General features: G+C 43.9%; 3 protein-coding genes and 2 pseudogenes across 8 annotated transcripts; 3 read left to right on the top strand and 2 right to left on the bottom strand.

The window, feature by feature from the left end:
- The first annotated feature begins 68661 nt into the window (after positions 1-68661).
- LOC113262241 (putative claudin-24) lies at positions 68662-70809 on the top strand. Its single transcript, XM_044387587.3, has one exon. It carries the CDS (start codon positions 69547-69549, stop codon positions 70318-70320), a length of 774 nt encoding a protein of 257 aa, XP_044243522.3. The 5' UTR covers positions 68662-69546; the 3' UTR covers positions 70321-70809.
- CLDN22 (claudin 22) lies at positions 69153-73521 on the top strand. Its single transcript, XM_048226210.2, has one exon. It carries the CDS (start codon positions 71872-71874, stop codon positions 72532-72534), a length of 663 nt encoding a protein of 220 aa, XP_048082167.1. The 5' UTR covers positions 69153-71871; the 3' UTR covers positions 72535-73521.
- Positions 73522-73582: 61 nt separating this feature from the next.
- WWC2 (WW and C2 domain containing 2) lies at positions 73583-275183 on the bottom strand. Of its 6 annotated transcripts, none has more exons than XM_057303533.1 (23): positions 274670-275183; positions 177500-177609; positions 165876-166079; positions 165001-165077; positions 143968-144047; positions 139099-139228; positions 135842-136009; positions 134736-134809; positions 130780-131022; positions 125294-125383; positions 123839-124458; positions 120275-120404; positions 119656-119736; positions 119472-119558; positions 115998-116190; positions 114053-114217; positions 104124-104272; positions 102092-102290; positions 100687-100851; positions 99295-99387; positions 96485-96727; positions 77852-77979; positions 73583-76302 (listed from the first exon to the last, which is right to left on the bottom strand). In XM_057303533.1, the coding sequence occupies exons 1-23, from the start codon at positions 274798-274800 to the stop codon at positions 76236-76238; spliced, it is 3627 nt and encodes a 1208-aa protein (XP_057159516.1). In that variant the 5' UTR covers positions 274801-275183; the 3' UTR covers positions 73583-76235. The 6 variants fall into 6 exon arrangements, with proteins under 6 accessions (XP_057159516.1, XP_026364343.2, XP_057159518.1 ...); XM_026508558.4 differs by having other exon boundaries at positions 135842-135988; XM_057303535.1 differs by lacking the exon at positions 274670-275183 and adding an exon at positions 212122-215529.
- Positions 150842-158494, bottom strand: LOC125283687 (mitochondrial import inner membrane translocase subunit TIM14-like; annotated as a pseudogene).
- LOC113261994 (serine/threonine-protein phosphatase 4 catalytic subunit-like) lies at positions 154146-154782 on the top strand (annotated as a pseudogene).
- Positions 275184-288358: the final 13175 nt, after the last annotated feature.

Genomic DNA, 288358 nt, shown 5'->3' with positions numbered 1-288358 from the left:
TTCGGCCGCCGCCAAGCTTGCAGATGAAAGCGAGGCTGTCCATAGTTGGATCCTTCCCTCTTCGAGGAGGACGGAGAAGAGGGTAGGAGGACCAAAGGGGGGAGTTTCTGGCACTTCATTTGGGAGCAAGAGGAATTCTCTGAGTGAAGGAAAGAGTGCGGGTCGGATTCGCTGCAGCCAATGAGTCCGTGCTTCTGAGAGGCCCCAAGCGCACGGCCTGCACTGCAAGCTCAGAGCCCGATCCCTGCTCTTATTCCTACTGTGGCAGGTAGATTACTGTGGTTGGAACGGCTTTCAGCTTCTTTTTCTTGTAAGAGAAGCAAACTCCCCGCTGAGCAGGGAGCCCGATGTGGGACTCGATTCCAAGACCCGGAAATCATGACCTGAGCCAAAGGCAGGCGCTTCACCGCCTGAGCCACCCAGGCGCCCCTGTCACGCCGGTTTCCGATTCCACTGTTCCCATTTAAAGTCTGATCCACCCGGGAGCCCTAATGGAAGACGTGCCCCCCCCGCCCCCCCGCCCCCCCGCAGCCGGGCGCTCTGCTTCCTCCTGCAGGCGGAGCAAAGGAGCGGAGTTGGAGGGCATGGCTAGGGGCGGGCCCCCGGAGTCTGCGGCTGTGTGAGCTTCCGCCAGGTCCTTCACCTCTCTGTGCATCCATTTCCTCAGCGGTAAATGGGGTAACAACAGAACCCCGCCCCGGAGATGTGAGGTAAGGAGTAACTGAGGTAAGACGGAGTTTAGAACGGTGTCTGGCACAGGGTATATACGGAGGAAACCTTAAATACGCCTCTTTTAAGGACCGTCAAGATGATGGGCATACATCTGGGCCCCCCGTCCATCGGCCCAGCGCGACGACAGGCCGGCAGGGCTGCCCCAGGGGCTGAGAAGCAGCCTCCAGCTCTGCCTGGCGCGAGGGAAGCCAGGACGGCCAGCCTGCGGGAAGGGCAGGGCGGGGCAGGGCCGCGGGAAGGCGGGATGCCCGAGCCCCGAGCCGAGGCTGGAGGCGCGGGGGCCCAGCGCTCACTCTCGTCGCTAGGAGTCTCTGTTGCCACTAGAATCTCCCGATCGCCGGCGTCTTCACCAGCTTGCTGGCAAATTCTCAGAACGAAATCTCTCGGGTGTCCTTCCAGCCTCTTTCAGCTTTGTTGTCCCGGTAGGCACGGTGCGCTTTTTTAATAAAGGAAATTAAACACACACACACGCACGCACACAGAGTGTTTAAATAATTAACAAATCGAGGAGAAGGAGAGCGATTCCCTGGCTCCGGCTCGGGGGAAGCCGGCCACGTAACAAAGGGCGGGCTGCCGGGTGGACGCCGGGCGGGTCCGTGCCAGCCTGCGCGCGGCCAGGGCGGGGCGAGCTCAAACCCCGCGGGGTGCTCGGGCCCGCGCCCTGGCTCAGGGGAGCGGGTGGGGGGCGAGGGAGAGCCCCTGCCTGCCCACGGCCCCGCGGCGGGCATTCCCTTCCAGGGCGGTGTGCCCGGGCTCGGCGGCGAGGCCCAGAAGCTCCTCTGGTGGGCTGGTAAGCCCGTGGCCCTCAGCCTCTCCTCCTTCCCGACACCGACAGCTTCTGCGCACTTGGGCCAGTGTTTGTCCCCTGTTCTCCGCTGTGCTGCGCAGCCGGCCCTTCATCTTCTCTACCTCCACAGTAGGCGGCGGGTCCTGCCTCTGCTTCTTCCCCACCTGGCCTGGACGGTAAAGCGCACTCTCCTGGAGGCCACCGCGGCTGGAAGGCTCTGCCCTGGAAGGGGGGGGGGGGGGCGACGGGACTAATTACCCTCATTCCTCACCCCCCGCTGGCTCACACTGCTGCCAATCAAACCGTGCGGCTCCAGCCCGTCGAAGAACCCACGTTCCGCTTTCTCCCGAGCCTTTGCACCTGCCGACGTGCCCGCCTCTGTCCTCTTGGCCAACCTGCCTCCTTCCCCTGCTCGCATTCTTCACCTTCATGAGCCGTCCTAACCTGGCTGCTGGCGCCGAGCACCTTCATCATCCCAGCGGCCGGTCACCGACTGGCCCACAGGGTAGGGCTGGAAATAGTCCCCATGGTTGTATGAGATCATGCTTTCTCCGTGATGCCCGGAGCGCCCTTTCCCAGCTAGGCTTTCTGGTGCACTCTTCTTTCAAAACCCTGCTCCAGTAGCTTAACGTTCTTTAAAACCTGCTCTGAAAACTTTAGAGTTCCGCTCTTGCTTCTCTGCGTTTCCTCTGAAGCCTGTACCTGCTGCGATACTCCCTAGCATAGTGGGAATCACAAATACCTGTCTGCTCGGTTTTCTAGACCCTGAGATCCTTGAAGGAAGAGCTCACTTCTTATTTGTTTTATTATTTTAATAAGGTGTGTTAGTAGTAACTTACATATCTTTGCATTTCCAGGACCAAACACAGTACCTGACCTGGGATTCCTTTTTTTTCTTCTGAATGAATCTACAATTAATTAATCAATCACTAACCCAGTCCCAGACCATGTTTCTAAACCTCCAGAATATTTTTCTTTCTTTTTTTTTTCAGAATATTTCTTTCACCTCTTATATCTTAAACCTCCCTTACCTCACCCATCGTATTCCTAGGTCCCCGCTGGTGAGAAAACCAAATTTCTTAAGGATTCACATTGGAAGTGCTGAATCCACAGGGGTTCCCCAACTATGTTGTTTGTTTCAAGGGCAGGACTCCTTACTTGTAAGAGTGATCTTTAGCCCTTCAACATGGCCAGAGAAGCAAACTTACTAGAAGTAGATGGGGATGAAGTCCAGAAGCCCATTTCCAGGTCAGCCCCCCAAGCCCATGTAGCCTGAGAACAATCCCCAATGCCCCCCACCCTCTGCACTTGCAGACAATGGCTGTCATTGTCATCAGACAAAGACAGAAGTGGGTGAGGGTGGGGGTTCTGTGACAGTGGGAAGGCACCGCTGGGTTTGAAAATGGGGGACGTTGTTTCCTTAAGACTAATTTTAATAGTTGCCTAAGGATAATGTTGTAAATAAAGTAAGAAGATGGAACGATGCGTTTCAGAACCGAATATTTATACTAGCTTGGGTAATTGAGAAGAATGGCTTGACCCATAGACAGAATGAACCTAGACCAGGAGGAGAGAACCGAGTCATCTGGAAGAAGAAAGCGAGGACACAGAAAGTGGAAATCAAAGCAGGAAGGAAGTGGGAAGGGTCCGCTTCCTTAATCTAAAAGCATTTACCCGGAACAAGTCCAACCTCTGGTTCAGGTAACTCTGGGTGCTAGCATAGACTTAAATATTTATTTACAGCCTACCTGTCACTTGTGCTTTGGAACCCCACCGTCTCACGGGTCTGGAATACGGAATCGTGGAAAACTCTCATTCAAGAACCGCGCTAGCCTGCCTCCTGCAACAAGCCTGATTCATGAAACGCCAGAACACTGTCCACTCCCTCCTTCATTTCTCGTGATGGTTCTCATCTGGATAAGATCTGCTTTGAGCTGTCGTGTCATTGACTGGAGTACATTTGTACCTTCCAATTCAGTGCCTGATGAGGGGTCTCCATTTGCTATGAGATGCAGGGAGCATTGAAATCACCAACACCAAAACGGAACAAAGTCCAATACCTGACTAATGGCAGAGCTCGCTAACTGGGAGCCCTCCAAACCCTCCAGACAGTTTGAGGCTACAGATGGGATTGGTTTGTTCATTGGTTGGGCTACACAGTGTTTAGTTTTAATTTTTGCATAGTTTTCAAAATTTAAAGATTTGCAGATTTCTCCTAAAAATCAGGATTTCTGACCTGTGTTGGAAAGTTGGAAGATTTGGGGACCCTGGCCCCCTCATCCTGAGTGGTAACACGTGGCAGGCCCCGTTGGAGAGGGCAGCTTACCTCCAGTTTATAGGCTCCACTGGTCCTGTCATCCAATACATTCTGCTCATTCATTTATGTACCTAGCCTGTAGGTTATCACAAGGATATTTTATTTAGCCAGTAGTTCTTTAGCTATTTTTCACTAGGCAAAAATGTCCTTATGTAGATGTTTCCTTTAACTGTGGGCTATAACAGAGGACATGGGTTAAGGAAAAATAAAGGTGACAGCAGGCTCTGCTACAATTAAAATAAAATCTAAAACAGGAAGTCCTTCTCAAAGCTACTCGTCTATTAATTTTATGTACGCATGTTACATGCAGATTGTCTCTCCTATGTTTTATAACTCTGTTAACATCCTTGAATGTGAATTTTTATTGAATAATATTCCTGCTTGCAATCCTGGAGGGCTGGAGTTAGGAGAAGGAATTTCCAAATTTGGAAACAAAAATTGGGGCATATTCCATGTTTTTGGAAAATCTGTATTTGTAGCCACGAGCTACATTTTTATTGTCATACTGAAATGTGCCTTGGTTTTGTGAACTGGGATAAAACTAGAGTTATACTAGAGTCAGAATTCTCCATGTCATACTTTGTCCTTCCCAAGGTGCTTTATAAAGGAGTAGGTATAAGAAAGACATTTCAAAAGTCTTAGTTATTCATGGCCTTGCTCTCAAGCCAAGGATCTAAGAGACCCTCAAATTTCATACCAGCCATTTGGAATGTGAACCTTAAATCCCCCTCTTACGCTGGAGAACAGTAGGTCTGCTATCTACCGTCACTTCCAAGACAGGGCTGAGTTACACTGAAATACTAGCTGAGGATTGTGTGGCATTTTCAAGGAGAGATGTTTGAAGACAAGGCAGCAAAATACACATGTCACTGTTAGGGGTAGTTTTCAACAATATGGTGGGAAGAATACTCACAAGGTTTCTTTTTTTCATTCATTATTTAGGGGGACTTTTGTTAAACCTTTTTCATTGCTTCCCATTGGCTCCAGAGACAGGCAAATAGGGCTTTATTAGAACTGGGTGAACCAGTGGTTCATGAAAAGACAGCAGGAAGGTGTGCACACAGGGCGTCTGAAAATAAAAAATGAAGACCCGGGCGCCTGGGCGGCTCCGTCGGTGAAGCGTCTCCCTTTGACTCAGGTCATGATCCTAGGGTCCTGGGATCGAGTCCTGTATTGGGCTCCTTGCTCAGTGGGGAGTCTACTTCTCCCTCTCCCTCTGTCCCTCCCCCTGCTTGTGCTCGCTCTCTCTTAAATAAATCATAAAATCTTTAAAAAAGAATATGAAGATACAACGTGTCAATGAAAACGATGAAAAGCAAGTTTCCTGGTCCTGAGTTGTTGCGGTATTAAGTCCATGGAGCTGTGTCATGGCAGGAGTCTTGCCATGAGGGTGAGGGCAGCTACTGAAAAATCCTGACCTCCGGGAGGCGCTGAACACAGATACTGCTCCCACTTGTCTGTGGGGACTGGATTTTTCCCTCCTGTCCCAGCACAACTGTCCGTCACTGGAGTCCTCCTCTGGGTGTCCTTTAGGAGGAGGTCCATAAAAACTGCCATGTATTGAGAGCTTTCTCTGCACCAGGCGCCGTTCTGAGCACTTCACATGCGCCAGCTCATTTGATCTTCAGCCTAACACTGAGGTAGGCTCTACTTTAATCGGAACACAATAAATGAGGGAAACTGAGGCACACAGAGCTTAAGGAACTTGCCCAAGGACATCTTAAGTAGAGGGGGGCCAGGATCCCAAACCAGACACCAGCTCCAGAGTCTGGAGCCCTGGGTGGGTGTCAGGAATGGCAAAGCATGGCTGAAGGCGTGTGGACGGACAGGCGTGCTATTGGCAAGGGTCTGACCCGCCGCCGTGGGAGCCAGTGGTGCCAGATGGTTGACACAGGTCCTGCTTGTAGAATTTAGGACAGACTTGGGTACGAACAACACAAACAGATTTCTTAGGTGTTCAGTTTTTCTCTTAGGTGAATTGTCTGTTGCATCCTTTGTCCCTTTTTCTGTCTGGGGTTTGTTGCTTGTCTTACCAATCTATTGTCTGCTCCCTCTGCCACGAGGGGGCTGGTTTTGTCTGTATTGTCTACTGCTGAACACCCAGCACACAGAAAACACGTACACATAGTAGGTCACAATGAATGTTTGCTGAATGACTGAATGAAGGAACATTAACTCCTTGTCTGTTATTCCTAGTTTATTGTAGAGTGTCTTAATTCTTATGTGGCTAGGTTTTACATTTTTATGTAGTCCTATGTATTGATTTTTTTCTTCTTCATAATTTTTCCATTAAAAATGTTTATAAAGTCCTGGGGCGCCTGGGTGGCTCAGTCAGTGAAGCGTCTGCCTTCAGCTCAGGTCATGATCTCAGGGTCCTGGGATCAAGTCCTGCATTGGGCTCCCTGCTCAGTGGGGAGTCTGCTTCTCCCTCTGCCGGCCACTCCCCCTGCTTGTGCTCTCAAACGCCCTCTCTCTCTGTTAAATAAATAAAATCTTTAAAAAAAAATAAAAGTGTTGGGACGCCTGGGTGGCTCAGATGGTTGTATCTGCCTTTGGCTCAAGTCATTATTCCAGGGTCCTGGAATTGAGCCCAGCAACCGGCTCCTGGCTCAGCGGGGAGTCTGCTTCTCCCTCTCCCTTTGCCTTCTCCCCTCCCCCAATCATGCTCTCTTGTCTCTCTCTGTCTCAAATGAATAAATAAAAATCTTTATTAAAAAAAAGTAATGTTTATAAAGTTCTTTCTCAGCCATATGTCATGTAAATATTTGGTTATTTTTTTTTCTGGTTTTCTTATTGTGATTTTTTTTTTTTTTTTTACTGCTTTAATTCACCTGCAGCTTGTTTTCTCTCATGGTGGAAACAGTGGCTGTACATAATTTCTTTCCAAATGGGTCTTCAATGTTTTTTAGCACAATGTATTGGATAATCCACCCTTCCTTCCACTGGCTTGTCTGTCCACTTCTGGGCAAGTATCACACCTTTAAATGTAAGTGTGGGTATGTTCAATATATAAATATACATTTAAATATCTTTTAACGCATGTCTGCCCTCATTAGTCCTTTTTAAAATTGTATCAATTGATAGCATCTGTTCTAACTATAGAATTCAACCAAAAAATTAATTTAGGGTTAACTGACATTTTAGAATATCCTTTTTCTTAAAAGATTTTATTTATTTATTTGAGAGAGAGTTAGCATAAGCAGGGAGGATGGGAAGAGGGAGAGGCAGGTTCCCCGCTGAGCAGGGAGCCCGATGCGGGGCTCGATCCCAGAACCCCGGGATCATGACCTGAGCTGAAGGCAGATGCTTCACTGACTGAGCCACCCAGGTGCCCTGTGACATTTTTTAATATTCATTTGGCAACATGACTAGTAAGAGCTAGCTCTTTTTAATCAATTTTCTTACATTTCCCAAAAAGACTGAAAATAATGACAAATGTGTTTCTTGATTTCTGATGCTTGTAAAAGCCAACCTATTAGACCCCAAAGCCCGTGCTTTTTACCATCACACGAAATTGCCCCCTGGGTTGGGCTCTGGACCTAGAAGTAACTTAACTGTGTGATCTTGGGGAAATCACTTTGTATTTTGAAAACGAGTGTTTCATTATTTTCTCTGAAACGAATGATTAAAAAAACTGACTTGAGCACTCAGTGCGGCTCAAACTTACTTGATTTTGGGACTATCCCAAGAACTCAGGAACTTTTCAAAAGTATTATGCATCAGTGCCATATGGGATGAAGTAACACGAAAAGGCGTTGGCAACAAGGCTACCTACACCCAAACGTCCCCACCACACTCGCACCAACCCGTGAGCTGCCTGAGAACCCAGTCATACCTCAAGGACACCTCTGGTCGAAAGCTGTATTCTCTGTTTTAAGTCCTGCAGCCCCATTGTCTATAATCTCTTATTATGATATTCTTTAGTACTTTAACCTTTGAAGCTTTATTTCTTTTCATGCACAAGCTCTTATAGATATCCTCAGATATGAGCCTGTTCACATACTCCCTACATCTTGTTGGTTGTTCGCCATTCTACAAATGGAGAGACACAAAGACCCAACACAAACGGACCAACACACAGAAACCAGGTGTCCTGTGCCAGCAACAGAAGGCGGGAGTCTTGACTCAGAATCTAGTGCCAACCACAAAGCGCTGGTCTCCACAGCCGCCATCTTGGTGTTGTCTGGGGAACTAATGACATGGCAGCACTCCAGTGTGGACAGGTGGAAAATATGTGTGTACAGACAAGCACCTTCATATCAACACGTATTTTAAAGAGAGAAGAAAGAACAAACTTGCTTACTCTTCAATACACGATTATAAAAGGGAAAACCACATCCATCAGAAAGGGAAAAGATCGATGTAACAGAGAAGAGTCCAAGAAAAAAATTAATCTCACTCTGATATGGCCAAATCCCACAACCATTGCTGCTGTTCCCCATGATAAAAGCAAAATGGTTTTTGATAGTCCGATTGACACAGGCAAACACTTACTAATGGTTCACTCTCAAATGGCGAGCATGTAAACTTTAGCATCTCGGTGATCCATTTTGGTCAAGACTTTTACTCTGATTTATTTACTAACGAGAGGGAAGAAAACAATATGGCACCACCCAACTAGAAAAGACAGAGAGGAAGGAAGGGAGGAAGACAAGGAGGGAGGAAGGAAGAGAGAAGGAAGAAAGATGAACTTGTGTATGGCAATCTTAGTGAGGAAGTGAGGTAAATGAGAAGAGATTTAATTTAGGTAAATGTCTAAGGTAATATACCCGGGAAGAAATAACAACCAGCAAATATAGAAAAGAGAAGGCTGTTGTTGAGGAAACAGCACAGTAGAAAACAACCAGGCAGTTATACTAATTACTTGCTGAAGAGATGAGTCCCTGATATCACTGCCACTAACAGGATTGCTGCTGTCTTGGTCTGTGTGTCTAGAAGGATCCCTTAGGAAGCGGAAGTGGCAGTAGAGTTGCTTCATCCGGCCTTTTTTCTGGCAGTAATTTTCCCTATGAATTGCTACTGCAGACTTGCCAAAAGGAATGTTATAAAATGGCCATAAAAACACTGTTGAATGTTGAAAGCAGAATAGCTAGAATCCTGCATCTATACTGAGGTGGGAGTTTCAGCGGCTCAGTCAAATCCCATTTTTATTTAGAGACGTCAAATCCAACTGGGCCTCCATTTCTCTAGATAGGGATTTAAGCAGGCATCGGGTTTCATATTGTTTACTCTGCTCTATTTGTCTCCCTGTGGGAAGAGGCAGGTCCTACAAATGTGCTAGGTAGTATTTTCGTTGGATTTCGGGCATTATTTAGATCCCCAAGAAGGGGAGCTCCTCTGAACTCAGAAAACTGATGTTCAGTCAACAGAATGGAGGTTCTTAGGCAGAATGAAAAATGAATAAACTCAGAGTTAAATATGCAGGGAATCTACTTCCTGTTTGGGTATTCTCGTGGCCTATTGGGCTTTTCATATAGTTTGACACTATTTATAGAGAAAAATAAAGCTGGAATGGTGGGGATGTGGGAGTCTGAGCAAATTAAGCCATAACCTTAGAGACAGTACGTCATTTCTGCCAATTTACCAGCCATGATGCCTCAGTTTCCCATCAGTAAAGAAAGCAGCTCTGTGTGGGATCCTGGCCAAAGGATAACTCATTAAAATGTTGAAATGCAGAAAGCTGTGTGAGGTTCTTTTACATAAATGAGTCAGGCGATGCCATCCAGGGAGTGTATCCAAGTTTGTTTCTCCTGCGCTCTTCACATTGATACGGCCCAGGATTTACACTGCAATTGTTCTCAAACTTCTCTATTAGAATCTTCTGAGAGCTTATTTTAAGACGTCCATTTGTGGGGTGCCTAGCTGGCTCAGTCTGTGGGGTGTGCAACTCTTGATCTCCAGGTTGTGAGTCTGAGCCCCATGTTGGGTGTACAGATTGCTTAAAAATAAAATCTTTAAAAAATAAAACAAAACAAAGTGCTGATTTGGGGCCCAGCTCCACAGTTCTGATGAAATAGGTCTGGGGTGGAACCCAAGAACCTAAATTCTTAGCAAGCATGCCAGGATAGTCATTCAGACTGCAGTGGTCCATGGGCCACACATTGAGGAATTCTGAACCAAGCTCACCTGGCTGGTAAACGTCCGTTCGTGGCCCAGTTAGCACTGTATGCTAACGACCCCAGGAAACCCGGCTGTGGTCTAGCAATGTGTGGAGAACTTGGGAGTGGATTTGTTTTTCAGCCTAACATCCATTCATCCTGCATTTTCTTTTGGAGAACAGTCCTTCCCCCTGCTCACTTCATGCCCCTCTGGTAGGTTTCATCCTGCAGACCAGGGTGCTGCATGTGACCCGGGCCTGGCCAGTCACAGCCTGGATCCCCCTGGCCACAGGGATTGGGGATGAACATGTGACTCCAGTCCAAGCAGGTTCTGTCTCAAGGCCTACACAGAAACCGTCAGGATTGGAATGGAGGGTCTGAAGATGCCGGAGCCATGCTGCCACCGTGAGGGGAGTTTCTATAGATCAAAAGATGAAAAGAGAGAAACCAAGCCTTGGAATATTATTTGAGCCACGGATCGGGCCAAACCTAAAGCCAGATAGAGCTACCCCTACATTTTTCAGTTTAAATGGCGGCGGGGGGAGGGGAATACACTTTCATCTTCAGCCAGTTTGAATGGGGTTTGCTGTCACTTGCAACCACGAGTTCTAACTGAAATTGTTATTATGGCAAAGCCATCTTACGGGAATGTTTTTGATGATCAGATCAAATATTCCATAACCAAATAATTCTATCATTGCCTTGAAAGAAATATATGTCAAAACGCCTATTTGGTAGGAACACTTTGGAGGTAACTCTTAGGTTAGGTAGGAAGAAGCTCTTATGGGGTGTTCTTAGAAAAAGGTCAACTAATAGTAAAACCTATTGTCTGTTGACAACCTATGAGGTGCTGGGCATTGAGCTTTTAATATATTATTCCTAATTTTCACGACAAACCCAGAGTGGGTAATATCTTCATTTAAGAATAAGGGAATGAGAGTTCAGAGAGGTGAAATAACACGTGTGGGGTCACACAGGAGGAAATGGTAGAACTTGGACTTCAAGGCCTTCTGCAAGTCACCAGCCTACCTGGGAGGCACCAAGCTCATGTGAGATTTTTCCAAGCTTTCCTATCTCTTCCTGGCAGACCATAGCATGACTAGAATTCATCATTACTAGTTTCCCCTGCCCAGACACAGACATGAACGTTCCCAATCTCTTCATTACTGACTGTTTTGGTTTCTTTTTGAAATTGTGCCTTAATCATCCGAGAAACCCTTCCCGTGAGTGAACGAAGACGGCTCATGCACCCAAAGACGCTCTCAGCGTTCCCCAGAGTCACTCTCCAGTGTCACGTTTCTGGTCCTGAAGGGCATGGCTCGAACTGGATTTGAACGTGGACACTTCCCCCGCACACCCCACCGTGTCTCGAAGATTCAGGCAGACTCATGCACGTTCCACTTCGGCGGTGTGTCATTCTCTGCTTCCACGCCCGTCCCTCGGTTACTGCCCCTTGGTCGGCCACTTGTTTCTAGGCTTCCAGGCTGCCTCTTGTTGGCCTTTTGCTGCAAGTCTGCAGGCCACTTGGCTGGAACTCAGGGGATGTTGGTAGTGCCCAGAGCTTGGGCAGCGACGGGCATCTGGTGAACCTTTCACGGCAGGTCATGTGACCATCTGTTTTATGCCTCATGTTCCTCTTTCCTAAATTGGTCACAGTTATTAAGAAAAATTATTCTGAAAGACAACTTTGATATAGCTGTTAAGTTAAAAACAGGGGCCAGATAATATCCGGTACTTAGAATCTCGTTTAACTCCTCCCAGAAAAGCGATGTAGCCGCAACCAGCAAAGGCACGCTCCTTTGGACTTGCTAGCAGAACAGCCCTCTGAAGCTTCATCTCAAAAGCCCGAGGTGCTCAGGTCTCCAGAGCATTTGGATAACCTAGCCGTTGACCCCTCCCCATGCCAACACCCTGCCAAGGGCTTCCCAAAGCATGTGGGAAGGAAACAGGGTGAGGACCTGTTTTTCATAGCTTTCATTCTATCAGCGCGCAAGAGGGGTTCCGTTGGCATTTTGAGTGGGAAAGTTCTTGGTTGGAAGGACTGAGGTCGTTGGCTTACTGCAGGATATTAGCCTCCTTGGACCCCGCGTATTAGATGCTAATTTGTAATAACCAAAAGCAAATAAGAAATGCTCCCATTCATTTTCAAACACTCCCTGGGAGGGATGGACAGCCCGTGGTTAGTAAACCAGAGAGAGTCGGAAGTGCCTGGGGCTGGAGGTGAGGAAGCAAACTCCCCAGCCTCTTCTCCATCCTCCAAAAGCCAGACTCAGGGCTCTTGAGAGACAGCCTCCAACCAGTCAAGGGTCTCTCCCAGGACTACGGAATCGGGGTATACAAGCTTCCAGCAAAACGCTGAGCCTGAACGGGCACTCCGTAAATAGTTGCTAATTAATTGCCATGTCTTGCTCATTATTATATGCTCATTGAGACTGGAGATTTCACATCCTCTATGTTGTGAAAAGCCCCGGGCGGACTTAATATAATGCCATGCTACTGATAAGTGCTCAGGAAATATTAATTACTATTGATGAAAGTGGTGACTACTTTAATTTAGACGCAAACAACCAAAAAGAGCTCTTTGCGTCTGTTGCGTTTGCAGAGACTGATTAACCTGGTCTTACAATTAATTACTTACCCTTCCATCTCCGGCACCTAAAACTCGGGGACTTTCAGGTCACCGAGCAGTTGTGTGGGTGGGTGAGAGACTTGCTTGGGCTTTAGCCAGGCTATTGGCGGCAGAACTAGACTTTTAAGATATGGAAAACTTCACAAATATGCCAAAATAGGAAACAGGCACCAGGCCAGGTCAGGCCAGGTGAAAAAAAATGAGGCAGCCAGAGAGGTCAGAAGGCCATGAGGGGAGGTAGAGGCAGGGGCCACGGGAGGCTGGGAGTTCCTTGGAGAGAGCCAAGGGCTGGGGTAAGGTTGGAGTCGGTGTGGTGTGCCCCTTCCCAGGCCCCCACTCCCTGAAGTCCCAGTTTCACCTGAAAATGTGATCGTTATCTTGCTGAGTGCAGGCAAGATCAAATCTGTAAGGGACAGCCAGGATCCAACTTTCCATCATTCGTTGTAAGTCAGACCGGGGCTTCTCACTCCTTGCCAATGGGTAAGTCATAAGGATTTTATTTCCCTGGATGATCACTGCAGGGTGTGGGGCATAACATCGTGCTCTGGGATTTCTATACCGAAGCATGAGAAAAAAGTCCAAGGCAGGACTAAAGCTTTATAGAGAATTGATACCACTGCGAGTTTTAAAACAAAAAATAAACTCTGATTGTCATGGGCAGTCACGGGTTTACCGATGCAAAGCGGCCTTTCTGCTGAATAGCTAGGTGACCTGGGTTCATTTGCAGATTCGCAGATTATACTCTCATTTTGTTCAACTTTGAGACAGGAGACAATAACATTTGCAAATGGCTTAGACCTGCCTGGTCTGACTTTCCTCAAATATCCAGCAAGATTAAATCCATTTTGGTCTAAAGAAAAAGTAGAGGGAGTGGAGGATTGTGTTTTAATTACAAGGTGCACCTAAAACACGGTCTGTTCCCCTTCAATTTCCCCCCCCCCCCAACCCCAGCCCAAATGGCAATACCTTTTTAATTAGCCAGGAGTGTTAAATAACAAAAGAAAGCTATCTTTTCTTCTTTCTTCCCAGGTGACCAGGGTTTGGATCAGTAGATTTTGACTCTTCTTCTTTCCCAGAGCTGGAGTGACAAGGACCCAAGACAGGATATATACATTGATTATGATCACTTTGTGAGAGGCCACTTTGGGGAAAAAGTCTCGAAGACAAGCACACAGCAGTGAAAGACGACGCTAACGTTCTGTGTGGCGCCCTAGGCACGTGCCTTCACATGCGAACGTGTGCAACATGCGAATCCTTAGGAAATGTCATGTCAAGGCAAGCTGGTCACTGCAGAGTAGAAGGAGGGTGCCTACCCTAGACGAGTCCCTCTTCACGGACCCCTTAAATCAGGGGCTCCTCAAGATCTCCTCCTGGGAGTGTTCTCTAAGGTGTGGGAAATAATAGGAAGATTGCTCGCAATATGTAGAAAAAGGAAAATGCATAATGTTTTTAGTTCTGTTTGCATTTCTCGCCTGGATCACAGGCCACTCGAGACTTAGGTTTTTGCAATGATTTCCTTTGACTTGGTTTTGAGTCTTGGCTCTGCAACCTAACAGTTATGAGACCTTGGGAAACTTTTTCACAAACTTGGATTCTCAGTTTTCTCATTTATAAACTGGGAGTGTTAATACGGACGTCCCTGGGTTGGGTGCGCATAAAGGATAACGCGCGTGAAGCACCCAGCAAAGGGGCCCAACGCATAGCAGAGGCTCACAACTGGCCGCGAGCCTCTTTCTCTCTGGGCCACCACTTCTTACAGACACGTGGGAAGGAGACGCTACTAGAACCCTGTGCTGACCCCGGAAGTCCTTCTCAGAAGCTCCCGGTAAAGAGCTGCCGCGTGGGTGGGGACCCTGGAGAGAACGGGTTTTCTACGCATCGCAGGCCCCTGGCGTCTGCAGAATGCCAAGGGAACAGCAGCAGAGCGGAGCCAGACAGGAACTGGGTTAAGAGCAACTGCAGAAGAGAGCGAAGAAAATGACCTCCAGTAAGCCGCACGACATAGTGACTGCCATATTGTAACTTCGACTTCCCCCTTGCGCTCTGTGCCCCCCGCACCCCTGGGCTAAATGCAGGGACTGTGTTTACTCACAGCTGACTTGCTACTGCTCCCAGAGAGTCTGCGCTTAATTGTAGGGGATTAATAACAATCGATGACTGAACCAATGACACTTTCAGCCTCCCCGGGGCCCCAAATTTGCATTTTCCCAGCCTCTGAGGAAAAGTGGGCATTTCGTAGGGCACCAAGTTCAAAGAACCTATTTTTCGGAGGTACTGCCTCAGAAATCCTTTCAGAATTCCCTCTGCAACTGCAGGGTAGGAGGGGAGGATCCAGAGAGAAGGTTTGTTGCATCAAAATGGTTTCTGCATGCCTTTGGTGGTGAAATGCAAGAATGGGGTCTCTGAGGAATGAAATATGACCAGTAAACGTCCAGAATCTCAAAAAACCCCCCACAAATCAACAAAAAGCCAACTCCTCTGCTCCCTCTGGCATTTGGCACATACTTTATCAGCATACGCCCTCATATGAGCCTTTTCTTTAGACTTTTATCTTTTAATTCTGTTGCTGGAAGTACTGAATCATTTTGAGCCATGGTCTCAGAGCGCAGTCAGTGGCTCCATCCTTGCCAACAAAGAGCCTTGATTCTTTTTTTTCTTAGACTCATCAAAAATATGAATGAAACCATAGCATTATCTGCCCAGTGAATCTCCTAGAATATAGGAAGACCATTGCCACTGGTTATCTTTTAAGAGATTGCCCAACTTCCCAATTCTTCTTTATGAGGGTACATTTATACGTTAAGGAATAATTGAACAGGCAGGTGTCAATTTTTTGAAAAACCGAAGCTCACAAATAGGCTTACAACAAATAGCTTATTTGTAAGACCATGTGCTGGAGTCCTCCCAAGGGCTGTCATTTTCTGGTGTCCTCAATCGATGGGCAGAACAGGCCCAACAGACGTGTATTTTGGGAGGCTGAGGAGCTTCCAAGAGGAACCCAGGCGGGGTCACCACTGGAAAATTCGGGTAGTGACCCAACAAAGCTCTTTCTGCAAAGGCTGGGAGCTTCCCAGAAAGAGACTCATCCAAGGGGAAGAAATGGAGCATGAAGATGTTCTGAATGCTGTGGGGGCGGGGTGCTGTCCCTCTCTTCTGTTCTTGGCCCAGCTTACTACACACACCCATGTCTACAGAAAGAGAAGACTGTAAATTAAAAAATGGAAAGATTTGTTTTAATAGACTCTATAAAATATGGGGGCTGAAGCAATAGTGCTTTGAGACTCCATCCCTTTGGCACCGCTGACTAGTCCAGAGGTTGGGAACCATTAGAACTGAGGACATCGAGGGCATCACCTGTAGGGGACAGATACACATACCCTGAGGACCTGAAAGAGGAGATGTGCTCCTGGAGGCACAGTGGCAGCCCCAGTGCTGGGGCTTGGGGGACACTGACAGCGTGGAGAAGTACAGAGGGGAGACTCCCTGAGCATGCCCAGGATTTCTCAGGTGGAATCACTGCCAGGTGGCACTCCTGTGGCTTGGGAAATTGGATGATTACTCTTAGTAGGACCTCTTCCAAACACTGGTGAGACTTAGGAAAACTTGGGTTTTATCATGTATTTGGTAATCATCTTATGCCTTAAAATAATATTATAAGTAGTGGTAGGGTTTCCAAATGAGGAAGAATAGAATGAAGGAAGGAAGGAAGGAAGGAAGGAAGGAAGGAAGGAAGGAAGGAAGGAAAGAAGGAAGGAAGGGAGGAAATAAAGGGTGGCCAGTTTCTCCCATTATAAACTATAATTGGCTAAACACTATACATTTGTTATTGGAAAAAGAATAGAACTCTTTTTGTTTTTAAACACATAAAATATATTTAAACATAGCAAAGTGCTTTGCAAACAGATAACTGGCCCACACAGCCTTCCCACAGTCAGCCAAGCCGTTCACCCTAATCCACATGCTTACTTAGGGCTCAGAACTCAGCACTTACTTAGGCTATGTCCAGTACTTCATCCCTGAAATATACTTTTGGAACTCTGGCTGGGGGAGTGGGACAAGAACGAGAAGTCCCAACACCAAATGAGGAGGGGCAGAATGAGCAGGCAGGGAGAGAACTAACCACCATCTATTTGCTTTGTCTCCTCTCCTCTCCTCTCCTCTCCTCTCCTCTCCTCTCCTCTCCTCTCCTCTCCTCTTCTTTTCTCTTTCCTTTCCTTTCTTTATTTTTGGTTTCTTTTCTAACCAAATGTTCATAGAAGCCTTATTATTTTTTTTAGAAGAAAGCATTGCAGAAAGCATTATTTATTTATTTTGAAATATTTTAAAAATATTTTATTTATTTATTTGAGAGAGAGAGAGAGAGAGCATGAGTGGCGTGGGGCCAGAGGGACAAACAGACTCCCGCTGACTATGGAGCCCCTCACCGTGTGGGAATCAACCCCAGGACCCTGAGATCAGGACCTGAGCCAAAGTCAGTCGCTTAACCAACTGAGCCACCCAGGCTCCCCAGCATTATTTATTTTTTTAAATACTTTATTGAGCTATGAATGACACAAAAAGCTATACATATTTAATAGATACAACTTGATGAGTTTGGAGATAAGCATACATCTGTGCAACCATCACCCCAATCTAAGCCATAAACGTCGAGGCTCAGAGAGGTTTAGCAAGTTGCGGAAGTCCAACAGGTAGTATCAGCTGCAAAGCCCGTACGCCGGGCACAGAAGTTGTGTGGGGTCACGGGCCTGCGAGCAGTACAGTCAAGAGGAAGAGGAAGGGTGGGCACGGGTGATGGCACGGCGGGGGCAGGGGAATGCCAGCTGGTGAGACGGCACAAGTCACCACGGAGATGGGAAAGTCAGTAACTACCAAGGTCGATGCTATGCTAGTGATGAGGGAAAGAGGCAGAAAGGGAATTCCCATAGGGCCTGGCCATTTTGAGAGCGATGGAAGGAGAAACTGGGAGCTCAGAGAACTTTTCACTGGACCTACTTGAAAAATGGTAAGCAGGAGAATGGGTAGAGGAGCAAGGGTGAGGCTAAACGGCTGGAATGGAGAGCGTGGGAGCTTCTGCTCTGATTATTTTAGAGAGTCCGGTAGAGATAAGAAAGTCAGGCTGAGTCCCCATTGACACCATAAGGACATGTGTGAATGGTGTGTCCCCATACAAGCCTTGCCTCTACTAATAATCTTGATCAAAGTTTTCACTTTTATTCCTTAAAAAACTACCTGCTGAGGGGCGCCTGGGTGGCTCAGTCGGTTAAGCGTCTGCCTTCAGCTCAGGCATTTGAGCTGGATCCTGGGATCCACATCTGGCTCCCTGCTTAGCAGGGAGTCTGCGTCTCCCTCTGTCTGCCGCTCTCCCTGCTTGTGCTCTCTGGCTCTCTCTCTCTGTGTCAAATAAATAAATACAATCTTAAAAAAAAATTTACCTACTGCATGTTTAAAAGCTTGGAGTCTGCAGGCCAATAGCAATTTCTGTAACTGTTCTTAAAAGATGAATTTCTAGAGCGTTTTAGTTTTTATTTTATATAGAGAAGATTCTTTTTCTTTTTTCCTTTACGAACTCTCCAACACTGGAAACCAGCTATTAAAGACTACCCATTCCAGGAATTCCCTGCAGGGTCCTAAGTACCTGGAGCTGGTGTTAAAAAGATCATTAAGAGCAGAGCATCTCTTCATTCCCTGGAGTTCCTGGTAATTTCTGTTTAAAGACCTAGACTCTAGCAGAGTTAATATTTACAGTGAGGTAATATATTATTTACATGGACCCCAGACACCAAAACATCTATAAATTCACACAGTTAACCTCCGTCTGCTCCTTCCTTTCTTTACTTATTAAGTCAATTCAAGACCTAGACTATTATCAGATATAAGGTTCTTTCAATAATATCACCCACCAGCCCTTTCAAATGAAAATTTAGAAAAAAAAATGAAGGACTTGCCAAATTCTCATTTAACACGAGGAACCTTTACAGATTTCAGAAGACATAGTTCTGGGTAAGGTAAATGAGAAAAATGGGAAAGACAAATAAATTATTATCATTCGTCTTTTGGAGTTATGTACCAATTGCAGACGAGGAAGTGGATTCCAAGGGGGATTCCAAACCTGTATAGACTATAATAAGCTCTTCCTAAGAATTTTCAGGAATAAAGGAGGGTGTGTATGAACAAAGCTAATCTCAAAGGCAAACGATAGTGCTTAACAGCATGTGCACTCGTTAACATCAATTGACAAAGTAGAATTGCACAAGAATTCTTTTTTTTTATTAGTAGTTTTCAAGTTTATTTTTTAATCTATGCATGAGCATTCTTAAGCAAGGGTTTTCAACTAAGTCATAACATTCCGCACCTGCTGTTTCTTCTGCTGCATCTTCTGCAGCAGCTCGGTGAGTCCAAGTCAGGCTGCCCAAGGGTCCAGGGGTTCGGGTGTCTCCAGATTTCACCCTTCCCTTAATCCAGCTCAGGCTACATGATCCGCTTACCTTTCAGGGACCGGAACTAAGAATCTCCTGACTTCATTACCCAGCAATGAGCAACTGAAAACAGGTGGTGATTGGGAGGGCCTCTTGGGAGCAAAGTAGTACACGGATGTAAAAACTGATCCGCACAAGAAATTGTGTGCTAGTGTTTACGGAGTCGTTATCTGTAAGAGCCAAAAAGTGTTAACTCAAATGTCCATCTCATGAATGGATAAATAAAATGTGGTATGTCCATACAGGGAACTGTTATTCAGCAATAAACAGAGAGGAAGAACTGATACATGTTACAATGTGGATAAACACAAATCACCAACATCAGGAACGAAAGGGGATATCACTACAGATCCCCCAAACATCAAAGGAATAATAGGGACTATCATGAGCAACTTTAAGCCAACAAATTACTAACAATTTAAATGAAGTTGGACAAATTCTCTGAATAACTTACAAAAACTGATACAGGATGAAACAGGGAATTTGAATAGCTTGATATCTATTAAAGAAATTTTAATTATTATCAAAAATCTCAGGAAGAAAATTCCAGCTCATATTATTTCACTAGTGAATTCTATCAAATATTTAAGAAAGAATTTTTTTTTTCTGAAAACAGAGTAGGGGGAAACACTTCTTTTTTTTTTGTAATAATATTTTTTTATTATATTATGTTAGTCACCATACAGTACATCCCTGGTTTCCGATGTAAAGTTCGATGATTCATTAGTTGCGTATAACACCCAGTGCACCATGCAATATGTGACCTCCTTACTACCCATCACCAGTCTATCCCATTCCCCCACCCCCCTCCCCTCTGAAGCCCTCAGTTTGTTTCTCAGAGTCCATAGTCTCTCATGCTTCATTCCCCCTTCTGATTACCCCCCCTTTCTTTATCCCTTTCTTCCCCTACCGATCTTCCTAGCTCTTATGTTCCATAGATGAGTGAAACCATATAATTGTCTTTCTCTGCTTGACTTATTTCACTTAGCATAATCTCCTCCAGTGCAGTCCATGTTGCAGCAAATGTTGAGAACTCGTTCTTTCTGATAGCTGACTAATATTCCATCGTATATATGGACCACAGCTTCTTAATCCAGTCATCTGTTGAAGGGCATCTCGGCTCCTTCCACGATTTAGCTATTGTGGGGGAAACACTTCTAACTCATTTTATGAGACTAGCATAGCCCTAATACCAAACCTTTACCAAATATTACAAAAAAAGAAAAGAAAGAAAGAAAAGAAAATTAGAGGTCAATATCCTCTTGGTTATAGACACAAGAGTCCTCGATAAAATATTAGCTAATCAAATTCAGCAATATATAGAAATGATAAATTTCATGATCAAATACATTTACCCCAGGACTGCAAAGTTGATCTAACATTCATAAAAATCAACCTGTACGGGGGCGCCTGGGTGGCTCAGTCAGTTAAAGTTAAGCATCTGCCTCTTGATTTCGGTTTGGGTCATGATTTCAGGGTCATGAGATCGAGCCTGCCATCAGGCTCTGTGCTGGGTGTAGAGCCTGCTTATGATTCTTTCTCTCCCTCTGTGCCTCCCTGCTCATTCTCTCTCTCTCTCATATAAATAAATCTTAAAAAAAATCAATCTGTGTAGTTTATCATATTTGTGGAATTGAAGAGAGACACCACATAATTATTTAAATAGATGCAGAAAAAGTATTGGGAAAAAACTCAGTACTCATTTATGAGAAAACAAAGAATTGAAAGAAAAAAAACAAAACAAAACAAACTATCAACCAAATAGGAGAGAAGGGAAATCTCTCCACCTAACAAAGAATATCTACAAAAACCCTGGAACTGACATCACACTTTTTTTTTTTTGAAGAGTTTATTCATTTATTTGACAGAGACAGAGAGAAAGGGAACACAAGCAAGGGGTGTGTGAGAGGGAGAAGCAGGCTTCCTGTGGAGCAGGAAGCCCGATGCGGGGCTCCATCCCAGGACCCTGGGATCATGACCTGAGCCGAAGGCAGATGCTTAACGGCTGAGCCACCCAGGTGCCCCTGACATCACACTTAATGGTGACGTGTTCAGTACTTTCCTTGTAAGATCAGGAACAAAGGATGTCCAGTCTCTCCATCTCTATTCTAGTCAAGCTCTTTGTTCTTACAATAAGGCAAGAGAAAGAAATAAAAAGCATGAAGATCAGAAAGAGAACTAAAATCGTCTCTGTTTGCAAATGTAAATGATGGCTACTGTTCAGGACACAGTGGTACAAATAATCCACAGGACCTCAAGGGCAGCTTGCGGCAACCTTTGCTGACGCTTCTAAACTAGAGGCTAGTCGGCACTCAGGCCGTCCAGGCTCCAATAATCATTCTGTGCAGAGGCTCTCCTATAACCGAGGTGCTGCATTTCTGTGTGCTCGGGTCTCGGGTACCATAAACCCTGCAACTTTTGTCCCCTTCCAGGTCTGGAGCAACCTAATGACAGATACCACATAGGTCTCCCTGTGTGTGGAACCACTGGCCCTAAATCAACTTCCAGCCAGTTAGTCTAGCTTTTTAGCTTGATAGGCTTAGACAGTGTTATAATTTTTGCTTTCAGTGGTCATGTATTTCAGATAAATTCAGATAGAAAGTAATCTTTTATATTTAACCAGAGAGTAACCATTTTCTTTCATTCCTTCCTGAATTTCCATGTGATAACATTTTCCTTTGCCTGAGGATCTTACATTAGAATTTCTTATAGTACATGTCTGCTGGCAATGATCTCCCTTAGTCTTCTTTTATCTGAAGATGTCTTTGTTTTGCTTTCATTCTGTTTATGTATTTATTTGCTTGAGAGAGAGCGCGCACATTTTGCTTTCATTCTTGAGTGACATTTTCATTAGATTCAGAATTCCGGGTGCAATGCTTTTCCGGCACTTTCAACATGTCGTTCCACCGTCTTCTGACCGCTCATTGTTTCTGATGAACAGTCAGTGATAACTCGAATAAGTGCTTCCCCTGCGTCATTTTTTTCAGTCGGCTTTCAAGGTTTTCTCTTTTCTCTTTGGTTTTCAGCATTTGACTATGTTAGCCATACACATGGCTTTCTTCATATTTGTTCTCCTTGGGTTTTGTCGATTTTCTTGAATCTGGAAATTCATGCTTTTCACCAATTTTCAGTCATTATTTCTTCAAATTGTGCTTCGTCCCATTTTCTTTCTCTTCTTTTGGGACCCTAATTACATATATGCGTAAACTTTTGATATTGTCCCATAGGTCTCTGAGGGTCTGTTCACTTTTTTTCAACCCTTTTTCTCCCTTTTCTTTTTTTCTCTTTTCTTTTCTTGAGAATTTGCCCCAAGGCAATGAGTAAATGTGGAATGGTTACACTGAAAAAAGTTCTCCTGATTCACTTCAATTGGTCACTGGACATGTTCCTCTGTCATCTGCATTCTGCTATTAAGTCCATCCAATGGATTTTTGTTCGTTTGTCTGTTTTTTTGTTTCTTTCAAGTATTACACTTTTGTTTCATGTAGTACATTTTCCTTTTTCTTTTGTTTTGGATAGAATTTTTAGAATTTCTGCTTGATTCCTGTCACGGCTAATTTTATGTGTTAACTTGACGGGGTCACAGTGCCCATATATCTGTTCAAACATTATTCTTGATGTTTCTGTGAGAGTGTTTTGTGATGAGATTTACATTTGAATCAATGGGCTTTGAGTAAAGCAGATTGCCCTCGATAATGTGGGTGGATTCATCCAATCAATTGAAGATCTGAAGAGAACAAAAGGTTGACCTCCCTCTAGTCAGAGGGAATTCTGCCGCAGATAGCGTTCAGATGTCATCTGCTATGTGGTCTCTTCTTAGATCTATGGCAGGCTGACTGTGGACTTTATCCTGTAACATCAGTTCATCCCTGGGTCTCCAGCCTGCTTGTTCACCCTGCTGATTTTGGACTTGCTAACTTCCATAATCATTAGTCAATGCCTTACAATACATCTCTCTCTCTCTCTCTGTATATGTACACGTACGCATACATGTCCTGGCAGTTCTGCTTCTCAGGAGATTCTAATTTAGATTGTTTCTTTTCTGAAACTTTCTATCTTTTCATTCATTGTGAACACATTCTCTTTTAGTCTGTGAGCACAGTTATTATAGCTACTTTAAAATCCTTTTGTGCTAATTTCAATATCTTGTTTATTTCAGGTGGATTTCTTTTATCTCGAAAATGGGTCGAATGTTCATATATTTTTGATATGTTGAGTAATATTGGACTGTATCTTGGACATTGTGCATGTTGTATTGTGAAGACTCTGGATTCTGTTACATAACTCTGGATAGTGTCAGTTTTATTAATTTATTTATTTTAAAAGATTTCTTAAAAAGATTTTATTTATTTGAGAGAGCCAGTGAGCAAGAGAGAGAGAGAGAGAACACAAGCAGGGGGAGGGGCAGAGGAAGAGGCAGAAGCAGACTCCCTGCTGAGCGGGGATCATGACCTGAGCCAAAGACAAGCACTTCACTGCCTGAGCTGCCCAGGCCCCAGTTTTACTGCTGTATAGCCAGGCAATTACCTTGTTTAAGTTCGACTGCAAACTGTTTTTTGGGGAGCAGCTGACATCTCAGTTCAGTTCTGACATCCTTAACTGGACTGCTGTCAGTCTGCTCCTGTCACGTATGGATAAAAAGTCAGCAAGAGATTTGGGCAGAGTCAGACACAGACATGAGTCTCCCTTTCCCTGGCACTCTCCTTTCTCGAATTCCTCTGCTACAGTGCAGTGGCCGTGTTTGTCCCAAAGTCTGTCTACTGTCTCTTTGGCGCAGGAAAACTACAGATTTTCTGTTGGAGTTTTAGTAGGATAACCGTCCTGGTTGGCCCAGAACTGAGAGTTTTCCCAGAACATGGGATTTCCAGTGCCAAGCCTGAAACAGCTCTGGAAAGACTGGACTGGTTGGTCACTCTAAGTTTTAGACACTCTATGGGTTGCAGACTGTGCTTGAAGACATGGAAACAAAGAATCACCCAGTGCCATTTTTTTCTTCCAGAAGCCCTTTTGGTCACTTTCCAGTGCCTTCAAGTATTGGTGGGTGTTTGTTGTTGTTGTTGTTTGTTTGTTGTTGTATTTTGTTCACAATTTATAGCTTATAGCTGTCATCTATGGGAGAGTTGGTCCACTAGGAGGTTCCTCAGTCTTTACCGGAAGCAAATATCTTTCAGTCCCTCTTACCTGACATACTGCAAACCCTACTCCATCTCTTTTTCTCTGCCAGGTCAGACTCCCCACTCCGTATAGGCATTCCCTTCTCTTTCTTTCCTGAGCTACCTTCCAGTCTCCAATCTCATGCATGTGCCTCTCCCGGATGCTCCCTGAAATCCCTACCCCGAGCGGGAGGTTCAGTGTGGATTATTGATTGACTCTGGTCAACATCAGGAAGCAATTAGTGCCCACAATGCTTGGGCTCTGTTCCATTCATGATCTCATCTGACCTTATCACAACTCTGCAAACTAGCCATTTTCCTCTCCATGCTATAGATAAGACACCAAAGAGTCAATGAAGGTATTATCCAAGACCACAAAGCTGGCAAGTGGAAAAAACATAAAACCAACCTCCTTGTCTAACTCAGTGCTCTGGCCCGTATCACCCACAGGGGTCAGGACAGTGTAAACAGATTCTTCTGAATTAGCATCCTGAATTTGATCTTGTTGATACTAACTGGCTTCTCTGATTGGCCCAGTATTTCTGGCACTAATTCAGTGTCCTGGTCCTTCTGGCTGGTGGGTCACTGATCATCCCAGGTGGGGAAGGGCTGGGGACGGACATCTAAGAAACAAATACTTCCACAAAAATTCCCAATGTCTACTGTGTATGAAACTGTGCTAGGCAAAAGCCTTCTCTAAAAAAAATAATAATAATAACCTTATATACATAAAGGGACGGGAAGGTTTATCTGGGAAGAAGTTTACCAGCAAGAGTTAAAAAAGATGCTTTACTGTACAAGTCTGTCTAGCGAAATGTCATGCTGGTGAATTCGACCGTTCCTTTCTTCTCAGTGGCAGGTTGCGTATATTCAGAGGGACCTTGAGAATTTGCCCCAAAGAAATGAATAAATGTGGACCCGGTGCTCTGAAAAATGAGCTGCTGCCGAAGCACAGCTCCATGGGTGTGTGTGTGTGTGTGTGTGTGTGTGTGTGTGTGTGTGTGTGTATGCTAGCTCTGATTTCCAGAATCCTGTTATGATCATGCTCACCTGGTCAAGTGTGCCCCTCAACATTTCATTAGAAACATTTTCAAACAGAAAAGGGGAAAAGACTTTGTAATAAGCACACACCTGCCCAGCGCCCTGGCTCTACCATTAATTCACACTGCACTAGAGTGTTTCGGACACATACCTATACATCCTCAACTTATTTTGCAAACTCATCTTAATGTTTATATAATTAAAAGTGAATTACAGACATGAGTACCCTGGAAGTTTTTAAGCTCAAGTCTTATTTCTCTTTCAGGTCACAGAGCCTATAAAATTTGTTTGTTTGACCTCTGCCTCTCTGTCTCAGGGGGGCTTGTTTTGTTCATAAAGGGGTCCTTCTGGGCTCTGCCCTTTTTGGTCCTCCTCATCAGCTTTCCTGCACCGAGCACCTGTGTTGATGCCCACCACTCCTGGAGCATGGCGGGGGGGTGGTGGGTGGGTGGGTGGGAGTGGTGGTGGTGTCTGGCGGTGCTGGACGACCTCAGCCGTCCCGGGAGGCCACCTGCATTATTGGCAGGAGGCAGTGCCTGGGGATTAGGTTACAACACCTAGCGAGGCCCAAGGACACCTGAGATATTGTGATTTAAAATAAGACACGTGGGGTGGGGCACGTGAGTGGCGGCTTAGTAACGGTTAAGCCTCTGCCTTGGGCTGAGGTCATGATCTCAGGGTCCCGGTATCCGGGGAGTTTGCTTCTCCAGCTCCCTCTGCCCCTCCCCCTGCTTGTGCAACATGAGCGCGCTCTCTCTCTGTCTCTCTCTCTCTCTCTCAAATAAATAATTACAATCTTTTAGAAAATAAAGTAAAATAAGACACATAGATTTGGTCTTTGTTCCTGTTTCTGACACGGAGCCCTAAAACCTTTGGAATTTCCTAAGTGATTAGAAGGACAAAAGTGTCTTTTACTATGTTAATGAGGTGACTTTTAGACCCCACCTAAGGATGCGGGCTCGTGGCCAGGAAAACCAACAATGTGAGGGTTGGAACTCTTAGTCCCACACCCCTGACCTCCCAGGCAGGAGAACCGACAATGTGATTGGAGAGTTGGAACTCTTAGTCCCACCCCCCTCACCTCCCAGGCTGGAGGACCGACAATGTGATTGGAGAGTTGGAAGTCTTAGTCCCACCCCCGGGAGGCAGCTGGAGGTGGGATGATTTAATCATACCTCAGGGAGGATACAGGTTTAGGGGAATGGTGTGCTCAGAGAGGGAATGGAACTGAGTGCTTGAGATATCAGCTTTTAAAAGGCTGTTCCTGAACTATATCCTTTTATAATAAACTGGTAATCTGGGAAGTAAAATGTTCCTCTGAGTTCTGGGAGCAGCTCTAGCAAATTAATTGAACATAAGGACGTGTCATTGCTCCCCCGCCCCCAATCTGCAGCCTGTTGGTCAGAAGCACAGGTGAAAGAGGACTTCAGTTACTCCTTTTTGACCTCAAACTTAAAAAAAATTTTTTTAAATTTAAATTCAATTAACATAGTGTATTATTAGTTTCAGAGGTAGGGGTTAGTGATTCACCCCCCCCCCCCAACTCCCGACAGACATTGGAGTCATTGGTGGTCAGTGACGAGGCTGTGGAATATCGGTGAGGTTCAGTGGGGTGGAGTCCAGAGCCGATGACCAAGAAAGAATTCTTGAGGCGTCTTTGGTGCAAAATGGTGGTTTATTAAAACACAGGGACAGGACATGTGGGCAGAAAGAGGGGCTGCCCTGGGTTGTGAGGGGTGGCTGATTATATACTATGGGGTTGGGGGAGGTAAGGGAAGAGGTAGGTTAAGAAAGTGCTTTCATATGTTAAAGACTCACAGGATACCGGAGGCCTTGCCGTTGTCAAGTTAAGGCGGTTTTGCGCTCTAGCGAGGCGTTAACGTGAAGATAGTCGGGAACTTCCTGGAGGCTGCAGATTATAAGGACATTTAATTGTATTTACATTCCCTTCCGGAAGCTAGGTTATTGATAGAAATGCTTCGTTCTTGTAAACTGCTAAGACATTTGTAAACATTTCTTTGTCCTTTAGGGCAGCCAGGAGAGCCTGAGGAATGTCACATACATCCCATGGGGGGGTGGTGTCAGTTCCTGCTTTGTCCTCAGCTTGCCTTCTGTTCCCTCATCAATCAGAATTTTAGTGGGTGTCAGAACCCTCAACACACTGTGCATATCTTACACCCCCCCCCACGCACGATTACCACCAGCAGCCCCACTACCACCTACAAAAGTCGGGGAGCCATCAGTTGGCCACAGCTGTGCAATTTTCAGACTTGCCCCAAAGTGTTTTCTTTCTTTTTTTTTTTTTAAGATTATTTATTTATTTATTTGACAGCGAGAGAGGGAACACAAGCAGGGGGAGTGGGAGAGGAAGAAGCAGGCTCCCAGTGGAGGAACCCGATGTGGGGCTTGATCCCAGAACTCCGGGATCACGCCCTGAGCCGAAGGCAGAGGCTTAATGACTGCGCCACCCAGGAGTCCCCCCAAAGTGTTTTCTGATTGCTGGTGGTTTCTCTCCCATCATTGGTGGGATGTGGGAAACCATCAGAAATATTTTTTAATTTTTTAAAAGATTTTATTTATTCATTTGAGAGAGAGAGAGTGTGCATACACACAAGAGAGAAAGAGCGAGCGCACCCACGAGCAAGGCGGGGGCAGAGGGAGAGGGAGAAGCAGACTCCCCGCTGAGCAGAAAGCTTGACTCGGCTCAATCCCAGGACCCTGAGATCACAACCCGAGCCAAAGGCGGACACCCAACTGACTGAACCACCCAGGCGCCCCATAAAAATGTTTTATTAATGAAACAGTCTTCTGGTCTTGAACTAACAACATTCATCAAACCCAAAAATCAGAACAAAAATTGAAATGCACTATGAAATCTCTTTCCGTTGGGATTGGCTAGCCGATTTTTATTTCGTATGGATTCTGTTTCATTTTTCTTGTCGTATTGGAGTCATTGTTTAACAGAAGAGCAGCTGAAAGCCTGCATATTCCCATCACACTGGTCCCCTCATTGGCTCTGACTATATTTTTCTTTCCGATTCTTCTCTGTGGGCCTTTTAGCTCTCTCTCCTCAGGGGCCACAGTTCCACCATTTGTCCTCCAACAGTTGTTTTATTGTATCTATCTTACTTCTGAAATGTTTACTACACAAGTGTCTCACATTTCTGAAAATCCCCAAAGCATTCGTAACCAATAGGCTTTCCCTTCCTCTCGTGCTCAGGCTTCCTGAGAAGCCAGGGGTCTCTTTTCCCGCACATCCTGCTCAGAGCTGAGGGTCAAGCTGAGCGCTTAGTTTTCTTCCTACTGAATGGATCCATTTACCTAGACAATCTCACCTTTCAGTTCTCAAAAATCTAAGCATGGCTGGCACTTTCAAAGTAGAGGAACTCTTTGTCAGAAAGAGCCTTTTCTTTATCTCCCAGAGACATTCACCAGGGGATATTAATTTTTTACAGGGAATGTAAGCAACGATCTAGAAAGGAAGAAAACCCCACTCCTCATAGACTTTACTCACCTTTATCTCCTTCTCATCCACGCCCTCACTGTTTGGAAGGCTTGTTCATCCCCTCTTTGATTATGGGAAAATGCCGGTTAACATAAAGGGTAAACATCCCCTAAATCTTCAATAATATCTAACAAGCATGTGACTTTTTTCTACTCCTGACACATTTTGATGGTTTCATGGGTTCATGGATCTTCTCATTGAATTATTGAGCAAAAGCCTTCAATAACAACATCAAAGAATCCTTTATCTTATTCTTTCCCAACCACAGGACAGGCCAACCTCGCAGCCCACCTCCTTATCAGACTACTAACACCGTCTGATTTATTCCCAGTGCACGCTCCTCGGAACTGCGTTCTGCCAGAGGAGGCTCGGTGCTCTCCGGTCCACACACCGAAAAGGCCTGCTGTGGCGTAGGGAGTCCTTTCTCTGGTCTGGAACCGAATGCTCTTGGTTTCTCCACAGCTGGCTTACTGCGTAGTATCCTGGTTTGGCTGACAGAATACTCAGTTGGCTCCATACATTAGTTTACTAACCAGAAAAGGTAAACGGGTTCTAACTCTACAATTATCTTCCATAATTTCTAAAAGTGTATAACTTTATTCTACTCCCAACACCATTTGATGGTGTCGTGGGTTCATGGCTCTTCTTACTGAACTATTGAATCATTAAACCTTGAGTAAACAGTAAAAGTTCCTTCTCAGAAGTGGGAGAGAAAATGGAAGTTTGGCAACTGTCTGGTGAGGTGTGGCTGTGTAGACCACCAATCTGGAAAACTCTGGATTCAGTTCTGTTCTTCCTGGGTTATATTCCTAGGCTGGGTAATAGGGACCAAAGCAGACTGGGGGTTGAAGTGACCTGGATTTCTATAGTCGTGAGTTTAACTTTTGAAATACAAGTCTACTTAAGGATATCTGACGTCTGGATTGGTTTCTGAAAGGTTGTATGTGAATTCAGTTTTGGTCATTGTATACTGTTCTCATTTACTTAACTATACATTTTAGGGTGCTTTACCTCGGCACCTCATTATCTTTAAAAGGTAGTTATTTCCAACATTTCTCTTCCTGTTTTTCTGCTCAGAGGCTTCTGATAAGTAGCTGTCACCATCTTAATGAATGCTTATGAGTGCTTTGGAAGCTGCACTTGTAATAAGACAACGCTTTTATAAGACCCTAATTTATTTCTTTTAAACACGATTCCTCACGTTGGCGTTTTCCTACGCAGAGCACACCTATGGCAGGCAGCCTTGGCGAAGCTGACTGCGCTACCACGGGCACGAGGAGGGCCTGCCTCTGAGACTGTCCTCTGTTCTGGGTATCTGTTCCTCTGTAACCAACCGCCCCAAACCTTAGTGGCTTGGGGTCACTCGTGTACTTGCAATCAGATGTTGGCGGGGCTGGAGTCACCTGCGGGCACTTGCCTGAGCCTCCAAGGAAGCTTCTTTAGCCACGTATTGCGTGCTGAGGCTAGGGGGGCTGGAAGAGTGGGGGGCTGGCCCGGTGCCTCTCTCTCCCCAAAGCCTATCCACCTGGCTAGCTTGGGCCTCCTCACCACAGAGGGATCTTAAGGTAGTAGAACTTTTTTTTTAATTTTAAAAAGATTTTATTTATTTAGAGAGAGAGAGAGAGAGAGAAAGAGTGAGTGTGGGGGGGGGGGTGCAGAGGGAGAGGGAAAGAGAATCTCAAGCAGACTCCGCCCTGAGCTCGGAGCCAGGCAGGGGACTCGATCTCACGACGCTGAGATCACAGCCTGAACCTAAATTAAGATCTGGACGCCTCACCAACGGAACCACCCACGGGCCCCAAGGTGGTCGAACTTCTTTCTGGCAGTGGCTTCCCTGATGGCATGCCGTTCAATAGAGTTCCGCACAGAACGTAAGACTTCTTCTGACGTAGCCTTAGAAGTCAGTCAGTGAGTAAGGGACAGGCAAGGCGAGGCAGGGAGAGACAGTCGCGGGCTGTGTGGCTAGGCTCACGTGGGGGCTACATGATGAGGTCACAGAAATCCCAGAAATGCTGAGGCATAAGGAAACCAGAGATAAGGGAACAAACCAGACCATCCTGCCCTGGGCGTCAGAGGTGGGGTCTTTTGATGACAGTCACCTTCACCTTGTGACCAACAAAGAATGATCAGACCCTAAAGAAGAAGTAAGCCATTAAAGATGCTACTACCAGTCGCTACTCAGTGGTGCTATCCGTAGAGATGTTAGACATTCTGATTTAAATTCCCCGGTCAGTTTTCAATTGAAGACCAACCCCAAAAGCCCTCATTGGCAACCCAGTCGGGACCCCCCCTCACTCCTGAGAGCTTTTTCTGTATCTTCGCTTAATAAAACTATCGCTTTGCTCGCTCTCCTTTGTCTGAGATATTCGTTCTTTGACTCTGTGAGACTAGAACCTTGCCCTCCTGCCTCATTAAGACGATCAGATCAGATCCAAGGGGACGGGGGTGAGCGGCGGCATGGACACGAAGAGCTGTAGCTCCTCAGAGATCCACCTTTGGAGTCTAGGCTGTATGCCTATTGTTACGTGTTTAATATATCCTCATGTTTGTAAAGCGGGTTAACTAGAGTTCACGCTACTTCTTCGATGTGTCCTTCTGGGAACACCTAATATAATAATGATAATAATAATGCCTTAGTGGAGCAATTGTACTCTCCCCTATGGGAGATAGAATTGTGCAAAAACAAAAAAATTGTGCTCTCACGGAGCTTGTATCCAAGGCGGGGAAGAATACAATACAATACAATACAATACAATATACATAGCAGGTCAAATAGTGATAAATGCGATGGGGGAGCAGGGAAGAGGATTAGGAAGGGTGTGTGTGGAAGCAGTTTTAAATAGGCTGGTTAGAGAAGGCTGCCCCAAAACGCAATGTTTGAGCAGAGATCTAAAGAACGTGAAGGAGTAAGACATGGTCTTGGCGGAAAGAGCCTTATAGTAAAGTAAGGGGGTGGTGTGGTTGGGGCTTGGCTGTGGGGATGGGACAGGTGCTGGGGGACAGGGTCCCAGCGGTTTTGATTGAAGGCATGGGGACTGTGGGGGTCGTGTAAGGCCTTTCACTTGGCTTTTACTCTGAGTGTCAATGGAAGCCATTGGAAAGTCACTGGGAACCATGGGAATGTCAATGGAAGCCATTGGAAAGTCACTGGGAACCATGGGAATGTCAATGGAAGCCATTGGAGCAGAGGCGTGGCTTTCTCAGCAGAAACGGTGCAGGGGTGGAGTCAGGGAAACCAGTCCGCAGGTCACTGCAATCATCTAGGAGAGGGCGGATGGCGGTTCGGAGCTGCAGAAATGGTAGGTAATGAGATGTCATTTATGGATATATTGTGAGGGTAGAACCAATACAGTTTGATTACAGATTGGATTTAGAGGCAGGTTCCAGAGAAAACTGCCTTGAGAAGTTTTGCTTTAAGCAGGAGGGAACGGAGAATGGATGTGGGGCTTGGAGGGACCTGTGGCTTCTTTTTTTTTTTTTATTTTTTTGTAAGATGTGAATAATGTTTGGGGTGCCCAGCTGGCTCAGTCAGTGGAGAAAGTGACTTTTGATCTTGGGGTTGTGAGTTCGAGTCCCACATTGGGTGTAGAGATTACTTTAAAAAAAAAAGATGTTAATAATGTTTGTATGCTGGTGGGAAGGGTGGAATGGTCCAATAAGAAAGGAAGAGCTGGTGATGCAGGAGAGAGACAGGCTCATTGCTGGCAGGATGTTCTTGAATAGTGAGAAGGGTGGATTTAGGGTTCTAATGAGGGGTCCCTCTGGTAGGTGCCCCAACAGCTCACCCAGAATAACAGCGGAAGGACCAAGTTTATGGTAGGGGTGGATGTGGCATTTATGGGATTTCTCTTCTGATTGTCTCTACCAGATCCACAGAAGGGGTGGGGGGGGCGGATTCTGGAAAGGGGACTATTTGCAAAACAGCCATCAAAATGCAGGAGGAGTGAACCCAGGGACAGGGGGCAGGACTGCTGGGCAACACTTGGGCTTTAAAGTGGGAACAGCAGCATGGCTGTGTTTCTCCCGTGTGTTTCAGCTTTGTGGGTGCCAGGGGGTTGGTGGAGGACTGGACGTGACCAGGGTAAGAGGCTGGCAGGTGAGTTCAAAGAAGGGAAGGGAAGGGAAAGGCAGGTGGGAAAATGCAAGGCCGAGCCCCTGCCAGGTTCAGGAGGAAAGGCAGGGGTCCTGAACGAGTAGGGGCGACAGAGCTGAGGGGTCCTGGAGCTCTGAAATAAGGCCCAGGCTTACCCAGGCGGTTCCCTACCCTGGTTTGAGGGTTTTGTTTTGTTTTTTTTTTAGATCTTACAAACTTTTCTAAGTTGTCTAAAAATATCTTACGGGCTTAACAGAGAAACCAAATCACTTAATAGACCCCCAAACCAACTAATAGAACCACAGAACTTTAGGGTTTTCCGCTGTCAGGTCACCACTAACTGCCCAGCCCACAGGGACACCCCCGCCCCCCTCCCAGCTCCCCTCCCTCATCTGGCACCTCCCATCCCCTCTGTTTCCTCCCCTCTGCGCACCCCTGGGGCTGGCCTTACCCCACCAGGCTGCCGCCCCCCTGCAGGCAACATGGCCGACGTAGGACCCACTGCAGCAAGGGCAAAGGTACTGGGGTTCCCGCCTGCAGCCAAGCGCCCCGCCCGCCTGGGGCCTGGGTGTTGGGAGGAGCCCAGATGAGTCAGGGGTGGCTGGTCCACTCTCCACCCAGCGGGACTGCGGAGCCCAGGCCTGGGCCACCCACAGTCCTCTTCTCTGCGTGTGGATCACTTTCCCCCCGCCAACATCTGGCCAACACCACCTCCCCCCACTCCCCCCCTCCCGCCCCCGCAAGCCCCAATTTAGGCTTCAGGTTTCAGCCTTGCCCGAACCCCTGATCGGTTTGGGGGCCCTGGCGTCGGGAATCTCTCCCGTTCTACCGCAGCTGTCTCAGGCGTAGTATTGCCCATTCGCGTCTCAGAATCACCAGCATGGCCAGCAAAGGAGGGCCTTCATCTCTCTTGTTCACAACTGTGTGCACAGCGCTTAAAACCCTTTCTAGCCACAGGGGGGACTCAATAAAAATGGGTCGCATGAATGATTGGTCTCCCCGTCCCCCTTCCCTCTTTTGCTGCCCGAGGGGGAACTGAGTCTCCACGAGCCAGACTTGCTCAAGGCTGCAGAGCCAGTAAGTCCCCGACCTGAACCAGGCCCTCTGATTTTTGTTTCACCCCTTCTTTAACCTCTGGAACCTGGGTGAAGATCCCAACCCCAAGCCCGCAAAAATCAGTGAGCAAACTTGCAAGGCCGTGGGGGTGTCTTCTCCCTTTGCCCTACTACAGGCCAAGTTTCAGGTCCGCCGGGGCCGGTTCCCAGCGGCTGATGGGGATGCTGACCTCGAGCGACAGAAGGCACAGACTATGCATCATCTGATCCGAGGGAAGTGGAGTGAGATCGGCTTTAAACCATCTCCGGAGCCGGCTCTCTAGCTGGCTGTTGTCTGCTTGCGGCTTGTGTCACCCTGTGGCTGGGGTCCCTGCGCGCGGAGGGGTGAACGGGGGAGCGGTTTTTAAAGACTAAAAATAAAAGTCAATACACAAAGAGGATTGTCAAGCTACGATCACGTGCGCACGCAGGGTTGGCCCTAACCCCACAGTTTGTTTGCAACACCTGCGGGCGAACACCGAGCCCCTCTCCGGGGCCCCAGCGCAGAACCATTAGAAACCACTTGCCGGGGCCGGGCTTTGTCCTCGCGCTGATGTCCTCCGGCCCCGGGGCGGACTGTGCGATTCCTGCGCAGAGCAAGACCCGAATCTTTCCGCTCAGAGTGAGAGCCCAAATAGCCCAACCATCCGTGTGAAATTCACTTAGAGAAACACCAGGAAAATACAGTAATGCAGGAACCACGGTGAAATTAATTCCAACACCAGAGACACGGCCCTTGGGATGGCGCTCAGCGTTCCAGGTCACGGGTCTGCTTAGCACGGCCTGTTTTCTCACTGGGCCGGATCCGCTAGGGATTTCGTGCATTGAGACCACAGAGCTGTACTCTCATGAAATCACAGGATGATATCGCTCTCCCATGGAAGTGCAAACATTCAGGAGGAGCTGAGGCCAAAACAAAACAAAACACCAGAGTCAGGCGTCCCCTGGTGCGCCCTTGGAGGACGGTTCCCTTTGGTGGCAGCCCCCCCCCCCCCCCCCCGGGGGTGGTGTTTATGAGGCCACTTCTCAGCTTCCCAGTGAGCTGGGGGGTTAGAGAGGAGGAGAAGGGATATCGAGGAGGGGGAAGAAAAGAAAAAGTGGGAGAATATCTTTGTGTGGAGAAAGAGGAAATCCCCTGTAGTCACAGGGATTTGACTCCCCCCTGCTGATGCATGGGGTGAGCCCCTCCACTCCCCACCCCACCCCCCAAAGAAAAACCTAGCCTGAGCACATACAAAAGTTTCTTTTCCTGGTGTCTCTCAGTACGAAGGAGACATGCTGGCATTTTTGAAAGGCCACTGACAAAGGAAAGCAAAAAGAATATCGGCACAGAAAATATCAGTAGTGTACAGAATCAGATTTCCCCAAGACACATCTCGAATTGTCCCATGATGGTATTCTCAGTCTGTAGGACAGCCCAACTCCGCAGAAACCAGGGCTGTCCTCCTGTGATGGGTGGCATCTTACTGCGGGGCACCCAAGAGCCGGCGTCCCCCTGGAGACTGAGGAAGGCCCCACTCCCCACATGCTCTGTCCCTCAGGGCTGGTTTTCCAGCGCTACAAGACAGGTACAAGGATTTGCCAAGTGCACGGACTGGAAGATGGCTTACCAGGGCTGCCGATCAGCTAATGTGAGAATACCCGAAATATGCAGTGACTTAACGATCTTCATATAAGGGTCCGGGCTCATTTCCCCCTCCAACGCGGAGGCCTTGCACACATGGGGAGCTTCATAACTAATATTACTATCAGTTGAGCGAATAAGTGAATGGCACTTTATTTCTCAGATTGATTTATAGAACTGAAATGACCGAGGGGCCCGGAGCCCCACAAACGGTTAAATAAGCCTGTTGTGGGATTTACCAACGTCCTCCGGCTCTTCTAGACAGCACCATTCTTTAAACCCTTTGCCCTCGTCATTCCCTCCTTCCACCCACCCAAAGCTGCATGGATGCCTTTTGTGCAGAAAGAGTTGGGAACAAGTGTGCATCCGTGAGAAGCCCTCCTTGGAGCTCCCTGCAGCAGGGCTGGGTATTCCTCAGGGAAAGGAGGGCTGAGCAGCCCCCCGCACAGACGCACAGGCAGAGAGAAGCAGAAGCTGGCGTGCCAGGGGCACAGTGAAGGTGGGGAAGGTTCGGCCCAAGACAAACACCAGGCACCAGCTTCGACTTGCGGACGGTTGCTGGAGGTATGAACTTTAAGCAGACCTTCGTGAAATTGAGCAACGAGTGTTTCGAAACCGCACACACGGGAAGGTAGTAGCATTGCTAGGTGTCTCCTTATGCACGGAGAGGACAATAGAAAAGTAACCAGAAACCTGAGAATACACGATGAACGGCTGTGAACACAACAATGAGAAGCAGTTTGGCCTTTGGATTGGCAAAGATTAAGAAGGATGTGGGTTCCCAGGGTTTCCTCTGGAAGTGAGGACACAGGTGCTCGCCAGCTTGCTCGAGGCAGGACCCCTTAACCCCAGGTTTCTGAGGGAGCCTTAACTCAGTGGCAGCGAGAGCCTTTTTCAAAGTGCACGGTCTTGGAGCCAAATACTCTGTACTTTCCTCATGGAAGCACTCCCCACGCTTTATTTGCGTTCCTTGTTTCCCATCTAAATTCTCTACCAGACTAACAACTCCGAAGGCGGGATGGTGTCTGTCTTGGTTATTGCTCTGTTTCCACTGTCAAGAGAGATGTGTGTTAGTAGGCACTCAATACATGTATTAATGAATTATGAAAACTTCCCATTTCTAAGATGTATCCGCAGGAAACAGACAGGTATGCAAAAATGTTGGTGAAAGGCCATTTATCTCTTCATGGCTTCTAAAATGTCTAAAGCTGAGAGACTGGCTAAATAAATTAACACAATGTATTCAATAAAATACTAAGCAACCATTTAAAATGATGCTTCAATAAATAAATAAAAATACTTAAAAAATAGAGATAAAGGGGAAAAAATAATGTTCCATGTTTATTGACATGGAAAGATATCTACAACATAGAGCCATGGAAAAACAAGGCCAATGACGCAACCCTATACCACCCACTGTGGAATTTCCGTAAACGAAAGAAGCCATGTGGTAGGAAATCAGGTATTTTTATTTTCCTCTTTAGATTTCTGTATTGTCTGACTTAAAAAAGTTTTCTTTAAAAAATTCCTCTTATAGTGTGAAAAGCCAATAAAACCTCTTCTGTTTTGAAAATGAAGTAATTGTTCGTTCCCATTTGGCCTTTCTCCATATACGGGCCAATTATGTGTTGCTCTCATGAAAGGAGGAAAAATGGCTTCAATTAGAGAACACAAGAAACTACATCTCATTAATTGAAGGAATTAAAAAGAAGGAATTGTGTCTGCTAGAGGCTCTCTCCTTTGTAGCAAACAAAGGACCCTGAAATGCAATTTTAAAAAGCCAAAGAAATGAAAACGCATCACAGGCCATAAGTTGACTTGGTGCCCAATGAAGACTCAGACAGCAAGTCTGGAAATGATGAATCGCGAAGGTTCTTTTCCTTTTGATCCAGACACATAATAACGCATCATTGCAACCCAGCATCGTCACCTGCTTGGAGGTCCCCAAGTCCCCCAGCCTTCTGTAATCACCTTTTTTTTTTTTTTTTTTTTAAGTATCCAAACACACATTCAAGAGTCTATGCCATGTGCTGGCTATAGGATGTTCTTGGCCTCGACAAGACTTCTGATGACTCCCCCAGATTTGAAGGCAGGGATACAAGTTTATATTCCCACAGTCATCTCTTGCTACAAGTCACTTTTACTGAATCTGGGTGCCCTGTCCCATCTTCTCACTTCCTAAGGCTGCTCCCTCTCCCTGCCCTGCTTCGTCCACCCTAAACAGGGCTCGCTCTCATTTCCCGAAGCGCCGGTAGCACCAGAGTCTGACGATTGTGTGGGCCCCCAGCTCCCACGGCACTCTCAGAATAGGTACTGACTTGCAACCAACGATCAAACGTCACAGCCCCCGCCCAGTCCCTTTGCCATTCCTGCTACGGGGTCCTTCTCCCTGGCTGTCCCTCTCATGGTGTCTGTGCCTGCTGTCATGTTTCCTCAGGCCGCCGCCTGTCTTCTAGACCCTTCTTGTCCACATTGGCTCTTCTCTCCATCTTCCAAGCCCACAAAGCCTTCTTCTAGAACTGCCAGGGGACCCTGCCGACATCCCCCTTTCCGAAGCAGAACGATTTCATTCTTTCTTACTTTCTGCCCTCCCCTGCCAATCCCAACCCATACAGAGTGAACTGGGGGCTTCATGGCTTCTGACCAAAAAGCCCACAGACATGTTTTCTTAAGCATGTATGCTACCTACAATGAGCCGTGCTTTTCTTCCTAGAATACAAAACACCTCGGTTAATTTTAATTTTTTTAAATAGTAATTTCCTCTTCTCATGTAAGTATAGATAGATACCGGATGTCAGAGGCACCTAGTTACATGGATATTTGCTCCATTTCTGTATTTCTGTATATATGGGCTCATCCATACCCACACACAATTCGTTTTTTAAGAAAATAAAAACTGGGGCATTCTTTAAGAATCTGTTCCCATGTCTGTTGTATAAGCTTTCAAGGTGGGAAAGCAAAACAAAGAACCTATGGAAAAAGTATTTTTGGGGTTTGGCACAGACATTTCATAAGAAATCCCAAAGCAGCTATGTCTCGAGAGAGTGTCTTTGCAAAGGGGTCTGGAATCGTGGAAAAGAAGAATTTCCATTTTGATGGAGGTTTTGACAGCTACCCACGGCCTTCAGAGAAGGTTCAGCTTCTGGTCCCTTGCACATGCCCCTTGTAAGCTCCCCCTCAGCTGCGCTTTCTCTGTCTGAACTCTAGGGAGAGGGCGCCCCCAGGTCCGGAGAAAGAGAGTACTCTTCGAAGTGACCCCACGATAGATAGTTATAATTTCTCCTCAGCTTATTCCAAGCTGTGAAGAATTTAGGGTTGCATGGCCACCCCCAGGTGCCATTGACTACTCAACCAAGCCCTGCTGCTTCCCCCCTTTCTGTCTCGGATTGCCCTGAGAACATTCCAGAGAGCATCCAGCATGGAGTTCGCGTCGACACGTTCAAGAAACACGACTGAATTACCCAAGAACGTGTGTGTGCATTGATGGAACCGGCCTAAACATTGTCTCAAAGTCATGTCCGGGAAGCTTGATGAACTTATTGTGGGTATCTGAGTTCTGGAGGGACATTCATAGCAACAGCAAAAAGGCCAGATAATGGCCGCATTTAGAACAGCCATTTAGTACCATAAATACATTTCCTCAAATAAATCTCCTGATGACGCTCGCACGGACTTGAGAGCTCAGCCAGCGGTTTGCCCTGAACGCCGTGTGTCCATCCCTACCAGGGAGCGCAGGTGAAGAAATACAATTGGCGGGCCCTTTTCGGAAATGACTGCACAAAATGAGAAAAGAAATGGGGAAAAAAATCTCGCCGGAGCAAGCATTTATTATCTAGCCAGTAGCCTCTGTGAATTGATAACTACTGCTTCAGGAAAACTCGGCCACAATTCAAGACCCAGAAGACGTTACCACAAATATCTTTGAGATGACAAGAGAAAAAAACAAGTTTTCTTTAAGATACACTCTAAAGTTGAGGCGGATGGTGGGGTGCTGGTTCGTGAACCCTTCCGGGGGTCGGCTGGTTTAAAATCCTTCAGAGCTTCCCCTTGGCTTTTAGGATGAAGTTTCAATTCCTTAGGATGACAGAAAAGACCCTTCGTGGCTTAGTGACACCTTCTCTGCCCCCAGGAGGCTTCCACGATCTGCTCTCACCATAGGGAACCAACAGCAAATGTCTCTTGTTCTCTGGAGTTCTCTCCCCTTTCCTATCCACACCTGCTTCCTCTAGTAAAAAAAAAATTTTTTTAATGTTTGGTCAAAAAAGAATTTTTTTTAAAGATTTTATTTATTTATTTGACAGAGAGAGAGACAGTCAGCGAGAGAGGGAACACAGGCAGGGGGAGTGGGAGAGGAAGAAGCAGGCTCCCAGCGGAGGAGCCTGATGTGGGGCTCGATCCCATGACACCGGGATCACGCCCTGAGCCGAAGGCAGACGCTTAACAACTGTGCCACCCAGGCGCCCCTGGTCAAAAAAATTTTTTAAGATTTTATTTATTTATTTGAGAGAGAGAGAGCATGAGCGGAGAAGGGCAAGGGCAGAGGGAGAAGCAGACTCCCCACTGAGCAAGGAGCCCGATCGGGGACTTGATCCCAGGACCTTGGGATCATGACCCGAGTCAAAGGAAGATGCTTAACCGATGAGCCGCCCAGGTTCCCCTTCCTCTAGTAAAATCTTAATTGTCATTAGGAATTCAGTGGACCCCTTGGAAGTCTTCTGGAGCCTCTTCTGCCACCCCTGCCTGATTTGGTGCCCCCAGCTCTGATGGCTGCACTGGTCACCTTGTGGGGTAAATAATTGTTGTTTGCAGGGTTAGGCATAAATTATTCCATTTTCTTGAGCTATAAATGATCAGCCCCACTTGCCCTTATTACTGTTACTCAAAACATTAATATTTTAGAAAAAAGTGCCCTCCCTCTCCAGTCCAGACATTCTTCAGACTGAAATTGCCACAGATTCCTCCCACGTGTGCTGGTGTCCCAGCCACAAAGCATCAGTGGCTCTTTCATTGCCCCCTTCTGGGCTCTGATGGTCCATCACTCGGATCCGGGTGGGATGAAGCGAGAGGTGATAAAGATGAAGGCAGGAGCCAGTCCAGGGGCGGCTGAGGTGGCAGCTGGGCTCCAGCAGGGTTTTCCTCTGGTTTCCCCAGGAGAATGGCTATTGGACACGACCTCTGGGAAAGGGCAGAAGGGCAGAGCTGCAGACCATGTCCTTTGGACAGTTCTGGTGCCTCAGTCCCAGACCAGTGCTGGGGCTTAGTACGACCTTGGTGAACATGTTTGCCTGCGGAAGGCAAGAGGGAAGGAGGAAAGAAGGAAAGAAGGAAGGAAGGAAGGAAGGAAGGAAGGAAGGAAGGAAGGAAGGAGGGAGGGAGGGAAGGAAGGAAGGAGGGAGGGAGGGAGGGAGGGAGGGAGGGAAGGAAGGAAGGAGGGAGGGAGGGAGGGAGGGAGGGAAGGAAGGAAGGAAGGAAGGAAGGAAGGAATGAGGGAAGGAAGGAAGGAAGGAAGGAAGGAAGAAGAAGGAAGAAAGGGAGAAGAAGGAAGGAAGAAGGAAGGGGGGAAGGAAGGAAGAGAGGAAGGGAGGAAGGGAGGAAGGGAGGAAGGGAGGAAGGGAGGTTGGCTGGCCCAGGAAGATACACACAGACTTAGGTATTGAAGAGGGGAAGGTTAGACATGAGGCAAGAAGAGCCATGGGTCATGTTTACTCAAGGTAGACTCGCATCTGAGGGTGGGGGTGGTCTTTAGGGTGGTGGGTTTTATTTTCAACATCTTTTCCCCGTGGCTTGATTTCTTGTAGGTCTCAAGTACATGTTACTTTTCCTGGGCACAGGACTTAGACTTTGTGGACGAACGGATTGCTGCATTGGGATTTTAAACAGCCTCGCAGGTCCCATGGTGGCTCGGAGACAGACCCCCGTCCGTCATAGCTCTTTTCTGAATTCACCCAGCCTCTCATGGTCCAGATTGGCTCGTGATGCTGCTTGAAACACAAAGTGAGCTCACAACAGGTGTGTTTTGATTTTAGGCAGAATTGGTCTTTAAAGAGCAAAGAATAGCTCTGAGATTTCAGAATGGGTTATGGACTCTCAGTTCACGTAGCGCATTCCCGGAATCTCACCGCGAAGGCCTCCTAATGAGATTAGATCTGCGCATCACCCAGCTTGTTTATTATTTTTCCTGGGTGTGCCCGGATAGACGGCGACGACGGACCTGAACTCTGATTATTTTATCACGATGAGGTCAGCTCCCTGAGAGACCTCATGGCTGAGACCCAGAAAATACCATAACTCACTCAAGGTAAGGTCAGTGTCGTGGAGTAAATCATGAACTCCATAGTTAGAACCCCTATAACCGCCGGCCTCTTGCCGACGTGTTCTTAATCAGTTCTTCCAAACAATGTAGTCTCTATTTGGAGGGTTTGCGGCTTTAATCTCAGACAATAATGGTCATTCACTTTCTCAAGCCGACGGCTGCCTTCCCCTCTCTACTAAAATTCCTTAATTGGAATCGCCCTCTCATTGACCTAAACCATTCATTACAAACTATTCCAGACAAGCTCCTGATAACCCGTAGCAGAGGCAGCTCTGTTTCTCTCTTATTTAAGATGCGTTTCCACTCCAGGAACCTCTAGTCACCGCTCTGAAAGCTAATTTCTTTTGTCCTCACGTTCACAATGCACAGCTTTGCATTTAGTAGCAGACCTGGGACCACTCGATCTTGGGGTTTCATTATTTATCCAACAAGGTTGATTAGAGCTGGCGCTAGGGAAGAGGTATTCTCTGCTCCTGATGGGAGTGCAAGCTGATACAACATTGCTGGAGAGCAATGCTGTGCCATGTGTCAAATCATTAATGAAGAATTAATATTAAATACTAATTACTTATAACTCATATTAGATAGTAATATTAAATAAGTAATAATTTAAAAGTATTCGTTCAAATAAATGTCTAGAAATTGATCTTAGAGAATCATGTCTGTGTCAGATGATTTGACTACGAAGATGCTCACTGAGTCTTCTTTTTTAAAAGCAAAAAACTAGAACCACTGAAATACTACTACTAATAAAGCATTCGTTCGATTCGTTCATGAATTATACATAATTTTTTATGGCAAAACCACACAAGCTAGACGGGAACCACAGGGACAGTGCAGGAACTCGGGGCAAGCCGAGCTGGTACCAACCTTGACCATCCCCCAGAGGGACGTGGAAGGAGGGGTGAGCAGGAGTGGGGAGCCCTGAGGGGAGCACTGAGCGCTGGTCGAGAACAAGGCCAGCCCAAGGGACTTGCAGAGTGGAGGGCAGGAGAATAAAGACTGTCCTTCCTCTCTGCTCTCCAGCTCAGGCTCCTGGTGACTCAGCTAAAAACAACAGCAAAGGTAATGGCGCTGTGGGCCGCGTCCCTGCGGGGCGGACGCAGGTGGAAAGGGGCCGGAAGAGCGGACAGCGCGTCGCGGGGACGGGGTGGTTTCCTGTGGCCGCCATAACATGTTACCACAGACTTGGTGGCGTGAAACACAGCTTTTATTCTCTCACGGCTCTGGAGGCCAGAAGTCTAAAATCAAAGTTTCCACACGGGCTTGGTCCTTCTGGAGGCTCCGAGGGAGAAGCCGTTCCAGGCCGCCCTTCTGGCTTCCGCTGGCCCCCAGCAATGGCGTCCTTGGCTTGTAGGCACCTCACTCAAATGTATGCTCCTGGCTTCCCATGGCCTTCTCCTGTGTTTCTCCTTCGCGTCTGTCCTCTGAGAGCACTCCTCCCTGGATCCCGGGCCCAGCCAGCTAAGCCAGGACAAACCCCTACTGAAACCGTCCATTGAATCACATACGCAAAGAACCTTTGCCAAATAGCCTCCTGTTCACAGGTTCCCGGCAGACATGTCTTCTGGGAGGGGGACCATTGAACCCGTCACGGGCAGGCGGATGGCGTCTGGCACAGGCGTGGAGAGGCGCTCATGCAGACACGCAGGCAGGGGCCAGTAGAGCAGAAAAGACAATGTGCTCTCGTCCCTTTTCTCTGGTAGGAAAGCCATGTATGTGTGTATCTAAGTATAAAAAGTGATTGCGAGAGGAGCCCTAGAAGTGCTCAGAATGGCTCTTGGTCTCTGGTAAGATTACAGATGATGTTTCTTTTTTTCATTCATTCATCCATTTATAGTTTCTACTTTAGATAAGATGATGCTGTATCACTTTGTATCATGAAAAAGCAAATAACAACCTGAGAAGGGGAGAGAGAGAGAAGCAAAGGCCGACCGACAGCCCGTGTTATGATCCGCAGGAAAGAACAGGAGTTTGCTCACGTATAAATATAATAAAGCCGCAAGTGTGGTCGAGTGTGACCTCTGCGTCTCTCCTGATAGCATGAAAGGAAAAGGGCTTTCATGCTTTGGGTTTTCAAGCCCAAAAGTAATTTTACTGTTTTCGGTGGGATCTTCAACCACTGGCTTCTATCCCATCACAAGAAAGAGAAAAGGCCACGTCTTGGCTTTGAGAGAATGGGTTTAATTGCATTCGCTTTCATGGCCAAAGTCAGGGCCGGAGTCACCGTGGCCACAGGTGTCTCAAGGCTCTGACATTACCTAGCCTTAGACCATGGCAGCTTAAAAGATTTTCCTCACCCTGAGTCTGCCTCCTGGCTGAAGATTTCCATGCTGGTATACCTCTGGGGTTGATTGGGGGTCCCTAAGTGCTCTGGGCATAGCCCTGGCCTTCACCTCGTGTCTCAGGAGATATTCTGCTCTTCAGACAACCTCTCATGAAGACCTAAGGAGAAGAAGGGTTAAGTCATAGGTGTCAAGGTCTGAGAAGAAGTTGAGTGTAACCACTGGGTCTCATAAAGAAAGGAAAACAGATAAAGGGTCTTGACCCAAAATGACTTAAAGTCTTTTTTAGCAGACTTTATTTTTTTAGAGCCGTTTTAGATCTACAGAAAAATCGAGAATATAGTATAGAGAGCTCCCATATATCCCGCAGAGTTTCCCTACAACTAATGTCTTCCATTAGTATGATACATTTGTTGCAACTGATAAATGAAAATTGATGTTCTAATATTAATGCAGGTGTATTTAGACTCGCACATTCTTATCCTATCCAGAATACCACATTACGTTTAGTCGCCACGTCTCTTCAGCGTCCTCTTGCTGTGGCAGTTTCTCAGATGTTCTTTATTTTTGATGATCTGGACAGTTTTGGGGAGTACTGGTCGGATATTTTGGAGGAAGCTCCACTATTAGAATTTGTCTTAAGGGGTTTGTTTGTTTGTTGGATGAGTCTGCCTGCTGGGTGGCAGGGAGGAGTGGGAGGCATGTGCATAATCAGGAAGGAGGAGAAGTGGAGGCAACGCAGGTGATGAGAAGCGGATGGTTCCAGATGCATTTGAAGTTAGAGCTGTCAGGATTTGCTGGCAGATTGGATGTGGGCTGCAAGAGAAGGCAAGGATGGAAGCAGAACTTTGGGCCTGTGAAACTGGATGGCGGTGTTTGGGAAACACAGAGGATTGTGGGAGGAGGGGCTTAGGAGATCGGGAGGCCACCGACGCCACTGAAGAGGCATGGGAGTTGAGGGGAGAGAACTGAGATGGAGGTGTAACATGGGGAGCAGTCGGCATATAGGTACTAATGAGGTGAGATGAGTAGATGTGATTCCGAATGTAGAGAAGGGAAGAGGTCCAAGAATTGAGTTCTGGAACCTTCCAGTGTTAGGAAAAAAGGAGCACCGAAGGGAGACTGCATTTGTTTCTAAGGGCTGCTGTAACGAAGTGCCACGAAGTGGGTAGCTGAATGCAACAGAAATGTGTGGTCTCATAGTTGTGGAAGCTTGAAGTCTGACATCGAGGTATCCACTGGGTTGTTCCTTCTGAGGGCTCCTGGCTTCCGGTGAGGGCTGGCAGTCTTGTATCCTTTGTCTGGTATCCTTTGTCTTGTGGATGTGTCACTTTGATGTCTTTCTCCATCTTCACTTGGCCTTCTCCCTGTGTCTTCTCTCCAAGTCTTCACATGGTCATCCTCCTATAATGACGTTGGCCATGTTGGCCTAGGCACTTACTGTACCCCCAATGACCTCATTTCCCTGACCAATTACATCTGCAATGACCCCATTTCCAAATAAAGTCACATTCCCAGGGACCGGAGGTTAGACCTTCAACATACCTTTTCTGGGAATACGGTTCACCTCATGTCAGAGACTGAGAAGGAGCTGCCGCGGGAATGAGCTGGTCTCCATCCTAAGTGACGAAGTGTTTCAAGGAAGGGGCATCGTGTCCTGCTGCTGCTGGGGCAGCTGAGGACAGGAGATGATCCATTTCGGGAGATGAGTGGGGACCAAAGCCTGATGAGCCTGGTTCCAGAGGGAAAGAGAAGAGAGAAATTGGGGAAAGCAAGTATAGACAAGTCTTTTTAGGAGTTTGCTGTCAAGGGAAGGTGAGAGAGAGGGTGGTCACTGGGAGGGTTTTGTTCTTGTTTTGTGGGGGAAATGATAGCATGCGGATGAGCAAGAGCCAGTGACGAGGGGAGACTGATGATGCCAGAGACAAAGGTGGGACAATTGCAAGGGACTATGGGATCTCATGGTCACGGGCAGGGGCTGGCTCAGAAAGGCCAGTGACAGCCCCCACATCCTCGCTGGAGGGAAGGCAGAATGCAGATAATGCATATTTGCAGCAGATGGGTGCGGTGCACACGAGTGGGCAGGTGTGACGGTCAGAGTGCGTAGACTTCTCTTCTCACTGCTTCTGTCGCTCAGTAAATCAGGGCGTGAAGTCGTGTAATTCTCCGGCAGCCCCCATGGATCGGCACGCAGGTGGGAGGGACCAGGCAAGTGCAAAGATTTCCTTCCAATCACTCGGTTAGGGAATGAATCAAAGTAGAGGTCAGGTTTCCTGACTCTTAGGACAAGGCTTTTCCCACGGCACGACCCTGCCTTGTGCCACTAAAAGACAGTCAGTCCGAAGCTCTCCCCGCTGCCCACAGGCCAGATGAACTGACCCTCTCCGGCCCCTGGGAAGCCTGCAGACGGGCCACCCCAGGCAGCTGGCTGTCAGACTGGAGGCTGCTCTCTGGGACTTTGCTCTCACCGCTTGAGTTGTGTGCTTGTCTTGAGTTAGTGGTGTTTCTTTTTAAACCTGGTTAGGCCACTTTTCTTTGGCTTTGATTTAGCTAGATCTCACATAAACTGATTAGATGAGAGTGGGAATAAGTAGGTTTATGTGAAAACTAGTTTGAATGCTTTGGAACAATTGATAAAGTTGAGTGTCTCCGGTTTGCTCTTGTATTAGGTGTTGGTGAAACAATTCTAAAAGGTTAGGGGAAAGCCATAAGACTCTTGACGTCTTCTGCACCTGAAATGCTCACGTGCTGTAAGTTTTCACTCTGCTTTAGGAAAACCAGGAGCAGACTTGGTGGATACCACGTTCAAGTGTGGTTTCTACACAAAAGTCAAAGAGATGATCCGGTCGGCAGACACGCTCTTCTGAACAGCCTGGCCTGACATCCCAAGGTGAGTGATGAATGTGTGTTTATGTCTTTGAAAGTGAAATGACGAGACAAAGGTGAATGGGTATCATTTCTCATGATTCTTCACTTTGAGACTGTTTCCAGTAAATGACTAATTACCAACACCGATCTTGTCTGATATGAGGGTTCTGTTCTGCTCAGCAAGTTACTCCTCCCTTATCTCCCCTTGACCAGGGATCTGCACAATCAGCTGTGGCTGTAGGCTCGCACAATGTGTAGGAATACTCTCTACACCTACAAATAAGTACGGCTCACCAGGGCTCCGTGGGCTTGTGCCTCTCTGCCCCGAGGCTCATCTCTTCTCCTTCCTTGCTTCCCAAGAGGCAACCAGGCTGGGACCTGACCTTCAGCCCTAATGGGCATGACCTGGGTGGCTCAGTTGGTTGAGTGTCTGCCTTTGGCTCGGATCATGATCCCAGGGTCCTGGGATCGAGTCCCACATCCGGCTCCCTGCTCAGCGGGGAGTCTGCTTCTCTCTCTGCCTGCCGCTCCCCTTGCTTTACTCTCTCTCTCTCTGACAAACAAATAAATAAAATAAAATAAAAAGAAAGAAAGAAAGAAAGAAAGAAAGAAAGAAAGAAAGAAAGAAGGAAAGAAAGAAAGAAAGACCAAAAAGTGGGGCAACCATCCAAGGCATATCTGTTGGATCAGATGGACTAAAGCTATAAAATACTTACTATTTCTATTTATTTTAATAGAAAACAAAGCTATTGGCAATATAAAACAGGAATAAGAAGGCATTCATTTACAAGTAAGTAAAATGATTAAGTATGATTAAGTAAAATGATTCAGGATGAAAGCTTTTCTAGTTGAAATAAAGAGCACGGTAGACGGGGTTGAAGGGTTTGGATCAGACAAGGGGCAGCAGCGGAAGGTGTGAGAAGTTGTCCACACGTATGGAAGCAGAGCGGATGGCAGCCATGGGGCAGGGTGGCCTATGGCTATCATAAAGCCTGAATCTCCAACAGAGGCCAGAAAAAAAAGGTTTTAATGTAGATTCTCTGCAATTTTATTTTATTATTTTTAAAGATTTTATGTGTTTACTTGAGAGAGAGCGAAAGCAAGAGAGATCACAGAGGGAGAGGGAGAAGCAGACTCGCTGCTGAGCAGAGAGCCTGATGTGGGGCTCGATCCCATAACGCCAGGATCGCGCCCTGAGCCGAAGGCAGACGCTTAACGACTGAACCACGCAGGTGCCCCAGTACGTATGTTTTCCCATCTAAACCCTACCACAGCCCTGCAAGAGAGAATTATGATCTCCATCTGTCTCTAAGCTGAGGCTCAGGGCGGCTGAGTAGAGCTGTGGCCCTGGGTCCTGCTCCTGGGTTAGACTCACGGACGTACACTCCCAGCAGCCCTGAGGGGGACAGGTGGGACACGAGGCCTCTGATCTGAGCGGATGCCTTTTCTTACCCCGGTGCCATACAGATATAATAGTATTCTATGTCAGGCCTGCGAGAGTGAACACACGAATGGACAACAGCCAGACAGAACATAAGAATAGCACTCTGAGCCGCAGTCCGCCCCCACCAGCTCAGGAAGCCAACCCATTATCTCTAGTAACCAGCCCAGGAAGGCAGCCTGCTCTCTATCCATCGGACCGTGTCTCTAGCCCTGGTCCAAGAAGCCAAACAGTAACTTCTGCAGCCGTCAGCCCCCCACGGCCAGGATTTGATTAACAACTGACAGTTTCTTGAATTTTTGCCTCAGCTTCTGACAGGCTCAACCAGAGAAAGCCAAATACGTACCCCTGACCAACTGGAGAGGATGCCCTGTTTCTAGTTACCCTGCCTGCAGCCTCCCCAGTGCCATCGCCGTCGAAATGACAAAGGTTTTCAAAATGACAAGTAACCCGGCTCATTTACCACGTTCTAATAGTAGTGAGCGGTATAAAGGAAAAGTACAAGTCCCCCACCCTACCCCTTCCTGAAGCCCCAGACCGCAAGAATCACTCTCTGCGGTGTCCTTTTGAGCATTTTCTTTGTGCGTACAAACAACCGAGCACGCGGAGTCTCGTTCGCACACTAATATGCGAGGAACAACATTCCTCCCTCCCGTTTCTGTCCCTGCGCTCTGTTCACGCCAGGCTCCAGGGGTGGGGAAGCTGAGCGCTGCCTGTGGCCAGAAGGAGAAAGTCAGAACTAGAGAGGAAGAGGATAAGAAAGGAAGTGTCTGGGGGGCGCCTGGGTGGCTCCGTTGGTTGAGTGTCTGCCTTCGGCTCGGGTCATGATCTTGGGGTCCTGGGATCGAGCCCCACATTGGGCTCCCTGCTCAGCGGGGAGCCTGCTTCTCCCTCTCACTCTGCCTGCTGCTCCCCCTGCTTATGCTCTCTTTCTGTCTGTCAAATAAATAAATAAAAGCTTGAAAAAAAAAAAAAAGAAGGGAAGTGTCTGCCTTGCCCCCCTCCCTGGCTCTCCAACTGGAAGTTTTATGTATGTATGTATGTATGTATCTTATAAATTCTATTTATTTAATTGCGACAGATAGAGCAAAAGCAAGGAGGAGGGGCAGGGGAGAGGGAGGAGCAAACTCCCCACTGAGCAAGGAGCCCGATGCGGGGCTCGATCCCAGGACCCTGGGATCATGACCTGAGGCGAAGGCAGCTGCTTAACCAACTGAGGCGCCCAGGTGCGCCGTTTTATGTATTTATTAAAGTGATATTTGCTGAATGTCTACCCCGCGCAGGTGGTGTGAGATACCCTGGGGATTGTAGGTAGATATTCCAGCAGGACGACCAGCCTGGCCCTCCGAGAGCTTACAGAAGTGGCAGGGGAGAAAGGAGGCAGGCTTGGCTTCCCACTCCTGCTGAAAGGCAGGAAGGGAGGGCTGAGGGGTGAAGGCAGAAGGCTCACTGCAGCCCCGGGAAGAGACCAGCCCCCGTGGCAATGAACTATCATAAGGGTAACAGCGCATGGCAGGTGAGGGAGGGCTTGCAGAGGAAGCCTAGGCAGTGCTCTTGGCTCCTGCGAGGGGAGTGGAAGAAAGCCAGGAGATCCCATGGGCCCCAACGCAGGGGACCCAGTCACCGTGGCCAGTCTCCGGGGTCAGAGTCAGACTCGGAGGGCATCCAGAGCCCTGGCCAAAGGTGAAGTGAGAAAGCAAGGGAGGGCTTCCAGGCCCCGATCATATCTAGAAAGCAGCCCAGGCATCCTTGTGGTGCCAAGTACAGAAGCCAGGGGGTGTCCAGAGGCAGGCGCAGAGTACCCTTGCTCCAGGGAAGAGCACCCAGTACACCCCAAGGACAGAAACATCTAGCCTGCTGCAGAATGAGGAAGGGGACCTCCACGGTGGGCCCCAACCCCAAGGTCAGGAGGATGCAATCTTTCCTCTGCTCCCAGGGGCCAAGGTGGGTAGGAGGGAAGGGCTGAGAGGAACATCTCTCCTGGGACTGGACCTTTGTATTGACTCAATATTTAGTGGATAGAAACTGTTTAAATTGGAGACCACTCAAACTGGAGGAAAGTGAAATGCTAACGAAATGATTTAAGTGCCTGCTCCCTCGACTGGAAGGAGGGACCTGAGGAAGGTTTGAGCAACTATGAAAACAGAGACGAGGAAAGCCGTACTTCCTTTACTCAGTGCAAGCATCCTTCTATTAATCTTCAACAATGTCCAATTTATTTTTTAACAAAAATAAGTGTATACCTTGCATACGGTATTTCTACTTGCTTTTTTTGGTAAAAGATAACCTGTGGATATTTTTCTAAACCAAGACTTAAAGATCTGTCTCTTTTTAAAACTGCTTCAGAGAGTCCCACACTAAAAATTTATTTCATCAATCCTTTACGGATGGAGATTTAGATGAGGCTTAATGTTTTCCCTTTTACAAAGTAATTGCTGTGGACATGGTTGAGTAGCTCTTCTTGTCTAAGAATGTCTCCAGAATCGATTTCCAGAAGCAGAATTGCAGGAAAGAATACTGTACATGTTTTACATTTTGAGGACTCCAGCAGCTTCTGGCACTGGTGGAGCCTTTGGGAAGTTACTTAGAGAAGCAGCGATGGAGGTCAGCTCAGGGACTTCCTGGGGTGAGAGAATACCTCATCAGTCACCGTGTCCTTTCCCCAAACCGGAAAAGGAGTAATTGAAATTCTAGTGAATCGTGCTGGAGTATATTCATAGAGTTTATAACTTTCTTTTTTTTTTTTTAAGATGTTTTATTTATTTGAGAGAGAGAGAGAGAGCACAAGCAGGGGGAGCGGCAGGCAGAGGGAGAAGCAGACTCCCCTCTGAGCAGGGAGCCCGATGCGGGACTCGATCCCAGGACCCAGAGATCATGACCTGAGCCGAAGACAGACGCTTCACTGACTGAGCCACCCAGGCGCCCTTAGGGTTTATAACTTTCTGAATGCAGAACTGGGATGTGGCATATGATAAGGGTCCAGAAATTTTTAATTAAGTTAAATTTCCTCAGAAAGTTCAGGACAGGATGAATGTCTGTTCGACCACCTCTGCAGGAGTCTGGCACACAAGCCCCTAAGGAGCAGATAAAGTGCATTTCATCAAATTTAAAATTCGGTGCTTTGAAGAACCCCATCAAGAAAGTGAAAAGACAACCCACTGAATGGGAGATAATATTTGCAAATCATATATCTGATAAAGGATTTGTATCTAAAATACCTAAAGAACTCTTTTAACTCAATAATAAAAGACAACCTGGCTTAAAAATGCGTGAAAGATCAGAAATGAACAAACATTTCTCCAAAGAAAGTTTATGAATGGCAAAATATTATTTGGCCATAAAAAGGAAATGAAGAACTGCTGCATCCTAGGGAAAGAAATCAGATACGAATGACCACATATTGTATGAATCCACTTATAGGAAATATTCAGGATAGGCAATTTATAGAGACAGAAAATATATTAGTGGTTGTCTACTTTTAGGGGTGACCAGTGCGGGGGGGAGCTAGGGAGTGATGGCTAAAGAGCATGAGGTTTCTCTCTGGGGTGATAAAGATGTTTTAAGATAGATCGTGGTAATAGTTTTACAACTCCGAATATATTAGAAATCACTGAATTGTATATTTTAAATGGGGGAATTGTAGGCTTTATGAATTATATCTTAATAAAGCTGTTACCATGAAAGTGGTCTTTGGATTGGAACATAATTGTAATACAGTGAAAAAAAGAGAATTGATGGTGACTATTTCCTGAAAGCCCCAGTTTGCACCAGGATTGGAGCCCATATGCTTCTTAGTTATTAGGCCCTAAATATCCTACGTATTGGCTTGTTGTTCATTCGCTTTCTTGTGTGTAACCTCTCTACGTTCTGGCACAGCAAATGCCAGCCCAGCCAGACCGACTTGTCCTGCAGGACAGGTGGACATCTTGGCATTCTACAGCACACTGGACATTCTCTGCCTCCCCTTGTTAATTCCTGCCAGCGCTCTGTGGCGCAGAAACGAGGTCCGTGGAGTCCCTGGCACTGGGCTGTCCTGTAGTCCTCGGAGAAAAGAGCTGTGTAAGCACGACGCACAAGTCAGAGACGACGCGGCATCGCCAATGGCAGCCTGGTGACCTCACAGCGCGGTCACGGCCATGGCTGTGGGGCTCCCCTGCTCCCAGGTTTGGGTTGTTTTCCTTCTAAAGAGGCGCGCACACATCTGCCTTTTAAAAATGTGTTTTTCAGGGACACCTGGGTGGCTCGGTCGGTTAGGCATCTGCCTTCGGCTCAGGTCATGATCCGAGGGTCTGGGGATCGAGTCCCGCATCAGGCTCCTTGCTCTGAGCGGGGAGATCCGCTTCTCCCTTTCTCTCTTCCTCTGCCTCTCCTCCTGCTTGTGCTCTCACTTCCTCAAATAAATAAATGAAACCTTTAAAAAATAATAAAATAAAAATGTGTTTTTTAGACAATGAACTTAAATAACTACACAGAGAAAGAACCCAATGAACATTTAAATTAAATCTATTTCCTTTTAGGTTATCTTGTAATGTTTGCAGAATACTGACAGACTTTAAAGAATATAATTACAGTCAGCACATGCATGTGCTTTCAGTCTATCGTTTGCGAAATAGTCAGATCTGAATGCACTGACGTGGTCCATGTGCTGGTTGTTAATGGCCATGGAGTATTTCATATCACTGCACGATTTGCTCAGTCATTTCCTCTTTCCTGTGTGTTTGGCCCGTTTCCAGTTGTACACTGTATTAAATTGCAACTGCTGTGTATATATTTGTACATATTAGGTTTTTTCCTTAGGCATTATTTTCTTGTAGTGTATTCCCAAAAGGGGAATTACTGGGTCAAACAGTTCCGTGGCTCTTGTTACATATTGTCCAATTTTTCTCAAGGAAGAGAAGAAACGCTATAAAGAGCCATCAGCCGGGTATGCATGTGCTCATTTCCTTAAAGTCCTGCCAGCATTGTGCTTTATTCTATTAAGAAAAGAAAAAAAAAAAAAAAGATTGTGCCTGCTTAATAGATGGGAGATTGTTTTAAGTGACATTTGTATCATTGCAGGACGTTTGAAATCCATCAGCTTGGCATGGGGCCAGATGTCCAAAGGTCTGGGTAGGGATCCCAGCAGGAAAGCCCGCCCTAAGCCACAGCCAGGGGAGAATACGCAGGCCATTGAAGAAGCACCCCACCAGCGTCCTGTTGTGGGTCCCTTTTAACACAAGTGACTTGTAAAGAACATTGTACCACACCTGTGAGGCACACAGCTGGCGCTCCATGAATGCAGATGCCCCGTATTTTGGCCCTGAGTATAGAGACTCCAAGACTTCTTTATGTTAGTCTAGACCTGCAAACTCTCCCTTAAGAGATCCTCCTTACCCACCTTTCCAGAAGGTGGTTGGGGCCCGTCTGACAGGTTTGGGTTTAATGGAAATATGGATGGAATTGGAGATCTTTTCGTCCTGGAGGGGCACTCTAGGAAGCCACAGGGGGACTGGGAGTGTGGTTCTGTCCCTGCTTCTCCCCACTTGCAAAAAGAGACAATTCCAGCCTGTTTGTTGCAGGGGCCGAGACCGTACTGCAGTCAACAGTACCTCCCCTGCCACCAACAATGACCGGACCTAGAGCCGCCCCGGGTGACGGCGCCCGGAGGTCCCTGCAGATGGAGGGAGGATTGAACCCCCATGGCACGTGTGGCTGCTTCAGTTCCGGGCATGCTCTTGACCGTGGAGATTCTCGGGCTCAGCCCGCGATGATCCCGACTGGAGAGCCACCGATAGCCTGTGGGGTTTCTTGCCTCCCAGGCTGCACAGCTGCTGGCTCCTCGGCCAGGACGCCTTCCCCACTCGCTGCTCTCCCTCATCCCTATAACGGGGATGTTGTCATTTCCAAGAAGCCCATTCCTGGCCCGCCGTTCTGGGTTAGGAGCTGCTGTCTGTGTTCCCACAGCATCCTGCCCTCTCCTCCTTCTCACATGGGTCCCACGAGACTGTGGCAGCCGCACCATGTGTCTCCGGGACCCATGCAGTATCTGGTGCGTGGTCCAGTGTGGTGAAAGAAGGGGTGAATGAATGAATGAATGCAAGGATGGTACTTCCAGTGGACACAGGGTCAGCAATCCAGGGCTGACCCAGAAATCTGTGAGACATTCGAGACAAGTGAGCCTGCCTGACTCCTGGGGCGGAGCAAGGGAAGGGGCTGTCACCAGGGCCTTGCTAACAAGCTCCAAACCAGCCCTCATAACCCAATTTTCAACCACTTTGATCCAGCTCAGATACAGTGCTAACCTTCCCCTGGACCTCAGGATCATGAACTCTAATTGTAGGTGACCCGATCTCACTGTGCCCATGTAAGGGAGGAAAAGAGGTGGCAGTGTGATTCTCAGAAGACTCGTCCCTCCCCCCCCCACCGCCCCCAAAACCTCCCGCATCAGCTTGCACACCAGCCCCTTAATTACCCTCACCTCTTTAAACCCTGACCACGAGAACTTCTGGGAGAAGGTGCCTTGAGAGCATGAGTGCCCCTTCTCTGTTCTCTGGCCACTGAATAAATTACCTGCTTCTTGCCAAATACTGTTTGGTTATTTGGCAAACGGTATTGAGTAGGGAAAGAACCCACCTCTTTGGTGACAGGACTGGGGTCTCACAGGCAATTAGTTCCACGGTTCTTTTTCAGCTTCAGTAAAATCAGGGTCACTTCCTCCAAACATTTTTCAGGCTATTGTCTTTGTTCTCACGACTTTTATGAAATGAGACCAGAAAATAAAAAATTAACAAGAATCCATCAATCACAACCTTGTTTCCTTTTTTCTTTTCGGTTGATCTACAAAGACCCTACCAAACTTCACACACATACTCCCATCTATTTGAGGTCCAAGCCCTCTCCTGATCACAAACATTAACATGCAAATGGAAAGTTCCAGAATCCCTGGGCACGAGGCAGGCGTCCTTGTATGGGGGAGGGGGAGGTGCAGGAATTCTCATCTGAGGCAATTGCAAGGAATACAAAACCAAAGAAACAAATAACAAGGGATTAGAGCAGAGAGCTATGATGAATCTAGGTCTAAGAACAAGAAAGGCAATGCCAAGGGAGTGCCAACCAGAGTTCTCAAGAATGTAGCTAGCAGAGAGGAGAGCAAAGGGTGTGTTGGCCAAGGAGACGCTGCACGGTCAAAGCCTTGTATCGAGTGGTCCTGGCAAAATGGTCCCAGAAGAACCAAATGCACTAGGAGTAGAAAAAGTTTCCAGAAAGGAATCAAATATGGCCGTTGCCTTCCAAGCCTTCCCCAAGCATCTGGTCAGCAGGGAAGGTGGACAGAGAAACAGAGACCACTAGTCATACCAACAGAACGGACTGGGAAAAACGAGTATTATTTCCCATCCATGACCATCTAACTTTTTGCAATGGCGGTAAATATGTTAACAACAACTTTTCATTTGGCAGCTTGGATAAAATGCACGTTAGCGCTCACTTAAGCAAAGAGTTTACTTACTATGACTTTGATATTAAAAGTGGTAGCATAAACCAATCTTTTAAGGTAATCTTCAAAATTTTAAAGTTCCACATACTCTGTGGGAAAGAGATAAAATTAAAAATTTTTGCAACAATGCTGTTCTGCAGAGTTTTTAGTTGTCTTGGCCAAATTCAGATTCTTTAAAGAAGTAGTAGGTTAGGTGGGACGTAAATTATAAACTACTAAGTAAATCTAGACGCCCTTGAATCTACTATTCTGTCTCTACCACAAGTTGTAGCCGTTTATAGTTAAAGTTTAATTTTTTTTGATATATCACATAATGAAAGACAACAGGAACTACTATTTCTCAGGCAATTAGAGATCCTACTTGCTTTAATTATAATTTTCTGAAATAGAAAGTTTGTCAAACTGGGAATCATAGATGCTTACACATCTGCAAGATTTTATTTTTTTTTAAGATTTTATTTATTTATTTTTGTGAGAGAGAGAGAGAGAGACGGAGAAACATGAGTGGGGCGGGGGGGGGGCGGTGCAGAAGGAGAAACAGACTCTCCGCTGAGCAAGGAGCCCGATGCAGGACTCGATCCGAGGACCCTGGGATCATGACATGAGCCGAAGGCAGACGCTTACCCGGCTGAGCCACCCAGGCGCCCCATCTGCAAGATTTTAATTTTGTTTTGTTTTAGTGATTCGTTTTTAAAACTTATTGAAGATGAAGCTCACTAAGATAATTTACATTTGATATTTTCAGAAAAAGACTTTATGTTTCTTAGGTCAATGTTTTCTCAGATTGGGGCTCATGAACAAATTCTGAGGGAACTAAAAAAATTATTTCCCTATAAATTCTTCACGTTTTGGAAACATGGCTGGAATATGCATCCGAAGTCCATTCTTTTCTGGTTTTGAGCTTCAAATTAATGACATATAACCTCTGTATCTCAAAGCTTGTAGTATCTCTTCGGCGTGAAACTAAGTCCATGGTTGTGAAAATCTACTCCTACTTTTAATTTCTTGATGCATTTTTGTTTTTCCACAGCAAGTCTTTTTTTTTTTTTAAAGGTTTTATTTATTTATTCGACAGAGATAGAGACAGCCAGCGAGAGAGGGAACACAAGCAGGGGGAGTGGGAGAGGAAGAAGCAGGCTCATAGCGGAGGAGCCTGATGTGGGGCTCGATCCCACAACGCCGGGATCACTCCCTGAGCCGGAGGCAGACGCTTAACCGCTGTGCCACCCAGGCGCCCCACCACAGCAAGTCTTACCATTTGCCAAGAGGGTTTTTCCCCACCCAGGACCATGGTTTTCTTCAGCCTTGTTTAACATGCAAGTAGGAGTTGCGTGAGTTCCTCAAGCGAAGTAAAATACATTTATCTTTGCTTATTGTAAGGGTTGCGGAACGGTTTGAAAGCTTCACACTACCACCCTTACAAAAATAAATTTCAAATTATGTAAGGGGTCATGACGGCACTCAACAAGAGCTGAGGGCACATGGATAAAATCCAGATAAGGAAGATCTATTCACAACACCTGATAGTGTGAGCTGGACCTTTAATAAGGAAATACCGAGGAGGAAGAGAAAGAATTCCAATCTGGAATCACTCTCTACTGGCAAGGAATAAACCATTTAAAATTAATATTATTCAAATCCTGCCCAATTTCCTGGGCTAAGCTCAAAGACCCATTTCTCAGTGATGCCTTCCCAAATCAGCCCATCGCTTCCTTTTCCATAGCTGCCCGTTGGCCCTCGGAGGCATGTCCTGTAATCTGTTCCTGGCCTAGGGGACTCGCCATCTCTCTCTTCTATGTTAGTAATAACTAACATAGCAGGTGACGTGTTGTCTCCCCTGTAAGATTATATATCGTTTTGTAAGGAGGGGCCATATCCAGCTGCCCACAGCATGCATAGCTCACGACACATATGCATCTCATTAGTTAACAAGCAATTTCCATTATTATTATTATTATTATTTTAATCCAAAATCTGTTGATGGGGATCGTTTCCCACTCACTTGGATTCAAGGTGCATTAAGTGCTGCTTCTGTCTGAAGGAGCAACCTTCTAGAAGCCTTGCTTTTCCTCCAACAACCTGGCGAAGGACAGTGGAGAGCCCACACGCAAACCTACCGCTTGTGATGGCTAAAGATGGTGATGGTTTCGGAGCGTCCTGGGCACTCCCCGTCCAGGGAGTAGGAGGGGGGCTCTGCACCAGGCCCTTCCTCTTGTGCTTCCTCTTCTCCTCTTCCGGGTCGGGCGGAGGCGGTCCTTTGCGAGGGGCATGTTCCCATGGGGTGGTCATCACTGAGGAAGGAACCAGTAATTTCTTGGATGTGAGATGCTGCTTGTGGGTCAGACTCCAGACTCAGGGGACCACATCCACGCATCTGTGTGGGAGGCAGAGCTGCCGCTGTGATGCCTGTCACCTGGTTCGTTCTCTGGAAACACAGGCGGGATGAGTGGGTGATAGGAATGGCAGGTCCCCACACAAAGTTTGAACGCACCAGCCTCACTCTCCATCCAATTCGGCCCCTCCTCTAGGCCAGAGTGGAAGGCGCAGACGTGGCTGAGCAGATAAATCTCGTCCTGCCACTCCAACCCCACCCCCAAATCCCCTTCCAAAGTCTAAAATTTTTAGTGCGACATGACTTCATTCATTCATTCAACAAACGTTTGCAGGGCACCTGCTAGGCACAGCGACTTGCCGGAGACGCAGAGGTGAGAAGACCGACTCCTGCCCGCCAGGGGCTCACGTTCCAGAAGAGAGAGGACAGTGAGCAAACGTGCTCGAGGGGGCTGCAGGAGGTGGGCCAGGAGGAGCGAGTTGAGCGGGACCCGGCGTTGGTACACTTGGGGTCCATAAACTCCAACAAGCGGGCTCCTGAAAATGGGAAAAAAACACATTTTCTGCTAACTTCTAACTGAAATGTAGCATTTCCTTTAACGATGAACGTGAGCGACAAGCCCCAGGCTTTAGTAGTACAGCTAGTTGACGCCGATGGAAACCACATCTTCATATTGCATCACCGTTGCTGCAGATACGCGGAGATAGTCAACACAGCGCCGTCTGGAAACCACGGTACCTGTAACCCGTCTGCTAGGGCTTGTTACTTGATGAGTGAATGAAGAAGCACGTCTACTACCATTTAGAAAAGTATTTTGATAACTGGATTCCAGTGTAAATAGCTTCCTTGGTCAACTTATATATTTTATCTTTTTATTGTATTTTATTTATTTATTTAAATAATTAATTAATTTATTTCTTAAGATTGTATTTATTTTATTTATTGTCAGAGACAGAGAGCACAAGTAAGGGGAGAAGCAGGCTCCCCATGGAGCAGGGAGCCCAATGTGGGACTTGAACCCAGGACTCTGGGATAAGGACCTGAGCTGAAGGCAGCCGCTTAACCAACTGAGCCACCCAGGCGCCCCTCTTCCATTTCCTCTAAATAAACCTTAGCTTCATGGAAAAGTCTCACTCTCTGGGTGGGGGTGGGTGGGAATCTATGTAAAGTTTCCAAAGTAAGACCATTTTTTAGGAGTATTCGGTGGGGATTTTCAGAGGTGCTTTATATTGCCAGTGAAATGGTGCCTCCTTTGGGAAGGGGCAGCCTTCTGGAAGGTTCCACGGCTGGGTGCAGTGTAGCCAGGGGAGCCAGGGGAGCCAGCCGCTCTTGCTGGCAGCCTCCGAGCGGTGAACAGGTGTATGAAGAGACCATGTTGCCGAAAACCGATCTCTGTGCTTCGGAGCCAAAATACGCAAAGACCGAGTTTGGGGTAAAGAGGAGCAATAGCTTTCTTGCTTTGCCGGGCACGGAAGGCTGCAGCAGGCTCTGGCCTAGAAAACCTGCAAGCCCGCCGCAGAAGGGGCTGGGGGCTTTAGAGGGAAAGCAGGACTTCGCCGGTTTCCCCGGGAGTAGTGGCCTTGCTGCCAGCCCCCGCTGCCGTCGTGTCTCATGGTGGCACCGGCCCCTGACACAAACAGCCGGCTGAGAACGGAGGAGTGGAGGAAAAAGGGAGGAAAAAAGTTACTCTCAGCTCCAGCGTCGCTGAAGCGTTCGTGTGGCCAATTTTTGTTCAACTTTATGCTTTTAAGCGGTTGCAATCACAAGGAGTTTATGAAGGAGAAGGCCATGACAAAAACTATCCCGGGCTTGCAAGGGTTTCCTTTGCACGGGGATTGACGAGAGACTCCCTTAGCAAGCACACTGTGCCCGGGACACCACAATGGAACAGCCTGAAGGGAGAACAAAGAGCCTTGTGTTGGGAAAGACACGTGTAGCTGGCAGCGGCCGGCGTGTTTTTGTGGGGAGACCTAGGTACCCGCTCCCCTCCCACCGACCCTCTGGCTGCCCGGGCTCAGCCGGGATCGGGGGGCTGGGCGGTACGGACTGGGCCCTGAGCTGGACCTTGCCCGTCCCCCAGCGCTCCAGGCTGGCTCTCAAGTCTTGGGGACCCAGCGGCTGCTAAGATGGGTCCCCAGGAAGGCTCACTGATCTGGAAAGGTCTGTAAGCAAGTGACCCGAGCTCCTCCACTCTGCTCACACTCCTTGAGTTTGGGGGTTCAGGCCTGATGAAGGCAGAACTCTTCCTGCCCTGGCCCCCCCAAGGCCCACCTGCCCTGAGAAGGGCCTTCTTCTTCCCCCACCTCAGGGGTTGCCCACCTTGTGGTGGAGGTTTCTAGCCCCTTCCTGGTGAGGTCTGAGTGTCGTGACCCTGCCAGGCCGGGGATCACACTTGCCCGAAGCTTAAAACCAGACACGGATTTGCTTGTCGGTACTTGACTCATTTGATTGCTTTTCCGTAGATGGTTTCATCTAGGCGCTGAACTCGTATTTCCAGCCAAAATGGACTGGACTGCAAGTGTGGACAGGGACCATGACGGCCTGGGATCACCGCCGTCCGCCGGGGCCGGGGCCTGTGGCTGGCGGCAGGCTCGGTAAACACCTGTTGAACACGGGACTGAGAGCTCTTCAGTTTTCCGTAGCCTGTTTTGTTTGTTTAAAGAGAGGGGACAAAATCGACAGCTCACTCATTCTGTGTAAATGGTGCCCCCCGCAATGACCTCAGGCAAACTGGACCCAGGCAGCCGGATTTTACCTTTTGTTCCCAGAATTGCCTCATTTTGGGACTCTGGGCTAAGGCTGGTGTGGGTCTGGCCATCCTTTCCAGGTGCCAAAGTAATCCGTTAACACACACAGCGGATCGCGTCAGCTCCAGGCTGCAGGGAAGGGAAGAAGTCACCGTGGACCCTACCCCCTCTACGCAACCTCGGGCCAGCCGGTGGTGGCCTCACCTGCCCCCCTCGCCTCACCTCACCTCGCCCCCAGGTCTCCTGCCATAGCGTCCTCAGCTTGCTTCTGGAAACACGTCAAGCATATTCCCATCCAGCTTCATGCTCCTGTTCCCTCTGCCTGGAACGGTCCCCCCAGGCCTTTGTTTGGTTGACTCTCTCATCAGTTCGTTCCTGGCTCACACGTCACTTTCTCAGACACCTGGGCCACCCTCTGTGACTCTCACCGGCTTCTGCCCTCATTTTTTTCACCTGTGTATTGTCTCTCTCCTCACTTGAAGAGCAAGACTATTCATCTCTCTCTCTCTCTCTCTCTCTCTCTCTCTAAGTAGGCTCCACGTCCAGCACGGAACCCAACTTGAGGCTTGAACTCATGACCCTGAGATCACGAGTCAGATACTTAACTGACTGAGCCACCCCGGTGCCCCCAAGACCGGGCCTTTCTTAGTCAGGGCCAAGCACCGCGTCTCCGCCATAGTAGCTGCTCAATAAACACTGGCTGAATAACTGAACGGCGGTGACCCGGCTTGCTTTCTAGCGTCCCCTCCCGTCATTCCCCGTGCACCTCATCCTCCCTCAGGCTGCTTGTCAGGATGCGGGAAGAGGGGCTGGGGACCGTCCCAGACCGGGCACCACCGCAGCCTTGCCTAGCTCCTGTCACCTCCACCTGGGGTCACGCCCTCCCGCCCCGCTAGGCCCCTCCCCCTGCTCCTAGCACGATTTCTATGCATGGCAGGTGCTCGGTTCACATTTGCAAGGACTTGGGTCTCCCAGAGAAAGGACAAGTCCTCCGAGGGCTGGGGCACAGCTGGGGCTGCGGACTCCCTCCGGAACCCAGCAGCGGGGGAGAGTGGGGGGAGCCACGGAATCTGAGTGCGGAGGCCAGGTCTCCACTCGCCCCTGGTCCCAAGCCGGCAGGTGGGTGCTTCAGGCCTCAGCCCCCCTGTGGAATGAAGCTGCTGCGGTGTCGGAGGTGTTGGGAGCCTCCAGACTCACCTCCCCAAGAGTAGGGGTCAAGGGCGTCCCACCTGCTAACTGGAATTGAGCCGCGAGGGCGGTGAGGCTGGATGAACGCTTGGAGAGCACTTGCGAAGAAAAGAGCCCCGTTAATCCTGAGATACAGGGCTTTCCGTTTCTATTTGTGCAGTCGGGGGAGGCGGTGTCTCTGGCGGGACAGGCCCCACGTCCCCCCCCCCCCCCCCCCCGTGAAGCCCCTTGGCCTGTTGCATCTTCTACCTTCCCAGCCCAGGCAGAGGGTGGGGTGCCCTGGGTGCCTGACTCCGGTTCGAGGAGGAGGCACGGCGCTCTGTGAGTGCAGGGAACCCGCCAAGCCTCCGGACCAAGTGGAGAGGCAGTCAGGACACTGCGCAGAGATGGCTTTTTACGGTATTAAAATGAGCAAGGCCGGGGCTTCGGTTTTAGGTGGGTTTGGGCTTCCCTCTCCGCTCTCTGTCCGGGGGGCTAATTGGCTTAAGGAAGCCTCAGATTCCTTATCTGTTAAATGGAGGTAATAAGAGTTCCTACCTCACAGCGTTCTTGGGAGGATAAGGACGATAACGCAGATGAAGTCTGGCAAGCAGGGAGTGCTCAATAAATACTGGTTATTACTACTACCGTGTGGTCTGTCTGGCGGTCCTATGGGAGCTGCAAGACAGGATGTTGCCTTCTCTGTCCAGAAGGGACAGCTCCCGTGATTTTGGAAGCGTGAGTCCTCGTCAGGCTTGCAAATGTCTCAGCTGGGGCTTGGGAAGACAGAAACATCAGATAACCGGGCTTTCAGAAACACTCCGGCTCCACACACCCGGCGATGAAAAGGGGCTTTCAAAACTGGCTGCTGGAATGGGAGGAATGGGTTCCCAGTGACTGGGTTTCCCCTACTTCCTCCCCAAAGTGCCATTGCCTGACACCGACCGAGGGCACGCCGGAGTGGCTCACCCACCAGGGCGAGCACGCGTGGGCGATGTGCCGTGGGGTGCACTTACATTCGGACACCCCACTCTGGCCTGGGAACTGGAGCAGCCGCAGGCAGGACCCTGGGAAGGAGCCACGCCTCCTCCCCAATCTGGCCCCTGGAGACGCGGCCCTGCCACGTGCTTCCGTTCGGTGCCCCCCAGCACGTCCTGGGCACGCCGTGTCAGGCCAGTGGGAATCACGTTCTGGTGCTGACTCCCGGGAGATCGGCGGAAGCTACTGGCTGTAAGTACAGGCCCTGGGACCCCCGCTCAAGCTTGCAGAGCGGTAAATCGTTTATACTTGTTCATAAGAGACATAGGGAACTGTTTTTCTTTACAGTTTTTGATGTCCTCCCCACACCCCCCTTTTTTAAAATTCCAATGGGCAAGTGCTGGATCTTTTTCCTTTTTCTTCTGCTCTTTCTTTTTGGTGAAAGTTTCAGGGGCACTCAGGTAATCGATTGCCTGCCAATTATAAATCAAACCAATCATGTAATTGATAAGTGCTCTGAATTTTAACACAATTTTTTTAAAACCATCAATGTCTTAAATGTCTGGAGGCGGGAGAGTCACAGAGCTGGTGCTGTTTGGGAGGAGACTGGACCAGAAAGGCATAAGGGGGACGTCGCCTTGAGCAGAACAGCAGAAATCAAGAGGTAGGTGGAGAAGGAAGGGGATTCGCCAAGTCTAGACCAAACCCAGGGTCTTTCCACCTTGTCCGCAGCCCCGAGGCTGAGCTTCAGTGGGGGTTGGGGGCTCAGCGGATGGTTCTGAGGGGTCTCAGGCCTGAGCTCCTGGTGGCAAAGTCCAGGGTCTTGGTTCTCACATGCTGCGCGTCAGAATGTTTGAGGATTCCTGCAGGAGATGGTTAGTCTGCAGAATTCTGCGACCCCAGCCCCCTCGAGAGATTCCGATCTGTGATGTGATCTGTGATTCTTATCTGGAATGTGCTGGAGCTGTCTCGTGCTGGCTCCAGCGAGCCGAGGGTTAATTTTGCAGGCATTTTGGGAGCGGGTTGTTAAACACAGCCATCATTAAAATCGAGTTATATAAACTTAAATGATCTGAAAAACAAAAGGATTTATTAATTCGGGATTATCATTTCCTGATGATTTTTAAAATGACTTTTACTATATTATGTTAGTCACCATACAGTATATCCTTAGTTTTTGATGCAATGTTCCATGATTCACTATTTGCGTTTAACACCCAGTGCACCATGCAATACGCGCCCTCCTTACTACCCATCACCGGCCTATCCCAATCCCCCACCCTCTCCTCCATTTCCTGATGATTTTAACTCAGTTATGACCTGTGCTCCCGAGGTTGGTTGTGGCTGTTATATCGATCTGGTAACACTACCATGTAGTGGGGAGCTACAGCGCCTCTCCTCCCAGCTCCACCTCCCGCGACTTCACACTGCTGGCCTGGAATTGGTCACGGCAAGAGTATCGACGCCGGAAATTGGCAAAGGCTATACACCAGGGCTCCCACGACCCAAGAGCTGCTGCTAAATATTTATGAGCACACCCCTGGGGACAGGACCCAAAAGTCAAGCTGGGATATGTGCCTCGGGTGGCTCTGAATCCCATGGCTTCCTTGGATCAACGCTGCTCAGTAGTGTAGACGCGGGGGACCCAGCCCCAGCCTACCTCTGTGCTGGGGGGGGTGGATTTTAGGCAAAGCTCTGTAAACGACCTTGTGACCGCGGGCAAGGTGCTTGCCTCTGTGTGTCTCAGTTCCGTCATCTCTAAAATGGGTGTGTTGCTAGCGGCTCCCACGCTCAGTGCTCGAAGGGATGAAATGAGCTCAGAACAGTGTCGGGAAGTAGAAGCCACTTGATGACGGTTACCTATCATTACCATCTGACAAGAGGAAAAAAGCTTAGTCCAGCAGAGGCTTTTTCCTCCCTTTTATAACATTTATTTTTCGGGGCACCTGGGTGGCTCAGTCAGTGAAGCATCTGCCTTCGGCTCAGGTCATCATCCCGGGGTCCTGGGATTGAGCCCCGCATCGGGCTCCCTGCTCAGCAGGAAGCCTGCTTCTCCCTCTCCTTCTGCTGCTCCCCCTGGTTGTGCTGTCTCTCTCTGTCAAATAAAATTAAAATATATATATAACATTTATTTTTCTTCCTTTGAGAATCCTGCAGGGGTTGTAGAATATTTAGAAAAACAAAAATAATGAAAATGAGGGAAAGAAAAAGCTTCCACCTTTAAGACCCCACCTTCAGCCCTTCTGTCATTCTCCCAAACCTAGAATATGTCCCTCTTGACGTGCTTCCGGAATAGGACCCTCTTGTTTGCTAACTCATGATGTGTGGGCAACATTTTCTACCACTGGTCATGTTCAGATACACCAGGATAGGCTGTGTCATCAGCATTGCAAAAGGTGACTGGCAGTGGGACGGGCACCTGTCACCATGCGGGGATTCCGTGTTTACCTTCATTATCACTTAGAAGGATCCGCCTCGTTCATTTATTAGATGAATATTTGTTGAACACAAGGCATTGTGCTCTGGTTGCCGGGAAGATGACAGGGTGTCTTATCTTTATTGGTGAGCTCATTGTATTAATAGTGAGAATCCCTATATAGCAGGACAGGGAATATTTAAAAAAATAAATTATAGGTTTTCTTTTGATCAAAAACATTGTGTTTGGCAGGAGGAACTCCTTTGTCTCTCCTCTTAGGTCAAAGCGACAGGGAAGCTAAGCACCTGTGAGAAGGGCTGGTTCTCCCCTTTATCAAACACCTGAGGGCTTCCTGGGGGCGGGTGCCCAGGGAGTTTGAGGTCTGTCAGTTAGCTGTTCCCAGTGCCCTCCTGTCTCACAGCAATGCTGATTCTAAGGGTCTTACGATATTTTTCCTCCAAGATGCCAAACGAAGCCAACTACTTCCTCTTGTGCTCCCCCCACATTTAATGATGGCCCGTTGCTGGGGGGGGGTCGGCACGCTGGGCCCTCTGGGAGATGGGTTTTCTCTCCAGTGCCTAAGGGGTTTTTTTAGGGTAATTTTGAGATCACAGGATTTGTGTCTCTTCACGGACTTCAGACTCTAATGCTCTCAAAAGACACGTTATGCCCACCCCCCCGCCGCCCCATCTCTCTTCGATCTCTCTTCTTGCACACTTTCCCCTGCAGCAGGCTTGCCACCCGCCAGGGGCCACCTGCTGCGGTCAGCGGCAGCCAAGCTACGGTTTGACCTCGGGTGGGCTTGTCCTTGCCGCTTCTGTCTTAGATGGTACAGAGAAGCTCACCACCGGAGCCAGCAGATAGGTTGCTAAAATGCAGGAACAATCACACCGTACTCTTGCTTAGAATCCTTCCAAGGCTCTTCATGATCCATATTCTAGAATCCAAATGATGTAGCTTGCATAACTGTGCCCCACGACCCAGCCTCGCCTTCTAGGGGCTCCCTCGCTCTGCTGCCGTGCACCACCCTCTATCTCTCAGGAGCAACCCCGAGACACCTTTGCCTGCGTCCCTCCCCAGGAACAGCCAGCCCCGCAGTAGCACCGTCTCTGTTCGCACGTTTAGCACACGGTCTTCTTCCCTGGGCTGGTCTTGCCTGAGAACAGACTTTGCACGCCGGCTGTCACGCGGGGCCGGCACGAGAAGGGACAGGAACACGTGAGGCTGAACCAGGAGCCCTCGAGGGGACTGCTTTGTCCGAAGGCGGCCCCCGGGCCAGGAGGAAAGGCTGGACAAGCGAGGCGGGCGGCAGGGGCCGGAGCTCGGGTGGGCCCATCGCAGCGCAGACGGTTCGGTTACGGCCACAGACTTCACCTTGAGCATAAAAGCATAAACCCGAGGCCAGAAAGAAAGGTCGTCTGGTCTATGCGACGCGGCCGCGCCTCTCCTGCAATCTGGATCTGCTCCACAGCTGCACGAACGGGTCAGCTGGATTGACTTCGGGGGACAGATGCGTCATCCGACAATGGCCGCAGAAGTACCCCAGTCCCAAAATTCTTCCAGAACTTTGCACTCCTCCCCGAGAGGTGGAGGAGAGATGGAGCCTCGGTTCCTGAGAGCTTTCCCCGCGTGTGTGGCTTCCGGTCAACTGGGGTTTTTGTTTTTAGATGAATGTTCCGGAGACAGAGGTAACATAGTCCTCCATACACTGAACAGTGTGGACGTATTATTTGTTTTCTGAATTTCACCCCCATCCCCACCCCCACCCTGGGAGCAACACGGGCTGAGTAGCTAATCCCCCCTCCCCCACTCGCCCTGGCCCACGGAGGTGGGAGCTGGGGCGCAGGGGCTCTGCACTTTCCAGTCCCAGGGATGCTGCACTGGGTGCACTGCCGTCTCCCCCGCCCCAACACTCACAGCCCTGCTGCCTGCAGTTCTCTGAATGATCTTGTTTCCTGGTGGCCCTTTCCTACAGGACCGTGAGCCCCGGGGGGCAGAGGCAGGGGCAGGGCCTGCATCCATCCTGGTCTCAATCGTGTCTGTAGCACGCAGCAGTCTGGCCGGGAGGAGGTGCTCAAAAATATTGTTCTAAACGCTGAAAGAATAAATGAGTTATTTATTTGAGAGAGAGAGAGAGAGAGAGAGAGCGCGCGTGCGCGCGCGTGCGCGCGCGCGCGCACACACACACACACACACACACACACACACACACACGAGCGCGCGCGGCGCGCGCGTGCGAGTGAGGGGGAGGGGCAGCGGGAGAGGGAGAAGCAGACTCCCCGCTGAGCAGGGAGCCGAGCGGGGCTCCATCCCGGACCCTTGGATCATGACTTGAGCCGAAGGCAGACACCCAACCAACTGAGCCACCCAGGCGCCCCGAGAATTAGCCTGAAAGACCGTTGGGAAGGAGAGATCACTGCCTCATTCGGCAGCCTATTCCAATCCATTAAAAAAATTAAAAAAAGCTTCATTGTAGTATGGAGAATCATCTCCCCATGACGGTGAAGGGTTGCTCTGAAGAGCTTTCTGCATCCGGCCGCCCCGGAGGGAAAGCTCGAGTTCACCATGACCCCGGCGCCTGGTGAGGAGCCCCCGCCTGATCGCCAGCCCTTTCTGGACCCTCCGGCCTCTGTGCGAACCGGAGCCGCCTCTTACGTAGCACGCCGAGGACAGCAGTACATACCTAAGGCAGTCTGGAAGTTTGTAAAAGTTAAGAACGCCTCTTCTTTTTTAACATAAACTGCTGGAAAATGCTGAAGCAAGCACCATTCACCTCATGACTGAGGCTTACTTCAGTACATCAGGTCAGGGTTCTGTTTTTCCCCCATCTCCTGTCGGACATCATGAAAGCTCTTCTGTGATCCTGGACTAGACTCAGCCGCTGGGGTGTGATGGGCAGTGGTTCTGTTTCAGCACCTTAGAATCTTCCAGAGCAGTGGCTCCTGCATGTCCTGTCCCTCACCACCCTGTCAGATCCTGCCTTCCGGCTGCGGGCGTGGGAGGCCCAGGGCCCTGTGCAGAGTGGGGTCGGGGGTGTGGGGCCTGGCACGGCCCCGGGACTCTGAGCATGCAGCTTCTTATCCCTGTTGGGAGGCCCTGTATTGTCTGAGGGATCATGTTCTGCAGAAGCATGCTCTCACGGTGTGGCCTAAATCAAAAGAACAAACAAGATGGCACCTCAAAGGTCAGCCCTCTTGTAGCTCTTGTTTCCACACCCAAACCTTTGTCTTGGACCTGCCAGGAGTCTTCCTGCCTGGCGTTGCTTTGTCCATGTGGCTTAAATGGTGGCAAAGACAGCCCAGCTGTGAACAAAAAAAATGCCTCTCAGACACTAAGAAATCATGCTTTACCTCAAGTCCTTAACGAGGATGGAGAAAATCTTAGAATGAAATCCAGAGCCTCCCAGGATTCTCCCCTCACTTAGCACCTCTGGCCATCAGTCTTGGGTCTTTTTCATTTGAATGAACCCAGTGAACCAGCCTCCACCTTTCAAAGGAATCTGGGGAAACTTTCCTGCCAAGTCCCCACTGAGTGCCTGTGACACTCAGGAACTGGGGCCAAGCTCTTGTGTACGTTAGGGAAGTCCGAGAAGAATAAAGATTATAGGGAAACAGTCTACCTTTCTTTACAAGGTCTTGTTTTGCATCCCTGAAATCTCAGATTCAGCTACTACAATGAAGTCCTGTTGCGGAAAGAGCTGGCCTTTTATCACCACTTAAAATCTAATTAATCCATATTGCAGCACAAAGATTTCTGTTGTATTTTAGGGTGAGGGGTCATAGAGCCCTCTTTGTTCATCCTTAGACTTATAATCATCAAGCATTGGGGATATAATTTTACCAAGCAAATTGGAAGGTAACAGATCAAATCCTTATCAGAAAGCCTAACTCATCGTTTTAACAGGGTCCTTCGCCCTTTACATGAAACATTATATTCAAGAAGAACAAAAACGCATTTCAGAGTTTCCAAAGAGTTAATGGCCAACGCTTATATTCCAGGCAGCATAGGACCAAGATCGTCACACTCCTGTCAACCACGGAAGACAGTGGCTTCTATAGGGGTGGCCCAAGTTGTAAGGTCTGTTGGAATGGCTTTCGTCTTTAGAGTAGCAATGCAATTCGTTGGAATTTTATTATCTTTCCTGGGATGGGTTTTATCCATGATCACAACTTATTTACCACATTGGAAAAACCTCAATCTGGACTTAAACGAAATGGAGAACTGGACCATGGGACTCTGGCAGGCCTGTGTCATTCAAGAGGAAGTGGGGAGGCAGTGTAAGGACTTTGACTCCTTCCTGGCTTTGCCTGCCGAACTCAGGATCTCCAGGATTCTCATGTTCCTGTCGAACGGGCTGGGGCTCCTGGGCCTGCTGGTCTCCGGGGTTGGCCTGGACTGCTCGAGGATTGGAGAGACGCGGCGGGGCCTCAAAAAGGGACTGCTGATCCTGGGAGGGATTCTGTTCTGGGCAGCAGGTGTCACGGTCCTGGCTCCGGTGTCCTGGGTCGCCTACCAGACGGTGCAGGAGTTCTGGGATGAGACAGTGCCAGAGATCGTGCCCAGGTGGGAGTTTGGGGAAGCCCTCTTTCTGGGCTGGTTTGCTGGGTTTTCCCTCCTCCTGGGAGGTTGCCTGCTGACCTGTGGAGCCTGCACCCCCCAGGCTGCCCCGGCTTCGGGCCACTATGCGGTGGCAGAAACACTAACTCAGTGTCCGTACCTGGAAAATGGAACCGCAGACCCGAGAATGTAAGACTTTGACGGGACAAAAGAGACGCATCTTTCCACACCAATTGTGCTGCGGGGTCTGCCCTAGAAAGGGGTCTTTGTTACATGACTAAATCCGTGCTGCTCACATGTTCTCATTAAATAATGACTTTTCTATTCTAGATCCCCCTGCCCCCCAAAATCTGGAGAGGTAAGAAAGAGGCAAGTCTTATATCTAAAAGAAAATTATCATGGTAAGCATTACGTAGGTATTGGCAAAAATAATTTCATCAATCTGGTTATTTAAACCAAAATGTGGTGGTGGCTGTCCATTGTAGTATTAAGTTTTAATGTGCTAATTTTCTATTAGAAACTTTGTTTTTGCTGGTAGCTGGAAATTTGTAGTTTCTATTTCCTAAAGGAAAACCCAATCTGAAATCCTTTAAACATCCTGCGTTAGCCACAGCACGTGTTCAGCTTGTCCCGAAGTGTTATTTCCACAACAGTGACTTCGGTCTCCTTTGAACAGAGGTGGCCTGTGTTTAGGACATTAGTGGGCACCCGTATGATGATGGCACTGGATAAGGCTGATGGCTTTCAGTCCTTTATGATATTCTCAGACTCAAAATACCGGCCAGTCTCACCCTCTCGTCTCTTCCTTCAAAAGTTTCAATCTAAAAAAGACGAACAATTCCAAAACTGTTTTGTGCTTGATATCCAGATACTGACAGTTCCCACTTGCCCTAATAAAAACTTTCCTTTGTTCCATTAAAAATGATCAGCATGGGGATATTTACTTTAGTGGTGAACTGGCAGAGATGTTCATTCCGACCTACCAAGTCCTATTGCTTAATTGCTTAACTTTCCCACAGCATAGAAAGCACATGTCAGCAAAGAGAACAGAAAGCGTGCACGCACAGGTGCACGGATGTGACAGGAAGGCAGGGAGTACGTAGACTTGGCATTTAGGGCTCACATGGTTTCATGGGTTATGTGGTACAGGCAGCTCAAGGGTCTTCAAAAAACAGACCCGACTGAAGGTCTAGAGAGATTTCTGATAAGATCTATTTATTTGGTTGAGAAATATTTTTCTTTTAAAAAGGGGTCACAGTCAGTATTACCGCGACACACATACTGAAATCTGACAGTGATAACACATGGCAGTGTGACAGGTGCAATTAGTAAGACAGACAGACAGACAGAAAGCCTTAGAGCTGAATCCAAACTGCCGATGGACCATTTTGCATTTAGACTTCTTAATTCTTCGGCTTGTTAGAAAGATTGGGAACCACCTGGAAGCCACTTGTACGTTAACAATGGATGGAAGGTTAGGACTGCTTATTGTGATTTCAGAGACACACTGCGACCACAGTCAGCCCCGAGGACGTGAGCGTGGCACTTGGCCACACCTTGGCAGACTTGTTTCCCTGTCCTTTCCTGAGAGCCAGTCAACACAGAATCAAACAATAGCCACTCTGGCAAGAATCCTCTACACACAATGAAGAAATATTTCCGAGCTCTGAAGTGACAGCATAAGGTGTCACACTTCTCTGCACGTCCGTCGAAAGGCAGGAGTCCGCTTGGCTCAGGCTTGGTGATGGCTTTAGTATTTCGAAGTGTGGCACAAGTAGCTGGAATCTCACTGTCTTTGCTGGGATGGGTGTTAGCCTGTCTTACGAACTACCTGCCACATTGGAAAAACCTCAATCTGGACTTAAACGAAATGGAGAACTGGACCCTGGGACTCTGGCAGGCTTGTGTCATCCAAGAGGAGGTCGGGGTGCAGTGCAAGGACTTTGACTCCTTCCTGGCTTTGCCTGCCGAACTCAGGATCTCCAGGATTCTCATGTTCCTGTCGAACGGGCTGGGGCTCCTGGGCCTGCTGGTCTCCGGGGTTGGCCTGGACTGCTCGAGGATTGGAGAGACGCGGCGGGGCCTCAAGAAGGGACTGCTGATCCTGGGAGGGATTCTGTTCTGGGCAGCAGGTGTCGCGGCCCTGACTCCGGTGTCCTGGGTCGCCTACCAGACGGTGCAGGAGTTCTGGGATGAGACAGTGCCAGAGATCGTGCCCAGGTGGGAGTTTGGGGAAGCCCTCTTTCTGGGCTGGTTTGCGGGGTTTTTCCTCCTCCTGGGAGGTTGCCTGCTGACCTGTGGAGCCTGCACCTCCCAGGCTGCCCCGGCTTCGGGCCGCTATGCGGCGGCAGAAACTCAGTATCACCGTCAGCACCGGGAGATGAACAAAGCCCATCTGAAAACCTAAGCCAGAAAGCATCGGGGACGTCCACTCTTCCAGAGATGCCTACTCCTCTCTGGATTTGGTAGGATTTCCTGCTTCAGAGCCACCCATTCATTGTGCTTTAAATTTTCTGAAATGCATTTCCCCCTCCGTGGCTATTTGCTTCTTAAATTGTAATTTCCTTCTAAGACAGCAAAACACCTTTATCTTCTATTCTGAGACCAAACCACTCAAGACTTAATAGTAATCATACTCATTACTGTGAATGAGGTTTCTCAATTTTAAAATAGATTCAGTGATTGCACAGAGCTGGTAAATAAAACATTATATTAGTGCTTACATATCTCTGAAGGTGTTAATTCATAGAGATGGATTATTCTGGCAACTGGGAATATTACTGCCGATCATTTACTGCTTTCAAGTGTGTAAGATCACCTATTATATTGAACCTAAAGTCTTGCTGCATATTTACTGAGATGGACATTAGATTAGACTGAAAAATCGCTGGTTCTTTGAAAGCTTGAGAGGAGAGAGACGTGGGACACATCACCTCCTTTGTAATGAGACACCTCAGTGTCTCAATGGAGCCTTTTCCAAAAGCCAGCCACCTTCCTTCATGCCTTCCTCACCTGGGCGGGAGTGGAGGGTGGCGATCTGCTGTTTGGGGAGATTCACGGGGCAGCCACAGGGGGGCGCTGCAGTTCAAGGGCAGGTGTGGGGCAGCTCTGGGACTACTGCCCCACCAGAGCACAAGACCGGGGCTGGGTTCACCTTGGAGACCCCTTCTTTTACTTGCATGATGAAAATATGCTGTTTTTTTCTATCAGCAATACATATCGCCCAACCAAGAACCATTCCAGCGAACGGCTGGCTTGGGAAGTTCCTCATGATGCATTTGATACTGGCTCGGTACCTGGCTCAAGTGAACTCTTATTTGCACCCATCAGGGAAATTGACTGAATAGTAAACGACACCGAAATTAAGTATGAGGCAATATGCATCTTTGTTTTTAAAAAAAACAAAAATCACTGAACTTTTCTCCACCCACAAACACAGGAAACGTGCAGAAACCAAAGTTAATCTATGTGATGTATTTGCATACTTTTATAGACGAGACAATTAAAACAGAAACATATTCAGAATTTAACCTGATTAAATATTTAGTTCAGTCCTGAGCTTTTGATATTTAATACAATATAGATAAAGTAATAGCAAAAAAAAAAGATCTTAAATTTGATTTGCATGCTACAGAGATTCAGCTAAACTTTGTTCATTTGGCTAGCAATAGGTTTTTTTGTACCTGTAACTTAGAATCTGATATACAAAATTATAATAACATACTGATAATTCAAACTTGAGAACTAAATATTACATTCTTTTTACCCTGTGCAGAATAAATTCTACCTTTAAAAATAGTATTTATAATATTAAAATTCATAGTGTTCATATGGTTTTGTGATCAAGTTATTAAAATGGTTTGTCGCTGTGACTCATTTGGGTTAGTACAAATACGACAGAATTGTTAAAAGCTGCCTGTAAATACATAACACTACTGCTGAGTTTTAAAGTGTGGAAAAGGATTATATTAAAATAAGTTTGTTTCTCATATTAGAAATGAGCAAATTTTGTAAAATAAAACCAAAAGCGTCTTGGTCACAACTGTTAACTACCAGCCTGAGACAGATTTCATTCTTTTACACTTGTCTGGAACTTTTTGTATTGCAAAAAGTTAACAGTGGATCTGATGAAGATTTATAGAGGTGTAGCTATTCCAATATAGCCCCTTCTATGTCACACACTTAAAAATGGCCAGAACCGAACTATATATTAAACAGAACATAAATAAGACCGTAAATAAATAAACGAAGAAAATAAAATCGTACGGTACAACTACACATAATTCTATGAGCATTTTCGCGGTCAGACTGAGAAGCTGAAAGCAGCTGACCTTCATCTAGCTCTACATTAAATAAACCTCTGCCTTTCACTTTGACCTTGACAAGGGTGAACGGTATTCTCTTTCTAGTTCTCCTTAGTCATCTGATAGAACGAACCGCGCGGCCTTGAACGACTGTGTGCAGTCAATTCACAAGGCTGGTTTTTGTTCAAAGTCGTGTCACATCCAGTTACAGCTTCAAAGACATTTAGACATAAGTGGTGGGACAACTGAGGAAAAAATAATTAAAGTTCTAGGCTCAGAAATTGCTTCATTTGAATTCTGATTCTGATAAAATGAACTTCCCAAAATATGTATAATTACTTTCAAGAAACTAAAAATTCTTGCCGGGGATTCTATCTTAGAAATAGAACTTATCTTTTTTTTTTTAAGGGGTCCATTCCTTTAAGATGATTTTTGCATTTCTAAAAAAAAAAAAAAAGGATTTAGTTTGTTACAGAAGATGGCTAACCAGAAATTGCCTCTTCCACTATAACTGACTGAATGATAAGTAGGATTTAAATTGCATAAATACTCGATATTTTAAAAGCCTTTATGCTGTCAGAGCGACACGGCGGATTTCCTTCTTGTAAGCCGTGCCTGGGCTGGGGAGCGGGGAGGACACTTGAGTCCGTTCCTCTCTCTACATGAGTTCATCTGGAATTGTTTTCTGAAACAAATGCCTCGGCCTATACTTCGAATTGATAGTCTCCCCAGGCACACTCTTTTCTTGGTCTCCTTACCACAAATTACAGAGAGCAGCTCCGAAAAATGAGAGCTGCAAAATAATTTCTAGTGAACGTGAGAAATCTGTTTAATAAAGTGTTTTCTAAAAAAATTTTTGGCAACTTCGATTCAATCAAGATTCCTGTTTCCCCAAAGGAGCGCTCATGCGTTTCCCTCCGCAAGGCTGGCGCTGTGTCCTTAGAGGGCCGGCGGCCGCGGTCTCGTCCCGGGCTCCGTCCTCATGCCGCGGACGGCAGCTCAGCCGCACGCCCAGAAGCCCTCCTTGGAACGCGTCCGCAAATCCCGGTCGTGCTGGAGGCAGCAGGTGCTCCCTGACGAGCTGACCTGAGTGTGGCTAGGGTACCTGGCTTTCTCCCTTCCTCTCCCTACCCATTCTGTGACAAATCACAAGGTCTTCACTGTAGCTAGGAGCACCGCCCCCTGTGGCCTGAGATTCTCACTCAGCGTCCTGTTTTCTTTAGACTAAAAGAAAAGGACAAAAAGGAAGTCGTTTTAAGGAAACAAGTGCAGCAACACAGGTGACAGGGTGAGCGTGACACCTGTTCCAAGTGGACGTGGAGCTGGACTCTCATTCGCCTTCAAACTCAAAGAGCTGCCGCCTGGTACAAAGATACCACGTGGGCTGCTGCCATCCTCACGGTGTGCCCGTGAGACAACGAAGGAAAAGCCAAGATCGCCTTCCGCTAAACCGAGTTACTTCTCAACGGCTGGTTCCACGGGCGGCACACTGGGCGCTGCCTTTATCCCACCTGTAGGACACACAGCCTACTGGCGATACGTACGTACTGGACGACATCTGTGTACCAGATTATTCCGTTTTGGTTATCGGATTTTTTTCTTCTTTTTTTAAACATACAAGAATTACATTCAAGGTACTTTACAAATTAACATGTTGAAAATCTGATGTGAAATAAAAGCTCTTTAAGAGTTGACAGTTGCGTTACAAAAAGAACCCCCCCAAAAAAAACCCCAAACAAATGTTCAGTCTTGTACCCGCCCTAGGAAGCGATCAGGTGACAGAGTAGTTGCCTGAGGGGTGAAATCACACATCATCAGCTGGCAGGGGCGGGATGCTTATCCTCGCTCTGGTGAAGTAGGCGATCTTCTCCCTACAGTCGGGGGAGAAATAAACCAGCTCGAATAGGCCGCTGACAGTACTCAGGGACCACTAACAGTAGTCCCAAGAGCTCCGCGTAGTGTCCGCACGCCTGCCTAAGAGATCTTTTCCTTAGGCAGAACTCCATCAAACCGAGATCGTCTTTCCCCTTCACGGGAGGCTATAACGAGCACGGCAGCTCTGGCTTACGGCGAATCACCGACAGACCCTGGATTTCCAGTGTGAGACAGTTTTTAAACCACCAGGGGGTCAGTTATGAGTGCGCCTAAGCCAGGCAGGAGAGGGGCAAGAAGTCCAAAGTCCCGGGGAACTTCTCAGGGACTTCGTAGCAAAGTACATGATGCCCGGAAAATTCTCTAAAATCAATACCATGCTCAGGTCAGGGACACTGGCTGAGTGACCCCATGACTCCCGATGAGGGGGAAAGAAGGAACGTGACTGTACTAAAGGCAAATCTGTCCCGCATCCCGAAGCAGGCATAAGGAGGAACAGCCCGAAAGGGAGACGCTGAGAAAGACCCAGCAAAACGGTTTCAGAGGTTAGGAGAGTATCAAAAAAAAAAAAGAAATAATAATAATAATAGTAAGGTTTTAGGATTGTACAGTTTCCAAAGACAGGAGCAATATACCCACTTTTGTGCAAACTCTTCACATCATACATAGGACCCCATCAACACTCCGAGGGTGTGTGATGTTATGCAGGGCACTTGGTGGCCATAAAGAATAGAACGACAACAACAAAAAAGAATAAAGCACCGGTCTTCCTTTGAGAAACTGAGAGTCTATGTAGATGGTGGAGGAAGTGTGGGGTCAAGAAGCAAGGGCTGAGGTGGAGAAGCTCCAAAGACAAGGACAGGAGAGAGAAGAAAGGGAGAGGGGCAGAACCGGGGGGACCGGGACAAGAGTTCTCTTTGGTTTGCATCCTGACAGGCAAGGGAGGGTGCTCACGATGATACGAAGGCCTGAAGAAGAACAGGGACCGTCGCTCACTGCTAGTGGGTTTCTCTGGCTCAGGCGGGGGGTTTACATCCCTGAACCAGTGGCCACTTTTGACTCCTGATTTCGAACTTCCCTTGAGCAATCAGAGGGCCAGGGAACACGGGGCCCCTGATTCCAGGTGAAACAAGCAGGTGGTGGGGGGGTGGCCCCAGTGCTGGTGGCAGGGCGCCCCAGACGCCCCGGGGGAGGATCCCTGACCCGGCACGACTCGGGGCCTAGGAGGGGCCCAAGGAACGTCTGTTGAATGAGTGAACAACAGAAGCCTAGAAGATCTATGCCTTTCTGTACTTTCTCAGTGAGATGTACCAACTGCCTCTAAGAGCGGCGGCGGGGGGGGGGGGGCACCCCGAGTTCTTGGGAGCCAGGCTTGAATCGGGTCAGGGCCGCTGCCAGGGGAGTCTGTAACCTCGGGAAGGGCACACGGAGGCATATACGTTCACAGCGGCACAAGAGGATTTGGGCTCTCGTTTGTGAGTGCGAACTTCCAGCATTAATTCAGACGCGCGAGGACAAGCCTTAAGTGTGGCGGGCCGGGCGCTTTACCTGAAGGACTGCACCTGCCGTGGCACCTTCCGGCTCTGCTCCCGGAGCCGGCACACGTCCTTGGAGGCTTGCCTCATCAGTTTCTCCGCATTCAAACCCTGCTTCTGCTCTTCTTCTGACTGTTCAGCCTGGCAAAGGAAAAAAACCCACAAAACCCCACAGAACACTAATTAAAAAGTTCCGAAGACGTGCTGTAAGGCTTGAGAGCCTGGGCACTGAGCCGGAGCGCAGCGTGGGCAGCGATGGGGGTGGTGACGGTGTCCCCTCTCGCCAGCAGGGGGCGACACTCGCGCGCCGCGGCTGATGGGGCAAGTTTATTTCACAGCATTTCAAGGATCTTACTACATGGGTAATATGTGATCATTTTATTGCGTCTGGAAAACCTAAGACCCTCAAAAAAGAAATGAAAAACTACTTACAGCACTGTGACCAAGAAATATCTCCTAACATTTCAACCTCTTACTCATCTTTTCAAACTTTTTTCTATCTTATCCTAATTTTAAGTTTGTTGAAGTAGAATTTACATAGCAGGTTAGCTTCTTTTACTTAGTAATATGCATTTAAGATCCTTCCATGTGTTTCCATGGCTTGGTTGCTCATTTCTTTTTAGCGCTGAATAATACTCCATTGTTTACAAGTACCACAGTACAAGTACCATCACTCACTAAAGGATATCTTGGCTGCTCCCAAGTCTTGGCAATTATAAAGAAAGATGCCGTAACATCCATGTCCGTAACTTTTCAACTCCTTTGGGTCAATACCAACAAGTGGGACTCCTGGATCATATGGCAAGGGCATGTTTATTTACTTTTGTGAGAAAACATTAACCTGCACCTTACACTACATGTCAATTACATCTCAATAAAGCTGGGGGAACAAAAAGAATTGAAGAAAAAAAAAGCCATAGTGTCTCCAAAGTGGCTGTACTATTTTGCATTTCCACCAGCAATGAACAAAAGCTCCTACTGTACAGCATGTTTGTCAGCATTTGGCGTTGTCAGTGAAGCGTCAGTGTTCGAGAGTTTGGCCATTCTAACAGGTGTGTAGTGGTAGCTCCCTGTTGTTTTAATTTGCAGTTCCCTAACGACGTACGATGTGTAAAACCTTTTCATATGCTTATTTACCATCTGTGTATCTTTTTTGGTGAGGTGTCTGTTCAGGTCTTTTGTCTACTTTTCAGTTGGGTTGTTCATTGTCTTATTGTTGAGTTTTAAGAGTTCTTTGCATATTTGGATAACAGTCCTTTATCAACAGTTCTTTACAGATTTGTATTTAGGCCTACAATCCATTTTTAGTTAATTTTTGCTAAGTGTATAAAGCCTGTGCCTAGATTTTTTTTTTTTTTTTGGCATGTGGATGACCAGTTGTTCCATTTGCTGAAAAGACTCTCTTGTTCCATTATATTGCTTTCACTCCTCTGTCAAAAGTCAGTTGACTCTATCTATATTTATATGGGTCTGATTCTCGGCTATGATGCTCCATTCATCTATTTATCTGTTCTTTCATCAATACCACACTGTCTTGATTACTGTTGCTTTATAGTAAGTCCTGATGTTGGGTAGTGTCAGTCCTCCAACTCTGTCTCCTTCCATATTGTGTTGGCTACCATCTGTCTTTTGTCTCTCCATGTAAACTTCAGAACCAGTTTGTCTATATTCACAAAATAATTTGCTGGGGTTCTGACTGGGATTGCATTAAATCTACGGGTCAACTAACATTTTTTTTTTAAAGTAGGTTCTACGCCCAGTGGAGAGCTTGAACGCATGATCCTGAGATCAAGACCTGAGCTGAGATCTAGAGTTGGATGCTTAACCAACCGAGCCACCTAGGCGCCCAAGGAAGAACTAACATCTTGACAATATTAAGTCTTCCTATCCATGAGCATGGACTATCTATTAATTTAGTTCTTTGATTTCATCCAAGAGGTTTTGTATTTTTCCTCATTTAGGTCTTATACATATTTTGTTAGATCTGTAACAATTTCATTTTGGGGGGTGCTAATTATATGGTGTTTTTAATTTCAAATTCCACTTGTTCCTATAGAATGAAATATAGAAAAGCAATTGACTTTTTATATTAACTGTGTATCCTGCAACCTTGCTACTGATTTCCTGTTTTCAATGTCACTGATTTCTACTCTAATTTTTATTTCTTTTCTTCTGATTGCTTTGGATTTAATTTACTCTTCTTTTTCTAGTTTCCTAAGGCAGAAGCTTAGATTATTGGCTCTAAATCTTCTTTTTCAGTATATACATTCACCACTTAAAAATTTCCCTCTAAACATTGTTTTTGCTGCATCCCACAAAGTTGATAAATTGGCTTTTCATTTTCATTTAGTTCAAAGTATGTTTTCTCCTGAGATTCCTTTTTCTGACCCATGTGTTATTTAAAAGTGTGTTGTAAGGTCTCTAAGAACTTTGGGATTTTCCAGCTATCTCTCTGTTATTGATTTCTAGTTTTATTCCATTGTTGTCTGAAAGCAGGCACTACATGATTTGCATTCTTTTATATTTTTAAGTTGTATTTTATGGCACAAAACATGGTCTCTCTTGGTGAATGTTCCATGTGAGCTTGAGGAGAATGTGAATTCTGCTGTTGTTGGATGAAGTAGTCTATGGATGTCAATTATATCTAGTTAATTAACAGTGTGGTTGAATTCAACTGTGTCCTTGCTGATGTTCTGCCTTTGGGATCTGTCCATTTCTGACAAAGGGGTGTTCAGGTCTCCAACTGGAAGAGTGGATCTATCTATTTCTCCTTGCAGATGTATGTATCAGTTTTTGCCTCACAATTTTGATGTTGTGTTGTTAGGTGCATACACATTAAGGACTGTTATCTCTTCTTGGAAAACGGATTCCTTTATCACTATGTAGTGTCCTTCTTTATATCTGAGAACTTTTCATGTCAGCTGTCACCCCTGTATCAGATTAATATAGCTACTCCCACTTTGTTTTGATTAGTGTTAGCATGGTATATTTTTCTCTATCCCTTTACTTTTAGTCTATATTTGTTTTATATGTAAAATGGGTTTTTTGTAGACAACATATAGTCGGGTCTTGCCATTTATTCAACTCTGACAATCTCTTTGAATTGGCAAAGTCAGGTCATTAATGTTTAAAGTGATTATTGAGGGGCACCTGGCTGGCTCCGTCAGTAGAGCATGGGACTCTTGATCTTGGGGTTGTGAGTTTGAGCCCCATGTTGGGTGCAGAGATTACTTAAAGTCTTTAAAAAAAATAAAGTGGGGGCGCCTGGGTGGCACAGCGGTTAAGCATCTGCCTTCGGCTCAGGGCGTGATCCCGGTGTTATGGGATCGAGCCCCACGTCAGGCTCCTCTGCTATGAGCCTGCTTCTTCCTCTCCCACTCCCCCTGCTTGTGTTCCCTCTCTCGCTGGCTGTCTCTATCTCTGTTGAATAAATAATAAAAATCTTTTAAAAAAAATGAAGTGATTATTGATATGGCTGGATTGATATCTACCATATTTATTATTGTCTTCTTGTCATTGCCCCTGTACTTTGTTTCTGTCTTTGCCTTCTACCCTTTTGCTGCCTTCTGTGGTTTTAACTGAGCACCCTATATTACCCTTTTCTCTCCTTTCTTAGCGTATCAATTATACTTCTTTTTAAAACATTTTTAAAGTGGTTCTCCAATATTTTGCAATATGCAAAACACCACAGTACTGTCTGGGTAGTGCACAAACCATATAATAATATTACTAATATCTCTGTTGTCCCTTGTATCATTGCTGCCATTCATTTCACTTACACACAAGCATATACATGTCAAATACATTGTTGCTATTATTATTCCAAACTGTTATGTTAGATTAAGAATAAGAAAAATAAAAGTTTTAACTTTACTGTCACTAATTCCTTCTTCAACGCTCTTCTTTTCCTTATATAGATCCTAGTTCCTGGCCTATAGTATTTTCCTACTCTCTGAAGAGCTTCTGTTAACATTTCTTGCTAGGCAGGTCTACTGACAACAAATTTTCTCAATTTTCATTTGTCTGAGAAAGTACTTCTTTCAGTTCTGAAGGATAATTTTGTAGGGTATAGAATTCTCAGTTGGTGGTTTATTTTTTCTCTCAAAATAAATATTTCACTCTACTCTCCTAGCTTACATGGCTTTGGAGAAGTCAGATGTAATTCTTTTCTTTGCTCCTGTAGAAGTTACTTTGGCTTCCTTCAGGATTTTTCCTGTATCTGTGATTTTCTGCAGTTTGAATGTGATACGCCTGGGTATAGGGTGTTTTGGTTTGTTTGCTTTGCATTTATCCTGCATGGTGTTCTCTGAGCTTCCTGGACCTATAGTTTCATGTCTGACACTAATTTGGAGAACTTCTCAATCATTATTGCTTTAAATATTTCTTCTGTTTTTCTCTTTCTTGTGCAGGTGTTCCCATTATGCCTAAGTTACACCTTTTGTAGTTGTCCCACAGTTCTTAGATATTCTGTCCCCCCCCCCCCCACCGGTTTTTTTTCTCTTTTTCAGTTTTGAAAGTTTCTATGGACATTTCCTCAAGTTCAGAGATTTTTTCTTCAGTCATATCTATTCTGCTGACAAGCCCACCAAAGGTGTTCTTCACTTATTTTAGTGTTTTTGACGTCTAGTATTTCTTTTTGATTCTTAGAATTTCCTTTTTCTTTCAGCTTATAATGACCATCTATTCTTGTATCTTGTCTACTTCTCCCATTAGAGCCCTTAGTGCCTTAATCATAGTTGTTTTAAATTCCTGGTCTCCTAATTCCAACATTCCTGCTATGTCTACATCTGATTCCGACACTTTTTCTGTCTTTTCAAACTGGGTCGTTTTTTGTCTTTCAGTATGCCTGGTGATTTTACATGGAAGGCCAGACAGACATTATGTACCAGGTGAATGGAACTCTGTACGCAGGTCTTCAGTAACGAAGCGGGGGCATGGGGGACAGGAAGTCTTCTATAGTCTTATGATTAGGTCTCAGTCTTTTGGGGAGCCTGTGCCCCCAACTGAGAACTTCACAAGTGCTTCTCAGCTCCCCCACCCACCCCTTAGGTGAGACAGGGTGGCTGGAGTGGGTATTTATCTTCCCCCAAGTTGGTTAGGTTCTCACAAAACCTTTGTAGATTAGACTCTAGTAAAACAGTTGTTCCTGAGGACAGCTCTTATTAACAGAATGCTCTGGCTATTTCAGAATGGCCACTTTTTTCTTCTCCCTCCTGGAAGCACAGGAGATTTTCTTTTCTGAGGACCTAGGAGAGCTCCTAGATGGGAATTCACATAAGCGTGGGGGCGTCCCAAGGCCGGTCCCCTGGAGTTTTTAACTCTTAGGCTTGTCTACATGGAGCCTCCAGGATTTATCAATTATAGTTTAGGTTCTCCTAGTTTCCGCTCTGGTGAGTTGTCATTTTCTGTGCTGCCTGTCTCTCCAATTTTGGGGGCAATGTTTTGACCCACGATCTATTTTCCTGACAGATCTAAGAAGAGTTGTTGATTTTTCAGTTTGTTCATCTTCTGTCCTTATTGTCAGGGCAGAGTAGTGATTTCCTTATAGGCCAGACCAGGAAATGGAAGTCCCTAACTTTTTAATAGTTTAATAACATCCTTTAATAGCTATAGCATAACTATTTAATTAACCTTCTGGAATCACATATTTAAATTATTTCCACATTGCAATGTTCATTCAAGTGGGAGTCAGCATTTAAACATCTAGATAAATGTACATCTGGTTACATTAGATTTAGAGAGGATAAAAGCAGGCATGTCCTGTGTATTTTGAAAATTATCCATAATAAGAGTACATCTGCACGCGTCTGTATCTACATCCATATCCATATAGAATTCTGCATTTTTATTACCCCATGATCAGGGAGAAAATAATCACAATTTTGTTTAATTTGACTTAGAGCTTAAAAACACATCACCTAAAAGGACAATTCCTTAGTTACATAAGTAAACTGTGAAATAGGAAATGAGGCTTAGGTATAAATGTGCTACTTGTTACTCCTTGTCCCTTCATATTACGTGACTTATCCATTACAAGGAAGCCGACCTCCACAACGGCACTGACTCCCACTAGCAGGTAAAGCTAAGAGGCTGCCTGGTTGTTAATTTAGGGTTTTGGCTCACGGTTTGCCCTGGGGTCTGAGCTGTTTACACAGGTCCATAAGCTTCAGAAGGGTGGGGACTACGTGTGTTTAACATAATTTCTAGAGGTTCAAGTGCACAATAAAGATTTTCAAGCCAGTGGTTTGTTTTTGAAAAATGCCTCTATTTGCAGAAGGTGCTTGTGATGTTGTGTTATGAAATGAATTATTTTAAGTCAAGTGGCTGGAGACTTCACACTACATACACACTTAATGAAGGGAAATGTCATCTAGAAGCAGTCTTGTCAATGCGCACTTAAAAACAGTAGTTATCCTCACCTGACAGAAACAGAAATCTAATTTAAGTTACTTCGAGTTTTGGGAAAGAGTGAGATCTTATAGATATGTGAACTTGCTTCTGGCATTTGTTTGGGAAGGTTTAAGAAAAGGAATTCTAAACAGAAGTTTTGGTGGTGATACAGGGTAGCTTCTCTCTCCACTCTCCCTCCTAATCCTCTCCAGGGTGTTGGGGAAACCGAGCTAGCCACGCACGCTCTAGGAAGCTCCCTTGTGCTGGATGCAAACACACCACTGCTCTAACTCCAGCGGAAACCACTGTCCCTTTCATCCTTGACAAGATGCACCGTGACTTGGTTTATTCAAATCTGTGTCTCGGGCTCTGTTTGGCACATTTCCTAAGTATCAGCCATTTGCACAACGAGACACCCGTGGGCAGCACAGGAACCGGAGAGTCTTTTCAAGGCACCCTTACCCTGCCCCCCTTTTGGAAGTGGCTTGAGGGTGGGGCCTTGCCTGCCCTCCTCGGGGCCAGACGCCCCAGTGCCTCCACACACCTGCACACAGTGGGGGTGCAGTGGACACAGGCTGAAGGAACGAGTGTCAGTCTGTGGGAAAAACAGGTGTGTAGATGACGATCTTTTTATGATTTACATGCTTCAGTAACTCGCAAAAGATTTAGAACAGCCTTGGGTTCTCTCTGATGGTGACTGACTACCAACAAAGCTCTCCAGAAGGCCAGAAAATAAAAACTGATGGATTTAGATTCGGATTTGAGCAAACACCTGAACTTCTTTAACTTGAAAGGTGTTCAAAAGACAAATGATTGAGTGAACAAAACCACTGTAACTCAAATAACATATAGGTATAGAAAGAGGCCTTTCAAGGAGAAAAACTGGACATAACAGAAAAAGGGCACTGGGTATGAGCAGGCATTCACAGAATAAACACAAATGGCAAGTAAAAATGTCTTATCAAAGTGACACCATTCTCATCTACCAGACTCAACATTTAAGGGACTGAGAGTCCAAGGGACAGCAGGGTGTATGTCCCAATGCTTGAGCCTCCAGAGGTGAGAGGACTGTGCTAGCACTGCCCAGGAGGAAGCATCTGGAGTCACATCTGGCCCCCCCAAGGGAGGGGAGTTAGGGGCCAGGGAGACTCAGCTCATCTGGGGGGTCCCCGCCCTGAGCACTGCTCAGCCTCTCTCCCCATGGCCTCGCAAGTGTTGTGCTCCAATAACACACTATGAAATGTAGCCCTGCTTAGTGGGGGACACTCGTCACGGTGGTGGCAGCTGGAGCTGTGAAGGAAATGGTTGGGAAAATTCAGAATGTCGGTGTTTGTTGGTAGCTTAGAGCAAAGTCTTACAAGGCAGTGATCAACTCAGGCCAGAAGTCAGCACTGGCACAAAGAGAGGGAAGAAAAACCAGCTTTGCTATGAGTGCTCACCTGCCGCCTACAATCTTAATTGACTGGACAATCCCATCGTTGAGACCCTTCTGGACTTGAAAAAGCCACGTCTTTCTGTTATTCACTTAAGCAGTTATAAAACTGGAAGGAGAGAAGATGGTGCCGGCAAAAAGGGATTATAAGGATCTTGTCTTCCCACATGCACCCACTGCTTCAGACTGTCAAGGCCAGGAAGGGAAAGAACAAGGTTTCAGCCTTATTAGACATGACAGGGACAAGATCTTTGCCTGTGGTTCACAGCCAAACTGACAGGACCAGCAACTCTACTACTAGGCATTTATGCTTTGGAAACACTACTGAATCCGGAATGGTGTCCCAAAATGTACTGGAATTCTCATTTTCACACTGTCCAATAATGAAAAATTTGGGACATTGCCATTAGAATAAATAAATAATTATGATACACAGGTGTAGACAGGTGAATGACTTAAAAATAATGAATTACAGCCACATTTACTAAAATGAAAAGCTGTTCTTCATATAAGAACACAGAATTAAGTGGGGGGAGGGAAACCACGTTTCACGACAATTTGTCTTCATGATCCTATTTTTGTGTAACCCTTCCAAATAACACTCACACACACAGACAGCATAAGAAAGAGCTAGAAGGACAAATGCCAAGGGGAACGGGACTTCAAGGAGGCATCGCTGCTTTTTGCTTTACACAGTTCTGTATTATTTGGATTTGAACAATAAGCATATGTTAATTTTTTAACTAAAGAAAATCTTTTTAAATTTTAAAATATTCTCAAAGCGCCAGGGTACTATTTCATTGAAAATCTGAAAATAAAAATGCTGTGGCACTTTCGGAAAGATGAGATTTTTAAAAATTTCCTTATCCAGCCAGTACTTATGAAGATCAATCATACTCACACCACTTTATGGGAAGCTAAGTATCCTGCACAAGGGCATTCCTAGCACTTCGCTACTCAGAACCCCCTGCGTTAACTCCTGATTTTTTTCACAATGGAATCCTTTTCCAGATATTTTTTACTGCCCTACTTTCCTCTCCCTGTTTTGAAAGATTCTGTTTAGAAAATTGGCCCTTATTTGCTAAGTAATTCTCTTATTTTGCAATTGGTGAGATAGTTTAGCTGTCACTCGGAGCTTCGGATTTGACGTCATTCGAATTCAAAGGGGACAAATGGGATCTTTTAGTAACTTTGTGAAGTCTTATCCTTAGCAAACGGATACTTTTTCATTAGGTCCCAGAGAGGGAACCACTGCCTTGGTAAACAGAAACAAATGATTTCTCCCGTGACATGGTCTATCAAATGGGTGAACTGGTTAAGTACTGCTGCTATCCTAGTCCTTGGCAACACGGAACACGAATAAACCAATCTTAACGGACAGATCGGCAAAGGCCAGAGAAAGAAGGTACGAGCTGGATATACTTAGGCAAGAAAATCTGGGCCAGTTTCTCCAAGATGTATTTTATCAGATGAGAATTACAACAGGCTCCCCGGGTCCTGTCCTGTCTTCGGTCACCTTCCACGGGACTGGAACTGCGGGGGTCTGTTCCACCCTCTGTGGAGGAGCCCCGGTAAGACGGTCCCTCTAAATAAGGCTGACGGCTGTTTCCTTTCCGGCCTGTTTGCGGGCACTGCAAAATCACGTTGAAATCTGGTTTGTTCTGTGCAAAATAAGACTGGCCATGGAACATATTCCTTTCCCCAGTGAATAAGAGCGTACTTCACTGCAAACTACACTTGTCTATGTGTTTGTATCTGTACCCACACATCTGCATCTTTCTCTCAAAATCTGGGTGACAAAATACAGCATGAAATTCTCGTCAGCTGTTAATAATCAAGAGCAAGCCAACTTTCAGGCAGTTCGATCTCCATGCTGAATACTTCATTGTAATCCTTAAGGCTTATTTTGTTGAAAGAGGTGTCTTAGTATCTTTGACACATAATTTTCTTCGCAGATTCTAGCTTTAAAAATGTTAACATCCGTATTATTTTAAGCTTTAAAAAAGGCTAGCATCACAGAACTTTGGCGTTTTGACAGGGAAACGCTCTGAGGAAGAAAAAGAAATTTCTGCTTTGTAAGCACCATGAGGTTCCTTTGGAAAAATACCAATGCTTCCTCAGCACCTCTCTCCCCTTCTCACCCAACAAGGCACGATAAGCTGCCTGGTTCACAGGATCGGAAGCCACTTTTTATGCCCCAGATTCCAGAAGTACGATTAACCTTTAGTTTATGTGATGGGAGACTGACCTGCAGAAAGGTCCAGTGGTTTACTTAAGGCCATGTTGAGAAGCCTAACGGAATAAGGAACACGATCCAGCCTGAATTTACGGTCCTACGTTTCTCACTCTGCTTCCTGAGGCGTCGTACAATACACAGAGCCACTAACTCTGATTCGGTTTTTATTCTGAGCTACAAAACAGACCTTCAACCACAAAGGAGGAAGGTTAGGGAGTGCGACCCTGAGACCTGGCAGCTTTCCTGACAGGGGAGGCAAATCCAGGATCTGCTGCTGCCTTCAATTATCTGCTTTTCTGGGAGCTGTATTTTTTATGGCAATTGGCGTGGGATTGCCTCTTTGCTCACCGTTAGGCATTTAACGACGGTGCTGCTGAAAATCCCACAAATCACCACTACGTCAGGGAGATGGTGGGAATCAAAGGGCAGCGTGTGTGTCCGCGTGTGTACAAAGAAGTGGATGTGGAAATGAGGAGCAAGCAGGAGAGAGAAGTCCAGAGTGGTTACGAACGTTTGTGGCCATAATGAAAGGTACACCACTCAAATTACTGTATTTTCGCAGACGAGGCTATTCCAGACTTTAGTGGTGAGAAAGCCAAGTATACAACTCAAGTAGTCTCTATGTAGAATTGATAAACATAAAGAGGAAAAACCAGCTGTACTCGGGAATCAGATGGTTTTACGACGTATGAATGCCACTGGTTTTGAGAGCTCCATCCTGCCTGTGGCTTGAGACAATAACCGTCCTCAGGCAGAAGGACGACAGGACGCAGGGACGGCGGGCTGAGCACAGCTCCTACGGTTCAGTACGAGCGCTGCTCTAGTGACCTGTGGAAGACCCAACCGCGGCCGCCTTTAGATGAAAAAGCCTCAAGGACTCACATCTCACCTCGGACTTCAGAATTCTCGAAGCACGGCATGTGCCCTAACGGTTTGGCTGCCGGGCCACGCAGCCTTCAAGGTCCACACACTTCTCTGCGTCTTCACTTATACTGAAAGCGTATTAGATCTGATCTCAAACATCACAGATTTTGCAACGGCAAGGGATCTCGGGGGTCATCTAATCCAACCCCTTATTTTGTAGATAAAATATGTAAAATCCTATTTGAGCATGGAAAAAAAAAGCCACAAGTAGGCACATTTTTATGGCATTTTATAAGGCTGATTGGTCTTTAGTTTTGTTTGTTAGACGAGGAAGGAAGGAGCTGTGACAGGAAGGAAGGGGAATGGCAGTGAGAAAGCAGAGCTGGCCAAGAGGACGCGGCGCCCACCCCGCGCGCTCCCGGGCCTTCACTGCCAGTCACTCTCTTCCTCCACACTCAGACCCTCAACTAGGACCGCCAACGTCTACCAAAGACTTCACCAGATATCAGCAGGCTGGGTAGAGCACTGAGCCCTGCACTGTGCACACAAATATAGCATTTTGTTTATATGCACATCAACTCTAACAAAGGAGTTTGTACTGAGCTATTAACAGCGTCCCCATATGACGTTCATGGTAACAATCCAGGGAAATGATAGCAATGGTATGGAAGCCTGAATAAAATTATGAAGACAACCACCTCAGTTCTTAATTGTCCTTAGTTATTTAGATACATCTGCATGTGTAGTCATGCTGGAATTTTCTTGATGAGAACTGGAAAACCATATTCTCACGCTGAATCAGACACCCCTGACATGTCAGCCCAAACCCTCTCCTTTCCTGCTGCCCTTGTGGTCATCAGCTCTCTGTGGGTCTGGGGGGCTTCACGAAGGCACACCCAGGGCCTCCCCTCATGTCCCCTCTCTGAGCCTCCAGCCCCTGCCGTAAGTTCTCCTGTTGAGGCCACATGTGCCGTGGGATTGCCTGGCACCCACACGTGCCCCTGGTAGAGCAATTTTTCCCTCCTTCTCCCAGACGACGCCTGTGAGATGCGGTGTGCACGGCTCCCGGGGGCAGGCCCCACGGTGAGCAAGCAGCACCCAGGGGCCGTCTCCTTCCTCCCCTGCCTTGCTTATGCTCTGCTCCTGGGGCTGCACCCCCTTAGTGGCGCAGTGCCACAGGACTGTTTATCCCACGCTCTGCACAATCACAAGCGAACCCTCCTTCAGCTCTTCTTTCCCTCAGTATCTTGCTGTGCAAACTGATTATGAAACCAACCAAGTGCCAGTTCATCGGATAGACAGATCAGAAAACCTCTATTAAGACATAATTACATTTCTAAGCCTAATCATCAATGCAACTTATGTAAAGATGATTATAATCAGCCATAGTTTATGATGGGGCCAGAATCACACATAAGGAGGTACAATTTAATGACTAAACAACTGCAAATTAATATAAAAACAAACCACTATTTTACAGAAAAGAATTCTGAAGTGTCACTCTTCTTCTTCTTCTTCTTTTTTTTTTTAAAGATTCCATTTATTCATTTGACAGAGAGAGAGAGAGAGAGAGAGGGAACACAAGCAGGGGCAGAGGGAGGGGAAGAAGGCGGCTTCCCGCCAAGCAGGGAGCCCAAAGCGAGGCTCAATCCCAGGACCCCGGGATCAGGACCTGAGCCGAAAGCAGACGCTCGACTGAGCCACCCGGGCGTCCCCACAAGTGTCACTTTTCTTAAGACACTTTCCAAAGCTGTAATGAGACCTGCTCGTGTTGGGCAGTGCTCCGGAGATCTTGAATCTTTGCATTCGTGTTGCCAACAGCAAACGCCCAGGATTACTGAGTATTTCCAGGCAGCTGCAAGGCCAAGCGCCCCGCTCCAGCCTTAGCTGAATGAGCGTCGCTACAGTGGTGGCAGAAGGCCTGCGCCGTGAGCAAAATACATCCGATGCGGCGTGCAAGCGACCTCGGCTGGCGAGGCCAACAGCACGTGGCTTTGTACAGAAGCGTGTTGGCTTGTGCTGAGGTTTTAAGCACGAAAATCCTCACATACTTGCAGCAGCACTTTCAAGAAGATTCTGGTTCTGGTAGGCCCGGGAAATGAGGGCGCCCGTCAGTATTAGAGCCAGCACCCACTTTTCAGATGGTGACTCGCAATGGGGACAATCGAAATGCTGATAATTAGGAGACGAGAGGGGAAAACACCACCCACATCACACAGACGGCTGCCGGAACGACACAGCTGTAACAGTTCTCAATGAGGGCACTTACAAGGGAATTCAGGTCAACTTCGTATTATGCCTGGAAAACCTGCCTGGCGTTCCTATGATTACTTCCGCCAGGAAGAACAGTAGGATTGGCTCGTATGATAGGTATGAAAACAGAGCAGTCGGGGATCGCGGCAGTCTGGAAAGTGTGAACAGGCCACACTCTCTGTATCACTGCCGTGACTTCCCTAGATCGTGACCGTGACCATTACGTGGGATGCTGGGACCGGAATCATCTGTCAGAATTGCTGAGGCTCAGGCACAAAGCAGTGTCTTCCCTAAGCCCCGAGGTCTGACCTGACAGTATCCCTGCACCCTGAGATTTCAGGGATACTTGGTCCCAGGACCACCAAGGCACAGCCTGGAAGAAGATGACCACAGCGCGGCCATGCCTAACCTCGAGGGCAGGGCCTACGCCTCAGGTGGCCAAGCTATCCTGGGGCCATCAACCGTTTCTCATCACTCTCTCTGTGCGGTATATGACCGTCCACCAGCAAGTCAAGGGACAACTGGGCATTCTAGTGGTGGGTAAGGGGCGAGAGCACCTCGAAACAGGCTAAAATCATGGCCGGCAAGCAAGCTCAGCAGGCTTCCGCAAGGCAGAGGAGACTTTTGCCAAGGCAGAATGGAACACCCACCAGAAGGCACGGTAACACAGAAGCAGCCAGAAGGTGGCCTCGTCGCTCCCCTCGGGGTTTACATGGGAGTCTGCCCGCTAGGCCAAAGGTGCGCAGGAGAGCAAAGACTTGCGTTAAAGAGATGCTTTTCCTTTATAGGGAACACTTCCGTTCAAGTTCCCCAGAACAGTCCTCCCAGAATTTTCTGCAGCTGGGAACAGACACACATTCTTGACCAGCCCATTAAAGGACAAATCACTAAAATGAACACGTGAACCTCAAACATCAGCTTGTACTTGAGCGCAAGTTCTTAGAGACTCAGCCACGCCATCTAAGTCGGCCGTGCAGAGCTCCCGGGTTTCTGGGTGCTATACTCCTCCGTTTTCATCTACTTGTACTGAGGATTGCTTTAGTAAAGAACAAAAACAAGAGTCACCCTAAAAACTTGCAGACCTTGAGTTATTAACACCAGCAAAAGTCTTAGGGTGAAAGACTACAGTGAAAGACTAAATCAGGCCCACTGAGGAAACAGTGCATTTGTGACACTTCGATCTCTGAAAGGATGCTGCAACCCTGTGTTTTTCAATCAGGATCAGACAGCTTGGATCCTGCCCAAGCTCTCTCGCTGTAGTTTGTGGAAAACGGACAGGCCGATGTCGCCCACACATCTCTACCACAGGTTTCCCAAAGAAGCCCCCTCTTTAGAAACTTTCGGCGGCTCCCCATCACAGCATTCGAGACGCTCATCAGGTCTGCCCCAATCGACCTTATCTCCAAGTAGGGAGGACACAGAATAGGTGTCAGAGATGGAAAAATCGAAACGTGGAAAGATGCATCCCACATCTCACTATGAGTTTTTGACTTTTATTTTTGACATTTAAGTCCTTAATGTATCGGAATTGATTTTTGTAGGTAAGGCAGGAAGCCAATGTCATCTTTTCCCATATGGACGATCTTTTTTCCACAGCTTCACTGACTCAACAGTCCCTCCTTCCGTCGCTGGCCGACCCGCGACCTCGTCACGCAGCAACGCTCTACACGCACGTGCGTCTGTCTCTGGCCCTTATTTCATGCCCTTGGTTGGTTTCTTGACTCCCCCACCGAGTCCTTACTATCTATCGACTTTACCGCCTTAACAACTCCTGATTTCTTGCACGGCAAGTCCCACTCTTTGTTTTTCTTCTCCAGAAATGTCTCGGCTATTCTTTTTCTTCCATTAATTGCATCAATTTCCATGAAGATCCATGCCCGCATTCTGCTGGGAACGACATCGAATCTGCGGCACATTTTAAGGAGAATCGACTATTTCCATAATAGTAATGCTTCCTGGGTCAGGGGTGGCAAACTATGGCTTGCATCTGTTTTTGTAAAGTTTTCTTAGAACACAGCACAGCCCAATATTGAGGCATTCTTGTCTATGGCGGCTCTTGTGTTACTTGGGAGAGTTGAGAGGTAGTGAATGAGAATGCTCTGGCCGAAATATTTCTTCTCGGGCCCATTACAGGAAAAGTTTGCTGACCTCTGCTCTATATGAGTGTAGCATACACTTCTCCATGAATTTAGGTTGTTATTTTTTACTCTCCTCATAAGGTTATTAAAAGCTTTCCCTTTACCACAATACGAATTTTAAATTTATTCCTTGATACTTGCTATTCTTTGATACTGTGGTAAAACATATTTTCATAATTAAATTTTCCAGTTGTTTCTGGTTGCCGTATAAATAGCAATGCAATGGACTTTTATAAATGACTCTTCTATTTACGCATCTTGTTAAACTCTCTTATTCTTTGTAGGAACTTGCAGATTTTTAATGTACGCAATATGGTATCTGCCAGTGATGACAGCTTTATCGCCTCCTTTCCCGTCTCTCTGCTTCTACTTTTTTCTTGCCTTACATCGGTTAGAATTTCTAACACAACGCTGAACAGAAGAGTGTTGAATGCCTGTGTTGATTTTAAAGAGAACGATTCTAGTGTTTGTCTACTTAGGACCACATTCGCTTTTGATTATTCTCTGTCAAGTTAAAGACATCATCTCTTCCTAACTTACCAAGAGTTTTAAACATGAACGAGTGTGGATGTTTATCAGTAATTTCCTGCGTCTATTGAGTTGATCAAATGGTTCTTCTACCTAATCTGTTGAGGGGATTCATTGTACTAACAGATCTTTCTAGTGCTAAAAAATCCTTGTGCAATTCAACGTGGTCAAAATGTAGTATCTTTTCAATATATTGTTGAATTATATTTACTCATATTTTATTTAGGACTTTTGCATCTATACTTACAGATGAAACCGGCCTGTGCTTTTTCCTTGTGGTAACATCTTTGTCTAGTTTTGGTACTGAGGATGTTCATGATATAGAATGAGTTGTGAAGTGTTCTCTCTTTTTCTGGTGTCTGGAAGTTTATATAAAATTGAGATAATCTTTGGAAGTTTGGTGGGACTTCCCTACAGAACATCTAGACCTATGTTTTCATTGTGGACAGATTATTAATTACTGCTTTCATTTCTTTAAGACATACAGGATTTTCAACTGTTTCCCCCTTTCATCTGTTCTAATATGTTCTGTTTTCCTAGATATTTGTCCAAATTGTGGGCCTATATCTTTGATATTATTATCTCTTACATTTCAAAATTATCTGTAATTCTATCCCTCTTTACTTCTACAATTTTCTTTATGTGTATCTTTTTTTCACTGATCTTGCCAGAGCTTTGTCTATTTTTGTTTATTTTAGTTTTTTTCAAATAACCAACTTTTTTGTTTTACTGAGCTTCTCTCTACACACTGGATATTAGATAGCCATTAAAACAAACTAGAAGAACAAGCAGTTAGATGAATTTAGCAGTATAAGGTAAAAAAAAGACCCCCAAATTTTTATAATTACTAATATCCAAGGATCTGGAATTTCAGATCACGACAAATCAAAAACAAACAAACAACAAAAAAACCCAGAGATGCAACATTGTGTTTAAATCTATAGTTGTAAAACTCTAATCCAGCTTCGAAAGCCTTGGACCCGCAGGGGTCAAAAGATTGTAATACTTCTCCATCATATTAAAGTTTGTCAATGTCAACCAAGAGTTTGAAATGATTGTTAATGATGAATTCAAAGACTCAAGAGAATAAAAGCAATGGTTATTATCAAGGTGACAAACCCAGAGTTGGTGATTTCAGCTTTTAATGCAATCTCCCACTGTGCAAAGAGACTGCCACACTGTGGCACTGCTCTCCTGGGGGATTATGTCTGTGGACCCCTCACTGGCGGCAGCTACCCTGGACATTGACTATTGCAGGAAGTCTGCACCTCTCCACCCACTGTGGATGAAGTCCCACTACCTGCCCTCAAGACCACGTTGCTACTTCCTCCATGAAACATCTCCTGATCTCACTGTTAAGTGATTTCTCTTGAGGACCTGGTGTATCTTACTCATCTCCTTCGCCGATCTATAAGCTCTTAGAGGGCGCGACAGTGTCTAATTATCCCAGTAGTCTCTATAGGATCGAACACAAGGCCTACAATTCAACTCCCCGCTGAACAGAAAGATACTGATGTTCTGTTGTAGGCCAAGGTTTCTTTCTATCAGGTGGGACATAATACAGATATGTGATATGTTTTGTTGCTTAAACTTTCTCTAAAAATTATTGGGATCAGTCTGATCCCTAAAATTTATTCATTAAGTGTCTGAGTCCCATCCAGGATTAGTAGTGCTGGTCAATTAAATGACTCAGTTTCAGTATAGGACCACACACTAGTGACCAAACAATAACTATGGGCCAAAACGGGAAGTTTATATTACGGACAAGATTTTCTATTAGTTTAAGAAAGTTTATAATCTATTTCAGATTTCCATCCAAAATGGTTGAAAGAGAATAATGTTTTGGCATTTTTAATATTTCAGGTATGTGGAAAATTCTATTAGTATATTACATACGGATGTGGATATACTCTCCTATACCCAAATATGAATTCTAAACTTGAGAGAATAAACCAACTGGATAAATATGCAGGTTCTAGAAAATTTTGTTTGTAGGTAGACGGCAGAACAATAGAAATACTCCCTTAAAATTACCATATTTTTTTCAAGATTAAAAAAAAATTATTTTATTTTGAGAGAGAGTGAGTGAGTGAGCACAGAGGCAGAGGGAGAAGCAGACTCCCCACTGAGCAGGGAGCCTGATGCGGGGCTCGATCCCAGGACCCCGAGATCATGATCTGAGCTGAAGGCAGACGCTTAACCGACTGAGCCACTCAGGCGCCCCTCAAAATACCCTAGTTTTTAATCAGTGATTTTACCTTTTTTTGTATGGTAACCCGTATGGTGAAAGGCAGGGGAAATGCCAATATGTGGAGTTTGATCTTTTTTGAAGGAAGGAAAGAATGTGAAAATTTAGAAGCATTAAAATGAACAATGCATTACAATTTAGGTGGTTCATGAATCTTAAAGAGCTACTCCGAAAATTCAAATGAAATTGGTCATTTATATTAAAAGTTATATTGTATTTCTCTGCCAAGTCTTGTGTTTAGACAAAGACAACTGCTGAGCAGAAACAGACCACCACTCTCCCTTGCAGCTGTGCTCCTTCTGGCAGGTGGCCGGTGGGGTGACCTCCCATCTCTACCCTAGTGGGTGGCAGTACCACTCTCTTAGCAATAGCCTAGGTTTAAAAAAAAAAAAAAAAAAGGCCTACGACAATGGGAAAAAAGTGTTCTGAGTTCCAGGAAAAGGACCTGAAGACTTGGTCAAACCAAGGTCTAAGCTGGGGAAACCTGCACCGGGCCGGCTTTTGGATCCACTCTTTGCACTCCCTTCAGGCACCAGGGGGGACACCGAGATCTGTACCTGTTTCTCAGCTTGTTTCAGAAGCTTCTGGAATCTCTCGTCTTCCATCACACCTGGCGGTAGATCAGTCTCTCCCTGAGCTTTCAGCTCCTCCAGCTTTTGCCTCAAGCCCCTGAGGGCCTGCAGCTCGTCATTGAGGCGGCTCTGCCGGGTGAGAGATGCCTGAAGGTCCAGTTCTAGGTCTAGAGATGTGCGCACTGGGCGCTCTGGTGCTGTTCTTCTCAGGACTGGCTGGCACACCACCTGCAGCGTCAGAAAGCAACACAATAAAACGCCCTTCTTAAGTGGGTGCTCCTTGCTCTGCTCTCCCTCCTCCCTGGCACAGGACAGCAAGCATTTCTGGGCTCCCGGAAGTGAGGCACCACTGGCCAGGTGACCTGCTTTGGCCAATGAAAGGTGAGTGGCAGTGATGTGTACCACCTCCGGGCAGAAGCCTTGCCAGGCCAGTGCGGGATGTGTGGATTTCTGTCCCCCGCTAGCGGGACGGCAGAGATTCAGAGGTGGAGGCCCCATCAGTGTGGGTCTTGAGCAAAGACAAGATGAGCAGAGCATCTAAGACAACCTGCAATGAACAAGTAGCTAAGTGAGAAATAAATCTTTATTGTTTAAACGGCAGAGATGTTTTAAGTTGTGACCCTGGTATAGCCTCTGCTAGCCTGGCCAACGTACTGCACAGAGCCTGCCCTCTGTGAAACAAGACAGACGAGAAACCTACGCTTCGTCCATTTCTGGACCAGCGACTGCAGCCCCAGGGCGTGCTCCTTTAGCCATCGTTTCTGTGGGTGCCGGCCAGAATGTAGGTGCTCAGCGCGGCTAAGATTCTGAGCCCCTCCTCTCATCAATATGCTGAAATCCCAGCTCCTTCCTCAGCTTCCCAAGGTCTAATATCTACTTTCACCAGTGAATCACTGGTGCTCTTCCTGGAGCCAATCTTATCCGTTTAGCAAGAAATAATTACTGTGTATGCGTGAATGATTGTCTTCCAGGGTGGGGGCCAGGGGTGGTAAGCCAAACCCCGGGAAGAGAAGGCCCAACCCGTGAACCCTGAAGACTTGCAGCAGTGAGCTGTGCCACAGGAAGTCAGGGAAGGGAGAGATCGCTCAGGGCCGGTCACGCTTGCTTGAGGAAAGGAAGTCAAATGACGCTGGGTAAGATTGCATCAGCGGATGGGAACAGGAGGGTATTTCTTGCCCAGACTGTTGGCAGTGGGAATGGAAAATAAGAAGTTACTAATAAAAACTGGTACTATTTGATGCTAGAGGAGGGACTCGAATTTGAGAAGTACTTGGGCTTGAAGATCTGGAATGATAGTGGTGCTAATGACAGATGGCAGGGGAGGGCTTGCTGTCCCCTTCCTGTTCCAGAGCCCTCGTCCAGGGCTGAATAGCTTGTACTGGTCCAACACATACTGTTCTAACATTCTCTAACATTTTTATTAGGTTCCGTCTACTCAACCTCTGCTCTAACAAACTTATTACACAGCAGAATCACCGAGACACACACTCTTTGGCTGTATTACTTGTTATTCAAAACCAGAAATCCTTCCCAGTGGTTATGTAGATGGAGCCTTTCCAAGGACTCCAATGTGCAGCGGGGTGCTGGCCCATGTTTAATAAGTGGCTCGGGGCGGGGGCATGGGTGGAGAGAGAAGCATGGGTTGTAGGGTTTGCTGATTTCTATGGTGTACCTACTCCCGCCGTAACTGTTTCCGTGCTGTCAGTGGATGTCACTACATTGGGAAGACCACGCTGCTACCATCTGCTTTTGAAATTTTATCCAGGTGTCAAGGCCAGGGGCCTCCTGCACACTGTCTTTTAGATTCTCCCACCAGATGAGCTCCTTCCTATATTTTTTTAAAGATTTTATTTATCCATTTGAGAGAGAGAGAGAGAGCACACAAGCAGGGGGAGGGGCAGAGGGAAAGGGACAAACAGACTCTGCACTGAGCACGGAGCCCGACACAGGCTCGATTCCACGACCCTGAGATCATGACCTGAGCAGAAATCAAGAGTCGGAGGCTCAACCGATTGAGCCACCCAGGCGCCCAAGTTTCTTCCTTCCTTTCCCCCACCGCACATTCAACAGTCCTGTGTGCTCCCTGAATGCCTCCTTCAGACTGGAGCCTCCTGCGGGCGGTGCCTCCCTCCCCCACAGAGCTTGGCACACGCAGGGCTTCATGCTTATTTAAACGACACATCTCAGCTGAAGTACAACAGCTTAGTCAATTATTACTACACAAATCATTAGTAAGCAAATAACTTTCCATTAGTATGTCAGCTATAAGTAAGCAGGAATTGCTAAACTACTTGAACAGTCCAACTTTTAAATTTATTTAAATATTCTCTTAGACTCAGCCTTTAAGGCTCATTCAGAGACCGATCGCTTCCAGGAAAACTGGAGCTTTCCCCAAAATGTCTGTTTTCTAAGCAAGCTGCTAATACTGTGTACTCCTTGACCGGGTATCCACCCCTCTGAAAAGGTCCTGGGTGTTACACTCTTGCTCAAGAACCAGAGACAGTATGGGGACACATCAACCCACTCAGCAAGCCCCTTTCCATCGATACTGCTCAGTGCATTTCCTGGCGTCATGATCACAGGATCCAAACCGGCGCGGAACGGCTGCTCTCAAGCATACCCTCCCTCCGTCTCTGTAACTAACACGACATCCGCGACTCTCTGGAATCACAGTGGCTTCATTCAGCAGCCCAAGAGCACAGAGCAATGACGCTCAGCAGTTCTGGTATTTATGCCTCACCGTTTGTGATTCCGGATTGGACTGAGAAGGGAGATGTTGTTGAGGGAATACATACCCTTTTGACCCTCAAACTGCGCCGTTCAGTGGAGTTTCTCACAAACAGTGATTTTTTAGCCAAGGTTGAACTGTCACTGTCACTTCGATTCAACTGGCAACAAAGGATAAAAAAAAAAGAAAAGAAAGAAAAGAAAATCACTGCATAACGAGTGCTAGTGGGTTACAACTGAGAAGTTTATCAGGTAAATGCAGGTAGTGAGGAGTTTGTTTCTTTAAGAAAATCCTCCCCAAACAAGTTTTTTCCTGTTCTATGCTTTTCTTAAACAAGTAAGTTTTCTTCCATAATTTCAACAATTGCCTTTTGGTGGTAGTTATCAGAACTCCTGCATTAAGATAATTATACATACTTGGAAATAAAATTATCCCTTGTGTTTTTAGCTAATTTGCAATATTCATTTTTAAAAAGGAAGGCCTGGATAACATAGAGGGTTATAACCAGGTCAGAGTTCAGTCACAGTTTAGAACTACCTAGAACGCCCTTGGCCCAGACAATCGTCCTTACCCCTTCACCTGCTTCAGGTCTTGGCTGAAATGGCACCTTCTCGAGGACACCCACTCTGAACCCTACTTAAACCTGAGACCCTTGTTTTCACCATTCCCAATCCCCCTTAACTTGCTCTGTTTTCCAGAGAATCCGTCTCCACCCATGACCCTTCATGATTAGTTCATCATGTTCGCTGCTTGGCTCAACTCACAAGGATGTGAGCTCTGCAACGGCGGGGCTCTGGGGCTCTTCTGTTCACAGAGGAATTCCAACCAAGTATCTAGAAACATGCTTAGCAGTGGGTGCTTCATAAAAGTATTTGTTGAACTGAATGAATAAATTTAGAATTCCGAAAGTATTTTCTAAACCATTTTATAATTATTACTCTATATTACTGAAAGTCATAAATACTTCCAGAAGTAGAACTTGGCAAACTGATGCAAATCCCACCATATTCTCCACAGAACTGTGAATCTTATTCGGTAGCTAGAGGCATTATTAAAAGAAGATTTTTGTTCTAAAACCCAAGTCGCAATTTTGGTTCTGCGGGATTAATGCGGTTGGAAGTATGTAGGATGTACAGCGGAAATATAAAAAATATTTAAGTCTCAAGTAATTTTAAGTTTCTAAATACAGACTGAAGTACAAATACACCCAACTGCCAGGTCCTTAATTTCACCTGTTTGCCAAATAAATGGCTTAGAGTTCATGAGACCTTAAATTTAGGAAAAGGAAAAAACAACAACCCAAACTGAGAAGCCCCATACGAGTGTGATATTTCGGGTATATTCCCCAGCAGTTCTAGCCACGTGTGACTGCAGTCAGAGTCCGAAGACTGCCAGCACCCAGTCTCTGGTCCTCGGGGGGCCGCTGGCCGGCGGGAGGGCAGGGCCCCGGCCCCCTTACCCGGCAGATGTACTGGCTGCGCTCCCCCGGGGAGAAGGTCTGCGAGCGCACGATCACGCTGCTGCGCACGAAGGGCCGCTGCCGAGCGCTCAGGCCGCTGCGGTCTTTGGGGCGGACCGCCACCCCGGCATCACCTGCCTCGTCCGTGTTTGTCTCTTTATCCACCTGGAACGGAAGTCGGAAATTTGTCAGGAGCGGACGGGCGTGGATACCTGTCTGCTCCGTTCTTCTAAGTACAGAAGAAAGATCTGATCTCACAACAGAGCTGCACCCAGCACTGGGGCCACTTGGGACAGAGAGGTGTCACTCTGGATGGGAGCCCGGGGAGAGGGTTCCCCACTGAGCTAGGAAGTGACCCGCCGTGGGGAGGACAGGTCACCTCTAACACATCAGACCCACACAACGAAGGCTGAGGTTTACAGACAGTAACTGTGATATTGTGGAGAATCTTACCAGGAATACTTCATCATTAAACGCTGCTCAACATTGCGATTAGTTTTTTTTTTTTTTTTTTTTCAGAATAACGATGGAAGTAATTACATACAAGAAAATGAAAATATATTACAAAGTCAGTTGCACATAGAACAGGCAATTGCATGTATTTGAAAATAGCAATGCTGTGAAGCTGAGTTTGGATTTCTACCGTCTCTTTGTAAATGTCACGAGAAATAAAATGTAAGTAAAAACAGAAGTTTCTCAAAATACAAACTCTCTGGGCACAGGCAGATGTTTATTGTTGATCTTATGTGTATAAAAGAGTTCCGACCTGCCTCGTGCTGGTTTGCTCCTCTGTCGAAGGACGTCTTCGGTCAGGGAACGATACTATTTTGCCCAGGAAGAAAGAACTGGAATTTCCTAGACCCCATTACCAATATCACAAGTTTGAGAGCATCCTCCAAGCTGAAAATGTTTCCTCCCCGTGGGGATGCAGCCTCCACCAACACGTCTCTCGTTCGACTAGCGAAGTTACCGCTGCATAGCTTGGCTGGTGCCTGCCGGGAACCTGTCACCTGCCACCTTCCAGAGCCGACTCCTAGCAGAACCCCCTCAACCAAGAGGAACTTTAAACGTTTACTTCGGGTAAGAAATGGAAATAAACTTTGAGGAATCTTAACACAATTAAGTAGTCATCCTGGAATCTGGTTGTCATTCTGGAAATGCTTTTAATAAATATTCCGAGGACATTTATAGAGATCTAAAGAGCACTATTCATCTTCTTACATAAAATTTAAGCGAAGAATGAATATTTGGGGCCCATTTACAAATTTTACAGCATTTCCACTGCCTCTCACAGCCTACTTCCACAAACGCCTCTCAGGACCCGCTTTGGCACAAAATCAAGACGGGATCAGCACCGGAGCCAGAGTTGGCCTGTGCAGTGCCCACAGAGCCCGCGGGTCCTCACCAGCGCGCACGGCCCGGCCGGCGGCTCAGGCCCGCGGTCTTCGGCACAGCTGCTGTCTGTCCTGCCCGCGTCCTCCTCCACCTCGGGCGCGCTCGGGCACGAGCACAAGTCTCCTGCACAGCTACTGCCCTCTGGCAACTTCACGTCGGCCTCTTGTTCAGCCGCGATTTCGTCAGAGGCCTCGCGCAGCATGGTCAGCCTGCGGGGCGACAAGACAAGAGGAAACAGGTCCTAAGGCAGGCAGGTGTGCGCCCCGGCAGCGCGGTGAATGTGGCTCGCACCCGGGACCCGAACTGTGGCTCAAGTGCTCACGAAAGAGACAACCGCCATGTGAGTCTCTCGCAATATGCGGCAAAATCCCCATACTTCGGTCCTAGAAAGTTAAATGAATGAAATCTGACCTCATTCTAAGACAGTAAAACAGAAATACTCTGAAAATCACATACGAAATTTAACTTTGCCATTTAACAAACTCACTATAATGTGACTTGACATCAGTTATTTATTGTAAAATTAATCATACAACAGGATGGAGTGACTCTGCTAAAAACGAGTAAAGACATAAGCACCAGAAATCTTCATTATCCGGGTACTTGGCTGGCTCAGTCAGAATTTACAGAAAAATAAAATCTTAAAAAAAAATATGTCCATTGTCAACTGTGCTTACAGGCTAGCAGGGTAAAACCCTGTGTAAAGGGAGTTTTACTACTGATGTAACAAGAATCCTAATGCCACACGATCTTGTCTTTAACAAAAGCCACGGCAATGCACATTCGGTTTATAGTGCGTATAAACTGCCTGGAGAGGAACGCCATAGTACCCGCATGGCTTAGAATATTCATGCTTTGTCGAGTTTCATGTCCTTAGAACGGAAACACTTCTTCCACTGATAACTCAAAGTTGAGTTATAATTGTGATTGGTAACCTGACAAATTGGCACATGCCAGTAATTAAACGCCTAGTCATGCAGTGAGCACGGGGGAGCTAGCAATGAATTCTGCGAGCCATAAATTCCTTTGTCCTACAGACCAAGTGTATTTTTTGAAATGTATATGAAACGAATTGTATTTTACAAACACAAAGAAGCCTTAGTATTTAAAAATACCACGATGAACTTTATGATCACTCTATTACTTCTGCACTACTCTGATTCATAACCATTGTAAAGGATGTCTGATAAGGACGAAGTATATCTGTACTTTTTTGCATCACTGATGTAAGCTGTTCTTTCCAAATGTCCAAGAGTTTGTTATTGATGACATATCTTGTCACTGTTAGCTTGTAACAAGTTTTATAAACACACACACGTGCGCACGCATGCATGCATGCTATACATGTGTTAAGAGTAGTTCAAACATATCAGTATAAGCAACTACATATACATTAAAATCAATCCACATAATTTTACATATATACTCTAAAAACTGACGCATTCACTAAAATTTGTTTTAAAAAAACCAGGAAAGACAGTTCTTCACATGTATGTGAATCTAGACAAAAGCTAGAGTAACCTTTGTTTTTTAAAGGGTGGGGGGTGGAGAATGAGGAGGGGGCAGGAAAAGAAGATGGACGTGGAAACAAATAGAGTGACGCCTCAGACGCGGTTTTCTAGAATGTGTGTTCTGATGAGCCGGAAGCTAAATGGTACGATGGTACTTCTTGGTAGTTTAAAGAAAAAGAAAGCACGTTTTTAAATTTATGTGTGAATTAACAATACACGACCACACCTTTCAAAACAGGTATTTTAAGACTTAAAACAGCTCCGGAAAGAGTGTCAGAACTTCAGGAAGCAGGAACAAAGAACTCCCTTCCTGTGCTAACCCTGAGGCTGCCCGCAACTGCACGGCTGCCTTCTTCAATCTCTCATGACCGGAGAGGGTCTTTCCTTTAGTAGCGGCTCCCTGGCATGGCACTGCTTCCCAAATTCCAGGGTAAGATCTGAACCTATAAAGGTTCCCCCGAAAGTTTCTTATAAGAAAACTAAACACATCCTCTTTGAGCTCCCAGAGAGCAAAGGAAACAACAGCTTTACCAATCTCCATCTGGACCTCTTTGCTCTTCTTCCTGCCCTGGTGGTGGTTCTTCTTCTTCTTCTTCTTCTTCTTCTTCTTCCTGGGCTAATTCCTGTTTCACAGCCAACAGCTCGGCTGAGGTTCTTACAAGTAAGGCTGACACTGCATCCTGGGGAACAGAAGCCATATGGCAATGAACATCATCTATTTTGAGAAATGACTGATAAACTCATCAGATGGGGAGGTAAGCTTCCAGCTGTGAAAAGGAAGGTGGTACGGGGCCCAATCCTCCTGTTGAGAACAAATACGAAAGCTCAATAAAATAAAACAAAAAGCAACAAGCAAACCAACCAACCTCCAGCTGTTTTAAAGCAATCAAAGAGCAACACAGGCAATCAGCACTAGAGGCCAAGATCCCAGGGAGAAGAGAAATGCAAGGAGGTGAAGCGACATCACTGCTGCTCTTCTCCCTTGGGGACGTGTGTCAGCTCTCGCGGTGAGGCGCACAGGCTAGAACCGCGGCTGCACGGAACAGCGGCAATCTCGGTAAGATGCAAAGATGAACACTGCGCTGAAGGGCAGTCAGCGTGCGAGGGGCCAGAGAAAGGAACGGTAGCGAGCCCAGCATTCTGCACAATATTCTTGTTGTGCTGTTTGCCGTTCCTAGCAGCATATGTGAAAGCAAGAGGTGAGAAACTAAACAAAACCCAGCTGTGAGGAGGCTAAAACAGGAAACAGATGCTTCAGTTTCCTTATGGTCCCGGGTCTTTTTTTTTTTTCCTAGTGAGAGGAAAATTGGAACTCAGGTCCTCCAAGTGATCCAGGCGATCTGTAACTTGCCTTCTGGAAGAATATTAAATCCTCTCTGGAGGAAGGTATCAGCCAGAGCCTCTATCGTTCTTCATACCTAATGGCCAGCAACCACTGGAAACAGGACCCAAGGACTGAAGGTCAAGAACAGCAAGAGATAGAAAGAGGCAGCTCTACAGGTGATCCCTACACTACAGTTATTCAGAGAAGGAATTTAAGTTGTTACAGCTAAGATGTTCAAGAAAACTGACGCAATGATGGAGAATTGAACTAATGTATACAGAAAGACCACCGCATTAGCGCATCAGAGTGAGACTGCTAAAAATCAAAGAAAGAGAGAAAAATCTTATAAACAGTGAAAAAAAAAGAGGCATTACTTTCGAAGGATCAACCATTCTGCTGCAGCTCAACAGAATCAATGGAAACCAGATGACAACAACACGGTATCTTCAGTGTGTTCAGAGAATTAACTGCCTGCCCACCTGGAATTCTGAATATGCAGAAAACAAGTTCTTCACAAGTGGAAATAAAGACACTGCCAGAGCTGCACTAGAAGAAATACCAGAGGGAGTTCTTCAAGCGGAAGGAGAATGACCCAAATGGAAGCACAGGAATGCAGAAAGAAATGAACTACACCAGGAAGGGTAAAGATGTGGGGAAATCTACACGAATACTGACTGTCAATAAAACAATCCTACCTTGTGGGGTTTAGAACATACGTACCTAAAATACATGACCAATAATTTCACGGAAGGAGGAAAGGGAATTGATAAAGTCTTTTAAAATTCTTAGACTGCCTGGGAAAAAGTAAAAGCATGAATTTAAGGTAGCATCTAAAAACGCAAGGATGCACGTTGTAATCACCGGGGACACAGCAAAAAATAAAAGACTGTGTTACCAGTGATCTAATAGGAGGGAAAATGAAAATTTGAAAATGCTTGACTAATCCAAAAGAAGGAAAATAAGGAACAGAGACAGTACTTCCAGAAAACAAACAGTAAGACAATAGAGTCAAACCCAAATATATCACTAATAGCATTAAATGTAAATGAAATAAATATTTCATTAGAAGGTAAAGATTTTAAGACTGGATAATAATCCAAAACCCACTATATACTGCTTACAAGTGAAATGCTTTAAATCAGAGAATTCAGACGTGTTGAAAGTAAAAGGCTAGAAAAAGATAAAACCGTGAAAACACTAACCAAAAAGGGGCTGAGATACCTTTATGAATACCAGACAAACAGATTTTAAAACAAGAGGTATTAGAACAGATAAAGAGGGATATTTTATAACAATAAAAGGGCCAGTTGAACAGAAAGACACAACACAGTGCTAAATTTATATTTACCTAAGAATAGAGACAGAAAATTCAGAAAGCAAAGACTAACAAAATAAAAGGAGAACCAGACATCTATAATCGTAAGTTGGAGGATTTTAATATACCTCTCAACAACTGGTAAAATACGTGAACTGAAAAATTAGTAAATGTGGAAGATTTGAAGGACAAAATCAACAAACTTGACCTGCAGAATGCGTTCTTGTCAACACACAGAACTTTTACCAAAACTGACCGTGTGCTAAGCCATAAAGCAAGTCTCAATATTCTGCATGATTGAATAGTATGTACTCTGTTCTTGAAAACAGTGAAATACAGCCAGAAATCGATAATAAAAAGATAACTAGAAAACACCATTGTTTGGGAATTAAGTAAATATACTTCTAAAAAAACCTCACAGATCAAAAAAGAAGTTACAATAGAAATTATAAACTATTTTACATTCAATGATATTTTAATAATCTCATATTATCAAACTTGTGAAAAGCAGCCAAAGCTGTGCTCAAAAATAATTTTTTAGCCCTAAATGCATATATTGGAAAAGAAGGTTGCTAAACAATGATCTATCTCAAGAAGTAAAAAAAAGTACAGCAAATTAAAGCTAAAGAAAGTAGAAGAAAGGAAATAATAAAGAAAGGAGCAGAATTAACAAAATAAAAAACACATATGTAAATAGAAAAAAATCAACGAGGACAAAAGTTGTTTCTTTGAATAAAATAAAAAACCTGACGAGTTCCTAGCAAGAGTGAGAAAAAAACAGAAATGGTAAAAATTACCCATGTCAGAAACAAAACAGAGAACATAGCAAAGGCTTTGCATATATGAAAATAAGAAGGTATCATGAATAACTTTGCCAGAATTTTGGTAATATAGATAAAACAGACAAACCCTATGGAAAATACTACTTTTACTAAAGTGAATGCAAGTACAGAAAGTTGGACTAGTCCTATACCTAATAAAGAAATTGAATCTGTAATTAAAAAACAATCCACCAGCCCTTTTCAACTGGAATTCCATGAGAATTAAGCCTAATGACCTCCAACATCATTATATTAAAACAAAACAAAACGTTAACATCTAGAATGGTATAAGTTATGTGTCATCCTTGGGAGAAATAAGAAAGTAGTCATTGGAAACATTTTTTATAGTGCTTACTTCTTTTTTTGCAGAGCCTCAGTTGAGAAAGGCTGCTTTTCACAAAGAAAATTACAGGCGAGGCTGGTGAATTTTCTTGGGAATTCTTCCAAATATTTAAGGAAGATATGACACCCATCTTACAAAAACCTTCTGCAGAGAGTAAAAAAGGAATGCTTTTTAACTTATATTATGAAGCCTGTAAAACCTTGACATTACAAAAAAAGAAAACAAAGGACTAATCTCTTTCACGAACATAAATGAAAAATAACCCAAACACAAAATCAAGAAATCAAATGCAGCAACGTATATAAAAACACATATAAGATACACCATAATAAAGTCTGTCCTATTCTAGGAATCCAAGGGTGGTTTAACATTCAAAAGTCAATCAATGCATAATCCGCCACATTAAGAGAATAAAAGAGAACAACTGTGTAATCAATTTAAGAGGTAAGTAAACAGTAAAAATGTTTCATAAAATTCAATATCCATGCATAATAAAAAGTCTTAGCAAACTAGAAAGAGCAAGAAACTTCTTTAATCTGATAGCGATTATCTATAAATAGCCTCAAAAATCATTCTAAATGACGAATTATTGAAAGCCCTCACTTTGAAAAAAGTATAGTATCTACAGATATAGACAACTAAGCCAACAGAATATCCACGAACAGACTCCCACATATGCAGGCCATTGGACTCATGACAAAAATAACATTGTGATGCAACTGGGAAAGAAAATTTTTTCAACAAATGATGCTGGATCAATGAACTATCACATGGATAAAAAGGAATCTTGACTCCTACCTCACACCTTACACAAAAAATAATTTCAGATGAACTGTAGATCTAAACGTGAAAGGTAAGGCAAGAAGGCCTTTATAAGACAATACAGTAAACCATTCTCATGATCCTGGGGTAGGCAAACACTTCTTAAATAGCAAAGCAAAGCACTAAGCATACAGGGAAAAATTGATAAAGAAAACTACATTAAACCTGAGTATACTTCCAGTCACCAAAAGCCAACATTAAGAAAATGAAAAGGCAAGCCACAGAATAGGAAAAGATATTTGCAAAAAACATATTGGACAAAACACTCCAGTCTAAAATTAAGAACTGCTAACAAAAAAAGAGAATCCGATAGAAAAATGGGCAAAATCTTGAACAGACATTTCACAAAAGATGACATCCATCTGGCAATTAAAGACTATAATCAGGGAAACACAAAAAAACAGGAGAGTACTATGTATCTATTGCAACAGCTAAAATGAAAGAAGATAAAGACATGTACGAGATGCTAATAGCAGCACTACTCATCATAGCTCCCAAATTAGAAACTCAAATGTCCATCAATAGCAGAATGAACAAAGAAAGTGTGATATAATGATACAATTATCTACCACACAACACTGAGCACGGATGAACTACAATTACACGAAACAACACAGACGACTTGCACAAGCATAATGCTGAATACAAGATGCCAGGCATAAAAGAACATATACTGAATGATTCCATTATGTAAAGTTCAAAGACAGAGGTCAGAATAGAGATTGCCTTTAGGGGACAGTGGTAATGACAAGATGGGGCACAAGGGAGGACTCTGGGGTGCTGGTAATGCACTATACCCTGGGTGGTAGCTTTGTGTGTGTTGACTTTCTGAAAATTCATTGGAAAATTCACACTGCATTTGTATACTTTGCGATAAATCTCTCCATCACTCCTCTCCAGAAAAGAAACAAGTTAAAGTGAGATTAGAATAAGATAAGAAGTGCAATAAAAATGTATATATACATGTAACAACACTGTGAACCTAAGAAACACCTGTAGAATACTCACCCAGTAAGAGCAGAGAACACATTCTTCTCAAGGGCACCTGGAACATTCTCCAGGAATGGCAGCATATGCTAGGCCATAAAACAAGCCTTAGTAAACTTAAAAGGACTGAAATCATACAAAGTATGTTCTCTGACCACACTGTAATGAAATCAGTAATCAGTAACACAAGGAAATCATAAGAAGTAACAAAGATGTGAAAATTAACACATTCCTAAAAAACCAATAAGTCAAAGAAGTCACAAGGAAAATCAGAAAATACTGAAGAGATGAATGAAAATTCAAACACACCAGAGTCGGTAAGATGGTGCCCCAGCAGTGCTCAGCAAGAAATTTACAGCTAGGAGTGCCTGTGTCAAAGCAGAAGATCTCAGCTCTATAACCTAACCTTCTATCTTAAGAAAATGGAGAAAGGGGCGCCTGGGTGGCACAGTGGTTAAGCATCTGCCTTCGGCTCAGGGCGTGATCCCGGCATTCTGGGATCGAGTCCCACATCAGGCTCCTCCACTATGAGCCTGCTTCTTCCTCTCCCACTCCCCCTGCTTGTGTTCCCTCTCTCGCTGGCTGTCTCTATCTCTGTCGAATAAATAAAAAGAAAAAAAGAAAAAGAAAAAGAAAATGGAGAAAGAGTAAACCTAAAGTAATTAGAAGGAAGGAAATAAGACTACTCCCTCTCTCTCTCTCTCAAAAAAAAAAAAAAAAAAATCTCAGGGTTGTCAGATTGAGTCCTGTGTCAGGCTCCGTGCTGGGCCAGAGCCTGCTTAAGATTCTCTTTTTCCCTCTCCCTCTGCCCTCCTCCCTGTCCCTCTCTAAATAATAATAATAATAATAATAATAATAATAATAACAACAGAGTAGAAATTCATGAAATAGCAAATAGAGAAATATTAGAGAAGATCAGTGAAACCAAAAGGTGATTCTTTGAAAAGATTCAAAGAAGTAAAAACCTTTAGCTAAACGACCAAGAAAAATAGAGAAAAAGCTCAAATTACTGAAATCAGGAGCCAAAGAGGGACTACCACTCTCAACTCTACAGACATAAAATGAATTATAAGGGTTACTACAAACAACTGTTTGCCAACAAGTCAGACAACCTAGATAAAATGAACACATTCCGGAAAGACACAAACTACTCGAAGTGACATTATAACAAAATTGTGAGTAGACGTATAACAAGTAAGAGACTGAATTAGTAAACAAAAATCTCCCCACAAAGTCCAAACCCAGAAGGCTTCCCTGCCGAATTCTACCAAACATTTAAAGAAGAATTCATGCCAATTCTTCTCAAACTCTTCCAAAAGACAGATGATGAGGGAATACTTCCTAACTCATTCCCTGAGGCCAAAATTACTCTGATGTCAAAACTAGACAAAGACATCGGGAAAAAACTGTGAATACGGACAAAAAAAGTTCTCAACAAAATACTAGAAAACTGAATCTAGTAACATAAAAAGGATTATACACCATGACCAAGTGGGATTTATCCTAGGAATGCGAGGTTGGTTTGACATCTGAAAATCAATAAACCATATAAACAGAATAAAGGATAAAAACCACATGTCATCTCAATAGATGCAGAAAAGCATTGGTTAAATCCACAGCCTTTACAATAAAACACTTAACAAACTAGGAAACAGATTTCCCTCAACTTGAACAACTACAACAAACCACAGCCGAAATCATACGTAATGGTGAAAAACTGAAAATTTCCCCCTAAGATCACATCCATGACAAGGGTATCTGCTCTCATCACTTCTTGCGATATAATGGAAGTTCTAGCCAGGATGGAGGGGCAAGAAAAAGAAATAAAAAGCAATTGGAAAGAAGAAAGAAAAAAGACCAACTCTATTTGCAGAAGATACGATCTTACATATAGGAAATGCTAGGGAATCCACGAAAAAACGATTTGACGTAATAAACCTGTTCAGTAAGATTGCAGGATGTAAGACAAGTAGTCAAAAATCAATTGTGCAATGAATACTCTGAAAATGAAATTAAGAAAATAGTTCTATTTACAACAGCACCCAAAAGAATAAAATTGACAAAAGAAGTGAATTTTGGGCTCTGAAGATGGTAATACATTTTTTCAAAGAAGTTAATGAAGACCCAAATAAATGGGAAGATATCCCATATTCATGATCAGAAGACTTAAAGCTGCTAAGATGACAATACCCTCCAAATTGAACTACAGACTCAAGGAAATCTATATAAAAATCCTAGTTGCCTTTTTTTTGCAGAAATTGACAAAATAACTAAAATTCATATGGAAATGCAAGGGACCCAAATAGCGCAAACCATCTTAAAAAAGAAAAACAAAGCTGGATGACTCACATGTTCTTATTTCAAAATAACTACAAAGCTACAGTCATCACGGTAGTGTGATTTTGGCACAAATACAGACATACAGATTAATAGAACAGAATTTAGAGTTCAGAAATATAAATGATCACACTTGCGGTAAACTGACTTTAAGAAAGGGTGCCAAGATAATTCAGTGGGGAAAGACTAGAATAGCATAGTGTTTTCAACTAAGTGGTACTGGGAACAATTGCATACTCACCTACAAGAAAATGAGATTGGACCTACTCCTTATTTCACACATAAAGAACAACTCAAATGGATCGGAGATCTGAAAATAAGACTAAACTTAAAAACTCTCAGAAGAAAAGAAACACAGGAGTTAATCTTTATTATGTTCGGTTGGGCAAAGTCTTCCTAGATATGACACCAACTGCACAAGTAATGTAAGAAAGAAACAGACAATCTGGACTTTTATTAAAATTCTAAAATTTTGTACTGCAAACAAAGCCATCAAGAAAGTGAAAAGAAACTCATAGAATGAAAGAAAATATCTGCAAGTCATTTATTGGATAAGGGACTTGTATTAAGAATATATGAGGAACTCTCATAATAATATAATAATAAAGATAGAATAATCAAGTAAAATAATAAAGAGATAAGAACCCATTTAAAGGGGCGCCTGGGTGGCACAGCGGTTAAGCGTCTGCCTTCGGCTCAGGGCGTGATCCCGGCGTTACGGGATCGAGCCCCACGTCAGGCTCCTCCACTATGAGCCTGCTTCTTCCTCTCCCACTCCCCCTGCTTGTGTTCCCTCTCTGGCTGGCTGTCTCTATCCCTGTCGAATAAATAAATAAAATCTTTAAAAAAAAAAAAAAAAAAGGACCCATTTAAAACACGAAGGATGCAAATAGACAGTTCTCAAAAAAATTTAAAAATATACTCATGGCTAGTAAGTCCATGAAAACGTGCTCAATATCATTAGTTATTAGGTAATTATAAATCAAAACCACAATGAGATAGCACCTCACACCACACGGCATGGCTAAAATCAAAAAGACAGACCAATGACATGTGGCAAGAGCTGGGATGACAGGAGCCCTCGTACATTGCTGGTGAGAATGTAAAATGGTACACCCACTGTGGAAGACAGCTTGTCAGTTCCTCAGAATGCTAAACCACAGAGCTACCACACGACCCAGCAGGTCCACTCCTAGGTACAAACACCAAAGAGAAATGAAAACGTATGTCCAAACAAACCCTTATACAAATGTTCACAGCAGCAATAGTAATAATAGTCAAAAAGCAGAAACAGCCCAAATGCCTACCCACTGATGAGCAGATAAAAGGTGATATGTCCATATAATGGAGTATTATCTGGAAATATAAGGAATGGGCTACTAATACATGCTAGACTATGGATATACCCTGAAAACATGATGCTAAGTAAAAGAAGTATTATTCCATTATGTGAAATGTCCATAGTCAGCAAATTTATAGAGATAGAAAGATGAGTGGTTGCCTCGGGGGAAAGGCCTTCGGGAGAACAGGAGCCACTGCTAATGGGTACAGGGCTTCTTTCTGGGATGACCACAATGTTTGAATACTAGACGATGGTGGCCCAACTCCGCGAATACACTAAAAACCACTAACTGTGCCCTTCAGATGGGTGAACTGTAGGCTTTCAGTGGAGGAACTGTATGGTATGTGAATTACACCACACCAAGCTGTTACCGACATTTACCCACTGTGTGACCATCACATCAGCACTCTCCAGGGTCCAAGTCCTATGTCATCATCCTGCGCGCCTTATAGTGTCGGCCACAAACCGGGGCGTGTGATACAAGCTTGACCAGCACGCCTGCTTCCCTTTCACCACCTACCACGACATCCACTGTCGTTTCTGGCACACAGGAGATGATCAATAATTATCTGACTTGTGCTTGGTAAACTCCTTCCTCACGGATAACCGAAAATGAACTTGGTAACAATATTCACAGATGCCAAGTCAGTGATGAACGGCCTCCCAAAATGCCTCTCCGGAAATTTTTTGAAGTGCTGAATGTGGATGACTGTTGGTTACAACAAACTTCTTAATAGAAAATATTTATCACTTCATTGATGTAACAAATAGAAACTAAGACACTCATTAGCCTCATAATTGAACAGCTGTGAATGATGCGAGTTCCTGACGTATAACCTGACAGTGGAATCAAAGATGTGAACACAACATAGGAAAGTATAAATTTAAAGCAAAAGGTTTTCCATGGTCATCTAACCCAGCTAAGACTCCACATCAGTTTATTCCGATGGAAGGAAGTGTGAGCAGAAATGAGTGATTCTTTTATAAACTATACTCGAAAGGCAGCTGGAAATTATCTTTCTTTCTGCTTCATCATTGTTAGGAAGCTGGGAGGAAGGGGTAAGCTTGGGAAGGAAGGGTAGTGAAAGTCAGCAGGAACACGCCGGTACGCCAGCATTCCACATTATCTCCTTTAGGCATGATGCCTATTTACTCCAATCCAGACTCACCAAGTCTCTAGTATGTATTAACGGCTGATTTGGTTGGAATACGGAGTCCTCGTTTTCTTCGTCATTCTTTTTGCGAGACATTTGCTTGGAGGGAAGCAGGTTATACCACAGAGTGAAAATCTCGTTGGAAAATGGTAAATCAGCCAGACTGATCTGAGTTCCAGCCTATGTGAAATGAAGGGGGGGGGGGGGGAGAAGAGAAAATAAAATGTTTAAATTCATATTTGCTTCCTCTCACATAATTAAGATTATTGGGCAAGTCTGTTTTAGGGTTAAAAAAATGCAATACTCATGACATAAAGCATTGGTGGATTTTTTTTTTAAACCTGAGGGTGTGGCTGAGTAAGAAATAACCCCAATCTAGAAGCCAACCCTAGGATTATTTTGTGAGATGCTATTTTGCTAAAACCTAATGACTAAGCATGCAACTTTTTGTATTTTTTAACAAAAAGTCAAAAAATTAATTAAAAAATTAACGACTAAGCATAAATCATAATACCTCTTACAATACGCTGTAAGAGTCATTTGATTATTACTCACAAAAACCCATTATCCAGTGTAAGATTCAAAAACAAATAAAAACTCTACTGTGGTTCTTGAATTCGAGACCAGATAGCAAAATTTTTCTTTGGATTAGCTGAATGTCAAAAAACGTTTTTATATTCCAGCAAATGACACATATGAGTCAGAATCTAATTAAACTGTGCCATTTTTTAAAAGGCTATTAATTAACATATTTACTAACTTTAAGGAGCTTTTGACACACATATCTATTGTAGTAATCTGAGAGCCTAATGAGTCTGCTATCTTTGCTTCTTTTTTTATTGTCAGGTAATATTATCAAATATTTTTTTCATATAAAGAAAAGGAAATACTCATAAGAAATCTATCACCCTGGGGTGCCTGGGTGGCTCAGTTGGTTAAGCGACTGCCTTCGGCTCAGGTCATGATCCCAGGGTCCTGGGATTGAGCCCTGTGTCAGGCTCCTTGCTCAGCAGAGAGCCTGCTTCTCCCTCTGCCTGCTACTCTGCCTGCTTGTGTGTGTGCTCTCTCTCTCTGGGTCAAATAAATAAATAAAATCTTAAAAAAAAAAAAAAAAGAAATCTATCACCCTTGTAAACTTTGTTCATCATGAAGCATGTTTTTGGGTTTCCTATCGTACCACAGAGAAAAGTTCAACCAGAAACCCTTGCTGTTGTCTGGACACATGGGCACCCCCTCGACACCTGCATTTGAACACCTTGTGTCACTTTTCTAGTATGTAATGGTATTCTGGTTATTATGTACAATGGTGTGTTAAACTCATCATTACTTATACATGAAGTCTCTTTCGTTAGCATTTAAACATCATATTCCTCTAAATAGCAACATTTAGGTCTTCCTAGAAGCTATGATACCATGGCTGGGGAGAATATAATAAAGGGACTGTATACTCAGTCTCCTGCTTAATTTAAACTTAAAACAGTGAATTACGTGTGGGATGTCTTTTGGATATCTGGCTCCATCATTCACTAGCGGTGTGACCCTGGACACATTACCTCACTTAGCAGTCCTTTATCTGAAAATAGGGGTACTCATACCTTTTCCCTGAGACTGTCACGAGGATTCAATGAGATAATGTATACAGAACACCCAGCACAAGACTCATGTTGGGAATAATAAGCATGCTCCGGAGCGATCATCTTGACAGAGGTCAAGGGTAGAACGGGAGATAGATTTTATAGGAAATCACAATTAATAAGCAGATTTGAAAGGTCTTGAATAAGAGAATGAAAACCAGAAATCACTACTTCAGATAAAAAAATGGAACCACCGCTGGCTGTGCCCGAGGCGCTGGGCAGATGTACGGTGGGATCAGGGCTGGCGAAGTGGCAACGAGAGAGTTCTTTTCAGCAAACCCCAACCATGGGTCTTCTGTGGGGACGGGAACTCTGAAATGACCTACCAGGCATTCTTCGCTTCGGTGCTTACTAACAGAGCAAAGATCTACTCTCAGCGTCTTCTGCTGTAAGGCTGTTTGGGAAATGGCCACTCTGAACATATCATTGAATAAGATGGATTCTGTGGCTGGATGGACTTTTGTTCGAAACAGACAGCTGACATCCGTCGAGGAGGGAAGCAGAGCAACCCTAAAATATCTGCAAAGAACAAGAGTAAAATGGATTTCACAGGTACTTCAATTACACCAGATTCACAGCTGTCGTCTGAAATCATCTGCAAAAGAGAGAAACACAGGGGACCATGGAGTTCATTATCAACCCAGAGCTTTGCTGCCATGATGGGCCCGTCTGCGCTCCGCGGCACAGAGCCTCTGTTCCTCACCCACTCATGCTGATGGTGCCCCTGAGCCTGCCACTCTCCACAGGGCTGCGGCGAAGATATGACGGGGAAGAGAACGGGAGGAAAAAACCCACGGAGCAGATGAACTGAACGTCCCACCTGCCCGGGTACAGCCAATTCCAAAATACAGTTTTCTGAGCCTGGGAAGATGGGATCATGCTTAGCAAGCTTTGTCCCAAAGAATCCTCACCCTCCAGTATTCAGCAAGGGATGCTGGCGATCATTTCCCAGGAGTGGGATACACGACCCTACTAGTGAGGAACGGTTTTCCAGCATATTGTGAAGCAAACTCACAAACATTATTGTAGAGCATCACAGAAGTTTCAGGAACAACTGTTTCTAGGCTTATGCTTTGTAAAATTCAGAGGAAGAGTTACAGAAGAACAGAACTTCTAATATTACTTGCAGGTGATTTTTCTAAGCACACGTTCTATAAGGATTTGCAATTCTTAGAAATGGCACGAGGTTTTCTTTTAAATCCCAGAAAGAGGGGCGCCTGGGTAGCGCAGTCGTTAGGCGTCTGCCTTCGGCTCAGGGCGTGATCCCGGCGTTCCGGGATCGAGTCCCACATCAGGCTCCTCCGCTGGGAGCCTGCTTCTTCCTCTCCCACGCCCCCTGCTTGTGTTCCCTCTCTCGCTGGTTGTCTATCTCTGTCACATAAATAAATAAATAAATAAATAAATAAATAAATAAATAAATAATCTTAACAACAAAAAAATCCCAGAAAGAGAACGCCCATTAAATCCCTCCCCCCTAATTCGGGCTGATCTAATTCCGATTCTAAAAGACGTCTTTCTCCAATTAGGAAAACTGTAAATTCACAGGCAGGATGGAGGGACATCCTATTATTTCTGTATTTTATATCATAACATAAAATTGGTGATGGATTATGGATAATTACAGAATTATTAGAACATAAAAACTGATGATGGAGATCAGCCTTAGGGGACTAGGGGGCCTTGGGCTGCTGCTGGTAAGGCTGGAGATTCGGCAGAGGAAATCTGTTTTCGAAAGCCAGGAGGGGAAGTACATTGCAGAGCTGGAATGGAGGGAAGCAATTTTCTGCTTCTCCAGACCTCAGTTTTCCTCTGTACCAGTGGCTGAACCACGTCTGTGACTCCGAGATGTTTCCACCTGAAGAACAGTGTGACACGGTTAAGAGCCAACGGCACCGGGGAAAGAAGGTAGGGGTGCTTTTCCTTTCATTCTGCTGTAGGTGGGGTCTCTCCACACTGGAGTCAGCAGCCACTACAAAAACACCGTGCCTGCTGCCAGCCAGCTGGAACATGAGGTCTGCCTGGTGTAATTAATAACCAGAGAGTAAATTTTGAAGTTTGTGGGGGGGGGGGGAACTATTTTAAGATCTTTCATTTTTGGCAGGGTCATTACTTAGACCAAGGCTTTCCTGCAGGGGCTTAAGAACACAGCACTAGACATGTCAGGAAGGTGCAGACCAGTCAGACGAGTAACTGCCCACGAGCTGGGGGCAGAAGAGCCCGCTGCACGCACTGCCTGAGGACTGCCATTGGTCCTGAACTGTGCTGGTTGTCACCCTACCTCAGGGGCACCTTGTGACTTCCCAGAGGAAAGTGAGAGCGACCGTGATTGGCTTGGCAGCGACACAGTCGAGGAGGCCTGCCCTCACAGCACGAGGTTAAAGAAGGTGCGTGTTCTAGGGGACTTCTACAGTTTTCCCCTGGATTTGTGGGATGGCTCTCCTTGCTCATAGGTTCAATCCCTGATGGAACGGTCTTCCCCTAGATACGCCGCACTGAAATGAAAAGGCTGCCAGTGCTCCAACATCTCAGCCTATTTACTGGTAAGGAGAAGTCACAAATAATGTCAAGCCAGTCTTCCCTGAATACTACTGACTGGCCTTCCTAATCTCGGTCTCGGGAAACAGGCTCTCTGGGGTGACACAGACATTCCCCAGGAAGCCTTCCCTCCTTTTGGTCTCCCTATTTAATGCGGACACCCCTTGCCCCTTGATGCACACCTTGACTTCAGGAGATCTTGCAGCCCACTCCCCTCCTGGAATCCTATTCCACTCTAGCTTTGATGACCGACAATACACAGACATCCACTGGCTCTAGTCTTCTGCTGTCTACTGAATAATCCCCATGTGGCCTCTATTTTTATTTAGATGAAGTTTCTTTCCTCTGACAATAAGAGTAATCGGATGTGAACTGAAATGTAAACCCACAGGGAAAACATCCAGAACTCTTACATGTACTCTATTAAATGTCCTTCTCATTTAGAAATATACACTATCACTAAGGAAAACATCCACCTGGCTGGGTACAGAGTCTCGGGGGTCACCCCTCAACAGCTCTTTTTTATTCCAAGCCTTTACACTGGCAGACTGAACATATTATTAAGTGCGGGGCTACACACAGAGATTCTGAATTTGAAGTCAGAGGTGCTAAGTTGAAATCTGGCTTCTTTCTAGTGCTCTCTAGCCATGGACCTTTAAGAGAGGCCCCGAAAGTCTGACTCCAGAGAATGTGAATGGTGGCGAAGATCGCTGGAGATACCTGTCCAGAGAGAGTCCCCAAGCAACAGGCTACATAGCATTATGACATCACTTAAAATGAAGTAACTTTAAGAAGTTAATGGTCACAGGGAAGTCAATGCTCGACGCTAAGGAATGATACTCTTACGTACAGCATGATATGGTGTTTGGCAAAGTTGTATTGATAAATGAAATTTAATCACTATGTTTTCATGTAAAAGATCAGAAAATTACTTCAAACCAACAGCAGCCATAATTAGGCAACAATAAGTATTTTAATTAAATTAAAAGAATCAGACCCCAACATAGCATAACACAGAATTTCTGGTTGTAAAGGAAGATGAAAAAAATCTTGGTTCTTATGCTTAATAATGAATTGGTTGAATAGGGATCAAAATCTAATATGCTTTTTGCACATTCTCCTTTTCTTTTCATTTTATCCACTGTGGATTCAGATTTGATCAGCCCTGCTATGTCTTTTCCATCTTCATCCAGATGAACTGCTCAATTACGGTGTACAATTTATCATATATGAACAATGTTCAGTTCTTCGCTAATTTTACTTACACTTTTGAAGTATGAGGTATCAAGAAGGCATGAAGATTTCGGAGTTGTGCTAAAATCACCATGAAACTGGACCTTTTTGCATCATATCTGTCAAAAGAGAAGCTGATGAAACAGGGAAAGAGCACAGGCCACTCGCCCCAGCACCGAGTTCTAGAACTGTCCCCCTCCGTGTGCGCTCCCTTACCTGAGGCCGATCTGCACCTGGGCAGTCTCCACGATGGCGACATCCCCTTCACTGTAGGGAACATCTTCAACTTCACTAGGCCTAGGGACAGGGCAACAGGGGCGGAGGTGAACCATTTATAAACAGGGGTACTGACTGTTAATGGTTACTCTTTGCCAATTACTGATTCTGAATGAAAACCTGAATTAACAGGACTCCTCCAGGCCCAGGGGACCTGACCCCAGTGAAAACTCACTCTTTTAGATCTTTCTTCACCTTTTCAAGAGGAGTCTGCCCCTGAGCCATTAGTGGACAGACTTCCTGACGCCTGACTTTTCTGAGCCTCCCTGGGGTACCCCACACCCCGAGACACATTCCAGGCTTTCAGAAATACACATGAGAAGATTCATGTGCCAAACAGGTAGTGGCCAGCAACTCCAACATTCTCATCAAAATTAGGTTTTAAGTCTCCAAGCGGGTCAGATGGGATGTGTTTGTTACACTGAAATTTTCAGGCCCACCATTTCTTTAACGCCTATCGCCCTTCCACTGCAAAGACTGGACGCTCACAGGCTAGAGCCCACACGCACGGCTAGGAGGAGAGACGGTGTAACCGAAAAGCATTCCTGCGAGTCCTTACTGTTTCACGAAAGCTTCGTAGACCCCACTGTCTCCAGCCACAGACTCATCAGACACGGCAGCCGACACGCAGGCAGTCTTCTCCCCGAGCAGCTGCATCACTCGTCTTTTTGGTAATGATTTTTCCACATCTAGGGAGGGGAGAGTGATCGCACTAATTAGGATTTATTATTAGGAAAAGTTAAGTATAAAAATACACACATGGTTTGGTTATGAGAAATGCAAAGAATTTGCATCTGAGAATCGAAGATGTTACTACTGGAGTCAACAGATGGGGCCCGTTCAAGGCACCACGTTACAGAGGTCCCTGGGATGCCGGTTATATATTTGAAGGAAAGGGACACATGACATACATTCCCATCCATCTCTTGCCTCTCTCTGTTAGGGATTCACTGCAGTTATCTGCTCGGCTGCAAGGAGCGAGCTGCGTCCCTCAACTATTAAAGATATTTCTCTAAGAGACAGCATCTCGCTACTCAATGGCAAGAAAGGTTTCCGCCTCTTTTGCTCTCTCCTTCTCTCCACACGCCATATCCTACATCTCCTGTGCTACCACGCTAACAGAAGGTAAAGAAAAAGAAAAGTCTTTGACTTATAGAATTTCTCACCAGCTAATACCATTAGGAAAAAAAACAACTTTGTGCTACTGAATCTTTAGCACCACTACCACTTAACTTTTATCTCTAACTCATATTCATACACTGCATCCTGCAGTGAGCAAGGAGCATTCATTGAAACCTGCGAGCCCGAACCCGTGTAATAAGCAGCGAGCCTGCGGAGTTCTTTCATCCTCCAGCGAGTGAGCAGGGATCAGGATTGGTATGCATTTCGCCCCCCTTCTGAGTCGTGACTTTACATCTTGTTAAGATGTTTAAGTTTTAAGACTTCAGATTACAGGATTGATTGCTGCATTTTCCCTTTTATTTCTGGCAGTGGGAATGCTTTCTCCTTGATGATGAAGTGCCTCTCCCCGCCCACCCCCCTTTGTGAGGGGTGAAGGTGATGACATGATTTATTGATTACCCCCAGGAATACCCACGGCGGCTGAAATTGACTTTGACAATGACAGAGACTGACTGGAAGGACGTCATAGTCATTCCAACGTGGTCTCTGTCCTCCAGCGGGGACTGGCGCCGGAGAGCGGGATGTGCATAAAGGAAGTTGACTTTGCCTGCGGAAGACTCCAGAGTGCTGAGGGAGACCAGCGGCGTCTCGACCCTGGGCCACCCGCCCCCACGTGGAGGTCAGACACACTCGAATGGACCGAGTGCTGGTGATCTGACCTGAAGAGGATTAGTCTTTACGGTTAAATACATGCTTTTAGTTGTTTTCACACATGGCGCTCAATACTCTTTCCAAATAAAGCTCTCGGATAGCATTCCTTTAGGGTGACTTTTTAACAGCAGCTCTCTAATACAAGAAGCGTTTGAAAGGTAAAAGCTCTAGATGCAAGCTTTGGAGTCACTGGGCTCTGGGCAGACTTCCCAGGCACAGCAGCAGACCCGTGGCAGGAACAAGGCTAGAGCCAGGCAAAGAGGCCCAGGGACCCAGTGGGATCAGGCCCTGGGCGACGCTGGCGCTGGTCTCCCCATTCTCCAGCAGCCGGCCTCACTGACTGGCCCCTCCAAATTGACTGAACATTGAGAAGGGGTTGCTAGAGAACACTCCAAATACACGAAGAGTGAAAACAGCTTTGACACGTTCAAGATCCTTCAAGTCCAGAGCACAGAAGCATGGCACAGAAAACACTACACTTTCTTCTCTTGCTGCTTCTTTTGTACTTCCATAAATTTCAGTGGTCTGAGGGAGGAACCAGGCTTAGTGCAGTCTGTACTGTTGATCCGCATACATAGTGCTAATTACATGAACTCAGTACTGAGTGCCAGGCACAGTTAGAGGCTTTCGCTGTGTGCCGGCATCCATCCTCCAGTACCCTGCGAGGTAGAGACACCATCATTCCCATTTTGCAGATAAGAAACAACAAGGCTGATGGGGCGCCTGGGTGGCACAGCGGTTAAAGCGTCTGCCTTTGGCTCAGGGCGTGATCCCGGTGTTACGGGATCGAGCCCCACATCAGGCTCCTCCTCTATAAGCCTGTTTCTTCCTCTCCTACTCCCCCTGCTTGTGTTCCCTCTCTCACTGGCTGTCTCTATCTCTGTTGAATAAATAAATAAAATATTAAAAAAAAAAAAAAAGAAACAACAAGGCTGAGAGCCTGGGTAATGTGCTCGTGCTAGCTAGAACCAAGGTAAGGGTGCAGGCTTGCCTGGCTCCAGGGGCAGAGAGCACCACCCGGCCCCACACACAGCACTGCTTCCTGGGGGCAGAAGGGAGGCCCCACTGCTGGTTTCTGCTCGCCTGGAGCCACTAAGCAAATATCACCCCTCTGCTTATTTTCTCTGACGTTGATGGTTTTGTTGACACGTCACTTGTAGCTATGGCCTCTTCCGGGCAGTACCACACAGACCACACAAATGTCTCCCGTGTCCTCCAGGCCACTGGCAGGCGGGGTTTCAGGCTTCAGTACTGGAAACCACACACACACGGTAGATTTGTCTATCTCTTTAAACATCGAAATTGGCCAGTCAGTTAAGACTTAGAATTCTCCGGACCAGAGATACAAAATAAGAAGGCTTCTCAGAGCAGCAGGGAAATACTTCTGAAGAGGCCTGGCCTCTTCTGTGCTGTGGACACACAGCGACATGCGCAGATCTGAACGGGGCTCCTGGGGACCAGCCTTGGAGCTATTATCTCACATTTCGTTTCAGGCTACCCCCAAAACAGACCATCATCCTCAGACCACAGCTACAGTCAGCTGCCAGCAAGGGTACCACCTTGTTCTCTTTACAACCACATCGAATATACTGAAAGCTTCTGCCTTGCAAAGGGATACAGATATTAAGAAAAAGAGAAAACGAAACGCGCCCTCTGCTTCTGTGTCTGCGTACAAAGGCAGCAGGGAGAGCTCCACGGGCTACACGCTTTCCTGGGCTGCAACTTGTAAGGCGGCCAGAAGATGGCAGGATAACACTACTACATAGGAACCGGCTTCTCCAGACTCACTTCAGGCAGAATGGGAGAGGCTGGCATGAAACAAAAATTGTATTTATATAGAATTCCCTGAGCAATCTAAACATTGAACCCTGGTACTAATTAGCTGGTATGCTAATTGCCTTGGTTTTAATCTGTTTTAGGCCAACTTTTAAAAGAAAGCCCTCTTCTTTTGCCTTGCTATTTCAGAGCCCGAGTCTATGTGGAAGTATGAAGCATGGTCACAAGATATGTCCCCAGTCAGCTGCCACTGTACAGAGGGTTTCTGGACAACAGGACAGACACTTCATGATTAAATCTATGAAGCAGCGAAGGCGATTTTTATCTGATAAAGAAAAAAGTGTGCAGTCCAGGAACATCAATAAAAACTCCTTCTCAAATGAAGCCAAAATGAATAAGCAGTGCGGGGGGGGGGGGGGGGAAGCACAATTGGTCTCTGTGGAAAAGTAGCCCTCCTACCATTCTTCTTAAAATAATGAAGAGGGAGGAGCTGAAAACAAGGGTTTTCGCTCACCTGTAGTTCCTTCATACAGAGGCTCCGGGGCACACTCGCCGAGGTCTTTATCCTCTGAGAGAGACTGGGACACTCCTCCTGAATGAGAATCCAGCAAGATCTGACTTTCGCCGAGGCTGATGTCTGAAAAATGGCTACTCAATTCACAGTCTTCGAAGTCGGCAGTGAACCGATGGAGAGGGACGTCGTGAGCAGACATGGGGAACGTGCCTTCTAGAACCAAGGGAGAGCCGGGAGGGGACAAGGAGGAGAGGGAGGACCGTGAGGACAGGGACGTCACAGACTTGGGGGCCTCAGTCCGGGGGGGAGTGTGGCCCGTGGCTGCGGCTGCCGCCCCACAGGGACCGCTCTGGCCGGGCTGGCTGGGGGACTTGACCACTTCGTTTTCATGGATGGTGGTGATGGGTCCAGAAGGAACGTAGCCGCCTTTCTCCTGCAGAAGGAGGTCCAGTTTGCACTGATAATCCGTGTCCACCTGGTCGCTCTGACTGGTGTAATAGAGCTCTCCGGAACTGAGCGAGCTGAGCGAGCCTCTGCTGGAAGTGTTCAGAGACCCCCGGCTGGAGGCCAGGGAGCCCAGGCTGCTCCCGGACGACATGGACAGAGTGCTGGCCGAGAGGCTGAGAGGAGAAGAGCACTCGCTGTGAAAACGGGTATGATACAGAAAACCCAAGCGCTGTGCCCACTGCCTCCTCTGGACCCCGAAGGGAAGGAACCCAGGGGCGTCAAACAGCACGATGACTGGGGATGAGAGGGTGGGGCGGGACCTGCTATTACGACACCACCTATTGACTGTCATGTTGACTCGTGAACACTTTCACCTGCCTCTCTCTACACAGCAATTCTATTCTGACTAAAGATCGAGTCCCTTTTGCAAAAACAAAAACAAAAAAAGTGATGAATACCTACTGATCGATCTACCCGCACGGATACCCAGCAGCAAGTACACGATCTAATAATATGGGAGGGAAAATAGTGTGAACAGTACAGAGTGTCAGTGCGGTTACTACGGCTAAAGAACAAAGCTTGTAATTCTGAGAGAGCAAAGGCGAGCTTACGAAGACAAAGAGGTCTCACCCAGGCCCCGTCTCCCTCAGGGTGTGCGACTGAAGGAGTGGACACATAGCTAACTATTTTAAGGCAAATCTTTCCTCCTCCTCCCTTCTTAAAAGAAAGGGTGATCTGGAGAAATGTGTCATTTCCTATGTATTCATAGCTAAAGTATATAAACTATATTTTCTTCCCAAAATATCTTCTGCTGATGACCTTGGGGTTCATGAAAAAAAAAATCCATGCAATTTTAAATTCGATCATCCAAGTTTTAATTGTACGAGCATAACTATTTTATTTACTTTTAAATAGTTGAAAATAAAGAGAAAAGTAATCCAGGATGCAGCAAAACACGACTGAATGCAGTCAAGAAAAACTTCGCCCTCAAGAACCAAGCAGGCTTACCTTTTGAGTTGTGAATGCAAATAAGTAGTTAATTTAGTAGCTTCTTCAAGTTTCTGTAGGAGCTCTTTCCTTTGCTCTTCCAATTTCAATCTAGAAAAAAGAAATAAATGAATTTATTTCCACGTAATTACAATAAAGCACAGAAACTGAAGGAAAAGATTATTATACAAACATTACATACCATGAGGGGGAAACCCAAATGAATGGACAGGAGGGAAAACAGAACCACCGCCAAGCAGCAAAGTGGGCTCGACTGCATAGCCACACTAAGCGAAGAGGGACATCTATCCCAAAACAACATTACTGAGAATTTTAAAAATTTCGGTATTCTAAAATTTTTTTAAATGGGTTTAAAAAAACAAAACAAAACCCTTGTGCTCTCATGAGGTAGGGAAAGACAGCGAGCAGGAAAACAACAAACCACTGACAAAGATTACAGAATCCTTCTACAGGCCTGGGCTTTGGGCTTAAGTTACTAAAACGCCTGACAGGAGTAACAGAGAACCGTGAAAGACCATCCCAAGTGCTGGAATTGACAAGGACTCTTCCAATCTGATTTTCAGTGACAAAAATTCCAATCTTACTTTGATGAGAATTTCAGCGATTAAGAAACAAATTAGTCCATATTGCCAGTGTGAGCTCATTTGGGCTTAACGGTTTCAACAAGGAAAAAACACAAAAGTAATTTCTCTCCCTACTATATAGCACATCTCATTGCCCGCACCGATTATTGTGAAATTTCATCCACATTCAACCAAGTTTTTAAAGAAATTTTGAGTATTGGGGAACTGTGTATGTGAGTAAGTCATTAAAAAATATATCAAGCCTACGGTCTCTGTCCTCTGAAGGTCTTTAGACATCCCCGGAACGAGGCCATCCAGAGTGGTCAAGGACTGCAGAATGGGACCCAGAAAACCACCGTGGTTTCTGATGGATTTGCTGCGACTAATCGTGTGTCCTTAAACAAGTCACTCAGTCAAGGGTCCCAGCTTTCTCATCTGCAAATCGGCGATTAAAATCCTACTGTGTCTGTCTGCTAAAGCTGTTAAAGGGATCAAATGGAGTGCTGTGCGTGAGAGTGCTCTGCAGACATCAAAACAAACCTTCCCTGTTCAAAGCCTCAGCATGCCTTACAAGGTGGGGAGAGAAAAATTAGCTATTTTTCTTTGGAGAAAAATAAAATTTCCCTAATTTCTAACCTCTTTGAAATGTATGTTTTAGGCAGTAAGGAACCATGCCCGTATTTTATTTATAGCTATCTATTCTTTGATGTGTCACCAACACATTTTCATCGTATGTTAAAATAAAAAAAGCACTTCTTGTCATTTTTGTTTAGTACTTCAAAGCCTGATAAATTCTTAATTCCCAGCTTTCAAAGGTGTATTTTGACAAGGAGTACAGTCCCTATTTTTTTAATCTCTTAAATATAAACAAAAACTCAACATGGAAAAAATTAATACAATTTAGATTAACTGAATTAGAAGGCAAAGGTCTGGAGAAAGCCCCCAAATCTACTAAAATCCATGTCTTCTGAAACAGGAGAAACATTTTTGAAGTAAGTTTTAACACTAAATACTGCACAAACAAATGAAGGCTTTTCTGGTGTATTAAGGAGGCTTCGGTATGGCATTAGTGTGTTTCATGCTGACATTTAAAATCCAAAGCCTTCCCCGTCTTGGTCACAAGCGATGGGCCCCATTCTGTCCTCCTCCAGCCGACTGCTAGGGCCCTTTTATGGCTTCGAACTGCTGAGACCAGCTTCTTCCTGTTCTTGTCTGCTTGCTCCCCAATTACGTCCTAAGCGCCTGGAAGGCAAGCACCAGCTCCTTCTCCCTCTTCTGCCCAGGCTGCCTGAAAAGCCTGAAGCCCCTCCCAGCACTCCCTCGTGGCTGGTGGCCATGTCTCTAGATAGCCCCTTTACCGGGAGAAGAATAATGAAGGCACTCAGGAGCCCTACCGGTGGGGTGGCCATCTTCGGTCAAGCACCCCATTCCCATCTCTGATGGAATCACAGAAGCCAGAAGTCTTCCCCAGATTCCAGGTGTCCTTTGTATGAAGCGTCCTCCCCAACTTTCTCTGGACCAGGGATTAGAAGAAATTGCTCGGGTTATCAGCCCCTTCAAGAGGGTGCACCCCCATCTCTCCAAGCTTTTTCCACGGTGAGAAAGGATCTTCTCAACCTGGCCCCTAGAAGATTCCTCTCCTGCTGGTCCTACTGATCCACGCTATCCATTCCTCTGCTCTTTGCAAGACAAGGGCAGCGCCTTCACACTGTCCTCTCTCTGCCCTTGTGCCCTGAGAGAGAGAAGCACCTGCCTGGTTTCTCCTAATGAAGACCACCCAGAACTTTCCACCTAGGGAAAATGTCATGTCATCTATTGAAGTAAGAAGGTCCTTTTCTGTTAAAAAATAAATGACACTCATACCCCCAACCTACTGGCTTTAAAATTTTTTCAGAATCTGAGACAGAAACATTCATCTAATTAAGGATCAATTGAGACATCTTGGCAAGAAGTAAGACAAAACTCTCAAGATCTGAGAAAATAAGGAGTAATGTTAAGATCTGATTATCAGTTACAGAAAAGCACAGAGGTTTTGGAATTTCAGTAGCTGTATGGAGAGAACATGGAAGATGTGTGGAAAGTCCCACACAGCATGACATTTTTCATTTGAGAGCCATCTGTCTTTGCCGATGGTCCCCCACGGGGAGCATCTCCCTCTTCCCGAGGTGCTGTACGACCCAGGGTGGGAGCTTCGTCACTGCATTCAAGCGCTCAGCCCGGGTGCAGGGCGGTGCTGGCGGCACACGGCTGGGGACTCTGGGGTCAAGCACACTGGCTGAAATTCAGGTGAGCTTCGCTCCTTCAGAGACTGACATTCAGTACTGCCTCAGAATCCTGCCTGAGGCCACCCCTGAAATAATGAGAAACCCGCCATGTAAATGGAAACGGGACAATTTGGGCGAATGCAGAAGTGGTTTCTCCGGCAGTTGGGCAGGTGCCGAGAGGAAACTGCAGGATTTAGTACTGGTGAAGCACAATTTGTTTCATGATGAAACAAAGTTTTACACAGTGAATCTTATTTCCGAGAAGTTATCTCCTGACACGACCTGCTTGAGCACTGAGGAAGTAGCTGTTCACAGAGGTGTTCTCTTGCTTTCTAAGGCACCCTGCTTCAGTTCAATAGTAACAATAAACAGAACAGAAACACTGTATCCACACGAGGCAGGAAGAAATAATGAAGAACAAGAAAAGGTGAGAGTCAGGGGCGGGGGGGGGGGGGGCAAAGTAAAACCACTGACAGGAACACCACCACCCAAAGCCAGACCATCTGTGTCTACTCGGAAAATAAAGGACTCCGCACCCTTTGGCAGGTAGCTCTGCTCTTTTGGACACGTGGGATGCTGGGTTTGCATCCAAGGACAGCAGTGAGGAAGCTTTAAGTTGCTCAAGCAAGAAAGTATTCATCCCCTTAACCTCATACTACAACATAATGACAGAGATCTGGCTTCTGGCCACCAACATATGACAGATATAAAACACAATTATATACATGTCCCTTTTTGCTAACATCCAGTTGTGGGAGACAGGGGCATGCCGGTATCATAAGGTAGAGGGACATTCAGACTGCTTGCTTATTCCCCATCTGAGACAAACCCCATGGCTGCCTCTCACCAAGTATATAATTATTTTATATAAGTATTTCATAGCTCCTTTTCCCGATGGGTTCAAACATACTATTTCTGCTGGAACTTGGACAGTTATTACGCACAAACCAAAGTATAAAAGCCAGAGTCTAGGCACTTAGGAACAAACTCGATTTTTGACGTTACTTCATCAGTCATTTTTGAAACTCTAGCCCTGATAAAAAGACAAGACGCCAGCCTGTAAAAGCTGATTGAAACAAACACACACCTGTTTTCTCTCTCCCAGAACAACTCTCGAACCTGTTTCTAGGCCCTTCCCAGATTCGCACACTACAGAGAACAGCTGACACGCACTCAGCGCATTACACACGTATGATGAGGTAACAGTGAGTGTGACACAAGTTGCAACTGTCCTTGCTGCTTCATACATGTGGGCCACACAAAAGCTACTCATTTCGTCATAGTTACTGGTGATTGTCAAACTTTTATCCTACAAATTTAAGTTCTGTAAACACAGACATGACATCAAGGTGATTCAGGAAAACAACGGAATTCTGTCTTCTCTCCCTTACTTTTTGTTCCTTCTGGTCTGTGTTGGGTGGCTCGTCCCCCTGGCCAGCCTTGCTCACACCTGCCTTAAGAGTGAGCCTGCAGCCGGCACCGTGAGACAAAGATGTTAGAGCAGGCGGGCCAGGTGGGCGATGAGAATGCTTTCAGAGGGTAAAGGAATGTAAGCTACAGAGGCTTCCCCTTTGGACTCTTGTGCCCGCTTCGGACAGCTGCGGAGCTATGGCTATGCGTTACCTTGATCACCAGTTTCAAACTCACAAAAGTCAACTCTCCCCAGATGACTGAGCTCAGGGTAGGCAAGTCTCCCTGCTAACACCTAACCAGGAATGTCCGAGGTTTTTCTGCCTACTGCTCCCCCCACCGCACTTCAAAGATTGGATTATGGCTGGGTGTTTTAAACTTATTTCTGGTCACTTGAAATTATATGGATGGGACCTTCCTTCCTGTCATCCTGGGACAGGCACTGCACCTGGATTGCTGGCCTACAGGATGGATGGATGTGCAGGGCTCTGAGAGGGCTGCACGGGCTGTGGCTGGAACGGGAGTGGAACCATATCCGCGGGCGAGGCTGGGACCCAGGGCTCCCTCACACATGTCTCCGTCGCAAACTGACACCCAGACGTTCCCCTGCTTGACCCTGCAGCTGATCTGCTTACAGAACTGGATTTCTTAGATTAAATGATCAGTTCAAAGCTTCCCTCGGAAAGATCAGAAAACTGCGTCAGGTGTTTCCCTTTACATTTTCACCTGCTTCGAGGGAGGGGCTCAACTGACAAACAAAATCCCAGGGAACATTTTGTGACCTGTTAAGATATCAAAGAGATCAAGTTGTCTTCTCCTTGTGAAATGAAAAGCAATAAACTTTTGCATTCTTGTGAGTCATAAACCCCAGAGTAGGAAGCTGCCGGCGCTGTAACAGTGCAGATAATCTTTCTTATCAGAGTGCCATAGTTTACAGCCATTGTTATCAGACTCAGTCAGTGACGGACTGCATTCCTGGTTTTATGTCAACATTCCTTACTTATTCTATATCTGCCACAGGCATTTTTGCGTTCCTAACAAACAGAACTGACACTGCAGGCTACGAGGAGGGTGTGCTCTATTGCTCTATGGAGAGAAAGTCCCTTTGTGCCGGTTCTCCGTCCACCGAGAATAGATGCGGTGGAGATTTCCAGAGACCCGGGGGACCCGGCATTCAGGCACAGCTCAGACACACGCACCAGTCTGATGCGTCCTTGTCCCGGGGCGGGGGGGAGGGGTGCAAACGAACCTTTCGGCCAGGGCTCGGCTCAGCGGACCCCTCACGGACAGCAGCTCCTCTTCCAGCCGCTGCCTCTCGGCTTCCAGGCGCTCCAGCTCGTCTTGCGAGCGCTTCTGCGGCGTGACGAACTGAAGCTCTTTCAGGAGCTCTTCCTTCTCATTGATCAGCATCAGCTTCTCCTTCTCGATATCCAGCGCCCCGGGCCACGTCTCACTGTCCAGTTTCGACAGTTCAATTTTTAAGTTGGCCATACTAAAAATAAAGCGGTAAGAGAGGGGTGCGCATACTTAGGACTCTCAAGAAAGGAGAACACAAACCAGGCTAAGCTGGGGGGCTGGATGCCGTCCGGACTTTACTCAGGGGTGACTGGCCCCTGGAGGCAGGAGAAGAGCGGCAGCCCCGCCCTCTGGTCCCAGGGCCCAACTTGACACCTGTCTCTCGTCCGCTGCCTTTTCCCTCACCTTTCCAACACCAGCAAGCACACCGGTCTGAAAAAAGAGCGAAAGTCAAAGTACACTGAAGCTTAAAAAGCAGAGAGCTCTGGGAGCCGCGGGTGCCCGCCCCGATGTGTGACTGCCTATACAGGGTGACAGGAGGGATCCCTGGACGGCTTCTGTTTTATTTTTTTTTTCAATTTTTTAATAAAGATTTATTTATTAGAGAGAGAGAGAGAGAGAGAGAGAACAAGCAGGGGTAACAGCAGGCAGAGGGAGAGGGAGAAGCAGGCTCCCTGCTAAGCAGAGAGCCTGATGCGGGGCTTGATACCAGGACCCTGAGATCATGACCTGAGCCAGAGGCAGATGCTCAACCAACTGAGCCCCCCACATGCCCCCAGAGGGTTTCCATTAAAAAAAAACAAAGGTAAATGCTGTCTGATGGGACATTATTATAGATTTTGTTCCTCTGGGTAAAGACGCTGTCCCCCAGTAAAATGGTAGTCCCCAGGGTTGGATGGGCAGCAACTGGGATATCAGCCAGTCAGGGAAGGACGAGGGGAGAAGAGGGAGCAGTGGTTCGGCCAACCCGTATTACCACAAAGTCAATCCAGCAGGCTCCATGTTGCCAAGGAAAAGGGAGCAGTCCTGCCCTCCTGGGCCTCCTCCACCTAGCTGTGCGCTGTGAAATTGGGGTCTACACCATTTACCGAGCACTCACTGAGCCAGCCCTGTACACGTGACTGCATTTGACCTGGATGTCCGCTGTCCACAGGAGCCGTCCGGGAGCAGGCGGCACCCGGCACGCCTTCCCTGGCACGGCCGGCAGCTAACACGGCTCTGGCGGTGACAGCAGGTGCCAGAGCTTGGGGGACAGGGATGGGAAGATGGGATGAGGAAGAGGCAATGCCAGCAGAGGGGAACGTCACCGGCTGCATAATTTTGCCTGACCTCACATTCTACCATGTCTCAACCTTCCTGCTGAACAGTAAAGTTAACTTCTGATGGCATGAGAACGTTCTGACACCCCCCTCCACCCGAAATCAAACAACTTGCTCCGGGGCACAGTGAGGACTATCGGGATGGTTCACAAGGCAAACGGCACATGGCTGTTTTGGCCATCGGCAGCACATTAAGGCAAATTATGAACACAACTGATGCTGGCACAGGGAATCTATAATCCTATATAAAAAAAAATTGGATGATTCCTGTGGATACTGTTACAGCACATACCAGAATATGAAAAATAGATAGAAAGAGGGCATTTTATTTTCCTTTTTAATGGAAAAAGTTGTAGAAGGAAAGAAAAAAAGGTAAAATAATGTTATAGGGCAAAGATGGAAGTATATCCACATTTTTGTGCCATAGTTTCTTGCTTCAGTTAAACAAAAAATTGCCCTCTCTCACTGGCACGGTGCATACAATGTGTTTCTGATTTCCACCCAGCGCCCGCACTTATGATAGATGTAATATCAGCTGTTGTTCGGGCAGAACCACAAAACCATACACAACTGTCTCGATGTGCTAGAAAATTAATCATCAAAATGCTAAATAAGCATGATATCATTAGCTTCATTAAGCACATAAAACAAAGGCTGGAGGAGAGAACAGGTTTCGGGGAAATACAATCCGCCTCTTTACTTACTCAGAATTGAGGAAGAAAAGCATTTTCAACATATTCATAAACCCTCGAGATTTACCTTCTCATCAGCATTGCTAGGAACTTTAAAATAAAACCCCAAATGAGAACAGGACAGCAATGCAACCAAATGGGAAAGAACCAGTGTCTTAGTTTTGATGTGATGGAATTAACAACTAAACTGGGAGCGACAACGTAATGCAGGAAAGTAAGGCATCTATGACTTGTGTGACCAGGCATTAGGTGAGTTTGGGATTTTATTTGGAAAGGGTACAACCAAATCTGGGGAACAAGATACGATGAAGGTTTCCAGGTACACCCAGGAAGAAAAATGCTGTGTAAGCTCCAGATGGAATAAACTGTTAGCAGCCCGAGTAAAGCAAAAGCTCAAGCTGATCCAAGGGAAGTCAAGGTGACCCCAACAAACCCAGGGGCATGAGGCCTGGTTCTCCAAAATTAATTCTGAGTTGTGGCCATTCTTCAGAATGCCAGACACAGGTCCTGGGCTTTGTTTACAGCAGGACCCAGCAGTTGTGGCTGCTATTGGGTTGGTATGCTCGTAGTCAGAGGCCCACAAACAGCATCCACCAAGGCTTCCACATCCCTGGGCCACGATACCACAAAGCAGTCCTCAATGCTTACAGTGGGCAAGGTATTAGCCTGGGCTCTGAGAAGCAGCCAAAAAAGTATACAAAATTTTTCAGAACCTCAAGAAATGTATAATCCACCCAGGAAAACTTACAGGCATTGAAATTAGCTGAGTGAAATGTTCTTCAGAGAAACTAAGTGACTTGCTCAAGCACGCATGGTTAGTAATTTGTAGAACAAAGCTTACGGTTTTTTTTTTTTTTTAGGCATCAAAGAACCAAGTGATATTAGTAACAGAGGCTACAAAGAGGCAAATATTGTATTTAGGCAAATCAAATAATTGCTTTGTTAAAGCCAGATAACCTCCAAGAACTTAAGCTAATTACTTTTTAAATAATCTGCATCACCAATAACAATGGGTGTACTTCATTATCTATCTGATGGTCTTATGATAGCAAACTATGACATTCTAGCAGGTTCTCAGCTGAGTTTTCCATGTTCTCGAGGAGGAACATGATAAATTTCTCTGTCGCCTATAGGGTGGTATTGCAGGTTTTTCCCCCAGTGTCTTCCTAAGTAATAAAGCAATCTCATTTTTAAACTCTAAAAAAGGAAAATAATGAAATCAAATAGATCAGGATGACCCTCCCCCTCAAAATGAAGAAGGTGTCCGTATTATGAAATCAAGTTAAGCCTGTTTACTGGATGAGGGGGGAGAAGTCTCCTGAGCCTTCCCCAAGCAGAGTCACAAGGTGAGGAAAAGAAAGCACAGGGTTCTAAGGGTCTAGAGGATAAAGGAGGGAAATAAGAATCTCTCCTCCTTTGCCCTGAAGTCAGCTGCCAGAACAGATACCTCAGCATCTTCAAGGACATTGGCGGGAAGTCTTCCCCTCAAAGCAAAGGAATTACAGCTATTTACCTTAGAGGTCCTCGGCCACTATCAAGTCCTGTACCCGAGCCACTGTGTCATGATTCTACCTGAGAACCCAATCTTCCAACTTCTACTTGTAAGTGCTGGACAAGCTCAAAGCTGCTTTCTTCCAGAAGGGAAGGGGGCAATTTCATGCCTACACTTCTCATTAATTCTCCCTGTCCTTCAGCTGTGCGGGGAAACAACGAGCTGAGAGTTGGGGGGGGGGGGGGGTCTGCAACTCTTACATCTAAAAACCCTCAAGAGTAGCCTTGGTTAGAGGCGTTGGGGAGCACCCAGCAGATGTCACTATAGGAGTAAAGATTAATTCTGGGAAAGAAGATACTGCTTGAGCCCGCTGACCACCGAACACGCAATAGCTCCCCGTTCTTACCTTCTTTTGGCTTCTTCATACTGTAGGCTCAGCCGGACCTTTTCAGCTAAATTTGATCTACTTCTCACTCCAATCTGGTAAAAAACAAAAGGGAAAAAAGTCAATTAACTCTGCTAATGAATGAAGGTAAACTGCTTTTGTTTCTAGGAAGCCCAAGTAATTGGAAAACTAAAGAAGATGGTCTTGAAATTGGGAACACTAGTTTAAAAAGGCACTTACTTTCTAGTCTCAGTAGGGGCAAAGCATTTCCTTTTAATTCAAGCTTGTCTGTTTTTCAAAGACTTTAACATCATTTTCTTCACACATTAAATTCAAGATAAAGAGTATTATGTCAATGTCTCTGGTATCTCAGAGTTTACGAAGGGTGTACAGGTCAATAAAATTTATGAACTGAAACTAATTTCCTCATCTCCATGAGCCCAAATTTCCATCATTTAGCTTCCAAATGCAAAAAACATAAACTAAATTAACTTCAAAAACTAACTTTTCAAACAGGTAAGTCCTACTGTTGATCTGTACCCGTTTCATTTTCATAGCACAGAATTCAAAGAAGCAAAAGAGAATATGAAAACAACTGGGAATGGACTAGAAAAGTTAAGTATCTGCTAAATGGCATCCCAAAAAGGAGAATGCAAAGCCACATTAAATATTTTTAAATGCTGGGCACAAACCACAAATTAAACATTTTAATAGAAACAACCTTTGATCTACAAACAAATTTTTGTTAGTTTTTAAAGGCATAATTTTTTGTTTCTCATTAGCCTCAATGTTTAATTGAAAAGATCTAAATTTCAAAGACCTTAAATATAATAGGAAAAACTTAAGTTCTCATGCATCTCTACCCTTTCCATAACGTCTCCGAATAAATATGGTCTGAGAAAGTTTGAACCAAGCTGTTCATATGGACAGATCCTGATAAGCCTGGCACGTAGACAGAAAAGATAAGGCTCCGATTTTTTAAAAACCAGTCTCAGAGCAAGAAATATTGAACCCACATAGCTGCAATGCAAACCACGTCGCTAGCTCCTGTCCCACTTGCCGCCCATCCATAATTCGGGGCCACTGAGGATGGTGCTAGGGCCAAGCCTGCCACTCGGGTAACTTACATCTGCAGAAGTGCTTGTCTGTGACCCGGCGTCAAGGGTCTGTGTGGAGAGCGATAAACGGGAGTTTATAGAACCGGATGTCAAGTCTGGCTCGGAGGTGCCAATGTTCCGACCCGAATGGAACCGCTCCTGCAACTTAGCAAGACTCTGTTTGGGAGACAGAAAGTCCTGCATAGAGCTTAACACATAAGACACAAAGCTTCCGCGGCACAGAAATTGGAACTGAAAGATGCGATCTTCACAGGAAAAAAACGACTTTATGTTGACAGGTACTTACCGCTTTAAATTACTGAAAAAAGAAGACCAGGATATAACTTTGCACACACACACACGTGACCCTGGAAGTATGTGAGATCATAACAAATGGGTTCTCTTACCTTCCCCAAGACAGCCTGGGAATGATTCACGCTGTGCATAATGGTATCTTTATATGTAACACATGCATTTCTTGCTTTTTAAAAATTTCATTGAAAAGAGCTCTATTTTAAAAAGGCTCATTTTAAGTACTCACTTCATGCAGCAGACATTATGGAAATATGGAATATACCTACAATGCAAACTCACTACAGATCTAGCAAGAAAACTTCCTACTTAGCAGACTTCTGTAATTATGCCCCTCTCACTTCTGGATGGAACCCAAGGGATTATGTGCTCCCACTAACGTCAAAGATGAGGAGACCGAGGGCCAGGAGTCACAGTCCTGGCGGCTGATCCGAGCCCGTCGTTACGCCGACTGCATGGTACTGCCAGAGGGATAACGTCTGGTTTTCTAAAGTGAATGGGCCTGCTGTCGGCACCCACACTTAATAAACTGAGCTTACTTTGTTGTATTGAATTTTTTGAAGATTTTATTTATTTATTTGACAGAGAGAGAGGGAGCACAAGCAGAGGGATTAGCAGGCAAAGGGGGAGCGAGAAGCGGGCTCCCTGATGAGCAGGAGCCCGACATGGGGCTCGATCCCAGGACCCTGGGATCATGACTGGAACCAAAGGCAGCCACTTAACTGACTGAGCCACCCAGGAGTCCCGAACTGAGTTTACTTTAAAGAGAGGATGTGAGCAAGTGAAAGTATTATAAAGGAGAAAGGTCTTAGCTACACTGCTACCAACCCTCCCCCCTCAGAAAACACTAACAAAAATGGTAAGAAACTCATTATTACTAACTTTAAGGAAAGCCAGGATTTAATCCTAATAATTACAATTCTTAGGATAAAAAATGAGAACTGTCCCCCCCAAATTAGAAATATCAGAGATCTGACCTGTGCCTTTTACCTAACCTTTACTTTCTTTCAAAGGAATATTCATGCAAAATGTATATAACAAGAGGGATAAAACTCAAGCAGTCACATCAATAACAGACTACAGAAAAGAACAAAGAAAACTGTTAGTGACTTCGGGCAAGTCCTTTCTATTTTTTCATCAATACAGTGAAAAGATTAGTATTTTTCAAATCCGTCTGTGATGACCGTGCACCTCATCAGTTTAGTAGGTCATGACTAGCATGTTTTTCGATGAAAAAGAACAGACTAGAAAATCAATTCAGATCACGTTGCTAGTATTAAGAGTATTAAGAAATAAGTATTAAGAAATATGGTGTGTGTGTGTCCAAACATAAAGACATTTGTATGTGCCTGGGTTCTCATTAGAATAGATCTCCTACACAGGTCATGGTCAAAGAGCTCTGAAGGTCACAGAAGCTCTACTGCTGATTGCCGTATCTACTAATTAATTGTTTTATATATACTTTAGTAATTGAAAAGGAATCTAATCTTTTAATTTAATCTGGCCTGTGTATAAATCCAAATTTCTTCTTTACGGAAACAATCAAAGATAACCTAAAATTGCTGAATTATAAAGTTCCAACGTAAATTTGCTCAATTTCTATTAACTTTTCCCAAAGGACCCATGATGTGCATTTTAGGAATTACTGATTTAATCATCAGGATCATGGTGGAACAAAATAAAAATACATCCAAATAGAGTTTTCTACGTTTCACATATATATTTAAAAACATATTCTGGAGCAAGACTGCCTAGATTTGAACCAAAGCCCTACCACTTCTGAGCTATGTGACTTTAAGGATTAAATTACTAATTTTTGTGTACTGCAATTTCCTGTAAGTGACGATAATATGTGCCCATCTCCAGGGTTGTTGTCAGAATTAAATGGACTACAAGGCAAGGAGAAGATGGCCCAGCACACGGTCAATGCTTATAAGGATTTATTCTTAATAATATTATCTTTTCTATTTGATCTCTTCTTGCAAGTTATTTCAAAATTCCCTAAATGCAAAATTATAGGTGTTTAAGAATATGTACCTATATTCAATTGACATTTTGAAAACAGACACGAAGTCGCTGAATATAGTATTTAAAGGTAGAGTTTCTACCAAGAATGCAAACACTGCCACTGGCTCTAACATTTTCCCAAAGACACAGGCTAAATCCTTACTCAGAGGGCCAAATATCTGAAATACAAAGAATTCTCAGACCTTGTGATAAATATGGAATGGAGGGAAGGTAAGAGGGGGAAGAGACATACTCTTCAAAAAAAAAAAAATAAATAAAAACAACACGAATGTACCTACTGAATATAGATATTTAAAAAGCAGGATATTGATCACTGAATGTTTTTTTTTTTTTTTTTTTAACACATAAGGCTGAATCACTGGGAGCTAAGGCCCCTGGGCTGAGAACCGTACAGGTGTAACAAGGGGATCTTCTCCCATTAGCAGTTTTCCTAGGATGACTAGAGGGGTATCCTGCAGCTGGGTCAACACTCCGTCTCTAGACACCACCTCAGAATCATGTGGGGTGGCCAAAAGCTCTTCTAAGCTCCTCATGTACCCTCCGCGACCTCCTCGAGGCATATATCCTCGATGACAGGTAACACGCCCTTTACGCACCCTGGGCTGAGGATCGCCGTTTAGACAACCCTGCTTATCCGAGCTCCACACGAAGTTTCGGTGAGTTGCAGGGTGCACCAAAATGCTAATCTCATATGGGCTCCAGGACCCACCACCTCCTGTCTCAAAGACCACCCAAGGCCTGCCTTCAAATAAGCATATCAGAGCCCTGGAACCCACCTGTTTACCTCCAACGCAGCCTGTGGCCTCAGTGCCTAAAACAAAGTCTGTCTGAATGAGGCAGTATGAGAAAGGGCCATCTAGACTCTGACGGAGAGCTTCTGCCTCAAGGAGAGTTTCTGGGGCCCCAGAGGGTAGGCAGCTGACTTAACAAAATGTTTCACAACATACCTGCATCAGATCTTGCTTTTCTTTTTCTCCTGAGCTAATAGCCTTTCTGATAGATTTCAGTTCAGTTAGAATGGCTTTGGCTTCACTAAGTTCATAGCCACTCTGGCCTCCAGACATTTTTTTATCTATTCTGTTAGAAAAAAAAGAAAAGAGAAAAAAAGTCAAAGAGTGTTGACAGAGTACAAGTTAAGCAAACAGTCTAGAAACTGGGTTTTGGATTGTCGGAGCTGCCTGATGAGCCTGCTACTTGCCTCCCACGTACTGGTATGACCCTTTCAAGCGGACTGTTCCTCCCTGCTTTCTCTTCCAGCCACATCTAGCTCACACTCCCCTCACCCACCTCCAGCCCTGCCCGTTTCTCATCATTTTCAGGCTCAGCCATTTCGTCTTCAGTTGGTTTGGTGACCCCACCATGGGCCGAATTCAAAACTCCTCCTGCTGAGCCCGACCTCCACCGTGAGAAAGGTTAAGGCCACGGGGAAAGGATTTAGCAGGTCAGAAGCACCAATAAACCGGACAACTACAGGAAGTACGGATTCCTCACTGTTGCCTGATGTTGCATAGGCCCTAATGTCTGTGTTAAACCAAGCCCAGTGCCTGCGGGCTGACGGGCCTTTCGGAAATGCAAGTGATTATTATTCATGCTAGTGAGTAGCCTACAATATTTGGATTGTGTGGTTAGTTTCTTGTTTCTTTTAAAACATATGAAAAGTACTTGTTCTGTTTTTAGGACAGTTAGGAGTCAAGATTAGAACTGCTTGCCTCGCTGTCAAGTTCAAATCTAGGAATAAGGCAGAAGGGCGGATGTGTTCATCTGTCAACTAACACTGAATAAAAAGCTCTTCAAGGAGCTCATTTATCGCGCCCCCCAGATCTGCTCACCAAATGTTACAGTTCACACGGTCATCCTATGTCTGAGGATTTCAAGTGACCTAATGCTTTCTGCTTAGAAGGACCCAACCAAATTTCCTAATTCTTAAAAAACAAAACAAAACAAAACAAAAAAAGTGGTGTAACAGTGTCCTCACTCCCACTCTCTTGGTTCTCTCCAACCACAGACGCTGCCCAGGACTCATTCTGAATACAACTGGGTTCCCTTGAAGAACATACGGCTACGCCTCTGCCCCATCAGCCAACAACTCTCATTCCTGGACATATTCTTAGTCTTATCCACAGAGAAATGGCACCTATGAAGCCACGGAGAACTGGCTCTGAGCTCATTTGGTTTAAAACATTTAATGATTTATATTTATTTCAATGTGAGGGGCATAATCTGGAAACAAAAACAAAAACAAAAAACAACCCACCAACCCAAACAAAGTTTACTCAAGCAAGAACAGTTGGCAGATAACATATTTCCCCAAGTACTATTTTAGCAAACATTTTATTGCTACTGAACAACGTTTTAACGTAAGAAAATAAAAGGAATTTCATCATAAGGTTATTTGATAATAAAAGTACAACTAACGAAGTCACTGAAAAAGCAGGTATGAGCGCACGAACACACGGTGTTTAGGGCGGGAGGGACCCTAGGAATCTGCTCGTCACACTTCCTCTAAGTGAAAAAGCAAGACCAGAAGGTTTACGCAACTTTAGCCCCTAAACTGCATAAACACTTCACTAGTAGAGGGACAATCCTCAAAATGACAGATTCGGGCTCAGGGCTCTTATGACTCTTACACTTGGAATATTTGATAAAAAACACAGGCAGTACTTTGAATATTGGTTAATCCCATTTATTTGGAAAGGAATTTAACAGTGGAATTGTTGGCTCCCTTAAGTATTATATCTACCAACCTAGTTGAGGCAAAAGGCTTATTTTAATTAAAAAAAAAAATCTGTGCGATTTCAGGAAATAGCTATGAACACAGGACTCTCAAACTATGGCAAAGTGAATTTCTAAAGCCCAAGTGATTTCTTCCTATTTGTGGAAAACCTTCAGAATCTAACAGTTAAAACAAATCTTTAAGTCAGAAATCAGCTTTAACATCTGAAAACAAAAAAAGTAGGTAAGCTGTTCTCAGAAATCAACTTTAACGCTTAAAAATAAAGACTGCTCATTTACATTTCAGAGAGCTTTAGAACTAGATAATAACGTCCTGGCTGCCCACTGCTCAGTCGGGTGCTAAAGAGTGACAAGGTCAACACAGTGCCCACCCCCCCCCACCCCACCCCACCCCCACTGGGGAGCCCTTCTGGTCTTTCTCTCAGACTTCCGTCTCCTCTGAGCACCTGTTTTCCTCTAACTATTGCTTTTCCCTTTATCTCCATGTTTCTCCTTTCCTCCTCAACTCTTCATCTCCCACCTTTTCTCTCTTTTTTGACCCTAACTGACCATAAGATAAAGTCAAACAAAATCAAACAAAATATCAGCACTATTTGCTGATTTTTAAATCAAAGTACTGTGCTTTTTATTCTTAATTTGAGAAATAAAATTTTATATTTTTCCTCAAAAACATTTTTTTTAAGTTTGTTTTGGGGCGGTGGGTTCTGAGTACCGTATTATTAATTTCCCCTATATCTTGGTCTCCTCTGAAAGAGAAGAGATTCCCATTTGCATGCTTTCCCTCGAGAATATGTGCCCCCCCCCCCGCCCCGCCCCGGCCGAGCCAAATTTCACAGGCTAGGTATACATTTTTGGCTGGCTGAGTGTTTCACTTCTCATTTTCCACTTCTGAATGAACGCCGAAAGTGGCAAAGTAGAAATGTCTTCCTGGTGATATCTGTCTACACATAAGCTACGCGACGGCCCAGGCCAAAGTCAACTATGGGACCACAGACGGAAATGAATAATGCAGAGAGTAAAACTGCATTCATTCATCCAGCATAAACTCTTGTACTCAGTAAAATGAAAGCCTGAGTTCAAATTACATTATAGCTCCAGATTTGGCAAAAAGAGTCCATTCTACCTCAAATAAATGAAAAGTTACAAAAGCCTGCAGTAGGATTCTATTTAAATCTTTTCCTGAAATATATTTTCTGTCAAAACCCCAAGGAAAAGTCCCTTTACAGTATCAGGAATGCGGTTTCCTGAAAAGTATGGTCTCTGGGTTCAATTATTATTCAATGTTCTAGTAGAATGGTGGTTAACACTTGAATGGAAACAGCTTTATTTTGTCTATAGTCAGGATCAACAAGAGAGGTCTCTCTGATGTTAGATATCCTATCTTTTCTGCTCTCGGTTCAAGGGATTAGAATCATTGCAAGAGAATGCCTGAATTTCTACAACAAATGTCTATTGTTTTCTTGTGGAATGTTATTGACAGATTCTTAAACATGCCTTGGATTCCTATAAAAATTGCTTGCAAGCAAACTGCTTTAAAACAATACAGCACTGTTATATCAATATAACAAAAACAGCGAGTTTGGCTAACCTTTAATCCCGGGTGGTGACATGAGTTACAATTTCATGTGCCTTAAAAATGTTTAACGTGTAGCTAAACATGTTGCAGGGCTCTTCAAAGTTTGTCTTCTCTCTCAGCTCCCACCACAGAGCCTCCTTTATGCTGATGGGCAATTACTAAGTATCACACTGATGTCGTTCTAGGTCTGCTCAGTTCTTCAGGGGAGCTCTGCAGCCGGCTGAGGTGCTTAGAACACAGCCCTACTTGAGAACTACCTGGAGATCGCACAAAATGTGCCTAGATGGAGACTAAAACAGGTATTTTTTTAAAAAAGTTCCTCAGATTATTCCAATATGCAGTCAGGTTTGAGAACCACTAGGACGGGAGCATCCGAAAGAATAAAATGGTTATGATTACACGAGGTGAGTGGGAAAAAAGAAGATTGAGCCATAAGACCCAGATCTGAAATCAGTCATATGACGGATGGTCAAGAGTCGTGACTGGTGTCCCGAGCTGTTAATTCGTCGCGCAAACACACAGAAGCACCAGCTTACGTTTGTCTGGCCAACACACACACAGATCTTTAAAAAGGGGTAATGCCTTGCTGCCTTGGATTGCTACAGAGGGAGACTGGGGGAAGAACACGCAGGCGATCGGGAACTCTCTATAAACACTGCACCGCAGCTGGCACAGAGCTCCGCACACACAGTTGAATTCCTTTTGAGGGATAATGCAAAGGCATAATGCCTTCAATCCTCTCTGTGGTCATGTGGTTATGAAAACCATCAACTTCTTGCCTCACACCAGAGACCTTGCGGTAGGGATCGTGAGGGTTGAAAAGTCCGGTGTGCCTGTCAGGGTTTAGCTGGGCAGAGCCTCATCAGCTGGGAGAACGGTGGCTTCCAGGGGCTGGGAACCGGACAGGAGATTCCAGAATCTGCTCCCCTCAGTTGTCTACATCTTCCTTAGCCTGGCCCAGTCTAGAGTTAGGCCAGTGGCCCATCAGACTTGACTACAGAACTGGAAAGGACAGAAGGAACTCGGGAAATGAGGAACCCACTCAAGCTTCTCTGCTGACCTGACTCGCTCCCTGAGATCGGCCCCAGTTAGGTGGTGCCTGGGGCTGACAAAGGGGTGGTGAGATGCCTCCACCCCAGGGCTCGGGGCAGCTCACACTGTCCAGCGCGAGAGCTGAACATGGAGATGCTCCCTCCCTGCGTCTATTCCCTTAGCGCGTACCTCAAGCTTAGAGCAGGCAGGCAGGTGCCCCAGGACACAAAGAGAAGGTTCTCACTGGTTTCTCTGACTCTCCGATGATTCATAAAACTTCAGACCTTTTCAAAGTATATAGATTTTCCCAAGTGTTTTTGTTTGTTGGTTGACTGTTTTCTTGGTTCTTGGTTTTGGTTTCAGAGCTTTTTACTTTATGTTTCTTTGAGAAATCTCTTATGTATAATGTGTACTTCTATTTTCTTTGTATTAGGGGGCTTTCAATTATTCTCAATTTCAGTATTTTTATACTCACTGTTGCAACGTTTCAAAGCCTTGTTCTTTATACAGCAATTCTTGCTTCATTTGTGAGAGTTCTCTCTTCAGCTTTTTAACCTTTGTGAGAAATCAATGCAAATAAGAATGTTTGTAAATACTTAGCAACACTGTTTTAAGAGATAGTCCATCAGTAAACCATCAAACACACAGACACAGCCATTAGTTTAACATTTACTCTACTGGTTTCCCCCTGACATAAATTCTGTGGAAGGCAGGTTAATTATGTTTAAATTATCAGTGATGTTCATTATCACCTATACTTACCCTCATCATCATATTTAGCAACATTAACGCAAGCTGGCATCATGACTGTCTCCATTTTGTGATAAACAGCCAGGAAGGAGGGGGAGTCAGACCTTGAAACCCCGGTTTCTATAACTCCAATACTGCATGCTCCTCCTTCCCTCCTTCACTGCGCTCCAGGACCGCCGGCCACCCCTCTGTTTCTCGAATGTATCAGGCAATACCTGCTCTGCTTCTGCAACATGCTGTTCCCCCATGGCCGGAAGATTCCCCCTCAGAATCTTCCAGAGGGGACTCCTGTCACTCAGGTCTCAGCTCACACGTCCCCTTTTGGAACAGGACTTCTCTAACCACCCCGACCCATGCCATTACTGTTTTATTTAGTTCCTAGTATTTCTCAAGAGCTGAAATTTTCTGTGTGTTTGTTTACTGTCTGCCCCCCATGGGAAAGTAGGCTGCATCACACCAGCCGTATCCCAAACTTATAGAAGACTACCGGGCACTGTGAGGAATAAAAATGACAAGGACAAGGACTGCCGATCAATAAACATCTGCTGTCATTCTGATAAAAAAAAAAAATGTATATATATATATATATATATATATATATATACACATACACACACACACACACATATTTTTTTCCTGCTGCCAAATACATTCTTGGTGATGACAATGCTAAAATGTGATAGGTCAAAAAACCAGCAGAGGCCTGCTTTAGTCACAAACTAAAGGTCTTCACACGGGTGTCAGAAATTTACTTCTATATTATAGCCATAAGTTGGAAGCACATTCTGTTATACAGTATTTCAACATGCTTTTGAACTTTTATTTCCTATTTAGTCTATCCCTTCCACAAATATTTACTGACTTTCCACCACGCGTCTGTCAGTTCCTGGGTCTGAAGTGTGAGTAAAGCAGACAAGATCTTTGGCCTCATGGATCCTACAGAACAATGGGGGAGCCAGATGTTGAGCAAATAATCATCCAACGAAATAAATCTTACCAATTACCATGGGGGATATAAAGGAAAGGTTCGGGACACTTTAGGATAAAAAAGGGGACGGGACCTGATTTAGTGTGAGGAGCTGGATAAAGCGTGTCTGTGGAAATGATGCTTAAGCAGAGCGGGTCAGTGGGGCTTCATTTGGTAAAGGGGGTCCTCAAAAGGCAGAGCCTGTGGACAAAGCCTAAACCACGGGAGGAGGAAACTCGTCAAATCTCTGGGATTTGGGGGTGCGTGGTGGCTCAGTTGGTTGAGCATCTGCCTTCGGCTCAGGTCATGATCTCGGGGTCCTGGGATGGAGTCCAGTGTGGGGCTCCCTCCTCAGCGGGGAGTCTGCTTTTCCCTCTCCCTCTGCCCCCTACTCGTACTCTCTCTCTCTTTCAAATAGATAAACAAAATCCTAAAAAAAAAAAAAAAATCTCTAGGCTTTGGAGCATGCTGCCATTTGCTGGATTTACAGAGGTGGCGTGCAGCAGGAGATGAGACTGGAAAAAGGCCTTATATAGAGTTTTGAAGCCATGAGGAAGATTTCTAAATCTTATCTTAAGAACAAGGACAACTGGGGAGGAATTTTAAGGCATGATCTGCTTTATGATTTTTAAAAACCACTGTGATGACTCTGTTGATTGGACCAGAGGGGCCAAAAGGGGCCATTCCACCTGCACTGTGGGCTGGCCTACAGGCAATGGATGGAGAGTGGAGCCCAGAGGAAGAATATATTTGGGAGGCAGAATCAACAGGATTTGGTGAGGGCTCAAGGCACAGGGTGAGGGAGAAGATGTGTCAAAGATCACTGCCAGGATTTTGCCAGGTGGGGGCCAGGTGGGGCCGGAAAGGTGCCTCCCTGGAGAGTGGGACCAGATTTGGGGGTAAGATCGAGGGTGTTCTTTGTGACATTTAACTTTCTGATGCTTAGGAAACTTCAAAGGCCATTGGAATATGGAGGCTTGACGTTCAGAAGTGTCTGGACCAGAGATACGAAAATGAGAGTCACTGACGTAAAGATAATATTTTAAATGCATGAGAATAAATGAGATCACCTAGAGAGAGTGTATACTGAAAACAGAAGAGAGTCCAGGAACATGCCTCGGGCACCTTCATCATTCAGAAGTCTACCAGAGGAAGGGACAAAACACACTGCAAAGCAGCGGCAAGAGAAGTCGGAGGGAAAACAGGGCATCTTGGAAAATGACAGAAAAAAAGTCGAGAGGGCGAGTAGGCACTATGTAGAATACAGTGACAAGGACAAGAGCTGTGGAATGCTCATGCTCGCATACCTAAGCACAGTACTTTGGGTAGTATAGCTATTCAATCACTTATCTGTTGATAAATTATCTGTTGAGCTTATCTCAATGTTTAACAGTTTGTGTCCTAAGGCACTTATATTTGATGAGGGAAAAGAAAACACAAATACTGATGTTGCAAGGCCCTGTCTGTAACTACAAAGACAGGTATAAACGATGCTACTGGAATCTAAAGGGGGACAGGAGCGCTTCTGGCTGGCCTCACGGAGGAGGAGCTATGTGAGCTGGACTGTGAAAGTGCTTTAATATTCACGAAGAGCAGTGAGCTCCTTCACAGTGGATCATAAAGACATTTCAGTGGTAGCATTCGATTATTATCATGTCAAAGGAGCCATCAGTAATCAATAGCTCATTCCACACATACTTCTGCTGACAGCACCTCTAAAGAGCTGTTTACCAAAGACTGTTAACATTTTTATTTTAAAACAACAACCACCACAGTTAATCCAAAAATCAATAGCAACTCAAACAGCTGGCCTGAAGACTGTCTTTACCTCTGAAAACACAGTTGATAGAAACAATGGCGATACTGAACCCACTTAGAACCACCAAATTAATACAATTAGCATATCTCACTGACATAAAATAGCATTCTACTTAAAAATCATTTGGACTATGATGACACATGGATTTAGATTTTTTTCAAAAATTATCATTTAAAATCTAAAATTAACTTTCGAACTTTCAGTCTCTTGTCTGTTGAAGTGATGGGAGTGAGATTTTATTGTGCATTGAGTGACAATGATGAAGGAGGCTAACCTGCGCTGGCTTTCATTCCACATTATTTATTTAACCTAGCACTGGCCGTAAGCTACTGTTCCCATCTTGGGGAGTCTTCCTAGTGGATTACCTGAATGATCCTTAGCTCCAACTATCAATGTTGCACTTTACATTGCTAACCATGAAAAAGTCTGATTTCTAATAGAATGACGAGTGAAAACAGGTATTATTTCCAATCAAACATCATTTCTGATCATATTCGGCTTCAAGAATATGGTCTGAACTAGTTCCACAACCTTTCTTCCCGGAGAACCACGTGACATCGTTACCTAGTAGAGGATCACTGTTTCTACTCTTCCATTCTCCACCCCAGCCTCAGATGTAGCACACAGAACATAAAAACCAACATCCTTAGATCACAGCTAAAGGATTATGCTAACGCGGACTTGCAAATTTCGCACAATGTAGACTCGACCAGGAAGCAATAATGACAGCGAAAATTCACGAGGACTTTATGTATTCCTGGCATTGTGCTAAATATAAATGCCTTATTTTCAATCCTCGCAACTACCCTATAGATAGTTTTCATTCTTATTTTATAGGTGAGGCATCTCAACCCGAAAAAGAATAAGAAAGTAATGTGCTGAAGCTTACACTGCTACCAAGCAGTGGGGAACAATCCAGAAACCAGGAGAAGCTTTTTAAAACTATAATGATAAAAGTTTTAGTTATTAATGGCATGATAGTACAAACACGTGAGATCAGAGACAAACCAGAATTTTGGAAAATGACCCAAATAAAATCTATGGCCCTTATTTACCTTAGAAACTTCATTATTCTTCTAGCCCACCCAAAGTGAACACATGAATAGCCCCACAAGCCCTAGAGTCTATGCTTTTTGTCTCTTACATACTCAACTTTCCGCCAGAGCCAACCATCTAATTCTATAGACTTACATCTAAGGAATCAAATCTCACAACCCAGAGTATCAAATTGGAGGCAAGAGACCCATGGCTTTTGCACATTTCCCACTTTCTGTACTGACTACACCAAAGCAACTGACATTTTAAATTGATTTTAAAGTTATTTCTGAAAACCAGGAAGATGTTGTGATTAAATGTGATGAGTATGACTGGAAATCACGGAGCTTCTTCCCGTTTCCAACAATCCTATCGTAATGCTTCATTTTAAAAGAAGGAGAAAGAAGACGACAATAAAAGAAAAGTAAATTCCAGAAATCTGTAGACCGTGGAAGGATCACAAGACAGGCAGGTTTCAGAAGCTTGCCCTAAAAGTGAACTGTGCAACAGTAAAGCTATAATGAGCAAAATGGCATTTTACTAATGACTACCTTCCCTTTTCACCATTTTCTCTACTGTCTTCCCCAGAGCTCCTTCAGCAAGCCAATGAAGGGCAACTGTCAGCTTGCTTCTTCTAGGAATCTTTCCTTTCACCACCACTTCCACCTCCCTGAAAATCCTTCACCACCCTGCCTCATCTCAAAAGTCACCTTTAAAGAAATTGAGAAATCAGCTCCAGATAGATAAGGGATCAATAACAAAACATTTTTTTTTTGACTTTACTAAAGAATAGAGGAAAACAGAACCCCACATGCTGTTGGAACCATTTGTGATGACTAATAAATGGATTCTGTCATCAGAAACAAGATGACTGAATACAATGTATATATATATTTTTAAAACTCAAACTTTAACAACAATAAGAAGAAAATTAAGCAAAAGCCACCGGAAAAAAATTATAAGAAATATTCATGAAATATACTAGCTGAAGATACACATAATAAAAATACAGAAGGTCAATGCTAGATCCCCACAAGTAATTAAAAAATAAGCCAATAAGTTGCCATATGACCCAGCAATTCCACTTACCCAAGAAAAATGAAAACATATGTCCACATAATCACTTGTGCAGGAATGTTCATATTATTCACAGTAGCCAAGAAGCAGAAGTAATCCAAATAAACACCAAACACTAATGAGTGAAGAGATGAACTGTGGTATGTCTGTACAATGTAACATCATTCCACAGTAAAAAGGAAGTCCTGATACCTGCTACCATATGGATGAACCTTGAAAACACTGTGCTAAGTGTAAGAAGCCAATCACAAAGACCACATATTATAGGATTCCATTTATACAAAATGTCCACAATGGTCAAATCTAGAGACTGAAAATAAATTAGTTTTTGCTTGGGGCTTGTGGGCTGAGAGACGTGTGGGGAATGGGTAGGAACTGCTAATGAGTACAGAGTTTCTTTTGGGGGAGACAAAAATATTCTAAAATTAGATCGTGATCACGAGTATACAACTATGAGTACACTGAAACCCAGTGATTGTACATTTTAAATATAGGTAAATTGTATGGTATAGGAATTATTTCTCAATAAAGCTGTTAAATAAAAAGAAATAAATAAACCAGCAAATGGAAATAGAAAAGGTAGACCATCACATATGTACATGCATACACAGAGAAAAGAAATCACCTCCTAACAAAGATAACACTGAAAACCCTGGTACCATTATATATCGATTAAACTAGCAGAAAATAAATACAAATCATTAGAACTTGGTCAAGTGGCTGCCTCTTTCAGATTAACATCCCCAGTCTTTCCCGTGGTCTACAAGGCTCGCATGTTCCGTCTTCACGCCATTGCCTGGATCAATACTCTCACCTCTTCTCCCACCAGTGAAGATCCCAGACCTTCTCTGACATCAGGATCTTCACATCGACCCACCTAACTTAACTTCTTCACCACCTCTGCCAGCTGTTCCTTTTCAAGACTTTCCTTGAACAACGCCAGGGTTAGGGGAACCGAACCCCTGCACAGTCGAAAGTCAGCATTTAACTTCTGACTCCCCCCCAAATAGCCTACTGTTGACTGGAGGCCTTCCAAATACCGTGAACAGTCAATCAGCAGCTGTTCTGTATAGGTATTCTACAGCTGTGTTTTTACAGTAAAGTAAGCTAGAGAAAAGAAACTGTTACTTAGAAAATCATAAGGTAGAGAAAATACATTTACGGTACTGTACTATATTTATCAAAAACACCCCCCAAAACAACCAATGTATACGTGAACCTGGGTAGTTCAAGCCCGTGGTGCTCAAGGGTCAACTGTAAATGGAGGCATACAATCAGTAGACTTTCAAGGCTAGCTTCTTTTCCTTACCATATTGCTCTTAAAATTGATCCATTTCGTGAGTATCAGTAGCTTGTTTTCATGGATAAACCACAATTTATTGATCCATGCATTCACAGATAGACATTTAGGTGATTTCCAGGCTTGGGCTAGTAAGCATAAGGATCCTGTGAGTATCTCCACTCAAGTCTTTTTTTTTCCCCAAAGATTTTATTTATTTGAGAGAAAAAGAGAAAGAGCACAAGCAGGGGGAGTGGCAGAGGGAGAAAGAGACTCCCCACTGAGCCGGGAGCCAGATGTGGGGCTTGATCCCAGGATCCCAGGATCATGACTCGAGCTGAAGGCAGATACCCAACTGACTGAGCCACCCAGGCTCCCCCTACACTCAAGTCTTTATGTGGGGGTATATATATATGCTTTCATTTCTTTGGGTACATACCTACAAGTAGGACTGCTGGGTAGCAGTTTAAGTGTATGTTTAACTTGATAAGAAACCACTAAGCGGTTTTCCAAAGTGGTTGTACTACTTGGCATTCTGCAGGAATGTGTGAGGGTTCCATCTTCCAATGACCCCACCCCCCCCAGCACTGTTTTAGCAGCATCTCATAAATTTTTACCTATTTCCATTTTCATTTAGTTCAAAATGTTAAAAAATATTATCTGCTTACTTCTCTGACCAATGAATTATTAGGAAATAGACTAATAACTTCCAAGTATTTGGAAGTTTTTCCAGATAGGTCTGTTTTTGAGGTTTTGTTAAATTCCACTATAATCACGCTCCATTTGATTTCAGTCCCCTTAAAGGTACTGAGACTTCTGTTCATTGCTTCGAGTAAGTTCTCCTTGGGGAAACATGCCTACATTTGGAAATAATATTATTTTGCTGTTTTTAGATGGTGTGTTCTACAAATGTTCATTAGATCAGGTTCGTTGATGATATTGTTCAAAACTTCAACAACTGTGCTGATTTTCTGTCTGAATATTCCATTAATTATTGAGAGGACTCGTGATCTATCCAACTCTGTGACTCTGTCATTGTCCTTTCAGTTTTATTGGTCTCTCTTCAGGTATGAGGAGCTCTGGTTCTGTGTGTATACACCATCAGGGTTATGTGCATACATCTTTATGTTCTGTGATGAACTGACTTATTCGTTAGTATAAAACCCCTGGTAAAAATATCCTTGTTCTAAAGTTCACTTTGATATTACTACGGCAACTGCAACTTTCTTTGCATTTGTATTTTCATGGTAGACCTTCTGGATCTTCACATTTCAAATAGCTCTGTGGCAGCCATCATAAAGTTGGGTCTTAGTTCAACCATTCTGATAATTTCTGCCTTTTAACTGGAGCATGTACACGATTTATATTTGGTGTAATTATTGGTATAGTTGGGTTTAAATTTACTGTCTTTATATTTGTCTTCCTCACATATATTCGTTTTCTGTCTCCCTCTCGTCCTGCCTCCTTTTGGATTAGCTACATTTTTTATGATTCCATTTTATCTCCATTATTTAGTAATACCTCTAATATCTCTATATTTTCTCAGCGGTTTCTCAGGGCAGAGATCAGTAAATGACAGCTTGTGGGTCAAAGACACCTTGCGGCCAAATTTTTTATGGCTCATGAGTTAAGAGTGGTTTTCATGTTTTTAATAATTTTCAAAAAAACTGAAAAGAAAAATCTATGGCACAGACTGTTTTCCACAGTGGTTGCACCATTTTCCATCCCCACCAGCAATGCATAAGAGTTCCAATTTCTCCATAACCTCACCAATACTTGTTATTTTCCCCTTTAAAAACAAAAACAAAAACTTCCTAATGGGTATGAGGTGATATCTCATTGTGGCTTTGATTTGCATTTCCCTAATGACTAGTGATGTCTGTCATCTCTTCATAAGCTTATGGGACATGTGCATATCTTCTTTGGAGAAATGTCTGTTAAAGTGCCTTGCGCATTTTTGAAGTGGGTTGTTTTTTGCCTTCAATTTTGAAAGATATTTTCACTAGGTATAGCCATCTAGGTTGACATTTTTTTGTTCGGTACTCTTAAGATCTCAGTCCACTGCCTTGTAGATTGCAGTTTCTGATGAGAAGTCTGTTGTAACAATCTTTGTTCCACTGTATGTAATTGTCTAATTTCTATGGCTGCTTTAAGATTTTTTTTTTAATCACTGATTTTCAGCAATTTAATTATGATATGCCTTGGTGTGATCTCTGCTTTTAGTCTGCTCTGGAGTGTCCTGTCCTCCTGCACCTATGGATTTAGAGTTTTAATTTCTTCAAATACTTTTTGTGATGTCTTCCTCCTTGCTCTTTTGTGGGGACTCTACCATATATATTAGATCATTTAATACTTTGCTAGAGGACACTGATGCACTATTAAATTTTTCTCGGGCTTTCTTCATCTGTGTAATTCATTTTGGACAGTTTCTATTCCTATGTCTTCAAATTCACTGATCTTCTTATTCAGCATATAGGTTGTTCTCAACCAGTGTATTTTAAATTTCTGATATTATATATTTAATCTGTAAAACTTCCATTTTGATCTTTTTTATATCTTTCTCTCCTCATCATGTTTGTCTGCTAATTAAATAATAGCTGTCACTTCTTGTTTTTGTTACCAGTCGTATTTTCTTGCTTCTTTGAATGCTTGGCAATTTTTAACAGCTTTATTGATGTATAGCTGGTATATAATAAAATGAGTATGCTTTAACTATACAATTTGATAAGTGCTGACATATGTATATACCCACAAAACCACCAACATAATCAAGATAAAGAATATACCCATCATTCCCCTGAAAGCTTCCTCATGCCCGTTGGAGATCCCTTCCTTCTGCCTCTCCTCCCTACTCTCTTTCCTGAACACGCATGGAAATTTTTTACTAGATGTTGGCCATTGTGAATTTTACATCGTTGGTGCTGAATTTTGATGCATTCTTTTAAAGAGTGCTGGACCTTCCTCTAGCCCACAGTTAAATTGTTTTAAATAAATGTGATCCATTCAAGCTTTGTTCATAATTTTGCTTACAGCAGTTCCAGAGCAGCCTTTAGCCTTAGACTAACATGGTCCCACTACTGAGGTCTCTCTACTGCCCCATAACTTATGAGGTCTCTCCATTCTGGCTCGTAGATGGAAATGATTCCTAGTCCTATGAGCTCTGAGAATTGTTTATCCTACTGCTTTCTTTCCTCTTCCTTGTCATATTTTATACCATGTTTACTCAGCCAAAAATTTGAGGAGATTGCATTAGTAATCTCCAGAGCTTTCTCTTGTTCCCTCTCTTTCTGTAGCTCCCTCCTCTCCAGGATTCCCACAAATTACAGACACTTCCACTTCACTGAACTTTATTCTTCTGACTCTTCAGTTCAGGCACACAAGTAGACTATGTTCGAGTCCTTCTCCCTGCACTGGAGATGGTGTGATCTCGCAGCTTAACTCCTCTGCTTCCCTTTGGTAAGAGATTACAGTGTTCAACTGCCTGTTACCCAATGTCTGAAAGCAGTTGTTTTATAGATTTTGTCCTATTCTTTAATTGTCTGCTGTTGGAAGACAATTCCTATAGCAGATAACCCTTCCTGGACTGCAACAAGCCATTTCAAGCTTTTAAAAAGATATTTGTGTGATTCCGATAGCCTGCATTTTAGGCAAAATCTCTCCTTGTTGGACCTATTTCAACAGTCTGCCTATTTTTTTCTCTAAAGGCACAACATCTAAATCTGGGATCCAACTGGGGACTTCGTCGATGGCAGTTTCTACAGCGCCGAAACGTTCCTCCTGCTGCTGGCACTTAAGGTTCGCTATCCAGACTGCATCACCCTGATCTGGAGCAACCATGAAAGCCGCCGGATCACCCAGGTCTATGGCTTCTACGACGAGTGTCTGAGTAAATATGGCTCAGTAACCATGTGGCGCTACTGCACTGAGATCTTTGATTACCTCAGCCTGTCGGCCATCATTGATGGCAAGATCTTCTGCATGCATGGGGGTCTCTCCCCATCTATCTACACCTTGCATCAGATCCGGACGATTGATGGAAAGCAAGAGGTGCCCCATGATGGGCCCATGTGTGACGTGCTCTGGTCTTACCATGAAGACACAACAGGCTGGGGCGTGAGCCCCCATGAAGCTGGCTACCTGTTCAGCAGTGACACAGTGGCCCAGTTCAATGCGGCCAACGACAGTGATATGATCTGCCGTGCCCACCAACTGGTGATGGAACGTTACCAGTGGCACTTCAATGAGACTGCTCACTGTGTGGTCGGCACCCAACTATTGCTACCGCTGTGGGAATATGGCAACCATCTTGGAGCTGGATGAGCATCTCCAGAAAGATTTCATCATCTTCGAGGCTGCTCCCTAAGAGACCCAGGGCATCCCCTCTAAGAAGCCGATTACTTCCTGTGATCCCTCCAGCTCCTGCCCCATCCGGGCTTTCTGGCCCTTGGACCACTGTGACTCTGCCCTCTCCTCCAGACGGTGGCTGGGCATCGGGGGACTGTCTCAGCTCTGCTCTCCCCTCCAGAGAGGGCACTACAAGGGTAAGGACTTTCTCTGGAGAGGCTCAGAGCCTCAGCTCCATACTCCTCTCCTTTCTCCCTACTTGTACCATAGAGTTTCCAATAATTTTTTGGATTTCTTTTTTCCTTTTTTTTTTTTTTTGTTTGTTTTTAGATAAAAAATTTTGAGAGGAAAAAAAGAAAAATCCCAATAAAAGGAGAAAAATGGGGGGAAAAAACGGATATGCCATTCCAGATCTTGAAGGAGCTCTCTCAGATTCTGGTTCTCTGACAAAGTAGAAGCTGATAGTACTGTGTTTACCACCCTCAACTCTAGAAATGAATGTGCACACGAAAATGCTGAAGATTACAAAATACATACAATATAGCTATTTTTTTTCACTACTTCATTGTTATGGCCTCACAAGACCGATTCTTTCAAAATTTAATGCGAACACTATAAGTCAATGAATTTGTTGTGTATGTATCAAGGAAAAGTATCAGAATATAAGTATTGGTTTGAATGTACTCATTATAATATCTTTATCACATATAGTTCCACAAAGCTTAATTCCCATGGCCTTTCAAAAATGAGAGAAAGAGTTTTTTACACTTTACAGAATCATTTAAAATTGATCATTTGAGGGACGCCTGGGTGGCTCAGTTGGTTAAGTATCTGCCTTCAGCTCAGGTCATGATCCCAGGGTCCTGGGACTGAGTCCTGCATTGGGCTCCTTGCTCAGCGGGAAGCCTGCTTCTCCCTCTGCCTCTGCCGGCTGCTCCCCCTAATTGTGCTCTCTCTGTCTCTTTCTCTCTGACAAATAAATAAAATCTTTAAAAAATAAAATAAAATTGATCATTTGTGAATTCCTATTTTCCTGTCTGCTTTAGACTGTATATTTTCCCAAAAGAAGTTAATTGCATTTAATTTTATAAATTGCCATCAGCATTATGGATATAAGGACATTTATGAATGAAGATGGAGAAGACTGAAAATCATGGCCAGAGAAACTGATATGGTAATTTATCTAGGCAAGGAGAAACTAAACATCTCCTCCCCGACAACACAGTGTCAATGAAGGATTTCTTTTCAAGTACATATTATTTAGCTTGCAGGATGGTCCCCTTCGAAATTAGAAAAGGAGACCAAAATCATTAGAGAGAAAGAAAGAAAGAAAATATTATGAAATCAAAATAAATGTGATTAAGTGTTACAGAGTCACTTTACTCGGGGTCTGAATATGGTTTTTAAAAAAAGCACTTCTGTACCATGAATTTTAATTATTTCAAGTTACTAGCACATCATAATGGAGACAACCCTAGTTCTTGCACTAAATAGAGTCCTTCTCTCCTTTTCTCTTTCAGTCTTGCTCTCTCTCTCTCTTTTTAAGCGAGTATGAATCAAGTCAAACCATTCTTCATTTCACTCAAGATTCAGGAAGACCGGTGTACTACTTCATAACCCAATACCAACTACAATAGAAATTCATTTCTGAACATCCTAAAGGAATAAGAGCTTATCTAATACACAGTTTGGTGCTGCGGGTTAGTACTGCTCTATCTCCTTCGGCATGCCGAAATCAGGTAAGTCACAGATGGACGAACTTAGGACATATGCTAAGTTTCAAATGTAGTGTGAGTATAAGGACACCTCTCATGTCAAGTCAAGAGACAAGCCTTCATGGCAGCCATTTACATTCTCAGAAGGCACAGTTCTTTTCATTTGAAGCACACTGCTAGGATTTTTGTGTTAGTTACATCATTGGTTAAAGTGTCATAATTTGATGTGCACATAAGTTAACTCTATTCACTGTGACAAACTAAACCATAATTGAACCGCCATTCCTTTAAATCTATGCACAGGACTGCAAATAGGTGAGATTACAGTTGACTTTTCCAAGTCTCTCACCATTGCTAAAAATAATTCAAAGTAAATTCATATTAACAATGTGTGAGTAAATATATTTGAGAACAAAGATAGTACATTGTTATTAATAGCAGTGCTCACCAACCAGCCATGTACTTGGAGTAGAGTACAAATAATTTAACCAAAGGGGCCTTATTATTTTTCTTTTTCTTTTTTTTTTTTTTTACAAAATTAAAAGTTGGATCACAGCATAGGTTATGGTGCTCAATAAATTTCTCAAATGCATTTGTATTTCTAAGGATTTTCTTTTATACTTTCAACATTTTATTTCACTTTTGTAAACAATAGTAATAATTTAAAATTCACCAACTATTTTCTCCACCAAATCTCACCTGTATGTAATTTGGAGTGTAAATTTTTTTTTAAATTTTTATGTTTAAATTTTATTTTATAATTATTATTACGTTGAGTTCCACGTAGTTAACATACAGTGTTGTATTACTTCCAGGTGTACATATAGTGATCCAACAGTTCCATATACTACTCAGCGCTCATCAAGATAGGTGGATTCTTAATCCCCGTTCACCTATTTCACCCCTCCCCACAATGACCTCCCCTCCAGTAACCTTCAGTTTGTTCTCTGTAGTTAAGACTCAGTTTTATTGTCTCCTTTTTTTCTTTGTTTCTTTCTTAAATTCCACCTATAAGTGAAATATGGTATTTGTCTTTGTCTGAATGGCTCATTTTGCTTAGCATAATGCCTTCTAGATCCATCCATGTTGTTCAAATGGCAAGATTTGTGCATTTTAATGGCTAAATAATATTCCATTACACACACACACACACACACACACACACACATCTTCTTTTATAAGCATTTCTCTTTTTTTTTAATTTATTTATTTATGTGACAGAGAGACAGCCAGCGAGAGAGGGAACACAACAGGCGAGTGAGAGAGGAAGAAGCAGGCTCCCAGCAGAGGAGCCTGATGTGGGACTCGATCCCAGAACGCCGGGATCACACCCTGAGCTGAAGGCAGACGCTTTAACGACTGCGCTACCCAGGCGCCCCCATCTTCTTTATCCATTCATTATTGATGGCTACTTGGGCTGCTTCCATAGATTAGCTATTGTAAATAGTGCTGCAGTAAAATAGGGGTACATATATCTCTTCAAATTATTGTTTTCATACTCTTTGGCTATATACCGAGTAGTGTAATTCCTGGGTTGTAGGGTAGATATTCATTCATTCATTCATTCATTCATTCATTCATTTATAGCTTTGAGGCCTCTTTTCATAAAAAGCTGGCATGCATATACATAAACAACCTAAAATTCACCACATATTTACTTCAGTTTTTAGCTTGACCTTCTGGTAAGTCTTTAGATTCACTGATTTTGGCTGCTATGTAAGGAGACCCTCCCTTGTCTGGGTGATTTAAAGGCATAGTTCATTGATGAGCATCTCTTATTTTTCCTTTATTGGCAGTAGGGCTTACGCTTAGTATCAATGCTGCTTCTCATTTTGCCATTTTGGATTCAAACCCACCTCTGTCCTAGCCGCCGCTGAAAGCAGACTTTGGGAGACAGTGAAAAACTTACTTTACTGGAGGCTCCATATGTTTCATGGCTTGCAAAACATCACAGCCTGCAAGTCCTGCAGCGGCAAAGGTCAGTCCAACTGCTACCACTGCACTGGCCAGGGCTCTGGCTCAGCTCCCCGGCCTCCGCCGAGCGCGCGGTTCATTCCAGCCCAAGGGCCGCAGCCGCCGATTCCACACCTCTACCAGGCAGCGAGGCGGCCACCACCAGCAGGCACAGAACCTATTTTTCATCTTTTGAGGAGCCTCATACTGTCTTTCCCAGCGGCTGCTCCAGTTTGCATGCCCACCACACGGTCGCCAACATTGGTTTCTCGAGTTTTTGATTTCCGCCATTCTGACAGGTGTGAGGTGCTATCTCACTGTCGTCTGATTTGCATTTCCCTGACGATCAGTGATGCTGAGCATCTTTTCATATATCTGTTGGCCATCTGCATGTCTTTGGAGAAATGTTTGTTCATGTCTTCTGCCCATTTTTAAATTGGTTTGGTTTTTAGTGTTGAGTTGTAGAAGTTCTTTTTTTTTTTAAGATTTATTTATTTCAGAGAGAGAGAGAGATTATGCATGCATGTAAGGGAGAAGGAGAGGAGAAGCAGACTCCCCGCTAGCATGGGGCCCGACGTGGGGCTTGATCTCATGACCCCGAGGTTACGACCTGAGTCAAAATCAAGAGCGGGATGCTCAACCGAGCTACCCAGGCACCGGGAGTTGTATAAGTTCTTTATATATTTTGGACTAACTCTTTATCAGATATGTCATTTGTAAATATCTTCTCCCATTCAGTAGGTTGTCTTTTAGTTTCATTTGCTGTTTCCTTTGCTGTGCAGAAGCTTTTCATTTTGAAGAAGTCCCAATGTTCATTTTTGCTTTTGTTTCCCTTGCCCCAGGAGACATATCTAAAAAAAAGTTACTATGGCTGATGTCATAGAGGTTACTGCTTATGTTCTCTTCTAGGGTTTTTATGGTTTCAAGTCTCACATCCATATCTAATTCATTTTGAGTTTATTTTTGTGTATGCTGTAAGAAAGTGGTCCAGTTTTCCCGACATCGCTTGTTGAAGAGACTGTCTTTTTCCCTTTGCATATTCTTGCCTCGTTTGTTGTAGATTAATTGATCACATAATTGTGGGTTTATTTCTGAGCTTTCTATTCTGTTCCATTGATCCATGTGCCTATTTTTGTGCCAGTATCATACTGTTTTGATTACTACAACTTTGTAATATAACTTGAAGTCTGGAATTGTGACTGAATTGAATTAAATGTGTAGATTGCTTTGGGTAGGACAGACATTTTAACGATATTTGTTCTTCCAGTCTATGCACGTGGAATGTCTTTCCATTTCTTTGTTTCATCTTCAATTTATTTCATCAATGTTTTATAGTTTTCAGAATACAGGTCTTTCACCTATTTGGTTAAGTTTATTCCCAGGTATTTTATTTTTTTGGGTGCAATGGTAAATGGGGTTGATTCCTTAATTTCTCTTTCTACTGCTTCATTATTAGTGTACAGAAATGCAATAGATTTCTGTATATTGATTTTGTATCCTGAGACCTCATTGATTTCCCTTATGAGTTCTAGCAGTTTCTTGGTGAAGTCTTTAGGGTTTTCTATATGTAGTATTACGTGATCTGCAAATAGTGAAAGTCTGACTTCTTCCTCAGCAGTTGGATGACTTTTATTTCTGTTTGTTGTCTAATTGTTATGGCTGGGACTTCCAGTACTATGGTGAATAAAAGTGATGAGAATAGACACTCATGTCTTGTTCCTGACCTTAGGTGAAAGCTCTCAGTTTTTCACCATTAAGTATGATGTCAGGTGTGGGTTTTCCATATATAGCCTTTCTTGTGTTGAGGTATGTTTCCTCTAAACCCACTTTGTTGAGAGTTTTTATCATGAATGTTTGTATGGAGTATGAATTTTATAAATATCAGCTGAATTTAAGTTTTAGTTTGTATGAGAATTCCACTCCCTTCCCTACCCCAAGAAGGCTATGGTCTAAGTATCTATTATGAATAAATGAAATAGGTTTTTCCCCAATTTACTGAGAAATAATGGACTTCACTGTAAAAATAATAAATTTTACAGTAAAAAGTTTTTACATTCCTCTTCCTAAGAAATATTTTCTCATGCAATTAAATACCACCTCTAAAAGTTATGAGTATGTTAATAAAAAGCATTAGCATATTTATTTTACCATTTCAAAAATGAGAAATAAGCTGCCAAGAAGTACTATTATCCCATTTGACCAAGGGGGAAAAGAAAACCCAATTATCACCAATACCTATGATCACACTATAAAACAGATGTTTTAGACAGATGAATACCTAGTTCCTCAAGCTAGCTCTAACTCAGTAAAACAAATGACAGACATCTACTAATACTGTTATATCAAAATAATGAAAATGAAGTTAGATTTGGCTACGCCTGAAAAATTGTTAAAGACCAAAAACGCAGGTAGGTACTCGAGACACCAAAGCAATGAAGAGTTATTATTTCTGGGCATTAATTTATGAAAAGGACTAGACAACACAGGGATTTCAACAGGGTAGGCAAGCCAAGAAAGGCCAGATTATCAAAATCTATGAGATTCTGCCAAGTTACCCATCCACTTCCTAATGGCTGAGGCATTCTAAAAGCGTGACCTGGCCAAAATGGGCACCACCAGCACAGCAAACACACCATCTGTGCCAGTATTCAAACCATGACGACAGCAACATAGCCCACGAGGGCCAATTTGCTATGGGCGCGCTTTTAAAAAGGTTGGAGAGGATGTGAAGAAAGGGGATCCCTCCTACATTGTTGGTGGGAATGAAAGTTGGTACAGCCACTCTGGAAAACAGTGTGGAGGTCCCTTAAAAAGTTAAAAATTGAGCTACCCTATGACTCAGCCATTGCACTACTGGGTATTTACCCCAAAGATACAGACATAGTGAAGAGAAGGGCCATATGCAGCCCAATGTTCATAGCAGCATTGTCCACAATAGCTAAATCATGGAAGGAGCCGAGATGCCCTTCAACAGATGACTGGATTAAGAAGTTGTGGTCCATATATACAATGGAATATTACTCAGCTATCAAAAAGAATGATTTCTCGGGGCGCCTGGGTGGCACAGCGGTTAAGCGTCTGCCTTCGGCTCAGGGCATGATCCTGGCGTTATGGGATCGAGCCCCACGTCAGGCTCTTCCGCTATGAGCCTGCTTCTTCCTCTCCCACTCCCCCTGCTTGTGTTCCCTCTCTCACTGGCTGTCTCTATCTCTGTCGAATAAATAAAATCTTTAAAAAAAAAAAAAAAGAATGATTTCTCAACATTTGCTGCAACATGGACGGCACTGGAGGAGATAATGCTAAGTGAAATAAGTCAAGCAGAGAAAGACAATTATCATACGATTTCTCTCATCTATGGAACATAAGAACTAGGAAGATCCGTAGGGGAAGAAAGGGATAAAGAAAGGGGGGTAGTCAGAAGGGGGAATGAAGCATGAGAGACTGTGGACTATGAGAAACAAACTGAGGGCTTCAGAGGGGAGGGGGGTGGGGGAATGGGATAGACCGGTGATGGGTAGTAAGGAGGGCATGTATTGCATGGTGCACTGGGTGTTGTACGCAACTAATGAATCATCGAACTTTACATCAAAAAAAAAAAAAAAAAAGGCATTTACCCTGATGGGAAGTGCTAAATAAGCACCTACTCACTAGTGAAAGAGATGAAGAGAGTGTCACTTCTGATCTTCCGTGACAGCTAGCTCTGAATGTCTTATAACCTCCTCTGGAAGGAAGCACCTTCTTGCGGTCTCACAGTGATGAAATATATAGATGAAATACAGGCTTCTGATAGTAAGAGTACATCAAACCTGGTGTAAAACAAGCTTTATCTAAGAGATTCTGCTGCATTAGGAGACAGGTCCAGGGAATGTGACCACTGGGATCTCCTGGGATCCCCCAACTGGAACGGGGCTTCATTTCCTTCTAAATGTTTATCTGCAGGAGATACCTTATATGCTTCTGTTTTTAAATCTCTTCTTTAGTTTTCATCTTTCCTAGAAGGAAAAATAGAAGGCTCTTCCTATTGTGGTTATTCCATTTACAACGTGTTTTACAAAGATAAGAACTGTGAAAAACTGTTAAAATTTCAAAGGGCAATAATAATACGGAATAATGTCCCGAGAAGTGCATAGTTCCAGTTAGTACTAAAGTTTACGAAGAGTTAAGTTTTAACAAAATATCCTCATTTCCTTTTTTTAAATCACAGATATATACAGACTGAGGTACAACAACAAGGCATCCGACAAGCTGTCCCATGATATTCTCAAGAAGTGTACAGAGAAATGCGGGTGGACTGACAGAGTAATTGTATCAGTGATACACTGGAAGGATATTCCCGGTAGAATGACGCAGAACATTTCTAATAATGTTTTCACAAATTAAACCAAGAAATCCAAACTGAAGAGAGGTTTAGCTTCCAAAAGTACAAACTTTTCTCATGCTCTTCCTCTGAGAACAAACAGAGAAGTTGGGAGAAAGAAAACAAAACAAAACGTCTATAGGAAGACACTGGAGAACTACTACGGCAGCAAGAACTTGTGTTAAAAACCCAAAAGGTAAGGAAAGCCCATAGTCAGGATCCAGACTTGGTGTTGTTTTTCCTTTGGAGGCATTTGAGGGTACAACAGAGAAGCTGACAAGTTGGGAGAACACAGTGACTGAAGCCAGAGGTACAGGGAGAGAGCTAGCTACTGGCAGTCCCACAGAGCTGAGAGGTTCAGGGGAGAGATTTGGAGTTTGGCTTCCATCGAGCAGGAAGAGCTCTCATAAAATATCCCCAAAGTTCAGGTGGGATTTTGAAGACCTCTGCCCTAAGAGAAAGGGTGAAGTGGAAAGAGACCTACTCTTTGAAAAGGAATGAAGCCCAGATTTCAGATAGCTTGAACCATGACCAAATTACAATTACCTGCCCCTGGCCTTACTGCCCATAAGAAGCAACACTAAATCCTCTCTGAAGGATGACAAGATCATCCCACACTTCAAATTATCCTTATACTTCTTCATACATAATGTGTGGCTCTTAATAAAAAGTAAGCAGCTATAAGAAGCTTGACCAAATAGTGACCAAAAGTCACGAGGAAAAAAAAACCAGACCAAATCAAAGAATCCAACAAGTAGGAAGTCTAGACACTGCATTAGTAAAGACATGGAATTTAAAAGTGACTGATTATTTTGTTCAAAAAATTACATATCCATGTGCAGAATTTGGGCAAGTAAGTAGAGATAAAAAATAATCCAATAGAAATTTTAGAACTGAGAAATACACAGTGGGGAACTGAGCTGAAATCAGTTAAAAAAAAAAAAAGAAAATTCTCTACTGTTTAAAAATTAATACCCTTACATGAGAAATCATGAAGAGTTAGAAAATATTTTGAACTAATAGTAAAAATACAAAATTCAAAACCCGTGGGATGAAGGCTAAAGCTGTGTAGAAAGTCGTGTAGGCTTTAAGGGCAGTTATCAGGAAGTCAGAGCCCCGAAGCTCTCTGTCAGCCTCTGCTAACATTGAAGTGTGTCTGTTCTCTGACACGGCGATTCTATTCCTGGTTTCATAACAAACAAAAATGTGTGCCAATGGGCACCAAAAGATATGTACCACAGAAATGTATATTAAGACATATACTTTAATGACTAGAAATTGGAAGAACCTCTAATGTACATCAACAGTAGAAGAGAGAAAGAATTGATGGTACACACACAAAAGTGGAATGCTTGCTGCAGTAAAGGCTAACGTGGATGAATCTCGAAGTGTGGTTCAAAAGAAGCCATGAAATAATACATACGGCAGCATTCCAGTTTTACAAAATTCAAAGGAGTAGGAAATTCACCCACAGTGTTGCTGAGGCCAGTGTTACCTTTAGGGAAAAGGGCTGTGACGATGCAGGGTCTCAGTGGGGGCCTCTGGAGTCACGGTAAGAATCTATTTCATGATCGAGATACTGGCTGCACGAATGTAGTTGCTTGACAAACAGTCTTTACAACTCCAAGAATCAAGGATAAGGAAGCTCTAGTCTTAGCAGCAGTGTGGTCCAAAAGAGTTAGGGTAAAGATCAGGAAACTATCCATGAGGAAGTGTGAAGAACTAGTAAAGTTTCACCCTAGAGACGGAGTGACTTGGGAACACGATTTGTGGGCGCCTGTTAAGTACCAGGCTGTCCAGTGGGAAAGCAACGACACCGAACCCTAGAAGACACATTTTAGCATGATATGGAAGTTCCCGAGATTCGAACTTTGATTTAATACACTAAATATATTGGGAATATTGTAAAGGTCATATTAGTATTATATTAAATAAGCATATTGAACATACAAGGCATATATAATACACTTGACCTACTGCAGATAATACAAGTGCTGGGACATGGAACACGTGCCTCTATAATGAGGACACTGTCGGTCACTGAACATGTGGTCACAAAGGTAGGACGGCCACCCTCTGTGGGAAAAAGTGGAGGAGGTTCCTGCACCGAATGGAGAGGACAGGTGATCACAGAAGCCCCTTCCATCACCTTCAGATCCTATGCACATGTTAAACGGAGAACCACAATTAAAAAAAAAAAAAAAAATCTTACCCTTAATCGTGTAGTGGAGATCTCCGCTTTTAAAATATCGGGATCATATTTAGTACTGGATGAAGATCCTGAGAATACTTTTCGGAGAGAAAAAAGGAAAAAAAAGGTAACTTTTACAAGTTGCATAACTAGTTCTCGGCTTGGAATTTACAAACTCTAAAAACAAGATTTACATGCTTCTGTGGATACTTACTTTAGAATTCCTTTATTGTCATTCATCAGACACCTAAATATAAAAAGTAATCTTCAAACCTTTATCATTTTTTTAATAAAAACTCAAGAAAGAGGAATGTCATAAAGACCGTGGAGCTTACTCTTCTCTGGATTTCATGCCTACGTATAAACTCTTGGAGGATCTGACAGCACACGCAGCTTGGCAGGGCTGTGCTGCCCAGAAACTTATAACTTAAGTGGAACTTCTGAGCCCATCCAAACTGCTTCTTTACTCCAGGTGATCAGTTTCTGAGACGTGAGAGGGTGATCAACAGAAACTTCACTCCAGCCAACAGCTCCAGCTCCTCCCGCTAAGATATTGTACAAGAGTAGCAAAGGGGGCCAAAGTATTTGCCTTGATCTGAACGGGTAGAAATTAACTCATAAATAAATAAAAGGCAATCAGGCAGAGGAAGGAGCAAAAACCAGAAGGGATTCATCATCCACAAATGAGGGGGGTGGGGACTTCTGCCTGGAATGGAGTCGGAGGGTTTTGCTGAGAAGTCTGTGGGGTGCCCTCACCCCTCTCATGGCTTCAGGGGACTCTTTCTGCCTAGGAAGGAGCAGGATTCAAGATGAAACTCCACCGAAACCCAAGTGGCCTTCTCTGAGCTACACTTCGGTCCCCATTTCCAGAGTCTGAGCAGTCACGCTGTACTTACAGCTCGTGTGCGAACTTGACTTTTCCTTGTAGGCATCGCTTAATCGTACGTATTCATCGAGGGCCAGAGCCAGTCTTTGCTCCTTCACGTGGTACAGCTCCTTCTGCGTCCTGAGAGCCTCCTGAGCCACCGAGAGATAGTCCTGGAGCATCTTCTCCTGCTCTCCCCTCCACTGTTTTCGTGGGTCTTCAATCTGTGTGGTTTCTGAAAATACATTAGGTGGCTTCATTTTTAGAATTTATTGATTTTTGGGGGATGATTAAAACTTAAAAAAAAAAAGTTGCTAGCTTTAATTCTTATCTCCTCTAAACAGTTCATTAGTATTTATGAAGTGACCTCTCCAGAAATGTTACAGCTTTTGCTTGATTTTACCTCGTGGTTCACCACACCATCCGCCCCCTTTCAGATCCTTGTTAACACCTATCCTCACTGTGAAGCCATCGTACACAAAGTTGCCAAAGGAAGCTTCCTTAGCTGGGATCTGGCCATTCATCTCAAGAATTCTCTGGCTCCCTAATACCTACAGAATAAAAGCCAAACGATTTATGGAGCATCCAAGGTCTTGTGTGATCTGAACCCAATCTACTTCCCACGGCACATGTTTCCCTTTACGTAACACAGGACACTCTTGCCACGTTGCCCTCGACATCGGTGCTACTCAGAGTCTCTGCTGGCCGACCACACGGGTCCCGAACTCTGTTATATGTCCACCACAATCAGTATAGAAATCACAAGTGAGGGGCGCCTGGGTGGCTTAGTCTTTAAGCGTCTGCCTTCGGCTCAGGGCGTGATCCCGGGGTCCTGGGATCGAGCCCCACATCGGCTCCTCCACTGGGAGCCTGCTTCTTCCTCTCCCACTCCCCCTGCTTGTGTTCCCTCTCTTGCTGGCTATCTCTCTCTGTCAAATAAATAAATCTTAAAAAAAAAAAAAAAATCACGAGTGAACACTTTGAAATGCTTATGGCAATTTTATACAGTTATTGTATATTGTTGACTCTACTAATATTTGGGTTCGCATTTTATCCTTTTTTCCTATTTTTCAAATAATTCATTTTTATTGAATTTTCCAAAAATATCAATCAGTCCAGAGTGGATTTGAAATTTAAAATCAAACCAAAAACAAACAAAAAAACCCCCCAAAAAACAAGAAACAACAAACCAAACCCTAGGCCTGGTTGGAGAATACTCTAAGGCACAGTTCTTGGTTCTGCTGTTTTGCATACTAGAATCACCCAGAGAACTCTTGAAAAAAAAAAAAAAAAAAAAAGTCCAAGCTCAATGAGAGTTTCTATGGGAAGAACCGGTGCACTGGTAGGTTTAAAAGTTGCACAGGGGATTGCAATGAGCCCTCCTCTGCAATGGCTCACATGCTGCCTTCTCCATGAAATTACTCCAAATATCCAATCCTGAGCTTGCCCAAACTTGCCTCAAACACTCCTCCAGCAAAGGCTCTGGCCTCCGCTCTCTCCTTCACTCCTGCCTCCTGACCGACCCAGCTGCTTCCCACTGTGGCCCCGCAAGGGTGGTGCGCCCCTTCCCTTGGGAACTGTGAGTAATACAACTTCCTTTGATGGCACTGACCACTTTGTGCCGTCCTTCGGTCACGTCTATAAATTAAATCACTTACTATCAAAACAGCTGGGTCCTATGGGTGGGCCACCGAGAACCTGCTCCTGATAAATTAGGACAGGAAAATTAATTTACCAATTTGCTGGCATGTCCAGTGACATGTACTGTGTTTAGAATGTTTTTGCATGTAAATCTCAGTCTTAACGTACCCCAACTTGGTGTTTCTGGTTGGCCCCAAAGGCTGCACTAAGTCAAAACCCAGACAATGATGTGAGGTGATCCGATGTGGACACAAGAATCTCTAGGAGTCAGGCTGGTTCTGGAAATGTCTAACTAAGCTGGTCTCTAAGGATAAGGGATAACACTAAACTGAAGTAGTTCGGGCTGGGAAGCCTGGGTCCCCTTAAGGCTTAGAGAGGTCCTGAGAGATCAACAAAATGGCCTGGGTCGGCCAGATACACCGCAACCACTGCCTCAGGCCTGGAACCTTCACTTCACAGCCAACGATAACAAAAGTCGAGCTTCCTCCACCGTAGTAATTTGAGCGTTCATTTTTAAAGATGTAAGTATTTCAACATGCAAAAGAGGCATATCTCATGTAATTATGAGAAAAAAATACACTTGGAGTCAATGCCTAAAGCAATGCAGGAGGGAATAAGCCTGATCGGACAGCCCCTCCAGCCTTGATGGACATCATAACGGTGGGGCAGCCTCACCAGCTGGAGAATAAGGAGAATGGGCAGATATCAGCCAATAAGAGCCTAAACTTCTCCATTTGAGATATTCATTATAACCCAGGTTTCTGGCTATCCAAACATGTAATATTTATATTGTTTCCAACATATAACTGCAAGCTGACTCAGAGTACAGAACTCATCCACTACCAGATGGACACTTATGGTCTTAGAAAAGTTTTCCTACCTGTGGCTGACCTGCAATAATCCTCACCTCCTCATATTCTTGCCCCTTGAATGCGGGTTAGACCTAGTGATCTGTTTCTAATGAATACGAGAGAGGACGTGATGGGTAGGACCTGGGACTAGATTACAAAGGGCTGTCGTTGCCACCTTGTGCGTGCCCTCCCTCCTTGGCGCGTCTTGGCTTCCTTGCTGTAATGAAGCCCAACTGCCACGCTGTGAGCTGTCCTATGGAGAGGCCCACGTAGCAAGGAGTGAGGGGACCACTGGCCCCAGCCAACAGGGAACTGAATCCTGCCAACAATTATGTGAGTGAGCGTGAAAGTGGATCCTTCTCCAGTGGTGTCTGGCTACCACCTTGAGGGCAGCCAGCCTATGAGACCGTGAGCTGGAAGATTCCACTGAGCCTTGCCTGGATTCATGACACATAGGAACCATGAGATAATAAATGTATTTTGAGCCACTAAGTTTTGAGATAATATGTTATAGTGAGATATATAACTAATAAACTGGACAGCCAAAAGGATAATACAAACTCAAAATGCATATGAAAAATGTGACAAATGTATAAGTTGCAATAGTTAGAGTAAGATATGTACTCCTAGCTCTCTCTCAATATCGTCAGAGGTTTCATCCAGTCATCTTCTCCCTACATATTGGGGAACTGGCATACTTTCCACAAGACACCTGTTCAACAGTTAAATTGCCACAAAACACTGAAAGTTAAACGGACTGACACTGAGATGAATAAAGTACAACAATGATAATAATAAACGATCAGCACTGGGGCGCCTGGGTGGTTCAGTAGGTTAAGCGTCTGCCTTCGGCTCGGGTCATCATCAAGCCCCATGTCGGGCTCCCAGTTCAGTGGAGAGTCTACTTCTCTCTCTGCCTCTCCTCCTTGCTCGTGCTCTCTCTCTCAAATAAATAAAATTTTAAAAAATCTTAAAAAAAAAACGATCAGCATTTACTTGGCGAGATCAGCAGGAACACTCCGGGAGGCGGGTAAATACCATACGCTCCACGAGCTGCAGCAGGAGCGCTGACATTTCTGAAACGCTGTGCAATGCCAATGTGAGCTCCAAAAGAGGGCTCCCGGAGGCAGCGCAGAAGAAGGCTTCATAAAGCAGGATGGTGCTTCACTTTGATCGGCTGTGTTTGTTGAATGTATTTGTAAAGAATATTTATTAAATGTAAATACTTTTAAAAAAAGTATTATAAAAATGTGGTATTTTTGCATTAAGACCTGGTGACCTTGGGAAATCATTGTATTAGAATGCAGTATGATTTGCATGATGTCTGCGGAAACGTCCCATAGCTGAAGGGAGTTCACACTCCATCAGTTGTGGATGTGCAACTTCAAAGACAGAGAACGGGTTGTGAGCTACGAGAGCTTATCATGGAAGACGACATTAGATTCTGTCATGCCTATTTCTGTTCCTTCTGCTGTGCTCAGGAAGAATGGGTCACACAAGTATGAGCCCTTCTCTTTCTTCTTAGGAACTACCCGCTGAGCTTATCACCTGTCGTGCTTCTGCAGACAAGTACCGATCATCTACCACATGCAATGTAGGGGAAACGAGATGTTCGGGTGTGAGGCCCTCCTTTCAAGGAACTTACAAAATATAGAAGAAATTGTGACACACGAGTTAGAAAAAACACAATGAGTTTGTCCAGTAAAAACTGATAGAGGCCTTGAGAGGAGGAAGGCTAAAAGCCATGGCAGTTCAGACACAGGGTTTGCTCTGGCTGAAAAAGCAAGGTTCCACGGAAAGGCACTGATGGAACAGGGCTCTGAAAGGTTCCGGACAATGGCCCCTCAGGACGTAGCCCTTTACTTTTCCAGGCCCCCCTCAAGGCCCCCACAAACCCACATACCAGCCTTCGGTGGCACTGAATTTCTTCCTTTCATCACGCTCTGCGCTCTGTGGCCTCTCTAGACCTTTGGCTTTAACTTGTGATTTCTCTTCTTCCGGGAAGGTATCCTTCTCCCAAACCCCAAACCGAACCCCAGCCCCTTTTTCTCCAGGCCTGGTTAACTCGGTCATTCTTTGGGTATCATCTCAAAGCACCATCTCTAGCGGCCATGGCTACACCCTAAAAAATGGAGAGGACTCTTCTACTTGTTCTCGATCGCTCTGCCAGCCCAACGGTGGTTCTTCCCACACTCTGCCATGTTGTCTCATTTCTTCCCCACTACTCCAAGAGGGACTGGTCTGTGGTTTCTTGAACACCAGGTTAATAAACATGAAACTCATTTTGAAAGCGATGGTGCGCCACGAAGGTTCTAGGCAAGGCCAGGAAAGGATCTTAGCTGTATTTGAGGAATATTATCTGACAGAAACGTGAGGTTCTACTGTGTCCACAGAACTCTACTAACTACTATAAGAGTCAATATGATTGTGCAGAAAGTTTTTTGATAAAAGATTACATGTTAAGAGAAAAAAGTTTATAAAACCATACATATAATCCGGCAGGTATAAAAAAACGTATTTAAAATTCTGTGTGTGTGTGTGTGTGTGTGTCTTTGTGTGTGTGTGTGTGTGTGTGTCTTTGTGTGTGTTATTAATATGAAGAAGTCTGGAAGAATCCCATTTTGTACTTGCTTGTTTTGAAGTCTTGAGGGCAAAACAGGTAGCAGTGCCCTAGAAATGAAATGTCTGACAAAATACTAGGACAATCCAGAGCCACGAACAGAGGCAGAAGAGTCGTTTGTATGGTAACGGCGAAGAACAGTGCTGTAGGTAAAGGACAGCGTAGCGTGCTGGGGGGTGAGGGCAAGGTCACATGTTTGAGAAAGAAGATGTGGGGACTCTCAGTACAGCAAATGAGGGGAGAGAGAAGGAATGGTCTGCAGGAAGGAAGGTTCCAGGCGCGGGAAGAAAGGCACCGTCATCTTTATCCCCCTCCATCTACGTGGAAGGAAGGGACAATTGGGACTGGGAATAGACCCCCAAAATGACAACTATATGAAACATGCAGATTATTACACAGATTACTAACAACTATTAGTTGCACTCACTAAAAATATGGATCACCACAGCCATCATACGTTTCTCTCGGATATTTAAAGTATCTAAAAATTTTCTTTATAAAATAGCTTAATAGTTTATCCTCCTAGGAAAATATAAAGGATGAAATACAACAGAGATGAACTAGGAGGGCCCCAAATTTATTCCCCTTCTTCTAAAGGAAACAGCTCCATATAAAATATTACACACACTTGAGGAACTGTCATCAAATTTCAACACAACATGGGACGCTTCAAAACCGACACAGAGGAGGTCGGTGCAGGTAATAATATGGAGTAAGCGCGCGCCATCCAATCTCTCCCACGGACTCCAACCAAAAACCAAGGACAGCAAAGCGGAACAAACCGACAACCACGACCACCACCACCACCAAGGATCACACACATAAAACAATCCAAGGAAGACGCTACACAGTAAGTAAGAGCAAGGAGGACTGTGGAAGGAAGTTGGGCCTCACAGAACAATCATGCAGGAACAAGTCCTGTTTTGTTGTTGTTTTATACGCCCCTCATCCCTTGTATTTCCCATATCCACAGGTACTGCAAATGGGTGCAGACAAAAAAAGCTCCAAGACAAAACCCACTCTATCTTGTCAGAGGCCCGAGGGGGTGCCCACGACCATCCCCGAGAAGCCCGGGAATGAGCTGCATGGCGGCTGGCGACAGGGGTTGGCGGTTGGTGGTGTGGTGGCAGCCCACCGCAGGCTCATTTGCTCCCCGCTCCGTCCTGAGACCCAGGCAGTCCTGGGGAGCATTCGACAGTGTGTGGCGAGGCTAAAGCCGATTCGTACTTGCTAGAATACCAGGAAAAGAGGCTCCATGGGAGCCAGAGATCAGGGGGCAAGATGACGGAGGAGGGAGTTGAGAAAGTGTCTAAGTCGGGTTATTTGTCTTCTTCATGTTGATTTTTAGGAGTCCTTTATATGGTCCGGCTGTGGGTTCTTGGTCAGATAAAGGTACTATGAATATTCATCCACGACACAGTATCAGCAGTCTGTTCCTTTAAAAGCATGTTGAGTGAAAGATTCCATCCACAGGACTGAATGTACTCAGTTCACATGGTGTTCTAGAACAGGTGAAACCAAGCAGCTGCGACAGAAATCTGAACAATCGATAGCACTGGGGAAGGGGCGGCTGGAAGGGACAGGAAAGAACTTACTGGGTGATGAGATTATTCCGCATCTTGACTGGAGAGGCAGTTACAAAAGATTTACACACCTGCCACAATTCACTGAAATGCACACTTAAAAGCTGTGCATTTTCTTTTATGGAAATAGATCTCCATTACCAAAAGAAAGACAAAAAAATTAAGGTACAACTCTAGAGCTACCCAAAAAGTGACTTATTTCTGCTTATGGTGATAATATCAAAGCCTTATAAACAGCACTTCACAATTGCCTTTTAGTTACAAATATCCCCCACCAATATCTATACCCTTGCTCCACACAAACCCACTAAAGAATTCCATCACAAAACACCTAAGGCCTAAGATACTCATTGTCAAGGTCAAATCTTTTACATCGAGATATTTAACAGTGTTACACAGAAATAGTATTAAACAGCCAAACAGCTTTTATTTCTTTTTTTTTTTTGTAAATAAAGAGAAAATAATGCTGAAACTATACAATGTCAAGACACAACATATGTGTGGACCAGCTGTTATGAGAAGATAATACCATTTGTTCCCTAAACTACTTCACAGGAATGTCTTTAAGATTAATGAGATAATGGACCAGATCCTTTTTAGTGGGAAAACTACTTGATGTGGGTAATTGGGGCACTTTAGGGCATAGTAAATCCATCAGGCCACTGGGATACCATTATTGCACTAACGCAAAATGGGGGACTTAAAAACCTGTATTCTAATAATTAAGTTTTTAAATATTCAGAAGGGCACTCTCTGAAGCATAATTTATACTTGAACTTTACTTTCTTCAAAAACAAACAGCAAGCTTTCAACGTGTGAGTTAAACAATAAAGCTCTTCCGTCCTTCTAAAGAGTTCATCACAATACGAGGTACCAAAGATAAAGAAATGTAGAGTCACTGTCCGCAAGAAGCTCACAATATAGTGAGGAAAACATACAAATAAATAATTCAAATGCAATGTGACAAATGCTTTTTAAAAATCCCTAAGTGCCTGGCACTGCAGAAATCCCTGGACAGGGCACCTCACTCGGAACGGGGGCGGGGGCCCGCACGATGGAGGGTGGACGCCAGAGAAGGCCTGTGGGAAGCAGCAAGGCCTGGGCAGAGGGGCCCTCGATGGACGTGGCCACAAGGGAGGGCCCAGGCACTGGGCAGAGAGCGTTCGGGGCTGGAACCAACCATCGCAAAGGGAGGCAGAAAGCCAAGGAAGCACACGCACAGGGACAACGTCGTCCGGCACCGCAGCAGGCCGGAGGAGGGCACACTCGTGGGGGCCTGTGGGGGCAGACTGGAAAGAGCCACCTTGTGAGAATCAACTGCGTGCATCTGGAACCCCGGACAAGACTTAAGAGACACATCTGGCAGCCATCGGCTTTAGGGAGTAACGGAGGTCATCACCCAAGGGGATCTGCAGGCTGCAGAGGGCGGCGACTACAGAAATCTGGACACTGGGGACAGGCGAAAGGAAAGAGGGCAAGAGCAGCTGGGTACGTTAAAAAAAAAAATTCCAATAGAAGGCATCATGAAATCCAAAGGAGTAAAGAAGAAGAGGAAATAACCCACGGTGACAAGGGACTCTGTCGGATGAAGGAAGAGGAGACCCCGGTGTTGTCTGGATGTGACCATTTGTGGGGTCTCAGGTGAGCCCAGTCGCAGTGACAAGATGGAGAACAGTGTCCACAGTGCAGTTCACGCAGGCTTCCCGGGGGAGGGGGAAAGAGAGGGTCACAGCTGGTTGGGGTTCGGGCTGAACGACGGTTTTTAAGCACGAATGGGATTGGGGGAGAGAGCTATTATTCGTTTCTTTTGGTAGTTTTGGTTTGGTTTCATTTTGAGAGTTTCTAGTGTTTAAATATGAAGACAAAAGAACGACTAGATAAAGAAATGGTGGGAGAAATTCTTAAAACCAGAAAACGATGGGCAAAGAAACAACAGAGAAGGAATGGGATATAAAAGTTATTAAGAGGGGCGCCTGGTGGCTCAATTGGTTAAGCATCTGAAAAGGTCATGATCCAGGGGTCCTGGGATAGAGTCCCACATCGGGCTCCGTGCTCAGCCGAGAGCCTGCTTCTCCCTCTCCTCCCCATTCGTGGTCTCTCTCGCCATCACTCTCTCTCTTTCTCTCAAATAAATAAAAATCTTTAAAAATTAAAAAAAAAAAGTTATTCAGAGGGCTCTCGGGGATGAGGGTCCAGGAGAACCCTTCTTCCACTGAGATAGGAGGGAAAGCCCAAAAGGTGGCTTTAGGAACCTGAGAGTCCACAGGTAGCCAGAGGGAAGCTGAGGGAATTAAGCTTCTCATTTCAGTGCCATGAGAGCTTAGTTCTGTCAAACCAGGACAGGGAGGTTTGTTTCTGCTTCTGTAAATATTTAAGGAAAAAAAGCTAAACTTACATGAAAGTGAGATTTAAATAGTTATACATTCCAGATATTCCAGATAAATAATTATCGGCAATGACATCAGGAATCACAACTGTTCAAGACGAACTGCAATTCTACCAAAGTAGTCCCTTCCATTATAACATTACAGTATTTGGATGTCGGTCACTGATAAGCAATAAGACCCGCATATAATAATAGAGAAAGGTCTACTAAAAAACACAAAAACGAAAGCTAACTTTAAAACCCACAATGATGAATTCTTCATAGAATTTGTACAAGCTTTTGGGGAGAGATGTCTCTACACAGAAGTCACATTTCCTCTAATCACATTTTACAAACCAGTAAAGCTTACAGAAACTATTTTTTTTTTAAAGATTTTATTTATTCATTTGACAGAGAGAGAGACAGCCAGGGAGAGAGGGAACACAAGCAGGAGGAGCGGGAGAGAAAGAAGCAGGCTCCCAGTGGAAGAGCCTGACGTGGGGCTCGATCCCAGAACTCCAGGATCACGCCCTGAGCCGAAGGCAGACGCTTAACGACTGAGCCACCCAGGAGCCCCAGCTTACAGAAACTATTACTTGTAGTTACGTTGAGCTAATGAGTGCATAAACGCTGGTTCCCAAGCTCTATGCACCAGATGTTCTCCTACAACAGATTACGAGCTCTCTCTTCCAAGTCCCTGCTCCTTCGATCCCTCCGTCCCCTGTACACGTGAGAATGGGACGATTCTACAGCCCTCCAGCGCACAGTGACTCACTACTCTGCCTGCGCGCCCACCGCGCTGTAACAGCATCCCCCACACCAGACAGCCTAGCTGTCCTCTTGTCTGGCTCGCTGGCTGCCGCTGGGTTGGGGGGCATTTTATATCCACTCTCGGTGGTCTCCCAGGCAGAGCCCCTCCTCACAGCACGAACTGCTGGAAGCGAGTCCTGCATCCCAACCGCACTGGGACTGGAGCCTCCCAGCAGATCGCTCGGGGGCACAAAGCCTTCTCCCCCCACCTCAGCACACACCCCACGCCTTCAGCTCTGCAAATCTCAGGCATGAGTGGAGCAGTTCCATCCGTTCTGGGACCCTTCCCAAGCACCCTGGGAAGCGAGTATTTGCACAGATAAAAAAAAAGACAGAGAATCAGTGGGGTATATTTTCTCAAATTTGATGTAAGTACTGTGAGCAGATTCAAAAATTTAACATTCTTAGGTTTCTAAGAGATCACTGTTATTAATATGGGCTTTTTGTGCCTCTCAAAAACTCCATCATATACCTACGCGAGGGCGGCTGCAAGCCACCACTAACAACCACAAATCAAATAAGATACTGTTCTACAACCATAGTATTCCTAAAGATATTAAAGAGTATTATATATATATTTTAAAGGTTGTATTTATTTATCTGAGAGAGAGCATGAGCAGGGGGAAGGGGCAGGGTCAGAGGGAAAAGCAGAATCCTTGCTGAGCCCAACGTGGGGCAAGACCTTGGGATCATGACCTGAGCCGAAGGCAGACGCTTAACTGAATGAGCCACCCAGGTGCCCCTAAAGAGTACTTATATTAGATAAACTTTTAATGTAATAGACCTATGAGAAAGAAGATAATGGAGTATAAATCATTATGTATTACTGAAACACCTTACTTTTTACAAAGATTTTATTTATTCACTTGAGAGAGAGAGCGAGAGAGAACACAAGCTGGGAAGAAAGGGAGAAGCAGGCTCCCCACTGAGCAGGGAGCCCCATTTGGGGCTCAATCCCAGGACCCTGAGATCATGCCCTGAGCTGAAGGCTGACACTTAACCAACTGAGCCATCCCGGCGCCTCTCAAAATCCTCATTTTTAAGTGAAATAAGCAAAATGAGTATCAGTGAATTCATGCATTCATCTGAATAAATTTTTTAAAGGGGTGAGCAGGGAGCCAAACATAAATATAAACACACACACACAGAGACATATAAATAATACTTTGAGTATGTGTTTTGAAAAGTTATTCATGGCCACAGCAATCTGCCCTAGACCTACCACGCCAGCGATCCGACAGATTAAAAAGCTGTTAAAGTGAGAGGTGCTCCCCTTGCAACCACAAAGAAATCAGGAAACAAAACGAAACAAGGGTTTAGGTCTTTTCTGAGGTACAGCGGCATCTTCTAGAGGTGCTGATGTCAAACCTTCCCCTCCCCACCACAGCACCCACGCAGCCACGGGACCTGGCTGCACGCATGCCCAGCATGCCTGACTCTGCCCGTGGCAAGGACAAGAAAAGGAGCAACCTCACTCTGAAGGGCAGTGGTCACGGGATGAGGAGCCTCACGGTTCACAGTCTCCACTGGCCCCCACACCTGCGCTCGAGAACACTCCCCTCCCACCAGGCAGACAGACACACACACAGATTCATTTCTCCGTCTCTGCCCTCCTAAGCCCAACGTACATACATGCCCCAGATTCCAAAACAGGCATTTCAGGTAATATTAGTCACTGAGAAAGTGGAGTTTAAAATAAAGAAATTCACTTTGTAGAGGGTTTACGCTTTTAACGATTCTAGATTGGGGGGGGGAGTGTTACTTTTACAAAAAAGAAAAACTTACTGTTGACGTGATCGATGTAGTAGACGCCAATCTGCGGGTCAAACCCTGCTTCCCATCCCCACGGCAGTTCATCCCCAACACAGTCCGCAAACGACAAGGGCTTCGTTAACCTGCAACACACCAGAATAACGCACAGGTGATTCTTTCATTGAAACATACAGGCCAACATTCAGCACCCAAACCACAAGCAGAGATGTGTCTAGGGGGCATTTCCCTTTTGTTCTTGATTGTGTCTTGAGTTGGCACTGCTGTGTTTGAAATCTTAAAGGAAAAAAATACAAGGATAAAACAGATGAAAATCCAAAAAAGTAACAATAAGTCATAATACCTTTTGCAAATTTCACAGCTTAGGACTGGGAGATGAATCCATACAATAAATAAAGAAGGCCCTTCTAAATCAGGAGGAAGTCCAAGCTGACAGTAAGGAGGCCTGGGACCCAGCTCTAGCTGTCCAGCTAAATGGCTCTCCCATGGCAAAGAAAAATTTGTCCCAGGACAATTCCTGGCATCACGGAAATCATCACAGCAGTAACTAAGACAAGATACGTATCAGGCTACACTAACTCCAGATCGAGATGCTCTTGTATAAATTAACTGAATACTTACTTGATGTGAGGTCCACTATGGATTCTCCTTGACAGGGGGGACAAGTATATTTTATTTTTATAAGTCTGTTACACATACCAGTCACTCAACACAATTTTTAACGGAAGCAAACACACAAAGTATTTATGTATCAACGTGATGTTAACTTCTGAAGCTGCCTTATGCTTTAAGCTTTAAAATGAACAGGGGAAAACTACAGTTTCCTAAGCAGAGTACGGGTTTCAGACTTAATTTTGGGTTGATTTTTCTCTCTCACTTCCTTCATTTTTGATTCTGAGATTTTCCTTGGCTGTTAGAGCAGCCACGGGCAGGCTAACACGACAGATTAGTGAATGCCCTGTTGCTGGGTGGCCAACATCCGCTGACACACCTTCTGATTTAGTGCAAAGGCACCACTGACACAGCTCCTACAGAATCACCTGGAATCCCGTTTATCCATGCTAATGAATATCAACAATGTCATAGTTCAACTGAAATACAGCCCGCTTCCAGAATCTCACCATTCATCAGAATGACAGTGTCACCTACCCTTCAGAATGCTGGGAGAACTATATGAAAAGGAAGGAAACCCTTTCTTCCCAGGCCTCACCAGCAACAGCACCCTCCAAAGACATAAAACACCACTGGATGAAACCAAGGGAGTGTCTCTCCTTTTCACTCAGTGTTCCCAGAGCCTGAAATCTGGTTCTGGCCATAGCTCCGGGGACACTGGGCTTTGAAACCAGTTCAGCTGACGGAAGTAATAATGAGAAGCAGCAGCAATGCCCCTGAGGCGCTAGGAGACCACCTTACTGGGAGGCTCCATCCACCCCAGGTTCCCTCTCTTTTAAGTGGTGATCACATTCCCTTATCCTCTCCCTACAAATTTAACTGCCTCCTAAGATTAATGTGAGATTAAAATGGAGTTAACTTATAACAGTGTCTAGGACATGGTAAATAGTCTGAGAATTCTTAAATTCTTCAAATGAGCCATATTAGGAGAACTGCCAGACAGGGACGGCCCTGAGCCCAGTACACCGGGTCAAGGAGGAGCCTGGGGCGCCATGATCTAAATGGCTCACGCAACGTTTCATAGCTGCTGAGGAGCATGACTGGGGAGCCCAACCAGGCCTGTTTCTCCAGACTGAGTTCATGTCATCTTTGTACCTGCTTGGGCTCTGGGACAGTTCTTTTCTGCGGTGACCCGAGGTCTGGTCTCCCTCTAACTTTTACCCACTGGTGCTAGTTTTTTCCCTTCGTGCCAGAGAGAGCTAGTGTGATCTTAATTCCACGTGATAGGCTTTCAAATATCTGAACAAATGTCAGAGATTATCAGTACAGGCACAACGCATAAATTCTCTTATTTGTTCTTCAGCGGAATGGAGACAGGCAGTAATTCTCCAGGTCCGGTCCTCACGGCCCGCAGCATCAACATCTAGGCACCAGTTAGAAATAACAAATTCTTGGGCCCTAGCAGAGGCCTGCAGAATCGGAAACTCAAGGGCCCAGCAATGCATGTTTAATCAAGTTTTCCAGGTAATTATGGAAAATTTGGGAACCAGTGGCTCAGAAGTTAAGAGCTTGAAATTTGGCATCAGAGACCCGCTGGGTTCAATTCCTTGTCCTCCACCTGCCTGCTGCACAACCTAGAGCAGGTTCCTAACCTTAAAAACCCGTTTCCCAATCTTAAGGGGGGGGGGGGCGGCGGATTGTGAAGCTTAAAAGAGAATTGAACAGCATAATGCTCGACGAATGGGGCGCTCCAGTATATATTAGATGAGTGAAAGGAGCCCCAGACATGGTAGGCAACGCATCCAATAACATGGCAACTCGTCCGATTTACTTTTGCAAACCTGGAGTCAATCTGAACGCAATCCGAGTCAAAGAACTTTGCTCTTGGTTGTGCTTAAATTCCATCTTATATCGTAAACTGCCCAGGAAAATTGACAAAGGAATTAGACACTGTATCAAAAAATCCCCTTACCACAGGAAGTGGCCTTGTCTTCATACACTGTCTATAAGACTGACCTCTGACTCCGTTGATGAAGCTGATTATTAGACAAAGCCCCTGTGCCAGGTTACCTTGCATATTATTGTTCTCTTTCCCTCACTCCTTTATCAGTGCTGCCTAAAACGCACATGCATCCTGAAGAAATGAATAAAACACGGATACGTAAGTTTAAATGACAAGAGTGGTATTACAGAAGTGCTATCCTGGTACCAAATCAACATGTTTCAGCGTATGACATGAATATATTTATCACTCCAAGAATGAGAAGTCACAAAAGCTTCAGAACATGGGTTATGATTACAAATTATGGTAATTTGACTACACTTGGAAACAATCCAGTTTTTCCTATTAATTGCTCAACAGATAATAACCATTTTATTAACCGTCACTGTTCTAAGACTAGAATTACATCTATAAGTATACGTGTAATTATGAACTCAGTTAAAAAATTCAGACGTTTCCATTCCTGGAAATTTTAACATAAAAATTTCTTTGCAGTGTTACTTCAAAAATCAATTAGATGCTTTATTTTCTGTACCTGGATAAGTATCTATCTTTTCTCCGCACTCTATCCATAAGTAAAACCATTAAACACATATGTATAAATTTCAAAATCTTGGAATTTAATTCTTATCCAAATTACAAGATATAAATAGAATAACAGTCCCAGATATCAAACAAAATTAAGCACTCAATTCTGCTGCTATCTTGAAAATGGGAACATACTATGACATACTAAGAAGTAACACAAAAGAAAAAGAAGTTAACAGATACTTTCCAAAATTAGAAACAATATGACTTAGAACAAATACAGTAAGCAGAAATGTTGATTAGTTTCTAAATTTCTTCCTCTTGTTTTGCACAAGGAATCTCTGAAACATTCCATTTTCCTTTGATATTAAGGAAGTAAAAATGGATGGAGTTTGCTTTTTGTTGGTTCCCCACAAAGGAGCAACATCATGCAAAAAGCCTGAAACTAACAAGAGTCTTTATGCGAAATTCCAGAGATTACTCTTTGCTTTAAAAACTGCCTTCTTTTGCACCGCGACTAATGTGAAGAAAATGCCAGTTTACTGCAGCGCTTTGCCAATGCTCACATACAAAATCTGAACTTTGCACGGTATTTCCTCTCTTTGTGGACACTGTATCATCCTTCCACATGATCTGGCATTTAGGGTTTACTGTCAATCATGGGTACCTGTCCTTGGGCATGAGACGCCTGCCACACACAGACAGATTTACTCTTCCCAATTCCGTGATGGTGAGCGCCGTGTGCGCGCAGGCACAAATCCCGAAGCACTGAGTTTGTATGAACTGCACTGAAAGAAAAGGCACTCGACGGACAAAGCCATTCTCGGGTTAATAAAACTCATGGCACAATTCAAGTCCCCCGAATGTATGGTTTAGCGTGAATGCGGAAGGTCTTCCCGGTTAGTTTTGCTTTGTGGCATCTGCCGCTGTCACTGTTGAGCTAAGTCAAGCAGAGTTCCTGTTGTGAGCCGTCCAGCATTGCTATGGGACCGGCCCACACGGACACCCCGAACTGCCCCACAACAACAGGGAGGAAGTAAGGATGTGCTTCACGAGCTGCGTTTTAAAAGGAGGGTAAAACACCAGAAGTCCTTCTAGAGGCCTGACAGAATATTAATTTATAATGATGTTAATTAGGCCCCTCAACATGTCTATCTGTTTCTATCGTGATACTAGCAGGGGAAGCAGCAAAGGGACAGAAAGGGGGGAATCACTGGAAAGGGTGAACACTGGCACCAAGAAGAAAATGGCTCTTTAGAGAAATTATACAAACCACTTCAGAGGAGGGTGACAAGGTTAACTTTGTACCTTTGAGGAAAGTAGCTTAAATTCTTCAAAATGAGCCATATTAGGAGAACTGCCAGACAGGGACAGCCCTGAGCCCAGTACACCGGGTCAAGGAGGAGCCTGGGGCGCCATGATCTAAATGGCTCACACAACGTTTCATAGCTGCTGAGGAGCATGACTGGGGAGCCCAACCAGGCCTGTTTCTCCAGACTGAGTTCATGTCATCTTTGTACCTGCTTGGGCTCTGGGACAGTTCTTTTCTGCGGTGACCCGAGGTCTGGTCTCCCTCTAACTTTTACCCACTGGTGCTAGTTTTTTCCCTTCGTGCCAAAGAGAGCTAGTGTGATCTTAATTCCACGTGATAGGCTTTCAAATATTTGAACACAACGGTCTTGTTTCCCAAACCTGCTCTCCTAGAACCCAAATGCCTGGTTCCCTCACCATTGCTCATATCCCTTCTCTACTCAAAAGCCTGCCAATCTCCTGTCCATAATCCCACCCGATTCTCCCTGCTCTGCAATACATCCCATCAATTAGTATCAAGTAAGAATCTCTTCTCGAATAGTTCATTTTCTTCTCCCTCAGCCTACAAATATACTCAATCCCTCCACCCTAAAAAAAAAGCCAAACCTTCCCTCAAATCTTTTGCCTCCACTTTAATGTTCACTTCTTAACCATTTATTCATTCTAACCTAGAGATCTTAAATCTGGAGGGCTTTAGGAGACCCGGTCAAAATCTCCCTATGCCACCTAACCCATTCTACAGCTACTTCATGGATATATGACTGAAAGGCAATTATTTGTGGGTGACTCACCTCTGAAAGAGCACAACGCTTATGCTGTTGAGTTGGGGATTCAACTGTATTATTTGCAAAAACGTCAATGTTTACACTATTCTATGTAAAAAGAAATCAACTTTTACATGTCGTAATTATACTAAAAATATAAAACATTGACTGTTTACCATGTACCACACATGCTTTAAAACATAGAAATCCTCCTAAAACCCTGCGAAGTACATATAAGTGTCATTTGAATAGCCTATGCAGGAAAAAAAAACTCTAATCCAATAAGCACATGACTGGGTAACACACACCTCTTTCTAGTCAACATTTGTAGTTTCCAGCCACTGGGCTGATGATGTGGTGTGTGGCTGTCATTGTTCTCTAAAGCGTGAGTTCAGCTACTGATAGGGATTTGACTCTCCACCAGTTTCTGGAAGAAGCAGCAAGAAAGGGGCCCCTTTCAAAAGTTCTGGAGAGAGAGGGGAGGGGCCTGGACGCTGAAGCAGCATCGCTGGGCAGAGGGGTACACTGTGGGCGTCCGCACGGCCCGAAGGGCTCCTGCAAGGCCGCAAAGGCTACGTGCCCCACTACGCAGGCTTCCACACTGTCCACCTTCACAACAGAGGCTCTGAAGGAGTGGGAGGTCAAGTACAATCACAGACAGGAGGAAAGACACGTATCAGGGACACACAACTCCTACGTTCTTTAAAGATTGGACTGACGATCAAAAGTAACTTTTTAAAAATACTTATCTTTTTGATAGGATTTGTAGACTGAATTGCAATTTCTAAATAATACTGTATTTATACACACAATTCTGAAACAGGAGGTTATAAAATGATTCGACTTAATTGTTTATATTTTCTGCCTATTAAAAAAAAAAAAGTTGGCAGGATGCCTGGGTGGCTCAGTTGGTTGGACAACTGCCTTCGGCTCAGGTCATGATCCCAGGGTCCTGAGATCGAGCTCCACATCAGGCTCCCTGCTCAGCAGACAGTCTGCTTCTCCCTCTGCCTGTTCTGCCTGCTTTGCCTGCTGCTCCCCCTGCTTGTACTCTCTCCTTCTCTCTGACAAATAAATAAATAAGATCTTAAAAAAAAAAAAGTTGGTACCTATAAGGCCAAAATTGTGGATTACATTTCGCACAGGAGCTCTTTAATGTAAGATCAGTCTAGAAATGTTGGTTTCGAGCAGTCGCTCTCAAACCTAAGTGTACATCCAACTCACCCGGAAGGCTTATTAACCAGCTTGCTTGGGCCCATCCACCCCACAGTCTCCGCCTCAGTAGATCGAGGTGGGGTTCCTAACAAGTTCCCAAGTGATGTGGACGCTGTGGCCCCTGGGCCATACTTTGAGAACCACTGGTTAAACCACAAATCACAGCCCTAATCCACTCAGGTGATGGAGAAAGGAAAACACACCCAACTTAAAAACGAAACTGTAGGCAGAAGCCTCTGCTTCAGAAATACCTAAACGATGAAAACTATGTTTATGAAATGTTTAAACAAAATTAATGGCTTTATTAATTCTCAGACTGGAGTCACTTCATTTGATTTTAAGTAAACATTTTTTTCTGAAAAAACATTTAAAATTTTCAAAAATAAGTTCCTGACTTTTTCTTCCATTTTCTCACCTACATACGAAATAGTCAACAGGAAATTGCAAATTAGTCAACAGGAAAATGCAAATAAAAAACAAAAGAGGTACCAGTTCATACCCATCAGGATGGCTATAATTAGAACATCCCCCAAACTGAAAGTAACAAGTGTTGACACGGGCGTGGAGAAAAGGGGAGCCCTGTACGTTGTTGGCGGGAAGGTAAAATGGTGCAGCCTCTGTAGAAAACAGTTGGCAGTTCTTCAACAGTTATACACAGAATTACTATATGACCCCACATTTGTGCTCCTGGGTATATCCCCAAAAGAACTGAAAAGAGGTACTGAAGCCACCGTGTGCCAATTCATGTTCACAGCAGCAACTGTCTACAGTAGCAAAGAGTGAGACACCTCAAATGTCCATCCATGGATGAATGGATAAACTGCGTGCGGTAGATACATGCAACGCAGTATTATCCAGCCACGGAAAGGAATGAAGTGCCTACACGTGCTATGTGAGGAGGGCGTCCAAAACATTAGGCCAAGTAAAGCCAGCCCCAAAAGGTCACACAGGGTATGATTCCATGCACATGAAATATCCAGTATAAATAAATCCAAAAAGATAGAGAGGAGATAAGTGGTTTGTCAGGAGCTCAGGAGAGGGGCAAATGGGGAGAAGCTGCTGGATGAATATTCTAGAAGGAGAGAAATGTTTCAGAACCAGAAAAGGCACTCACACAACAGTGTGAAAGTAGTAAGTGCCACTTTAAAGTGGTTCCTTCTGTGGTATGTGAATTTCACCTCAATAAACTATTTTTAAAAAACAGTAATAAGTCAAACAATGCCAAGACTCTAAGTGAAGAAGATCCCTTCACAAGAGGAAGTGAAATAATAAAAATATGTGAAAATGTGCAACTTCACTAATAAAAAGAAATGCCAAATAAAACAACAGTGAGGCTTAATTTTATGCCTGTTAGGGTACTGAGTTTTTGTTTTGTTTTGCTTTGTCTTCATAATGAAGTTCAGTTCTGGTGAGGATGTGACGAATCAGTTACTTTCATTTGTTGCTGCTAATTTTGTAACTTGACACAATCCTTTTAAGAAACAATTTGGCAGTATTAGAAAACCGTTAAAAAGTTGATTCCATTCAACCTAGGAATGCTGTTCTTATGCAGTATTCCCTGAATCCTGTCCCACAGGACCACCCCTCCAAAGACTCAGTGGCCACCTAAGGCGTCTTAGTAGCCACGGTCTCTGCCACCAGCCTCCGAGCTTCTCCAAGGCAGGGCCCCAGTCTGTTCTCTGCACCCCCAGCACAATGCCTACCTCGTCAGGTTAGAAGCCATGTTGACTGAATGGATGCAGATGAGAAAGACAGGAATGAAAACAATTATGGAAGGACTGTTATCGTTTTTTTTAATTTTCAATTTACATAAATGTAATAGTAAATGCATTTATTAAAAGAATAATATGAAGGTTAATATTTAGGTGATCATTGATAAATATATTAATGAATAGTTGATAATAAGATGATACTTAACTATGGGACAAGAAAGGAGAAAAATCTCTCAATATTGCATCAAAATATCTGGTCCTATAACTTATTTTGGCTTATTATAATTATATTATATATCATAAATGAATAGCTAAACAGAAAACAAGATTCTTAGTTACAGAGAGGTAAAAGAACTTAATCACAGGTGTTACAATAATTCAGCTAAAAATATTTTACCCTACAGAAGAAAACAGAGTGGTCAGCAAACACTTGAACCTGAACCTCTTTTCTCTCCTAAGTACCAAGAAATGTTTGCCCATTGGATTATATGGTTTTGGAAAAGAGTTTGAGAATTTAAGTAGATATGCCAGTGAAGAAGGTAGGAATGCTGGCGAGAGGAAGAGGGCTTAACAGATTATTATCCAAACAAACAAACCCACCAAGACCACCTCAACCTCCTACCTCAAAGAGCAAAACTATTATGGACTCCATCGCAGATAATTCAAGGACCAGGACTGGAAGATGCTGGAGGATTCCCTCAGGAGAATGTGCTCCAGCCAGGACAACAATGAACTGACCTACAGCACACCGGTCTGGATGGCTAGACCCTTGCTGTATTCAACCTCTTTCTTAAAGATGCTAACTCAATGATTAAAACGGTCCTGCATTACTTTTATCAAAATCTAAGGAAGATCTAAGGAAGATGTTTTTTAACCCCTACAACCTTATTACATAGAGATAACCCCAGGTAACAGTGCGTTTCGTTCCAGGCTATGTTTTTCTTAAATAAACGTATACACCCATATACTGAAGCACATATTATGCACATTTTTACAAGACTGATATTAAACTAAATAAACTATACACTATGCTTTTGAGCCTTGCCTAAAAAACACATATAATACATTCTCATCATGAAAAATACATAAGATAAAATAAACTATTAGTAAAGTTCTGCCTTCATTTCCTGATAGAATGACATACATTCCCATATTTGGTATCTTTTCAGTTCATCTATAAATTCACATGCTATTACAAAACGTGTGAACACACTCATCCCATGTGCATTTCCTATGTCTTTATTTAGTTTGCAATACAAGTTAGAAATTTTTCAATGAGCGTAACTATACGTTTACCTCAATATTTTAATATCTACATATATGGAACGGATTACAGCCCATTATTTGACTAATCACCAATTAACAGACACTGGTTTCAACTTCCTTCAAGAGAAATTAATGCTTCCATGTACATGCTTGTAAATATTTTCAGCCGTGCAAGTATTTTTTAGAATGAATTCCTGGCAGTGAGTCGAAGAATATACATACTTTTAAAATTTAAAAATGTCAATAGGCATTAGAGAGATCTTAAAGACATATTAGCATTTAAATGTTTTCCTCCTGATAAATACTCTCCTCCACATGGGCATTACCAATTTGCACTCATCCACAATGGTAGCGAGCAGCCGTGACCACCTTCCACCATGCCTGATACGGTCCTGGGGGGAAGAGAAATCTAATAATTACTACGTAAGGTTTGTAACTTTTCTGTATGTTTGCTTTCTTTTGTCCTTTTTTAAAGTGTGTTGTCTGCCCCTCAGATTGATTTGTAGTAATACAAGTTGGCATTAATCCTTTGTCAAGTTGCAAATATTTTTTTTCTGAGGATATTGGTCCATGAAGCTTGTTTATAAGTAAAAGACTGATTATTTAAAAGTACTGGGGGGCACCTGGGTGGCTCAGCCAGTTAAGCAGCCGACTCTTGATTTTGGCGCAGATCACGATCTCAGGGTTGTGAGATCAAGCCCCTAGACGGGCTCCGTGCTCAGTGGAGAGTGTGCTTGAGGTTCTCTGTCACCTTCGTCCTCTGCCCCTTCCCCAGCTCTAAAAATAATAATAATAATAGTAGTAGTAGTAGTAGTCTTGGGAAAACTGGATTGCCAGTTAGGGGAAAAAAGCTAGATCCTGCATCTTCCTTCCAACCAAACTAATTCTAGATAAGTCAAAAGAATCTCACATGATAGATGAAGCTAAGATGAACCCACTAGAAGATACACAAGAATTCTTCATGACTTCTGAGTTCCATTCCTATATCCAGTGTTTCAAATTGTAGTTCTTGAACACTTGCCATTGAAAAATAAATACAATGAAAACAAGATCATGCAATAAATTTCAGAGAATTACTGACAGAGGCATTAAGCTTACAGCTTGCTCTGTTAAAAAGGCAATTAATAAGCATTAGAAAGGTGTTAAAGACATACTAGCACCAGACTGACCTTTTCCTTACAACAGAAAAATAATATGACTAAAATTTACTTAATGCGATGTCCCCATTCTCCTACACCCACCTTGGGAAATACGGTATCCTAGTCCAGTGAAGACCCCAGCAAGGAGTACCATAATTGGGACAAATTTTAGTTTAGGAAGGTGAACCTAACAGCAGTGCACCGAACAGACTAAACCAGCAGCGTCAGCATCATCTGGTAACTCACTAGAAATGCAAGTTACCAACTTCCTCCCCTCAAACCACTAAATCAGAGTTTGAGGGTCCTCCGCACGCCTCCCTGACTGCAAGGGGAGAGCCACTGGACTGGAGAGGGGCTGAAACAGCTCAATTTTCCATTTTACCATCAGGTAGTAAGCAACTGCGATGGCCAGGGAGAAAGGAAAGCAACGTGGCGGCGGACAGGAGTGCTGCAGTGAGGAAAATAAGAGCATCTGAGGCTGCAAGGGAAGAGAAAAGGCTCCTGTAAATGTGGGGTTCCAGGCATGGGTACTTGAAAGTAGGAGCTGGGTACTGAAAAGCTGGGGGGTGTTCTCGAAACAATGCACTCCCTAAACAAGAAAGACGTAATTGAGAAAGTCTACAATGCTGTGGTTTGAGTACGGTAACAACAGCATGGGTAAGCAAAATTGTCAGGAATTAATTAACTTTAAAAGATGTTGCATGTGAGGTGCCAGGGGGACACGCAGGTAAAATACAGACTAAAATTACTACAGGGAGATCAGGTAACGGATGACATGAGGGAGCCAGGCAAGGCCTTGGTGTGCCCACATTTAACGGGACAAAAGCAGGGAACAGAAAGAAGGCTTAGACAACAGACTTCAAATAGAAGGTGGGAACCCCACTTCACTCTCTCGTCTTTTCACTCCAGCCTATAGGAAGTAATAATAAAACTACCAGCAAAGGCACACTCCATTCATGCATTCATCAGGCCACCAGATTTTAGCAGTGAGTGCCTCTGTCACGCACTGGGATTCGCAGGATGTGGGAAGCATGGTTCCCCAGCAGTTCTTTCACAGATAACCAGTGACCATGACCATCTGTCTGTCCTCTGGATGTAAGTGTTCCCCAGTGAGAGCGAAAACCAACGAACTCAGAGTGTGTCTGCTTGTTGTACCATCGGAAAATTACGGACTTACCACCAGGGAGGTAGTTCTGGTGAACACTAAGTACTCCTGACTACACTACATGAGACTCTCCATGGACCACCGGGAAACCCACCTGGCACAGTCAACGCAGGTGCAGCCTCTTCTCCACGACACTAAATGCCCTGTCACTACGGTCGCTCTCCCACCATCCTGACCATGGGAAGCAGTCACAGCTCATGCTGGAATTTTATAACCCCAAGCCCAGTTGTTGTTGAGTTTAACTTGTATACCATAAAATCTGCCCATGGTTTAAGTGTGCAAATCAGAAATTTTTAGTGAACGTATAGAGTGAAAACCACCACGCAATCGAAGCTTGGCACATTCCTACAACCCAAAACGACCCCTTGTGCCCCGGCGCAGTCACCACCCCCCACCCCTACCTCCTGCCCCAGGCAACCACTCATTTACGTTCTGTCTCTATAGATTTGCCTTTTCCGGAATTCAGATCAATGGAGTCGAACAACTTGTGGTTTCTGATGGCTGGCTTTTTACTTAGCATGTTCTTTTGAGGGACATCCATATTGTTGTGTGTCAAGAGTTTGCTCCTTTTATTGCAAAATAGTGTCCTACTGTATGCATATAACACATTTCGTTTATCCATTCACCGCTTTATAGACATTGGGATTGTTTCCGCTAGTATGAATAAGGCTGCTATAAGCATCTGCAAACAAATATAGCTTTTCAGAGAGAAACAATGATCCGACTTCAAGCTCAGTGTGAAGGGCCAACTTTCATGACGTGGTTGGCACAAGTTACTGGCACAGTGGTCTACAAACACTGAACATCAGAGAAGAGAGAAAAACCAGCTCACACCAACAAGGTATTAGCTTATTAACCTCATTAACACCAGAAAATCGTAATGTTTGTCAGCTGGCAAAGGGTGGCAATCCTACACGACTTCACTGCCCAGAAGCGGGACATCTGCGCTTCAGATGCCGACTCGACCAACTGCTGAAAACCTAAAGGAGTCCGTGCGAAGTAAGGGAAAAACCAGTCAGCCTGATGCACAGGCAGCAGAAACAGGCCTTTTATCTGTGTGGGCTCTCTCTACCAAGACACCCTCCTTCCCTCCACTTTTCCACCACTCTGTCCTGGCTCAGTTTCACCTTATGGTCGTCCTTTGAGATTCAGCTTCCTTAAAAGAGCCTTCAGAATGCACTGTCTTCCCAGGCAAGCCATCCTGCTCCCTAAGCGACACTATTCAATAGCATGGTAGGAGCTCTGGTTTGGGAAATATTTTTCCCATTCAAATTGGTCATATTTCATACAGTTCACATTTTTTCAGTTTACTTGTCTATTCTGTTCACTAAGTCCCTCCCGGTTTTTCTCTAAGCACGTAGCATGGCCCTTGGTGCTCAACAGATGTTAGAGAAAACAATGAGTGAGTGATTGCTGGGCCACATCTCTGCGTGGAGAGCCTGTGTACGTCAAGCCAACATCTGATTATCAGTTATCAACATCAATTATCAGGTAGATAATTCTGTAGGCGGGTGGTTTCATAGCCACACTGAATGTTAAACTCACATGAAATATAACCCCTGACCCCTGTTTCCCCCCTTCCCCCAACCCCACTCCTTCCCCAGATTACGCATCTTGGAAGACGCCATGATCCTCAACGCAGAGGCTTGAGTCACAACCCTTGATGCCTCCCTCTCCTTCACCTCCCAACTCCCCTACTCAACCCATCATAAATCCTGCAGGCTCAACCCCCAGACATCACCTCAACCCACACAGCTCGCGTTCTCCACCTCCCTTTGATGGCCAGCTCGCATCCCAATCCCACACCCCTCTCCTCAGGAGTCCCCGTGATTACCAGTGCAGCGTGTACCCTTCCAGACCTGTCTCTGCATATAGCTAGAAAACTGTCTGCAGCGTTCACATACATAATACACTGCATGTGCCATTCTGCACTTTACGTTATTTATCCAACGATATGACTTGGGACCTTTCGTGCTGCTATCTCATTTCTTATAGCAGGTTTAGACCACAGTTAATTTAGCCTTTCCAGTACAGTCCGGTACCGATGGACAGCTGAACTGTATCTAAAAACAACGCCGTACTGAGCATTCCTGAATGAGCCCCGGGGCAGATACTGACAAGTATTCTGCTCAGGCACAGGTGCACAGAGCTCGCCTCCGAAGGTGCATTTGCTGCACAGCTACACGCGCTCACAGGACGGCCGCTCCCGAGGGGATGGGGACTCCAGGCCGGGGTGCCTGACGTGGCCAGTTTCCAGGTCTGCAGCCCTGCAGTGGGGGCCGAGGAACGGAGTGCTCAGTTACACGGGTTTGGGTTCTAACTACCATGCAGCGGGCCGCAAAGTTTCACGGCTGGAGAAGTTTAAGAAGTAAGCTTGGGTGACTTGTGGGGAAGTATCTGGGCTTCACTTCTATCCTCTGGTTTTTACTTTTTTCTGGTCTACATCTACAGATTTTGCTACATTTAGAGACAAAGCAAATGAACGTCACACTGTTCATCATGTGAAGCTTGTGTTGTTTCTGTGGATCCCTGGTAAGCCTGCCTGGATAAATGCGTGTTGGTTTGGCCATGTGAGCACTGCAGTCCTGACGGACTGCACTGAACAAATTTCTGATGCTGTGGAGATGCTACTGGCAGAGCCTGGCCTGGCATTAAGACGTCTCATTACGACTGGGGCGCCTGGGTGGCACAGCAGTTAAGCATTTGCCTTCGGCTCGGCGTGATCCCGGCGTTATGGGATCGAGCCCCACATCAGGCTCCTCCACTATGAGCCTGCTTCTTCCTCTCCCACTCCCCCTGCTTGTGTTCCCTCTCTCGCTGGCTGTCTCTGTTGAATAAATAAATAAAATCTTAAAAAAAAAAAAAAAAAAAAAGACGTCTCATTACGACTGACCCAAACGGAGTAGCTAGCACTGGACTGTTGAGGGTCTTCCAGGAGCCTCGAGTGCAGAAGGGATTCTCAGGTTAAGTACAGGTCTTCAAGAATGGGAAGACCCTGGGGACATCTGACCTGATGCCCACAAATGGAACCATGCCTGACCGCTTCCAAAGAAAGCTTTGACGTCCAGGAGCCAATCATCGTCTGTGTTCCTGCAGTTTCTCATACCAGAGAAAAAGCACATGCTGGAAAGCGTGCTTAATGTTCCAGAGATGACTGTTTATACACCTGCAAAAGATCGATGCCTGCACCCATATATGTTACTTGGAAATTTGAGGGGTAACATTGGCTAGTCAGTTTCTATACAGTATCTATACACATATATCTTGTTCACATATCTTATATACAATGTTTCCATTAAGAGGAGGAAACATCCATTCACATGTTTTATGTATAATGTCTTCATTACAAAAAGGAAACATCTTTCTATTATTTAGCCTTTCTTGAACCTTGACGTACACCAAAGGAGTATAACAAACATTTAAAGCTTCTGACAAAGATTCTACAACTTACTTCTTCAATTTCTTTGTGTTAAACCGTTTCCTATTAAAGGTTATAATTTTAAATTATTGACATCAGGATCCAATTAGACTCTTCCGCGATATGTGTATATTGGACTGAGACAAATTTGCATTTTTTTAAAAACACATGTTTTTAGTGACCAATTTAATAGATCATGCATGGGGACATCCCTTGGAATTTTAGTTTAGGTGACTATTTTACTTCTTCCTTTATTGTTTAGTTGACTTGATATAATATGAACAAGAAGCAGACATTTGTATAAAAGTCACTGAGGTTTGCAGGCTCTTGTTAACTAGGCAGAGCTAATACACAAGTTTATCTAAAATAATCACTACCCATCGTATGACTCAGTTGATTTCCTCAAAGTTGCTATCATGTCTCATTTGTCTTGTTTATTGCTACAGTCTTTCTTCCTACCTCCCCACAACCTGCCTTGTCCACCACTGCAGTCCTTGGTGCCGACAGCAATGGCGGGTGTTCATTCAACACGCGTTCAATAAATTTTCTTTCTGCCAATCCTACTTACATCTGTGCTGATGACCCCGTCAACCACACACTGAATCGCTCTCAGGAAACAAGACTTCTGCATTGAAAACCACCTCATCTTGGCCCCAAGTACAGCTGACACACAAACCAAAAGAATCACAGAATTTTTTAAGGCTCCAGGTTGGAATTTCAAGAATCAAATATTGGAAAACTAAGAAATGTTCCTAAGCAGCCTAAGAAATGGCACTAACATGCTACAAATCAATTCCATACCTGGCATTTGCTTTGTGAGTTTAACATAAGATTGAATTTTTATAACTCATTCGAAGAGTTTCTCTGGGGCTATCTCCTTGGGCTCTCACCCTTTACTTTCCTATGGCGTAGCACCAGGTCCTCGAAGCACTAAAAATTAGACATATGGAATGTCAGGAATGCCTGATAACTACACTACCTTCAGAGATCAGCCCTCAGTCATAAACAAAAATGCACGGCCTTTGAGGTTCGACTCAGTTTGAAGCACACAGAAGTCATGAGGCAGAATGGCAAAGTGGACAAGGTGAAGCAGGGGTGCGCTGGGCAGGGCTCTAAATATAGTTCTTCATCACTGCAAAGACAACTATTGCTTCTTTATCTACAATGGTAATGAACTGAATGTGCAAAGCACACTGCTTGGTAAATTTTTAGATTAGTAACCCCTGATTTAGAAAAACAAGCCATTAAAATTGCTTTATAAAATAAAATTCAGCCAATTCCCAGACACTTTCCCTTACATCTCCTTATCGGGGCCTCACCTTAGCTATTTGTCCAGTTCTACCAGTGCTGGTACTGTTCAGGATTAATTAAAAGAAAAAAGGCAAAACGCAAAGTTTGAAGAATTGGCTTTTAGTCCAAAAGAGAAATAACAACTAATGTAGCATGTTTATCTCAATTAGGTCCCAATTTTTAAGGGGGGAAAAGAGGTTATAAAAGAGTTCTTGGAACAACTAACGTAATTTAAATATATTAGATGTCAGGTGATATTATAGAAACTTTTTTAAATTTCCATAGTTGTAATCATTGGTATTATGGTGTGTAAGAGCATATTCTCATTCTGGGAAGATGTATACTAACTTAGTAGTGAAGGGTCATAATATCTTACCTTCCAATGTTTCAGCAAAAAAGGTAAGTACAGATATAAATATAACATATACATATATGTAAAGAGAGGAAGGAAAGATAAAGCAAATATGGCAATAAGTTACTTGTCAGATCTAAGCAGAAAATATACATGCGTTCATTCTACTGTTTTCACTTTTTTGTATGTTTGAAATTTTTTATAATAAAATGTTGGGGGGAAATCCCTCATTAAGGAACTTCCAGTAAACACAATAGACTCAATGCGTGTGTTTACCTACACACCCTCTAGGACATAGCAGACAGGGGACGAAAAAAAGGCATACACACAAAAGACAAAGGGTGGGTCAATGGACAAATAGTGCAACAAAATTTGAGGTGGTGGAAGGCAAATGGCAGAGTAGTAACTGGCTTAGCAGACGTGAAAAATAAGAAACCTAAATCAGCAAGAAAGCAAGCTCAGAAGCTGATCCATTCATACTGCAAACCCTTACGCGGCTCTGGAATTCCAGCGTCAAGGACTCAGACATTAGGCTATGGCCGGGGAAGAGTAGTTGGAAGTTCGTTAAGTAGCAGTCAGAGCTCCAGCCTGCTTGTGCCCACCCTGGTCAGAACCATGGTTTCTTCTTTAGACAGACTCACAGAGAGGGACTGTGGGCTTCCGGGCAGCTGGTACAGCTGAAAGAAGGAAGACACCATTGACAACAGGAGGATTAAAGGACAGTCTACATACTGTCCAGGGAGCCTGCCAAGCCCCCTTTCCCTACTCAGCTTGCAGAATCTTGGTAACTAGGCTTATATTAACCAGGCAGGAGATGGTGGGGGTCTTCCCGGGAAAACTAAAAAGAACAGGAGAAGAGATCTGTTGACATCAATGTCTGGGAGTTCCATAATAGAGAGGCTGAGCTAGATCACTACACATCACCCCCACCACATACAGAAGCCCCACCCATCACATACAGAGCTTCCAAAGAGCTTTTTATGACTCGTTCTTAAGTATGACTGAGGGCTGTATCAGTCAGCACAAGCCAGGTGGTGCTGCAACAAAAAACAATGCCAGTCTCAGTGGCTAAACACACAATCACCCATTTGCCACTGAAGGCAAGTTTGAAGTGAGTCTGGATGACTCCCGCAGGCAGCTGGCCTCTAAAGCATGGCTCAGCCCTCCCGAACACACGTCGGGAAACTGTGGCACCTCCATCCCAAGATTACATGTATCTTGTGGGCAGGGAAGACATGCGCATGACTTCTGTTCACAATCCACTGGCCAAAATAAGTCACATTAAAGCAGGGAAGTTAATCCTCTCACGTGCCTGGAGGGAGTTAATGACGGGCATTAGTTACGTCTAACACAGAAGTTAAGAACACTAGGCTGTAAAATAAGAGCAGAATCTAAAACAAACACACTGAGACAATGAAACAGGCAATGTAATAAATAGGAGAAAATTTCAATTTTGTTTAGAGAAGTTTCAATTAGCACTTTGAAAGAGTTAGAACAGAACATCATAAAGGAAATATTTGGAGAAAGAATTTTAAAACTCTTGGAAATAAACAATATGAGAACAGAAATGAACCCATCTATTGAAGAGTTAGATCAAGAAAATGTCCCAGACAGTAAGACAAATAGAAGGGAAAGACAGGAAAATTGGAGGACCAGTCCAGAAGGTCTAATATCTGACAAGCAGGAGTTTCAGAGAGAGAAAACAAGGTACATGTGAAGGGGAAAGACATTATCAAAGATGTAGTGCAAGAAAATTTCTCTGAACGAAATGACATAGGTTTCCAGATTGTTTACGGCCCACTCAAAACAATGGTCAAAAAAGTCCTAAATCAAAGCAGAACATTGTAAAATTTTAGAACACGGAGGCAACGAGAAGATTATAAAAGTTTCAAAGAGGGACCAGGTCACCAAAACACACCCCCCCCAGACAAATCAAGAATCAGAAAGGCTATCCACTAACGATAGAATTTCTGAAAAGAAATATAAAAAATGGATCCCATTTATAGTAGCATCAAAAACAATAAAATACTTAGGAATAAATTTAACCAGGAGGTGAAAGAGCTCTACTGTGAAAATTATAAGACACTGATAAAAGAAATCAAAGAAGGCACAGATAAATAGAAAGGTATCTCATGTTGACAGAACTGGAAGAATTACTTGTTAAAATGTCAATACTGCCAAAAGCCATCTATAGATTCTATGCAATTCCTGTCGAGATTCCAATGGCATTTTATTATACAAGTAGAAAAAATACTCCCAAAATTTATATGGAACCACAAGAGTCCCTGAAGAGCCAAAGAAATCCTGAAAAAGAAGAAAAAGCAGGAAGCATCACACTCCCTGATTTCAGGCTCTATCATCAAAACACTATCTACTGCCATAAAAACAAACCAACCTGTGGAACAGAATTGAGAGCCCAGAGATAAACCCAAGCACGTAAGTCCAACTAATATTTGACAAAGAAGCCAAAATACCCAATGGAGAAAAGACAGTCTCTTCTATAAATGGTGCTGAAATAACTGGATACTCACATGCACAGAATGAAACTGGACCCTGTCTCAAACCACTCACAAAAATTAACTTGAAATGTATTACAGACTTAACTGTAAGCCCTGAAGCCATGAGACTCCTAGAAGAAAACATAGGAACAAAGCTCCTTGACATGGGTCTTGGTGATGCATTTTCGGATACAACACCTAAAATAAGCAACAAAATAAAAAATAAACAAGTAGGATTTCATCAAACTAGGAAGCTTCTGCATAGCAAAAGAAACAATCAACAAAGTAAAAAGACAACCTACAGAATGAGAAAAAAATTTGTAAACCATATACCTGAAAAGGAGTTAATATCCAAAATATATGGAGAACTCATACAAATAGCAAAAACAAACAAACCACAATTAGCCCAATTAAAAAATGGGTAGAGAACCTGGACAGACATTTTTCCAAAGAAGATACATGAAAGGCCAACAGGTACATGAGAAAAATATTCAGCATCACTCAATATCACTGGAGAAATGCAAATCAAGACCACAATGAGATATTACCTCACACCTGTTAGAATGGCCATCATGAAAAAGACAACAGGTAACAAATACTGAAGACGCGGAGAAAGAAAAACGCTTGTGCACTGCTGGTGGTAATATAAATTGGTACAGCCATTATGGAGGAACCTCAAAAAATTAAAATTAAAGCTACCATATGACCCAGCAATTCCACTTCTGGGAATATATACACAGGAAATAAAAACACTAACTCCAAAAGATATTTGCACACCCATGTTCATAGCAGCATTCTTTACAACAGCCAAGACACGGAAACAACCTAAGTGTCCATCGACAGATGAATGGATAAAGAAGCTGTGGTATACACACACAAAGGAATATTATTCAGCCTTAAAAATTGAGGAAACCCAACCATTTGCAACAACATGGATGGAACTTGAAGATATAATACTAAATGAAATAAGTCAGACAGAGAACAAATATTGTATGATTTCACTTACATGTGGAATCTTATAAAACAAACAAATTCACAGAAAAAGATCAGATCGTGGTTGCAAAGGCCAAAGGCATGGGGGAATTGGAGGAAGGGGGTCAAAAGGTACAAACTCTCAGTTATAAGATAAATAAGTACAAGGGATGGAACGTACAATATGGTGACTACTTCTGTATGATATATGGGAAAGTTGTTAAGAGAGTAAATACAAAGAATTCTCATCAAAGGGGAACTATTTTTCTTTTTTTAATTGTATCTCTATCAGATAATGGATGTTAGTTGAACCTTCTATAATAATTTCACGAATACGTAAATCAAACCATCATGCTGTATACCTTAAGCGTATACAATGATGTATGTCAATTATTTCTTAATAAAACTGGAAAAAAAGAATCAGAAAGTCATCAGATTTCTCAAACACAAGACTGAAAGCTACAAGTCAACAGAGCAATATTATCAGATTTTTGAGAGCAAATTATTTCTAACCTGGAATTATATCCCCAGCTAAAATATCAATCAGGTATGAGAGTAGAAAACTGTGGCATTTTCTGAGATGAAAAGTCTCAACAAATTCATCTCCTATGTCCCCATTCTAATGCAACTCTTCCAAAATGACAGAGGAAATGAAGAAAAGTGGATGACTGGGATCCCAAAATTAAGGGATTCAACACAGGTAAAAGACAAATGAAATCTACAAGATGGCAGTACATGGAGATCCCATAAACATATGCCATGTGTAGCAGTTACAGTGAATAACCAGTCTGAAGTGGAGACCAAGAACAGAAGGAATAGGAGGTCTGAAACCAACAGAACACCCGCTGTGTTTAAATGCACTGAAAGGAGATTTATAATTCTGGCAGCAAATAGGCAACAGAGACATAGAAAAATTAAATGACTGAAAAACAAGAGATAATTATTAACCACAGAAAAAACAAAGGAAATTCAATTATAGTACACTAGATTGGTCATCCAGAAACAATATTTACATAGTCATAAAAATGTAAACATTGAATACTGATTTCTTCACAAGGTGACAGAATACCCTGAGATGATGATGAGGGGAAAGGAAGTGGGGGGGGGGGGAGTGGGGGGAGGTGGGAAGGTCACCCGTAAGAGAGCCGAATCCTCATCCAGAGCAGGAAGTCGATTCTCAAAATCTACAACTGAAAAATTAAGACATGTAAATATGTTATTTAAAAACACAGAGGAAGGGGCGCCTGGGTGGCTCAGTCGTTAAGTGTCTGCCTTCGGCCTAGGGCATGATCCCAGGATCCTGGGATCCAGCCCCACATCGGCCTCTCTGCTCCGCTGGGAGCCTGCTTCTTCCTCTCCCACTCCCCCTGCTTGTGTTCCCTCTCTCGCTGGCTGTCTCTCTCTCTCTGTGAAATAAATAAATAAAATCTTTAAAAAAAAAAAAAAGGAAAAAGGAAAAATAGAAAATAAAAATACCAAAAGAATAAATAGATTAATAAATTATAGATTAAGAAATAGAAAATAAATAAAAATACCAAAAATTAAATACGTAGGTAATGGTTAACTCTGGGGAGAGAAAATCAGGTGTGACTAAGAGAAAGTGGGTTAGAAGACCAGTGCTTTGCCTTGGGAACTTATTTTGTGTTTATTAATCACTTACAGATTAACTTTGAAACAAAGTTGTAAAATCTCCCATAAGTTTCCAACTTTAATCTCAAAAGTCTGAAACCTTTCTCTAGTGTCTCTATGTACCGATTTTAAATTTATTCCTAAATAAATTTCATATAAATTGTTAACATTACATTTGCTCGGAGCTTATGTAAAGTAGATTTTTCTGGTACCCTAAAGCGCATAACCTAAACATCTGAAAATCCTGCCAATGTTGTCTTTTAGTATAAACCACCTTTTAGTGAATCTTAAAACAGAAAATAAACATATTATATCTTGTTCTTCTAGCTTTTAATTAGAAGCCTCTGTTACATTCAGTAACTGTTAAGAGATACCAAATAATATACATGAAAAGTATTCCACAAAGTGTTAAACCACAACATTAATGCCTTTATTTTCATTTTTGAACCCTGACTCTGCTCTCAAAGAGGCTACAATCTAACTGGCAAGACAAAGCACATGCAGAGATAATCTAACATAAGGCAGTCTGTACCATGTGACTGGTACAAAATGAAGACACTTGATTAGAACCAGTTTCCATCCAGATGCATCTGAAAGAGTGATGGTCATGCTAAGCTCTCATCAGCTACCTACTCTTCTCATTTTATAAAGCAGAAAATTAATTTGAAGAAATTCCTTTACGTAAATGTCATAATTCGATGACCATTTCTCTGCCTATTATTTCCATGGCACTCTCAAAAAATAATATAGAAAGTCAATATAAATGAAAAACTATGTCCAGAAAGAACATTTCAACATCCAAGGCTCCAGCGGTCCCCAAGCAGGACTCTGAGCTCTCCCTGTATCCACTCCTTCGCGGCACCGCCCCCCCCCCAGGTTCCCAAACCTGGCGAACACGCTGTCGTCCTCCGCCTTCTCCCCCACCCACACATTCTTCCAAATGACAACAACTCCAGGACCTCAGAGCTGAAAAGTGTGCCCGTGGAAGCCCTGCAGCTGTTGTCAGATATCTGAAGATCACACTCAGGGAAGGGTTTTGAATGTTTTATTCCTATATCTTCTGAGCCTCAGGCTGGCCTGGTGAGCTCGTCCCCCCTTGTGACTCCAAGTGTCTGCCTCCTGAATCTGATGTTTGAAGACAGATGATAGATCAAAGAAGACTCACTATTTTCTAGAGTGGAAATCATTCCCTGGCCAAGGGCATAGCAACTGTTAATCTAATGTTTTTGTCTTTTTTGAGTTTATAATAAGCATCTGGAATATGCATCTGGAATAAACCTCTCACCATTATTTCTGCTGCAGCGTTATGTTCATTTTGTCCAGCAAACCTACTGTTCTCTAAGTAACATGAAAACCTAGTTCCCAAAGAAAATAAAGTCATCATTTTGAAGTGTGCTGTTCTTTTGAAGGTCAAATTGGGGTCCATGAGAAACTGGTTTTACAGCAACTTCTCTACTTAGGTAAAATATCTACCTGACTGTTTTTTTTTTTTTTTAAGATTTTATTTATTTATTTGACAGCGAGAGAGGGAACACAAGGAGGGGGAGCGGGAAAGGGAGAAGCAGGCTTCCCGCTGAGCACGGAGCCCGATGCGGGGCTCGATCCCAGGACCCTGGGATCATGACCTGAGCCAAAGGCAGACGCTTCACGACTGAGCCACCCAGGCACCCCCACCTGATTGTTTATATTAAGTAAGCTAGAATCAGGTTTCAAACGTGTTCCTGGGATGAAAACATTATTTTACATGATGTGTTTGATGATACAACTTATAAGATAAATGGCTTATGAGAGAAAGTTGTAGCCCTTCATTTAATACCTCCTTTCTTTATACCAGGTCTTGAATCTCCAAAATTACTTCTTTGTCATAAATACTATGTGATATAAACAACTGGATTTTTATGCATGAAAATATTCACCCCACAGCTTGGGTATACCATGGTCATTCCAAAACTATATTTTCTCAGGATTTCTCTGATGGACATCCAAAAACATAATTAAAAAAACATTAAGTTAACTTGGCATAAAGTATAAAAAATACACAAAACATGCTTTCAGTCCTTTCTCAGACTTTACCAGCTTTATCGTAACACATTTCATTTCAATGAGTATCAACAATGATTAGGTATAATTAGAGCAAAATAATATGTAAAAATGATATGTAAGCCTATACTTATTTGATCAATTTTTCTAATTTTAATATTTCCAAACGTTTTTAAAAGTACAAAGATCTAGACTTTATAAAAACATGACATTTCATAATTAAAGACTTTTTTCCTGCATCTCTACACAAACCATAATTTATTATTTTTTTAAGATTTATTTATTTTAGAGACAGAGAGTGAGCAGGGGGCCCGTCTCAGGGCTCAATCTCACGACCCTGAAATCACGACCTGAGCCAAAACCAAAAGTCAGACACTTAACTTACTGAGCCACCCAGGTGCCCCGTACACAAGCCCTAATTTAAAATCCTATTTCAGTGTGAAAATGGTATCTACTGTCCTTGCTTTTAATTTTTGTTCTTAATGATTTCTACCATAGTTAGCATGCACTCTGACACTCAGGGACAGACAGGGAGTGAACAACTGGTTTAACAATCTCCCTTCTTACTGTTTGCTTTCTTTAAAGAATTTCTAGGCACTAGACATTTTAAAAAGTAAGCTTCAACATCCTTGAAGTAGAATAGACGTCTTTACCTTATCACAACTAAGCCAAGACACAGGGACACTGATGTCACTGGGCCAGAAGTAATCATAGAGTCCCAAAAGTAGAGCTCTGGGTAAAGTGAGATACCCACTACACAAGAAATCAGGGCACCTAGGGTCAATCTCTGCCAACAGCTTGCTGGGAGAGCTTAAACAGTTAACAATCTCTTTGATTGTTAGTTTTCTTCATCTATAAAACCACAGGGTTTGATTCAAAGTCTATGCATGCTCTAAAGCTTAATGATTTTTTAGATTCTGCAATACTTCACTGTAGATTGTAGGAATTCATATCTTATTTTCCCACTGACTTAGATAGAAATCTCAATGACTCTTAACTGGCAGGGGCCCCTGTGTCCCCAGAAAGAGCCCTTTACTATATCTGGAAGGAAATACAAAGATCTTTATAAATCTTTTTTTAAAAAATTGTTTGCTGACTTCCATTGCCAACTACATAAAATCCAAGGTATGTATGTGGTTTGGCATTCGGGATACCCCAAAATCTGACCTGAACTGTCCTTCCCAACTTTTATCTCCAATGATTCCCTTTCCTGTTCCCAAAGCTACAAACTTTTTTTTTTAAAGAAGAGATGAATTTATTTATTTTTTTTTAAAAGATTTTATTTATTTTTTTAAAGATTTTATTTATTTATTTGACAGAGAGAGAGAGACAGCCAGCGAGAGAGGGAACACAAGCAGGGGGAGTGGGAGAGGAAGAAGCAGGCTCCCGCGGAGGAGCCTGATGCGGGGCTCGATCCCAGAACGCTGGGATCACGCCCTGAGCCAAAGGCAGACGCTTAATGACTGCGCCACCCAGGCACCCCAACTGCGCCACCCAGGCACCCCCCAAAGCTACAAACTTTCTGAACACATTTTCCCTAAGTACACCAAAGCCTTCCCGTCACTCGTGTTTTTGTTCATGGTACTGTCCTTACCTACACCGTTTTCTATCTCTACAAAGTCAAGTTTTACCCAATCCTCAAAGCTGGAGGGACTATACAACTTACCATCCAAACTGGGATGATTTGAAAGTGAAGAGGGATGTTAGCTGAGTGGGACACCACGCCGCCAGGTGTAAACTGGGGCTCACACAAGCAGATTGAGTCATGGGATCACCCTACACAAAGCCCAACTCAAGTGCACATCTACTAGAAATAATCTCTCCCTCCCCTAAAACTCCACTGCACTTTAAATTAGTATCTCTTTTCAATGATCATTTCTGCCTATATCTGAGCTACATGTGTAACAAGTTTTATCCCCCTTACCAGTTCTGAGTCATGAAATGATTCAGCATTATGTTCCCCACGATGCCTAGCATATACAGTGAGTGTTCGGTAAATATTTGATGAATGAATGAGCTCCTAGGTATGTCTAACTGTGATATATTACATTAGGTTGTTTCAAGGTGGTTACATACCTTTAAAATCAACACTGCAGTCCACTGAAAAGAACCACACTCCTTGGCCACGCGGAAGAGCCATCTCCCTCAGAGATGGGCCATGTTCACACACTACGATGGCTTGTCCGAGTACGAACCTTCCCTGACACATCCACCAAATTCACACGATGCCGTATCTGTTGGAACAGAAACCCTATCACCCACTACTTGGTGCGTCAGTAACAGCTGCGTGTCTAAGCCCCGATACAAGATCTACAGAACTCTGCTTCCAATCTGTGAGATGTTTCATGAAGAGCACCGTTCTCCCTTGGCAGAGCCTTGGATCTCGGGATAGAGAGCTGAGATGCAACTTACCCTCCAATAGGCTTCTGACTGCCCTGAATCCCAAAGTATTTTATCTATTCCTTTCTTAGGTTATTGACTACTTTCTAGTTACACATTCTAGGCACCTTGGGGTCCAGATCTGCACTCACTGATCTTTGTATCCCCTGGAGTGCACAGAAAAACACACATAGTACACGCTCAATGAATACTGGCTGAATTAATCTTAAATCGATGAGTAAGTGACTTGAGGTTGAGTGGCCTTCCTTACTTATGTGGAAAGGAAGAATTTCCATGGCCCTGCTGAAACACAAGATATACACTGAGGCCCGCTCTGTCCATGTATCCCAACTCCTTAATGTACAAATGTCCCATGAGACAGATATGATGAGTCTTCATTCTACAAAACCTTATATGGTTCAGAGAAACGGAGAGCACTGTTCAGAAGGAGCTAAGTGATGGAGAGGGGTCTTAAATCCAGACATTCTGACCACAGGACTCTCTTGGTTCACCCAGGCATACTGCAATGAACTTGACAGATACGGCATTTATATAACAGGAAGTATTACAGGTCGATGGCTACTCTCATCCCTGAGTGTCATAGGCTACACCAGACAACTGCCCACAATGTTTCCTGCAGTTCTATTAATTTTCTGAAACAAAGGGGGAAAAGCTCTCATGTGCTTCCAGACGCAGGTAGATCTGACTATGTCAGCGTGGGGGAAGAGGAGAGAGAGAAAGCATAAATGAGAGAAATACAGGGGTCAGAAGGGGAAGTGTGGAGTGTCACAGTGCAGTGCAGTGCTGTGCCCGGGCAAGCGCACATTACAATATGCTGCACAAACGCATCAACTTATTCAGTGGACACAATAAATGAGGCACTTCATCATGTGGCATGTCCACCTGGTGATGGGCTCTTTTACTAAAACAGAACGCCTTACAGATTAAACAAAAGCACTTCTAAAAACTCAAACACACTTACTTTGTGTCCAAGTATATTTCACCGCACCATATTTAAATGCCTCACTCAGGGTTTGGATGAAAAATCAAAACTCATAATTTGTGCCAGTTTTTAGAGTTCCTTCATTACCTATACAGTCTCTACATTCTTTCTTTGTAAGACTAATTAAATTTAAGCCTCAATGGGCTTCATTCCCATTTGCTATGAGGCTGAAGGCATGACAAGTATGTAGCATTTATATAACAGGAAATATCTAAAAGCATTCTGCTGAGATTTCCTTCCCCCACACCCCCTTCCACACCCATTCCTTAAACTGCCTTCGAAAGGCTTGCTGTGTTCTTCAGAACTTAAACAGGAGTCACTAACAGGAATAATGCACCTACCCCTTAGTTTGTTTAGACACCACATCGCCACTAAAGTCGTATTTAGCCTGGCTTCAACAGCCCCTCCAGCCTAGCACCTGACCCTTAATGCTCAAATATTTTAATGCCATGTAGGTCAAATATGCTTTTCTGTTGTTATCAGGGTGGAATTTAGGAGGAAAAGAAGAAAGCTTACCAACTCGGCTTTCCATTCTCCACATACCAAACCCTAATCAAGAGGCCCTTCCAACGTCTGACGTGTTTGTGGCTCCGACTCTCCAAGTCAGGAGAGGCCCTTCCACCCCCTTCCACCTCTCTAACCCTTGCTCCCTCACCCACCTCCTATCAGCTTTGCCCAGCCTTGGTTTGAGTTCCCATGGGCGTTTACCCAGTGCAAGTAAGACTCGGCGACAAATGGAATGTGAGGTGCCCGGCTCAGGAATGTCTGTTTATGGGACACTCGAGGTAAGGATTGTCAGGACAGTGTTTAAAGGATTCTAACATTTATCAGCGATCAGTACCCTCTGTCACAGCACCTCGTAACAGCCAGTAGTACTTCTGGTTTATTAAACGTCTCAAGTGTGCCTTTTCGACAGGATACCACTGGTCAAGAAAAAATCCTTAAGGTAATGAGAATGCGGATGTTGCCACACTGGAGGCTGTCACACACCACTGGCACGCTGCCAGCCATAGTCGGCCTGACTTTTGAACAGTCTATCTGTGACCCCAGAAGCCAATGAATGTCAAAGAATAGCCAGAGGTCTGGCTCCACTGAGGGACATCTTCATAATAGTTGGGTCAAGCTGGTCTAAACCCGATCTATTCCAGCACCCATACCCACAAGAAAGGACTTCTCTGCCTGCTCCAAAGCCACACAAAACTTCTCTCCAACCATGTAGACTGGTTTCAGGGTTTCCCAAAATATCCCTGATTTTTAAAAAAGCAAGCATCTCTAAGTTAGTTCTAAGCTTCTCTATTTTTGAAAGACCAAGTCCCAATCTCTTCTGTTTCCACTTCTTTCTGACCTGTTAAAAAAGGTCAAATCACACAACGCAGAGGACACTGAACTGCATTAAGTCCTAACATTTTCCAAGCAAAGTAACAGGCAGTTTAAGGTACTAAATGAAATTTAGAGCAGAAAGTGAATTTCTCATATGGATCTTCTTCATTGCTGCTCACAGAAGTTATTTTGTCCGAACTGCAAAAGAGAATTTTAATTTCTGTTCCATTTTCTCATTACCCTCAAAAACTCTAAAAGTACCATTTTGTTAAATTGAGTCAGTCCCAAATGAACAGAGTAATTCGGTAACTTGGCTCAATTGTCCACAGAACACTAATTTCATTTTATCTAAAATTAATACAACCTGCAACATTAAAGCAAACCACTCCCTCTAATCTCGCCACCTTATTTTATGATTCAATTCTATGTATAATTACGTTATAAGATTATAAGGCACCTAATAACTCGATCACTAATCACTTTGGCATTATGGCCTAGGAAATATCCCAGGTCTCCTGACAAAACTGAAAACATCTAGAATACAACCTTGCTTAGACTGGAGTTAGGCTCCAAGAGCTCCCTTGTGAGTCAGCTGGTTAGTGCCCAGGTTACTTACTTGGTTAGGCCCCCAAACCAGATGGCAGAAGTCTTACCCTCACAGTTTACCTATATAAAGGTCTCTGTGTCCCCTGTACCATCTGCCAAGCTTTTCCACTGCAAGAAGGTCTGTCATTCTGCTCTCATTACCCTCTCATCGGTGGACTCTGGACCTCTCTTCCAGCTGCAGCCCAGGGCCAGCAGGAATGCAGGTGCGGACCAGACTGGGGGCTCTACTGGCCAGCAGGGTAACCCTCTGCACATTTCCCAAGAAATTACTTTCTCATGTTTCGGTGGCCACATGGAGGGGTCTGCCTGCTACCACTTTTCTTTACCATCCAGAGTGGCTGTCCTTTACAGCTCACCGGGAAAACAGTTTAACAAGCTTCACCTCTATCTTCTTTTGTGCCTGATGCAAATCGCTGGGCTATCCTATGGCTTTTCACTGCTGGTCACTCAAGGAAGCGGGCTGCTTTTCCTTGAAGTCATGTCATCTCACCAAGGGGCCACAGAGAAGAACAAAAATTGAACAGTGGGAATAATGAGGCTTCTTGGAGCACAGATGAAAGATGAACATGTTTGAAAAGGCAAAGGCCTTGATGAGACCCTGGGACTGTGGCTGAGACTCCAAGCACAGGCTGTAGAAAGCAAAGATAACCACTGAACTACATGGACTAGACAAGGGGAGGACAGCAATGCTACTGGGGAAGGTGGGGATGGGGCCTGTGTGGAGCAGGGGGTGGGCAGCGAAAGGAAGAGTTGACACAGGAGTAGAGCACGTTCTCATGAGTCAGACAACCTACAAGTCCCACAGAAAACAACTCTGCCAACTCTGCGGACTAGAACAAGGACAGGGAAGAGGGGGCAATCTCAAACCAGGGCAGTAATGGCTTGTTAACAGGAAACACCCTTCAGACCCTAACAAATAGCTAGATACAGACAATAAAACTGCTGACAATGGCTGCCGAAGGCAAAGGAAGGCAAAGAACTTCCATCTCGAGTACGAGCAATCCTTGCATTGGCCGGTAGTGCTGCGCTGTAAAAATGAAGGGTGCCAACAGAACCATGCAGATTGATCTTCCTAATCAACGGGGAAAAGCTTACAACTGTTCCATGACCTTTGAAAATTTTATTCAAAATATTAAAGGCTCTCTATGATGTAAAGAAATGAAAAAATGGTGTTCACTTAGTATACTGCAATTTGAAACATCAGAAACTGGGAATTAAAGTGTGTATTTCTTTGTAAAAAAAAAAAGTATATATATAGATATAGATATCTATATATATATCCAAAAAAAAGAAAAGAAAAACATTATCAAGAGTAGTTTGAACAGGGCTTGCCTTCTTCAGGTTGCATAACTTAAGATATGAAGGGAGACTCTTTTCTATACCTTAACGAACTGCCACACTCTTTCTAAGTTTGGATTGGCTGCCAACATCTTACTCTTTGTGCTTTCACAAATGATCCCTGAGAGCTCCTTTAATGTGAAGGTATATGGTGGCATCACTTCCTCTGGGACATCTTCATCCTTTCCGTCAGCCACTTGCCTCATTTATGCCGAAAAACTTGCCTTCACCAAATTCCTAGAGCTACATATCTCCTCCAGTCTCTCCAGTGGTGGCAATGTCAACACTCCCTTGGTCAACTATCTCTTCTGTAACTCTATTTATGTTCGACTCCAATCCTGCAAGGTTATTTGTACAGTGTGGTAAAAGTTCCTGCCATTCTGCACCTGTTCCTCACCATTACTTCCTGCTGCGATGCTTGGACATTTTCTAATGCATGCTGTATGTCGTATTTCTTCCAAAATTCAGCTACATAAAATGCATGCTCTCCAGTTGTAGCACCAATAACCCATCTAACAGTCCATTTAAGATAATAAGCTTTAAAAGCTGAAAAAACTCCTTGGTTCATTGGCTCCATTAATGAAGTTGTGTTAGCTAGTAAAAGTTTTCCCATTCATTCAAGTCCCCAAGAGAATCAGGGTGACCTGGAGCATTATCTAACAGTAGCAATTCTGCTTTAAAAATTAAATTATTTTGCCTAGCTCTGAACAAAACCACAATCGAAACAAGTTTTGAAACAATGATACCGTAACCCCCGATCTTTTATTTGTGTGCCAAGTGACAGGTCCAAAATGTCCAAAAGATGCTTTTTTGTGATTTTTGAATGCTCTGCGATTCTCAGACTGATAGATAAACAGGGGTTTTAATTTAAAGTCCTAATAGAAAAGCCACTCTGTGTTGAACTCCTTCACAGCCACTTTGAGATCTGACATCTTTTGTGGCCCAAGCTCCCGACAGGGTTGCCTTCCAACATGTCTCACGGACACTAAATAGTTGACAATGACGATCTTCAACCGCCCTTACCTAATCCCTGGAATCTGGATGCAAAATTCTCAGCTGACCCACTCTACAGCTTCACCTGATGGTTCGACATTAATCCATCCACGCTGACTTCTGAATGATGAAGCCAGTCTTTCCTCTTTAATATCCATGCAGTTACTATTTTCTCTCCATGTGGCAACTAACTTCAATGAGAAGTTGAACTGATTAAGCCTGAGTGAGACCTAAACTGATTGCGACTTTTTAAAAGACAGTCTTCAAACCAAAAGAGAAGTAAACATTTCATTTTAACCATAAGCCACTTTCTGTTCCCGGTACAGTTTAAACTAAAAGATGCTGAGGTGACTTTACCTGGTTTTCACATTCACAGGACATTTTCATTACTTTTTCATTTCATCCCATAGCTTCACACAAGCTGCGATCTCAGCTCATCTTGGCTTTGCTGTCAATGTTTTCAAATCTTCAGATCCTTCCAATTTCACTTCTAACATGATTGCTTTTCATTTCTTTGCTGCATTTTCATTTTTGTTGGCCAGGTCCCCTTTTCAATTATTCATCCTTGTACAATGCTGTGTGGGTTTATCACTGAGCGACAAAGAGGCAATACAACTACACGCTTTGCTGTCTGTGAACAGAGTAACAGACACACAGCGACTTGCCATTGAGAGCTGAAAAGGCACTGTGCTTTGTCACTGATCATGGTGCATGGCTGTTATTTATACCACAATCTGTGGACTGAGCAAAGTCTGTACTGTATGCAGGCCCAGCCAACGTACTGGGGTGCAGTACGTGACAGGTGAAGCATGATAACTTATGTATGTGCACATCAGAATCATGCAGAGTGAAGATTGCCTCATTTCATCCCAATCCCTGCGTAACAATTACTTAGCCCAATGAGGCTAAAGATTTAAAAATGTGACTGAAACAATGAAACTTAGGGAAAGTAAAAAGAACCCTAAGCTTTGACCAAACAGGTCATAGAAGTCATATGGAAACAGAAGAGAAGAAAGGGTTATAATAAAATTTCACTATGAAGTACATTAATTGACTTATTGTGATTGAAGTATTTTAGAAAAAGGGAAAAAGGAATTCTGCACGGAAGGACCTGAGCGGCAGTGATGGAGGGGAAGCTGTGTAATGCCAAATCTCCCGACAATCCTCCAAAATACAAAAAGATAATTGTAGGGGCGCCTGGGTGGCACAGCGGTTGAGCGTCTGCCTTTGGCTCAAGGCGTGATCCCGGCGTTATGGGATCGGGCCCCACATCAGGCCCCACATCAGGCTCCTCTGCTATGAGCCTGCTTCTTCCTCTCCCACTCCCCCGGCTTGTGTTCCCTCTCTCGCTGGCTGTCTCTATATCTGTCAAATAAATAAATAAAATCTTAAAAAAAAAAAAAAAAAAGAAAGAAAAGGACATTAGGACAGAGACACACAGAGGGAAGACCGTGAGACAAGTGTCAGAAGAAACCAACCCCGCTGACCTTGCTTCCTCCTCTCTGACTTCCGGCCTCCCAAAGTGTGAGAAGATACATTTCTGTTGTTCAAGTCATCCAGCCTGTGGTACTTCGTTACGTCAGCCCTAGCAAACAAACGAGGCCCCCAAACCCATTTTCCCCACAAGTCCTGTGGTTTTTATTGTGCGATCTGGCACAGCATGATGATTTTTTAGGAATGCCTACGTTGCATTATAGCAGAACTGACTGTATCCCTCTGTCCCTGCTGTAAGCGGTCACAGGAACAAGGAGATTCCAGAAAGAACAGGGTGGAAGAAAGAAGGGAGTGGTGGCTGTGGCCTTCAAGACTGATCTAAGGTCACTGCCTCTGAGAGAAAGTCCACCCTAAACTGAGGGGTTAGAGAGACAACTACAAGAAAGAGGCGAACTTAAAAGTACATCCCAGACACCAGGAGGCAGTCTTGCAAAGGCAACTATTTGGGGGAAAATAAAGTAAAAAGGAGAGTTACGCTTAGGAAGTGCATGGTAACGTTTTAAAAAAGGGAGAGAGGGGAATTTAGAAACCTGCAAGAGAAAATAACTTATCCACCACTGGGGGACACATAAATCCTCCCTGTCTCCCTCCAGCCATCCAGTGAAGCAGCCACACCCGAGGACACTGTCAGAACCCTGACAGAGTCCCCCTCACACGAGGGCCCGAAGTTAACCTCACCGGCAACAGGGAGAGACAGCACACATACCCTCGGACACGATGCACTGGAGAAGGACACAAGGTCACTTCTGGAATATTTGTAGCAAAAATGCATAATCTGATTCTGATCACAATTAAATATGGGACAAACACAAATTGAGGGACATTCGTTATAGCAAATGATCTGTACTCTTCAAAAATGTTAAATTCAGGAAAGACAAATACTGAGAAACTATTCCAGATTAAGGAAGAATAAAGAGACATTACAATTAAATAAAACAGGTGAGCCTGAATTGTAAGAGTGGACTGGGGGGTTGGGGTGGGGGGGTGTCCTATAAAGGACAGTAAGTGGGGGCAATTCAGCACAATTTGAATAAAGTACATGAAATAGATCATTGTGCTGTGACTATGTAAGAGAATGCCCTTCTCTAGGAAATGCAGACTGAAGTGTTGAGGGCTGAAGGGTATCATGTCTGCAACTTAGTCTCAAATGCTTCAGAGCAATAATTAGTGAGGCAGGGAGGAAAAGGGGAGGAGAGAGGGAACGATGAAACGAACATGGTGAAATGTTAACATTTGAGGAATCTCAGTGAAGGGTGCACCGGAATTCTCTGTACTCTTTTTGCAACTGTTCAGGGAGTATGAAATGACTTCAAAATAAGAAGTTAGAGAAAAAGATAAATTTTGCCCAGCCTTCCAATGTGTACTTTCTGGCCAAGTCCTTAATTCATCCACTGGGAACAAAAAGCCCATGGCAGTGTAGACAGGAGTATAATTAAAGAACAAAGAACAAAAGAGAATTGGAAATTCACAAATAACACTAGCACATCCTCTTAAAATCTGAATTCAGAAATCAAAAAAATAAAATAAACAACCTTTTAAAGTAATCAGGCTCTACACTACAGGTTGGAAAGTTCTGATTTAAATCACCAACCTTGCCAGGTGGCACAGGAGTAAATTACTTCAGCCTCTCCTTGGGGGTTCTTATGACGACGACTGTAGGTAGATTCTGTGCAGCAGGCACTCATATGGAGAAGAACAAAGCAAAAAGTTTCTATTCTATGACATATTTCTAAAGTACATGTTATTACTTGCAAGTGCGTATGATGCAACAGACTGCCGACGGAAGAAAGCACAATGGCGTAACTCTTACGTAACTCCACTCCAATACCAGCACGAGACCCAGGCACCCGTATCAGCCCTCGCTCACTCTAACATTATCTCCACTAGTCTCCCTCCTGCCAATCACTCTCCCTTTCAATCTCTCTAGCTACCTCGTCCAGATTTCACATTCTAAAATACACCTTCCATGCCGCCACTCTTTGATCAAAACACTTCAAAAGACATTTATAAATAACCAGGTTCAAATATCTTACCCCAAATACCCAGAGTCTCCTACTCTCTAGTCTTCAGCTTCTTCTCCAGCCTTGTTCTCCAATCTCCTTTCACCCAAGACAAGCCCCCCTGTCTATGCTGACCCCCTAACACTTGCCTGGACGATCCTCAAAGCCCATCTGGGGGCCCACCACCTCCATGAAGGAAGGGAGAAAGTTCTGATTTTTTTAATTACCAGTTATCTAATTCCTGCCCATCAGTCCCCCTTCTTTCAGTCTTTAATCGCTCCAGCTTTGCAAGTAACTTTGGCACGTGCTGATTCTATAATACGATGGCGCTACAGCAGCTGTGAGAACACAGAGGTATCGAAGGGATGTCAGTTCTCAAAGAAGCATAAAAACCAAAAGTGGCCCGGGGAAGAAGTGGTGTTTACAGTCTGAGAGAAGGGGCCAGAGTGTAGGTAAGGCAGCACTGGGGGGCATGGTGTTCCCGGCACACCGCCACTGGCTGTATAACATAGCCCACCCAGGGAGGGTCTCGTGGTGAGTCAGCAGCTATTGCCATCACAGAGAGAAGGGTGAACCCCATCTAATCCAGTTCAAATGACAAAAAATTGTTTAATTCAATAAATCTAAATTAATAAAACATTGCTACATTTTTGAGAGTACAGCAGTAACAAAGGGTACATCCCTATTGAAGACGTATCCGTTTGTTACAGAAATGGAGATCCTGCTGCTGAGTCCAGAAATCCAGCACTGGGGAAAACTCAAAGGCTGTACGTGACCTCTCTCTCCTCTTCAATCAGGACAAGGGCTTCAAGAACATTTCAAGATATTCCCTAGGGGCGAGTAGACAGTGATGGATGTTAACTAGACTTCTTATGGTGATCATTTCACAATACACATAAATATTAAATACACACAAATATTGAATCATTATGTTGTATGCCTGAAACTAACATCATGATGCAGGTCAATCACATCTAAATTTTAAAGGTTAATTTTTTTAAAAAAAGAAATTCTTCAATTTATTTGTTTATTTTAAGTAGGTGACACACCCAGAGTGGAGCCCAACACAGGGCTTGAACTCACAACCCTGAGATGAAGACGTGAGCTGACATCAAGAGTTGGATGCTTAAGTGACTGAGCCACCCAGGCATCCCAAAAAAAGAAATTGTCATTGCAGTCCAGTTCCACAAAACCAAGAGCCCAGCTCAAATGAGAAAAATTTTAAATGTGTTCCCCTCTTTTATTTTCCTCTAAAATAAAAAGAGAGAAAAAGTAATTGAAAAGATGACATCTACAACCCTCCAAGCATCTCCAAGGATAAAATTCATCCTAAGCCAAGACAACTACTCCCTTTATTCCCTATAACCTGTTTCCACATGTGAAAATCATTCATTCTCTCCCCACAGTGGACTGAGCTCTTTGCCAGCAAACTGTTATTTATCACTATATCAGCAGCTCCCAGCCCAATTCACAGGCTCAATATATGCTTATAAGAATATTTAGCCAGGATGGTAGAATACAGCAAAAGTAGGTGACCATTTCAATGTAAAATGTTTCATTAAAAAAAAAAAAGAAAAAAGATATTCCCTGGGGACCAAAATCTTCAGGAATGGCATGTGAGCCAGTCTTCCCAATTCAAGGTAATCAAAGTCACAGTTAACACATGCAGGTATCTGATCACAGAATCCTACCGACAAACCTTTGAGTTAGGTCCTCCTGTAACTTCACAGAGGAAGAAACTGAGGCCCAAGAGAAGTTAAGTAACTTGCTCCAAATCACATAGCCGGGGAGGGGTAGAGCCAGAATTGGAACAGATGGATCTCCAAAACCCACACTTTCAATTGTTATGCAAATGAAAATGCAGCAAAAAGATCACATGAATGAGGACTAAAGAATTAACCACAAAGTGTAATATTTTAATTGCATACCTTATGGTCAATACTTACAATGCAGTCTAATTTAAACAGTATTAAATGATGATTTGGATTTTTAAAATTTATTATTTTGCGTTTAAAAGCTACCTTAAGTCGTCGTTAAATAGCGAGCCCATTAATCATGATTACTTGTAGGACAATAATAATTACTAAAAACTGACTTTTCAATTATAAGTTTAATCAAAATAACATTAATATAGGATGGATATTTTCCTTTAATAACAACAATCATTTTTAAGTAGGCACACAGTTTAAATGTTTAATTATTTTAGTTATAAATGGAATTATAGTGTCTCTTAACACCAAAAGGAAATAAACACACACAAATAGAACATTTTAGCTGGGCTACCAGGAAAAAGTATCTGGTATACTCAGTCTTCATATTCCTTTTCCTGAGAGGTGGTGAAGCACAGAGGGCTCCGTCCAGGCCTTGAGGCAGGGCTTGGATCCCAGCCAGTCCATTCTCCACCCCTGTGACCTCAGGCAAGGTACTTAACCTCTCTGAGCTTTGCAAATAACACCAAAAGTCTAAAGTTATTTTGAAGATAAAAAATATATAATATACACAAAACAGCAGACCTAAAGGAAATAAATGTTAAATTCTTTTCTTTCTTAGAAGAGAAACAAAAAGGGATAACTTTGATCTCCGTGTATCAGTAAGTCCAAACTACATTGATACTTTCCAGAGTCCAAGAGAGAAACAATGTTTCTCCATCCCCACTGTCATTTGTGGAACTTTGAGGAAAGTAACTGCATTAATATATCCCAATTCTAGATTCCAGTTTATATGGATGGCTTATATACAAATATTTACTTTAAGATTTAATTTTTGAGATTATTGTTTTAAAAATCTTTTTTTTTTTAATTGACAACTTTGGCCTCCGTGATGACTTTAAACTCCGTAAGACGGAGCTCTCTTCACCTAACCCACTAAAGCAAGAGATAGGACCAGATGATATTTAATGGTTTCATACAGCAAAATAAGGCTTTAGTTCTGCCAACAAACAGGAATAGATTAAAAAAAAAAAAAAAAAAAAGGAAAAGAAAAAGAAAAAGAAAAAAAAAAAAAAACCTGCATGGTGACTTAAATGAAAAGACAACATCCAGTCTTCCGAAAAAAGGATCCATCAGTAACAACAGGGTAACAACTAACAACTTGTAGGCCAGGGCCACTGGCTCTTTGTCCAAAGCAAGAACCAAGACATGTGTCTATCAAATGGCTCTCACCAGACGGCCGGGAAAATCCTCTAGCAAATAATAGCTCTTAGCACTCCAGAAGCCTGCCATGATCTCTGTACTACTACATAACCAAGGAGCAGGGGAAGGGAAATTTTTCTTTATAGAAATAGTCCAGCTAACAAATAAACTAGAAGGACTGAATGAGATCATCATTTTTAAAAACCCAATTCACAGATCTAGACACTGAGCATCAATGGCTCAAATACTGAGCCCTTTCTCAATCTCACTGAGAAACATCTCAAATGTCGTGTGCTTTCCAAACCAAAATATCTATGTATTTATATGGGGGGAGCATACATACACACACACACACTCATATACACACACACATATATATCCTGAATTTGAATAAATCTCTATCAATTTACAAGAAATATGGAATTGTACAATGAGGATGCTATCAGAAAAAAAAGGATGAAGAGAAAAGCTGTGGATTAAAAAGGGCATTTTTTCAAAAAAGCATCAGTCCATGTGTGTTTATAGCTTCATCACGATAACTGGTTTTTGGGAAAGGGCTATAGAAGGTTTCTGGGGTGGCTGGCAAAGTTCTAGTGTCCTGGGTGGTGTCAGAAGGGTTCTCTCTACAACAATTCATTAAGATACGTTTGTTTTATGTGGTGTGTGTATTTTTTTAACAATAAAAATGTTTAAAAATAGAAGAGTGAGATTTTTTTTTTTTTTTAAGATTTCATTTATTTGCTTGAGAGAGAGCACAAGCAGGAGGAGGGGCAGAGGGAGGAGAAGCAGGCTCCCTGCTGAGCAGGGAGCCCAACGTGGGGCTCAATCCCAGGACCCCACAATCATGACATGAGGCAGATGCTTAATCAACTGAGCCACCCAGGTGCCCTGAGGAGTGAGATTCTAAAGGTAATTTCGGATTAGCCGTGAGGCAGACTAAGCGTGTGCCGAGGTGCACAGAACATCAGTAACATAGTCCTTTCCTCCGGCCTCTATCCCAAATGAATCCTCGGGGTAGGCTGGTTTGTTTGTCTTGTTAAATATTCTTCAGTAGAACTTTATGTTAAAACAACAACAGCAACACACTGTTTGGCCCAGACAAGTAGTTTTACCCGACGGGGGAGATGTGCACCCTTAAAGCGCCGTGGGACAGCCACAGTCTCACACACTCCATGTATCTTTTGTACTCCGCGAGGTAAACCGGAGTTTAAGGGCGGTTTTAGTAAGATCAACTAACTGCAGAGCTATAATTTCACAGAGTTCTAAAATTTCTTATAACCTACTTTTATTTTTTTGAACTACTCAAAACAAAAGGATTATTCAGTACAACCGTTCTAAGTATTCATTTTACAAAGGCTGTTCCCATTCATATTGAACAATGAAACAGAATGAGATTCATTAGCATGTGCAAATACATATTTCACCACTGAAAAAGTATGTTTCACCCTATTGTTCTTATACTTGCCTTGATATGCTTTTATGTTCCTCTTTACAAAGTTTCAGAAAACAGAACTTAAAAAGAAATAATTTGGACTCTTTAACATCACCCCAAATCTCTCAGAGTAAGATTTAACTGAAATCCTAAGTAAAGCATGCCAGAAATTTCTGTACCATTTTCAGCTTGACCCTAAACTTTTAAAATTTCATTATTTTTAAATATCATCCTTTTACAACGTGTTTAAGCAAAAAGTTGAGCGGGTTTTACCAATTACAAATCTCTGAAATTCACTTGGTGCCTGCCATATTTTAGGTCTTGTGAATGGAGAATCTGTAACATCAGAGTAACTGAGTGTTCCTTATCACAGATGTGAAGGCTCCCTCCACGGCCCCAAATTCTATCCTGTTGTGCAGTTACTTACAAGGTAAATAGTATGAGTTACAATAGGCTTTGGCATTAACTCAGAAAACCAGTCATAACACGGACTAGCTGTGCGGCTCTGGGCAAATTACTTGGTCTCTCTGAGCCTCCACGGCCTCACAGAAAATAGAGATTATACAACTTCATGTTTGTGAAAATTAAGTGATGCTATATGTATATCTAAGCATCTGGGACAGAATAAGAACTCAGAAGTTCCTTTGTCTTTCTCTTCTCTTCAGAAACACTGAGACTGGAGGGATAAGAAAAGCTTGCCTATGGTACCCGGTAGATGGAGAAGAGTGGTTCTTCCAGTGTGGTCCAAGGACCAGCAGCACTGATATTAACAGGGAGCCTGCTGGAAATGCAAATTAACGGTGTGAGCCCCAGATCACCTTAACAAATCAGAATCTCTGGGACAAGCCCAGGAAGCTATGTTTTAATAGGCTTTCCAGGTGTTTCTTAAGAATGTTAAGTTTGAGAACTACAGATCTAGAAATAGGACGTGTTACACGCAGCATCCTCTTGTGATTCCTTATCCCGTTTTCTGACCTTGCTCACCTCTCCTTCCCTGTTTGTCGCTCCAGCTCCTTCCACTGCCCAGCTGTGTAGATTCAACATTTGGCTTTACTGGCTCACTTCCCAGACCACAGCTGGTTGCTACCCGTCCCGGCAGTCCTCTCCGGCTGACAACGTACTAACTGTCACATCACCACCCCCAGCACCACCCTGCTACAAGACAGACACCTAGAAGGTCCTGGTATCCACGCAGGCTGTACGATGCCCTCCTGGGCAGGCTGGCCGATGCACACTCAGATGCAAAGTGAGCCTTCCCCATTCTGTCCCAGAGAGAGCATCATTCCGCCAAATCCATGGTACCCGGGGCATGGAAGAACGCCCGAGGGCTCTGGATTTCCTGTATCTCACTTTTAAGGCTTTTCTTGGAATTGCCAAGTCAACTGAAGGAGGTTTGACAAAACTCGCCGCTCTGTTTACCATACCTGAGTCCACACCGCGTGTCCCTGCCCCAGCTACAAAAGTGGGCAGATTGCCAGCGCACTGGAGGCAGCTCATTACACCTGATATCTTTACAACCAGTCTGTCTCAAACCAAGACAACGGAAGTAAGAGTCCTGCAAGGAAATATGGTGGACATTTGACGGAGGTGTTCAAACTAGTGGTTACTGGCCTGGACTGAGAGCATTTAGCCAGTTAGGGAAGACACTCCATCATCTATGATTTCCAGGTCCTTGTAATCCATATCCTGCTTCCTCTTGTTCTCTGCAATGGTGTCCTCTCCAAGTCCAGTTCTACCAAAACCCCACGCTGACAATTAGAATGGAATTATGGCCCAATTTGTTACGGGTACAAGAGACCAGCCCTCTACCAGCATACACTCACCAGTTTCATCAGAACCCACTCTGTGCGAGACCCCAGATAGAGGGGGAACAGAAAGAAGATAGAGACCATCATCCTGCCAGTGAGTCGTTTCAAGGGCCTCTAAAAGATAAGCCACTTCAACTTCTGCCTTGGCCCAGTCTGGAGTAGCCACGAGCCACAGCAGATACCAAGACCTTCCTGCAATCAATGAAATACCCAACTCTAAGGAGTTTAACCCTATGTGTATCATAAAATCCTCAAACCAAAACTTCAAAACCTGAGGAACTCTGTGTATCCCTAACAGTGAAGTCAGAGATATGCACTCAACAGTGATAAGAGATGAAGGCGGGCATGACAATCCGAGGCCACACACACACACACACACACGAATTGGTGGCAGTTTACTGCCTTAAACAAATTTGAGGTTATATTTTTAATTAAGTTCAGATCATAAAATTCTTTTTCCACACCATTTGTTCCAGAAATAATCTACAGTCTCACTACTGCCATGTGCTTGTATCTCCCTGCATTATGTCCAGCACTGAGTGTAATGATGTCTTTAAGCGTTTATCAATTTCAAGAGGGGAAAATTGGTTTTATTCCTCATTTATTTTTGATTGCTAAAAGAGTTACACATTTTTTCACTTTTTAAAAAAGTGGACACATGCATTTCTTCCTTTTAGAGATCATTTCTTTAAGCAAACTGCTACAGGGCAAGTTTGATAAACGTACTTTTTACTTGTTCTGTTCACGCTGTTAAAAACTATATAGGATGGGGAGAGAACACAGCAAAACTCACAATATCCTGATATCCCATCTTAAATAAGCATTATGTCAAAACAAAAATATCAAAAAGCAGTTCTATAGCTTAGAGCAGGATAAATTTAGGGGTGGAAAAAAGAACACCAACCGATTGGAAACCTTATTTTTACCCAGACCTAGAAAACTTGTCCAAGGCCATTCAGCTCAGACCAGTGGACAAGACTGCATTTCCTTCAGCCCTTCAGTCTAACACTCTTACTAACACATCACTATCTCAGCTCAAATCCCTGAAGGAGATGGAATCTTTGCAGTACTGGGTAAATGGCTGTCACTGCCACTGTGACTCTGTTTAGGAAACATACTTCTACACAAGAAAGACCACTCACTGAGTAGGAGAAAGCCCATTGTTCATCACAGTGCACTTCTGTTTCTTCAGCTGCTTAGCACCCCATGCCCCCTTCCACGTGGCTATGTTGCAAACACTATGCCCAATCCACTCCTGAGGAAGCACGTGACCAGGGCAGGCCAACCATATTCAGTTGCCTTTGGTGATTACTATATATATTATAATTTCAATAATATAAAATATGAATACAAATAAATACTAATTAGAAGATAATATGCAAACACTATTTTTAAAAACTGGTTATATGGATAATTATTTTTTACTGATTTTTAAAAATTTAGTTAAATTCAATTAATTAACATATAGTGTATTATTAGTTTCAGAGGTAGAGGTCAAAGATTCATTAGTTTTATATAACACCCGGTGCTCATTACATCACTTGTCCTCCTTAATGACCATCACCCAGTTACCCCATCCTCTTAGACCCCTCCCCTCCAGCAACTCTCAGTTTGTTTCCTATGATTAAGAGTCTCTCTCTCTCTCTTTTAAGATTTTATTTATTTGTCAGAGAGAGAGAGAGAGAATGGGAGAGCATAAGCAGGGGGTGTGACAGGCAGAGGGAGAAGCAGTGTGCAAGGAGCCTGATTCGGGACTCAGTCCCAGGACCCTGGGATCATGATCTGAGCTGAGGGCAGACATTTAACCGACTGAGCCACCCAGGCATCCCCGATTAAGAGTCTTTTATGGTTTGTCTCCCTCTCTGATTTTGTCTTGTTTTATTTTTCCCTCCTTTCCCCTATGCTCCTCTGCTTTGTTTCTTAAATTCCACATATGAATGAAATCATATGAATGAAATCACACGATAACTGTCTTTCTCTGATTGACTTATTTTGCTTAGCATAACATCCTCCAGTTCCATCCATGCTGTTGCAAATGGAAAGATTTCATTTTTTGACGGCTGAGTAATATTCCATTGGATATATATACCACATCTTCTTTACCTGGATAATCATTTTTAAATTCTTCTTTAATATTGCTGATCCATCATATTTTCAACAACAATGAAAGAAAAATATTTGCCCGGGGCGCCTGGGTGGTGCAGTCGTTAAGTGTCTGCCTTCAGCTCAGGGCGTGATCCCGGTGTTCTGGGATCGAGCCCCACATCGGGCTTCTCCGCTAGGAGCCTGCTTCTTCCTCTCCCACTCCTCTCCCACTCCCCCTGCTTGTGTTCCCTCTCTTGCTGGCTGTCTCTCTCTGTCAAATAAATAAATAAAATCTTAAAAAAAAAAAAAAAGAAAAAGAAAAATATTTGCCAGGTTTACTTTCAAAAAAGCTTAAAAATAAATATTGCCTGGGGGTGCCTGGATGACTCGATTGAGCCTCCGATTCTTGGTTTTGGCTCAGCTCACGATCTCAGAGTCGTGTGATTGCCCGAAGTAGGGTTCTTGAGTTCTCTCTCCTTCTCTCTCTGCTCCTCCCCACCATGCTTGCTCTCTCTATATACATATCAAATAAATCTTAAAAAAATAAAGATAAATAAATATTGCCTGGAATTTATTTATTTAAAAGTCATTTATATTCACGGACTATGAGGCAAAGGAGATCCTAAACGTTTTATTAACAACATACATTTAATCCCTGAAACAAGGCTATGAGGGAACAGGCAGAGAAACCTGCCACTGAGTGAGTTAATAACCCACAGCTCCAGGATTAGAACCGTACTCAACTACCACCAGGGCTCTACTTCTCGACTATGGGGCTAAATTCATTAAAACTTCTCTCCAGTGATGGAGTCCAAATTCTAAAGAAGCACAAAAAATTCTATGAGATAACTATCCTGTCTACGGCTATACTTCCTTGGGTTGGGACTTTTCTGTCTGATTTCATCAGCTAAATAAACTAAATCTAACCAGTACTTAGATATACAAGAAAAGTACAGTGGCTTTAAGAATGCCCCAGATGTTAGTGAGGTGACACTTTTTCCAATTCAAAAATAATAATGTTTGTTTGTAATTATCTTCTAATTACAACGCAATATGTATATACAATGAATAGCATTTCATGTACAATAAACATCATTAAACAAATCTTGTCCTGTTATAAACAGTATGAAAACAACTGAAACCAGAATTATCTCTTATTAATAAGACATATCATGAATGAGTAATGACATCTGGGATCATACGCTTTCTCTCTACAAAAATTTCAATTAGTCCTGGCAGCCATGGGCTTAATTATTACTTTCAAATATTAATTTTAACCTTCAAAGAATGATTTAGCAATGCTCTAAAATTATGAAATTACTGCCAGGCACTTTTCTTTGCCCAAGTACATTTCAGTACTAATCTCCAAATAAAATCCTCCCTAAATTCATAAATTTTTTCCAATTTGCAATTGAAATGCAAAAATAGGAGACTAAATTAAAAACAGAAGTTACACAGGAAATAATTATTACTCTTTCAAGTCAAAATGGTCACATTTCCTCAGACTGGTACTCACATTATTATCTCTGCAACCACTTCAACACACACGCACATCAGAGGAAAAGGTCCCTGATTCAGACTAATGAAATATGTAAAACCTAAAGGAATAAATGAATTGACCAACTATTTAAAAGAAACTTAACTTTGTTACTTTCAAATATTATGTAACTCAAACTAGGGAAACAAATTATTCAGAATTTCTGATGATGTGCCCATCAACCATTCCCATTTACACAGCTTCTGAAATACAAGTGCCTCGAGAAGACACTTGAGAACAGTTTATTAGAATTCCCTTCTTTATGTCTCTGCATCCGATATCTTAATTTCATAATCACTAGTAGTTCGGCCTTCCTGTTAAGAAAGAGCTCATGCTGGGGGCGCCTGGGTGGCTCAGACATTAAGCGTCTGCCTTCCACCCAGGGCATGATCCCAGGGTCCTGGGATGGAGCCCCGCATCGGGCTCCTCCCGCTGGGAGCCTGCTTCTTCCTCTCCCACTCCCCCTGCTTGTGTTCCCTCTTGCTGGCTGCCTCTCTCTCTGTCAAATAAATAAAATAAAATAAAATAAAATAAAATAAAATAAAATAAAAAGAAAGAAAGAAAGAGTTCATGCTGGGGTGCCTGGGTGGCTCAGTGCATTAGGCGTCGGGTTCTTGGTTTCGGCTCAGGTCACAATCTCAGGGTCTTGGGATCAAGCCCCACGTCAGACTCTGTGCTCAGTGAAGGGGGGGATCTGCTTCAGGATTCTCACTCTTTGCCCTTCCCCCTGCTCACTCTCACTCTCTAAAATAAATAAATAAATCTTTAAAAAAAAAAAAAGTTCATGCTAAGAACATCCACCCCATTCAAAATCGTGACTTAACTCAAAATACATACCATTTATTAAAAACTTTCAATATATTTCATTTAGTATTCTAGAAATAGAACATAATTCTTGCCTAAAAATGGTTTTATATTATTAAAAGTATATACAACTAGAAGAATGATAATCAGAATCCACTATTTTAGAGCTGGTTCCCAATTATCCAAAGAAGTTCATGTACACTTAACAGAGTTAGCAAATGAGTTTCAGCTCTAGGGCAACTCTAATTAATTAGTAATGACTTCCTGGAGCGTGGTGTTGAGGACTCTGAGCAGCAGAGAGCCAGGACCAGGATGCAGGGGAAGGGTCTAGCCGCACCCGGGCCATGCCGGAGTCACCTACACCCACTTTCAATCAACAGTCAATGGCGGCCAAGTTAATTTTAATATTAATCCAATAAGACATAATTCCAAAAGAACATGTGACTGTCAAAGTGAGTGTCACATTATGAATTCCAAAATCAAATAAAAGTGATTTGGGGAAAAGGTTTGTTGCTACACCTTCTACCTGGTGATTCAATTCTGGTAGTGACGGGATGTGCTTCCCTGTTCGTTCGTGACAGCAGATTGGACTTTGTAATGCTTTGCTTTATATTGCTCATTCTGGAAAAAAAAAAACCTGCATTTTCTTGGTTTCTACTTTATATATAATTTATGGAAGGAAGTTGAACATTCTTGTGTTTTGCTTTACAGGATACTGAACAGTAAAACCACCCAGCCCACACCCTAATACCCTGGGGTAACATTAGCCTCCTGCTGAACCTGAGCCAGAATATACACCACATGGCTCTACTCCAGCGCCTTTCTTACTGGTGCCGGCCAGGCAATGTACCTGGGGGCAAGGGTATTCAAAGCCACAAAACAGACATGACATTTAAGACATTATTTAAATATTAAAATAAGCACAAATATATTATTTAGAACATAAAACTGGCATGAATCTTTAGAAAAAAACAAGATTACAAAAAAAATGTTCCCTTTATGGAAAGGTCAGAACACACACACACACACACACACACACTCATGCACACACACCCTTTGGGTTCAATCTTCTTTGCAGTTAAGAATACTTTGGTGGAAAACGTAGAGAAACACAGGATTACTCTATTAGTGTGCATGAACTAAGGGGTGACTCGGAAAAAGGAAGGTCTCCCGATTTTCAGAGGAGACATGGGAAACAAGCTGATCCCTGTAACAATTTAGCTTCCGACAAGAGTATATTTGGGCAAAAAAAAGTTTTGTTTATTGCAGTTAATCTGGACCATAATGACTACAGTAACAGCAATATTTAACATTTATTGAGCATTTCCAGGCAGAACCCGTGGGTATCACCCTTACACTACTTGCCAAGAATATTCTAACTAGTGGGCCTTTGTATTTTGTATTTCACCCCCTCTGTCCAAAACATTTGTCTCTGAGATCATTCCCTGGCTCACACTCCTTCTTTCCTAACACTCTTCTAAAATTTTCTCCAAGACTGCTAACCTCAGTCACCTTACCTTTCTGTATGCTTTCTTCACAGCGCACAGACATTTGCTGTTACTTCTTTGTTTTCTTCTTAAGCACGTGTCCCTCCTACTACAGTATATACTCCATAAAGTAAAGGCAGGATTTAGGGCACCTGGGTGGCTCAGTCCTTAAGCGTCTGCCTTCGGCTCAGGGCGTGATCCCGGCGTTATGGGATCGAGCCCCACATCAGGCTCCTCCGCTGGGAGCCTGCTTCTTCCTCTCCCACTCCCCCTGCTTGTGTTCCCTCTCTCGCTGGCTGTCTCTATCTCTGTCAAATAAATAAATAAAATCTTTAAAAAAATAAAGGCAGGACCTTGCTCTATTATGCTTCTCGCTATATTATCAAAGCCTAGCTACAGATCCTGGCATACAGCAGGATAATTACAGATTTGTTAAATGCATGACTACTAGACTTCATTTATTCCAAAATGTAGACTGAGACACAAAGATATCAGATTTGTACTTCTGCATAATTGCACATACCTCCCCGTACACAGAAAGACACACTCTGAGGGTCTCCACAACAGTGCCACAGCCTGCCTTATTTCAGCAAAACAACACCACCTCGCTGCCTACAGAAATGCCGGATACTCTGGAATAAGCCTGTTGCTGACGTAAATGTGAACCTAACCACTCTGGTGGTAACTTTAAAAACAAAAACAAACACAAGCCTGACACTCACTAGAAGGCAGTAGAGAACATATTTAGTCTTAGAAGATGCTGTATTTGCTCCTTGGGGGGGAATGCTACAGACTGCATTGTGTTCCCCCAAAATTCATATGTGAAAGCCCTATACCTCAGTGCGGCTATATTTGGAGAGGGGATCTTTAGGAGTTGATTAAGGTGGAATGAGGTCATCAGGATGAGGCCCTAATCTCATACAGCTTGTGGCCTTATAAGAAAGAGGAAGAAATCTCTCTCCATGCGCACTCACAGAGAAAGGCCGTGTGAGGACACCGTGAGAAGGTGGCCATCCACAGCCAGGAAGAGAGCCCTCGCCAGAAACCAAACTGGCCGTCACCTTGATCTTGGGCTCCCAGCCCCCAGACCTGTGAGAAAGTAAATGTCTGTTACTTAAGACACCTAGTCTATGACATTTTGTTACAGCAGTCCAAGCTGACTAATATGTAAAGGATGGAAATCAAATGATCTTTTAAGACTTTACTTATTAAATTTTTCAGAGAGAGACAGAGAGAGCACAAGCAGGGGGAGCGGTAGGCAGAGGGAGAGGGAAAAGCGGGCTCCCGGCTGAGCAGGGAGCCTGATGCAAAACTAGAACCCAGACCCTGGGATCATGACCTGAGCTGAAGGCACCGACTTCAGCCGGTGAGCCACCCAGGTGTCCCTCAAATGCTCTTTAACGGCCTTGAAATCCCTCAGAAACCCATTCCTCTTCCTCTGTTAAATGCTCCCCATTTGGTTCCCCGCAAACCTGTCATCCTCACAGAGGAACTCTCAGGGTTAGGATCCCCCCACTTCACTAACACAAGTGAGCAGTTCTGGAAAGGTTTCAGTGCTATCGTGATGCCTTTCTCTAAGCCTCCCTAAACCTAAAAACCCTCACAGGGTTGTTGTGAGGATGTAATTAACTTATGGTAAAGGTTTACAGCAGTATGTAGCAGAGTAAATGTTATATAATATCGGCCGCTATTACTAAAGGACAAGTTTTACTCCCAAAATAACACTTTGCAGTGGGTACAACCAGTATCCTCAGTCCATGAAACTGAGGCACAGAAAGGTCACAGCTATTAAGTAGAGGAGGCCACGACTGGAAATCAGGCAGTCTGACTCTGGGTGCTGGCTCTTAATTCAATGACTGGTCCACAATGAAAGCTAGGCTGTTGCTTTTATTGCTGAGGTCATACTATAATATTAGTAAAACAAACAAACGTGGACACAAATTAAGAAAGCAATTTATTTTTTCTTTCCAGTGCTTTTCCTATGAGGGCTCCTCATTCATTTTATCTGATAGTAAAACTATAATTCTGCTTATTAAAGAAGAATGTTTCTATATGCACACTAAAAATAGTGGTCATCTCAATATATTCTTGAAAGCACCAAAAAGTTCCAAGTTCATAGTTCATATTTATGGCCCAGTGTGAATCAGTATCTTCCCACTAATAATGAAGCAAATCAGCCTTCGTCTTTCTCTATCGGCAGCACCTGAGCACGGTCCCTCTGAAACAGGGGTCTCAAATCTTGTGTATGAAAGAATCACGGCAGTAACTGCCTGCAGGATACACAGTATTTTCAAGCTTACATGTAATGTTCAATAAAATGGTAATATAACATGCCATAAACCGAGTTTCAACAAAGTCAAAAGACTGGCACTATACATACACATTCTCTGACCCCGATTCAATTACATCAGAAATCAAAATCAGTAACAAATCTTAGTTGTTTGAAAATTCAAAATGATACTTCTCAATAGTTACGGGTAAAAGAAAAAACAGCTAAAAATTACAAAATTCATAGACAATAATAAAGAAAACCCTGCATGTAAAAATACACAAGATTCAAGTAAAGCACCATGTAGTCAGGTTTATTATCTAGCAAGTGCAATTTTTAAGGAGAAAATACCAAAATTTAGTATGTTAAACATACCTTTTAAGAAATATTAGTCAGTAAAATCAACCCAAAGGAGAAGTATGGAAATAATTGGTGTAGAAAGCAATAGGGAGCAAGTGATAAAGAGAATGAACAATGTTGGGATCAAAACTCATTTCTTTGAAATGAATATTGAAACTGACTCTAACAAAGACAGATAAAAAAAGAATGAACTACAACAGCACACACACAACAGCACAAATGAAGAGGACACAACTGTAGACGCTACACAGATGAAACACACACGCACCACGAATTTATCATGGATTACTGATGCTAACAAATTTGGACATGTGGATGAAGTGAACCAATTTCTAAAAAGCAAACTCAAAAGAACCGGATCAAAAATAAATAGAGGGGTAGCTGGCTGGCTCAGTCAGAAGAACATGTGACTCTTAATCTTAGGGTCATGAGTTTGAGTCCATATTGGGTATAGACATTACTTAAATAAACTTCAAAATTTAAAAAAAAAAAGAAAAGAAAAGAAACCCTGGATCATTTCATAAGCATTAAAGAAACTATATCAAGCAGTTAGATGCTGCACCTGTATGATTTTGTAGGTTTGTTCAACCAAGAAGTCAAGAATAAAATAAAGACAACATTACCTCAAATATTCAAGATAGAAAAAGTAAGCACATTACTCATTTTATCATGGTGCACAGCCTTAATACCTAAGTTTGACAAGAAAAGAATGAGGAAGGACAATTGTAGGTCAAGTCCACTTAAGAACACAAATATAAAACACAAAACAATAGAACATTTAATTGACATCAAGATATAACTTTTCAAATATTTTAACATCTCTGAAACCACAATACATTTTACAACCTATAAGCATCATTAGCCATTAAAAAATATATATATAACATCCCTGAAATAGGAATGCATCTTACATAAACAGCATTTTAAATTTGAAAAAAAAAAAAGTATTAGCAAACTAAACTGAATAATAATTCATAACCTTGGATTTTATCCCAGGAATGCAAGGTTGGCTTAACATTAAAATATCAACTAATGCATTTAATGAAATTTGTGCCATTCACAGAAAAAAAATCACTTGATTGTCTCAAAAAGAACAGAAAACCTTTTGATAAAATTCAACATCATTAAAAAAAAAACAACACTCTCAGCTTGCTAGGAATAGAAGGGAACTTCCTTAACCTGATAAAGGTGTCTCCAAAACACCTATTTACATTGAAAGCATTTCCTGTAGGATTTAGAGCAAAACAAAGATGCCCATTATTACTACTTCAATTCAACAGTGTATTGCAAGTCCAAGCTGGTACTGTATGGCAGGAAAAAGGGGAAAAAAGGATTAAGGATAAAGCAAGGAAGAACAAAAGTGTCATTATTTGCAATGTAATCACTGTCTTCATATAAATAATCAAGGAGACCTTCCCTACCAAATACGGAAATTTGTTCTAAAACTGTATTTAAGACAATGTGAGAATGGCAAAAGGACTGAATAAACAGCCAAAAGGAACTGAACAGCAGCACAAAACTAGACCCACACACAGACCAACACGATGTATGGAAGCTGACAGGCAAGAGGCATCACGACTCCTCGGTGGGAAAAGTGAGATGTCTGGATATATATAGTACTGTGGTGACAAGTTGACCCGTAGGGGAAAAAGTGAAACTGGCCTCATCCCACACCCCATACTCAAAAACCAAGTCCTAGGGATTTGGAGACCCAAATGCAAAAGGCAAACCTCTAATGCTTTGCAAAGATCATACAGTAGAATAATTTATGACTTCAGGATACAAGATACAGGTTTCTTGAACGAGAAACAAATGCACAATCGTGAAGAAGATGGATAGATCTGACTATATTAAGAATCACCATTCACCAGAAACTCTGTAAAGAGAGTAAAATAAGCCACAAACTAGAAGATACTTGCAACACATGTAACTCACAAGGATCTGTTTCTAAAATACATAAGGAACTCTTAAGAATCAATAAAAAAAACTCACAAACCAATAGGAAGGTGAGCAACAAAAACAAAAAACAAAACATCCAGAAATTTCTAAGGGAAACAAATGGCCTCTAAACACAAATTATGTTCCATCACAATGAGATCCCAGTTCAAACCCACCCAAATGAAAAAACTTTAGAAGTCAGACATAGTCAAGTATTGCCAAGAACGTATACAACTGGGAAACCTCATGGACTGCTAAGAGAGTATAAACCGCTTTACAAAAAAATTTTTCATTTGAAAAGTTGGCTTTACCTAGGAAAGCTGCACGTGCAACTGTACGACCCAACAAATCCACTCCTAGATCGATACTCTGGGGAAACTCCCCTTGCCCGTGTGCCTGAAGAATCATATACAAGATGCCTAGAGCGGCGCTGTTCCTAGTGGAGAGAAACTGGATACAGACCAACATGCCCACTGGCTGTATCTACACAACGTTGAGACTACAGAGCGATAATTGTACAGGAGTAACAGTCACCAACATGGATACATACACGATTTTAATTGTGTGTTGACCTTAATGTGTTCTTTTTATTATGAGCTTTTAATTGGCATAGAATAAAACTGGTATTTTGGAGAGCATGCAGTCTGTGCATTTCAACAAATGTATTGAGTAGACCACTGCCACCACCACAATCAGAATGAAGAACAATTCCATCGCAACCAAAGACCTCCCTCATCTGACCTCTTCATAGGTATGGGGTCCTCTTCCCACCCCTGCAAACCCTGGCAAACACCACTTTGCGCTCCATCGTTATGAATTTATCTTTCTGAGAGCATCACATAAATGGAATCATACAGTCCATAGTAACCTTTTGAGCCAGAAGTCTTGACTCAGTGAGATGCCTGTGGGATTCAGCCAACCTGCTGCCTTCGTTTTTACTGCTGAGCAGAGTTAACTGTGTATATGTGCCACCGTCTGTTTATTTATGCACCCACTGAAGGACCTGTGGGTTGTTCTAGGTAGGCGGCAGTGTGACCAGAGCTGCCATAAACATTCACGTATCGGGTCTGGGATGAATATAGGTTTTCACTTTCTTAGAAAACATACCGAGAACTGGGAGTGTTGGGTCCTATGTTAAGTCTGTACATAACTTCATAACAAAGTGGCCAACTTTTTTGCCAGAATAGCTGCAGCGTATCCCATTCCATCAGCAGCCGTGAGAGTCCGGGTTACTCCACACCCTCATCAGCACTTGCTGCTGTCACCATTTTCTCAGGTTAGCCTTTTTAATAGGCAGGCAGTGGTACCTCCCTGTGGTTTCGATGCATTTCCCTAGAAGCGGGTGATCCTGCACACCCTTCCCTTTGCTTATTTACCATCTGTATATCCTCTTGAGTGGCACATCTATTCAAATCTTTTGGGCATTTTTAAAAAGTTTTTATGTAAATTCCAGTTAGTTAACACACAGTGTAATATTAGTTTCAGGAGTTCAATATAGTAATTCAACACTTCCAGACAAAACCTGGAGCTCACCACAAGTGCACTCCTTAATCCCCATCACCTAGTTCACCCACCCCCCACACCCACCTCCCCAGTAACCATCAGTTCATTCTCTACAGTTAAGAGTCTGTTACTTGGTTTGCCCCTCTTTTTTTTCCCCTTTGCTCATTTTTTTGTTTCTCAAATTCCACGTATGAGTGAAATCATATGGTACTTGTCTTTCTCTGACTGACTTAATTCGCTTACCGTAATACTCTCTAGCTCCAGCCATGTCACTGCAAATGGTAAGATTTCATTCTTTTTTATGGTTGAATAATATTCCATTTTACACACACACACACCTTCTTTATCCATTCACCAGTCAATGGACTCTTAGACTCTTTCCATAATTTGGATACTGTAGATAATGCTGCTATAAACAGCAGGGTGCATGTATCCCTTCAAATTAGTGTTTTTGTATCCTTTGGGCAAACACCTAGTAGTGCAATTGCTGGATCATAGGGTAGTTCTATTTTTGACTTTGTTTTTTTAAGTAGGCTCCACAACCAGCGTGGAGCCCAGTGTAGGACTTGACCTCATGACCGTGAGATCAAGACCTGAGCTGAGGTTATTTTTAACTTTTTGGGGACCCTCCATACTTTTTCCAGAGTGGCTGCACCAGTTTGCATTCCCACCAACAATATAAGAGGGTTCCCCAGTCTCCACATTCTCACCAGCACCTGTTGTTTCTTGTTGTTGATTTTAGCCATACTGACAGATGTGAGGTGGTATCTCACTGTGGTTTTGATTTGCATTTCCTAGGTGATCAGTGATGTTGAGTATCTGTCCACGTGTCTGTTAGCCATCTGTATGTCTTCTTTGGAAAAATGTCTATTCATGTCTTCTGCCCATTTTTAGTTAGATTATTTGGTTTTGGGGTGTTAAGTTTTATTTATTTTGGGGGATGTTAAGTTTTATAAGTTCTTTATCTATTTTGGATACTAACCCTTTATCTGATACGTCATTTGCAAATATCTTCTCCCATTCCATAACTGACTTTCAGTTTTGTTAACTCTTTCCTTCGTTATTCAGAAGCTTTGTATTTTGATGAAGTCCCAATAGTTTATTTTTGCTTTTATTTCCCTTGCCTCAAGAGACATAGAAAGAAGTTGCTATGGCCAATGATGAAGAAATTACTGCCTGTGTTCCCCTCTAGGATTTTTATGGTTTCAGGTCTTAATTTAGGGCTTTCATCCATTGTGGATTTATTTTTGTGTATGGTGTAAGAAAGTGGTCCAGTTTCATTCTTTTGCATATTGCTGTCCAACTTTCCCAACACCATTTGTGAAAAGAGACTGTCTTTTTCCCATTGGCTATTCTTTCCTGCTTTGATGAAGATTAATGCACCATATAGTTGTAAGTTCATATCTGGGTTTTCTCTTCTGTTCCATTCATCTATGTGTCAATTTTTTGTGCCAGTACCATACTGTCTTGATCACTACAACTTTGTAATATAATCTGAGGTCCAGAATTGTGATGCCTCCAGCTTTGCTTTTCTATTTCAAGGTTGCACTGGCTATTTGGGGTCTTTCGTGGTTCCATATAAACTTTAGGATTGCTTGTTCTAGTTCTGTGAAAAATGCTATTGGTATTTTGATAGGTTGCTTGGAGTAGTATAGACATTTTAACAGTATTTGTTCTTCCAATCCATGACCATGGAATGTCTTTCCATTTCTTTGCGTCATTTTCAGTTTCGTTCATCAGTGTTTAATAGTTTTCAGAGTACAGGTCTTTCACCTCTGGTTAGGTTTATCACCAGGTATCTTGCTGGTTTTGGTGTAATTGTAAATGGGATTGAGTCCTTAATTTCTCTTTCTGCTGCTTCATTATTGGTAAATAGAAATGCAACAGATTTCTGTACATTGACTTTGTATCCTGAGACTTTACTGAAGTTGTTTATCAGTTACAGCAGCTTTTTGGTGGAGTCCTTAGGGTCTTCTGTATAGAGTATCACGTCACCTGCAAATAGTGAAAGTTCTACTTGTTCCTTGCCAATTTGGATGCCTTTTATTTCTTTTGTTTTGTTTCGTTTTGTTTTGGTTTGGTTTGGTTTGTTTAAGTAGGCTCCATGCAGTGTGGAGCCCAGCACGGGGCTTCAACGGACAACCCAGAGATCAAGACATGAGATGAGATCAAGAGTCAGATGCTTAACTGACTGAGCCACTTAGGCTCCTTGCCTTTTATTTCTTTTTGTTGTCTGATTGCTGTGCCTAAGGACTTCCAGTACTACGTTAAATAACAGTTGTAAGGGTGAACATCCCTGTCTTGTTCCCGACCAGAAAGGAAAAGCTCTCAGTTTTTGGGCATTGAGGATGTTATTACCTGTGGGTTTTCATCTATGGCCCTCTTTTGTGCATTTCTTAATTGGATTTTATGCTTCCAAATGTTGAATTTCGAAAATAATTTATATAGAATATAATCAGATACATGATTTGCAAATATTTTCTCCCAATCTGCAGGTTGGGTTTTCTTTTTTCTTTTTTTCTTTTAAAGACTTTAAGTAATCTCAACACCCAATATGGGGCTTGAACCTACAACCCTGAGATTAAGAGTCACATGCTCCACCAACTGAGCCAGCCAAGTGCTCCTGAAGCTTGGTTTTTCAGTGTTTGAACAACAGCTTTCACAAAAGTGTTTAATTTTGATGAAGTCTAGGGGCACCTGAGTGGCTCAGTCAGTTAAGCATCTGCCTTCGGCTCAGGTCATAATTCCAGAGTCCTGGGATGGAGCCCCACAGGGAGCCTGCTTCTCCCTCTGTCCCTCCCTTTGCTCATGCTCTCTATCTCTCTCAAATAAATAAATAAAATCTTTAAAAAAAAATTTTTATGAAGTCGAAGCAATCATTCTTTTCTGTGACTCATGCATTTGGTGTCATGTCTAAGAATTCTTTGCCTAACTAACAGAAGGTCGTGAAAATTCTCTCTGATGTTTTCTCTAAAATTTTTATAATTTTATATTTTACATTTACATCTAGGATCCATTTTGAGTTTATTTCTGTATAGAATGTTAAGTTTACACAGAGGTTTCTTTTGTTACACAGATGTTCAATTGGTTTTGTTTTCTTTTTATCTTTTTTTTTTTCCTAGGGAGAGAGCAAGCAAGCACAGGGTGGGGGGGGGCAGGGGGGGCAAAGGGAGAGGGTGAGAGAGAATCTTAAGTAGGCTCCATGCCCAGGGCAGAGCCGGACAGCAGGGCTCAATCTCACAACCCTGAGATCACGACCTGAGCAAAAACCAAGAGTCAGACCCTTAACTGACTGAGCCACCCAGGCACCCCGATATTCAATTATTTTAATACCATTTGTTGAAAAAAAGTATCCTTTCTCCATTAAACTGCTTTTGAGCCATTTTCAAAACTCAATTGCTCATATTTGTGTAAGCTTATCTCTGGATTCTCTATTATGTCCCACTGATCTGCATGTCTACCTTTCACAAATACCACACTGTCTTAACTACTGGTGGTTAATTTTATGTGTCAACTTGACTAGGCCACAGTACCCAGAAATTTGGTAATACCGGAGTCGAGATGTCACTATGGAGCTACTTTCTGGAAGAAATTAACATTAAATGTTAAGGCCTTATGAGAAAAAAAAAAAAAAACAAGACAAAACGCTGATCCCAAAGGAGAAAGGAATTCCGTCTATAAACCCCCCCCCCAGACTCAAGCTCCACCATCGACTCTCCCGCGGGCCTGCAGCCCCCTGGCCTACCCTATCTTTGGACTGACCAGTTTCTGCAACCGTGTGGGCCCATTCCTTAAACATATCTCCTATCAGCTGTTTCTCTGGTGAGCACTGCCTAATCAAGCTACTAAAGCTTCACAGTAAGCCTTATAATTGGATAGTGTGATTACTCCGAACTTACTCTTCTTTCACAAAATTCTGTTCTCTTTTCTAACTCCTTTATCTCGTCATATAAATTTTAGAATCAGCTTGTATATATCCAGAAAACAAAGAAAATCCTGTAGAGAGTTTTACTGGAATTGAGTTTAATCAATTTGAGAAGAACTGACATCCTTACTGTTTCGTATTCCAATTCAAGAATATGTCTCCCCATTCATTTCGGTGACCCCTGATTTCTTCCACTGGCATTTTAGGAGCTTTAAAGATGATAGTTTCGTGTACATTAGGTTTTGTAATGATACCGTTTTAATTTTGGTTTCAAATTTTCTATTGCCAGCTTATAAAAGCACTGTTTTAATTTATGTACATACCGCACATTCAAGGAGGGAGAGCATAACCCCCCACTCCGTAAGTGGGGGCTACGCACAGTGCTTTCGTTCCCAACAGGCCAGCGTGGGCCCGGGCAAAGAAAAGGTAACTTTACAGTAAAAAGACCCGACAGACACGACCTCAGCCAAATCGAGCTCAACATCAACAGTGATACATCTTGCGGAAGCCCCCACGGTAATGGCGGCAGCCACAGGTTAGGGCCCAACGATCCATGAGGCCAGGTGAAAGCATGATCTAAGAGGAAGACTGCATATCTTCAGTTTCATTTGTATTCCCTGTGTTCCTAGAAAAAGCGCTCTCCAACCCCAGAAGGCATGGTGTAAATAGCAACTAACAGGTATTGACAAGATGCCTGTCTCTCTGTGATCAATGAAGTCAGTAATATCGTCTTCATGACTTTCAGGTACCCTAAGCTACAGCCCATAAGGTGATGTCCTTAATGTCCGCGGTCACTAACAACCTTCGCTACAACCTCTACACCTATACTGCAGTAGGAAGAGCACAAGGAGCAGGATTTCCTTTACACCACTATCTGGGAAACTTCCCCAAATAGGTGACAGTTCAGTAAGGGCTCTCAAAAGAAGAAAAAAAAAAGCTCATTTATCACCAGAGCATTTAAAAATATAAAATTTTGGCTCAGAATCAGATGCATACAATGATTACAAATTAGAACCTGAATGGAAGAGGAAACTCCATTTCTTGGTAACACGTGCGAATTCAAATGCCTTTGTTAAAGGTACTCCAAAAGCGAGACCTGTATTTCCACCACCCCTGCTTCTCTAGGCTCCTCCTGATACCCGGTGGTAACATATACCTCAGCTGGAGACTGCAGAAAGGGAAAAAAGTCTCCGATTTAACTACAAAAAAAGCAAATGTAGGAGTGCCTGGCTGGCTTAATCCATAGAGTAGGTGACTCTTAATCTCAGGGTCATGAGTTCACGCATTGGACAGAGAGCTTACTTTAAAAAAAAAAAAAAGTATATTAAAAAAAAGCAAATGTAGCGTAAAAACTTTTCCCTCATTGGATGCCATAGGAACTGGGGAACTCTTACCCAAAGTCAGACTGACAAGCAATAAGACAGCTTCCACTAAGAAACAGAAGGCAGCTTTCCTTCTGTTCTCTTTTTGCAAATTAAATCTCGACTTGGTTTTAGCAATTCTCAAGGAAAAACTAGGACTTTGATTTATCTAGATTAGCCTCTGTCCTCAGGAGACTGGGTCAAGCCCTCAGTGACCCCCTAGACAACCTCCACTTACACTATTCTTTCAATGCCCCTTGGATTTCCTATTATGCGTGAGTGTGTGAGTATGTGTGTATGTGTACGTGCACACATCTGTGTGTTTCCAGAAAGTTTTATGGGTTATTTATGATTTCATATGTGAATCTCTCAGCATACAGACCACACTTTGTGATGGAAGATTCCAAAACAATTGGCCTTTGATGCTTCCAATCTTCTTACTTCCCAAAACCCTTCCAGGTTTAACCCTGGACACTATGTTTGGGAAAGGCAGGCTTATTAAGGTTGTAAATGCCATAATATTCACCCTTTGGGGGTAAAACCTAGTAATTCTGACAAATGCATACTACAGTACAACCATCACCATGATCAAGAAACGGAACATGTCCATCACGTCCCAAGGTTCCCTCATATTCCTATGTGACACCTCCTTCCCTGGTAACCACAAACCTTTCCTGGGATTTGGTAGTGTTTCCTTTTTGAGAATGGCATATAAATCCATGAATTTGGCTTCCTTCACTTCGCCCGTGAATTCTCAACGGGGAAGTGAGGGTGATACTGTCCTCCAAGAGGTAAAAATTGGTTCTTGGCAGGTGCAAAATATTCCCTATGCTGTACTTCTCATCTCTGTGACTTCTTTATTTTATAACTGGAACTCTGTACCTCTTAAGTTCCCTCACCTATTTCCCCCTTATCCCCACCTTCCTCCCCTCCGGTGACCATCAACTTGTTCTCTGTATTTGTTTTTTCAGTTTTTTATATTTGCATCTCTTTTGTTTTTTAGATTCCACATATAAGTGAAATTATATGGTATTTGTCCCTCTACCTGACTTATGTCTCTTAATACCCTCTAGGTCCATCTATGTTGTCACAAAGGGCAAGATTTCATTCTCTTTTATGGCTGAATAACATTCCACACACACACATCTTTATCCACATCTTCTTGGGCTGCTTTCACATCTTGGCTACTGTAAATCATGCTGCAATAAACACAGCACTGTATGTATCTTTTTGAATTTGTGTTTTCATTTTCTTTGGGTAAATACCCAGCAGTGAGAGGTGCCTGGGTGGCTCAGTAGGTTAAGTTGGTTCAGTTCAGGTCATGATCTCAGGGTCCTGGAATTGAGCCCCGGAGTCGGGCTCCCTGCTCAGCAGGAAGCCTTTTCTCCCTCTCCTCCCCACTCATGCTCTCTCTTGCTTTCTCTGCCTCTGTCTCAAATAAATAAAACATCTTTAAAAAAAAAAAAAATACCCAGCAGTGAAATTACTGGATCCTATGGTAGTTCTAGTTTTAATTTTTTGAGGAAACTCCATACTGTTTTCTAGAGTGGTTGCACCAATTTACTTCCCTCCAACTGTGCACAAGGATTCCTTTTTCTGCACATCCTTGCCAACACTTGTTATTTCTTGTCTTTTAGATACTAGTCAGTCTGACAGGTGTGAGGTGATGTCTCATTGTGGTCTTGATTTGCATTTCCCTGATGATGAGTGATATTGAGCATCCTTACATGTGTGTGTTGGCCATCTATGTGTCTTCTTTGGGAAAATGTCTATTCGGGTCCTCTCCCCATTTTTTAATTGAATTGTTTGGGATTTTTGGTGTTGAGTATAAGCTCTTTATATATTTTGGATATTGACCCATCATATCTTCTCCCATTCAGTAGGTTGTCTTTTGCTTGTTGATGGTTTCCTTTGCTGTATAAAAGCTTTTTATTTTGGTTTAGTCCCAATAATTTATTTTTGCTTTTGTTTCCCTTGCCTACAAAGACATATCCATAAGTATGTCTTAGTATAGCTGATGTCCAAGTGATTACTAACTATGTATTTTAGAAGTTTTATGGTATCAGGTCTCACATTTAGGTCTTCAATCCATTTTGAGTTTATTTTTATCTATTTGTAAGATAGTGGCCCAGTTTCATTCTTTTGCATGGAGCTGTCCAGTTTTCCCAGAACTATTTATTGAAAAGACTGTTTTGTCCCCATTGTGTATTCTTGCCTCCTTTGTTGTACGTAGATCGATTGATCACATAAGCTCCACCCCCACTACCTGAATCCAAGGCAACACCACCTCCTGCCTGAAATACTAATGGCTTACTAGTTGTTTTTCACCTCTGCAATACCACCCTTCCCCACCCATTTTCTACTTCTCATAGACTGGTTAGATATATTGGAGTATATATTTGCAATGGACTACCATGCAGCCATACAAAAGAATGAACTATGTGGAGAGAGGTCATCAAAAGACAACCTGCCAAGTGACCCCTGAACTGGACCTGGGCCATCAGAGGTTCCTCACCCCCTCCCCTGTCCTTAAAAGCAGGTTCCACTTGCTTTTCTTGCTCCCAGAGGCTGTTCTAAGGACAGAGCCTTGCAATAGTGATGTGGGTGTTGAGAACACCTGCATGGTACACACGACTGAACCCAGGTAAAGCCTCTATGTAAACTTGTAAGGTTGGCGGGCGGGTGCAGGAATCCATCCATCTTGCTGCTGCCCAAGTAAGCCTTATGTAGCAGTTCCCTTTGCTTATGAAAATTGCCACCTACCAGCCTACCTCTTTCTTGGGTCTCTCCTTGCCTTCCACAAACGGAGGTCAGTTTCAGATTACACCAGGGAAGCTCCTGAGAAGGCTACAACCCAACAAAGTAGCTCTTTCTTTACTGCCAGGAAAATCTGTTAACTGAAGAAAGTAACATATGTAGAACAGTCTATATAATACTTTGCTGTTTGTGTAAAAAAAAAAAAAAAGGGTGAGGAAAAACAAACTGCTATGTATTTGCCTGTACATGCACAGAGCATCTCTGGAAGGACACACACAGAGTGAAACTATGGTGTCTCCAGGGAAAGGAACCGGAGGAGGGAAGATAAGAGGTGGGAAGGAGGGGCGCCTGGGTGGCTTAGTCCTTAAGTGTCTGCCTTCAGCTCAGGGCGTGATCCTGGCGTTCTGGAATCGAGCCCCACATCAGGCTCCTCTGCTGGGTGCCTGCTTCTTCCTCTCCCACTCCCCCTGCTTGTGTTCCCTCTCTCGCTGGCTGTCTCTCTCTCTGTCAAATAAATAAATAAAATCTTAAAAAGAAAAAAAAAAGAGGTGGGAAGGAGACGACACTGCCGTACCCTCCGCTGTCCTTTGAAAATCCAATTATGTAATTGTTTTACCTATTCGAAAAACACATGCAATTAAAAAATACCTTGCTCTCAGGATAAACTACCAAGACCTTGATCTAACCCCTCCCTAACTCCCCAATCTCCTATCAAGCCACCTTCTCTCTTTCCCTCTCTCTCAGGCACGCACACATGTGTACACACACACACACACACACACACACACACACACACAGATTCTTTCTGAACCTCCAAGGCATCAAATTTCTCCCTGCCCAGAGACTCTGCACATGCACTTTTCTCTGTCCCCCAAAACAGTCTCATTCCACTTCTTTCTAGCTAACTCCTATTATCCTTCAGGTTTTCATGTAAACGCCCCTTCCTCAGCTACCCTGGAAAGCTTCCCTGGCTCCCAGAGTAAGTCAAGGGCCACCCAGCACACTGCCATTACACTCTGTACTTCTCTTCTTAATATCACGATATTTAAAAGAAAACTCCTATTCTATACCTGGCTACTCAACTGGACTCCAAACAACATGGGGACAGTGGCTAGGTCTGTCTTACTGACCAAGCAGGAGGAAATCTGGTACCCCGAAGATACAGAAAAGTGCCCCCAAGTGTGTGGTTATGGGGAGAAGGGGAGGAAACTTGCTATGAATCTGGGGAAGAAGGCTGGCACAATGCAGGCACTCCCATGTTGGTCGAATAAATAAATAAATAAATACGTGGACAAAGGAAGAGACCTGGGCTTGAATCCAGCTTGCGCGCCTACTGGCTGGGTCACCTCCAGCAGAGATTAACCTTTCTAAACCTCACATATACAATGGAAACACTCGGGGCGCCTGGCTGGCTCAGTCAGAAGAGTATGTGACTCTTGAAGTTTGGGTCGTGAGTTCAAGCACCATGTGGTGTATAGAGATTACTTAAATAAAATCTTTTTAAAAAAAATGAAATGAAATGGAAAGAGTGGCATCTGCCTCTTAGAATTGCTCTGAAGGACCACACAAGGTAGCAGAGAATCAAGCACATCCTCAGTGCCCTGCGGAACCCAAGGAATGACCACAGCACCCACAAGAAGAAATGAACAGATTCAGAGTTTGTGCACCTTAAAGTTTAAGAGATGGCTCTGCCACGAGGAAGAAAAGGTACATCTTTTATTTAGCATAAAAACCAAGACTCACAGAAATAAAAACATTTAAAAGAAAGGTATTTAGGAACCGAGATGAACAAGATAACAGCAGTAGGGGCGGCGGCAGCATTTACTCAGACCTGCCCCCCACCCAGGTAACAGAAGAGCTGAAAGTGGGGGGAAAGGCCAGAGACAAAAGGCATGACAAGGGAATGGGCAGGAAGGGTTACGCCCTACTACAGAATGGCCAGATTCTGCAGTAGAAGAGATGCCATGACTGCAGAGCGAGGTCTACCGTAACAGCCATCAGAGACAGGGATTCCAATCTTCTCCAGTGAAAGGCACAGGGCCACCAGTATAGAGATGGTTAAGCTAAGCGTAATGAGAAAATGGACATCTGCACAGTACCTGGAAGGAATACGTACACAAATATTTGACGGGTTGGTACAAACTGATTCATCTCAGCTGTGTATTAGCAAGACTTAGAAAGGGCAGCTATACAAATTCTTGGCATTCGCAGTGATGAGAAACATACCAACTTGTAAAGCAGCCTGTCCCATTCCCCAGCAAAGAATCATTAGATTGTGACTCATTACAAGGAGAAAGACACATGTCTTCTTGGAGTTGTGTGCGCTGGCCCACTCTCTCCCACAGATGAGGTCTAATCTTTCTTTCACATAAGAGACCTTCAAATATTTGAAGATTATTATAAGTAGGTGACCAGATGTTTCCACTTGCCCCAGATGGTTTATGCCCATCATCTCAACATAATTAATACTGACATCTTTCACTCTCAAAAAGTCCTGCTTTGGACGGTAAATCATATGATCACCCAGTTATGAGACAATTCCCTGCCCCCTGAAATATTCTCTTCTTTGGGCTAAGCATTCGCCTTCTCACCAACCATTCCCCCCATGATATAATTCCCAGTCACCATCCCTTATGCCCTTAGCTCTGAATGAGCTCCAGGGGACTGGCATTCCTAGGCCAGATATAATATTCTAAATATAATTTCTCACAGGAAAAATCAGACCATACTTCTCTGATCATCTAAGGGCACTTAAACATTTTCAGAAATAAGATCACACTCTTATGTTAAACTCAAATTATCAATTAAAACTTTTAAGCCACTTCCCCTTACATTTCCACCAGGCAATACTGTACTTACACGATAAGTTTTTAGATCCTTCTACGAGGCCTTACACGATTGCATTAGATTTCATTTAGTTCACTACTTCACCCAGACGCACAGCACACTGTAATCTGCCACATACTTGATCTTTCCCCACTATCTGCTAATCCGATAAACATTCCTCTAAGGTACTAATAAAAAAGACTGAACTCAGATTTGACAAAATCCTAGAACAAGCCCAAAGAAACCTCCTCCAAGCTCCACCGATCCCCCCTTCCTCCCTCACAGACACCTCTTGGGGACAGTCACTCAATTACTAATATGCCTAACAAAAAGGTTAGTCCATATTTCACAGTCATCTTCAGAGATCATGTTATAAAATATCTTGTTTGTTATAAGACAAATGCTATAAAATAATGTTATAAAAAAGGCTGTTATAAAATATCTTGTTTAAATATCCTACGTTTACTGCATGAGACTACTCCGGGACGTTTTTTGGAGGGAGTATCTGAACGTCAGTGTGGAAGTACGGTGAAAACAGTTGGAGAACAAGGGAAGAAGTACATTCACCCACTGACACCTAGTCGTTCAATAAATTCAACTTCTCTACATGCCAAACATTGTGGCTGGCCCAAATGACACATTGGTAACAAGGTACATGGCCCCTACTTACACACAGAATTTTGAAAAACACTCATATTTAAAGAGTTAAAAGGGGGCGCCTGGGTGGCACAGCGGTTAAGCGTCTGCCTTCGGCTCAGGGCGTGATCCCAGCGTTATGGGATCGAGCCCCACATCAGGCTCCTCCGCTATGAGCCTGCTTCTTCCTCTCCCACTCCCCCTGCTTGTGTTCCCTCTCTCGCTGGCTGTCTCTATCTCTGCCGAATAAATAAAAAAAGTCTTTAAAAAAAAAAAAAAAAGAGTTAAAAGAAGACCCAATCAAAAAACCAGAGTGGGGGGGGTCAAATATTAAGGTGAAGAACAAGGGCAAGAGCCCTTTTGGCAAGAGCCAAGGAAAGAGGCTTTTGATGGGAGAAGAGTCAAAGGAGACCTTGCACCTGCACGGTGTTAATTAGAATGGTACAAATATCACTGGAAGGTACAATTGGTTTGCAAAGGAAAGGGGAGGAGTTTGGCCTTGAACATGTGAAATAATAATGGGAAAATATATTCCTGATGACTTAAAGGTTAAATGTATAAAATAATTTCTTTTAAAAAAGACTAGGTGGCTGGGTGGCTCAGTCGGTTAAGCGTCTGCCTTCAGCTCCGGTCATGATCCCAGGGTCCTGGGATGGAGCCCCATGTCAGGCTCCCTGCTCAGCAAGGAGCCTGCTTCTCCCTCTCCCTCTGCTCATGCTCTCTCTCTCTAATAAGCAAATAAAATCTTTAAAAAATAAAAAAGACTAGAAAAAAATAGGAAGCTATTTTCATAATCTTCGCACAGAGAAGACCTTGCTGGGCGTTTGACAAAACCCAGAAGCATTAGAGAAAAGACTGGGAAACTTCATTAAATAAAAGTTCAAAACATTAAACACCATTAAAACTCCATAAAATCTATATGGAAAAAAAATATGTATATATAGTACATTAGCAAATGACTAACTCCTCTAATTATTTAAATAAGAGTTTTTACAGGTTGTAAGAAAAGAGACAACCCGATTTAAATATGAGAAAAACATTTTCCAAGGAAGCTATTGAAAGAATCCAATTTAACAGTTCAAGAAATATGCATGAAAACAATGTGGCTCTCCACCCACCCCAACTAGTGTCAGATTAGGAAGGACAGGAAGACTGCAGACCCCAGGATCAGCAGAGCTGCGAGGAAAGAAGCATTCTCAAACACTGCTGGTAGGAATGAACGACCTTTGTGAGGGCAAAACTGCAAATATCTATGAAAAGTGTATATGTACCCAGACAGCAATTTCACATCTAGAAATTTATTCTGCAAAAAAAAATCCTGCACACTGAAGGGGTCAGAACTTAAGTACCCACAGGACAGTAATAGCTTACCAGCCACAGTGTTAATAAACGGATACATAAAAAGAGGTGACGGTGGCAGGCTTGTCCTTGCACCACGATGAGGAATAAAAGTAAGGAGAACGGGAAAGACAGAAAATCACATTCTGCAATCCACACAGCAAAGATGAGAGCAGGCAAAAGTGCAGGCGTAAGGGGAAATCTGATAGGGAACAGGGCTTTTTTATGTTCTCCAAGTGTTTCCCCACAGACTGCTTGTTAGCGGCAAGGTAAAAAGGAGTAAATCTTTTCTCAGCACCCCTTTGTCTGGATGGTTCCCGGTGAGCCGGCGACTCGAGGAGCTCACACGAGATTTAGAAGACACAAGGGACAAAACACGTGGAGAAACAAGTCGACACCTCGGCTGAGCGATCAAACACAGCATGAGCAAGCAGGAAGAGGACACAAGGCACCTCTGCTGCGACACAGGAAAAGGGCACAATGCAACACAGCGTAAGTGTGATTCTCTGCTGGGGATGTAGAGCCAAGAGTCCAATCTCGGCATAGCATCCAACAAGCCCAAACCAGACGAACACGTTACACAACAGTTGACCTGTACTCTTCAGAAATGTCAGGGTCATAAAAGATCCATGTTCCAGATTAAAGGAAACGAAAGAGACCAGACAACTAAAGGCAATACTTAGCTCCGAACCTCCACGGGAGGAAGGAAAGGACATCACGGGGGCACCCGACAGAAGTGCCCCACTGACAGCAGATTAAAGTGCTGCATCAGTTCTGCGTATCTGGAAACCGTGCTGCGGTTGGAGAAGAAGACAACTTTGTTCTCAAATATGCACGCTGAAGTAACGTGGGGTGAAGGGACAGAAGATATGCAACTCTCACGTGGTTCAGAAAACAAAGTTACAGATAAATTTTCGAAAGAGAACAAAGGAGAAAATGATAAAGCAAATGCAGCAAAAATGTTCAAAATGCTTGGTGAGCCTGGATAAAGGGTAAGCCAGAGTTCTCTGTACTATTTTTGCAATTTTTCTGTAAGATTAAAATAATTTTAAAATCAAAGATTTAAATTTAAAAAGTGCACGAAGTTGTACATATAAGGACGGTCACTGGGGGATCATTTACAAGAGCAAAAAACTAGAAACAACCCCAATGCCTAGCAAGAGAAACACAAATACTACAAGTAAATAATATAAGAAACTTCTATCCAATGCTATTAATTAAAAGCATGCATTAAAGCCACGTGAACTAACACGGAAATGTATCTAAGATATTAAGTGAAAAGCTCGAGCTATAAACTATGTCTAACATTATCCCGTTTGGTTTACAAAAAATAAGTATGTCACTGTGTGCATTTTATTTTTAAAGGGGACAGATCCGTAACATCCAGTGAACAACACAATCTCTTTTGAGTTGAAACTGCAAGAGACTTTGACCGTCTACCTCATAGATTTAGTACGGGAGGAAGCTGCTACAAGAATGACTGGAATCGGGAGGGACCTGGCGGTCTATATGACATATTTCGCACAGGGAGGCGTGTTAACCCGAAGGCATGCACCGATATGAGGGCAGCCAGAGCCCCAAAAGGAGAGAACACGGAGAAGAACGAAGACACCAGGACAAAGCTCTTCCAACGTGTGGCACAAAGCTTTAGGGCACAGGTGGGATGGGAGGAGGGCCACAAATGAAGGGGAAGGAGACAAAATCCAAGAGAGAAACTCTAATGCAAGGCAAGGCAGACAAGCTCCAAGCCAGTGAAAGCAGCCACGGGGTCACACTCGGAAGCAAGACTGGGGAGGGCCTCCTGTGCTGGGCCAGGGGCTGTCACGGCGCCTGCTCCACAGGGTGGCCGAGGCCACAAATCCTATCTCAGCGCCCCTTCGCCTGGATGGCTCCCGGGGGGTCTGCAAGGAGGGGAGCTCACTCATGTGCGGTTTAGAAGACACGAGTGACGGCAGAGGGCGGACCCCCCACCCCCCAGGGGCTGAGGGCAGCTGTCCTCCCTGCCATCTGGGGAACTACCCACAGCACCACCGCAGCCTGGAGCAACTGCGGCCACTTCCAGGCCAACTCTGAGGGGAGCAGCCGCAGCCTCGCTCAGGCCTCCACCTCCCCACCCGCTTCTCCACGCTGCCCAAGGAGCAGCTCGCTGGGCGGTAAGCCCCTATGCCTTAGAAACCAGAATAGCTTCTGTCTTCCTGAATCAACTACCCTCACTGGTACGCCACTAGATTTAAGAAGGCCACTGTGTGCTTTTGAAAAGTCAGATTATGGGCAGGAAAATGAGATAAGGGTTTGTCGGGTTTTGTTTATTTTTTTAAGCAGTCGGGCCTCAGTCACATCATTTACTGAGCGTATGCCCAATAAATATTTGTCCAATGTTGAATGTGGAAGAATTCTTTCAAGAAGATGAGCAATTAAAAGAAAGAAAAGAAATATCAAGGTGTTTCAAAGGCTTCTGGGTCTTTTTTAGCCATGGACCCTAAGACCAAAAAGACCCATGACTTTCTTGAGTACCTGCTTGATGGTGTTGCACTAAGTCTTCAATATACTTAGAAATAAAAGGCAATTGTATATTACAGCCCTACATCGTTATTAGCAAATCAGATTTCATTCTCACCAAAAACGGCTTATCCATTCTTCAAAAAACACCTAAAAAAGAAAGAGAAAACCAGGCTCCAAAAGCATTTAACTTACTTAAGCATACAGAGAAAAGGAGTTTACTGGGCTGTTCCAACCACATTTATGGTAAACTACCCCTACAAGGTCTGACTGCACCTGTGCCATGACCTTCTTATGTAGAGGGCAGCCAGAATGGAATGTCCATTGTTCTCATGTGCTGTCTGAAGAAGGACTACAGATTTATAGTTCCTGAGAGAAAGTTATCACGTAGTGCATAAGAATAAGCTAGAAGTCAGAAATTCAGACTCAAATTCAGATTCGGTTGTTCTCAGGAAGCAAAAAGTTATTAACAAACTCATGAGATGGGGGCACTATAATTCTTTTCATGTCTCACTGAGAATCTGACGAGTAAAAATGTTTACAGGGCGCCTGGGTGGCTCAGACGGTTAAGCCTCTGCCTTGGGCTCAGGTCATGATCCCAGGGTCCTGCGATCAAGTCCCACATCGGGCTCTTTGCTCAGCGGGAAGCCTGCTTCTCCCTCTGCCTCTGCTGCTCGCTCTATCGTTCATGAATAAATAAATAAAATCTTAAAAAAAAAAAGAAAAGAAATGTTTACAAAGAATTTTTTTAGTTCCTCTGATATAAAGCACTATATAAGGCAAATCGGAATTTCAGAAGTGATCCATAAAATAAATTCTCTTCAATCTACTAATCTGGCCAAAAAAACTGGTAACAATGGGATACTTTACAAAACTTTCAATTCCTATGAAAATGTTGAGAGTCAATGAAAGTGGTCAACTGTTCCAAACAAAGTTCTTGAAAAAGACTTCTTAATATGGAAAGTATTTAATTTTTAATAAACTTCAAATGCCTACCACTGAACCAGGTAGTAAAGAGAACTGAAAAGGGTAAGATTTGCTCCCTACTGTCAAGGAACATGAAAGTCAACGTCCCTGGGTAGACCAGAAACCTTAGCGAAGCAGTTAAACAGCATGCATGATGAGGGACTCTATGCCTAAGCACTATAATGAACAGAACCAGAGAAATTAGCCATTGAATCATTCATAAGTCAGCAAATACTTATGAAGAGCCTAAAACAAGCCAGACACCACAGTAAAGTGGTGAGCACAGAATAGGGGTAATAATAGCAACAGGAATGATAAAACAGTAGCAGCTCCTTACTGACAGTGTCTGTGTAACAGGCCCGGTGCTGAAGTGCTCTAAATTATCTCATTTAATCCCCGAACAACCCTAGGTGGTTGGCATTATAGGGTAGCCCCACGTCTCACATTAAACAATGTTCTGAGAAGCTGGGTCAAACAAATCTGGTTTTATTTCAGGCCCTACTCACAAGCTCAGTTAACTCTGAACCTCAGTTTCCTTAATCTACGAAATGATTCTATTAGAAGGAAGGATTAAATGATATAATTACATGGGCACCAAAACAAAGTTAAGAGTCCATCAGATTCCAAATCCTACATTCTCGAACTGTGATACTATGCAGATTCTATGCTACAAATGAAAGCTTTGGGTCTGAAGCTGGTTCAAATACAGAAATCATTTATTCCACCTAATGCCAGGATAGTGGAGACTCCAGAGCTGATTGCTTCAGTGGCTTAACAATGTCAAGGACCTCGCCTCTGTCCGTCTTCCTCTGCCAGCCGCCAGCACTAAGAGGCAGCCCACAGTTCCAGGCCAAACAACATCGGGAAGAACAAGACAAACTGTCTTCTCTTCCAGCTTTTCCCCCGGACTCAGGCAGACTTCCCCTGACCTCTCACTGGCCAGAACAGGCCACGTGCCCATTCGTGACCCAGTCCTCAACAACAGGGGTGTCATTTCCACAACCGGCATACACTAAATGTCTGAGATGGAATGAAGAATGAAGAGACGTATTTAAAGACACTGAAAACTTACAGCACCTCCTAATGAATCCACAGGACATGGGTCACAACAAAGAGGAAGAGAAGAATTCCTAGTGGGGAGAGTAGAGAGCCTAAACCACAGAAGTGTCCACCGGACAGCGAGAATTCCACTCAGACTAGAGAAATGGGGCTCACGCTCTGAAGGAAGTCCAATGTGAAGCGAGCATGGGCGGCACGTGACTATTTCTGCCACTCGAGGCAGCACCCACTCGGCCACTAAATTTAGACTTCGCTTGTTACACGGCAATAAAGAACTGATAACTGAGTACATACACACATTCACCCCTGCACCTAGTTCAAAATGCAACTAGTCTCAAGGGTGGTAAATAATAGAGTCTGGGTACAGCATACTGCTCCCTTTTTAAAATGCTTTCCCCATTCTCACAGGTAAGTAAAAATAAACTAGCGTGAGCATTCACAGGCCTTAGAGACTATCCAAATTATTCTTCATATTCACGCAACCAGGTTTGATGTAAAAGCTAACCTAACCTTTGACCTGAGAATACAGTAGTATATAAGTCCTGGGAAGTTCTAAGGAAACTGCTTTCATTTCATCGACAACAGCTCCTCTGCTACACCCAAGAAACCTCTAGTTTTAGTTGTCCTAAAAATGACAAGAGTGGGCAGAAAGACCATCACATGTCTACCACCAAGTCTTATTTTGAGGAGCACCATGATCCTGCTGGGGAATGAGGGTCACCGCACCTGCCAGCCGTCTCTGCCCTAATGGGATCGTGGAGGACTAAATTTAGAAGCAAGTGACCAGGGACGCCTGGATGGCTCAGTCGGTTAAGCATCTGCCTTCGGCTCAGGTCATGATCCCAGGGTCCTGGGATCGAGTCCCGCATTGGGCTCCTTGCTTGGTGGGGAGCCTGCCTCTCCCTCTGCCTGCTTCTTCTTCTGCCTGCTGCTCCCCCTGCTCATGTTCTCTCTCTGACAAACAAATAAATAAAATCTTTAAAAGAGGGAGGGGAAGAGGGAAGGGAAGGGAAGGGAAGGGAAGGGAAGGGAAGGGAAGGGAAGGGAAGGGGGAAGGGAAGGGGGAAGGGAAGGGGGAAGGGAAGGGGGAAGGGAAGGGGGAAGGGAAGGGGGAAGGGAAGGGGGAAGGGAAGGGGGAAGGGAAGGGGGAAGGGAAGGGGGAAGGGAAGGGGGAAGGGAAGGGAAGGGAAGGGGCGACCAGGAGCAGATCCTCACTACAGAGTACATAACCCTGAAGGGCAGCCATGGCATCATCTCTCAGACAAGCCCGAACAATAACTGGTCAGCAGTGAGCAAAGTTATCTGGACACTGGAATGGACAAGTGGGTGGCTTCTCAGTTACCTTGAGGACAAACAAGCTCACAGAGACAGTCTCTCCAGAAGTAGGAAACACGGACAGGTAAAGGAACTGGATAGGGCTGGGACCAGGGTGAGGCAAGCCAAGGTCCCAGGGCACAAAATTTGAGGGGGCGCCACCTCTCAGGGTCATGCCATGCTGTCGCCAACCCCGAACCTGCACAAGGGCAAGAGCGAGCCCTGTATCCGAGACCTCATCTTGTGAGGAGCTGGCCCCACCTTGGCCGAGCCCTGGAAGTGAACGGTGACAGCACATCGCCTCTCACCAACTGTAAGCCTTCATTACACCATCTTAAAAGCCTTCTGATTCCGTAGGGCTGGGAACGTGGGAGGTTACTCCTCTCCTCTAGTTTGGAGGGAAGAACTTGAGAATGAGCACGAATTCTGCTGGAACACTGAAGACACCTACAGACTGGAGTAAATTCAAACAGGAAGTGTACAGAATCTTCTACTCTGAAACTAAAAAAATTCCTGAAAAAGCATACTAAGTTGAGTATGAAGAGTTGTCCATAGGCCTAATATGATGTGGGGGCAGGAAGGAGCGAGGAAGTAGACAATATTATACGATGCAATACCAACATAAATACCTTTAATTTTAATTTTCTTTCACAGCTGAACACGTAGACAACTCCCTTCAATCAAATGCTTTTTTGATCAAATGTGTATTTGCTTGAAGGGAAGGAGTCATCCCATTTTTCATCAGTATTAGTATTTTCAATTTTTTTAGCATTCATTTTTATAACAACAAATTTATTTAAAATATTTTGTAATTATGAAAATAATATAATAATCATGAAAATAATATGAATAACAGAACAGTAGTCAGGGAGCATGCATATATAGCTAAAATGATCCATCAGATAATTTGAATTCAGCATCCAAAGGCAGATCCCATGAGGCAGATCCCACGGTGCCCTTGAATGTGAGTCACCTGAAAAGAGAACTGGCAAAATTGAGCGTGTCCCAGCACCTTCATTCCAAGGAAAATACCTTGTTTTATGTAAGAGCTTCCAGCCCTGGGCTATCAGGGCAATGAAGGCAACTGAAAGGAAAGACTGTAATTCTAGACCCGCCTCGCCCCCTCCCTGATGCCCCACACACATTAAAAGCAGCCCTAATAGCCCCATGTCATCTCCAAATACTGTGACAGGGGTGCTGCACTGGGGACATTTCCTGCACTTGGGATAATTGCTTTGGCTACACAATATATCAGAAAAATTTACTGTGTAATTTCTATGCTTTTCTAGAGAAAGCCTGAATTACCAGAGGTTCTAAATTCTGATATAAAGAGGAATTCAAAATATTGAATTGAATATTGATAAAGAAGTGCAAAATAATGATGAAATCTTAACCTATCAGAAGCTCTGATCCAGCTAAAGCAGGAAAAAGTGTTCCTTGACTCTCCTAAGATCCCTGGCTGGGTCTAAAAATTAAACTGACAACGATTAACAGAAGACAAGCTTACAAATTTATTTAATAAGTTTTACGTGACATGGAAGACTTCATAAGGAAACGCAAGACCCAAAGAAGAAATCAGACCTGTGTATGTTTATGCTGGGTTTGATGGAGAGTGGGCAATGGTTGAGGAATATGACAGATTAAGGTGTGTGCCATATTTTGGGGTAGTATGTCCTGAACCCCATCAGATCCAAGGAATAGTCATAGCTTTCACATAGCTGCTACTAATAAGTAATAATGAAAATAAAGTAAGCAATCTCAAGAAGTTACAAAAAAATGAAAAACAAAGCATGAGGAAGGATGAATAAAGATAAAAGCAAAAAGTACTGAATTAGAAAAAGGGTAGTTAATAAAAATAAATTCAACAGCTGGTTACTTTAAGATGAAATACCCAAATAACTGAGCAACTAGCTGACCTGAACTAGGAAAAAAACATGAAAAAGCACAAATACACTATAAGTAATGAATGAGAACAGGAAAGTCACCACAGGTGTAATAGAAAAAAAAGAACATTAAGGTATTATCTTGTCCAATAAATTTGAAACACTGGTGATTTTCCAGGAAAATAGAAACACCAAACTCAGGGCGCCTGGGTGGCTCAGTCGTTAAGTGTCTGCCTTTGGCTAGGGTCATGGTCCCGGGATCCTGGGATCAAGCCCCACATCGGGCTCCCTGGGGAGCCTGCTTCTCCCTCTCCTGTTCCCCCTGCTCGTGTTCCCTCTCTCACTGTTTCTCTGTCAAATAAATAAATAAAATCTGAAAGAAAGAAAAAGAAAGAAAGAAAGAAAGAAAGAAAGAAAGAAAGAAAGAAAGAAAGAAAGAAAGAAAGAAAGAAAGATAGATCAAACTGATCCCTGAAGACAGGGACAAAAATCCAATCAGCCATATAAATACCAAAACAGTTATTCAAGAACTAACCCTTCAGGTAAAGTATGAGGTCAAATACATACAGTAAGTTATAAACATGAACTCTACCAACTGCAAGGAACACACAATTCTGATGATACTTGAACTGCTCCAAATTCTTCTTAGGAAGTCAGTGTTAACACTGAAACCAAAATCTAATAAAGGGAGCATCAAGAGAGGGAGGAAAAAATGAGACAACTCTTATGAATATTAATGTAAAAATCCTAAATAAAGATTAGAAAACAGAATCCAGCAATACAACTTTTAAATGACTCAGTAGGCTTCATACCAAAGTTCAAACTAATAAAATTCACTAAATTATGAATAAAGTTCATTAAAGCACAAACTATCTCTACATAGTGAAAAGGCATGTGGAAAAATTCAAAATGTGCACTTAAAGTATATCAAAAAACACAGAAACAAATGAAGATCCATGTGTACAACACCAAGATTTAAAGAATTGCCATTCTTGCCTTCAAATTTAAAAATATAAAGAATATGGATATCTTTGAGGACAGACCCCCCTGATGCGCTGCCTCAGGGGCGATTATCATCCTGATGTCAGCGGGGATCATTCCTGTTTAATCTTGACCACATACATATGTATCCACAAAGGCTATATACTCCAGTTCTGTGGGTTTGTAAAGAAATGCACATGAGTGATGTATTATATATAGACTTCTGACACTTGCTTTGTTTCTCTAAACACTGCCATCAAGATTTATCTATGTTGATATATGTAAGAAGATTCTGGCTCATTTATTTTAACTGCTGTATAGCATTCTATTATACAACTAAGCCATAAAAGTTGTTTATTACGATCCCCTACTGATGGACATTTGGTTTGTTGCCAATTTTCTGCTTTTTCAGATTATGCTATAATGAACTTGCTTGTACATATGTGCAAGGGTTCCTCTAGGGCATACACATGGAACCCTGGACTCACAGGAACGCAAATGTTTAAACTGACATACATTGCCAACTGCTTTCCTTAGTGATATTATCGGCCCACGTTTCTATCAGCAGTGATAGAAGCTCCCACACCCCACATCCTCTCCACCCTTGATGTTATCGGGCTTATTAATTTTAGTAAATCTGATGAAAATGAGATGGTATTTTGTTGGAGTCTTACTCTGCACTTCCCTTTTCGCTTACTAGTGAAATCAAGATCTCCCCATACATTCACCGATGAGCCAGTTTCCTTTTTCTGAGAACTGGCTGTTACTTTTTACCGCATTTTCTTCTGGGTTCTCATTTATTTACTGAATAATAGATCTTTATTCAATCAGGATACTAACTTTTTATGGTTATATGCAACATTGCCCCCATTTCTTTTGTCTTTTAACTTTATTTGTGCCTTTTGCCATAACAAATATTTTCTGTTGTCAAACATATGAACCTTTTCCTAAACAGTCTGGACTTCTTAGTCCACACTACTGGTCACACAGATACCTACCTACCTATAATTTTCTAGTAGCTTAAAATCTGTTTTTCCACGTTGATTTTCCACCATAATCAGTGTACAAATTTTTGTGCATGGGAAAGCACAGGAATCTGAATCATATTTTTAATACAGATGGCCTACTGAGCCAGCACCATTTCTTGAATAATCCATTTTTACCACACTGATTTTACACTTTGCCTAATATAAAGTTTGCAAATCAGTAATTAAAATAACAATGACCCAACAAAAAATAAAGAAAGAATATGAAGACTTAGGGCACCTGGCTGTCTCGGTTGGTGGAGCGTGTGACTCTTAATCTCAAGGTTATAAATTCAAGCCCCACGCTGGGTGGAGAGGTTACTTAAAAATAAAATCTTTAAAAAAATATATGAAGACTTGATTCACAGAAGAGGAAAAATAAATGGCTTTTAAATAAGTGAAAAAATGTTTGCTCTCACTCGTAATAGGTGGAAAATGCCACTTCACTGTCATTTTAATTTGCATCTCTCTTATCAGTAAAAAATACCGAATGTTTTGAAACATAATGCTTGGCAAAGGTGCGGGCGAAAGGCACTAATTCGAAAGTTGCCAGGAGTAGAAACAGGTACAACCTTCACGGACAGCAGGCTGGACCACCCTATCAAAACTAAACGCACATCAATGAGCCAGCCTTTTCACTTCCAGGAATTCGCTTGTACTTAAGAAACTTACACACATTAGTGTCAGCGAAGCACTGTTGTAACAGAAAAATAAAAATGCGGAGGAACTTATACGTTCATCAAGGAAGAAATGGTTCAAAAAGATTCAGTACACTCACAGAACAGAATATTAAGAGGCAGGTTATATGCAACATAATGGAACAATCTCTAACACATACTAAGAGGAAAACAATCAAGGTGTAAAACGGTTCTACGATTGTATCAAAAAATACAAAGCTAAGAGATATGTAGAACCATACATGTGCATAGACAGTCTTGCTTATGTAAAAAGTGTCTGGAACAATACAGAAGAGACTGATGATAGATATCTTCCTTTGGGGAGAGAAATGAGGCACCAAGAGGCATGGGAAGGTTTACTTTTTACTATCTTTTTGTTCTTCAATTTTGTAACATGTAATTACCTAGCCAAAAACTGAGAAATTTTTAAAAATAAAGGGAAAAAATTGCTAACTAATCCTGACTTGCTAAAATAATGGGGCACCTTCCACCTCTTCCCAGGATGGGGAAAGAGGACTTCATTTAGCCCCTAAAGGCAGAAGACCACAATAACAGTGGGGTTGCAGAGTCCAGGAAAGAGAGCAAAGAGAGGGCAGGTGGGAGAATTTTTGAAGTTAGGTGGCTAACACTACAGAATATGAACATATCTACCTCAGAACTGAATAAAATAAGACACGTGAACAACCTAGAAGAGCACCTGGCTCACAGTAAACACTCTATAAATGTAAGATCATTATTATATAATCTAGGTCACACTCCTATAGGTGTGTGCCAACCACTAGTTACCCATCAGGTGATATATGCACTGCTGGGAAACATACCGAAAAATTTTCATTCCAACTTTCAGTGAGTTTATAATTTAGCAGGAGAGACAGGAAACATGCATATATACTTCTATACACACACAGTCATTCATAAAAGCGAAACACATCCCATCTTCAGATATTTCTTGTTTTGGATAAGTACTAATGACCTTTTGATTTCTGAAGAGTGACAAACTAGATTAGCGTACTCTATAAATTGAAAGCCTGTGGCTATATTCTGGCTCCCTACCTCTGGTTAAATCTCAGTTTCTTGGGGCACCTGGGTGGCTAAGTCAGTTAGGTGTCTGCCTTCGGCTCAGGTCATAAACTGGGGGTCCTGAGATCAAGCCCCACGTCAAGCTCCATGCTCAACGGGGAGTCTGCTTGTCCCTCTCCTTTTTCTTCTGTGCTCTTTTTCTCTCTCAAATAAATAAAATCTTAAAAAAAAAAAAAAAAAACCTGTTTTCTTATCTACAGGGAAAATATTACCTATCCTGCTAAAATTGCTATGATATAAAGACAGACATATAGACCAAAGGAACAGAAGAGAAAGCCCAGAAATAAACCCTTGTGTATACGGTCAAAGGCTCCTCAACAAGGGTGCCAAGGCTGTACAATGGGAAAAGGGTAGTATCTTTAATAAATGATGGCAAAACTGGACATCCACACGCATAAGAATGAAGCTGGACCCTTACCTTACACCATATACAAAGATTAACTCAAAATGGATTCAAGATATAAATATAAGACCTGACACTAAAACTCCTATAAGAAAAGGTAGGGGGAAAGATTCCTATCGGATTTGACAATGACTTACTGGTTATGAAACTAAAAGCAGAGGCAACAGCAAAAATAGACACATATGATTCCATCAAACTTAAAAACTACGCACAACAAAGGAAACAATCAACAGAGTGAAAAGACAATCTATGAACTGGAAGAAAATATTTACAAACTATCTATGTGATAAGGGATTAATATCTGGAATATATAAAGAACTTATTCAACACAAAAACAACACAAAAAAGACCCAATTTTAAAATGGGCAAAGACTTGAATAGACACTTCTCCAAAGAAGATATACAACTGGTCTATAAGCATGTGAAAAGATGCTCACCATCAGTAATCATCACAGACATGCACACCAAAACCACAATGAGGTACCACCTCACACCCATGAGGACGGCTACTATAAAAAAAAAATTGAAACAAACAAGGAAACCGAAAATAACAAGTACTGGTAAGGATGTGAATAAATTAGAACGCTTCTGTACTACTGGCGAGAATGTACGATGGTGAAGCCTCCACGCAACACACTATGGAAGTTCTTCAAAAAAATAAAAATAGAATTACCATTGGATTCAGCAGTCCCATTTCTGGGTATATACCCCAAAAAAACTAAAAACAGGGTCTCAAAGAATTATGTGCACAGCTATGCTCATAGCAACATTATTCACAATAGCCAAGAAATGGAAGCAACTTCAATGTCCCTCAATGGATGAATGGATAAAGAAAATACAGTATATACATATAACAGAATATTATTCAGCCTTAAAAAAAGAAAGAAATCCTGTCACATGCAACAACATGAATGCATGAACCTCGAGGACATTGTGCTAAGTGAACTACACGAGTCACAAATAGATAAGGACTCCATGATTCCACTTTGATGAGGTATCTAAGTCCAACTCCTCGAAACTGACACAAGAGTGGGCTTGTCAGCCGTGGGGGAGAGGAACAGAAGAGCTATTCAATGGATATAACTTCAGTTTTGCAAGACGAAAAAGTTCGAGATCTGTGACACAACAACAATGTACATGTGGTTAATACTAGTGTACTGTACACTAAAAAATGGTTTAGATGGTAAATTTTATGTGTTTCTGACCACAACTTTTTTTTAAAAAGCTATGATAATTAACTGAGAGAATACACTTAGCACACCTACCATGCTTCTAGCACATAAAAGGCCCTCAGTAAATAATTGGGATAGTATTACGATTACCAATTCTAAGAACTCAGTTGATGGTGGCTTACAAAAATGCAACACAGCAAAATGAAATTTAAGTCAAGTAAGCAAAAGAGAAGAAAAGGAGGTGAGTTGGTTTACACACACACACACACACACACACACACACACACAGGCACACACAGGCACAGATCCAGTACAGATGCTACAGTCAGGCCTAATTATTGAGTTAAATGATTTATCAAGAAGACTCAACGCAGGGCGCCTGGGTGGCTCAGTCGTGAAGCGTCTGCCTTCAGCTCGGGGCATGATCCCGAGGTCCTGGGATCGAGCCCCACATCAGGCTCCTCCACGGGAAGCCTGCTTCTTCCTCTCCCACTCCCCCTGCTAGTGTTCCCTCTCTCACTGGCTGTCTCTTTCTGTCAAATAAATAAATAAATAAAATCTTAAAAAAAAGAAAAAAGAAGACTCAATGTAATCAACAGTTTTCTACAAAGAAATGCATCCCTACTTTCTCTTGTTATCATCATATTTGAGGGCTGAGCCAACTTTTTGTAAAAAAGCTCAGGTAATAAATGTTTTAGCCTTTGGGAACACAGAGTCCCCATCTCCCTTCTCAACTCTGCCTTTACAGTCTGAAGGTAGACAGTATGTCCACTGATGAGTGTGGCTGTGTTCCAATGAAACTGAACTACGGACACAAAAGTTTCAATTTTATATAATTTTCATGTCACGAAATAGTCTTCTTTTGATTTTGTTTCAACCATTTAAAAATGTAAAATCCTTGATTAGGTCACAGGTCATTAAAAAACCAGGTGTGGGCAGAATCTGGCCTCCAGGCCACAGTTTGCCAACTGCCTTTGAATAGTCCTCACTGAAACAGAAGAAAGATACCTCATGTTTAGATGATGTTAACTGCATAAAATGTTGTGCCTTTTTTTATTTTTAATAAGATTTTTATTTATTTATTTGAGAGAGAGAAAGAGAGAAAATACAAGTCGCAGGAGAGGAGCAGAGGGAGAAGAAGGCTCCCGGCTGAGCAGGGAGCCCAACGCTGGGCTTGATCCTGCTGGGACTCCAGGATTACGACCTGAGCCAAAGGCAGACATTTAACTGACAGAGTCACCCAGGCACCCCAACAATGTAACTTTTTAAACTTAATTTTCTAACTAAATCAGATAACTGGATAATACTTAAACTATTTTACCTGGCAAAACTAAAAATGTGGATATTAGAAATGTTCTCTCCATTGACAACCAACAGATTATAGACTTTTTTCTACCTCTGTATTTGGGAAACAATCATCAGCAAAAATTATACATATCAACAATTAAACTGTTTTCCTCCACAATGTTAGTTTTAATGACATTAATAAATAACACTAATAAATTAATAAATGTGTTTTATTTATTCCATCCATCTTTTTTTTTTTAAAGATATTATTTATTTGACAGAGACAGCCAGCGAGAGAGGCACACAGCAGGGGAGTGGGAGAGGAAGAAGCAGGCTCCTAACGGAGAAGCCCGATGTGGGGCTTGATCCCAGAACGCCAGGATCACGCCCTGAGCCGAAGGCAGACGCTTAACGACTGCGCCACCCAGGTGCCCCTATTCCATCCATCTTATACCAGAGGAATTTAAGAGAATTTCCTTCAAAATTCAGACAAGGTAAAAATTATACAATATTAAATATGAATGGAAATTTAGGGATATTATGATTTTAACAAATACTCTTTAGTTACAAATATAAAATATTTGAACTTTTTCTTCTCTGTAAAGAGCTTTATTTCACTAAGTAGTAAGTTATGTACATAATATTAAAAGTGGCCTGGAAGTAATTGCAGAAAATATAAGTCTTTTCCCCAACCACAGTCTTATTCCCCAGAAGTAACTGCCAATAGAGGTTCCTTGCTCAAAACCACTCCAGTGGACGAGTATCAGAATGTAGGTGTGTATAGGAGCGTGTGTGTGCTTTAACTCAAATGGGACCACAGTAGAGATTTTTGTATCTCAGCACCCTCATGTCTTTATCAAACCACAGTAATTCATTTCTATGTACCATGATTAGTCAATATGAATAAGGTATTTTTCAATAAAATGTAGACACACACCCTTTCAGGCAGCTGACCTTATAACCTTGAAAATTCTAAAATAACTGGTTTTCCAACTGATTCTTCATTTTCCTCTACAAGGCCAGAAAAGGAAAACCAGCTTACCTGTTTTCTTTTAGTCCTGAAATTATTAATTAACTTAGAAGGAGTTAATCTTAAAGTAGTAAAAACATTCTTTCTATACTTGCAAAGGGAACTATTCATCTCCACAAATAGGACATCACCGCCAATATTTTGATGAAATCAGATGTTTGGATGATTTCCATTTCCATTGTGACTTTCTTCAAAAACCCACCAACAAATAAATTCAAGTTCTTTGGATAGATTGTTTAAGAACTATATAATTATCACTGTGGATGAATATCAGAAGAAAGAATCCAGGAATTAAAGACAGATCTTGGAACAAGAATTGACAACAGTGGAAAGGAAATGAACTTCTCATACAAGAGGCATGGGTTAAATGAACATCCTTCTCAAACACTTACATGCTCATTTTCAATTCCAACTCTTATCCCAGAACATAGTATAAAATTAGCATTCTAACACTCTGTGCTTGAAAAACTGGTACCTTAACCAAAAATAAAAATAATAAAATTTAAAAAATATCCAATTTAATCTTCAGAATTAAAAAATAATACTTTGGTTTAAAAAAGAAACCACTTTTCCAACAGACGAAGTGCACAGCTACAAAGACGCTAGCGTGAAGAGGGGTCAGACACCCTCTCCTAAAGGCGGAGAGCTCCGCAGGAGGTGCTGAAATCTTGAAGGAGAAAGTTATGTTTTCTTCCTGCAAACCGTGTAAAGGATTGGCGCTCCGGGGTTCGTTCTCAGGAGCGGAATGGGGCAGAGGCAAGAAAGTAGGAGGAGGACAAAGGGCGTCTCTTCCCTGAGTCCTGGATTCTCCAAGAGAGAGAATTAATTACATTATCACTATAAATCCCTAACCCGGCCATTCCCAGCCCTCCTGCCTCTAACCGGGGACCTGGCTTCCCAGTCCGGCCAAATTCCTAGCGCCCTTCTGGAGCGTGAGCTCAGGGAAATGGATTTATTCAGCAGGCTCTCCTCGGGGCCAGGGCAACGCTCCTGATTTTCATTCAAATGGGCCAACCTGAGTCCTTTGCTCCCACCACTAATTTAGGTAAACACTGCTAGTTTAAACAGCACAAAGGAGTATAATCAAAAATCACACAACGGAATCAAATAGCAAGTCCAAGCAATCACCAGGAGTCAGTAAAGTTTAGGCTGAAGTAGGGTGGTGAGCAATGAAACAAAAACTATCAGGACAAAAGAAGTCTTTAAGAATGAGATAAAGTGTGGTGTGGGGAGATGAGAGGCAAGATTTAAAAGAAAGAAAGAAGAAAGTTGGGAAATTTCAGATAAGTCATGGTTTTTCTATGCAAACCACTACACACTGCTTCTTTTCAGCCACAACAGTAAACGCAGTCAGATGGCCACCGACTAAAAGGCCTCAACGCTTGGCTACTCGGCTGCAGCCCCGTAAAGTCTTTCCTCATTTGAATAGTATTTTAGGAATGTTTTGTCCATGTGTCGGATGATTATTCACTTCTACTGCATTCTTCCCTTCTCCGTGATAATCATGGTCATAGTAACAATTTAGTTTATAAGCAGACCATTCTCAACACTACATGATGACCTTTCTTTAACCTGTTAAAATTCATGTATTTATTTGTCCACATTTCTTTAAAAAGGGGAAGGTTAACTTTAACAACTGTTGCTCATAGCAACACAGGAACAAACCATGCATAATCTAAGCATTTAATTAAAATTCACAAACTTGGACCTCAAACCAAGTCAAAAGTAGAAATGTAAGAATACTGGATTTCCAGACAAAAGCAGATACACAATATACTGTTTAGCTCTCACAAAGACAAAAGTGCAGCAACTTGTGACAGGGCGAAAGACTATACGCGTTGCGTGGGTCCTCTCCAACCACCGTTTTAGTGACAGCTGGTATGCCTCCAGGTAAGTGTCATGGCATAAGTAAAGCAAAAACACACCACACTCCCTCTTAGTTTCTATCACTTCCCACCTAGAAAGCCTAGCGCTTGAATCCAAATCTAAGCAGTGTACAGCAGAATGTAACATGGCAACTTACAGAAGGAGATGACTGTGCCCCCAAGACTTACACTCAACTACAAGAGTCGAAGTAAAAAATAATTCCAATCAAGGTCTGTAATTTACACACTTGTGGTAAAGCCACGGTATTTTCAGACAATGGATCACCCATCGGGGTTTAAATCCATGAAGAAGAGAGAGCTCTAGGAAAGAATCTGGAAGCGCTGGGACTCAGCTTTATGCTGAAAATTCTCCACTCTTAATGATCAGTTCACCTGGAGGGGTGCAGGTGTGCAGGGCACATTTGGGAAGGTGACAGTCCCACAGAAGACTGCATTGCGAGTAGACTGTGGTACAAGGTCAAAGGGTTTTTAGAACCAGAAGACAAGGATAAAGAGGATTTACAGCATATGGGATCTCAGCCTCTGAAAGACCTTAAAGCACTGGAGTAAGGCAGAAGCGACAGAATCAACTCAGCTGTACTTGAGAACCATTCACGCACAAGACACTGTGCTGGGTGTCCTCTGAGGGACACCAGTAACAGCATACGGGACTTAACCAAACAGAGCCTACCACCTTGTCCGGGAAAATAAAACATAAATTCTGAAAATGCAGTAGTTCAATTTGAAGAGTGAAAAGACAGTACACATACAGGATTAAGGATTAAGGCACTGGCAGCTTACATGTGGCTAAGTTGTTACGGGAAGCTCCAACTGTTACAACTTCGCTATGTACCGGCTATGCCTTCCAACCCCAAATAGGAGGCCCCGGGCTCTTCCTAGCAGTTGTTAGAGGCAGTACGTAGTTAAATGCACAGTTCTGAAGTCAGAGAGACGTGGTCGAGTTCTGCCACCACTGCTTCCCTCCCAGCTTTGTGCCTGAGACAAGTCACTTAATGCGTTAGGCCTCAGTTTCCTAAAATGGGGGCAATAATGGTACCTTATCAAAGGTTTCACTGATCCAATAAATACTCATTAAGAGCTCCCACAGAACCAGACACAGAAATACAACACACCGCGATCTTTGTCGCCATCACCTCTAGCACACTGCAAAGTTTAAGGAATGTTCCAACGAGAATAAGTAAACTATCTTCTCTGGAACGAGGTTTCACAAACCAAAAAAATAAGTGTATTGAGCCTCAGGCCTGTACTTCATCCTGGGACCTCTTCTTTTCCTTCTCTCCCAGGGATCTTATCCCATCCCACCACTTCAACATACTACCTACATATACCCAAATTTACTATCTCAAGCTCTGAGTTGTCTTCCAAACTGCAGATTCTATATCTGGCCACCATGGGCTATCTCCACGTGTATGTCACAGTAGGCATCTCAGACCTCAACTCTGGATGACTGATCCAGCTGCACACCAACCAACCATATTTCTCCCTTGGTCTTTCCCCAATTGTATACCAGCAAATCCTTGTTCCTCTCTTCTTCATTACTCACATAGTCAGAGCACAAGCAAGTTCTTTCCCTTTTACCTAAAAAACATCCCAATCCATTCACTGCTCTCCATTGCCAAAGCCATCATTCTAGTTCAAGATCTAATGGTTTCTGGGGCGCCTGGGTGGCTCAGTCGTTAAGCGTCTGCCTTTGGCTCAGGGCGTGATCCTGGCGTTCTGGGATCGAGCCCCACATCAGGCTCCTCCGCTATGAGCCTGCTTCTTCCTCTCCCACTCCCCCTGCTTGTGTTCCCTCTCTCGCTGGCTGTCTCTCTCTCTGTCACATAAATAAATAAAATTTAAAAAAAAAAAAAGATCTAATGGTTTCTCACCTAGATTATCTCATTGCAATGGCTTCTACCACTCCTTCTCCACAGATCAGTGATGGCTCGTTAAAAATGGATAAGGTCTTACAAAGAAATGTTCCCTTTATGGAAAGATAGTGGGAACACACACACACACACACACACACACACACACACACCCCTCTATTCCTCCATTCAACTTAAAACTTGTCCAGTGGTTCCCAAATGCCCTTAAAATGTTGATGTCTACAAGGCATACCTGGTCAGACCCTTTTGACGTCTCTGCCTCATCTCACAAGACACTTGTCCCACTGTGTCTCTACACTGTGGTCACGCAGCCTGCCATTCAGCTCCTTGAACATTACCAACCTCCTTAGTGCTTTAGGACAGCGTGGTCCCGGAGAACTTTCTGCACTGATGGAAATGTTCTATACCTGCACATGTGGCTCCTGGGCACTCAGCTTGTGGCTAACAAGACTGACAAAGGAGATTTTTAACTTTATTTAATTTTGATCAATTTAAATAGCCACATACTCCTAGCAGCTTTCACATCGGACAGAGCAGGACTAGGGCTCCCACCTCGCCTTTTCCTCTGCCTGGACTATCCCAGGGCTTCACATGGATGGCTCTTTCTTATCCTGATGTCTCAGTTAAAAGTCAGCTCCTCAAGAAAGGGGATCCTTCCTACATTGTTGGTGGGAATGCAAGTTGGTACAGCCACTCTGGAAAACAGTGTGGAGGTCCCTTAAAAAGTTAAAAATTGAGCTACCCTATGATCCAGCCATTGCACTACTGGGTATTTACCGCAAAGATACAGACATAGTGAAGAGAAGGGCCATATGCACCCCAATGTTCATAGCAGCTCTGTCCACAATAGCTAAATCGTGGAAGGAGCCGAGGTGCCCTTCAACAGATGACTGGATTAAGAAGTTGTGGTCCATATATACAATGGAATATTACTCAGCTATCAAAAAGAATGATTTCTCAACATTTGCTGCAACATGGACGGCACTGGAGGAGATAATGCTAAGTGAAATAAGTCAAGCAGAGAAAGACGATTATCATATGATTTCTCTCATCTATGGAACATAAGAACTAGGAAGATCAGTAGGAGAAGAAAGGGATAAAGAAAGGAGGGGTAATCAGAAGGGGGAATGAAGCATGAGAGACTATGGACTCTGAGAAACAAACTGAGGGCTTCAGAGGGGAGGGGGTGGGGGAATGGGATAGACTGGTGATGGGTAGTAAGGAGGGCACGTATTGCATGGTGCACTGGGTGTTATATGCAACTAATGAATCATCGAACTTTACATCAAAAACCAGGGATGTACTGTATGGTGACTAACATATAATAAAAAAAATTAAAAAAATAAATAAAAATAAAAATAAAAGTCAGCTCCTCAGAAAGGCCTTTCCTTACCACCACACCCAAACTAGCTTCCACTGACACCATTTATTACATCACTTTGTTTATTTTCATCAAAACACACTTCACTACTGCCTTTGTAATCCGTCATCCCTAAACAAGAATAGAAAAATCCATGGACGTAAGGACCTTGCCTATTCCATTCAATGCCATGTCCCCAAGATATATGTTAGGCATATAGTATCTTCAGCACATCTTTGATGAAGGGTTGAACAAATGAATGAGTGAGTGGCTAGGGGGTCAAGTCAGTAAGAATAGGCTGGGGACACATTATGGAGGCTTCTGGAAGAAGGCAAAGGTCCTTTAAATACTTACATTTCATTTATATGGGTATGGGGCTCTGCAGTGTTCTTAAGTGCCCCATGGGGACAGGCAGTCTAAGCAGACAGCACAAAGGAATGGTGCGCATGCAAAGCAGGTCTCCCTCCTCAACTGACTTGGAATCAATTTTATGAGCACATTAGGGATGCAGACACACAGATGCTCCTACATATGAGACATTAGGAAATCTCTCAAGAATGCATCTATACACATCTAAAGGCGTACCTTTGCGGGGAATCTGAAAGGGCTATCAGACAATCAAGTCAGCCCTATAGCCTTTGGATCTGCAACAGCAAACCAGGGCATTAATGTTCAGCCAAGTTAAATACCAGTTTATAGTTATACGTCCTAAGAGAAATGTCATGAGCCACGCCACTTAGCAGAGAGGGGGGAAGGGAGACAATCAGGGGAGAAAGTAAACCCCTAACAAGTTCACACACCCTGATAATCAGCAAAAAGTGAAAGAACACAACGCACAGACAGAACTACTGACCAGCCAGAAATGAACACACCTAGACCTGTAAGTGGACAAAACTGACAACCCAGGGATATCATGTACATTATGGATTCCACACATGCATTCACTGTCACAATTTCAAAGGGGAAAAAAAAAGAAGACTGGCATTTCAACGTATCTCTATGAAAAACCATAACACTAAGGAAAACCGCAGAATGAAGTTTTGCGCTGCGTGAAACTGTGTGCTCTTGCCATCTTTTGCAGTAAACGTTGTGTCTCCCATGCTTTAAACTTTACTGAGTATCAGTGCCACTTAATAAAATTACCTTCTCGTAAAATGGAGCAATGTCAGTAAAGTACACAACGCATTCCACAGTCTAGCACGGAGACAGAAGCTTAATCAGGAGTGCAGGGCACAAATCGCTGTCCGTCAGTGTTTCCTACTGCTGTCGGCACTCACATTCATGGTCAGAGCTAGTGACCACAACGGCCACGGCCACGCTGGAAACGCAGCACGGGCAGAAGCACCAACAGTCACGCCAAAGGAAAGCCCCTCTGCCTGCCGGGTCCCGACACACTCCTTTTTACGGAAACAGCAGGGACCCTCTTTAGCTAAAAGTCAGTCGCTATTTTGATAATCGAGATAATGTCTACATCCTTTCAATTCCCTACCCCACCGCCAAAGTAGGTTAAATGTACACCTCTGGTCCAATTCTCTGTTGGGACCACCTCGACTCCTCCAGTGTCACACAGGTGAAAGCAGGGTCCCCAAAGCTGAGCTCTGTTACCCCACCATGCCCCACTTTCCAGGGGCCCCACTTTCAGTGCTGCTCGCCACTGGCCCCTGGGAACCAGGAGTTCTTTCCTTCTTCTTTTCGTTTTTTTAAAGTTGTATCCATTTATCTTGAGAGAGAGCGTGCGCACAAGCGGAGGGGCAGAGGCAGAGAGAGAACCTCAAGCGGACTCCCAGCTGAGTGTGGACCCTGACAAAGGCCTCCGTCCCAGGACCCTGAGGCCAGGATCTGAGCTGAAACCAACAGTTCACTGCTCAACCGACTGAGCCACCCAGGGGCCCCACAACTATGATTTCTTTACTGGCATTGGGGCTAACAATAGAGGAGAAATTCTTCACAGAGTAGTACAGTCTTAGCCTTTCACAGCATCCTTGGAACACCCGTGGCTGTGACAGGCACCTTATAAAGAGACTACGTGGACTCATTTTCAACTTGATGACCATCACCGACTTGGTGATTTTATAGACACCGTCATCTACCGCAGGAAAATCAGCGTTTCCAGCCATCAAAACCGATCACTGTATTTACACCTCCAATAGTCAACTGTAAACGACTGTGATCTCTCGGCAAGTTCATTATTGCCTGTTTTGCTCAGTCCCTACCTACAATGCCAGCTACCCCTGGGAAGAATGGGTGTGGAACACTTCATGCGGCATGCTGCATTTCATTAGAAGAGAACAGTGAGCTCAGCACAGCAGCTCCTCAAACTCAGCATCCATGTCTGACCATCGTGACACTACGTGCTGCCTAGAGCCCACGTTACTTGTGAAAGAAATGACCAGCGATGACGGATAAACATACCATTTTAGCACAGAAGATCAATATTTCTTCTAAATGTTTATTTTATATAAAATAAATATATATATATTTTATATATAAAAGACTTTGTCATCTCACTTTATATCAGAGGTTGGCAAAATGTTTCTGTAAAGGGTCAGAGTAAATATTGTAAGCTTTGTGGGCTTATAATATATAATCTGTCGCATGTTTTTCTTTGTTTTTATTTGTTTGTTTACAACCCCTAATGATGTAAAAGCCATTCTTAGCTGGAGGGTTATATAGAAACAAGGCTGCAGGCTGGGATTTGGCCCCTGGGCCACAGTTTGCTCACCCTTGCTTTTCAAGTATACCAAAAAAGCCGGAATTACATAGCACAGTCACATTCTGACTAAAGAAAAACACTTCCAACTGTTTTGTGTGTTGCTGGTTTTTTGGGGTTTCTTTGTAATCTTTTTAAAATCAACTATTTTGGGGGAAGAGTTTCAGATTTACAGAAAAAATGTACTTAGTACAGAGTTTCCATATATATATATCCCACACTCCGCTTTCCCTATCAGGATATTATGTTTATTAGAATGAATGAACCAGGAACGATATATTATGTTAACTACAATCCATACTTTTTTCAGATTTCCTTAGCTTGTACCTAATGTCCTTCTTCTGTCCAGGATCCTTTCCAGGATACCATATCACATTTAGTCCTCATGTCTCCCTGGGCTCCTCTTGGCTATGACTGTTTCTCAGACTTCCTTGTTTCTGAGGATCATGACAGTTTTAAAGAGTACGGGTCAGATATTTTGTACAATGTCCCTCTACCGAGATTTGGTGGATGTTTTTCTCATGATTAGATTGGGGTCATAATAGTTTGGGGGGAGGAAGACGACAGAAAAAGTGTCACTGTCATCACATTACATCAAGGGGACATCCACGTGCGTTATCACTGTTGCTGTTTACCTTGATCACCTGACCAAGGCAGTGTCTGCCAGCTTTCTTCCAACTGTCTTTTTTTTTAAACAATTAATAAAAATGAACTTGATCCTTACCATCTATTACTAAACTAAAAACTTTCAAACATCAAATCATATTTAATGAGCTGGTTATATACATATACATATACATATACATTATAATTCATTATTTCCATGATTTACATCTAGGCCTCTTAAAATATATCGTATTTGGGATGAAGACAAAAATTAGTATGTTTTTTGGCACCACTGTCTTCTACTTTTAATTCCTCTCACTGCTGAATTAACACGACATCTAAAGAAAATGTAATGGACAATGGACGATACCGAAATTTTCTTCCACTTTTTAAGTGGTGATTATGCAAACTAAACCATAAGCAACCTGAGCTGGGGTGGAATCCTGTTCTTCCTTGTGCCTCCCAGAGCCCAGGGCACTTGGCGAGGGCTGGCACAGTAAAAACTGGGAAGAGCCTATATCCTCAACTTCAGTGTTACACTGATTTAAAGCGGTGAGACAGCAGAGAAAGGGAAGAGCGATATGAGACTAAAAAGAACCGATGTCTCTTAGCTAACTTTTTCCTGGTCCCGTAATAAGCTAGAGGACACAAAAAAGGTAGGGAGAGCGGGAAGGGCTAAAAGGCTAGACAGAGTAAAGGCGGGAAGCTTGGGTCACCATAAGGCTAGCAAAACACTCTGCAGAGGGAAACACAAATCCAAACCGCAGTCAGATACCACCTCGTGCCCAGGAGAAATGCTTAAAACAAAACAAACAGAAAACAAGTGTCAGTGAGAATGTGGAGAAACTAGAACCCTTGGACACTGCTGGTGGGAATGGAAAATGGCTTGGCAGAGCCTCAAAAACTTAAACACAGAATTCCCATATGATGTAGCAGTTCCACTTTTAGGGATCTACCCAAGAGAACTGAAAACATATATTCATACAAAAATTATACATGAATGCTCATAGCAGCATTATTCGTAACAGCCAAAAGGTGGAAGCAACCCAAATGCCCATCAACCGATGAATGGATAAACGAAATGTATACGGTATATCCATACAACAGAATACTATTCAAAGGCATAAAAAGGAATGACGTCCTGTCACCTGCTACAACATGGGTGAAACCTGAAAACACTGTGCGAAATAAAAGAAGCCAGACGCAAAGGACACATATTGTATGATTCCATTTATATGAAACGTCCAGAAAAGGGACACCCATGAAGACAGAAAGTAGATTAGTGGTTGCCAAAGGCAGCAGGGGTGGGGAAAGAATGGAAGGTGAGCTCTCTCAGTGGGCACAGCGTTTCTTTCTGAGGTCATAAAAATGTTCAAGCATTACTTAATGGTTACGGTTGCACGACATTGCGAATATACTAAAAACCACTAAATGGTACTTTAAAACGGTTAAAATGATGAATTTTATGTGATTTTTTTATCTCAATAAAAATAAAATAATAACTGAAAAAAAGGCCACTGAAGAGAGTGGGTCTATATATCAGGTAAATCATTTTTAATCCATAACTTACATACACACGGTTGTCTTCAAAAACCCCTTTCCTAGTCTCTATACTTTCGTGACAATTTTTCCAATAACGGGAGCTTCAGAAATGAAGACGTTAGTCCAAAATTCTACCAAGAAAACAGGTCAACCAATTTTCATCAAGTTCATAGGGCCAGAGCCTCGACAGGCGCAGGCTCTGTCTCAGGGAACGTACACTGTATTAGACTCGCCCTGTTTCCTCTCACTCCCAACAACGCCCACAGCAGCAAAACCAAGCTGGCCGTGCCCCCCTTGCATGGCGGCATCCTTCTCCTACGGACTCTACTCCAGAGAAGCAAGCCCGTGCCGTCGCCGAGGCAACATCTCCAAGTCCCAGGGCGGGCGGGGCAGGCTCTTGCCAGGCTGCGCCCGGCTTCCCTACAGGAGACCTCGGTACCGGCGTGCTGAGGGGCCGCGCCACAGGTTTCTTTGGTAAGACTAGGTAACTCGCCGACTAGGTAACTCACAATTCAGTGATGTGCAGCTAAAAGAAAAACAAATGTACTTATTTATAAACAATAGTCTTTCCTAAAAAAGCAAGTGCTGCCCCAAGTCTTCCAACAAAACTACACTGCCAGCCACGGGCTGTGTAAAGTCACGGAGGAAATCTTCGTCCTGTACTAGGCAACTCCCGCTTCCTCCTGCAAGCGTTATAGCAACTGTGTTGGAAACATGAAATACTTCCTTGGGAATTTTTGGAATACAGCACAGCTGAGTTTAAATTAGTGCTTCCCAGAGTAATTAACAACAACAACCACCACCACCTTCTTTAACAACGTCTCCACACTTCAAAAGCCATAATCACTCAAATAAGTCACAGTAACCACTTGGCACCCAAACCTCAGCGGGCCGGAGAGGAATATTTCCAGCAATCTATGACAATGGCAGTTGTGATTAAGACCATAAGGGCTTATTTTGTGTTTTCTTTGCTCTTATAATTCCCATATTTATATTATTAGTCAAAATGGAGCAGATTAATTCTCTCATTATTTTTAATCTAACTGGAAAATCAATTGTCTCTGGTTGGTGGTGGTTATGGATATATTTTTCGAAAGTGTTAACAATAAGGAACTGGAGGGGCGCCTGGGTGGCTCAGTCGTTAGGCGTCTGCCTTTGGCTCAGGGCGTGATCACAGCGTTATGGGATCGAGCCCCACATCAGGCTCTTCTGCTATGAGCCTGCTTCTTCCTCTCCCACTCCCCCTGCTGTGTTCCCTCTCTCGCTGGCTGTCTCTCTCTGTCAAATAAATAAATAAAATGTTTAAAAAAAAAAATGTTGGGGTTTAAAAAAAAAACAATAAGGAACTGGAAAAGAGTAGCTCAACTAGCATTCTTTCATTAACTTAACAACTTTCTTCATTAATTGACCTAACCAACATTCATTTAACACCTACCATCCACAAAGGACACGGAAAGCAGTGATAACCAATTCGGTCTCTTGAGGAATTTACACTCTAGCAGTAGGCTTAGCAAAATTACTTGCTTTGACTTTGAAAGAAAGACAATACAGAGTTCCTCAGATCCTAATCACATGCCATAAACTGGGTGTAAAGAGCCAAGAGTTAGCTCAGCCATCAAGGATACGCAGCTGACATCCTCTTCCTCCTGTCACCCTTCCCACCCCACCCCCAGAACTTCTGCCCTTCAATTAGAAAGCACACAGTTCACTCAATATCTGATGCTAGCCATAAACCAAAGATTATGTCTATCAGCAAGTTTTTGTGTGGTGGTAAATCTTTTACATTCAACTAGACAAAACTATCATATCTCAGGGTAACATTCAATCCAAGGACAGAAAATGAGCAGAATTCTACTGAGAGTTTGTATAACCACTCACCCAGATTCTGAGGCCTGCCCACCTTAGCCCCCTATTCCTCTCAGAGGCAATGAATCCATCCCACCTTCTTCTCTTATGTTTAATGTAGGGGGTGTTTTTTAAGCACCACACCATTTGGCCACGACCTATGGGCCGCCATAAACGCCAACTGCTGTGGTCAAAGGGTGTCCATGGTGGGCAAAATAAGAGGTGAGGGAGGGAGCAGACCTGCAAAGTAACAGTTAACCCGCTGCGGGGTGGGAGCGGGAGGCAAGGAATCGTGGACAGGGAGATTTCCTCAGGATTGGTGAGGGGGGAGGAGGACGGCAAAGTCAAGCCCATTACAGTAAAACTGTAATCTATTCAGGAACAAGACAGAGTCCTTAACTCTTCCCCAAGTAGAATTTCTTTTTTTTTTTATTATTTTTTATTTTTTTAATGATTTTTTATTATATCCAAGTAGAATTTCTAACGTGCCCAAGAGTACACTGAATTTCCAAGTTCCACCTGGCCCTGCGCTGTTGTTCAACGGGGTCAATCTCGTGGGCCTCCAACGCTACTCCCAAGGCATTCATGAACCATGAACCATGTGGCTAACTCGGGGATCTAAGAATCAGAGAAAGTGAACAGGAACCTTTGGAGACCAATAAAGTCCGGTCAATCAGCCTGAAAAATCAACACTAGACAAAGAGATTCTCCTCCACCCAAATGCCCCTGAGCATGTCCAGGTGTTCCAGCGGTCTAAAGGAATGACACAGGACACAGGCTCTAGAGTCAAACGATCTGACTTCAAATCTTGGCCACTTTTAACAGCAATGGCAATGTCTCTGTGACTCCATTTCCTCACCTGTAACTGGAAGATAATAACAGCACTACCTCATCGGACTACTGGAAGAACAGAATGAGAGCACAGTGAAAAAGCTTAGCACAGTGACTGTCACGCAATAAACACTGAATAAATAGGTGCCAGTATACCCACTGTTTCCAGGGGTAACCCGAACTACTACACAGTTCCTAAAGGAGAATGACACCACCACCACGACTACTATTTGGCTGGGCCCTAATTATGGACCCCTAACCAGCCCTGTGAAGTACATGGTATGATCTTCATTTCAGAGTTGAAAATGAAGGTTTAGAGGGCCTCACAAACTCAGCTAAGCTTACTCAGTTAGTAAGTGGTAGGGCAATAAAAGCTTGAATCATGTCCCAGCAAAGTTTGCATTATGTCATCTACCTCCAAAAGCTTAAAAGTATTTTAATACTTCAGTATTTTAAAATCACTACTTCTTGAACAAAATTATGTTCTTGTAAAAGCCTCCAGCCTTCCCCCCCACCCCGCCACTAAATCTGCATATGTATCTATACAATCAGAAATACTTCACCAATTCTGATAGACTGTCAGAATTTTTCTTAACATAAATATAACTGGGTAAGTCATCATGACCATCTTAATTAACTGACTTTAAAAGTTCAAAAGTACTGCATACCCACAGTTTATCAAGACAGTTTTCTTCCAGGATTTGTAATTTGATCCTGCAGAAGCATAGGCACACTCCAATTGGCCTGTGTAACATCTCTCTTTCCATATGTTTGCTAAGTGTCTAACAAAATTGACTAGAGTTCATAGTTGTTCCAAATATCCTCTCACACAATTTAGCAAGACTTACAGTCACTTCATTGCCCTAGAAGAAAACACAATCAAATTTAAACTAAGTCAGCAATGACCCTGATCTCAGAATTTTTTAAAAATCATAGTGAGATCCAGAAATGTTTATAACCAAATTTCTATTTCCAAATACTTAAAGATCTAACTGCTTCAAAGAAAACTGGAAAAGTAACAAGTCATCTTAGTCAAAACTGTTTATCCACATCAAATGAATTGGTTACCCAGTTTCCTGAAAACAGAGTTCATAATAATTGTTAATCCATTAACAGTTTAAAATAAAAGTCATGCTTAACTTGTTTAAGTAGTGATATGGATAAGCCAAGTCATATCTTACTTCACTTTCTATTTACTTTACCCAGGCATTACATATTCTTATAATCTTTGTTGGTAAATACAAATGAGACGATATAATTGAACATGCAAAATGAAGATAATCTGTAATGGCTAAAAATTTCAAGAATTCACTGCAATTTCAAGAACCTGAAACTCCAAACATGAGAAAGCAGAAATACTACATAACTGTAAAAGTCAAATATTTATACAGGTGCCTGAGAAGTCACTGCTGGGTGCACACCACCATCACTGACATTTACTATCTGTTAAACAGTTTCAAGTGCAAGGGCATAAGTCAAATAACTGACCTGGAGCGTGAAGTTTATGACAACAACTAATATGTCTGGAGAAACTGTGAAGGTGTGATGCTTGTCATAACTTTCATCAGGCCAGCAACAGGCAGCCAGGCTGTAGCAAGAGAGAACCTCAGCACAGGTGCCTTTTCTCATTTCAGAAGGGAAACCTAAACTGATACCTTCATGGATAATTTAATAAGGATTGTTCCATAAATTTATAATGTCATTTATGACTTTCTTATAATTACTCTTTAATAACTTTCAAAAGCAATATTAAGATAAAAGTTAACCGAGAACATAAAGTACGAAACTATTTCAACATCAAATTTAGAAAAGGGGTAATGGAAGCACCTAAAAGGTTATAAACCCCTAACTTACAAGTAGGAACACCTCCTTAACAGCCAATTTACAAATTTACAATTAGGAATATCTTCTATTATTCTTATAATACGTCTAATTTTCAGAAAAATTTCCTTTTAAAGGTAACAAGACAGATGGGATAGAGGACCAACATTTGTGAACATTCAGAGAAACTTCAGCTCCTCAACTTCTGAGATGATGATTTGGTTATACTTCTCCACTTTACCTCCGAGCAGGACTAAAAAGTGTGTGCTAAAAACTACAAGAAATCATGCTAACCTCAAGTCTTTTTTCTATGTTCTTTCTTCAAAACAGAATTTGCCTTTTCAAGATCTAGGACTCAGTTCAAGTTTTCAGGTGAAGACTTAACAGTAAGCAGTAGATCAACCCCCCCCCCCAAAAAAAAAATAGAGTTTCTAAACTCTGAGGGGCAAAGCTAATAACACCCACAGCCAGGGCCGGGCGAGGAAGGGTGCCTGGAACCCCCTCCCCTCCATGCCCAGGACCTCCCGCCTAACCGGTGGCGCGCCCCGTCAAGACCTTGCAGTCAAGGCTGGCAGCCAAGGACGGCCAGAGAGCTGCCACAGGTGGCTTGGTCGGCTGGTTCCCCACCCTGCACTTAGGCCTTCTCCGGGAGGTTCCCGGCCCGTCCCCGCCTCCCAAAGGCCAAGCTACCCTCCAGCTCCTATCTGGCCCACTTTAGGCAGAGGCGAGCTCGCAGCAAGGCTCAGGTGGCACCTCGGGGTCCCTTAACGGGACACCAAGTGCCAGCCCGGGGCGCCAATTCCACCCTTCCCTCCCGGCCGCGAGCGTCTAAAGGTCCCAGGGGACGTCGGGAAGGGAGCGGGCAAAGAGGCCCTGGAAGGGGCGGCTCCAACCGACCCCTCCCGGGCTCCTCACCAGCTGACGGTCCCGAACCTCCTTCCCGAGACCCCTCCCGGCACCCCGGGGCCGGCGACGCCCGACGCCCCACGCCCCCAGCGCCGCGGGCGCCGCCGATCGGCCGGATCTCCCGGACAACAGCAGCCGCCGCGCTTCTGAGGCGGGTCCCCGCGCCCACCCGCTGCCCGGCCGCCCACCTGTCCCGGGGGTCGATCCAGCTGGTCCTCCTGGTGTTGTGGTCGATGTAGAAGACCTTGCCGTCGTAGTCCCTGGCTTCCTCCCAGCCCCGGGGTAGCGGCAGCTGCCCGCTCCCGGCCCTCCTAGGCATGGTCGGCGGCCTCGCCGGCGAGCGGCGCCTCCATAGGGACCGGGCGCGGGACGCGGCGGAAACGCGACTGCCCGGCCCGGCCGCCGCACCCGACGCGGGCGCCGGCTAGGGGCTGCGGAGCGCGGGGCGCGGAGGGGCCACGCGCGGGGGGCGCCTCAGGAAACCCTGCTCTCCGAGCCGCCGGGGATCAGTCCACCATGTCTGCGTCGGAGCTGGCGAGCGAACCCTCCTCCTCCTCCTCCTCGCGGCTGTAGCTGCTGCCTCCGCCTCTTCCTCCTCCTCCTCCCCGTCCCCCTGTGGCCGCCGAGGGTCGCGGCGCCCAGGCTGCCCGAGCCGCCGCCGTCTGGGCTCGGATCCGGGAAGCTCGGTGGAGCGGCGGCCGCGGTGGCGACGGGCCTCCTCATTTGCGTGCGATTAGCATGCGCCCCGCCCCCGCCCACCCCTCCCCTCGCAGGGCTCATCTGCATGCACATTCCTCGCCGCCACATTCCAGAGCTTAACCCTGCAGCTCCCGGGGCGGGCTGCAAAAGCCGGGGCGCAGGGCCGAGCCCGGGGCGGGGGCGGAGGAGAGTTGCTGAGGGACCAGGTGGGAGGAAGGAGGGCGAAAAAAATGCACCCTTCGCTCCCTCCCCTTGACCCCAGATATCTCCCCGCGGCCGAACGCCTCGGGTTTTTAGAGTTTCAGGACAGGAAAGAGCTAGAGAGAGCTCCTCAACCTTCTCAACTTCTTGCCGACTTCTAGGGAAACCACAAGACTTGCGAGAGGAAAGGGGTGGGGGAAGCTCTCTTCGGAAGAAAAAGTCCCAGCAAACAGCGAGGGCACAAAAGGCTCCCTCACGCCGCGCCCTGAGCTACTTGGGAACCCGAGGGCGGTTCGGGGCGGTGGGAAAGTGTGAAAAGCCCTGCAAACGCTTAGAAGCGTGTCCGTGGCGTGTCCGGGGCGGTGTCGCCCCCGGGGCCTCTGCAGGGCGCCTGGCCCTCCATGACCTCAGCCCAGAGGCCACGGGCCTCGGGGCGGAAAGCGAAGGCGGGTCCAGCGGTCCCAGAGCGCCGAGACGCGCCTGCCCCAGTGGCCTGCGGGGGAAACTCCAGCCTGAGCCTGGGAAGCGACTACCCGCCCCCCCCCACCTCCGCCCGCCGCGTGGGCCACCGACTAGAAGGCACCCGAGCCTCCCGCCGGGTCGAGTCGCTCCACCCGGGGGGGTTGGGGCGCCGGGCCAGCCACCGGGGACCCTCTGCCGCCGCCGGCCTCGGTTGTGGGGGTTTAGGACAGCTGGACGTGCACTAATCCTGAAACCAGTCCCTTCCGCCCAGCCCCCGCCGCGGGAAGTCCCCCACTCCGAGCCCTGCTGTGGCCAAGAAGGTGTGGGCGACCACGCTGGAGGGACCCCACGGCGGCCCAGAGGCCAGGCTTTCCTAGGCCCTGGATTGCGTCTTAAATTGAATGTGGATCTCTCCTTAGTCCACAAGCATTTCTTTATTCATCCGCTACTGCTTCCTGGTGGACACTGAGAAGGGGCTGGACCTTGGGCTCCGGGTAGCACAGTGCCTGAGCAATAGGACTGGCAGGGCCCAGGCACAGGGCATTCAGTGGAGGGAGCCTCCCAGTTCCAAAACTCCTCTCCAGCCTGGTCTACACCGTCCCCTATTCATATTCCTCCGGGTTACAAAAAGCTTTTAAAGTAAAATGCCCGCACAAGGCCCGGAGCGCATTCACCTTTTGGTGTGAATTCGCTTAATCCTGCCGGCTAATGCATAATGACTTTCCCACCTTGTGCGCTGGACAGGGACTTTCAGAGGGTTTGGAACAAAGTCGTCTCTCCCCCTGGATTCACAGACCCTTAAGGGAGTCAGGTGACTTGGGATTCACTACTGTGCAGCGCAGCGCGGTTTTGGGTAGCTGCTGCCCCGGAGGGGGGGTGGGGCGCGGACGATTTGGATCCCCAGGCCATCGGGGCATCTGTGGTTAATCTCAAAGGTGGAGGAGGAAGGGAGGTTCTGAAGAGTAAGGGCGGAGGGCCGAGCTTGGAACAGCTTCATGGCCGGGACTGGACTTGCCTTCTTGGGCGAGAGTCTTAGAAGCTCTATGTGCACTTGGAGTAGTCGGTTTCTTGGAACAGAAACTTCAAAGCACCAGAAACTCTGGGGAGTTCAGTCCTCAGGAGGAACAAACCAGAGGGAGCAGGAGGTGGGGAAGGGAGTCACCCCACGAAGTCAGTCCCTTTGTCCTTCTAGGTCTTCCTTTTTTACACCCTGGAAACTAAGCTTGCCCTTAGCAAAGAGCAGCCCCCACCTCCTGGTCCCTTGTTCTACCCGGCTCCATTCCTCAAGACATGATCACACAAGGTAAGCTTCTCTAGTTCCCAATGAGATGGGACATGTGACCTCCTGGTGGGTAATCTTAAGGCTGGACTTCTGAATGATATGGAAAAAAATGAGACCTGTCTAAAACTAATCTCACACACTATTAAAGTGAGGTGCTTCGTTTCGGACTGCTCTAAGCTGGCTCACTTGCATGGCCAAAATTTGTGTTAGAGTAAACTAATAACATCATTCAGCGGCACCTGGGTGGCTCAGTTGGTTAAGCGGCTGCCTGTGGCTCAGGTCATGATCCCATGGTTCTGGGATCCAGCCCTGCTTAGTGGGGAGTCTGCTTGTCCCTCTCCCTCTGCCCCTCCCCCCCCCCCCCCGCTTGTGTCATCTCTCTCTCTCTCTCACTCACTCTCTCTCTTTAAAATGAATAAATAAAACTAAAAAAAAAAACAAACCATCATTTAGCAACCCAACCAAATCATTCTTGTTTTGACCTTCCTCCCAGGCTCCCCACCCACCCATTAGGAAACATATATGAAAATGTCTGCATCCTCCTATTAAAAAAAACTTCACTGTTGCCACAATTTAATTTGTTTCACTGGGATGAATTACTGTAAAATACTTCTTGCTACAATTTCAAATTTGATAAGCTTTCAGATAAATATTTTTACCCAGACTCCTAAAACTGATGGGGATTCCAAAATAGCACACAGCAGTAAATGGCATTTATTGTTCCATAAATCCTGGGACTTCAAAAAGGGGTGCTAAATAGATAAACAAAAACTCTAAAGCAATTAAGAGACAAGCTCACTTCTTCTCTCCCGCTGGTTGGCACAGGAAACATTTGGTCACACAAAAGCAGTTAAGATCAAGCAAGTCACTGTGCTACCTCTTTTGTGTCTTTGATCGGGTTTGAACTCTGCGGTTCTGAGTTCCCGTACTTACCCTACAGTACCACCTTTCCAGAGAATTCCTAATAGTTAAGACAATGAAATTTTATCTTATTGATAGTCACATCCATAACAAGGAAATAAGTATAAAGATTATCCCTCTTTTATAAATGGATACATTTAGATTTCATTTAGCTCCAGTTGGTCATTGGCAAAGAAAGATGGTGCAGTCTGCTGTCCTGGATGGCTGATTTCCCCAGTCGAAGGAACTCTACGCCAGCCACACAAGAGTCTGTTCTCTGGACTTCCTTTCCCTTTTCTCCTGGCTTTGCATTCTCCCTGGTCCTAATAGTCTGAGGGGATGAGTCACTATTAAAACAAAACCCCCACTGTCAATGTCTGAATCCTAGGTGGCAGGAAAATTGGTGATATCGGAAATGGAAGTATAGAGGGTGCCGATTATTTCAAAAGATAATTAGTTATATCAATCCAAATTTAAAATATATATGCTTGTAATCCAGCAATCCCAGGGCTGCAATTTTACCTGTGGCTCTGAAAGCTCCTCAGGATACACAAGGATGTTCATGGCAGCATGTCTGATGATAACAAAACCGGAGAAGCCACCAGTGTCCAGAGCAGGGGACTGATTAAATGAGTTATCGAACTCCCATACTCAGCAGGCATTTAAAGAGGTGACTCAGGACGTAGAGCATGGACACTCAGTCTCAAGGTCGTGAGTTCAAGCCCCAAGTTGGGCATGGAGCCTACCTAAAAATAAAGTAAAGAGCATTAGATAAACATATATGTGCTGATTAAAAAAAAAAAAAAAGATGTCCAAGATACATTAAGTGAAAAAAGCAAGGTGCAAAAAGATGCTTGCTAACTTCGCGGGAGGTGGGGCCAATCATAAAACGTAAAGAACAACACAGTATCCTGTATGCTTTCTTAGTGTCAGAGGAAGAACTCTCTTGAGTTCTCAGTAAAGTAAGGGAGTTTTTATAGAGAGTGGGGGCTGGGGGGGGGGGGTCCCATCAAAGAAGTATGCATGAGGAAAATGATCATTAAAGAAAGGGGATGGGGTAGGAATGAGCACAGACATGACCCCAGAATGGCCTGGCTGGGCAGGGCGTGCTTGTGCAAGGAAACGGATGTGCAAAGCTCAAAGACGAATCTGGCCCGAAAGAGCCCAAGACTGGCTGGAGCCATGGAGTTAGGAGGCTGGCGTGATAGTATAGGTATGAGAGAGATAAAGGTCTGCATTAGAAATAAGGCAGGGGGGATGAAAAGAAATGATCTAGCAAGAATTTGCTGCTGATTAGATTAAGAAGGGCACAGTGAGTAGACCAGAAGGAGGAGTCTGGTATGAGTCCAAGATTTTAGGCCTTCAAGAGAGACTCAAGTAGTGAAATAAATGAGGAAGTCCAAAGGGGGATCTGATATGGAGGTTGTTTCTAGAAATTAGAGATACTCAACAACAGAAAGTGAAAGGTCAGGATTCAAGCGCAAACAAGAGGCCAGGACTGCAAATGTATATGATGGGGTGTCATCCATCTGAAAGTCTGTGGAGAGCTGAGGATTCAGGACTGAATATTGGAGAGGAAATGTCAGTACTCGTCAATAAGATTTAAGCCATCCACCTCTAATCCTATTTTTGGCCTCTAAGTCCTCAGTAATTTGATGTGATTTAGTTTATCTCTTTGTAAAACATGGTCTCCATTTTCAGGATGTGTGTAAGAATTAGTTACTAGTGTGTAAATCATCTCTGAATAAATTCTTGTCATAACCTTTATCATTATGCTAATCAATCGACTCATGTATAGGACAAGATGAACAGGTTTTCGATATTTTAATATCCCCTGTTTCCTCAAGGAGATCAGGGATTATATAAACTGGAACTTTTTAATAAAGAGAATGTTCTTTTTTTCTGAATCAAACTAGTGGGGTTTTTTTTATTTGTTTCTGCTTTTCTGCCACCGAACTGATTGAAATAAATAACATCTCTATTACCGTGACTAGGTAACCTAATCCACAATTCCTAAAATTTATTGTCTAGACAGTCCTTAAGAAGACAGGCATGTGATCTTTAAGAATTCCTAGCGCTGGGCCAAACCAGAAACCTTGATTACCGTAACCACTTCCTCTCCAGTTAGTTATGACAACAACACCTTAGTTCAACAACCATCACTCCAATTCAATAGTAAGCAACATCAGACAGATTCAGTTTTACCTTATTCACGGCAGATAGAGGCTCACACTGAGCAAATTCTATGGTTGAAAAAGATATTGAACATTTAGAAACTCCATCTTACAATGGAAAGGAACAAAAGCTTAAATGCCACATTTATATGAATGAGGCCCTCAGAGGGTACCTCTTGTATGTTCTGTGGGGTAGACTCCTAGACTGGGTATTCATTTGCATTCTTTCTTATATAATAAAACAATACGAGGTTCTATTTCCCTTTTATCATCTTTAATTTGCTTTTTTTTCCCCATCCAACTTTACAGTCTATAAAAAACAGCTTCTTTAAAAGGATGGATTGTATGTATTCTCTCATATGGAGAGAATTTTACGTCTCCCTTCCGACCCCTCTGAATTTTGCATTAAAATTTTTATTTCTATACAAATCAAAACCACAATGAGATACCACTTCACACTGGTCAGAATGGCTAAAATTAACAAGTCAGGAAATGACAGATGTTGGTGAGGATGCGGAGAAAGGGGAGCCCTCTTACACTGTTGGTGGAGCCACTCTGGAAAACAGTATGGAGATTCCTTAAGAGGTTGAAAATAGAACCAGCAATTGCACTACTAGGTATTTACCCCAAAGATACAAATGTAGTGATCCGAAGGGACACCTGTACCCCAGTGTTTATAGCAGCATTGTCCACAATAGCTCAACCATGGAAAGAGCCCAGATTTCCATCAAAGGATGAATGGATAGAGAAGATGTGGCTCATATATACAATGGAATATTACGCAGCCATCAAAAATGAAATCTTGCCATTTGCAAGGACATGGATGGAACTAGAGGGTATTATGCTAAGTGAAATAAGTCAATCCAAAAAAGACAGTTATCATGTGATCTCACTGATGTGTGGAATTTAAGAAACAAAACAGAGGATCATAAGGGAAGAGAGGAAAAAATGAAACAAGACAAAACCAGAGAAGGAGACAAACCACAAGAGACTCTTAACCATAGGAAACAAACTGAGGGTTGCTGGGGGATGGGGGTAACCAGGTGATGGACACTAAGGAGGCACATGATGGAATGAGCACTGGGTGTTATATGTAACTGATGAATCACTAACCTCTACCTCTGAAACTAATAATACAGTATATGTTAATTAATTGCATTTAAATTAAAAAAGAAAAAATTTTTATTTCTAGTTATTATTTATCGGCCTGTCTCTCTCTTCATTCATCCTCTCTCTTCTAATGTTGATCTCAATGCCGTGAATTTGATTTTAAGAAATTTAACTACAGTTGGGGTGCCTGCTGGCTCAGTTGGGAGACTATGTGACTCTTGATCTCAGGGTCACGAGTTTGAGCCCTACATTGAGTGTGGAGCCTACTTTTTAAAAAATGGGGAAAAAAAGAAATTTAGCTATGGGGGTACCTGGGTAGCTCAGTCAATTAAGCATCGGACTACTGGTTTTGGCTCAGGTGGTGGTCTCGGGGTCATGGAATCCAGCCCCGGTGTGGGACTCGGCACTCAGCATGAAGTCTGCTTGTCCCTCTCCCTCTGTTCCTACCCCCTGCTCACACATGCACACATTTTCTCTCTCTCCAAAATAAATAATATTAAAAAAAAAAGAAATTTGGCTACAATATAATCTCCTAAATGTATCTTATTTGGGAATATTCAAATTGATTAGAGGAAAAAAAGGTGTATGGAATATAACATGTTCAAGGAAATCTACTTTGCCAATAAACCATTGACAGAAAGGTGCTCAACATCATTAGTAACCAATGAAATGAAAATTCAAACCACGATGAGATACTTATACAACTACTAGATTGGCAAAAATTTTAAAGTTTTAATAATATCAAGTGTTGGCAAGAACGTGGAGAAAGAGGAATTCTCATCAATGACAGATGGGAATACAAATGGGTATAACACAATTTGGCTTTATCTAGGAAAATTGAGCATATCCACACCTTATGACCTCATGATTCCACTCAGGGGTATCCACCTGGGTGGCTCAGTTGGTTAAGCATTTGACTCTGATCTCAGCTCAGGTCTTGATCTCAGGGTTGTGAGATTGAGCCCCAAGTTGGGCTCCATGCCGGGTGTGGAACCTACTTAAAAGAGAGAGAAAAAGAGAAATGCATATATACGCATCAGATCCGTGTACAAGAATGCTTATGGGGTGCTTGGGTGGCTCAGCTGGTTAAGCATCTGCCTTCGGCTCAGGTCATGATCTTAGGGCTCTGGAATCAAGCCCTGCATTGAGACCCGTGTGGGGCTCCATACTCAGCAGAGAGTGTGCTTGTCCCTCTCCTTCTGCCCCTCCCCCCACTTGGGTTCTCTCTCCCTTTCTCTTTCTTTCTCTGTCTCTGTCTCTGTCTCTCTCTCTCTCTCACACACACACAAATACCATAGTTTGAAGTGTGAGGAATACCCAACATCTACCCCAACAGCTAGGAAACATGCTTTAATGAACAGGTGAAAAATTTACTTATAATTAGCACATTTAGTGTGTGACTGCAAATGCCACCGAAAAGTTTATTCTTTCTAAAATAGACTAAGATTTTTCTTGTTTATTTATTCACAGATTTTGGGGACATATATACAAATAAGGTCCAATTACCGTAATTCCATAAAACAAAGCTACATCCTTCATATTACCATCCTATACCGGAATTTCTTAAAAGCGTAACAAATGATGCACAACGGTCACTCTACACAAGGAACGCTCTATCCACTCACCAAACACTTGCGTTTTAAAGCAGCATCAGTCAGTTAAGGGTCTGCCTTCAGCTCAGGTCATGATCTCAGGGTCGTGGAATCGAGTCCCCGAGTCAGGCTCCCTGCTCATCAGGGGGTCTGCTTCTCCCTCTCCCTCTGCCTGTTGCTCCCCCTGCTTGTGTTCCCTCTCTCGCTGGCTGTCTCTCTCTCTGTGTCAAATAAATAAATAAAATCTTTAAAAAAATAAATAAAAAAAATAAAACAGCATCCTGTGGTGGTCAGGTGGGGATGGCAAGGCCAGTGGGGGCCAGCCCCCTCCCCCCCAGCAGCATTGTGGACACCAGTTTTGGTGATCTTACCCTTCAGCTCACCTCCCCTCTTTCTGCATAAAACATCCAAATCCCCTTTTCAAGGAGTTGCCTAAAACTTCCAGTCACAAAAGACAACAAATGCCTCACTATACCATTCAGCGTTTATCAAACTATGAACTAACTATGAACCACGCTCTGAAGACTAAAAGATGAGTAAGTACCAAGTCCCTGCTAGACTGCAATCCTGGCTTTCCGTTTGGGTATGCCCATAGAGTGCGCCATGTGTATGTCTTTCAATATCGATCATTCTGGTGGCGTACAGTTATTTTAGTTTATTTAGTTTAGTTTATTTAGTTTATTTAGTTTATTCTTATTCTTAAAATAAGAAATCCCAAGCCATTTATTTCTTGAGACCTACCTGAGAGAGTTAGACTTTACTTTGAATTTTGAAATATGTAAAAACTGCAGAAAAATAGAAAGAATAATGAGTATTTATGTATCTGTCTTCCATATTCGGTGGGAAATGTGAACATTTTGCCACATCGCTTTTATTTGTCGATAAATGGAGATACAGACTTTTTTACTCAAACTTTTGAAAGTAAATTACAAATACGACATTTGATTCCTAGATATTTCAATATGTATCTCCTAAAGAAAAAGATGTTGGCCCATATGACCACAGTATTATTATCAAACCTAAAATATAAAAATTGATATAATCAATTTTATCTAATATACAGTCAGTATTCAAATTTCCCCTGTTCCCCTAAGACATCCTCTCTAGCTATTTATTATTGGCTTCTTTGTCTAAAACAGGACGTGGTCAAGGACATCATATTGTGCTTAAATGTCCCGTCTGCTTAGTCCCGTTTAATCTCAAACGTCCCCTTGCTTCATTTTTGCTAATCTTTCATGACAAGGACGTAGAGTCTAAGCCAGCAGTTTTGCAAAGCATCTCACAATCTGGTTTTAGCTGAGCTCCTCAGGATTAGTTTCAGATTAAAATTCGTGTGGCGAGAGCTTCACGGTTGGGTTCCATACTTCCCAGTTCATCACGTGAGGAGGCACGTGTCCCGTTGCGCGCCAGCATTGGTCATACCCAGTGTGCGGGCTTAAAGCGGTAACTGACAGGTGCATCTGACGCCATTTGAAAGGTATCTTTTCTCCTCTGTAGTTAACAGTTATCTGTGGAGTGATTCTTTGAGATTGCGTGAATATCCATTTCCCAAACAAATCTTTCATCCACTGGATTTGGCATTTTACCGAAGATCCGTGCTTACATACAACCATAATTAAAAACATTGATGGTTTTCCAAAAGGATGGGGTTTTCCCCCCACATTTAGCAGCTAGCATTTTTTTTTGTGAAGAGCTTTCCTTATCTCTTTTTGCCATTATTATTATTATTACTATCAACAGCACCATTATTATTATCAATCATTAGGAACCCATGGGATTTTTTTTTAAAGATTTTATTTATTTATTCGACAGGATAGAGACAGCCAGCGAGCGAGGGAACACAAGCAGGGGGAGTGGGAGAGGAAGAAGCAGGCTCATAGCAGAGGAGCCTGATGTGGGGCTCGATCCCATAACGCCGGGATCACGCCCTGAGCCGAAGGCAGATGCTTAACCGCTGTGCCACCCAGGCGCCCCCATGGGATTATTTTTTATTCAGTGTGTTATAATACATTGTCATCATTTTTTATTGTGGTAAAATTTACATTGCATAAAATTTGTTACATTAACCGTTTTTAACAATACGGTTCAGCGGCATGAAGCGCATTCACATTGCTGCACAACCATCACCAACATCCATCTCCAGAACTTCCTCATTTTCCCCAAATGAACTATATACCCATTAGACATTAACTCCCCATTCTCTCCTCCCCTTAATTTCTGGTCAATGGTCATTCCTTCAATCTGGCTCCCGTGTCCTCTCATATATCTCCGTTATTCTTCCAAAACCTGTTTTCTTTTTCTTTTCTCTTTCTTTTTCTTTCTTTTCTTTCCTTCTTTCCTTCTTTCCTTCTTTCTTTCTTTCTTTCTTTCTTTCTTTCTTTCTTTCTTTCTTTCTTTCTTTTCTTTCAAGAGATCCTTCAAATGAGTGAAGGAGGAGAGGCAGAGGGAGAGAGAGAATCTTAATCAGGCTCCCTGCCCAGCACAGAGCCCCCCCTCCCCCCAGGGCTCAATCTGAGGACCCTGAGATCATGACCTGAGCTAAAACCAAGAGTCAGATGCTTTTTTTTTTTAAGACTTTTATTTATTTATTTGACAGAGAGACACAGCCAGCGAGAGAGGGAACACAAGCAGGGGGAGTGGGAGAGGAAGAAGCAGGCTCCCAGGGGAGCAGGGAGCCCAATGCTGGGCTCAATTCCAGGACCCTGGGATCATGCCGTGAGCCGAAGGCAGACGCTTAAACACTGAGCCACCCAGGCGCCCCCAAGAGTCAGATGCTTAACCGACTGTACCGCCCAGGCATCCCTGAACACTTGTTTTCTGACACAAGAAGATAATCTAGGCTTCTTTTAGGCTTTCCCTATCACAGATCCAGAATCAGCTTTTTTTCTGCAAGGACTCCAGTTGATTTTAACCAGGAGGTATTTAGAAACTAACACATGGGGGAAGTCACTGCAATTGGAGCACCCCCAGGCCCTCTTAGCAGACACGTGCACACGCATATCAAGAACTATAAGTTTATGCAAATTCCTTCCATTCTCATGCAACACTACAGGATCCATTCGTATTTTTGTTTCCTTTCTCTATTTGTAACTCCCTTCTTCAACAGGGAGAAAGCGGACTCTCCTTATCCTTCATGTATTTATATATTCAATCAATACCTCTGACTCTAACCTCAAAGGCTGACACTGCTCCTTCCTCAGTGAGATGCACACCTCACACTTGGCTCACCCCCTCACAGAGCCTTCCTTAGCTACTGTGGGCTCCCACACCCCACACCGAGGCACCCTGCTCCCTTGAAAGGTGATCCTCTCATCTGCCTGGGTTCTGACACCCTGTGCTGGGCAGCCCCTCCATGGGGACGCCGTTTTCACCCTGTTTGTTTCACTCCCCACCCATGCACATACTGTTCTTACCCTCCTTGGGCCCCAATATCCCACACCATGCTGCCCTCTCTGTGGATGCCCTCCTCACACTGCTAAGGCTCTGGGTGGCATTTCTTAAGCATAAGAATTTCTTTTTTTTTTTTTTTAAAGATTTTATTTATTTATTCGACAGAGATTGAGACAGCCAGCGAGAGAGGGAACACAAGCAGGGGGAGTGGGAGAGGAAGAAGCAGGCTCATAGCGGAGGAGCCTGATGTGGGGCTCGATCCCATAACGCCAGGATCACGCCCTGAGCCAAAGGCAGACGCTTAACCGCTGTGCCACCCAGGCGCCCCAAGCATAAGAATTTCTTGATGACCTTGTTAAAAATGCAGATTACCAGCTTCCACTCCCAAAGACTCTGATTCGACCTGTTGAAATGAGACTGAAATCCACACCCTCTACAGGAAACCCCTCAGTTTCCTACTATAAAATCAGGGTCTTGGATTGAATCAGTGTTTCCAAACGTGCCCGATGGTGAGTGTCACCTGGAACCCTTGATAAGCATTTGGATTTGCAGGGTCAGCACTAGGCATCAGACTCTCCAGGGGAAGAAGGGAGTGCAACCTTTGTGTTTAACAAGAACCTGAGCTTCTCTTGAATAAGTTCCGCATTACTTCTTTGATTAAGTGAGTTTTGTAGATATTGCTTAACGATCTCTCTGGTTCTGTAATATTTTGATTCTGCCTAACTGTACAAGACCTTATCTAATTAGCAATCGATAGCCTTGAACTTTGAAGGAAAAAGTGCAGCCTGTAGACAGAGCAGCGGTAATGCTCCGATGAGATATATATGAATGATAGATTCAGAACTTACCTTTTAGGGGCGCCTGGGTGGCACAGCGGTTAAGCGGCTGCCTTCGGCTCAGGGCGTGATCCCGGCGTTATGGGATCGAGCCCCACATCAGGCTCCTCCGCTTTGAGCCTGCTTCTTCCTCTCCCACTCCCCCCTGCTTGTGTTCCCTCTCTCGCTGGCTGTCTCTATCTCTGTCAAAATAAATAAATAAAATCTTTAAAAAAAAAAAAAAAAAAAAAAAAGAACTTACCTTTTATATCTTTGTCAAGGCTAAATATTTCAGATATTTTTACATTTTTAAAGAAACTGCCACTGCAAAGATTTAAAATATTCCTTAAATGTCAAGGTTGCATGCTAATATGTCTGTGCTGCTTTCTCGCTGGGGATATTAAAGTGATGGAATGCTACATAATAAAATAAAAACACCAGACCCAAAGGAAGATCAGCCTTCATGTAAAAAAAAAAAAAAAAAAAAAAGTCAACTTTCTCAGCAAAAAAGGAAATAAGTCCAGTTGAAAACAATAATAATGACAAAAGGGGACTGAAAGTAGATCTTAGAGCCCCGCACTAACGGAGTGATGTGTAATTTGGAGAAGTTATGGGTAAAGGGTCTGCCACGGAGGAAGGCATTGACTCATACAGAGCGAATGTTAAACCACCGAAGCTCTTCCATACTGAAATGATTTTTCTCTATGTATTGCGTTGATGTATGAACCCTATTTGTGGACATCTGTAAAATTTAAAATCATCGGGTCACTGTTGGCTTTTGGATATTTTGGTCAAATCAATCTTCTGCTATAGACTTTCTGAAGAAGTTAACAATCACTGAGCACTTCTGTGGGGCAGGCTCTGCCCCGAGTGCTTTACCCACACAGGCTCATCTCATCCTTCCATCGGCCCCATGGAGTATGTACCAGCAGCACCCCGCTTCGAGAGGTGAGGAAACTGAGCACAGGTCATTTCATTGGCACAAAATCGTACACCTCTGTGAGGAAGTCAGGATTCGGACGCAAGGAAACTGTCTCCAGTGCCTCTGCTCCTGGCGGGATCCCTGCAGAGTAGGGCTTGGTGAGTGTGGACAGCGTTGAGGAGCACACTGCCTCTTTACTTTCTGTCCTTATTCAAAACGGAGTCATTATTGGGGCGCCCAGGTGGCTCAGTCGGTGGAGCGGCTGCTTCAGCTCAGGTCATGACCCCAGGGTCCTGGGATCCAGCCCCGCGTGGGGCTTCCTGCTCAGCG

This window comes from Ursus arctos, unplaced genomic scaffold, assembly GCF_023065955.2.
Source record: "Ursus arctos isolate Adak ecotype North America unplaced genomic scaffold, UrsArc2.0 scaffold_27, whole genome shotgun sequence".
Classification (NCBI taxonomy): domain Eukaryota; kingdom Metazoa; phylum Chordata; class Mammalia; order Carnivora; family Ursidae; genus Ursus; species Ursus arctos.
Note: the sequence above shows the minus strand (reverse complement) of the source record. Positions and strands in the feature narration are given on the sequence as shown.

What these genes read in the sequence shown, in the direction of transcription:
- CLDN22 (XM_048226210.2), top strand. Translation starts at nt 71,872, where the DNA reads ATGGCTTTAGTATTTCGAAGTGTGGCACAAGTAGCTGGAATCTCACTG.
- WWC2 (XM_057303533.1), bottom strand. Translation starts at nt 274,800, where the DNA reads ATGCCTAGGAGGGCCGGGAGCGGGCAGCTGCCGCTACCCCGGGGCTGG. An exon ending in AGAGGTCCAGATGGAGATTG is followed by an intron (nt 102,291 to 104,123) that starts GTAAAGCTGTTG and finishes GTCGCCCCGCAG; the next exon opens with GCTGACCATGCTGCGCGAGG. An exon ending in CGGCCGGGCCGTGCGCGCTG is followed by an intron (nt 100,852 to 102,091) that starts GTGAGGACCCGC and finishes CTTCCGTTCCAG; the next exon opens with GTGGATAAAGAGACAAACAC.
- LOC113262241 (XM_044387587.3), top strand. Translation starts at nt 69,547, where the DNA reads ATGGCCAACGCTTATATTCCAGGCAGCATAGGACCAAGATCGTCACAC.